The following is a 250052-nucleotide window of genomic DNA, read 5'->3' as shown; positions in this document are numbered from 1 at the left end:
TGAAGTTCAAAAAGGCAAGTAAAAAAAAAAAAAAGCGAGTAAATCTCATCTAAAGCTCTATCTTGGGCATGAAAAATACTATGCCACCGTACAATTTGGGGACTGGCAGGCTAGAAGGAAGTCTTTCAGGAAAGGACCTGGGGGTCATGGTGAACAACCTGAATGTGAGGCAGCAACGTGCCCTTGCAGCAGCAGAGGCTAACTGCATATTGAGATATTGAGCTGCATAAGTAAGAGTGTAGCCAGCAGGTCGGGGAAAGTTGCTATTCCCTGTGAACTCAAGAGGCTGCATCTGGAATATTGTGTACAGTTTTTGACTCCTAAATATAAGAAACATTACCATACTGGAGGCAAGTCCAGTGGAGGAGCACAAAGCTGGCTAGGAGGCTGCAAACTGTGACACATGAGTAGAGGCTGAGTGAAATGGGTTTGTTCAGTCTGAAGAAAAGGTTAAGGGGATCTAATTGCTGTGTACAACTTTCTTGTGGGTGGTTACAAAGAGATCTTCTTGGACATAAATTGCATCAAAAAATTCTTATTCACCATTATGAAAAAAAATTTCATAGAGTCAGAGAATGGAGAATGGGTTGGGTTGGAAGGGACCTTTAAAGATCATCTGGTCCAACCTCCCTGTCATGGGCAGGAACGTCTTCAACTAGAGCAGGTTGCTCAAAGCCCCTGCCCAGCCTGACACTATAATAGGTTGTCTAAAGAGATTGCAGATATGCAAAACTTGACTAGAGAAGGCACCGAGCATAGACTCATAGTCTCATAGAATGGTTTGAGTTGGAAGGGACCTTCAAAGACCATCTAGTCCAACCCCTGTGCAATGAGCAGGGACATCTTCAACTAGATCAGGTTGGTCAGAGCTCCATCCAACCTGAACTTGAATGTTTCCAGGGATGGAGGCATTTACCACCTCTCTGGGTAACCTGTTCTAGTGTCTCACCACCCTCAGTATAAAAAATTTCTTCCTTATATCTAGTCTGAATCTACCCTCTTTTAGTTTAAAGCCATTACCCCCTGTCCTATCACTACAGGCCCTACCAAAAAGTCTGTCCCCATCTTTCTTATGAGTATCAAAAGGCCACAATAAGGTCTTCCCAGAGCCTTCTCTTCTCCAGGCTGAACAACCCCAATTCTCTCAGCCTGTCCTCATAGGAGTAGGGTGTTCCACCCCTCTGATCATCTTCATGGCCCTCCTCTGGACCCACTCCAACAAGTCCGTATCTTTCCTGTGCTGAGGGCTCCAGAGCTGGATGCAGTACTCCAGGTGGGGTCTCACCAGAGCAGAGTAGATGGGCAGAATCACCTCCCTTGACCTGTTGGCCACAATTCTTTTGGGGATACAGTTGGCCACCTGGGCTGGCAGCACACATTGCTGGCTCATGTCCAGCTTTTCATCCACCAAAACATCACGGGAAGGTCTCAGCACTTTGCACCTACTTAAAACAGGACTCTGTTCTGCTCCTCAGCTTGTTAGCCAAAGCCTGTGCTGGCTCGGTATGCAAGTCAAGCCAAAAATCAAAATTGTTAACATTTGCTTCCTTCTCCCTCCCAAGAAAGCTGAACTGAAGTTAGCCCTGCTTTGAGAAGGGGACTCAACTTGATGACCTCCCAAAGTCAATCATCTAGATTATTTTATGCTTCTGTGATTCCAAGCGATGTATAGCATATATGTCACACTTAAATCTTCAAAACAGAGATCATGCTTCTGTGTACTGACTGCAAGATGTAAATGTAACCCGTTGTGAGGAAGTTTGTTTCATGGTATACATCAGCTCATGTTTTTCTAGAGAATAACCACCAGATTATGAGAGATAGTAACTGTCAGCAACAGTGATTGGTGTCCTTAGAATCTCATAATCTCCAGTGCTGGGTGAAGAAGAAAGGTAGTACATCTTACAAAAACTATTACTTCAATTTTAATTTAATTAAAAAAGTTGAAATACATGAAACACAATAAAAATCTCACAATCTAAAATAAAGTTGCATAACAGAAAAACTTAATGATATCTTTAGTTAAATTGTTTGAGCTAAAAGCATATCATGCTTTATTTAAACCCTGAAGCAAGTACAGTTATTAATTCCTCAGAGAAAGCTCTGTTTTTTTTTACATGCTCTGTTTTGGAGTTCACAACCTTCTTTTAAATGTCAGTGGCTATTGATGTTGGTCAGCTGTGAATATAGTATGTCAGAAAAACAAACACAAAGAGTATTATTGACTAAAAAACTATTTTACCCTTGCTCTGTTTATAGCAAGCAAGTTCCACCTGAAAGATCAGGTAAAAGACACATCTGTGCTGCAGTTCAACTCGCTAGCTAATCCTCTTCTACATACATTGACAACTTCACAACGAGTCTAAATATCTTCAGCTGCCAGAGGAAGTATTCATTTTACTAATTGTAAACACTTGTAGTGTAGACAGCTCCCTTTAAATGAGTTTGCCTAATTACCTTTATTTTCAATGAAGAAAACCAAATGCTTATAGCACACAATTTATCTCATTTTAAAGTAGACATCTAAAATAGGTCAGATGAATCATGCCTTAAAAGAGGCTCTTTCTCTCCATTGAATATAAAGGGAGTCTGGCACGACTAGCTCAGAAGTGTACACTGTATATTTCCAAAGTTAGGTGAGAGGAATCCCATTCCACCTGTTTGTACACTTAGTAAAAGAAGAATACCAATATAGCATAAAAACGAACAAACTGTCCCCAGGCTTTAAAACAAGTTGTTTTAATCTTGAGCAATTCATCTCTTAATTTAGGGTTTCATCCAACTCCCATTGAAGTCAATAGCTGTATGTTTTAAGAGGAATTTAATGAGGCTTGTCAATTATTTTTGTTTACTCTCTCAGCAAGGATTCTTAACTAAATTCAATGAGAAATGGATACCCAATGCTTAATGAGAAAGGATATTCTGTAAATACAGGTTATACTTTGAACAGGGTTTTTTTTGTAAATTAGTTTTTTTCTTCCATCTTTTAAATTAAATATGAGCAGTATAGATAAATCCTTAGTGATAAATGCTAATTCAAGTAACACCAGAAAGTACAGATGTTGTTTCCTTCCACAGGATGATTAGCCCTTTAATTAATATGTGCAATGTATTAAACAAAATCCAGCAGGATGTTATTGCTCTGTTGAAGCGATGACTCCGAAACTTGCTTTGCGCTGCCAGTTTTGCACAGCTCCTAAGTGCTGGAGTCCCGATAACAATAGGCACATAGTACTATTATTCATAACACAGAGTAGCATGGAGTTGTAGTTGGAAAGTCTGGCAAAACCTTTAGGAGCCTAGTCTAGGTGATGAAAACGAATAGCTATCTAAATGAAACCATTGAAGATTTAGTCTGCTGCCTGGGTGTAATCCAGTCCTGATCCCAGTGTGGGGATTTGACGAAACAGTGGGCATGCACTTACATGACTGTGACCAAGACATGTAACCAGGATTCTCTGCTGGTACTAAGGGGAGAGATGAAGCCAAATGTTTTGTGTTCTTTTTCCTCATTGCTGAATTCATGCTAAATATTTAACTAGCTTCACAGTTCATTATTTGCATGTGCGACTGCTACGGAGGTCTTGAAGGAGGGGAGAGAGAATTCTGTGGAATGAATTAGCATCTGAGTGAGATTAACAAACTCTAGAGTCAGAGTAAACTCTAAATTTTTATTCCCTAATTCAGTTTCTATTTCTATCTGAAAATCTGCTTCAGAGTAATACAGGTTTGAGATTCTGAAGCCAGAACATTACCAGGAGCTGTGTGAGGAGTATGAGAGAGAAGGCTGTCTTTCCTTGGCTCTGCACTGAGAACTGTGCATTACAGGTTCCCCAGCCAACCCCTGTTTGATAGCCCTGGTGCAACGGCAAAAGAGGTCAGCTTGGAAGGATTCTTTTAAACATATTAAAAACTGAAGTAGCGACTCTGCATATTAATAACAGCATTAAATTAAAAGAACTGGTTCAGTATGGGAGTGGCTGAAGGCAAAGGACTCTCTCCAGTGCACCTGGTAGTAAAAGAAGAGGATTTAACTAGATGGGGAAATATAAGCAGTTTCAAGAAGTTAGAAACAAACAATGATGCAAAATCAAATGCTTTTACTTTTCTTCTCCCAACCCCATTCTTGTGGCATGAGATTTTTGCTAAACAAGCAGTTCTCCTGTAGACTAGCTCTGCTGTGCCATTCCTAGCTTTCATCCACTCAGCATCCTGGCTACCTTTCACTGCGGCAGCAAATCCAGCCACTTGTGACTCGTCGGTCTGTGTAAGCTTGTAAGGGAGAACTTTGTGCTCTGCAGAGCCCTTTAATGGCGAATACCAAAGATGACAGAACATAACGCTAGTAGGGTAACTTCAGCACCTTTTGTGCTCTCCTCCCAGGTAAATCTGTGCTTGAATTGTTCTAATTGTGTCAACCTGTATTTAAGAAAATTTGGTACAGGCTAACTGAAACTCTGGGTCCTGAAGGGATGCAGAATTAAGAAGTCTTTCCTGTTCCAATTGAATTAACTACATTAGTAGTTTTCCTGCAAATTATCACTTTGTTAATTAATCTTGCAGACTTTATATTTCACACTGAAAGAAACATGACGTTTGTGTGCATTGAAAGTGGCAGTGATATGTAAGCTATAACTTGGGTTTTTAATGAGGAATAATGAAAAACAGAGAAATTGTATCAATAATCCACAGGGAAGGTGTTACCGGCTGTGTATATTGATACAACTGCAGCATTTTCTGGTAACTTTTGGTATGGTGACATGCTGAAGAATTTATATATGATCTCATTTTCCTGTAATACCATCCATAAATTTTGTCTTATACAGGTCTATTTCATTAGATGAAAGAATCACACACAAGTTTTATAACATTAACAAGGTAGGATGAATTTCACTTTCTTAATTACTGGCACAAAAATGCTAGTAAAAGCATTTTGATGGCATAAGAGCTGTCAAAATAACTTACTCAGTTTTAGCCTCTTGTTTTATTTACCAGCTCACATGAACTACATAAAAGCCTCTTTCTTAAGAGCAAATGAAAAATACAGAACCAAAATGGCAAGGCCTTAGTAACGGCTCGGATTTATCAGAGATTTGTATGTTCAGTAAACAGTCACGTTCATCGACTCTGCTGGATTTGCTGGTGGAAATGTTGCCACATGATCAGCACGGCAACAGCCATTACCAAATTGGTAAAATTGCACAATAATGATTTTGTGCCACATATAGCATGGAAACTTTACCTAGTATCACAGACTAATTTGCAAGGACTTGCCTACCCTGCAGGTCCTTTGATACCGGTCCTATTGCATCAGAGGGATCCTTATATAGTGGTGCTGGTATACTTGGCAGCCTGGTTTTGAGATCAGTTGCTGCCCCAGGAAATAGAAAATGTCACTGGTAGGACTGACTACCTTAATCTGGAAGGATTGATTACTTATGTGTCTTAGCATGTTGAAAAGCAACATGTTGCATTACCTGAGTGACACAGTATTATTCAGCAACAGCAGCAAACACGAGCAGCAGTGGAAGTAGTAGTATGGCTGCCAGATGGAAAAATAACGTGAAGGGAGTTAGGAGCTGCCTATCACCCTTAACTTCTCTCGCCTGTATGGGCAAGCTGTGGTGATGGTAGCTACTTTTTATATGATCTTAAAAAGCATGATGTTGTTAGCAGCTGGACAAGCTGTCCTGGTGATGGGGATGGGAAGAATAGTAATGAGAAAGCAGTCTACGTTTCTAAGGAGGAACTGAATCCTGCTACCCAGAACAGCAAATTTTTTCCCTCTCTCCATAATTTCCTTGACACAGTGATGGTTGGCAAAAGATGCTCAAAAAGGAGGCAGAAATAATTCTATGCCTTTGCAATTAACCCTTGTCATGGATGATTGTTATTAGGTCAGAGCAGCAAAGATACTTTTTCATTCAAACACCTTCCCATTCAAGATCAGAAGCAAAACCAGTTCTTCCTCCATGCCCCGATAGTGGCACTTGTGCACATTTTCCATCAGCCCTGGTGACAAAGAACAGATCTGTATTAATCCAGGACAATGAAAAGACTTTGTCAGCAAAGGCCAAGGTAGTGCGAGTGCTGTGGTGGACTTACCCTGGCCAGCAGCTGAGCCCCCACCCAGTCTCTTGCTCACTCTTCCCCAAGAGGGATGGGGGAGAGACTTGGAATAACAAAAGCTGAAAACTCATGAGCTGAGATAAAGACAGTTTAATAGGTGAAGCAAAGCTGCACGTGCAAGCAAAGCAAAATAGGGAATTAATTCACTACTTCCCATCAGCGGGCAGCCACTTCCTGGAAGCAGGACCTCAGCATGCATACCGGTTACTTGGGATGCTTTAACCACAAACATCCCCCTTTCCTCCTCCTTTCCCTGAGATTTTATTGCTGAGCACAATGTTCTATGGCGTGGAATACCCCTTTGGTCAGTCTGGATTGGCTGTCCTGCTTGTGTCCCCTCCCAGCTTCTTGCGTACCCCCAGCCTACTTGCTGGTGGGGCAGAGTGGGGAAAAGGAAAAAATGAAAACCCTTCATGCTGTGAAAACACTGCTTAGCAGCACCCAAAACACTGGTGTTATCAACACTGTTTTGGTCACAAATGCAAAACACAGCAGGGTACGGGCTACTATGAATAAAGTTAACTCCATCCCAGCCAGACCCAGTACAAGTGCTGATCATGTTCTGCTGCTGCTGTAGCAAAAGTCATCACGAGAGAAGAGGAACACCTGTGCAGAAGATGTACCTATAGAGGAGCCTGATGTGTCTGGGAATGGCATATCACTGTGTCAACCTACAAATCAATTAAAAATCCATAACATGTTAGATGTCTGATTGATGCTTATCTGGCAGAGCAGCATACTGTTACAGCTCATGCTCTCTCCTTTTCTCAAGCAGAATAAATTATAACTGTACCTATGTGTATGTATTGTCTGTGTTCGGAATTCAAGCCATTGAGCACTACAGCTTGATGGACCCAGGCTGGGTTCCACTGCCGTGTGCGGGAAGCTGTCAAGGAAGCAGAAGGCCAAGGGTGTGGGGAGGAGCCCACCCAGAGTATGGCTTCACAGGTGGGGCCAACGCAGAGGTGTTTGGGTCAGGACCAGGACTGGCTCCACTGCAGGGGTGTAGCGAGGGGTGCGGCCCCGGGCACAGCTCCAGACCTGAGGTAAGCACAAAGACATGAGGTCCAGGGTGGGGTGAGAGAGCAGCATGTGTGCTGGAAAAATGCCCAGATCCTGGCTCTGTGCCCAGAAAGTGATAAAAAAGGAATCCAGGAAAGGACCTGCGAAGTGACCTTCTTACCTGGGAAACGTAATTTTGGCTCCAGCATGGGCTGTGGTGATACCTTGCAGGTGCACGAGATGGTGGAAGCAATAGCAAGGGCCAAAAGTGGAACAAAACAGGCTCTGAGGAAGGCCAATGTGTGGAGAGATTGACTAAAAGATTAGGAAAACTCCAACTGATCTTAGAGTCTGAAGATAAAGCAAAATGTTAAATTGGAACCTGCAGCATCCAGACCCGACAATCACCAGCTTCAAAGACAAGGAGGGAAGGTAGAAGAAGCTGGTGAAAAGGATGGTTAAGACAGCTGTGGAGAGTCTCACAGATCACTTGCACAAAGAGGCAATGACTAATCTGACAAAGCTGCCTAGTCCATAGTTGGCCCAGCAACATATTTGGAATAACTTTGAACTGTGAGAATATTTTTGACTAGGTCATTGGTTTGTGTCATGAAGGTAAAGTATTATTGACCTAGTTGTAGGAGGCTTCAGCTCCACTCTAGTCGATGATCAAACCAGAGTGACTCCTAGAACGGGGAGGAGGAAGGATGTTGGTTTGGTTGCGTGACAGTCAGACTGCCTGACTGTAAGAAAGCAACCAGGAGGTCAGAAAGAGCATTGGAGAGCACTAGTACTGTGGCCTGAAGCGGAACCCAAAAGAAAGGCTAAGTCGTAGTCACTGGCTTGCAGCCTGCTTCAAATCTTCTATTGGATTTTTAATTCACATTACTTAATGACATATCATTCTCTATGGCACAGAATTATGTAATTTTTATTTAACAGAAAATAGTAAACATCAAATTCGTGTTCATGCCTGTATTCCACTACAGGACTAAAACAAACAGTAAAATCCTGTACTTGTTATTCTACATGGATCAGAAATTCTGAACTCAGACCTATCTGGAAATAGAGATAGGCTTCTGAATGTGGAAAAGTCATCACGAGAGATGATGTTGTGTGTTGCTACTGTAATTAGGAAACAGGACTTGGGACAGATGACTTGCACAACCAGGATAGGCAGAGAGAGAACAGATATTTTTCTTTCAGTGAAAATGATCCAACAAAATAATCTTGAATACTGTCTAGCTGCTTGAGTTAAGGGTAAATGCAGCTTATGTATATTGAGATATTTGCAAACTGGCTGAGTAACTTTGTTAAATGGGGATCCACTTAACCATACACTTAATATCAATAATTTGTTAGTAACTTTATGAAATAAGATCTTGCTCCAGTGCAAAGTGACTATAAATTGGAGGCATTGTTAATAACAATACTAGCGTATTAAGTTCATGTAGAGATAACGTAAACTTTTGTTCAAAGTACAAGGTGATGGAGCCATTGAAGATATTGCTTATCTTCTGTCTGTTCTTCGGTCCCTTGAATATTACTGTTATTTTCCACCCACTCCTCCTAAGTTGTCTTCCTGATAAAAAGATAAACCCCATATTTCCAGTGCAACTGCATATGATTTTACTGTAATTCTGGATTTCTAGATGATTTGAATGTCTTTATTCAATGTTCTTTGAGTCAAATTGCTGGTGAGGTGTTTTTTTTTAATACCGTTTATCTGTGGGAATAGTTTGTTTCTCTGTCACCATTACATGTAGGAGCCTTTGCAGAAGACTAGAGACATCAATTCATCTCACTAAATGTGGTATCAATGCAGGTATCCGTTTAAATGTTTGTAAACGATGTCACTCAACATCTGTAGAGCTTCTATATAACAATCTACGTATCCTAGTATGTAGCTATGCTATGGATATTATAAGAGGCAATGAGGCAAAAAACTACAGTGGTATCTTAGAAATTACAGTGCAACTTTATTGCCCTGCTTAGAAGCTCCTGGAAAACCAAAATGACAAATTACTAAATAAGTGCATAAATACTTGTAAAATTATTTATAAACAAACCAGCATATGGCACTGGTTTTGAAGGATACATTTTCTATGGAAGCAAAAGTTGGGTTTGTTTATTTTGAAACTAAGGAGAAGAGGGGAACTCATATGTCACCAGTTCTCATCTCCTTACATGTCCCAAAATGAGACCCTGAGTCAGAAGAATGGTCTCTAAAGGCATGCATACGCATATGACACAAACAAACACAGTCTCTATGTCTGTACTCTGCACTGAAAAACTGTAAATGTTGAATTCTATATGAGAAACTACTTTAATACTGTTACCTTGATAACCATTGATAGTAGCCTTCTATCTTTTGGAGACTATCCACCCTGTAAAGTACTTTCCCAACTTACTTTTAAAGGCTGCATTATGGTAGTAAAATGAAGGTCTCAAATGCTTCTGGCTTTTGTTCCTCTCTTGTCATAATTTGTTCTCCCACCTTTTTATTATTGTTCCAGTATTTACATGCTGCAGAGGCAAAATGATGTGGTTAAGTGATCAGAGTAATAAACTGTGAGCTTATGTCCAGATAATTGTCTCCTACTGCTGAAGAAAATCATGAAGTAAATACAAAACATTTATTTTTAAGTAAATTTAAATCATTATTGGAACAAAATTTACACCCTGTTAATGTTGATGCCAGACCACAGAATGTGCAAGAAAATGGAGCCTCAAGGTTTCCAGGGCAGCTTCTCTCTTTTTAACAGTAAAAAGTTAACCCAACACAGTAATGTCACCAATTCATAGAATGGTTTGGATTGGAAGGGACCTTAAAGATCATCTAGTTCCAACCCCACTGCCATGGGCAGGGACACCTCCCACCAGACCAGGCTGCTCAAAGCCTCATCCAGCCTGGCCTTCAACACTTCCAGGGATGGGGCAACCACAGCTTCTCTGGGCAACCTGTTCCAGTGTCTCACCATCCTCACAGTAAAGAATTTCTTCCTAATATCTAATCTAAATCCACCCTCTTTCAGTTTAAAACCATTACCCCTCATCCTATCACTATACTCCCTGATAAAGAGTCCCTCCCCATCTTTCCTGTAGGCCCCCTTTAAGTACTGGAAGGCTGCTATAAGGTCTGCCCGGAGCCTTCTCCTCTCCAAGTTGAACAAACCCAACTCTGTCAGTCTGTCTTCATAGGAGAGGTGGTCTAACCCTCTGATCATCTTCATGGCCCTCCTCTGGACTTGTTCCAACAATTCCATGTCCTTATGTTGGGGGCCCTGGAGCTGGATGCAGTACTCCAGGTGGGGGTCTCATGAGAGTTGAGTAGAGGGGCAGAATCACCTCCCTTGACCTGCTGGCCACGCTTCTTCTGATGCAGCCCAGGATGCAGTTGGCTTTCCGGACTGCAAGCGTGCATTGCCAACTTATGTTGAACTTCTCATCCACCAACACCCCCACATCCTTCTCCTCAGGGCTGCTCTCAATCCATTCTCCACCCAGCCTGTACTTGTGCTTGGGATTGCCCTGACCCAGGTGTAGGACTTGCACTTGGCCTTGTTGAACTTCATGAGGTTTGCATGGGCCCACCTCTCAAGCCTGTCCAGGTCTCTCTGGATGGCATACCTTCCCTCCAGTGTGTTGACCGCACCACACAGCTTGGTGTTGTTGGCAAATTTGCTGAAGGTGCACTCAATCCCACTGTCCATGTTGCTGACAAAGATGTTAAACAGCGCCAATCCCAATACTGACTCCTGAGGAACGCCAGTCATCACTGGTCTCCACTTGGACATTGAGCCATTGATTGCATTGAGTGCACCTGTCCAGCCAGTTCCTTATCTACCGAGTGGTCCATCCTTCAAATCCATGTCTCCCCAATTTAGAGACAAGGATGTCACGCAGGACAGTGTCAAATGCTTTGCACGAGTCCAGGTAGATGATGTCAGTGGCTCTTCCCTTATCCACCAGCGCTGTAACGCCGTCGTAAAGGCCGCCAATTTATCAGGCACGAATTGCCCTTAGTGAAGCCATGCTGGCTGTCACCAATCACCTTCTTATTTTCCATGTGCTTTAGCAGAGTTTCCAGGAGTATCTGCTCCATGATGTTGCTGTGCATAGAGGTGAGACTGACTGGCCTGTAGCTCCCCGGGTCTTCCTTTTTTCCCTTTTCAAAATTGGGGTTATGTTTCCCCTTTTCCAGTCAGTGGGAACTTCACCAGACTACCACGACTTCTCAAATATGATGGCTAGTGGTTCAACAACCTCATCCACCATTTCCCTCAGGACCCGTGGATGCATCTCATCAGGTCCCATGGATTTGTGCACCATCAGGTTCCTTAGATGGTCTTGAATCTGATCTTCTCCTACAGTGGGTGGTTCTTCATTCTCTCAGTCCCTGCCTTTGCCTTCTACAACTTGGACAGTATGGCTAGAATACTTGCTGCTGAAGACTCAGACAAAAAAGTTGATGAGTACCTCAGCCTTCTCCATATCCTGGGTGACCAGGTCTCCTGCTTCCTTCCGGAGAGGGCTCCCATTTCCCCTAGTCTTCCTTTTGTCACTGACATACCTATAGATGCTTTTCCTGTTGCCCTTGACGTCTTTGGGCAGATTTAACTCTATCTGGGCTTTAGTTTTCCTAACCTGATCGCTGGCTGCTCAGACAATTTATCTGTATTCCTCCCAGGCTACCTGTCCTTGCTTCCACCATCTGTAGGCTTCCCTCTTCTGTTTGAGTTTGTCCAAGGCTTTTTGTTCATCCATGCAGGCCTCCTGGCATTTTTGCCCAACTTCTTTTTTTTTGGGATGCATCGCTTCTGAGCTTGGTGGAGGTGATCCTTGAATATTAACCAGATTTCTTGGGCCCCTCTTCCCTCCAGGGCTTTATCCCATGGTACTCTACCAAACAGATACCTGAAGAGGCCAACGTCTGCTCTCCTGAAGTCCGGGGTAGTGACTTTACTGTGTGCCCTCCTTGTCGCCCTAAGGATCTTGAACTCCACCATCCCATGGTCACTACAGCCAAAGCTGCCCTTGAGTTTCATGCGACCCACCAGCCCCTCATTGTTGGTGCAACAAGGTCCAGCATAGCACCCCTCCTCATTGGTTGCTCTGTCACCTGGAGAAGGAACTGCATTCCATCTATGCATTCCAGAAACCTCCTGGATTGCTTGTGCCCTGCTGTATTGTCCCTCCAACAGACATTGGGGTGGTTGAAGTCCCCCATGAGGACCAGGGCTTGTGAATGTGAGGCTGCTCCTATCTGTCTATAGAGGGCCTCATCTACTTGGTCTTCCTGGTCAGGTGACCTGTAGCAGACCTCCACTGTAACATCACTTGTCCCTGCCCTCCCTTTAATCCTGACCCATAAGCTCGTGGTCGGCTCCTCATCCATCCCCAGGTGGAGCTCCATGCACTCCAGCTGGTCACTGACATAGAGGGTGACACCCCCTCCCCGTCTCCCCTGCCTGTCCTTCATGAAAAGCCTGTATCCTTCCATTCCAACACTCTAGTCATAGGTGCCATCCCACTGTGTCTCCATGATGCTGACAATATCATAGCCTTGCAGGCATGCTCATGTCTCTAACTCCTGTTTATTCCCTATGCTACATGCGTTTGCATAGAGGCCTTTAAGTTGGGCCCCAATGAAGCTGACTTACTGGCTGGAGTGGCTGGAATTCCTTTGTACTGCACTTCAGGTGCAGGAGGTGCTCTCCTGCTGACCTGCGATCCTTCTGCAGACTCTGGGCATTTATTGCTGGCACTGACATCAAACTGGTAGGATTGGGATGGATTGAGGTTCCCCTCCCCTGGCAACTCTAGTTTAAAGCACTCTTCACCAGCTTGGCAAGTCTATGACTGAAGATGCTCTTCCCCTTCTCTGACAGACGGACCCCATCAGGCCCCAGTCGACCTTGTTTCTCAAAGTGAGTTGCATGGTCTAAGTAGCTGAATCCCCGTCTGTGTCACCAGTCCTGTAACCATTTGTTGATTTGCCACATTTGACAGGCCCTAACAACGCCCTTCCCTTTGACCAGGAGGACTGATGAAAAACTACCTCCACTCCAGAGTCCGTTACCAATGCTCCCAAGCCTCTGTAATCCTCCTTGATACTCCTCAGACTGCTCCTGGCAGTATCACTGGTGCCCACGTGAAACACCAGCAACTGATATAGTCAGTAGACTGTACGAGGCTTGGTAGTCTCTTGGTGATATCCCTGATACGAGCCCCCAGTAAGCAGCACACCTCTCTAGAGAGGGTGTCAGGGAGGCAAATGGGTCCCTCTGTACCCTTCAGAAGAGAGTCACCTACTACTATCACCCGTCACCTGTTCTTAGTTGTGCTGGTTGTTATACAGGGAGCAGATCGGGCTGCCTTAGCTCCAGCGCCTCTTTTGATGTGACTAGTCTTTCTTCTTCACTCTGCAGAGCAGTGAAGTGGTTCTGCAAGGACACCTCAGGCTTCAGCGGAAGTCTCTTCCTCCTGCTGGTCCTTGCTGTTGCAAGCTTCTGTTCTTCTCCATTATTGGCCCTCCTCCCTTGTGTGTTGCTGGTGCGGGAGTTTTTGGTTGTTTGGCTGTGGGTCCACTGCAGACAGTGCTTGAAACCAGCTATCTCTGTCAACTGAGACCATTGAGCTACTTCAACAGTAATAGTGTGAATGCTACTTGCACATTTAAGCTGCTAAGGACAACAGAAATGGTGATAAATTTACAGTGGGGACCCTTACAAATTTGCAGCTCATCAGAAACTAACCTGTTCACCAGAGTTTTAATACTCTGAGTACAGCCTGTTCCTGGCAGCTGTAAGAAGTGCAGAAGAGCCATTGTGACTCCCTGCTCCTCCATGCTCCCCTGCAGTGCGGTGCCAAGCTGTTGAAGAGTCGGGGAAATGCATTGAATTTAAGCATCCCATCACTACGTTGGCAAGCAGGGTTTGACGCCTGGTACCGCGAGGAACCATTTGCCTGAGCTCTTCAGATAAATGGCTTGCACAGTAGAGAGGTGATTTGATAGTTCATAATATGGTTAGCCTGTGATTCCTTTTAAACATATAATTAATTATGTCTATCACAGGATTTACAAAGGCTTTTCTGTCTTTCTAGAAAGAGCACGTTTTTCAACAGCTTATTTTTCACTACTTTTTTTTAAAATTTGAATTGATGCTCACATCCTTCATGAATTACAATACCACGACAATCTCCAAGGTCTTTATTTGGCAAAGCACATTTTCCAGTCCATACTGACCAGGAACTGGCACAGAATCTGTTCATCCTGTACAAGGATTTTTGGGGGCCTAAGGAAATGCAGTTATCCATCCCAACCTGTAGCAGTTGCCTTGCCTGCCCCACAATCGTAAGGACTGTGAACAGCTTTTAAAAACCTATCTGTGACACTAATCTCTCTTTCCGGTTGCTTTTGTTGCCCATTGAACCCCTCCCTGGAGCCGCAGTAATTGGATTCGTTGCAGAAAGGCATCCACGAACAGGAAGTTTCTCGTTAATACTACTGCAAGGAATGGGGTGGAGTGATTAGAACCATGATGCAAAATAGTTGCTATCAAGAGCGAGGATCAAAGAGAAGGTGATGAATGGGGAGTGTTGGTTGTTACTGCTTTTGAAAGGTGACTGAAGGGAAAACAAAGCAAAACACACACACTAAAATTGTTGTTAGTAAGTTAAAGCTATTGGTCTGGATTCTTAGTCCACCAAGTTCACTCATTCAAACAATTCCATGTTATGGAAAATATATTTTTTTATTCTCTTCTGTAAGAACATAAAGAGCAACTCAAATGCCTCTTCCTTTTTCCTAAATTTAAACTGAAATCTCTCACTGTGTATCCTGGGTTTTCTCCTCACTTCTTTACTTTCTTTTCAAGCATGTGTTTTTAAGCAAGACCTGTCTTTTTGTTATCTTTGTATTTCATTCAATAGCATAATATGCCATATTATGCTGATATGTATCATGGCAATTTTTATGGCACAACAAACGGTGAGCCCAGATTTACAATGAAACACAGTAACAATAATACATGGTAGGATGAACAGAGGCCTTTTGTCATTACAAATTTGAATTCATATTTGTTTTTCTCTGAACCCGTCGATACTATCCCGAGCACAGAGGCAATGCCTGATGAAAGGACACACTCCTGCCATGGTGTGCTTCTGTGAACACTCAGTGCGATTAGATGTACTTCTTACAGTTTTATTCATCCCTGAAATGAGCTCCCTTCTTTCCACGTCTGAAGTATTGCAATCAGAGTGAAACCTAAGCCTTGTGGACTTCTACAGCAAAACTCCAGTGAGGACCGGATTTGCCAGTATTTGAGTCGCTGTGTTTAAAAGGAAGCAAGTGTTCTGGGCCTTCTTCTAAGAGAAGCTATGCTAGTCGAATGTTCTCTGTTTTATTTACCCTTTCTGTGCAGTGAAGGTGCTAGGAAAATATCCTAACATCACATGGCTGTTGAGGATGGTATGGAAAACCTAAACTGCCCAATACAGGTTAATGTGAATGAATGCATGCAGTTTTCTTACGTGCCAGACAAGGAAAGCCAGAGCGTAGAATATTTGCTTTGGACTTTACTGACTGATACGCAGCATAAATTCTTCAGACTGTTTACAGTCTGCACGGTAGAAAGTCGTGTACTGTTGCTATTAAAGCTCTACGTATAGTCACCCAACTGGACAACATACACATATATAACATAATGGTATACAGCAATAGCGCCGGGGCTTTTGTTGCTTTTACTTTCAATTGCTCCTAGTTGTGCCGCGTGGGATAGTTTCTAGCTAGATAGCTAGGTATCAGTGAATGCCTAAATAAGAATCTTATAATAGAAACAGCCTCTTCATATTACTCAGATTTTATAGGTTGTAAAAATCCACTCAGAGACCATCTTTGGTACATATAACATTGGGATGGTTGTTCCCTGCGTACATAATTTCACCTTTATTTACATTGAATTCTGATTGCTGTTTTATCACCTAGCCAGTTATTCTACAGTCTTCACAGGAAATCTTTTGTCACACCAGGTGACATACTTCTGGGCTGCTCTGCAAGAAAAGGTGAGCCGGGAGTGCAGAGTGACAGCAAAGCAAGCAGGAGCAGTGTCCTCCTCTGTGACAAGGCATGGTCCCACAGTGCACGAGCAGGGTGAGCAGAGCGGGTCCTGTGGTGGTCACCTTGCTCAGCCACATGCCAGTGATTACCAGACACACAAGTCTGTGGTGATCCAAAGTCCAAGGTCAAGCCAGGGAGTCAACTCAGCGCATCAGGGTCTGTGTCCAGATCAGTGAGGTGCATGGCCACGCACAGGAATACTCGCAACGTAGCTCAGACAAGGACCAGTACCAAGGCTTTGCCTCCTCACTCCTAACTCCATCTTCAGATCACTTCTGAATGTGTTGAAAATCATGGTCCAGAAAAGACACTACAGGTTGCCAGTGGTGCTTTCCTTTTACTCTTCAAATTATTTGTTTAGGCAAGAGGCACTTATAAATATAGCTTAAATATTGTTCAGGCATATTTGATCTGTTCCTTTTTGAGCAAAACAGGAGACTGCCAAGTAACATCTGCATAGATGAGTGCAGACAGTTGCATGGTTATCCACGTCCCCCCTGGAAGCTGTGAACGTGAGCTCTGCGGTAGGAAGTTTATGCTGCCAAACTCTACTGAGCGGCAGAGCCTGTTAGCTTAGACTGAGCGTCTGCGGCTCTCAAGCTCCTGAATTTGGCAGGAACCAATCTTCTGCAGAGCTGTGTAGAGCTTTTATGGGTTTTTTGTTTGTTTGTTTTTATGGGTTGTTAAACCTGTGTAATTTAAATCCAAAATAGAGATGCTAATTTCATTAGAGAGTACTGAACATTTTGTGAACCAGATCCAAAAAATAGTGACTGAATTCAACTGAAAGATTTGTTTAGGCTTTAACTTTGCCCATGAATCAACCACATCTGCTGAAACAACCTGTTTCCTGAGTGTTATTGTTGATGCTAAAATGATTTAAAGGATTGCTAAATGAAGTGAAACTGGAACACTAATCTGCTGAGATGCTCAGCGAAGCTTTTTAGGTCTGTGTTTTCACATGCCTCTTACTGAGTCTTTACATTTGGTGAACATTAAACTCTTTGGGGAGGGTTGTGGGACAGTCAGTTCCAGCTTGTAGGCACTTAAATGTCATGTCTACATGTCATGTTCCCATTATAGTGAGCGGAGATCTAGTCAATACAGTTAATGGACTCTAGAGGGGGATTCAGATGACTCAATGGGATGTCTCTTTCAAAATGAGCCAAACAGCTCTACAGTTTCCAGTGGGATTAAACATAAGCATCTAGTGCCCTAGGGTATAGCAGCATCTGCACAAGGCTGGCAGATATGACATGGGGCATATGGGAGATCGGTGCCCTTCTGGAGAAGCAGCTGAAACTCAAGCAGGATGCCTCAGAACATCTCAGATGGCAACAGAGCAACTGAACCAAGCCCATCCATTTAGATGTCTATATGAATGTATCTACAGTCTGGAGCTGAATCCTACCCCTGGGATTTGATTGTTAAGAAACGTTAAATCATTAGGTTGGTTTGTTGAAGAAAAGCATCCTGAATCTCCCATAAAAAAACACTGTTTTTTCTTAACAATGTTTCTCTTTTCACTTTTTCCTGTGTTCTTGCAACCAGCAGTAGTACAGAAATGTTATGAGACTCAGCAATCCAACTATTCAGGCACATGGCTGTACTCCATCCATCATGAACTGACCTTCAGTAGGGAACCGCAGACGAAGCTTCACCCGTTCACAATACTGCTCCCCTTAAAGAAAATTTTGTACCCTTTCCTCGCGTTAGGGAGTGTGTAGATGAGGGGGTTTAGCGCAGCAGCTTTCCTGTCTCTATTTTTAAGAATGCTGTCATGACTCTGGTTTTTGGAGGTCACACGTGGCTATTCATGACTATATAGACACATGCTATAGTGACAGTATCTTTTTAACCTGAGCCTTGACAACACCTTCTACTCGAGACATCTGGTACAACTGAAATAATAAAGTGTGAATTTAAATTTATTTTTGATGTGAGTTTGCAGCCATAAACGGGATGAATTTGGTTTGACAACTTGGCAGTTCACACAGCTGTTATCCATATGGGCTCACACTGGACCCCTACCAGAGCACAAGTATAGGGATTGTCAGTAGGAACGGTTGAGTGTTATGGACATGGGCATGGGTCCGGCCTCACCTCTGTCAGCGTAAACAGGTACTACAAGGTAGTTTATCTTCAGTTTCCTTTTGCCTTCCCACATTGCCTTTCTGTGACTGACTCCCAGCCCATGTCTCTTCTAAAACTGGTCTCATGACCCAATACTATCAAATATGGATTTATGACCATAAGCATTTAAGCTAAATTTAATTTCTACAGCCAGAAATATGCAGATAGATAGGGCAGGCTGGGTGGATTACACTTCACAGACACACAAAGAGGTGTTATTAAGTCATTATAAATAGGGGAGAAATATGCACCTCAGAGTTGAGCAATATACCTAATGAATAAACTACAGAATCAAAATAATAAACTATGACTCTCTCTCCAAATGCAAGAATAATCAAGCATATAAAAACAAGGACAATAAGGCATAAGGGCCTGCCACATAAAGGTGCAGTCCCACTTTTTACATATCTGACAAAAATAAATATATTGCACTATGCTAATGGGCTGGGAAAAACAATACATTAACTGTCTCCTGAAATGACTCTGAAATACAAAGAGCCCAAGAACTGTGCTAAATCAAAGGTTTTTTTTCCATAAAGTTATTTTCTAATTAAAGGACAGCATTTAAGTGTGTCATTTTTACATTAAGCCTCAGTAGCACCATGGTGTTTACCATTCTGTTTCGGAAATGGCATTCTTCCAAAACGTGTGATTGTCTGAATGGTTAACTAATCTTTCATAATTTGATTTGTCAACTCTGTATCTGAGTCAGGAAATCAGCTCAGTTTATGAAAGAACTGTCAAGCACGTTCAAAATTAAACACATATTTACGGAGCTCCCTGAACTGGAATAGCCCTGGGACGGCACACAGATCCTGGCCATCACAAAAAGGCAGGCTTAATTATGTACTAGTTCTTTTTATTATGTATCTATTAGGATCCCAGTTTATTAGTCATTTTTATTTCTACAGGTCTGGTACGGCCCCTAGTGGCATAGATACACCTAAACATCACCGTGGTCGCTGGGCCAAAAGCTCTGAGAAGTGCAAAGTGCTGCAGGGCAAAGAGTAGGAAGCAGCGAGGTGACCCGGCCTGCAGAGCCTGGGTGTGTTTGGCAGTTCTGTGCGGGAAAACAAGTTTCAGCAAACGCCGTCATCTATTTCTTGCACGATTCGTCATGCTTATAATTTTGAATAAAAACAACTTTGTTGGCTTAGAGGAAAATAGTTTCAATTTTGTATTTGTTTTAACCTCCATCCCATGTCTTTTTTAAAAAAAGTATCTGCATTTCATAGCATTCTGAAGAGACAGATGGTTTTATTTAAAGACTGAAAGTATGACACAGTAAGTAATTAATTTTTAAAATTCGTTTCCATTTTATAGGTGGTGGCATTGTTGTCTGACAATCTGAGCAAAAGTTTTTTCCTTGACTATGGAAGTGTTCTCTTTGGCCAGGGCTTTGGCCAGTTTCCCAATGTTCAGGTGGGCTTTCTTTGGCAAAAAATTCATTTTGAGGGCCCTGCAGACTAAATCAGGAATATTAAAATCACCAACAGCAGTCCCCTAGAACACAAAAAGTCCTTTGTCATTCCGGAAGAGATGTGTTTATGCCATTTACTAAAGAGCTCTTTAGCTTATTTCCTAACGCATTCTCTTGTGTCATACGATATCATCCAACACTTCCTGACCAATATTCTTTGGTGTTTCTAGAGACCCAATAAGCTGGTTTTCCTTCTGATTTTGAAGAAACTTGGTTAAATTTTCCCCATCACTGTTTTTCACATACATCAAGTTTTTGAAGCATCACAGCACAAAGTTTAATTTTGTTGTGTAAAGTTAAATCTATCCTTTGAAGGGTGGTTTTCATTTAAACATTTAATAAGTTTGTTGCTGTCATTCTCATCAATATAATTGGCATTTAGTCAAAATCCTGTTGATCAAGAGAAGAGCAAAGCATAAGTTCTCTCTCCTCCCCCACCTTTCCCAATCTGTTTCACCCCAGGTTTTAAGAGAATGACAGGCTTAAAACCTGTGTCTCCTAAAATAATCCTGATTTGTAAATTTTTTGAAGGACAATTTTAAGAACCGAGGGCTGATTCCATGGTGGTGGCTACTAAATTGTCCATGGCCAAAGAGAATGAGTGAGGGACCGGATTAAGAGGGCCACATTTCTCTCCATGAAGATATCGTTTGTCATCTGGTAGACTCAGGCTTGAAAAAGAAGCAGCTAATTTCTAATATTATTTTGTATATGAAAGTTGGCTTTTTCAAAATATAAAACTATTTACCAATGTGGAAGGAAAAGATTCGATTATGAAATTTTCTGTGGTAGGAACATTTAAGTCCAGATACCTGTAAGAAATCTTTTAGAATTAACTCTGTGTTGGCTATGCATGTCTTTATTGCCAAAGCTGTAACTAGTATTTTGTTCCAAGAGTTTTTAAGCTAGCATTCATGTTTAGAGTAACAGTATGACTACTATTTTTCCAGAGCAGAATACATTTTGGAGTGTCTACATAAAACCAAATTCCTGTAATTTATATACTTGGTAAAAGTGTTCTCATTTTATTACTTCCACAAGAAGAGCCCATAATGTCATCTACAAAAACATATTTATTTTATTGTTGGGAAACAGCAGCTCATTACTAAGAGGAAAGTACAAACCCTCAATTATACCACACAATATTCTTGATCATAACTGACAACATTTATTCATCAAAACTTATTCATTTGCTCAGACCAGGAATTACTGGAGCAGAGTGTTTCTACTGTGTTTTTGAAAAAAACAGTTTAACTTTAAAAATTTAATTTCTTTGGTGATAGCCCTTTTATTATAGGGCTATCCAATATAGGAAAACCCAGTTCTAGGTTTTATTTTTGGTTTTTATTTTTTTCTGTACTCTGTCTCTTTTTTTTTGTTCTCCATTACAGACACCTACTGTGTCTCCTTTTTAAAGTGGCTTACCCTGGGTCTGCATAACAGTGCTGAAATCTCTCTTTTAAACTGACAACATTAATTTTTTTTTCAGCTTGCAATGTTCAGAGTAATACATTTAGGCTGAGGCAAAATGGGCTCCTGAGCCCAGGGGAGGCAGGCAGGGACAGTAAGGTCCAGTAGCCCCTCAAGGCCCTGATGCTCACCTCTTCTGTGGTTCTAGTCACCTTACTTAATGCTTATTTAAAGAGATTTTTCTTTTTCCAAATAGGATTACCATTTTTCTACGTCATACTGTACATCCATTAGACAGATAAAATTTCATAATAATTTCTTATAGGAACATTACTTCTATTACAAATAACATTCACAAATCTCATTGCCATCTTCTTTTTTTGTTTTTTCAAAACAGACTGAAGTGTCATGGTAGTATTGCAAATAGTACATTGAAGATCCAGTCTTTTACTGGGGGTGTTTTCAAGCTCCCATGTCTCATTCACAGACACTGGAGCACAACATTCAGATGCAAATTCTTACCTGCTTTCTCCCAAATCTCCTGAAGGATAACAAGTAAGCTTTGAAAGATAAGCAGAAGAGTGTCCAGAGCCTCTCAGTTGAGGAAATTCTCCTAGCACTTGGCTAGGAGAGTTGAGAGAGCCTTCAGTGGTATTTCATTGACATGTTGTGTTTCTTGGGTTGCTTTCTCTGGTTTGCTGATGACTTCTTTAGATAGTTGATCAAGATTATGTGGAAAAATTGAAAGAAAACAGGTTAGTACAAAACAATCACAGGTTTAATAGAAACCCCAAAGTTTAACTTAAGCACACACTATGTTACTTTTTCTTTAAATTATTAAATAAAATCAGCCTCCACAGCAGGAGTGCAGGGAGTGATGCACGTGCAGCAAGTCAAGAGATTAAGACCAACCATGAAATGCAAGAAAGGTAAGAATGGGGAATTGGCAGGCATTGGGTATAGGGCCAACTGTGCTAAGCCCATGCCATGAAGAAAGCCCCATAAAACAGATATGGAGCAATAGCAGTATGATGCAACTCAACCTGGCCCTGAGGTTTTGTCAAGAGAGAATATAAAGGCTACCAAAGATCGTCCACCATCATCACCATTCAGGATGAAGCCAGAAGAAGTGATGAAGGCTTGACTGTCAGGGCACAGTGAGGGCTGACTGCTCCCTACGAGGCAGGAGCTAGGTGTGATAGCACAGCCCTGGAGCAAGGGAGCAGGGCATGCTCATGGGTGGCAGTCGGGGTCAACCAAGAGTCCAGCTCATCAGACAGGTCTGCGGTGGTGAGACAGGTCAAAGATCAAGATATGAAATGAATTCCCTGGTCAGGGTCAGGATCAGAATCAGGATCAGGATCAGGTCTGGTGGCCATAACCTGGGTCAGACACAGATGTTGATGACCAGGCAGGCCTACAGTGATGAAACAGGTCGTAGGTCAAGCCAGGAGTCAGTCTGCAGCTCAGAGTCCCAATCAGTGGGGTCTATGGCCAAGGACAGGCACAACTGTGGCTGAGCTGGAGACCAACACGCCATGACATAACTCAGGCTGGGCCTGAACCTGCAGGGTGGAGCTGAAATGGGACTCCTGAGCCGCGGTGTAGGGGGAGGCCTCAGGTGATGCCATTAAGGTCTAGGAGTGCCCTCAGGGCCCTGACCTTGACACTTGGTGCCCCTTGTCCTCCTTGTCACCATAAATAACCCTGCCCAGACACATACATGTTTGTGCTTATAAGTAGGAAAGCCTGAGTATGCATGAGTGTGAAATCTATGTGGGAATGACTGTTAGTGAAATTGGTCTTGTTTAAAATAAAAAATTGCTGCCGCCTTCTCTGTGGTCTTGTATGGAGCCTTGTTACATTTATTGCTATAGCCATGCTCCCTTCCTTCATTTCCTCAAACTGCAAGTAAACAACAGTGCTTGAATCATTTATTTGTCAGCTTGTAAAAGCAAATTTTTCTTCTCTCTCTCTCCCTCTCTCTATTACTCAGTAGGATCTCTGGTTTTCTCACAGTTTTAGGGATAATATTACGAGACAAATGAAGTGGTCTTGTACATTATAAATAAATAAAATTTAACATGTTAGAATTTGTTCCTGTATAAAAGGGAAACTTTCACAAACCACCGTCTGTTTCTCAGGTAAGCCCCCCAGGGTGAGAGGACAGCAGAGCAGATGGAAAGGTGTCTCCTGGGCCTTAGCAGGCTCCCAGACCTCCAGCACGGGGCTGAGAGCCTCTCCAGCATTTCACCTTCTACTGTGGGACACAGGACAGGCCACTTTTGACTTTCTGTTTTCCTTTCCTGGTATACGGACCTCTTGGCTAATGAAGAAACAGATCATTAAAAAGCATCAGAAACATAGGCATAATTAACAGTGTTTGCCATGATAGCAGCAAAAAAAAGTTGTGTTAAAAATAGGATGGCAAGATATTGTTTTCCATAGAACATTTTTCATTGGGGATTTATGTCCATAGTGACTCACAGACCAGTGCTGCTGTTCTGCTATGGGAGATGAACCTGTAGGCAAAACATAGACCAGGTGAGCAAAGACAGCGTGTTCAAACACAACCACTTTCACCTGTGCGTCTGCTTACAAAAAGGTTAAACTCACTCTGCAGGAATTCTACACCGGATAGTTTTTGTTTGTTTGGTTTTCTGGTATAGGCAGATAGAAAAGTTTAAAGTGGCAGTTAAGCTCTGCAATACTCTGACTGTGCTAGACTGGGATGGTGTTTTGTGTCTCGAGTTAATGTGCCATAATCGTGGGAAAGATGTGCCACCCCCCAGAAGCACATCCTTCGGGGTGGAACAGCACCTCCTGCAAACAGTTTCTCACCAGGCACTTCTGGAAAAAGACATTTTTGTTTCAAGAATAAAACCTTCAGAATCATTCCTGTTCCTCTTAACAGGAAATAAACCCCTAGGGGAAACCATTGCATTCAAAGCTGTACCTGGGAGGAGAGATCCCATTGAGGCATATTTAATGGAGATTTTTCCAGCCTTTCCTGAAATTAGGAACTTAATGTATTTTGAAGGGAAAACAAACTTTTCTATGATCACAGGTTTCCCTAATCTCAGGAAGGAGGGAAAACATCTTCAGTGGTACACTCAACATATGTTTGGCAAAAGTGGAGCTAATTAAGAGACACTCCCTTTCCCCTCAGCTTTCTGGAATTCCAAACCCTCATCAGAGGCAGTAATTATCTTGGGAGTCTTTCACTGTTCCCCTCATCATTGTGTTTACTTCCTTCTTATGACATTGCATAAATATGTTTGTAATTTTCTCTTCCTGATGTGGCAGAATAACTCTGCGGCCTGTTTTTGTTTTTAATTCTGTGTGCTGATGGAGTGTTACAACTGACTCAGCAAATCGTTCCTGACCGCGGAACAACTGCGGCGGGATGCAGACCTTCCCCCTAGGGAGGCGTTAAGAATCGGTGCGTGTAAAGACAGTATAACACAAATTTGTAGGTTGATGACGTGTAGTTATTTGGAGAGATAGGTGCTTCTTATGGAGACCACTCTTACAGCACCCTGCCTGTTCCGTCGTTTCCCCTGCCATACTCTGCCAGCCCGTCGCACAGTTTGAGGCTCTGAGCCGTTAAGACTGACAATGACTATATTGTGAAGGGTCAAACTGCACGTCTCATGGAGCTTGGGTCCAGCACCTTAAACACGAGGCCCACCCTATGTCTTCCAGTTGCTTTTTGATTTTCCCAAATTTGTCAGTTTCTCCGTGTAAGGAATTAGCAAACAGAGCATTAACAGACTAGGGACAGACCTCTTCCCCCGGTCCCCCACAACGCTGTACTGCAGAGGGCAAAATTTATCCCAGCACTGACCACATGCTCCTTCTCTATTAAAGCCTTATTTTTTTAATGTGTTGCTTTTTTTTTCTTTTCGTTTGATAATGTCTATCATTGAGCATATTTTGCATGCTGCACCAATAACTCATTCTTTTCCGTTGTATTACACAAAGTGTGATTTTTCTTAAATGCTTCTCGAACCTCTCCGCTGTCTCACCGGCGGGGGAAGGCCCAAGGCCGCCGGGCCGCGCCCCTGGCGGCTGAGGCGGGCCGAGCCGAGGCGGGCCCTCCCCCGGCGGCGCGGCCGGCTGACGCGCTTCGCCTGCGCCCAGCCCCGCCCCCGGCGGCAGTGTGGGTCCCATGCGGGGCAGCGGGGGCAGCATGGGCCGGGCCGGTAGCGATGGTGGCGGTGACGACGGCGGGCTGGTGGAGATGGACGCGGTGCGCAGCTTCGAGCGCTGGAAGAGAAAATATACCCGGCGGACGAAGAGGCTGCGGCTGCAGCGTAAGGAGAAGAAGCGGCCCGAGTGGCAGGTGGAGCGGGAGGGCATCGACCGCCTGGTGCAGCGCTACCCCGAGGTACGGCAGGGGCGGGTGGCTGGTGCTGCCGGGCCGGGCCGGGCCGGGCCGGGGAGCGAGGGGCTTTGCAGGGCGGGGACGGGGGGGCAGCGGGGGGCGGGAAAGCGGCCCCGCTCCTCGTGTGGGGGGTGTGTGGGGGTAGGGGAGTCTGTGAGGAGGAGTGAGGTGGTTCTGGGCAGGGGTGGGGAACACCCCTAGTTAGCCGGGTGTGAGACCTTCCTCTGGCTGTTGGGGGTGCCTGTAGGTAGCAGGTTAGTTGGGTGACACTGCTCAGTGGCAGGCAGAAGGGCTTTCACCCCTGTGAGGCAGGGGTGATCCTCCATTCCTTCCCTTTCTGCCCCCAGGCAGGGGAGGAGAGGGCAGTAACTGTGGTTCTGGGTGGAGGTGGCTGTGGGCAGGCTGTGGAGCGGGGTGGTGGTGAGACCCTCAGGAGGGCAGTCAGGGGTGGAGAGGAGGTTGAGGCGGATGGTGGGAATGGTTGTGACCGAATGGCATTTGGCCCTTCTGACCAGACAGCATGGATGTCTCGCTGTTGGAGATGGAGACGTTTGTCTCCATAGAGGATGCCATGCAGGCAGACGTAGCACCAGAAGAGCATATTGTTTAACCTCAGGTCAGGAAATAGGTTTTTAAATATTAGAGCCAGGGTCAGTGGCGTTGGTTTTGTCACCCCGATTCCCTTGAATTCCTCTGGGAGAAGACCAACTTTTGAGCCATACCGATTAGCGGAAAGTACTGTAATTGTGGATAACGGCTTAGATGCGCTGTGCCTGTGGTGTGGCTCTACATCCTGCCAACTTTTGCTGGATTTGCAGCTGTTGGCGGGGAGGAGCATGGCAGTTGTACTTGGTTACACAGCACTCAGCATAGCTGGTGGAGACTTTTTGGTGTTTGTAATTTGATTTAAGCAGAAAGTAATGACAGTAAGTATAGAAGAAACACATCTGTTACCACAGAGAGGTCGTGACAGTTCCTTTGGTTAAGATTCAGCAGGTTAGTATTCTGAAGGTTCACACAGTCATTGGCTTTACTGGTTTGGAAGCAAACGGTATGCTTCCAAAGATGGTCAAATTACTGGTTGGAATCACAGATTATTTCTCAGGGGAAGAAATGGACTTATCATTCATTGTTTTTATGATAAAAAATAAAGACGGTAACTACAGAAATGATTAATACATTTTGTGGTAGATAAATTTTGAGTTAATTTGTTTTGGCAATAGTTTTCTACTCACTGTAGAAATAGGGGACTTAGATGCTGACTGGGAAAGCAAACTGCTCAAATTGTCAGAAGCTTGTATTTTTTTTTTGAATGGGATAACCACTGGTAGGTATGTCTTTCACTGTGGAGTGAAAAACCTCCTACACTACTACAGTACTGTTGGACTGCTTATTGTAACCTAGATTTAGATGGTTGCCTCTGCATGGTCTCTGGAGGGTGTGTGTCTGTAAGTATGAGAGAGAAACTGAGTTAAAGCAACTTGGCAAAGGCTGTGTACAGAGTTTGTGAACTCTGCACAAATCCCTGAGTTCTGGGCTTATTGTTTATATGCCAAATTGAAGTATTTCTGCCATAGATTGCTTTCTATTTCTGTGTATTTGAACACAGACTGGAAGATGTGTAGTGTGCAATTAATTTTGCATGTTGTCAGGCCCTAATAGTTTCTATATTTGATAAAAGCTTGCATTTGCTTGAGAATGACTTAGGCAAATTACTCTGGTGCATTACCTTTAGGGTACTATGGCAATATCTAGCTGTTTTTTCTTCTCTGTCTTTTGTTTTGGAGTCCCATCACTGGCCGTTTTAATAGTCTGAGCAGTCAACCACCATCAGTCTCATAGATAAAGTGGCCGAGTAGAAGCACGTGTGCAGAAGCTTAAGTAGTGTGTTACTTCTGTGTACTGGAATCCTGTGTATGTGGCATGGACTTATTGAGAAGCAGGGTAGGATCACCAGAATAGTCAACTGGAGGAGGTGCTGGCTTTTTGGAGTGGTTTACAGTCTCTTCATCTGTGAGACTGAATGGCCAAACGTGACCCCCATTCATGCGTCATTTGCCCATAGTTGATCTGGATTCATTTGAGGAAGATCTAATTGTTTAGAAGGAGGCAGCAAGAATGCTTGAAGTGAAAGATGTACCTTGGACATTTGGTCTCAGAGATGAAATGGCTGAAATATTGTGAAAAATGATCTCTGGGAAGCCAATAGCTCTTCCACTTGATGCTTCTGTTGCCTCTTCATTCTACACACTGTATGTGTTCTCCATACACAGTTTTGCCATATTTATGCTGTATGCATGTATTACATCCCTATCTATTACATTAGTTCTTATGTGGAAAAATTGCTTTCCTGTCTGCCATACCACTATACTTTATAGGAGTCCATCCTTGGCAGATAGTGGGGTATGACTGTGCTGCTCAGAGATGTATGTAAGCAGGAGAGAGTTTTAAAAGGAGCAGACACGAGCAATGAGTTCATGAAACTGCATTCTTTAAGGGAATGAAGTAACCCTCACTTTCTACAGTGAAGTCAGTATTTCTTTCTCATCCTCATAAATTTTAGGGTTGTATATCTGGATCATGGTGGATAGGTGTGCAATCCTCAGACCTTTTAGTTTGAGTAGTTGCCGTTCGGGTTTTCTACAGTAGTCTGTTGTTCTTCTCCTAGCCTGAAATATTTTGCGTAATATTTAAAAACAGTCACTTTCCCCTGAAACGCATCCTATACATTTGATACTTGCGTTTAATTTCCACTCAATCTACATAGATTTCTGTTTATACTGGCCTTATAGTCACCTCTGTCAATTACTTCCATAGATACTTGCATTTATTTGCTGTATATATGGCTATGTGAACATGTATGGATGCCTCTGTGTCACCAATGTGTGTGTCTGCACGTGCATCTATTGCTGGGACATGGGTGATAATTCTGTGTCTCAGTGGAACTTGGGACAGCATAGGTAAGGAGTGGGTAGTGGGAGGTTGTGTCTGTGTGTGTATATATAGAGGTTGAAGAAAAGGAGTGGTAGTGGTCAGGCAACGTATCCATCAGAATGAAGACAGGGTAAATGTATGTTTGTATTAGGATAGTTTTGGGGACTCCTGGTCTCAACTCTTTTGGGGTTTTGCTGTCAGCTTGCTCTAGGAGTTTCCTGCCTGTGAACATACAGGTGGATGCCCACCTAGCTTCCCATCTTCGATCCTTCATATCTTCTTTTCTGGTCCCTGATGAGGTTTTCCACTTGGTCTTCTGAATTTCTTCCCTATTACCCCGGACCTGGTTATAGTGAGGATGAGAATTATGAGCAGGTGTCATGTGGTTGGATCTTCAGGGGTCTCCAGAGTTCTGCACAAGGCAGATCCCTTCTTAGGGAAAAGGGAATTAGAAAGCTCTTTGGTAAGCTCCTCTCTGTGAGGAGCACTGGCTGGGGTCTCTGGCACACAGGCTGTGGGTGACTTAGGTCTTCATGTGCTTTTGTCATCTTGCATGTGGCATGGAATAGAGGTAGCATGGCTGTTGGATGCAAGAGTATCCACATTGTCCTCCCTCTTAGAGTATATTGTCTATAATTTCCAGTGTGAGAATGACTGCAATGGATAACCAAAACAAAATTAAACAATAATGAAGAGATAACCAAGATACTTGTTACTGGATTTTTTTTTTTGTCGTTGTTGTTTGTTGCCATGTGTCCTGGTTCCGGCAAGGATGGGGTTAATTTCCCCAAGGAGCCGGCAGGGGAGGCAAGTATTCCATACCACGTGACCCATGCCCCGCTATAAAAGGAGCTAGCCGGGGAGCGGGAGTCAGTCGCCACTCGGGGGCGGGCTGTGGGGATGCGGGTCCGGTCGGTGCGCTGCGCGGCGGTACTGTAATCGCGTTCTTGTATTCCTTTACCGGTGTTATTGCTTTTCTTTCTTCTTCCCTTTGTCTGTTCTGTTAAATTATAATATTTCAACCCACGAGTTTTGCCCTTTTCTGCTGATTTTTTCCCACGGCTGTGGGAGTCGAGCGAGCGGCTGCGTGGTTCTTTGTTGCTGGCTGAGGCCAAACCACGACACCATGTTATGGCAAACGTGTGGTAGCAGAGATGGAAACGTGAAATTTAGTTTCAGCGTGTCCAGATATTGGGACCTTTTTGTGTTACGTATTCCTGGGTGATCTGTTTTCTGTTGGTCCAGCAACTTTGTTGCCTAACTATAAGGCTGTTGCTGAACATTCTTCTCAATCCACTTGCACTCATGAAAGCATTACCAGCTAACTTATGTGCTGGGGAGCTGTTTGTGTGAACTCTTCCTAGTCTGCTTTATGTCAAATTAGTCAAGTTAGATCAGAATAGCGTTTGAAGTATTTGAAATGAGGTGGCTGCTCTCACCTAGAGCATATTAGAGAGAGCTCCCAAGTACAGATTCCTAGCAGATTAGAGGAGGGTAGTAACTTCTGATGGTGAAACAAACTAACTAGAAGTTGGTGGTGTTTTCCACTGGTACATGTAAACATGGAATAGATCTATCGGAAGATCTACCTCTAACACCAATCCTTCTTACTCCTGCTATTTGGACTTCATTTAAAAATAAACCAGTATCTCTGGAGTTTAAGGGTACTACAACAGATCACTCTTGTGGCCCTAGAAGTTTGTAGGGCAGAGAAACAATATAGGAAACTTTGTAACATGTCCTTTCCGAACATTCCCCTGCCTCACTCTTTTAGTACTGTTCTCCCTTTTTTTTCCTTCTTGAACACCTTTAAAAGAGCTGGGCTTATGCATGTAATGATTTTTAAATTGATTTAGAGGAGTTTAAGGTAGAAGAGCAGAACACTATTTGTCTCTCTTATGATTAATACATTCTTACTGGGTCATCTAGAGTTAAAAAGAAGTTGACTACTGAAATACTTGAAGCAGCCTTAAGTATTTAGGACAATTTCACATTGCTGCAGTAGCCCATTTCATGTGTCACAGACCTATTAAAATCTATCCCTTTAGTTGCACATAATGGATAGCTTAAATTCTTTTTTGATATTGTTAAGATAATTTTCCCTTCTGTAGGCATGCTGTTTTCCTCTTGGCTGAAATTAAACTGAGCCTGTATGTATCACTGAGTTGTGATCCATGATCCATTAGCATGCAAAATAAGACTGGGAATTAGCACAATATGTAGTGATGCGTGGGATACATAATATCTTCAAAATTATCAATGGAATTTGGAAATATTTGTCAAAATTCCAATTTGTGAAAATCAGAAAAAAGGCTTCTTTTATTGTGATTTTTGATAGGAAATCCGCCTTCCCAGAAGTGTACTAGCTTAAAGTATGTGCTTCTCAGCACAAGTAGGTTTTGTAAAAATAATTCACCTTTAAGTTTTCTAAGTAACCTTTGGCAGAAGTTTAATTGCTCTGCTAGGACACAGTGGAAGTTTGAAATCTACTTTGCAAGAACTTTGTCTTGAAATATGTCAAAAATGGGGTTTAGTAAGGATGTTATTACCTTTTATCTAGAGATCAAATTCATGCATTGCATTACTTTTTTTTGTTCTTTACTAGAGAGAACTAGGCTGGAAAGAGTAGTGTTGTGATCTAGGTGCTTTAAACAGGTATAAACCCTAAGGAAAAAAAAAAGTTTAGTTTTCTGTAATAGGCAGAGCCTGCAGAAAAGTCTTGGTACTTCAAGGAGATATGAGGCTGATCTGACAGCTCAGTAGCTCTTCATTTGAGGGCTTCTCTGTAATTGTTATCATGAGTTGTCAGGAATGTCTGAGGACTGTTTTGCTTGGTCCCTGTGTTGGGAGATTTCTGTTCAGCAGTCTGTTAGAGATAAACGATACCTATTAGAAATGCACAAGTTGTGTAAGCTCAGAGTTTGACATTTGGAAATCTCAGTTTATGGATGCTAGTCCGTATGAACTCAAAGCTGTGTAGTCTACCTTCCTCTTCATCTGCTCAGGCTTTATAGATACAGTAGTCTCTTTTTTCTTTATCTCCCGAGTTCAGTTTTTTTTTTTTTTTCTGTCCTGCTGCTGTTGATTATTGTGAACTTTGCTGGTGGAGGCTGTCCGCATCTTTTGATGATCTCCTATCAGCTAGAACAGACTTGAAGGTATTACATTTCTTCTTAACATCTCTGCTTGACATCTCAACATTCTTCTAAATCATTCAGCCAACTCATGGACTCAAACACATCTTGGGGATTTTTGTGTGTGTATGTATAATTAACAGCTCTCAAGTATGCTGTAGAGGTGGATGCATACAGAGAAGTAAATTTGTGGGTGTCAGGAGAATGAACTAGTTTTTTAGTATTTGTAACCTGTAGAACAGCTTTAAAAAAAAATAATTAGGTATAGCAAGTACTAGAGGTTGGTGAATCTGGTGAGCTTCAGGGCATAGGTGGACAATCAGGTGGATGCAAGATTGCTGCAGTTGTGGGTCCCCAAGTCCAGCCTGCAGCGAGGGTGCGCACGTATTCCCAGTAGGTGCACATAGGTCCACACACACGTGTCCAGCCACAGACGAACACTGGCAGAGCAGTGCCTTTACCAGCACCTGCACAGACACACAGAGTGAACAGCACAGGTGGCAGGTATTGCTCCTCTCTGGCTGATCGAGATTGATGTCCACTAGTGAAATATGTACTCACAGATGGAAAATGGGTCTCTCCGGTAGCTGAGTTCAGCTACTCGGTCTGCCCCAGAGTGGCCTCAGCCTCCGTTTTCCCCAGGCACTGGCACCGGTGCCCTCTGGCCCCTGAGGTTTGTGGCCCCGCTCCAGGTGCCGTGCTTGGCTCTTGTGCCAGACTGGCCCACCAGTCTGGCTTGGAGGTTGCTGGTGGTCTCTCACACAGGCTCCAAATAGAGGGTGTGCCCACACACAAGATGGGTAGAAAGAATGTAAGAGTAATAATTATTATTAATAACAAATAATTATTCTTATTATGATGTAAGAATATTTAGTAAGACTAGGGCCGGCTATGGTGATCAGGTGCAGAGCTCAGTCAGATGAACGTACTGACCCACCAGCTGTTACCCAGCCCCAGCCCCTTTTTATCCTCTTTTTTCCTCTTATTTTCTTACACTGGTTCCTTCCCAGTCCACCTTGATCCCTCCCTTTCCCTGCCTTTGATCCTTCCCCTAAGTGTCCCGTAACAAGTCTTGTACATTCCCACAACCCCCTTAAAACACCTCATAAGAAGTTGTCCAACGTCCCCAAATGCTTTTCCCCTGCATCCCCCCATGAGTCCCTGTCCCCTCAGGCACTGACCCTGGTCAGCGTGGGGAGGGGGTGGCCCCACTGGCTCCTTGGTGGAGTTCACCCAGGAACCGTGAGCTGACTGCTGTCCTCCCACAGTCCCAAGGAGCAGCAGCATCAGGGTGCTTTAATGCTATGTGCAGTGATGATATTATTGGGGATCCTTCCCTGCGGTGTTCCACTGGTTCTCGTGGGGTTTTTGAGTTCACAGTCATTAATCTTTAATCACATAACTTAATGCTAAGGATATGCAAAAAAGTCTTGATGCTGGCACTGTAGAGTCAAAATGGAAAAGTGGAGTGGGGGAGAAATGGGTTTGTTGTCTGGAGCTATTTCCTGATAACTGTTTACCAGGCCTTTGTGGTAAACAAACACCTTAGTGGTGTCGGATCTCATACAGCAGCTGGAATACATTTCATCCTTGTTGCTTCGAGAGATCTGAAAACATAGATGGGAAAAGGACAGCTTAGCTCTAGTAAGGTTGTAGGCTGTAGGGAGGCTGCCAGCAGTGTTTGCATGTGGTCATGGCAGATGCAGGAGTCGGCTCCTATCCATAAAGGCAATAAGGGTTAAATTTTTACAAGTGCAGGTGAGCTTCTCTTTCTCAAGAAGATGAGGCTGTGTACTTTGCAGCATAGTAATTTTTTTTTTTTTTTTTTTTTTTAAGCTGGGATGGTTAAAAAAGAAGGGAGGTCAGAGCTCCGAGCTGCATTTTATAGGATATGACTATCATTACTCCATGTGCAGTAGCCTCCAAAACCAAACTGCTCCTCTGTGGAGGTTCCCAGGAAAATGATTCATGCACACTAAGCATAAATTCATAAACTTGGTGCTTGTTGCAGCCACACAGAAATATGAAATAATCGGCTAGTTACAGGTTTTGCCATAGATATTTTATTATAATCTCTATTGGCAGTTAGTCTGACAGGGACAGTTTTGGAGAAGGCGGCTACAGAAGTTCTGATTTTAGAGATACTGTATGTGAAATGCTTAGCATGAGTTTTAATTGCAAGTTATATCTGGGGCTTGCGGCACACTGCATTGTAGAAATTTTAAACCTTGTTTGCATACCACAGTATCTTTTTAAAAAGAAAGTTTGTTGTTTTGTTTTTTTTTTTTTTTTTTTTCCTGAAAAATACTGTTTTGGACATCCCATTAAGAAAAAGATGACTTGCCCTGTGAGGAGAGGCTGGGGAAGTTGGGCTTGTTCAGCATGCAGCAGAGATGGCTTTGGGGAGCGAATGGACCTTACAGGAGCCCCCAGTGCCCCGGGGAGATCATTGAGGAGATGGAGCAGGGCGGAAGGATGAGGGAGAACTGACATAAGTTGAAAGAAGAGGGGCTCATCCTGGAACACTTTTTCCCCATGAGGACAGTCAGGCAGAAGCACAGGTTGCCCAGAGAGGCTGTCTAGTCTCCATCCTTGAAAAATTTCAAGACTGGACTGGGTGAAGCCCTGAGCAGCCTGGCCTGACCTCAGAGATGACCTGCTGTGAGCAGGAGGTTGGAGCAGAGGCCTCTTAAGATCCCTTTCAGCTTGAGTTCTGGTTTCACGATGGTCTGAGCTTTAAATTGCGCTATTAGCTTGCATGATTATATCTTATTGCTTTCTAAGCAGTTTGTGGTAGAAGAGCCATTTGGCTTCGGTCAAACTAGTAGAAGTTGCCTGACCACCTAACTTGGATCAGGTCATACTGAACTACTACATATTTACGTTAACAGCAACTTAAATTTAATTTCTCTGTTATGCTTAGATTATAAGCACTGATAAATCTTATTTTGTTTCAGATAAATCCAAGTGAAATTCAAAGATTTTCAGATTTTCCATTGTCAAAGAAAACCCTAAAAGGTAAGTACAAAAGTTTTCCTTGGAAAGTAATTTAAGTAAAAATGAATGTATTATTTATCTGCATCTGAACATATTTTTGCTTTAAACTAAATTTTAGATAAGTATTGTCATGTACAGTGTTTTCTAAACAGAGGAATACAGTTCTGGGCAAGACAAAAATAAAGATTAATTTTTTTTTTATTTTTTTTTTTCCCTTTTCCTCCTTCACTCTCTCTTCTCTTCCCACACTGCAAATACTAGGATTGCAGGAAGCTCAGTATCGTGTGGTAACAGAGATACAGAGACAAACCATAGGTTTGGCTTTACAAGGTAAAGATGTACTTGGAGCTGCAAAGACTGGATCAGGCAAAACCTTGGCTTTTATTGTCCCTGTAAGTAATTTACATCCTTCCATTTCTACTTAAACCAAGTTATCTGGGAAGTATCGGATGTCAAACAGCTTAAGTTAGTCTGTTTTAAGTGTTCCAAGAAAGCTAAGATACTAATATAATAAAGCTGCTTGAGGTTCTGAAAGAAGTATATTTTTGGTCCTAGGAATATTCTGATGTTTAGAAATCCCATTTTGATCCTTACATTAGTAGACCCTGTGTGATTTAGGAATTGCTTTGTTTTTCTGTTAGGAATCTGTTTTCTGGTGCAAATCTAGTTGTCCAATTCTTTTAAAATTTTAAAGCTAAGTGTATGGGATAGAACGGTGACATTTCTTCAGTTCCTTAGGCTTTTTTTTAGATGAGTGATTTTCACCCCTGTACAATTTTAGGATTTGGACCTTATATAGCAAACTTAAGCTTAGTGATTGTGAACTTCTGTTTCCTTCTTGTCTTTTGTGGACTCCTTAGAAATCAATTCAGGTGCAAGCGAGGAAACAGGATGAAAACCCTTGTCATGTATAATACATGTTTGACTGTTTTACTCAAACCATCATGCTCTGCATTTCATTTCTTCAAAATGAAAGTATAATTGAGAAGTTTGTTTGCTTAAGGTCACATATAAGTGGATACAAAACCCATCATGTTATGATTAGGTAAAGGGGAAGAAGAAATGTCATTTTGATTATGGAGGTTTTTTTGGTTTAAACATTACCTGCATTTTTGTGAGCATAAATTTTTTGGGAGCCTGTTTTGTCAGTAACTGTGGGAACAGTTGTAGGCATTTTGAATACTCTCTCTAGTTGAGAAGAATTATGCTTTATGCTGTTTTTTTTAAAATTTATTTTTTTATTAGTAAAGAATAAAAAAAAGGTGGTTTCAAAAGATAGTCTTGTGAACTAGAGAAACAAAAGTGAGATTGCTCAATTAGTTAATCTAGGAATAAAAGTATTTAGTTTTAAAATAAGGTTTATAAAACTATTTTTAGGGGAGAAAAGTGATAAGAGAGGAGCTGGAGAGATGAGTCAAAGAAAAAATTATTTGTACAAGGATGCTTAACAGCCTTCAGAATTTCAGAATGCTTCAGATATTCGTACCTATGAAATCTTTATGATTAGCTGACTAAGACAGGATTTCTGCAATGTGAATTCATAAGAGAAGGAATAAACCTGATCTGAGGCATATGGGAACTTTAGTTGGAATGCTCTGTATATAGTGTGTGGTTAGTGCTCCTTCAAGTATACAACCAGATTTAAAGCTGCAGTAATTGACTTTCTTCTAGTTTCTTATTCTGTTTTTGTTTCCCACAAAACAGGGAAGTTTCTCGTGTTTTTCTACATCTGATTTCTATTGTCGTATAAATGATTAAGGCTTAATTTCCAGAATTTAGCAGAGTACGATTAATTGTGCAGTAAAATGTTTACGTTTTACCACCCGTTACTGTCTCTTATAGATTGGTACCGGGGAACTTTGCTTCAGCAAATATCATTACCATCAGTTAGAATTCATATATAATCAGACTATGTGAAATGCATACTGATGTTTCTTCAAGTCATTATTTTAATTAGTATGGCTTTATCTTTTTTTATGACACTTTTTTGTTACAAAATTTGTTGTTGTTGTTACATATTTTCCTTCTGAGGTATTTGTAATGAGAATATGGTAATATTTTTCAGGCTTTGGAACTCTTGTATCGCCATCAGTGGACTTCAGCTGATGGACTAGGAGTTTTGATAATATCGCCTACCCGAGAACTGGCATATCAAACCTTCAAGGTTCTGCGTAAAGTGGGAAAGAATCATGAGTTCTCAGCTGGCCTTGTCATTGGAGGAAAGGTGTGTCCTCTCTTGGAGTTTGCTGTATGGAAGCATAAATGAGTGCTATATTAAGTGCTAGTTTAGGAAGAAAACCCTGGAAATATAAAGTGGGGGAAATGAGTAGTTAATGGGAACCTGTCAATGACCCACTCGTTTTTCTGTCTGTGTACTCTGTGTCTTTTGAAGCTTTTGCATATTCACAGTCTTTCTAGCTTACTTGACTGGATGGACCTTGCTGCCAAGCTTTCCAGGACCATCCTGTTACTTTAGATTATTCTGAAATATTTTTTGCTCAAGCCACAAGTGTGAGCATACTGAAGAAATTGTGATATCTCTGTGGAAAGAGGAAATGGTGATCCTTGATTATTCTTTCTAAAAACTCCCAGTAGGTTAAGCTAGCCTGGTCATCTCTGGTACTGGGCTTCTAGTGTGCACAACTAAAGCTGAGCTGATTTAACTCCTTTTCAGGATCTTAAAGAAGAGTCTGAAAGAATCCACCATATAAATATGCTCATTTGCACTCCAGGACGGCTTCTACAGCACATGGATGAAACTTCATATTTCTATGCATCTGATCTCCAAATGTTGAGTAAGTTTTTTCAGTACTTGAAAGTGCTCAGAAATATTTTGTAACGCTTTGTAGTTGTGTGGGAGCGCTTCCTTGGGTAAAAAGTTTATCATAGTTGTGGTATGTAGATGAAATGGCATTTAAGTTCACACGTACAAATTAAAATATGAAACGAGAAAACCTCTTTCTTGTGTGTACTTTCTCTCAAACAGTTGCTGAGCATGCTTCCTTAGGATGATAAGAACAAGTAGGTGAGTTAGTAAGGAACCCAAACCCAAATGTCATGTCCCATATAATCCTTTAGATCTGCCTTGGCTGATGCTGGCCTTTCCTTTATGGATATGGGTCTCGTGTTTTCCCTCATATGATAATTAACTATATGGAATATCCATTGCAATATGTGCATTTTGGGACAGTTCTAGAAAACACTTTTCTTTGAACTTTATGCCAGATTGCTGCTCCTTTCATTGTTTTGTTAGCATTGTTAACGTTGTTTCTTTTCATCCTTCCAATGTGAATAAAAATTTCAGTGCAATGAAAAGGTTTGCTTGCCACTAAGAACTGCATAATCTTTAGCATAGCTTGAGGAACTTAGAAGCAATTAAGAAGCTAATGAAGATGATAAAATGTGAAATTATGCTTGTTACGCTTAGTACAATTCATGGCAGTTAGACAGAAACTGCATTAAATGTAGGCCCTTTTCTTAAAGCTTTGTCTCCACGCTACTCTGTTTATACCCTGTGTTTCAATGATAAATTCAGCTTAGGTACAGGAGAATCTTGTTTTGCTCTGTCGTGAATAGTACAGCACTGTTTTATATTCTATGCTTTTGTTTCAGTAATAGGACAGGGAGTTTATAATTTGCAGTCTGTCTGCAAACTGCTGAACTGTTTACTTGAAATGCTGATCTTTGCTTCAGCATGTGAAACTGAGGGCTGTAGTGCATAGATTATAGGAAATGCTATGACTTGTATTTCATTTCTTTTAAAAAAAATATTTTATAGAGTACATAAATATCTAAAGATTCTGTCATATACAATAATTAATCTCTACAGTTTACGTAGGGCATGGATATATGTAATATATTGATTTGATGTGTGATTTTTTTTTTTAAAAATATATAAATAAAGCTAAAACCAGATTTTCTAAAACTATCTCTCAATTCAGTTCTTGATGAAGCTGATAGAATTCTAGACATGGGGTTTGCTGATACAATGAATGCAATCATAGAAAATCTACCGAAGAAACGCCAGACATTGCTTTTTTCTGCAACACAAACAAAATCAGTGAAGGATCTTGCACGACTGAGTCTGAAAGATCCGGAATATGTCTGGGTTCATGAGAAAGCCAAATTCAGGTATGTTGGGATATTTTTTGTTTCCAGGTTGTTAAACAGATGGTGATCCTACTTAACTGCTTCTCTGACTGTCAGTTCTCTGAATCAGAAGTTACATCGTGCATCCTCCTTCCTGCAGCATCTGATCCTGATATGTGCCTTCCTGAAAGAAAGGAATTTCTAGATAAGAGGGTACTAGTTCTGGCTGATTAATTACGGGAGGCTGAACTTGGTGATTTCCTTGAGGCTCCCCAGGCAGCTTTCCAGCAGACTGGAAATTTTCTTCCTCAGGAGCAAGCCCCAGAGCAAGTTATAGGCTGGATGGAGTAGTGTCCTGGCTGTAACAGTCGTTTATTCTGAATTGCTACTTTTTTGTTGTTTGGCTTCCTTGCCTCCTGTGTGTGCATATTTACTGTGTAGAACCACCAGATGTGTTGCACAGATACAGTTCTCTGTGCCGTTGATAAATCTGGCTTTCTGAGGAAGTGCTACTCTATTGGGAAAGTGCAGAATGGCAGTCTTGTGTATTCAATATTAGCTACCCAAAGGAAAGCATGTGGCATTAGTCCATGTGCAGTAAATCTTGTGGCTTCCTGACATGCTGGGTTTCATGTGCACGCAAAATAAATTTGTCATGCCATACAGTTTGGATCAGAATGGGAGAACCTTGTGAGAAGTGCAGTATGTGGTCTGCCAAGTTCAAAAAATCTAATGGGTCACTAAATGAAAAAAAATATGCATGTTGTTTTTGGCATGCTTTTTTCTTTCAAAATCTAAGTGAAGAGCGTTATTTAATAGTTTTCATTTCTGTGGGTTCTGTCATCTAAATGTCAAATTGCTTATGAACATGTGTGATATATTTTTCTGCTTTCCTGTGAGGTAAGCATATATTTCCATATGTAAGATGCAGGAGAATGGTGAAGCACAGTGATAAAAATGGCTTTCCGTAGAGCAAATGAGAAATCATCAGCAAAATGAACAGCAGAACCAGGCTGCATCCTGAGGCATTTTTAACTATTTGATTTGACTATCTCTGTATTGTACTGCACATACCTTTTTTTTTAATCAGTAGTACTATCAATGGCATCTTAAATAAGCATGTTTGCCTGAAAAAATTATGTGGTTAATAGCCTCTTAGCAGAAGAGGATGTATAAGCCTAGTATGTAGTCTTCATTTTGAGGACTGACTATACATCTGCTTCACAGACTCCCATTTTTTGTGAAATCTATTATAAATAACATTGAATTTTTTAAAAATACTTGGGAGAGTGCAATTGGATAATAAACTGAATCAAAAAAGAAAGTATTAATTTGTTTTAGAGTTTACTGCCTTAGTATACAACAGGTTATTTCCTTATGAAAACCATTTCCTGTGAAAGACTTAGAAAGCAAAAGGTACTGTGGCATAATTTAAATTGACTAGCAGAACTGGAGCAGTGTCTTGTAATTTCGTCCTCCCAAGTGGCACCTTTAATAAAATAATTTTGAGTACCCTTGGTCTGTTTAGCATGTAGCAGAGGAACTGTGAGAGATGAACATTTAGTTTCAAGGGCAAATATGCCAAATAATTTTTTTTTCTTTAGTTTATTTTGTAAAGAATTAAAAGGTGAGTTAAGATGACAATTCAGAGCTTTACAAAGTCACTTTGCATGTCAGGGTGTAATCAGTAGAAGTACTTTTTTCTGTGCATGATTAGACTGTGCTTTGACATTGCCTTAAGCACAAATGATGCTTTAATAGGACTAATAGACAAAATTGCATTTTAAGTCAAGGCAATTTGAATGTCACTCCTGAGATGTGGAAAGAGTTTGGCTTGCTAGTAGTAACTGAATTTAGAAGTAAGGTCAAAAGTCATTCTCTCCTCCCCACTGGCTTTTAATAAGGAAATTGATTTATCTTTCAGGGATAGCTTTCTAGTGGAGCTGCTAAGACTTGTTCCTTGAAGTGGGAGAACTTTTCAGCCTGACTTTCCCCCCCCCCCCCTTTTTTCTGGGTATTTGTTAGACATTCTTCACTTAAAAGAAAGAAAAGGTGGCTCTGTAGATATTGTATGCCTGTGTATTCTCTCTCTCCCCTTCTTTTCTTTCTTATTTTAATATTATAGGAACTAACGGTATCTAAATGTATTTTTTTTCCTTTAGTACCCCGGCAACTTTGGATCAGAACTACGTTGTTTGTGAGCTTCAGCAAAAAGTAAACATGTTATACTCTTTCCTGAGAAGTCACTTGAAAAAGAAAAGCATTGTCTTCTTTGCAAGCTGTAAAGAGGTATGGCTATTAACCCCCCCCTCCCCTTAGCATGTTAAAAGTATTACAATTAAGGTATTCATGTAGATGTCAAGGCACCAGAGGTGAGATTCTGGACTAGTTTGCAACAGGAAATTGGGGGAGGAACCAAACATGAGCTCCGGCTGTAGCCATGTCATGCAGGGCCTGGCTGCCGGGAAGCTCAGCGACCTGGGCTCAATGCAGGAAGGTCCTGGAGACCTCAGCGTGTTCAGCCGTTTTTGTGCTCTGCTGTTAAAAATGAATGCTAAAAGTTATGTTATAAGGGCCAGGAGTTTCAGTTTTGTCTCATGACACACTTCATAGTTGGGTTACAGAGTATTTTATGTAGTACCTACTTTCTTTTCAAGCTTTTATATTTGCCTATATAAGAAATTATGATTGTGAAATAGGACAGGGAAAGTTTTTCTTATGGTTATATAGGAAGTAATCCTTCAAATATGTACTTCTGTAAATGTCCTGGGACTATTGTTGAAGATATTTGTATGTGTTTGTATGGCACAGGTATTTTTTCATATAACTACTGCATGTATCGAATGTTTTACAACATACAATGGTGTGGTAAATATTTATTGCAGTTCTTCCACTTGTGCAAGAGATTACAGTATTTTTGTTGTTCTGCAGCTGGCTGGTGAGTACAGTGAGGTGATAGGCTTAGTTGTACAGAATTCTCTGAGCTGCAGCTGTTCCTGCAATCTATGCAGTTTCTGTAACCGTTTTCTTAAAAAAATATTAGATAGCTGCTGGCTGTAAAATAATGCTGTGTCATGGTACTGTATATAGGAATAAACAGACTGCTTTTGCAGGAGAAGCTATTGAAGCTTAAAATAGTAAACCGAGACTGTGTAGACCGCTTTGAGTGCGAGTGTAAGACACTACACCCCTCCAGTATTGTCTAAAAACGGTGCTTCTGGTGGACTTTTGATTCTTCAGTCCCTTGCATACAGCCTTCCTAGCCATGTCCCAAGTTGTTCTTGCTGTTACCTACTCTGGGTCCTTTTAAGAAATGCCATCTGAAGGCATGCCAATCTTGAGTGCTACAGTTTATTTCCTCTTTCAGTACCTGGGTATGTGACCAAGTCTCAAAATAACATCTCTTGTCTCTAATATGGAGAAAAGTGTATTTCATTTGATGTGCTAAGTCAGTTGCTATGTACTGCTGGATATGATCTTAACAAGTTTAACATTGCATAGTAATTTTTTTTCCCCTTGATTTGTCGGGTAGGTCCAGTATCTATTCAGAGTATTCTGTAAACTTCAGCCTGGTCTTCCTGTACTGGCACTCCATGGCAAGCAGCATCAGATGAAGAGAATGGAAGTCTACACTTGTTTTGTTCGGAAAAAGGCAGCAGTACTTTTTGCTACAGATATTGCAGCTCGTGGCCTCGGTATGTACCCACAGGCGCAATATTTATTCACAAAGTGATAATCTAACCCTATTGAGACTTTATTAGACTTTATGCTCTGAAGACCAACCTGATTTGTAAGAACTGAAGCTGTAGTTAGTTTAAGAGCTCGTTAGGGTATCCCAGAAGAGATGTGCTTCTTAGAGTTCTGCTGTTTCTTTACTGAAAAGGCCTGCTTTGTTTGTAGTCATTTTTTCTTTTTGTCCCAGAAAGGCCTATGTTGTCACTAGTTTTGTAATGATATTTGTTAGTCTGGTAGTCAGTGGAAGCTGTCATTTGTTTATTTCTTTATTTGTTTAAGTCTGTAGGCAGTCTAGTTTTTCCAGCCATGGTCTGTGACAAATATCTGGAACCAGAGAAAATGGAAATAGTGATGTATTTGCTTACTACATGCCTTAGGGCAATATTTCAGCAGTTTTAAGTATTTCTAATGTGCCTGCATGCTGTAGGTTATTCCAAAGGATGTGAAAAATTACTAATCTACCAGGATGTGGAAATGAAAACCTGAAGAAATTTTAATGTCTGAACTATAAATGACATTATATGACTGTATTCTTAAGTATGCAGAAAAATAGGTGAGGGAAAGGGCAAGAATATTTATAGTACCTGTTTTGGCTTGAGTTTCTTTCCTCTGGTCATTACCTGCTGAATTATGATATACTTCTTTATATTCTCTGTGGATACTTTAGACTTTTTTTTTTTTTAGTACATGGAGTCATTTAAGTATGACACAAGACTGTTTTCAGGAGCCTAGTCGTTCTTCTTTCAGATAGTGAACTCTGTCCAAAATATAAGATTTTGCTAGTATGCTACAAAAGGAAGGAAGGTGCTCTAAAAACTGAAGGCAGAAGTGAAAACTGTTTATCATACCTTCTACACTGCTGAAATCTCACTAGTGAGGATCTAATGTGGGTATGGTTGGTTGGGTTTGGAGTGGAATACGGTGTAGCTGCAGACTTGGTCAGGAAGTAACACAAACTTGCTCCACTGCAGAGTATGCTGCTGCCAGGTGAAGTGCAGCAGTTAAAAAATGCTTATTAATTGTATCATGAAGATTCAGTGTTGACTTCTTTGTCAAGCTTGGTCACCCCCTTCTGTCTTTAAAAGGGACTACGATATTTCTGTGTGTGGACAGCTGATGTAGTGCTGTCTTGCCACAGCTAACTTCAAACTATGGTGGTATAGGATATTGATACTCTGGGTCAAAACTGGGTCAGATATTGTTTTTTTAATTATTGAACATAGTGCTTTTTTATCGTCTGTGTGACACAAAGCATGTCTGTTCTTGTCAAGTGTGAAATTATGTTCCATTCAGTGCAGTGTCATAATTTTGGAAATGAAGACAGCATTAATTTTAGCTTTCTCTGATGAAGAGGATGATTGTTTATGATATGCTAATACATGCAGTTAATTTTATTTTTATTTCGGAGGTTGCACCCAATGTCTGTAAATTGGTCTAAATGACGGTTCTTACAGGAATTAATGCTCCAAAATAATATGTTGCTCTTGAATAGGAGGATTTTGAGTACAGTGAGATTAAATTTTGACATTTTTTCTCTTTACACAGATTTTCCAGCAGTGAACTGGGTCATTCAGTTTGATTGTCCGGAAGATGCAAACACATATATCCACAGAGTGGGAAGAACAGCCAGGTTTGTTTTCACTTTTCATTAATATTTTAATGTTTAAAACTAGATCAATATAGGGACAGATAATTGGCTAAAGACTCGCTTGAAAAAAAAATCAAGATATAAATTGGAAAGACTGACTGTTATCACCAAAGGACCCTTTTGATTACTTAAGAGTAATGGTTTGACTTAATAATTTCTTAGTGAGCTTCAGAGACTCCTTACAGCAGACAGAAAAAATATCACCAGTTGTTTAATCTCATCAGGGAAGATTAATAGTGAGGAAGCAAAAATCTTTTGCACTTGGCAGGATTACCTCAAAGGCTGAGTTGAGCATGTTTGTGGATTGAAAATCTTGTTTTGCCACTGCTGTTTATAGATAAATAAGGCTTTAGACTGTGGATCCAATTTCTTTGTCATTGAAGACTCCTCAAAAGAATGAAAATACTTATTCCTTATTTTAATTTGGAGAGGAAGGAATCAAATGATGTTAATTACAGGTTAAATTTCTAATTTTCTAAGTCTTTTGTAGAAAAAAGCTAATCTTAGGGATAGCTTTAGTTAAAATAGTTGTGGCTAACCCTTTATGATGGGAGTTACCCAGATATACTGTTGAAAACCTGGTCCTTAATCTCTGAAGTAGATTTTTAAGAGAAACAGGAGTTGTTATTGTGTATAATTCAGTAGATCAAAAAACTTTATGCAATTATCTGAAGGATGAAATGCAAGACCTGGCATTATATCTTGTACATAATTTAATTTGTTTGTAGTAGGTTTTGCAATATAGGCAGCTGTCAAACCTAATGACAGAGCAGTTGCTTAGAATAGGACTTCAGCACTCTGCACTATAGGAGTTTGAAATGTCTTCCTGCATCAGATGGCATTAAATTTTGGTGACTTTAATAGAAGCATGTACTTCTAGCCCTCTTTCAGAATGTGGAAGTTCTAGACATGTTTTCACTGTAATTGGTAGCATTTCTGCCCTGTTCTGTCCTGTGTTCTCCATTTTCCTATCTACCTGCTATAATAGAAGGCAATAACAAATTTTTAAATGCTTTTGGAAAAAAAACATCTATGAACAAAATCAACGAATGTTGTATTTAAATAGATAAAGTGTGTAGGTATTTGGCTAAATTCAAATCTAGGTGTAATCTCACGCATACCAATGGAGAGAAAAGCATATAGGCTTAGTTAGAATTCTAGGGTTTTGGTTTGGGGTGTGGTGTGTGTTTTTTTTTTTTTTTTTTTTTTAATTCTGTGTGGCTTCCACAGAAGGCTTGTAATTTTGTCTTTATGGCATACTGTCATCGTGGAAGGGAAAACAATATATTTGGCACTGTTTAATTGGCAGTTTCTGGAAGAGTTGTTGAGCTCTTCCCGAGCCATGTCCCTGAGTTAAAGCACCTCCCTGGAGTTATAGTCCTCAGGCCTTGTCCCAGTTCTCATGAGGCGCTGAGAAGAGCGATTGTAAGTAGGTTTATAGAGGGGAAGCAGCTACATAAAGACAAATAACCCTCCTTTTCCACAACGTTTTTAATAGAATGTTGCTCTGATGAGAACATTAGCCTTGCAACCTTAAGGGTCTGTCTTCAGCTGCCTCTTAAATACAGCCTTCTGTGATTGCTTGAGGGACAGTTTTAGGGAGAAAATTGGGGCAGCGGGTCAGCCCCGTAGGCCATGGGCGGCTGTGCCATTGCCTGCCCCTTGCTTCACCAGGCTGTCATTCACGTTGCCCTTGACGTGCGTTTTTCAATAGCCAGACCTTACTGAAATTGGGAGTACATCTGAGCAAGTTGTTTGAGCTGCCAGGGTGGTGACTGGTATTGAAAGCAAATTCCTGCTGTAGGAGAAGCTTTACGGGTATTTTCTGTCTCTTCATCTGATACAAAGGTCAAGGAAGGTTCTGCCTGCCCTGAGCCTTCATTTTGGAGAAACGAACAGGGTGGTCTCTGTTCTTGCAGTAAAGCAGTCCTGGCAAGAGGTTTGTTCAGTGAACTTAACAGCATGAAACAAATCTTTGAAAATAAAACACGGGAGATGTCTAATAGTTTTAATCAATCATTGTGCACTAAGTAAACATGCTAATGCCGTTTTAGATGTGGATATTTGAGAATGTATTTCTCACTGAACTCTAAATGTTGAGTGGGAAACTTCACTTGTTTTCAATAGCTACAGTTAGTATGAGAAGCTTGTGTTTCTTCTAGAACCTTGATAAAAATGAACTGAAGTGCAGTTTAGTAGTCCTCATTAATGAGGTTAGAGATAATTACGAATTTTCATGGATTATAAGAGTGTATAATTGCACGGAATGAAAGCTAAATTAAATATCTCAGCTAATTAAGAGACTGTGTTAAACTGTAATTAAAACTGAGATGCCAAATACTGTTTACTTTTGAAATCAAATTATTTTGTGATACAAAAGTAAATATGAAAGTCGAGAGAAATTATTTTGGGGATGGGGCTGAAAAACCTTTGACTAACAATCGTGGATGTGTTCCCACATCTGTTTTGCAGTTTTGCAAAGCCTTATCTAAGATGAAAGATAATGAATGATTTTTAAGTGGATAAGACCACCGTGTTCCATAACTATCATTTCACTTGCATTTTATCCTACTGAAGAACATAAATTGCAACCCTGCATTTTTGATTTATGGTAAAGATCAAGAACATCTGAGTGTTGGCCAATAATGCTTTTACTTTACAGTAGAATTGGCATTTCTTGATTTTTTTTTTTTTTTTTTTATTTTTTTTTTTTAAACTTGAAAGGTATGCTATGATTGGAGTGATTAGAAGCTATTTCTTCCAACTGCATTTAAAAGTATATATTTAAAGTCTTAATTCGTTCAGTAACAGTATTTCTAAAATGCTGGCAGTATCATGGCCATGCCTGTAAATATTTTGGGTATATTTTTGTCACACAGCCTCTTAGGAAAATCTATAATTTAAAATACTAGATCATAGTATTTTCCTGTGGGTTTTAGTTTGAAAAATTCTAAGTAAATAAGAGATACTTGCAGCAATTGTCTGCAAAACTAATTTCTTCTGGCTTTTAATTTCTATTGATGCCTTCTGTTCTGTAGCCTATGAAGCCTACAGTTGAAAATATTCTTTGATTGATTTTGTGAAACAAGTTACAGTGCCACTAGGGGACAGCAGAAGATAATAATTTCTGAGGCACACTGATAATAACTCTTTTTTTCCCCAACTGTTTTTCCAAACTTAATTTGTAAGTTGTGTGACATGAAAGGAACATAGATAGGGATGTTTTTCTTTCAGTCATGATTGCATTGATGACTAGAAAAGACACTGAGAAGTCTATTTTACCTTTCTATTCATGCGTAAATATCTTGTATTTTGGATGTACCTGTATCCTGGCATGTCTCAGTAATTAATTACTTTCTTTCCTAGCATTACATTCCTCCCTCTACTTCATTTTCTTTTTCTTCAGAGGAGACTATTAAAAACTGTTACTTGAATTGAGTAATTTTTCTGTCAGGAGTCTTTTCTTAAAGACGCTGATAGTGGAATGTTACACAGAACAAATTTTTTGCTCTGCGGTTTTTATCTGTGGTATGTGCAGAACTTTATATAGGCTTTAGGTCTGACTTGGGCTCAGACTTCTGATGGTGTTTAATCCAGGCTAAGTTGGTCAGGTTTCTCAGGTGCCTAAACTGACTTAGGAAGGTCACTGAAATTTTTTAATTGTTGTTATTAAACAGTGTGTGCATACAGATATGCATCTTGCGTGTAGCTTTACATATGCTCTTTTCCTTTTGGTAAATTATATTCTGAAAACAAATGGAATAATTAAAGTCCATCTTCCCAAAGCAGGATACTCTATTGCCTGCCACCTTTGTACTAGCTAATATGATTATTAGAGCCAAGAAGTACGAATAAAGACTTAAAAGAGCTATAGTCTTTTTGATGCCTTGTGAATCCTAAAGAATACGCACACATCAAATTTTGGAAGGGTAGAAAGGGCAGGTCATATAATGATCTTATTTTGTTATGAAGTAAAATGCTTTGAAGCATGCTCATTTGGGCTCTCCTGAAGTAATTGCACATTTTATGTGTGAAAGTGAGACTAATAAGTCTTTAGAATAATCCATGCAAGTGGCACTAAAGCATTTAAAAATGTGATTGACTTAATGGTGGAAACTTGATCTGTGTGTTAGGTTTTTTTTTTTTTTTCATTGGGAAATACATCCAGGGGATACATGTCTTGGGTCCTGAATAAACAGTATAGTCAAGATGGCAGCTTCTTATTTGATTATTATTTTATTTTTAAGGCTCGTTGAAGCACTTTTACTGATGTTTCTTTAAAAATAAATGCAGTATTTAGACCATCTCATATTATGTTGCAGTCAAGTCATTATCCTAACTCAAGTTTAGTAAAAATAGCTGCTAGTGGAGGTCACAAGAAATTGTTGACACCACATATTTAACTTGCAATTCACATTATTAAATTCTCTAAAATTAAACACTGTACCCTACCTACGTTCCTCCCAGTGGCCTGCGATGCTGCAGTCGTACTGACTGGCACTCTATTATCCATTAGAATTCTCTTCATAATGGCATGGGGTGAATGTTCCAATACACTGAAATATAAAGTGGCTAAGGTTATTACCTGCTGACATGAAGCTATCCTGTAAGCTGTAATAAAAAATAAATAAGCACGTGTATTTTAATGCAGTAGAGTGGACAGAGCTGCTGTGAAAAATAGATTGCTGACAGTCTAGGCTGGAGGACCCAACAACCTCCCAAGGGTTCTTGAATTCTGAGACTAGCACTATAAGGCTGGTGGGCCACTGCCTATTCTTGTCCGCTAGTTCTTGTGACTAAATCTGTCTGGCAAAAAAGGACACCTAGCCAGTGTGACTGAATGAAGGTGATTATGGTTTTGTGGTATGAATAAAACCCAGTTGCGTGGTTCTCGGAACTTGGCAATAAGTATAAGTGGACTGCTGTCCAGACAGGAGAAGGAAAAGGATATTAAGTGATCAGAGGAAAACGAAACAAAAGAAACCCCAAAGTAAACAAGCCCCAAAGCAATATTTACTACTGATAGTTTTTTTTTTTTTAGGATACTGAACTAAGGTCTATGCAATGGAGAAATAGGAGCGAACAAAGCATTAGGAGTGAGCTAAAGCAAAAGGAAAATATGAGGCCTGTTCACTTTTTGTTGTTTGTTTTAAATGCTCTGTGGGGTGTTGGACTGCTCACAACCCATGGGAAAGACCTCTTCTCCCTGGCTGAATCAAGGAACCAGCCGTGAACACGGGCTCTCTGCAGCATTGGCTCAGCTGTGAATAGCAAGCATGCTTTCTCGTCTGTTGTAATTTTTGTTGAGTTGCTTTAGTAGGACTTGCTGTAGATCATACAGCACAGTTTCAGTTAGCAGCGCACACAGATCTTGTTAAAGATTTGTTGTTTTAAAGAAAAATATCTGTACAGAAAGAGACTATTGATCATGTAGATGGGATAGAAATTCCGATATTCATGCCTTTGTTTTCTGTGCTCATTTGTCACATAAAAAAATAGAATAACAAATTACCATGTTAGGGAAGAAGCCTAGCAGTGTAGAAGGTATGATAAACAGTAGATAAAACTCTTCTTGCTCCTGGGTTTGGAGAATTAATGTTTTCTTGGTTTGAAGCTTAGATTTCACCAGTTCTCATCGAGTCCCAGAAGGTAGTATAATTGGAAACAAAGTTTTGCCTGAATTGAGCCCAATATGAGAGACATAAAGCTATTCCTTTAAGAAATATGTTTTAAAATGGTAACTTATATAATCAGATTTAACAGTTGAAGTTTAAAACAAAACTATGAATTATTGTATTTCTGTGGAAGGCCTTAGGGGTAAATATGGATATTAGTTTCTCTTTGTTGAAGGATAGTGTGTGGGTGAACAGATTTATTCATATGCATATCAGATTGCAATAGGTCTTCTCAGAATAAAACTGTCCATTTTCATATGGTTTCGATATATTTTTATAGATGTCTTATATTGTTTCATTTACATAAAAAGTGCAACGCATCTGCATCAATGAAATGCTTTTTCCCTCACTACTGTAGTTATTTTATCAAGGAATTGAAAAGAATTTTAAAATAAATCATAAATTAATGTTAGAAAGAATAGATTTTCAAGTACTTCTTACAACAGATGAATCATAGACTCATATGGACTGTGCTCTGCCAGTTTTGTTTTATCATCCTTAAGTCTCAATTGCAATAGTGTATACATTAACAAATACCTATATAATTTCATTGCCATATTCTTCCAGTCTTTGCAGGGGTAAATCTTTGCACTAGAAGCAGGGATCTGTGCTGCTTTTTTAATTTTGCTTGTCAGTTACTCCACGTGATGGAATTGTCTTGTTCTGGATTCTTTATGGAAACTAAAATTATATGCAAAATCAAGGGCTCCAAAATATTTGTTCTGAGAAGGGTGTGAATGGTGTGCAGTGAATAAATGATTGCCTTACATAGTGAATAATTAATAGTTTGGCAACCATGCAGAATGAATAAAGGGTCCAGCAGAAGAACAGTAAAATCAGAATGTTTCATAATGCACATGCAAAACCAAGCAAACTTAGTGGGCTTGGTTTTGATGCTGTCCCAAATGCTTAACTTGCTGATGTTAATGCTTTAAGGAAAGCAGTCTTTTGCTTACTTCTGGGAAGTCTCTAGAAAATTTGATCTAGGTGAGAAAAAGACAGTTGAGAAGTTAATTTGGCTGCCTTCATGCCTGATTTCCTTTCTTTGAAGGGATCTACTGTGCAGAGTTTCTGCAATACTAATGTATCTGAAGGTGGCTTGTTGGCTTGGAATGCAAGACTTTTTAGGAATGGGCTTTGATTTGAGCTTGCAAGTTTTGCAGGGATACCTTACTTCCTTCTATGTCTTTTGACAGATGAGATGACAGCATACGTTGATACTATCCATCCTGGCCCAGTTAGGCTAAAATTAGATCTTTAATCGAGTCAACTTGGTAAAGTCCCATTAAAGTTACAGATTAAAAAAGCCCATGACATGCTTTTTTTTTTTTTTTTTTTTTTTTTTTTTTGAGTATGATGGTAGATGTGTGGCCTCCAGAGCATGAAAATTATATACTTATGGTTCTTTGCATGTTCACGTGTGGTAAATGTCTTCAAAAACATTATCACCTTCTTTATATTGAGTTTTCTGTAATGGGAAATATTCCAAATCAGGAAACTGTAATGCAATTATCTTTATATCCGCAACCCTTCTCCCCCAAATTTTATGATTATCTCATCTCCATTTTCTCCTTTGCCAGTTTTTAAAATAGATTATTTTTTGCTTGCCAAACAAAGCAGAAATACTGCCTTTAACTCTCTTGAAATCTGGCATCAACTTATGTCTTCTGAAATACAAATGTTAGGGAAACATGTTGCAATACATCTGTTCAAGACAACCTGTATAACATTTCCTGCAAGGTCTGCATATCCATGCAGGCTGTCTTTACATTTCTCTTTCCATTGCTTTCCTCATTTTTTTCTCCTACTGGATGTCTGCCCTACAGCAGTATGCTGGTACCTGATGACCATCAATCAGGTGATTCCCATTCCTATTTTATTCTGGTATCACTATGAACTTGTATGTCACTGACAATTAAAATATGGTGCATTTGACTGAGGTATATGTTATGATTGTCATGGCAAGGATGTAAAATGACTCTGAATGTAGTTAGAACAAGCTCAACTCTATCTGCATGGCAATGTGGAATTGATTAATAGCCACAGTATGTTTTCATTTATTGCCTTTGTGATAATGGTAGTATTATTTGATTTAATAGTATTGACTAGGGATATGTGCAGCCTTTGGCTGGATCTGATCAAGGGTAGGTTAAGATAGGTTAAGATTAGCAAAAATTGAGTGTCTGTTTGGTGTGCACGAGAAGCTTTTTTTCTCATCATGTCCTCACTGAATTGTCACCGTGCTAGTAGTTCCTTCATGCTTGATACCAGCTGTCAGCTCAGCCTGATTTTTAGCAGAAGTTTAAGATAGATTCGGTCATGGTGATTAAACTATCCTCTTGATTTTAGCTTTTCTGTTTTTTGGGGTTTTTTTTTTTGGTGTGAAATGAAACTCTCTGACAACTCTTTGTGTTTCTTTGCTAGGGAAATGGTGTTCTTGACATTTTAAACCATTTTTCTTTACTTCTCATTAGGCAGCACCATATTGTCCTAAATAATTTATCCCATTTCCTTCTCATCCAGACTTTGGTGCTTACCCTTGATTATAGGCATCCTTTTTCTCATCTGCAGTCAGTGTAAATATATCACTCCTACCCTTAGCTTTATAGTGCTAATCATGATTTGTCACAGCTTCCTTGCTTGTAAGTCAAGATTGAGTTGCGGACAAATTACTTGCCTTTTTGAAAAATATTGAAGCCAATAGACTCTAGAAAATAAGACAGATATGAACTAGAAGTATGTAACTTTTTTTCAAAGACTTTCTGCAAGTAAGATGCAATTTTCCATACAACTGGATTGAATTGTGTCTGGTATCCTAAGAGACTGTTAAGATTGCAATGCAAAGATGAGTCCCTGCTCTGGTTTCTTGATCACCTTGAAGAGATGACAAGATAAGTAATATGGTCAATTACCACACAGTCCAAGAAAGTTTGATTACTTTGAGGTTTTTTAATTTACTTTTCTCCAGCGCAGTTGAGGTGCATACATAATGAATAATAAATCACCAGAGTAAATTAGCCTTTTAGGACAGATGTTTGGTTTTGGTGATGATGGACAACTTGAAGGCTACAGTCCGCAAGAATGGGGAGAACTTCTAATGTCTTCTCATCTACTGCAGAAGTAGTCTTCCTGCTGAAGAATTTCAGTAGCTGAGGTTGACTCTTTGCTGCTTTGTCTATAAAGGTTTAAAGGTTTTATCTGTCTACTGAAAATAATTGCAGAAACGTTCTTTTGTTGGCTTTAGTGGAGAACTTTATTCCCTTAGGATACTGAGGGATGTTTTTTTTCTATGTTTTAGGCATTGTAATGGAAACAGATTTTGAGCAGAACATCTAAGCGTTCTTTTCTTTATTGTTTATGCCAGTTTTTAGTAGCTTGTGCTTTCATAAGTTTGCCAATATAGAAGTTGTGTATAAAAGACACAGAGAAAACACTTTTGAAAGCTTAAGTTTTCCACTGCAACCTCTCTTCTTGAGGTTAAGACCATAACTTTCTTACTAGCGCATAACTAAGTTGTTCTTTTCTTTTTCGAGAAATAATACTCTGCCTAAGTAAAACTCCTTTTTTATAGGCTTGCATTTTACTTTCTTTAACTAAACACCCATTTGGGACACTGAACAGATACAACCTTCGCAGATGGTACTTAAGATCGTTTGGTTGTCAGCTTTCTCAATTTTGTAATGATTTCAGTTTCATGTTTAGCTCTGAAGAACAGCATTAATATTAAAATGTCTGTCTTAATTAAATCTCACTTACAATATAAAAAATGGGCAAAGACTGTTCCTCCTTAACTTCAAGTATTTAGAAAATATTGGCATTTAAGAGAGTGAATTTTTCCGAAGTAGGTAAGGAAAAAGATTACACTGCGTCAACAGTTACCAGATGTCTTTCAGTCTCTTTGCATTTCTGAAGGCATCAGCTCTGAGAAATATTTTTAATGTTGCTTTTTTTTTTAAATCTTAATAGCTGCCAAAAGATGAGAAAGTATAGGTGTTTGGAAAACTCTGTCTCTGTTTTTATGTGATCATTCTCATAGCTCTTTTTTGAATCCTATCCTTTCACAACATCTGTTTTGAAGAGAAGAGCAGAGCCGTGTGTTATTCTGTACTCTAAATTGGTGAGACTGGTATTGGCAGCAATATTGTCTTCCTGTCTGATACAAGCCTTGGGTAGATAAAAGAGAATATTTTCATCATTCCTTCCAACAGTGCTCTGAGAGCTCAGGTTCTTTTGATGAATAACTAGCTGCCTTGGAACTGTGATCATCAGTTTTTACCATAAAATGCAAAGTCCTCTAAGATTCAGTGGCTTTCCAGGATTTCATGGCTCGTTCAGGAAGTGGCAGTGTCTGACATGCACCCACTTTGTGGAAATATCATCTGGAATTTGGCTGGGTTAAAATATATAGAGCTTTCTTACAAGGTGCACTTGGTCTATATAAGTCATTCCCAACCTTAATTATTTTATAAAATACCCAAATATTCATGGGATGTTTGGCCAGCAGTAACTTACATCTTCCTATGCTGTTGGTAAAGGTAATAAATTGCCTTAAACCAAGCGTATGGGTTGCCTTACAACTGTTTCTTAGAAAAGTTCTGCAAACTGATAGTTCTACATTAAGAACACTTTAGGTCCACTAATTGAATGGATTAAAATGAAGTTACTAATTTTTGTACAGTATCTCTCCCTTACCCACAACCCTAAAGAAGTATTTTTTGGGACAAAGTCCAAATGTCATACTGTTTCTTTTGATACTCTTACCAAACCATATAAACCCAGTAAATTTACATAGTATTGGTGTGTGGCAGAGAATCTCCTCTTGTATGAATTTGATTTCCATGTCAAATTTCAAAATTTAGAATGTAAGGGTTAAAATCTTATGATGAAAACATTAAGTATTTCAAAATTATCTTTAAATGTCAGTCCCCAAACCTGTCATGTAGAACATTGGGCCAAAAAAAAAAAAAAAAGGCAACCAAGAGCATTTTGTTGTGATTTTTCAAATTCATCAAATGAAAGCAAAGAGCTGTAATAAAAGCTGTCAGACTGTTTTAACTGCAGATTTTGTTGCTGCTTGCATTGCTTACTATGCTGTGACAGACAGTGTTTATAGTTTTCAAACAGTTCTGTAGTACTGTTTTTGCCAAGTGATAACTGTTTATACTTGGAGAAATGTGGGCTCCTTATATTCCATCTGAAATTATTTTTTTATCAGTTAATGCTACAATTGTTGTTTGGTGTGCCTGAGAACATCCTTCTGCGCTCTCTGGCCTCCAACTTAAAAGCTCTCTCAAGCCAAGAAGTCTTGACTCTGATGCATCCTTAAATAGCACTTATGTCCCCTTTTCTATCCACAAAGACTGAACTGCTGTTTTCTTCTGTTATTGATGAGCTTTTATTGGAAAGATATGTGACCTACCCTGGCATAATCTTGTTCTCTATGGTCTCTGACCCAAAACCAAACATCTCCCACCCTTCTGATGACAGTTTATACCTTTTGTATAATATCCTTTCTTTGATGGTTCTCTTGATGAAGAAGGGTGAATGCAATTGGAGTAAAGATCCAACAGGAGAATGTATGACGGAGTAACAGAAGCTGAAGATTGATGGTATAGCAACAGACTGAGTGGAATAAAGATTGAGGAAACAGTTAACTTTCCTTATAGAAAACAGAAAGGGCAAACCAAATCTGTGTAAGATGGATGAAAAATTTTACCAGCATAGGAAGAAAAGACAAATATGACTGGAGTAGGAACCAAACCAAATGCCTGTTAAGGTAGTAAATAATTTGATATAAAATAATACTTGAAAAATAATACAATGAGTATTTTCTGTTTCAAATAAATGGAATATTTGTAGTCATAGCAGTTTATGTATAGGCTTACAATCTGCTGCTGCCTAGGGACTTCCGTGTGATTAGCTCTTGTCAGTTAGAGCTGCTCTACATAGTAACGTACCACTCTCATATTTTGCTTTGTCCCACACATTGTTGTCATCAGTTCACTGTGAGTTGGATTCTGTCCAATTTTGGCATACCCCTGAAATGTAGTTTGATTGGTGTTTTTTGTATAATCGAGGACTCTGCAATATTCTCCTATCAATCCATACTCATAAGAACTATTTGTAAATGAAGAAATAATATACGTGTTACTATAGATATGGGCTTAGATAATGCAGATAAGCTAACTCATCGTTACTACTTCTGGTTTCAGCTGGGAAAGAGTTAATTTTCTTGCTAGAGATTGCTGTGAAAGGAATGTCAATAATACCTATTGGTTTTAGTTGTTGCAAAGTGATGTTTACACTATTCAAGGACTTTTTTCAGCTTCCCATAGAAGCATAGACAGAACAATGGAATGGCCAATGAAATATTCCATACTTAGACATTATGCTCAGTATATAAATGAGGGCTAGCTGGGTGGCGGGAATCCGTGAGCCAATTTACCGTGTGGTGGGAGTGACCCATGTCATTATTATTATTGTTACTATTCCTTTTCTGTTATTGTTTCTATTACACTGTCTTTATCTCAACCCACTTTTTTTTTTTTTTTTTTTTCCCCTTGCCCCTTTTTGGGGGGGTGGGGGGGTGGTGGTGGTGGTGCAGAGAAGAAGGGTGTGTGTGAGCTGCGTGGTTCTAGTTGCCTGCTGGGGTTGAACCATGCCACTACAGTAGGACTTAAACCCATTGTCTTGTTTGTGTACTAGTGCTGTTGGGAATTTTTTTTCTCCATGAATGTCCTCAAGTAGCTAAATTTGCTGTCAGTAGGAACTGACATTTACTTACACAAGTAGGAAGTTAACATAAAGATGCTTTAAGAAGAAAATAGAAGAATTTTTATTTCTTTGCCAACTGTGTATCTTGAGTAATTACCAAGTCAGCTACATTCGATACAGCTGTTAAGTGCATTGAAGAGTGAATACTAGATATGTTCTTGTGGGATCAGTCTGACTGTATTTTTTTATTTTGCACCTAAAAACTGCTTCTATAAATGAAAGAACTCTTGTTTTTATGCTTTTCTTTCAGTGATGCCTCTGTGACCTGTTAGAAAAGTAGTCTTTATTAACATGCAAGTAGGAGTTGTTGTTTGGGATCAAGGCACTTACCCTTTCTTAGCCTTTACACTTGCAGGATGTGTGAAGGATAAGTTGTTACCACATGTTAAGACTTGCCTGTTGGTACCATGAGCCAGCAGTGTGCCCTTGTGGCCAAGAAGGCCAATGGCATCCTGGGGTGCATCAAGAAGAGTGTGGCCAGCAGGTCGAGGGAGGTTATCCTCCCCCTCTACTCTGCCCTGGTGAGGCCTCATCTGGAGTACTGTGTCCAGTTCTGGGCTCCCCAGTTCAAGGACGGGGAACTGCTGGAGAGGGTACGGCAAAGGGCTGCTAAGATGACTAGGGGACCGGAGCATCTTTCTTATGAGGAAAGGCTGAGGGACTTAGAATTAGAATCATAGAATTAGTGAGGTTGGAAGGGACCTTTAAGATCATCAAGTCCAGACTTAGGTCTTTTTAGTCTGGAGAAGAGTAGACTGAGGGGGGATCTTATCCATACTTAAGGTGAAGGTGCCTGGGGGATGGAAACAGTCTTTTTTCAGTGGTGCCCAGTGATAGGACAAGAGGTAACAGGCACAAACTTGAACATAGGAAGTTCCATCTTAACATGAGGAGGAACTTCTTTGCTTTGAGGGTGGCAGAGCACTGGAACAGGCTGCCCAGAGAGGTTGTGGAGTCTCCCACTCTGGAGACATTCAAAACCCGCCTGGACGCTGTCCTGTGCAACCTGCTGTACGTGACCCTGCTCTGGCAGGGGGTTGGACTAGATGATCTTCAGAGGTCCCTTCCAACCCCTATCATTCTGTGATTCTGTAAAGGACGAATACAAGTAGCTAGATCTTCTAGTATTGTAAGCTTTGATCAAGTGCTGATTGATTACTACAGAGCTATTTCTAATCTAGGGAAGAAAAGATCCACTGATCCGAATCTATGCCGTAGTCCCAGGTGTTTAGTGCGCTAGGTGTAGTTTTGAAATCAACTCAAGTGAAGATATTGGAAAATCACTTTACTGGTTTGCCTTTTCTTTACTCTTAGTAAAGTGAGGATTTTTGTCTGCTCTTTGGGCTGCTTATAAGGAAGCAGGAATTCTTATTGGTTATTGAAAATATCAACAAAAACTTGTATTTTTTTGCATGTTTGCTTGAGGTGTCTCTTGTGTGTTTTTGTTTTTTTTTTTTTTTTTTTCCCCCCCCTCTTTCTTTCTCCCCGATCAGATACAAAGAAGGTGGTGAAGCTTTGTTAGTGTTGCTTCCCTCAGAAGAAAAAGGCATGGTGGAACAGCTGGCACAGAGGAAAGTACCTGTCAGTGAAATCAAGTAAGTGACTAATGGCTTGCCTTTGTTATTCAGCCTTCTTTCTACAGGAATATAATTTGTGATGAATCTATGACAATCCTGATGGAGTAAAGTGCTTGAATTGCCTGGAGCTGGACAAACAAGGGAGATAATTTGATTTTGGTTAGTGTTGAAGAAGGAAAAGATCTTGAGAGGTTACCTTTTCCATCCCCTTTCCCAAAGGCAGGATCAGCTGCACAAATCATTCTTCTCCAATTGTCTAACTTGCCAATGAATAGTTTCACAATTTCCCAAAATGATCTCATCTATACTTAACACTTCCTGCCATTAAGGTTTTTTCAAGTGTCCGATAAGCCTTGTAAGTAATTTAAGTGAAAAATTTATTTTGTCCAGTGCCAAGAATATATGGAAAATTATGTATTCTCTTACTCTTTGCAACTACTTTTTATGTAACTGAACAGTTTCATGCTATCTCTTTCCTTTTTTCTTTTACAGATTAAACAATTACAATTTCTTTAATCTGTTTTTATACCTTTTATCATTCTTGTTTCTCTTACCTGTCAATTCTTTAGTTCTAGACTGTTTCTCCAATTTGTCATGATCTTTTTGAATCGGTTAGTTGAAGAACAGGAAATAAAAGATGTGGCTAAATGGTCATTTTACATACCAGAGAGTATTCTGATGATGACCTATAGAGATCTATGGTATCTGTACAAAAGAGAACTGACTTTAAAAGAGTTGCAGAAGAGTATAATGATACCATGTGAAAATAAAAAAGCATTTGTATTTCCAATGTCTATTAAATGCAGAGTAATGGACATGTAAGAAGGACAAAAACCCGAACTGTAAAAATAATAGGAAAAAACCTACACTACTAAAAAGCATTGGTGGTAATTTCTTAATTAGCAGCTATAGGTAGGAAGGTGTTCATTGTTCTCTGAGAGTCTCAGTGTAATGCTAAATCAAAAGAGGAAACAGAATGTGAAGGAAATATAGAAGAAGACTTGAAAGCAAGCCAAAAAATGTGGTATGAGCCCGACTCAATTTTGAATACTTATATAGTTCAGGTTACACAATGCCAAAAATCATAGAGTGGAGATAGAAGAAATCCAGAGAAGGAAGACAAGGTAGAAAACTAAGTTTCTGTACAAGCGGGTGTGAGCAAGGCTAGGACTCTTTTAGTTTGAAAAGCTGGGGTTTTAATGTCATGATATGGATATCTAAGCAAAGAAAATAATTAACTATGCAGAAAGTGTTTGTGGAATAATTGTTTTTGAGAAGAAGTCAAAGTAGGGTAAATCTTTAAGTGGTTATTGTTACCTTGTTGCTTAAACCTTCAGGTCTGCTCAAAATTAACTATGCTTTATTCTTTGGATTCTAGTGTAATGAAGGATGGTAAGAAATTGCCACTACTTATATTGTTATCTGTTTTTTGTTATACTTTTCATATACATTTATGTCAAAACTTGAGTTAAGGAATAAATTGAACACATACCTTGAGACTTGTCATTATTAAAATCTGCTAAATGAGAATCTTTTTCACTTCATTGACTTTTTCTATTGTAAATTCGATAATGGGATGCATTAAAGTAAGTCAGGATAGCCTGGTTGATTGATGTATAGCTGCATCTCTTAAAACATTCTCGCTAATTTGAAATTGCATAATTGCATCAATGGAAAAGTGTGTTTTGTTTTGATGTTTGTGTTTTTTTTTTTTTTTTTTTTTTTCCTTTTAACACCACCCCAAAAATCCATTCTTTCACCAAGCCACTAGGGCATATGTATAATAAATACATTTAAGTAACATTCTTAACTGAAATCATTATAAGCAATTTCAGGGCTTTTGATGAATAATATATTTGAACAGCCTGCCTGAGATCCAGTTCTTCAATCTGCAAAATATACCTTAGTATTTGTAACATCGTAATGAAGGGAATGCTTTTACTGAGAATTGTCTACCTAGTGTGGTTAAGGCTTATATGGTTTAGCATCTTACTTCTAAGATGCTAACTAAAATCCTTAAAAAAAATTTCTTGTAATTACTTGTGGATTGCAAACCAGTTTAATCCTAAAAGTTTTTAACTACAAATTTTCTTAGGTTACTTACTTCTAGCTAGTTACTCAATTAATAACATCCTGTTCAGTTGATGAATTGTTGAAGAAGATCCATGGGTTGATGGAACGTGTTTCACGTCTTCTGTTGAAGTCTTCTGGTGGTGGTTGTGCATATTCACCTTATTACAGATTCTCAAAAATTGATTTAACTTGTGCATTAGAAGGTAATGAGCATTGCTTGCTGCCAACAGAATTTAACTCTTCAAACTTCTGAAATTCATTCTGAAAGCTTTTTGTTTCTAAAACATCACTGTCAATTAAAGTGTTTTGCTCTTCTTGTTATGTTAACCTATTATCTTGCACAGGGATTGCAAGAACCAGTTTTCTGTTACTTTCCTTGGTTTGTATTTTCTGACTCACAAACAGCTCATAATGTTTCTTTATTTCATTTAGACAGAGCTTTTAAAACAGTTCCATAATTTGAAAGGAGAGAGGGGAATAACTTTATTCTTTTCCTGGATACCTATTCAAAAGGCTAGGGTTTGGGCTGTTGTCTTAGTTTTCAATTTTAAATCTAAGCTCCCTGTGGAGCCTGTTAGTGTACTATACCTTTCACAAGCTGCCAACTTACAGGTAGTGCTTTTAACAATACATCTCTCTTTCATCATTCAAACAGAGCAAGAGAAAATGCAAAATATGCAGTAATAAATATTGTATTTTAGAGCATTCAAATATGGCAAGAAACTACTCTGAAAGTATTAACTATTATTTACATACTTATAAGGAGTTTATAATTTCAAAGTTTTAGATACAAGCTGTAAACTGAAATTATTTTTGATAATACCTTGAGACTACTTCATCACATCGAATTTTCTTGATAAGAGCTGCTTCCTAAGGGGTTATTGTAACAGATTTTGTGTCTAGAAAATTTTGCTAAAGGAACTGCAAGTAAGTAGATACCCACGATGTAATATTGCTTTCCTCAATATTATGGCAAAAATGTGGTCTTGAAGAAAACAACTGTAACAACTAAAAACCACTTTTTTTTTCTGACACTGGAGAATATTTGGATATATATTCCACATGACAGTGATATTAAAACTAGAGAATCTATTAAAACTTGCTGCATCCTAATTACCATCATGACTGTAGGACAATCCATTGGTGTCACTAACCAGTGTGGTTGTGCGCCTGTACGTGATCTGCTGGTGTGAGGCTGGCAACTCTGAGCAGCCTTCCTTTGGTCCCAGCTCTTCTTCCTCTCTCCAGCCTTCCAGGTTGTCCAGTGTCACCAGGCTGAGAGCACAGAGCAAAACCTGCTGCTGCTTGGCTGCTGGGTGGAACACGGAAACTGTTTTGCCACATCATGGCAGCATCGTCTTTTTGATGGTTACTGAGCTTTTTTTGTCTAAATTCTGCTTTGGAGAGGAAGGGGAAGAGAGAGTATCTGGTTAAACAGTGCTTGTATCCTGGTGTTAAAAACATATTCATATTTATGTCATGGTACAGTCAAGTGTGGCCATTTATGTAACTGCTAGGCAAAACAACAGTTTTGAAAAGTTATACTGCTCTTTAAATGCGAGATTTGTACTCACAGAGTAAGAAAAGAAACAGCCTAGTTAAAATGACGGACAATGTCATAAAATCCCCTTCTAGTGCTAGCTCACTGGTTCTTAGCTGTTTAGGCAACCTTATAAATGACAATAATTCATTTAAGTGTTTAGTTTTTATGTTTGTCTCTCCAGATAGTCCATGTATATAATTATTGTAAGGAGTTTTATTTGTTCAGAAAGAAAACACGTGCAAACTCATTAAAACCAAAATCCAATTTAACAATGACTAGCTTTCTTATTTTTGGAATCCCAGCACGAGACGAAGACAACAGTGGGCGGTTGTCTTGTTACAGTGTTGGAAAGAAGAGAATCCAGTATTATGACTCCTTTTTTAATATGCAGCGTTGCAAATTTACTCATTCATTAACAAATGCATAACCTCAAAATGTGCTTGAGGCACCGTGTTCTTGGTTGACATTGCCTAGATTTACATGCCATTATCTTGCCATGCTTTTAACTGTAAAGTATCTTGTGTTTTCTGTCTTTTTCAAACCCTTTTCTGAAAATTTCATCATATTATTCAAACTAAAATTCATGTGCAGTCAACATATGTCTTGTCTAAGATTATTGTCCATTATGCTTGGGGCCCCAATGATGTGTTGTGTCCTCTAAGTAATGAATCATATTCCTACAATAATCAAGTCATAGAAAATAATGAGTAATCCTGGGCCCAGGTGAGAATTGGAATTCGGTATGCATTTTGAGTTTGACAGTGACAACAATAAGTAGTTGACAGTCCCAAATACTCTTTGAGTGCAGCTCCAAGGCCAGTTTTACATTTGCTTAAAGATTTCTTGTAGACTGTGGTTTCCTAGCTTATGAGAATGTGCAACTTCCAAATGCTTTGCTGACATCAAATATGACGTCTGTTTCTTTACGATTAGTAAAGCCTGCTAATGCTGCTATGAAGGATAATCAAACTGATTAGTCATGTTTTCCTTTTGACTAAACTGTGTTGGCCATTGTGTGTTTGCTTATTTTCCTCAGGTGCTTACAAATTCTTTAAGGTATCAAAAAAAAGTTAATTGTTGAACTTCTCTTCTTTTGCCCGCTTTGAAGATGAGTACTGTGTTTACCTGCCCTGTCCCTTAGATGGTTATTTATCTCAGAAGAGTTCTCAAGAATAGGTGCAACTGACTCAAAGTGGTCTGACTTTAGCTGCTATGGAGCAAATTTCTATTGACTCAGATTTATCAAAGTACCTGTTATCCCGTGATTTGCAATTCTGGTGTCAACTTGGACTGTGCTGTAGCTGTTGTTAGCTGTTCGATTGCAGCTGTCACTTTGTGTGAAGACAAGGGAAAAAAAGACACTGGCTAATTTAAGGGCCTCTCTTAATAGCTTTCCCATAACGTAACAGCAATCCAACACTTCTCTGGGCTGTCCTACTACTGATGTTCATGTTTTGTTTTTTTTTTTTTTTTGTTATTCATGCTATCCTCTCTTTACTTTTTGTATCTCATTTTCTGCTTGTATTTCTTATTTTATCCCAGCATATTTGTGCTGGTTTTATGCTTGTCTTCAGTTCTACTTTAAGCTTGCTTCTTGAGTTTCAGGTCATTGTAGACCTGTTGATTTCACCTAGCCAGCCTTTTTACTTTTCATTCTGTTTTTCCTCTTCAGTGAGGTAGTATACTTTGTGTTGTACCTTCTAATACAATTTGGTATTAAGCAAACCACTACTTTTAGTTTGCTATTCTACCATTTTTCCTTTGTTAGGATCATAAATATTTTCATTGTCACCTTCTTAATCTTGTTTTATAGAATAAAATCTAGAAAAGCCTTATCTCTATTTACTTTTTCTATCTTAGGTATCTTGTGTTCATTCTGTCCTGCATTGCATTTCAAAGACTTGTTGGTCAGTTTGTGCTCCATTGAATTTTTCATGACTCTTCTCTCTTATGTCTTTACATTTTCAGAGTAAATTATTTGCTAGCTTGAAACTGGAACTCAGCTTTTTGATCTTTCACTAAAACTGTAGCTAAATAGCTTTTGTGCGCACTACGGCCTTCCACTGGCTGTATCTGACAGAGATAAGAAATGGAAATGGTGAGGAAATAAAGCTTGATGTCTTCATAAATTAAAGTATTCTTTGGTAATCCTGTCCAACCCCTTAATTGCTTTCTTATTTAGTAAGAATAATTGATGATCATAATGGCTTATGTTACAAAAAATGACTACAAAATGTTTTTTAATCAGAGTCATGTTTTCTAGACTGACAGTGCTATGTGAAGAAGCATGATTTTGATTCTTTTTTTTTTTTTTTTTCCTTGACTTCCTTCAGCAAAGGCTACATTTTGTTGTACAGTATGGGATGAAATGGCACACAGCAGCAAGAACCAGATTAAGAAATCTGGTAGTTGTGCATCTCAACCTCTACTTGAGTGGTACCCTCCTGACATATTTGGTAGCTTATATGATATGCTGGGTGGCACTAGCAGATCCAAAACAGAAGCAGATAAGAAAAGATCTGGGCAAATAAACCTGGAATAGTGTAGGTATCACTGGAATAACTGTAAAAATCTGGAGTCTGGGAGAGGATTTGCATACCTTTTTACGAGGTTTAATGGCATTTTCTATAATACAGGCACTGTTCTTTATTCCTCTGATCAGTATCTTGAGGAGGTCTTAAATCTGTTTAATCTCAATGTCCTCTATTTTTGCTGTTATTGCTGTACTTAAATTTCAGTATTCCCAGGGCAATGGATCTTATTTGAGCTTTCAAAAATGTTGAGAATTTCCTTATGAAGACTGCTATCTCAGTATAAAGTAGTCCTATAATTCATTATGCTGCTTCTATATTTTCTTTCTCGCATTTTTATAAATTCAAGAAGTTCTTTACTGCTGATTTTGGCTTTGCTTTGAAAGAAGTTTCACCATCTTCACTGAAAACTACCTCTGGATAAAAAGTCTGAACTCCCATTTGTCTTTTCTGTATTATTCATTTGAGGAGCGAATGCTTCATCCTTAATATGGTTCCATTCCAAGCTTGTTCAGAGTCTTAATAGCTTTATGCATATGAAAGCAATGCAAAAGATGTGAAGATACTCCTGAGAACTTAATCGGTGCTTATTTTTGCATATTCTAATAATTAAAGCTAATTTTCTTCTTCTTCTTTTTATTTTAATTAGAATTAATCCTGAAAAACTTACAGACATCCAAAAGAGAATGCAAGCTTTCTTAGCTCAAGATCAGGAGTTAAAAGACAAAGCTCAAAGGGTAAGTCATCTGCTGCAGTATAGTTTTTGAGGCAAGCTAGTCAAGTAGAACTGCTGTTGGAATAACTGACCTGCTCATACATGCCTTAGCATCAGTGTTTGGAACTGCTAAATAATTCTGATTTTTAAGCTTTAAAACATGGCATCAGTAGAAACAATAATCATGTATTAGCAGTTGGTGGTAAGTACGCCTGTGAGAGCTTTTGTGAGTTGACATGGGCTCAACATGGGCTCATGACCCTGATGCCTGAAGAGCCACCTGACCTACTGCTCTTGTGCCAAAGTTAAGGCATAGGTGGGGACATATTTATTTTAGAGTCTTGGGAATGCAAGTAATTTTTGATTTAGTAGTCACTGCTTCTCAGCTGTTTGAGGGTTTTTACTGTTTTGTTTGAGACTTTCAAAGCTGTTTGAGTCCTGAACCTGGGGAGGAGCAATCCCATACACCAGTATAGGCTGAGACCAAATGACTGGAAAGCAACTTTGCAGAAAAAGACCTGGGGCAACAGGTGGTCCTAGTGGACAACAGGTTGAACATGAGCTAATAATGTGCCTGTGTAGCAAAGAAGGCCAAACACATCCTGGGCTGCATTAGGCAAAGCGCTGCTGGCAGGTCAAGGGAGGTAATCCTTCCCTTGCTCTCTGCTCAGCTTTGGTGAGACGCAGCTGGAGTACAAAGCTTGATTCTGGGCTTCCAGACAGGCACATACTGGAGACAAGACCAATGAAGAACCACAGAGATGACTGAGCACTTGGAGTATCTCCTGTATTAGAAGAAAAGTATAAATTAGATGGAGCCATTCTGAGTGGTGTCCAGTGGCAGGACAGGAGGCAATGGCCACAAATTTATACAAAAACCTCCATTTAAATCCCCCCAAACCCCTTTCATTGTGAGGGTGATTAAACACTAGAACAGGTTGCACAGAGAGGCTGTGCAGTCTCCATTGCTGGAAATTAAAAACTGGGTGTGTTCCTGAGCAGCCTGCTCTACCTGATCTTGCTTTGAGCAGGGGCCTGGACTAGATGATCTCTGGAGGTTCCTTTCAACTTCAACTATGTAAAGCATAAAGCTGTGATTCTGTAAAGCATAAAGCTGTTAAATCAGTACAAATGTATCTTTTTTTCATCATGTATCCTTGGTAGCATGATGGAGAATAGGAGTGTACCCTTTTCAGTTCAGTAACCCTTTTGATTGAAGGGGATAGGTAAATCTGAAATTCTTCCTGAGGACTTTTCTTGGGAAGCTGATATAGAACATTTGGAAATAATAATAATAATAATAAAAGGTTACTGAAAAGTACCAGATCTCATTCCATTGGCTTAAAAAGTTAGAAATATGAAACCATGTAGGCCTCGTGTGCCCACTTTCTTAATCAATTTTTATTGTTGTATCTCCAGAATATATGTAGCAGTTTATCCTTTCTTAATGGTGAATTCAGTGCATTGAATATAGCATTTTAACTTTCATTTGGATTTAAATGAGAAGCAAAATAGCTTAGAATAGCTCTTCTAGGTAATATGGAGAAGAGTGTAAATGGGACAATGAAGAGTGGTTTTTTTGCTGTCCTGATTAATTCTGGGAGACTCCATGAACAACATGTGAACTTCACCAAGGTTTCAGCAGGTTTAGGAAAGGTTAGAAAAACTTGAAATAACTAGGTATGTTCCTGGTCTAGAATGAGCTAGTTATAAAGGACACTTTTGTTGGAAGATGGCCTGTGAAACATTTCTGGGCATCATGCTGCCTCTTCTTGCCATCGTTAGACACGTTTCCTGACCTTTCACTACGTTTATCATATCTTTAGGCTGTAAACTCTTTGGGATAGAGCTTACTACTTGTGTTACTGCAGCGCTGCAATGTGTTGGTTTTCTGAGGTTGGTGTGCTTGCTTGTTTGTTTTCAGACAGTGTGGATGTCATGAGCTTATGAATTCTGTAGTTGTACCAAGTGTCTTCCAAACTGTGCAAAATCAGGAGTTCAAATTGAAATGCAGGGAGACAAGATGATTAGAAGAAAAATAAGAAAATCTTTTAGGTCACACTTTTTTTTATAACTATAGGTCAAATTTAAAGAGCACTACTAAGGCCAAATGGTCAGAAATCCATAAATGCCAAAGCCTGAGAAATAAAAGTTCTACCCAGGGAAAAGATTGTAGAAATTCTGGATTAGCGTACATAACTTTTTATTTGTCTGAGCTAGCATGGGGTTTGATGACACCTGAAGATATTGTGGTAAACCTGAGTGATAGGGTAGAATATAAAGGGGATCGTGAATGTTTAAAGATAAACTAAGAATTGTAGCCTTTCTGCTAAACTCAGATGTAAAAAGAGGCAAGTTATCATGGAATCACAGAATTTTCAGAGTTGGAAGGCACCTCTAGTGATCCAACTCTCCTGCTAAAGCAGGATTGCCTCGAGCACATAGGCACGTTGCCATATTTAAAACTCGTAAGGTGAAGTTCATTTCACCTACCTTTAGATGTCCGATGTGAGCTAGTCTGCCTGAGCTTTCGTTTATAGCTGTTAGAGAGGAAAAAGTACTTCTAGGATGCATCCTGACGTAGATACCTTAAAAACCCTTAGGGATGGATGAATGGCAGTTTCTTTGCACTGCACAGGTAGCCTGTGTGACACGAGCTAGCTTGGATGCCTGCAGTAGACATTTGCTGGGTCAGAGGAGTGTCATTCTTACTTTCCTAAACAAAGTGTCTTAAATCAAAGTGCCTGAGGAAGTCAGTGGGAGCTTTGTGAATAGAACGTCTTTTAAGGGACGACTTTTAAAACTATTGTTGGCGTTTAGGTATCCCAGGTTTTTGTAGTACTTAAAGTATTACTTGCAGCGTGAGGAATGTCAGCGTAAGCTTCATCCAAATGTTGTACAGGCCAGATGTCCTGGTGACATATTACAATCATTTGCAGCTGGCACAGGAAGTAGCAGTTACACCAGTTTGTATTAGAAGTGACAGAGCAGCTGGCGGGGGGAGGACGGGAGTAGGAAGAAGCCAGCTTCATCCTACTTGCAATGAAAATACTAACAAACCTCTCCATTTCTGGCTTTGGCTTTTTAAGATCTCTTAAAAGGCAGAGAAAGATGATTCTGAATGAGGCAAAAGAAAATAATGATAAAGTTTAAAAATAGCAGAAGAGTAAAATCAAAATGGGCTGTCTGTCAATGTTACAGATAAAAACTTCATTCTGAAATATTTTTAATTACCATTTAATTACCTTTTCAAGACATTGCAATTTTTCATTTATGGGTAGCAGTGCAGTGTCATCTTGCAGACAAACTTTATATACATTCAGTTTTTGAAAATCTTGAAGTATGGACAAGTGATTTATTATAGAAGTGTCCCTCCTTAACAAGATTTAGGTATGAGTGTTCAGATATAGTATGCAAATGTGCCCCAGTAGTCTTACATATCAATATGAATAAAACAAAATGCAAATGAAATCCTGATCTTGGATATGCTGGAATATGATATATGGAATACTGGATATCTCAAAGGCATGGGTGTTCTGCTGTCTATCCCATCTGTTGCAAGCTGCCAAATTCTTGATATTTGTAAGAAATCAATTCTCTACCTGAATGGATTAGATAGCAGTGAAACAGCATAGCTATGCACAGAAATTCACGTAGGATATAGTTTCCTGTGTTGAGAGCATGAGGTCTAAGTGATTGCGTCCTCTAAGCTTGTTGATTTCCTTCAAGATGCTTTTACTTTGTTTAAAAAAAAAAAAAAAAAAGGAAAAAAGAAAAAAGAAAATTCTTGATTACTCATTGCTTCAACAAGCTTCATGGCTCATTTGATAGGACATGGTTCCTCTGCTGTTGCTTGGAAAGAGAGAGGGTGAATCAGATTGGGGCTCCTTTGAAACCTTTGCAGTTGCTCTCATGGACTGATGCTGCTTTTTGACATTTCTTGTAATTTTAATATTTAATATGCCAATTTATGCAGTTCTGAAAAACAGTTTAAAAAAAGAGTGTGTTTATCTTCCTAGTTTGAATGATACTGTGTAGGGGGTACTGGTGACAAAATTATGTCTGTCCATTAAATTCTTCATCATACTCAGAGGGACGTGCAGGGGTGTTACAGCCTGAAGTTCCAGTCATGCCCTGTTACTTTGAATTCTGTCAAAACAGCACATAAATTGAATCATGTGTGTGTTTAATATTTAAAACAATTATCCAAGAAATACATCAATAAATCACAATTTAAATGTAGCAAATTAGTAGAGTGTAGTATTTGTTGCCTTAAGTATTTCTAGTACTTACACAATAATCTCAGGTGGGTTTGGGGGCCTTTTGCTACTATTGCAATAGAGCTGTAATATGTTTCTGATGCCCAACATTAACATTTTCCATAATGGTATAAATTAATCCATACAAATTTTTGTAATGTTCAGTGATTTAAAAAAAAACAAAACCAAACAACACCTTGAAAGTAAAATCAAACCAGCAAAAATAGCAGTGGACAACAGCAATTGATAAAAAAAGAGGAAAAAAGTTCAGACCCACTAAACTTGTTCTCCCTCAGCAGTCCAGTGTGTGTGCGCAGAGTGACCATGTCTTAGGAGAACTGAATAAAATCCAAGAGAGGTGACAGTATTTTAGAAAGAGGTTGAAGTGAAGGTACTGAAATCAAATAAAAATCAGAGAAATCATTTGCTCTTTCTGTAATTCTTTTCTGTTCTTGTGAAGTAGAACAACTGCTCCATGCTCTGTATGACTTTTCTATTTTGGGTGTAAGATCTTGAAGTAAAGAATGTCTTTTGCTGGAAGTGTTCACAATGCCTAAACTAATAGAGAACGAGATCAGCTGAAGACTTTAATCATCATTATAGTATTATTGTGTGATCTTTGAAGCATGTTACCTTAATTAGATGCCTGTTTCTTTGAACGTAGAGCTATACCATCCTGCATTCAGTCCATGACAAACTTGAAAAATTGTTTTGAGTGTTAGTGGGCTGAACCCTGTGTACAGCTGATAGATGTGACTTAGAACATCTGGCATTTGTTTGGGAGTTCATTCTTAGTTATTGTAGGTCTTGATACATGTTGAGAAGGTATGATCTTTCTGCCCTTTATCTTTGTTATTTTTTCTAGACCATGTGTACCAAAGAAATACTAGTAATGTAAGTGGATAGCTTTATAGGTTATGGAAAGGGTAAAATGAGATTTCTGTCCTGTGGCATGTAGTGACTCATGTAGATCTTCAGATCTGTAGATATTGCAACTCTCTCAGATTCACAGGAAAGCTAGTTCTTGTTTAACCTGATTTTTTTTTTTTTCCAGCTGCCACTACAGTGAAAGAAGAGGCTTTGGCATTTCTTTTTGTCACTGCTTGTTAAATTAATGAGATCTGTCAAATTTGAAGCCTTTTCCTAGAGGTTCTAGTGTTGGTTAACCCCAGCCAGCAACTAGGGACACGCAGCTGCTTGCTCACACCATCTCCCCTGTCCCCCAATAGGGTAGGGAAAAGAGGGGAAAAGGAAAAAAAAAAAAAACCTCATGGGTTGAGAGAGAGACAGTTTTATTAAAACGTAATGTAAGAAGAAACTAACAAAACAATAAATGGTAAAAGAATATACAAAATGAAGTGATATAACACAAGTCACTGTCACCACCTGATGGTGGATTGCCGAGCCCATCCTCAGCAGCGATCGTGGAATCCCAGCCCTGCTGCCAACCCCCATTTGTATACTGAGCATGATGGCTATGCTATGGAATACTCCTTTGGCCAGCTTGTCTATGCTCCCTCTCAGCTTCAATGGGAAGCTGAAAAAGTCCTTGACTAATGTAAACGTTACTTAGCAATAAGCAAAACAGTATGTGTTATGGACATTCATCTCATCCTAAGTCCAAAACAGAGCAGCTACTAGAAAGAAAATTACCTGTATCCCAGCTGAAACCAGGACATCTAGATATCTTTATAAAATGATTAATAATTTAATGTGAGCAAACAAATTTTTTATTCCACACCTCATTCTTGGTAGCAGCTGACTGGATTGTGCTAGCACCTTCCACTGCTAAAATTAATTGAAAGACACAATCTAGACAGGAAACTTTACCCCAAAACTTAGCCTTTGAAAGAATAAGCAAATGAAAATTTACTTCTGTAACGAGGTGTTGGGCAACTTGAAAAGTATATCACTTAACTTTGCATATTTTATAATTAATAGCTGTTATTTCAATTTGCCAAGGGGTAAAGTATGACTTTATGACATTTCTTAATTTACTGTCTCATCTTTCTTTTCACCTTTGGAAATATTTTTTCTCTTATATGCATTTAAAGAATCCCCGTAAAAGATTGATGCTCCTAACTGTTGGGTCTTTTCCTCCTGTATCTCAGGTTAACAAGAAATAATTTTTTTTAATTTATTTTTTTAAATTCCACATGAACTCTTGATACAACAATTTCCTCTGACAGGTGCCGGTACATAGCAGAACAAGGGTGTGATTGTAGTATGCTTGAATATAACCCTATGAGCTTAATTTGCTGTTGTTACTCGTGTTTGCTGGTTTAAGTCTCTTGATAAGAGTTTTGGCATGTGTTAGAAGTTAGGTTATGAACAACAGAAATCCAAAGATCTTTTCTGATACTTAAAATATTCCAATATTTATGCTGATAGGAAGAAATAGACTATGTAAAAGAAACATGAGAAAAATAAGAATCTTTCCTTCTGGGAAGGATGGCGGGAAAATACAGCACAAAATTAAGTTGCTCTGTTATGCAGTGCTTCCAGTTTTCTTGGTGAAAGCCTGTGATTAATTAAAACTTGAACCTTGGAGTGGTCTTAGTAAACGTTGTATAGTGAATTTATGTTGGTCAGCTGAGTTGCATTCATTGACTGTGTGTATGTGATGAGCTGATGGCCAATGCAAGGTAATAAGAATAATCCTAAGCCACAGGGAAATGCAGCTACATTGAGTTGAGTCACTTTATGTTAGTGGCTAAGATTGTCAGGACACCTCAGATTGATAGCAACACAGTCTGTTCTTGCTTCCACATAATTTAGATCTCAGAATAGCATAGCAAGATTCAGAAAAACTGTGAGAAAAAAAAATATTGAATCAGTGATGTTTCCTCCTGACTAATTTGCCATATTTTCTTTCTGGCGAAAATAACATGACATACCATTGGGAAATTCAGCCAATTAATGTGCATTTGATGAAATACTTGCATACTTGAAATCACATCACTTCTGTAGTACTGATAAATTTTGGCTGATGGGTGTTGGGTAAAAGAATTGGAGCCTGAAATCGATGCTAGACCACTTAATAGTGAAATTCTACTTTGTGTTTAGAGCAACAGTGTAATTTAAGTTTCATGTGTTGGTAATTGAATGGTTTCTTTTTTTGTTAAATAATTTTATTTTTCTTTCAGTGTTTTGTATCCTACTTGCGTTCAGTTTACTTAATGAAGAATAAGGAAGTATTTGATGTTTTCAAATTGCCTCTGGCAGAATATGCCCTGTAAGTATGATTGACTTGGAAAGTGAAAACTGTATAGTGAGAAGTTTCGCAGTGTATGATAGCTTTAAATAGCTGTTTTGACTATGTTAACACACAGAATTAGACAGTCTTGTAATGTATGTACAGTTTCACATTTATGCTGTGTTTTTGTATATTTTCAAAGACATTCTAAATAGAAATTATGTGTAAAAACAATATATCTCCACAAAGAGAAATAACTTACAGCAGAAGGTACATTTACTATATACAATTCAAGACAACCTGTGAAGCAAAAGGTTAGAGAAAAATAGGGGTTTTGGGTGTTCTGTTTTTTCTTTTTTTCAGGTTTGCCCTTTAGCCTCATAGCTAAAAGCCAACCTATAAAGTGTACTATTTAAGAAGAAATTGGAGTATCTGAAGATGATACACTGCAGTCTCATTTTGAGTGTGATTGGGACATTGCTTCTTGGACATAAATTACGTTTCAGAAGATTCAGTGCACTTGATAAAGATGAAACATCTGCACTGGACTGAATAGCATCTATTACTGTGTCTATTTTTCTACACATATGTGAACAATTCCACATTTTTTGTGGGAGGGAAATTAATTTTGACAGGTTGACTTTACAGATGACAGCCATCTGAGATTGTTTTAAGACATAAAGTTTTTGGATAATCTCATGGGACATAGGGTAGTCAGAAGGGAGCAGGAAGGTGCTCAAAGATGCATGGTAAATTAATTTTGCGTCTTGAATTTCATACAGAGAAGACTTAAGTCTTCAAACTTGTCAGCACGTGGCATAATGAACTAAAACGTGACAAATTACTAGACTGTAGAACACCTGGTCTTCCTGTGCTGTGCTGCAATTAACATGGTTATGTTTTTAAGGTATATAAGCCTATTATAAAAGGTGCTTTATTACTTTATGGACTGAGAAATTTTTAGAAAGGAGAACTTGTAAAAACTTGAAAAATTTCACTATGTGCATTGACTGCCCCTTCACCTGTGTGATTTTTCATCATCTTTAAAACCTTATTGTAGGTCTTACTATGCTGAATGCAAGGAGTAGTGGCAGAAGATTAGGACTAAGAGGGACAACCGCACAAATTTAACCAGTGTGTTAAGAAACCAACTGACAAATGGTGGTAATGCTGGGTTTTTGGAATCCCAGTGCCTCTTTCTGGATTTCAGCATGGTATACCATCTAGTATTTGATATCGATGTGGACAGAGTAGCCCAGTTCTGTTCTTCTCAGGCCTCTGTGCCAGGATTTGGTCCTTCATCAAAGTGAATTCCAATCCCATCTTTGCAAAGTTACTAATAAGTAATTCCTGTATTAAAATGGAAGAATCATAGAATGATTCATAGAAGCCAGACAGTTGTTTGGAGAGAGCAGGAGAGGCTGTGAAATATATGGAAGTGTAATCAAAAAGTCAGAAGATAATAAATCTGGGAGATAATCTGGGGATTCTGCTCTAAACTAACAGGTTGTTGGCACTCTTCTTCCCTACTCTCCAGACTGGTAGTCTACCTAAATACACTCTGCAGTCCCCTGGCTTGCAATTCAGTGCACATCTACTGATACAGTGGATCAATCAGCTTAATTTATATGAAAGGCCTTAAAAGTCTGATACGTTTGAATTCTGCATTCAGAAGCAACCTTGATTTACCTTCAGCACACAAACTCATGGCAAAACCTGGAATGAAATCCGTTCTTCGCTTTACCTTCTGTGTGCGTTCTCCAAAAAGTATTTCAGGCTTTCTGTGGAGATTTACTGTTAGCTTGATAGATGTGACTCCGCTAAAAATCCTGCAGAGAAAACTGGCTGCTTAATGTCTCTGTCAGGTTTGTATTTCAGTCTGTCAGGCTGTTGCCCACTTTCTCCATTGCTCTCTTGCCTGGCATGTCTGTGCACCGAGATTCTCTTAAGCTGTGTTGATTGAGTCTGCAGAAAAGCACTAGTCTTTGATTTTTTTTTTTTTTTTTATATATTACATAAAATTATTATATATCTAGTAAACTATATATATATATAAAATAAAAAGTGTGTGTGTGCATGTCTGTACACATATGTATTCTAGAGATAGGTCGTTTTTAAGCTCTGGTACATTAGTTTTCTCTCCAGTATCCTCTCATTACAAACGGCTATCAAGAGTAATTTGCTGGAGGAAGACTTGCATAGGCCTTGTGTTAACATAGGCACCCTTTAAGTTTGGTGAATGAGAACCTCGATGCTTGCATAAAAGATAAATTTATTTTTTCATTGCAAAGGACAGCTTTGAAAACACAAGGAAAACATAAACAAACAACAGGATGGAAAGGAATAAATAGTTAGTCTGGCCTCCTGGATATGAAACAACATAAAGAGGAGGCAGGGATTCAAAATATTTTACTTCTCAGGCTTTATTTTGTTAAATGCTAACATACATACATCAGTCTTCAGGGGCAGATCTTAACAGGTGAGTGTGTTGGATGGACAGATTAGTTACATCTCTAAGGGGCTCCCAAGGAAGGTAATTTCCTCTGATTTTTGCCATGTCTTCCAGGAGGAATGCAGCATGTTCTTCCCTGTTTATCCCTGTATTGGTATATAGAGAATAAATAAAGCAGGTGGAAGCCAAGCTAGTTGGGAAATGTCTGATACATGCAACTTAGTACCCAGCTGATTTTGCAAGTATTGCTTACACATCAGTGTTACAAAGCAGTAGGTAGCTGCAGGTGCTGTCAGGTCATACCAGGATATATGATCCATCTGTCCACATCTGTCTGTCCTCTCACTCACTGACCAGGGAAGGTACCCACTGCCCTCTCAGCCCAGTCCCCCTGGCTGTGGATGTAGACCTGACCCTTACTGCATGGTCAGGGCAGAGGATTTGGTTTGTTGTCTTGCTCTGGCTGCCATGAGCAAGTGCAGGACTACTCATCACATCCGCCAGACAGCATCCATCACAGGCTTTGCACATCTCTTTATCCCTTTGCTGGTTCTTGGCCATCCTTCTCGCTGCCCTTGTACTTCCTTTTCTAGACCCCCTTCTTCTTCCAGCTAAAAAGCCTGTCCCTAATTACTTTTTCCCAGTTGTTTCCAGTCTTCATACACCTGTAACCAGACTGTACTTCTCATGCTGTTACCTAGTTAATCTCAGCCTCATATAGTATTACTTATATGGACCTTAATATTCCCTACAACGTTCCGTAAAGTTTGGGCATTTCTCATGCAACTCCCCCTCAACCACCTATGAGATCCAGCCATCCCTTTCTGAGCTTTCTGTAACTACTTCTGTAAGCTTTTGAGCTTTCTGATCCTGCCATGCAGATACCTGAACAAGCTGCAGTCTCCTCTCTTAAAGTCCAGGGTCATTATTCTCTTAGTCATCATCCTCATTTCTTCTAGGATCTTGAACTACCTTTTCTGATTGTGCAGCTAAGCCTGCTATTGACCTTCACTCACCTTAGAAGTAAATATACCTGCATATATGCATGAGTAGCAGTTCCAGTAGAGTGCCTCTCGGAGTTGGCTAATGCAGCTAACTTGGAGAAATGGTCTTTAATGCACTCTAGAAAATCTCTTGCTTGTGCTCTGCTGTGTTGCTCTTTGAGCAGGTCTCAAGTTGGTGCAGGTGCCAAGAGCGCCAGGGCCTGCAACTGCAATGCGAAGGCTTCTTTTACTTTTGTAAAGAAGGCTACAGCTCGGTCTTCTAAATGATTGGATTTCAACCATCACAATCCTCTTTGTTGGCCTTCTCTTTGATCCTGACCCATAAACTCTTGATTAGCTTGGCTCTCATTATTATTAGGAGAGTACCATGCATTTGAGCTCCTTAATGTGGAGGGCTAAAGCTGGCTAGTCAAATAAATAACACAGCAAAAGCAATTTCTCTCTTCGCTTTGGTTATTAATCAGACCATCTGGAAAGCCTATTAATTCAGATTTATGTCACTTCAGTTGATTTGATTTTGCCTGTTTTCAAATGGTTGCTCATCCTGTCTTCTGAAAACATTTTAAATGTTAAATGTAGATGTAGCATATATTGCAGGGCCAGTAATACACATTTCTTCTCTTGAAATAGCTTCTAGGAGTATTTAACCTTTTCCAGGCTATTTTAAATCTCCATCTGAACCTGTTCTACAGTAAAAGAAATCACCGTGCTGTATTTTCATGTGTTCAGATCATTCTGAAGAACTTCACTAATGGAATAGGTCTTATATTTAGTAAATGTATTAACTTAATATTGGAATGACGCACTAACTTGTGTAAAATTTTTGTGCAGCAGTTCTGCAGAAGTGACCTCGGGATTCTTTACAACTGGCTCATATTTCAAAAAGGACTGGACATCTTCTAGGTGGAGATTAGGAACTCTTGTGACACTTAAAATATTTTACTGGTCTTAAATTTCCTGTTTAATTTGTTTTGTGCAAGGACAGATTTTGCTCTGAATGTCTAAGATCCCGTCTTTTTAAAGAGTGAAGAGAGATGCCCAGCTTTTCACCCAATCCAAATAGAGGCATAGTGAAGTTAGTGTGTTACTGTAAACATACTCAAGATCTTTGTATAAGCATAATTAACAAACCTTGGAAAGGCAGTATTTTAAGTCTGATACACCATTAATTTGAATTAATTTTTAAAAATGTTTGCTAATGTTTGATTTTCCTTATTCAATAGCAACAAAAGTGACATTTCTGTTAAAGCCATACAGTGTTCTTTCTTTGGAGTTTTACTGTTTTAACTTATTTCCTGAAAATAATTGTCAGCTTGCTTTGAATTGAAGGAGGTACCTGAGCATTGTAGGTGTTTCGTTCAGTTACCTCTACTCATCGCCTGATCAGCGTTATGGAATGATGATGTCTGGCCACCTCAGTTTCTGTTAATGAACAGAACTGTCAGCTGTACTTTCATTTATAGTAGCAAAATAATTAATTGGATTCAGTATTGCTTTTAGAAGCTGATTTAAAATGTCTTTCTTTAAAAGCTTGCTGCCGAGAAGTCATGGCATTTCACACAAAAATATGAAACGGGATTGTTTTTTAGTTTGTCAGCTGAATTTGTGTTGCTGTTTTAAGGCTACCATAGTCTGATGACTAAGTTGCGGTATTAGCATGTTTTTAGTGTTCTGTGATAGAATTTATGAAATCTCACTAAGTAACTTACCTGCTTTTTGGCTGTCTTTATGAGAAAATTGCGCATTTCTTACTCCAGAAGAGTATGTGAATGCTAGCACTAAAATCAAAGAATAGATGTAACTTCAGTTGGAGCAGGATTGCCGTCTGAGTGTGGTGTGGTTTGAGCCAAACTGGCCACTGAGGCAAACAACAGATGCTGTCCCCCATCTCTCTCTTTAGGAGATAGAGAGAAAGAGACTTAGGAGTTTAGATGGAACTAAACTACTTCAATGAAATATTAACAATAAAATAAAAGACAATAATGAAATATATACAAAACCATAGATGATCTCCAGAGGTCCCTTCCAACCCTGACCATTCTGTGATTCTGTGTATCAAGCTCCCAGGATGACAGTCAAATCACTGGCTGGCACTGGGGAAGTCCCAGACTGGACTTGGTGATGGATTGGAACTGGATTCCGGATCTGGATTCAGGAACAGGATCAAAGGCAGACAGAGTCCTCCTCGGACTCCAGACACTGAAGAAAGAGCGCTGACCCGTTGATCCCTCAGCCTTTATACTGAGCATGAGGCCCATGGGATGGAATACCCTGTTGGTCAGTTTTGGGTCACCTGTCCTGTCTGCTCCTCCCCACAGGTGGGACCCCTCTACGCTTTTCCACTTCCGACCCTCCAACAGGGCAAATAACAAAGTTATCTGCCCTTGGGTGTTAGAGCAGTAAGTATAAGCAAGAGCCTCTCTGCATACCATGCCTTGACATGAACTATAAATATAGGTATTATCACTCTGAGAGCAAACAGTGTCTGCACAATATGCCGTTAATTTCAGTAGTTAGAGAGGCCCAGCTAAGAAGCAAAGTTACTGAACAGAAAATTGGTTCTGTTTTACCTCAAACCAGGACACAGTGACATCTAATGAATTAATGAAAACTGATACTGCCCTTTCTAGTTGATGGAAAGAAAAGCTGGTTCATATGTTCAGGTTTTTTGGTTGCACTGAATTCAAGATTTGGCAAATGATTAAGAAATAAATTCTAAAGAAACCATCAAATCTTACAACCTGAGGAAACTTTTAGCAGTAGTAGAATGTGTTTGTCCCAATTTGTTCTCCGTTTGGAATATACTATAGAAAAGAGGCAGTAATAAGCCAAAAAGCTGACACTTCTTTGAGAAGTTCTTTTAATAAAAGTGTTTGGGGATTGTTTGTACACAACTTTGCTTAAGCTTATCTACTATTACTTTCTTACCAAATTCGACCTTGACACCCTCCCTCTCCCCCAAGTCTAAGGGCTGTATTCTTTTGGTTCAGATGTAATTTGAATTCTGATAGCACTGGTCTTTTTTGGTAGGGTTGCTAAGCAGTGCAAAAAAAATTGTCCGACTCTAGCTGATAATTAATTTTATGCAATTATTAAAGAAAGATGTCAGTGCAAAACAGCAATCTGGCGGGTGGGATTTCATATCTGAATGAGAAAAGCTGTGCTGAAGTCTCCTCTACATCATGGGCTGCTCTTTTTGACTTGTCTTTTTTAACCCTTCCTGTGGAGAGAGAGTAGTTTCTTCACCGGGTCAAACTTTTCTCTGCAGCCATGGTCCTGATCTTTGCTAGCTCTGGAGACATAGAAGAGAAGCTGTGATAAAATCAGAGTTTACAACCCTGTGTACATTATGTCTATGTCTGCATGAGAGAGAAATAAACACAGATTGCGCAGTTGCCGTACAGTACTAATACTTGCAGTACTTTGTCAACAGTAGACAGCAATATTTCATGTAGAACAAAGTTTTGAAATCCGGAAAAACAAAAGAAATGTTTCTCTTGCAAAGGATTTTTTTGCTACTTTGATCCCTCGGCCAAAGAGACTGGACGTTCATTGGCATTGCAGCAATCTCTTTATATGTGTTTTGTCATGCCTGGTGTTAAGACCCGGTTCCAGGTTTGAATCTCCTCCAGCTGCTGCAGTGAAGCATTACATCTCCTTTGGTTATTTTTGTTTCAGTTTGCCAATAGGCCAAACTTTAACACATAGTTTCATTGCAAAGTTAATTAGTGTCAGCTGTCAAACACTGAAACAAGTTTAAGATTGCTGGTTGCTCCAATCTCAGTTCCCAAATGTGTTGTGTTGTCCTGTCAACAGCGCACTGCCAGTAAATGGGCAAAATACATTGGCTAAACACTTAATTTGATCTTTTTTTTTTATTTTATAAAACTCTTGTTTGTTTTACTATTGCTGTTAATTGCTTGTAGAAGAATGGTATTGGATTTATCAGAAATACTTAAACAAAATTAACTTTACGTTAGAATTAAGGCTTTATTTATTGAAAAATTTGTTCCTCATCGTAACAGTGTGGGTTGCTTTTTGGGTGCGTGTCCACTTTTCAATGTTTTAACCTGTGGCCAACCCCAAAACTGCCCCATTTAACCACAGGTGTGGATGAGTTTGTTTTTTTCCCTCTGTTGTTTGTTATTTAAGCAGGGTGCCTCTCCTGTTGACTGCTCTGTCCCATTGGCTACAATTAACAGTTGTAGGCTCTCCGGGGACTACAGTCCACTCTGCTCTGCAGTACGTTTGGGCTGCATCATGGACTGTTTGAAATGACATTTCCACCAGGGAGTATAGATTTGTTTTTTTTTCCTGTGAGGTAACTCGGGTTTCTTTATTCAGAGCTGTATGGTGAAGAGAAGACATAATGCTGTGTGCTTGAAACAAGCAGCATTGAGGAGAGACATAGTGTATAACTGTGCATAATCTGAATCAAGAGATTGGTCTTTTGCGTGTGCGTGTGTATATATGTAGCCATTTTAGTTAAATACTTCTTTTCTAACTGTATGTACAAGCCCTGAGTATTGCAAACACTACCAGTTCCGTATTGTGTGTTTTTAAATGTAGCTGTGGTCGCCATGTGTTCCTTGCACAGCACTAGTGTCCCACCCCGGTTTTTATTCACTTGATGAGAAGGCTCATGAAGTCTGAAAGACACTTAAATATTGCTTTTTTGAATTTGGATTTGACAGGGTCAGGTTTAATAATAGTGGGCAATTACAAAGTTTACTGAAGTCAAATGATCTGTTGGAGACAGAGTATCTATTCCCATGCGATGCTCTCCAGTATTGTTGCTATACTGTATTTTTGCTTTTTTGGCTATTTTTTTGTCCTTTCATGTATAGAGTATTAGTATAACTTTGGATTGTCATGAATAACTGGGTAAAATAATAGTATTGTTGGCACTGCTAGTTGCATATGCCATGAAGGTAAAGCCTTGCTGTAGAGGGATGCAAGCTGGTGAGATTTCCTTTCATGGAGAAATGTCTCTCCCTCAGCTTTTTCTGCAATTAGTCCTTTATCTGCATTGTGTTTGTTCTTCTAATCTATCCATCACTGTGAGATGGTGGAGATAATGTTCTGGGTGCACTTCTGGCAGTGAAGGACACTGACAGCGATCAGTGCTTTCTCAGTCCTTGAAAGTCTGTGTATCTTCAGTACCAGATTACCTTGGTGTTTCTTCCGCCCTATTTTACTGTGAATCACAGATAAATTGTTCTTGTCTACAGCTTTTCAGGTTCTTTGTTTGCTTTTTTACTGGGACGATTTGTAACTGTTCTTGAGAGTTCTCAGTTATTTCATCTCCCTTCCTCTCCTAGTGTTCACGTGCATTTTTTCAAGCTAAATAGTCTTGTTGTAGGCTAAATATTGTTTTGTAAATATGTTCGTCAAAACGTGTCAATCTGAATCACCCTAATAAAAATTGAATTGCTTGAGCCATCGATGAAGGCTTCCAATTTAGTCAACTTTTCTGTATCTACCTTTCAGATTAATGTATTTGTTTAATTCTATTCTTTAGATCACTTGGTCTTGCAATGGCACCTCGTGTGAGATTTCTTCAAAAAGTTCGGAAACAGCTGTGTGCAAATGAGGCAGCTGATGGGACAGATGACTTGAAGGAGACAGAGCAAAATAAAAATACCATCTCCTCGATAAACAATGAAGGAGTGGAGGAAAGCGGAGCTAATTTCAGAGGGAAGGTGTCTGTTAACAAAACAAAGGAAACGGAGAGAAGGAAAGAAACTGAGGAATATTCTGCTTCCAGTGAAGATGCTGACAGTGATGAGTCCGAAGATGAATCGAAAGATGTATCTAAGGAGGACGAGGAGGAAAAAGAAGTTCCTGTATCAAGCAGGCTTCTAAACCCAGACTGCACGGAGTTCTTTGAAGATGATGATGATGAGGATGATACTAAAGATCTTGATTTGCTGACAGTGAAAAGACGTGATGTTTTTGGTGTGGAAGCTAAAGATAATCCAGCACCGGTAAGTTCACTCTATAGTAAGGCTTGTGAATCTTAATGATTTTATATTAGATGTAACTCCAAGTAAGGAGGAGGAGAAAAGAGAAAATTCTACTCTTAGCAGAACACTCAAGTCAGAATTGTTACCAAAAGATAAGTGGTGTGGCTTACACTTTTATAATTTTGTTATTAGCAGAAAGTAATTCTATTTCCATAATGAATATCCTTGTAGTTGCTTTAATTTATGAATACCATGATTTGAATATCTGGGAAGTTTTTACAGTTTTTATTCTTATCCCTTGCTAATTAGCTTGTGCCTCTCTAAAATAGCTGCCACTTTCAGTCATAATTTTGATGGTGTACAGCAGTTTATGGCACTGGGAACTAAATTGCAAGACATGATGAGCCACTTCCCGACAGAAATCGTAACAAATGATCTTTACCATAATGTAACCTTCAAACCATGATTTTTACTTTCAACAGGACCTTTGCTATTAGGAATTGAGCCAGTATCAGAGAGAGAGAGAGTGTGCATGCACTTCTTGTAAAGCAGGGTTATAAAGGCTTACTAAAAGTATTAATGTAGATCTTTCATTTCCTTGGTGAGTAGCTCTATAATTCAGGATTTCTCTGTGCTTGGTGTTCTGAGAAATGTTGTCTTAATTTAATTTTTAAATACAATGTTATAGTCAGGGTGTTGTTTTTTTTTTTTATTATTTCTATACATCAGATTTGGTAGGTACATATTGCACATCCTTTGCTATCTAGCAACTACATCTCTGTAGTAAAGAGATCCAAGTGAAATAGCCATCTGCATCAGCAAGATGTTTTTCTGAACTTATATGCATTCAAGGTGAGTCTCCTGTTAAGCAAAGTATTTGTTTTTCCTACTGGTATTTTAAATCTTTCTTTTTCTGTGCTGTTATTTAACAGCACAGGTCACTTGTCATGAACTTATGCTAATCAGCCCACTAGCTGCATTTATATGCAGCATCTTCCCTTTAGTATTTAGTGGTGTTATAAACTAGTTTTATCAGCTAACTTTGTCAAAGATGAGCAGTTGCACAGTAACCTAACCACTGCCTGCACTCTTTTCTCTGCTATGAGGAGGCTGCCGCAGATTGACATCTTGTCCCAGAACTATGGGAGGAGGATGCTCCTGGAATTACCTTTCTGTCCCTGTTATTCTAAGCCTGAGATGTCCTGCCCTGGCACAGCTGCTGCCTGACAGTAGCTTATATTCATTAATAAAGTACAGTTTCATGTAGAAAAGATATTGCTGTTTTAAAAAAGTGGAGTGAAAGGTTTCTGCCTTAGACTGATGTACACAGACAGTTTTGTGTTGCTTTTGTATATTGGAAAGTGAATTGGGCAGTTTTGTTCAGGAAACAGTAAAAGGAGAAACCTTGATATAAAAGAACAAGCAAAAGAAATTTTATGAAAAATACCAGTGATTTAGAAAGTAATTTGGAACCTCACTGGGTAACCCTTTAACAGTTTTCCAGCATTAAACATTTATAGATTAGTTTATGCTCAGATAAGTGAGACATTATTTTCTGTGATTCAGTGTTGATAAGCTGCAGTAAGGGTTAGTGGTTCGCAACTTGGTGTATAAGTGTGGAAGACCTTGTATCACCTGAAACCTCTTGTACATGGGGGCATAATAATGAAATAATTATTATTCTAAGCAGCAGTGAACAAATAATAAAAATTTCAAGATCCATATCATTAAGAATTTAAATATAATTAAAATAATCTCCTACAGAAATGCCTACGGTAGCACGATATATAATTTTTAGAAAGCAGAAATGCAGAGCATACTAACTGGGAACTAGTCTTGATCGATGCATATGGTAGTGCAGTGTTTATTACCTTATATTATTGTGAAAACTGTGGAATACTTTAAATATAAAATTTTATTTTCAGTAGGAATAAGAGAATAAAGGTTTCTATCACTAACTGTATTGTCCTTTAATGTTTTGATATGCAAATACACATAATAGAAATTACATAGAAAGATTCAAGTATCGTGCATCTCTTACTTCATGTGTATAGCTCAGCACCACATTTTGTGGATATTAAAAACAAATTGGTGACTTGCAACACTTCTTGTTTTCTTTTCCCTTATGTTTATTTTCTGGATAAAAGTTTTGAAGTGATTATTACTGCATTAAGGTAGACCAGTTCATATCTAAAGAATTAGAAAGAAGTGATTCCTCTGAGGTGTGAGAAGCACCGAGCAGTGTGAGTGGGGTTTTCCTGTTATGTGTTGGAGTGTCCTAGGGAGGATTCAGGAACCAATTTGACTACAGTGTACTGGATCATGGCTGTATTTCTAGGATGAGGCAGTGCATTAATTAGTAGTATCAAATGCTGCAGAAAGTCTAGGAGTATCAACATAGAGTGTACACTTGGCTAGATGAGTTAGGAGTTGTTTTTTTTTTTTTCTGTGTGATAAATAAGGTAGGAGTCCTGTGGAAACATTAGTATATGATCATCTAATTGGGAGATTATGAGTATGCCCACAAAGGTTAAATTCAGTTTGCATTTATGCTTTTAGTATCTATGATTGATTTTGCAATTTCACTATTTTTATATTATGCTTATTGTTGACAGCAAAACAGTCCCGCTGTGATTGTTGAGCTTCAGGATGTTTTTGTAAATGGTAACATTACATTCAGCTTCAATTTTTGTATAGCTGTTGTTAGAGACACCATGGCTTCCTTATCTGTGTGTCTTCCCTAGCCCCCCCAGTGGAAGAAGGAGCAAGAAGAGGTATTGAGCTGGCTCCAAGTGTCCTGAGGGGTGGTGTAGCACCCTGACCTTTGATTGCAGGTGGGGTGGGCTCACCGGTCTTTGTAACAGGGGAAAGGAACTAGGCAAAAGGAGCAGGGCTTATTTAAACTGATGATGGAGTAGAAAGGGATTTGTGTGACTTTCTTAAACATTTTAGTTTTTGTTGAATATCCGTGGTAACCAACCTAACAGTGAAAGGTAGGTCACGGTGTGAAGTGAGGCACATTCAATGTTAGTTCCTCTAATAGCGTGACTTGCAGCTCGATTCCACTTTTCCTCTTTCCCTTTCTTGGGCCACCTGCGCACTCTGTCTTCGTCATTTTGTGACAACAGGTACAAAGAAAAATCTGTTCTCTCTGCAGTGCCGTATAAAATAAGAAACCTTGGATAAGGTGAAAGACCTTGGCAGACATTACAATTTTGTTATGAGCTTCTGAGCTCATTTTTTAAGAAGTACTTACTAGCTGCCCTATTTATGAATTTTACTTAAATATGTCAGGATTTTTAGCTGGTGACATAACTCATGGGACTTATTTAGAAGTACAGTGTTCTTATGCATAAAAAGAAGGTCAGCTATATGCGTAGAGCCATTAGCAGATATGCAGTATTTAGCTGTTGTGTTAACATTATGGAAATTATTTGTTTAAAGTGCATTTAGCAATGTTAACAATGTTGATGTAGCAAAGACTACAAGTACTCCCTGGTTACAAACTTTGTTTTTAATGCTAATTTTATGAAATTCGTTGTTGCATTCGGAAATGAAAAGGCTATACTTCTTAAACTTCAAACTTTATTTATTTTGAGAACTAAGATAAAGCATAGAGTATTGTTTTTCTTGGTTTTGTTTATACTTTTAGTCATTTTGTTAGACATATCTCACTGTCAGACTTGTTGTCCGCTATCAGATTTTCTGTTTTAGGATAGAGACTATTTAAATGACTGAGTTCTTTAGATTGCTGTGACTCCCTCCCTGCTCCCTCATCTCTTAATTTATGGACACCTAAAACTTTTCAAGTGGGGTACTTACTGGCTGCTTGGAACACTGTAGTAAGCCTAAGCTTACAGACGGCTGCCTTAAATAGTACTTGCTGATTCCTTGGAGTTAGTCTGGACTCTCACAGAGCCTGCTGTTTGAACACTGTGGCTATGGATGGAAATTATTTTGTGTGTCATGATTCTGTCTCAGCAATCTGGCTTGCCTTGTAATCCAATAACACTTCTCAGATACGTGAATACTGTAAACTGAAATACTATGACCTGGATATGTACGTGTTTACTAAAGCAGGAGAGGACAGGCAAGGGTAAATCTCCCCAACTGGAGACGATAGGGGAGTCTATGCCAAGAAGCAGAGAGTGATTGCTAGTTGTAACATTGCACAGAAAATGGATCAAGGAAACATAATCCGATGTGCACCAAAGTGAGGACATAGTCCTCTAGAATTTTCTTCTGCGATGTCGAGAATAAAGCTTGTGACCAACCACAGAAATCAAAATTAATTTTCAGAGTTGTGATTCATCTTGATTGCTTCTCTTACTTTGGCTTTTCCTTCTGAATGGGATTTCTGTCCTTCTGTTTCATGTTATGAGATAGATTTTTGCCGATCTTGTGTTTATATACTGCTTTTTCTGTGTGAAGCATCTTCTCATTCCTCTCAACAGCTCTTACTAGCTCTGCTTATACTTTTGTATTCATTTATATTACATGTGTGACTTTGTCTCCACGGTGCTCTTCAGGGGGTTGGCGAGATAGAAAATACCTGAAGGAGGGAAGAAGCACTGGAGTGAGCTGGCTGGCTCTGGTAGAGGCGTTGTTTCCCTCATGGATAGCCCTCTTTGCTTTTGCTGTAGCACTGTGTGCTGTCCAAGAGAAGAAAGCTGCTCCGGGCATCCCGCTAGCTATAAAAGGAGCATTACTCTTTGCAGACATGTTGCAAAGCTAGCATTCTGGCAGAGAAAATACAGAAGTTATTTATTTTTAAGTTAAACAAAAGTCAATACTGTGATGCATTATATACCATAAATTTTCCTTCTTACAGAACGCAAGTGCCTTAGGTTCTCAGCCTAGTAACAGTATGCTTCTGTATTTCTAGTTGAATTATAGCAAGTAATGATTTATATGAAGTACAAAATATTTGCATACAAGTGAAGTAAGCCTATGTATAATCATAGAATCATAGAATCAGTGAGGTTGGAAGGGACCTTTAAGATCATCAAGTCCAACCATTAACCTACCCTGACAAAAACCACTTCTCAACCATGTCCCCAAGTACCACATCTACCCTTCTTTTAAACACCTCCAGGGATGGCGAATCCACCACCTCCCTGGGCAGCCTATTCCAATGTTTAATAACCCTTTCGGTGAAAAAATGTTTCCTAATATCCAACCTAAACCTCCTCTGACATAACTTGAACCCATTTGCTCTCTTCCTGTCGCTTGTCACCAGGAAGAAGAGGTCAGCCCCCACCTCTCTACAACCTCCTTTCAGGTAGTTGTAGAGGGTGATAAGGTCTCCCCTCAGCCTCCTTTTCTCCAGGCTAAACCACCCCAGTTCCCTCAGTCATTCCTCATAAGATTTGTCCTCCAGATCCCTCACCAGCTTTGCAGCCCTTCTCTGGGCACTCTCCAACACCTCAATGTCCTTCTTGTAGTGAGGGGCCCAAAACTGAACGTAGTACTTGAGGTGGGGCCTCACCAGTGCTGAGTACAGGGGGATGATCACTTCCCTAGTCCTGCTGGCCACACTATTCCTGATACAGGCCAGGATGGTGTTGGCCTTCTTGGCCACCTGGGCACACTGCTGGCTCATATTCAGCCGGCTGTCCACCAACACCCCCAGGTCCTTTTCTGCTGGACATCTTTCAAGCCACTCTTCCCCAGTCCTGTAGCGCTGCATGGGGTTGTTGTGACCCAAGTGCAGGACCCGGCGCTTGGCTTTGTTGAACCTCATACCATTGGGCTCTGCCCATCGGTCCAGTCTGCCCAGATCCCTCTGCAGATCCCTCTGTCCTACCCTCAAGCAGATCAACATGCCCGCCTAGCTTAATGTCATTTGTGAACTTATTGAGGGTGCATTCGATCCCCTCATCCATGTCATTGATAAAGATATTAAACAGAACTGGCCCCAGCACTGAGCCCTGGGGGACACCACTTGTGACTGGACACCAACTAGATTTAACTCCATTCACCACCACTCTCTGGGCATGGCCATCCAGCCAGTTTTTTACCCATTACTCAGTGAAGAGTACACCTGCCAGGCCGTGAGCATCCAGTTTCTCCAGGAGAATGCTGTGGGAAATGGTGTCAAAAGCTTTGCAAAAATCCAGGTAGATTACATCCACAGCTTTTCCCTCATCCACTAAGTGGGTCACCTTATCACAGAAGGAGATCAGGTTTGTCAGGCATGACCTGCCTTTCACAAACCCATGCTGACTGGGCCTGATCACCCTATTCTCCTGCATGTGCTGTGTAATGGCACTGAGGATGATCTGTTCCATGACCTTCCCAGGTACTGAGGTCAGACTGACAGGCCTGTAGTTCCCTGGATCCTCCTTCCGGCCCTTCTTATGGATGGGTGTCACATTTGCCAACCTCTAGTCAGCTGGGACCTCTCCAGTTATCCAGGACTGCTCATAATTGATGCAAAGTGGCCTGGTGAGCACTTCCACTAGCTTCATCAGTACCCTTGGGTGGATCCCATCCAGCACCATAGATTTGTGCACCTCCAGGTGCTGAAGCAGGTCCCTCACCATTTCCCTTTGAATTACAGGGGCTTCATTCTGCTCCCCATCCCTCAGGGGTCTGGGTACTCAGGGAACAACTGGTCGTACTGCTGAAGACTGAGGCAAAGACAGCATGAAGTACCTCATTTGGGTATTAGACAAAGTGCTTCAAGAATACAGTGTTATGAAAAAATATCTTTTATCAGCCATGAATGGAAATGAAACCTGCTGACGGTACCTCAAGCCTTTTCATGTGCAGCTAACAGGGAATGCATTCCACAGAGCAGATGGAAAATTTTAAAGAAATCACATTTTCTTTCCGTGCAATTTCAGTACCTTAAGTACAACCAAAACTTGTTTTTTTTAAGAATGTCTATGATATCCAGTTATATTATATTCTATGAAATTTTAAAAAGTCTTGTCATTCAGGAGTGCTTCTGTAAGCTGCACAAAGGACAGAGCAGAAACATTTCTTTGTGTTCTTGGAAAACTTTTGCTCTTGAGATTTGCAGGGATGCGTATTCCCCTGGCTTTATTTTTAAGTAGAACATTCATGACTGATTTGCTAGGTTAAACTGTGTCACAGAGGGTTTTCAAAAAGGGTCCTTTGTAAAAACCCATAATCCAAGTTAAATTCCAGATCCATAGATCACTTACTTTTTAAATCTTTCTTCATTGCTCTTTCAGGTTAGCTGCTTTAGCACCCTTCTGTCTGCTCCACATCCATCTTCAGATTTCTCTCTAATGGTTTCTATTTCTATTATTTTTTTAAAAACTTAGTAAAAACTTGTGTAGTGTATGAAAAAATCACTGTAAATATTTGAGTTTCTTGCACCTTTAAGGCAACATTCCAGATATTTCTGTCAATCCTTGTGATGTTTAGGGAAACTGGAAAATCTGTAGGATTAAAATTCTGAGTTATTGGTAAGCTATATATTTCAAATAAATGGCTTCTATGTATCTCTTAAGGCATGTGTGCAGCATAAAATGGTCATCCTGTTTAAAATCTGGAGAGAAAGTATAATTTAGGAATTCTGTTTTAGTATCTGCCCTTATCACAGATCTTAGCTTTCCATATCATAAGCTATGGAGTACATGATTCTGATGTTCTGGGCTTAGCTTCTGTGAAAAGTTTTACATGCTTTTGAACCATTGTGAATTGTGGTATTTTTGATGTCCACAGTCCATCTTCTGGGCCTCTGTTGCTTTTTTCTATAACAATCTGGTGTAGAGAGATGCCACGTGTAGGGGACTTGCTTTGAACATTTCTGTTGCAGCTTTTTGAAAAGTACCTTCTCCTTTGAGCCAGGAAAGCCTCCCAGGTCTGATGGGAGTTGTTCACAAGTCAGTGGCTTTTCCAGCTGGCTGCGATGTGCTGCTTGTCTCCTAGAACAAGGGGTGTCCACACATTAGTAGCTGCTGTGGCACACTTCTGAACTAAGCAGTGCCACCTTTTTATTTCAGTTACTGAATCTGTGGGTTAAAAAAAAATCCTTAATTCCATATGCCGTCTGAAGCAGCCTTGCAAGTCATCTTCACTCTTGCTGAACCTGCTGAAGTATCACGTTGTTTGCTCTCCTAACGAGAGGAAGCTCTTTTGCAAAGTGTTTCTGTGGCTAACGTGTACTGAAGTACTTTGAAACTCGTGTTTACCAAGGTAAGCTGTGAACCCATTCTTTAGTGAAGATCTTGCTGGGGGATTGATGGCTTGTGCAGCGCAGAGTGATGAGAGCAGGCTAGACTATTCCTTATGTGCTCAGGCTTCAGCATTTGGTGCGAATTCAGGTTGCAATGAAGCATGCTTTGTCTAGACCCAAAATGACAGAGATGCGTGGTCTTGTATCTCAAGAAATATTAGGGTACTGTATGATTTAAAATGATTCACTAAAATATAATTTGTTAAATACTTCTAGTAGGTTAGTCAAGCCTGCAGTAATACCCACAGTTTTAATTGTGCTTAATCACTGATTTATAGCCCTGTTTAATATGTTGCAGCAGCTTCATAGATGAGGGTGAGCCAAATACTCTGTGTTAAAACTGCCTAGTTGTAATCAATATTCTCTGAATCCGTAAGATTCGTAAGTTCTACAATGCCACAATTTCCTTTAAAATCATTAGTGCCTGAACGCTTGCTGAGTGATGGCGTTGGAAGTATTTAAAACTATGACATAGGTTTTGGATAAGTGATTTTCTAGAAGCTGAGTGCTAAAATTGTGAAAAGCTACTAGAAATTATACAGCAGTAATTTTTAAAGGAAATGTTGCTTCCTGAAATAGTAATAAAGCAGACCTACTAACAAATACATATCTGGGGTCTCCTGACTACTCTCAGCACAGTGTGTGGTTAAAATGATGAGAATTATTCTTTATTGCATATGTGAATGTCTTCTCTAATACAGGCATCTGCTACTGTAGAATTTCTTAACAAACTACCCATGCACATTCTAAACAATATTTTGAGGCAAATATCTGAATTTGTATCTGAGCTGTGTAATTTTTATCTGGAATCGTTTGATAATTATGGAGAAAAAAGTTGTGGTTTTGGTGATGATTCATCAGCTGTTAGCCAAAATGAGTCCCTGGGTAATTCATTAAGGTATCACTAACATGCAAATCATAATTTAATGACTATTTTAAAAAGAAAAAATATGTGTAGTACACTGTTTCCAAGTAGCGACTTGCTGACTGACCAGGAACTAGGCCAATGATCACAGAAAATCTGCTTGGTCACGTGGAGCCGATGCTCCTTGTTTCCAGGAGACTTTCATTTGTCCCAGCTGAGAAGAGTTGTAGAGTTGGGAGGAACAGCTGGGAGGCAGTCTCTTACCTTCTGCTCTCTGTCTTGGGTAAGGAAACAGCTACTGCCTCTGGGGATAAAAATCTTTTCAAGGAGCTTTGTTTTGAATGGGTGAAAGGAAATTAAAACAATTAAGGCCACAGCCGCTAGCTTTATTTCAGTCATAAATAAATGAAGTATAAATCGCTTTTGGGCCAGCCTGGCAAGGAAGTCTTAGAGGTCTTCCCATCCTTCATTATCTATATCATGCTCTTCCTGTGGTAGCTCTCTGCTTATTTCAGTGCAGGGCTGTTCTTCTCTGTTGCCTGAGGTGCGAGTGTGTTTGTTCCTCCAGCAGGAAATCTTGATCTGGCTGGTGCTCACTGGATCAGCAGCATAAAAGGACAGTGTATATTTCTGTTTCCATAGGTCTCTTTCTGTCTTGGTGGGGAAATAATGTATATACCTCATCATTTTGGGGAAATACTATTTTTGCAGTCATTACTCTTCCCCTGTATATACAGTATTAGTCTGAGTTTTGTTGGTCTGTACTTCTGGGTGATGTTCTTGCATTGGGCTTCCTTATAAATCATTAATGCGTGGCAGGGGGTCTTTCTGGTAAGGTCACAAATCCCAGTGTCACTTTTTTTTTTTTTTTTTTTTAACAAAGGGAGATAGAACAAGCTGATAATCCTAAAATGTATAACAACATCTGCCTTCAGCCTTTCCATCTGACGTTTGTTTACATTAAGATACACTGAAAGCCAAAATGTACCTCAGCCACAGCTGTTTGTGGACTTGTAACGCAGTAGGCAAATGTTCTGTTATACTGCAGTCATGGGAATTCACTGATCTGGGCTTGCAGAAATGGGTAATTCCTCAGTTTGCTCATGTATTTTGGGAACTGTGCGCTCATCTAGAATTGAATAATTCCTACTAAAGAATAAATCGCTGTGAACTGTTGCTGTTGTTTCCTGCGATGTCTAGTTAGCCTAAGATTGGGCATGGGAAGAGGGCCTTAGGCGTTCTGTGAAAGTTTACACATCCTGGCTCATGGATGAGTACTGTGTTTGCGAAACAGGTGTTCACTGTGTCCTGTTTCTTGAGGTTTTCACTTGAGATGGAAAGCACGGCTTTTGACAGTCTCCCATAACATCCCCATAGGCAAGCTTAGGAAGTGTGGGTTAGACGAGTGGACAGTGAGGTGCATTGAGGCCTGGCTGCATGGCAGAGCTCAGAGGGTTGTGATCAGTGGTGCAGAGTCCAGTTGGAGGCCTGTAGCTAGCGGTGTTCCCCAAGGGTTAGTACTGGATCCAGTCCTGTTCAACTTATTGATCAATGACCTGGATGAAGGGACAGAGTGTACCTTCAGCAAGTTTGCTGATGACACAAAACTGGGAGGAATGGCTGACACACCAGAAGGCTGTGCCACCATTCAGTGAGACCTGGACAGGCTGGAGAGTTGGGTGGAGAGGAACCTGATAATGTTTTCAGGGCAAGCGTAGGGTCCTGCACCTAGGGAGGAATAACCCCATGCACCGATACAGGTTAGGGGTTGACCTGCTGGAAAGCAGCTGTGCAGAGAGGGCCCTGGGAGTCCTGGTGCACAACAGGATGACCATGAGCCAGCAATGTGACCTGGTGGCCAAGAAGGGCAATGGCCTCCTGGGGTGCATTAAAAAGTGTGGCCAGCAGGTCGAGGGAGGAGTCCCTCTCTACTCTGCCCTGGTGAGGCCTCATCTGGAGTACTGTGTCCAGTTCTGGGCTCCCCAGTTCAAGAAAGACAAGCTGCTGCTGGAGAGAGTCCAGCAGAGGGCTACGAAGATGATAAGGGACTGGAACATGTCTCTTGTGAGGAAAGGCTGAGAGATCTGGGTCTTTTTAGTCTGGAGAAGAGAAGACTGAGAGGGGATCTCATCAATGATTATAAATATCTAAAGGGTGGGTGTCAAGAGGATGGGGCCAGACTCTTTTCGGTGGTGCCCAGTGACGGGACAAGGGGTAATGGGCACAAACTGGAACATGGGCTATTCCATCTGAACATGAGGAGGAACTTCTTTACTTTGAGGGTGACAGAGCACTGGCACAGACTGCCCAGAGAGGCTGTGGAGTCTCCTTCTCTGGAGATATTCAAAACCATCTGGATGCAATCCTGTGCAACCTGCTTCAGGTGACCCTGCTTTGGCAGGGGGGTTGGACTAGATGATCTTCCAACCCTGACCATTCTGTGAGTCTGTGAAATTTGATACTCGAATTAGAAATGGGAAGTATACTTGCAGAATGAAGTTAAAATTCTGAGTCTTTCTTTTCATGGTGTTTTTACTGCCATTTGTGGAGCAATCTTAGGGTCTCATATAAAAGACTAGCGTGGAGTTATTTATTATTTATTTAACAGCTGTGAGTTATAGTAATTTGTTTCTTTCTCTAGCTTTTGTTCTAATAGCTTCCCCAACAATGTGGTTGGAAAAGTATAAATAAGTTTTTGTTTATCTATTCATTTTTATGGTGGTCACAAAAAGCTGAAGCTTTTAAAAAATAAGTATACCTACCATCTGGAATATATTTATATGTATGCTATATGTCAGAATGACATGGTAACAAAAAAAAAAAAAACAAACAAAAAAGGACCAGGATCAGAAATCAAGAGATGCTATCAATGAGAGATGTAGTATATCAGTAAGTGATGATGCAAAGTGTATTCTGATTCGTGGACTGAAAAGAAATACTTATTTCCAGCTTTAGGACACAAATTTTGAATGGGCATTTCTAGTACGTATAGCTCTTAGACCAGTCTAGAAACAGTGTAGGAAGAAGGAGGCGCACTGTAAAAGAAAGCTTTGTAAATAGCTGTGACAGAAGCTATCAGGACTGATTTCAAGAGCAGATTGAAGGGAGAAGAGGGATAAGGTGAGAGACCAGAGCTGAAAGGCCGTGGTTTTGTACGGGCATAACAAATGCATGAGACATATTTCCAACCTGATCCTTGGGGAACCCATAAGATCCCGGCAGCAGATTCCTGTCTCTCTTAACATAATTTTTTAATGAAAATTTATACCATATCTTTTGTGCTGATTTTTTAAAATATGTGTTAGTGTATTGCCTACTACCACAGTTAAGAATATCAGCTACTCATCTGGTATGTGATTCCCCCCCCTCCCCTTCTTTACAGGTCTTTAGTGCTGCAGTACTTATATTTTATAGATGTAAAGGGAAGCGGTCATCTGGTCTGACTTCCCTGGATATCATAACCCTGATATTGTACTCTGTCACTCCTGTATTGAATGCAAAAACTGAATTTTGCTTAAGTGCATCTTTCAAAAGGCATCCTGTCTGGATCTGAAGATACGAAGAGATTCAAAATCCACCACTACTAGTAACTTTTTCCAGTGGTTTTAATTGATTTGTTTTTTGTATTGCACTGAAGAGGTGAGTGTGGGAGTGAAGAATAAAGACAGCGGAGGACATAGTAAGAGGACAGCAGCTGAAAATAAAGATATTTCAGCAAATATTATTTTGGCCTGCAAGAAAGACTTTATTTTAGCACATGGAGGAATGTGAGAGGAAAATGTGATACTGTTATGGAGGAGGTGAATGATATGATATAAATTGAAAATGCAATGTGCAAGTGCAAATTAAGGCAACATTTAGCTTAAGGACACTTTGTTACTGAATGTTATCAAATGTTGCAAGTAATTTGGAAAGCATCCCATAATTCCTTAGGTATGTAAAAGATGGTGTAGGAGTTGAAGGTTGAATATTTTGACTGACTGAACTTGCGTAAAATTTCTGCTCCTTGCTGGTTCAAGTATTATAATTAGCTTAACGAGGCAAGCCTTAAGATAAAAGAAAAGTTTTATGTGCCGTGTATGCAGGTAATTTTTCTTTCTTTGGTTTCAAGATTAGCATTTACTCTAAGCCAAGGAAATGTTCCATTTTCATTAGCCACTTTTGTTCTTGTGGCTGTACTCTCCCAATCCTTTTTTAATGTGGGAAATTTAAAGCATAAATTACTTTGACTTCTCTCCATTTTCAGTAAGTATTCTGTTCTTTTTAGTGTAGCTGAATTTTTCAGTGGATCATTGAAGCTAATCAATCTTGATATTTCTCTGTTATTGCTAATCTTCTTTTATGGTTGGAAAATAACATCTTCATATTTTATTTTACCTTTGGACACTTTTTAAGCACTTAAGAGCAATAATAGTCTTCTAAAACATTTCATGATGTAATGTAGAACAGCTGCTAATGATTAAAACTAGCTATAATGGAATATTTACTGGATAAACTGAGAAGAGACTAACAAGTAAACGGTTATATGAGAAATGTTAAATTATTCCAGTGAAAAAACATTGGAAAATTGAAATGTAATTTTAGGTTGAGTCTTTCTGTGAAGTGTGGGCATCTCAATGAAACAGAAGTCTTGGCATATTGTTTTCAATTTTTGCTTGAGTTGCTGAAATAAGAGTTAAAAAGAATTTCAAATGGCACTGTTGTTACGTACTCACCTCAAGTAGTGTAAGTGCTGTGCTCTCTGAAATGGGCATCCTCACTGTGCTAGTGCTGGGGTAGGTGGTAACAGATGTAGTTGAAAACTGATGTCACTTGTCCTTTTCCTATGGGTCTTCGACTGGATGAATTTCTTGCCTGTATGGCTGTGCCAGCCTACCAGCACATGCTCTTGTACTGGAACATCTTGGCCATAATATCTACAGAGCCAGGCAATTCCTCAGATATTTTCTTGAAAAAAAGATGTAAACTGGAACAGATCTTATTTTACGTTTTGTTTCTGTGCCTGTCTGAACATTAGGAGGGAATCTAGAAAAGGGCACGTTCTTTGCTGGTGCAGGATGTTTGCTACCAAGCTGATAGATCAGATATATCAGTTCCTCTGAGAGGAACATCTGAGAAGATACTAACCCCCTTATGGGGAAGGAAAAGGGATTTAGGGAGGAGGCTCTTTAAAGTGCTTGAGTTTTGTGGAGGTGAGGTGGGTGACAGACTGGAAATCCATTTTTTTTTTTTTCCAGTCGCTTGTCTTTGCCTGGACAGGGCTGTCGCTGTGTCCCTATGGGAGGGGGGACTTCCTGCTGCCACTGCCGTGAGAGGCTTCTGTGGGGCAAGCCACAGCTGCTTCCACGGGGCCCAGGGTGGAACTGCCAAAACTGGCACTTGGCCTCTGCTGTTAATGGGGTTGAGCTATGCTGATAGTAAACATCTGTCCTTCCTTGTGTCTCACCTCTGTCTGCTGCTTTAGTTTTTTTCAGGAACAAAATGCTGTTCATGAATCCCCCTCTCCTGAAGGAGTGACTTTGTCGTGTGGCTCCTGGTAGCTTATATGGTAACTCTGAAGGTACTCACCTGGTTAGATAAAGGGGAATTAATGGCAAGGATTTTAGTGTTTAAACTGGAGGAATAGGTAGTTGTACTGTTGCTTCTAGCTCTCAAGCCTGAATGTAAGGAGGAAGCTAGGTCAAATCCACAAAAAATTAGCAAAAGAAATTTTTATGCATGTATAACTGTCTAAATAAAGCTTTTCCAGCTAAAGAATTATTAGCTCTTTCCTGAAGTTATTCATCTGAGAAATTCAGTGCTTCTAAAAGACATATCCCCAACTAAATTAGTTCTCATTTTTGCAGCAGGAAGGGCCAGGTCTACATTAAAGTATTTTTATCAAAACCAGATTAAATATAAATTCAGACGGATGTTCTATAGAGGTACACGTTCAGCAGGTTAATGCTTATATTAAAGATTCAAACTTTAAAAGCTGGATTATTGACCAAAGCGTTCTTTCCTGGTACGTATTTCAAATACTCTTCAATGATTCTTGTTTAGGGTTTCGGAGGACCCTAAATCATAGGAAACAGCGTGTGTGAAAAAGCGTGTCTCAGGTTGGCTTTTAAGAAATAGAGTGTGTGCATGCCCAAAGAAAGGGGAGGACAGTAATGTTCCACTTAGGGGTGGTAAGGAGGAAAGAGAATTGTAAGGGGGAAAGAGAATTGTAAGATGGGCTAATAATGTTGCTACAAAATCAGTAAAATATGAGTATTTAATTTCCAAATGCCATATCTACTAAATTTGTTTCATGAGTAAACCCAAACTTTCATATTCTTAATTCTTTTTTGGCGCTTTTGATCAATTCCTTTAGAATTTCATCCTCCTTGAAATGTGGTGGGCATTTGTGATTCACAGAAAAAGTGCCATATGTTGCTGGAAGCTGTGAATATATTTGCAAAGAGGTACGAAGCTCTCAAAGCTCAAAAGTATCTTTACAGATGTCAGTGACCAGGGTGTATCTTGGGAATGTTTAATGAGGAGGCTCAGGATAATAACAAACCAGTTGTTTAGATGTGGGTGACGTGAAGTTTTTCACAAGTATAACTGTGTGTTTGAGCATAGTGACATTAATGTAGGGTGACTCAAGTTCTTCAGTCATGAGAAATTACATAGACATTAAGGAAATTTAAGCTGGTGGGAGAAACCTAGGTTGTTATTTTTAACTGTGAACCTGTAAGTGTTTTGTTTTCCTGTATTTGGTTTCTTTACTCTGAGCACATACTATGAACTCATTTGCCATGCTGTGTAAAAATATTCTTTTTTGTTACACATAGGTTGCTTAAAATTCATTGTGCAGTTCTGTTGCATATTTATGTCAGGTGTTCATGAACTGGGGGTCTGTAGTCCCTGTTGGTTCCACTTGCAAAACGATGGAAAGCCGTTGAAGGTCAAAGCTTATGTCCCATGATAATCTGTAATGTGAGTATTAACAGTGCATTCAGGCTTTTTGAACTTCTCCTTTCCTTTTTTATTTATTCTTTTTGTATATCTTAACAAGGAAAAGCTCTAGCTTTTATCTTTGGAGCGCTGTGAAAGCAGGGCTTCCTATCCTGCCTAGATTGATGAATTATAACAGTTTCACTGTCTTGAAACAGACTTTTGCTGTTCTCTTACCTTCAGCTGAGGGGCTGAAATCTATCAATGAGAGCAATTTAGGGCTATCTATCATCCGCCTTTTCAAACCGTCCTTCCTGGGATCCTGCTGGAGTGTATAGCTACTGCACTTGCTGTGTTCACAGCCTAAAAGGACTTGGTACGAAATAGAAATTCAGCGCTTGTGCTGTGAGACCTGGGGCATCTGAATGTCAAACTCTATCTGGTGAAATTGCGTTCTTCTCCTACTTTAATAGGATTGCAACGATAATATAGTTTAAATTTATAGTTGTCATAAGGATAAGGTCGGCAAGTAGATCAGAGATGAATTGGAATTGACCCTGTTTTCTTTTCTCTTGAGTTAATTTACTGACTTACTAGGCTCTTGGCTGCTCACGATTCAGTGCATGACTAAGTTGTGTGACAGGTTGGGTTGTCTTAAACTTTTTAAAAGTAAAATATATGACTTATATGCATATAATATTTAAGCTTTATATGTTTTATATATACAAAGTCTATATGTATATAATGTATAAAGATAAAGTGTCTTGTATAAAATATTAATGTATATTTATTTCATTTCAAACATAAAATTCAGAAAAATATATATGTGTATATATATGAAAAAGATGCTACCCCAATACTTCTACCTCCAATGTCTTTCCTAAGAAACATTATTCTTGAGTCCCTGAACTCAGCACATTTTATATGGGGTTATTTTTGCTAATGTAAGTGGCAAGAGTCTAATGATTAACGTATTAATTTTTGTGGTATTTCTTACTGTCTCAGCTAGGAGTACTAGCTTTTAACAGGAATTTTTGGGGGTTTTGTTTTGTGATCATCTGGAAGATGTGCTGTTTTAGAAGGCAATCAGCAAAGGCTGCAGAGAAGGAGGGTAGATCTCTCTCTCAGGCAGTGTTTGTATTGTAGTTATTTCATATGATGCTTATAGGATAAACTTACTGTTGTACAGGAGCTGTGCCTCATTTTATGTTCTCTTCTCCCTGACTTCCTCTATGTTGTTTTTCCTTCCGTTAGTGCTGACTCTATCACAAATACAGGAGTTAGCTGACTTGGGAGAAAGTATTTCTCACCAATCAGTTTTCTTTGTGCAGAAAGATAAATCTGCAGACTCTCCCTGCCTTGTATTTATTCTGAATGTTGGCAGTTAGATTTTCAGGAAAGAGCATGAGTTGATACCATCTTGAGCTCATTTTTGTATGTAATCAAGGCCAGATGTGAAGATTTCCTGTTCATCCCAGCGAACAGTGGTAGGAGTTCTTGGACCACTTTTCAGAAGTAATTGTAGCAACATAAGCGATCCTGTTTACCTTCTGGTGTAGGCTGAGATGCTGGAGGATAAGGTTTATGTTAAAGCTGTGTATGGTAATGAGTAGCTAGACTTGAGGAAAACCAAGTAATCCCTTTTGGGTAATTCAACCTACATGGTTTCCTTCAGTGTAAGTGGTTACGGTTAGTAGCTTGAACTTCTGTGGATGTCCCCTGTGCATCAGGAGTGGCAGAAGAAGTCGCATTACTATTGCGTAGGGTTAGCTCTAATTACTTACAGGGAGGGAAGGGATTTGGGTTTTTTTGGTTTTGTTTTGTTCTAGGCAAATTTCAGTGAACGTATTGCTCAACCAAAAGGCATATACAGTAATAATACAAGCAAAAGCATATGAGGAATAGTAGATTTTAGGAGAGAAGGCAGAAACACACTGATATATAAACAGAAATGGGAGTTTACCCAATGACAACTAGAATTTTTTAGTTCGTCTGGGACATGAGTTAATTTAAAACGTATGAATTGTTAATACTTCACCTTTTTATTGTATCCCTTATTTTGTGTTGTGTATGCTAATGGAAGTTAAGCCAGTGAAACCTACTTCTGCTTTATCAGAAAGCTGCTGCAGTTGTCAGACATTATTTTGTGAGCATCTGTCACTTTTAATATTGGGTTGGCAAACACCCAAATTGTTAATGAATAAATGAATTTAAGATCTGAACGGGCTGTGCTTGTATCAGAAGGCTTTGGTGGCTAGCTGCATACACAACAGGCAACACTTCTAAATACTGAGTCTAGACTAATTAGTTTAATATATGGGATGTTGATGAAAGCACTTAAAACTTTAGTTGAAAGAATCTTAAAACAAACAAACAAAAAAACAACAAAAAATCCTCAACCAAAAAACCTACCCAAGAATCCCTCTTGAGATTCAAATTGAGAAGTATTGCTAATTCCAGCTGTGTAGTCAAAGTAATGTGCCAGCTGTCCCAGACCCGGATTTGACAGCTGACTGCTGTAGGCAGAGTGACAAGCGGTAGACAACAGGAGAGATCATTTTTCATACTGTCTGGGGGGGAAAAAGGCACAGAAAATATTTTTTTTTAATGGTTTTTCAGCACAGAATGAGAAAACACTGGGGCAGCAGCAACAGCAGCATCCCTTCCTCTCCATGCAGGCGTTGCCAAACTGTGTGCAGCGAAGTGCTGCATTGAATAAATGTGTGTTTTCAGCAGATGAACTATTCAGTTCTTTAAACTATGAAATAGGTTTTTTTTTTCTTTTTCAGTGTTTTAAAGGCATTGAGATACATGGGTTAAGGTAGATGAAATTTGCTGCATAGGCTCAGAAGATGAGAAAAGGTAACTGCTTACTTCAGAAGGAGAGAGAGAAAGTTTGCTTTAGGAAGTGTTACAGACCTTTAAGCATGGCCTGGGACAGGTCATCCAATCTTTCTGGCCCTTTTGCCAAACATTTAATGTGTGTGCTTACACTTAAATGGTTATTCCTGTAAGTGCATTCATAGATTTACAGGTGCACATGTCTAAATTATTTGTCTTTACTCACCTGTGAAAAGAAGACATTATATTTTTCAGAAGATAAATCATAGCTACTTTGGGAGTGCTCAGATGATTACAATGATGGAAGCCATGTAAATTGTGGCATAAACCCCCCATGTTTTACCTCTGTGCTGGCTGCATCATATTCTCTGGTGGCAACTGCCATATGTTTCAGAGTTAGCTTAAATGGACGTGGTAAAAACTGATACTTCTAGTTGTTGGGAAAATTTCAGCATACCAATATTCTTTTTTTATTGTGCTTAACAAAAAAACCCCAACACCAAAACCCAGCATCTGATGATATTATTAAATTGGAGATTCTTTCCTCTATACTTCTCTGATATGAAGAAAGTCTCTCAAAATTTGATTTTGAGAAAAATGTTTTGCTAAAAAATACCTTTTTGATTCCACAAGGATTCCAGAGCATTCATTTTTATCTTTATTGGTTAGAAAGAAACATGGAGAGAAAGAGATTGAACAAATGCCTTTTGCAGACTTTTTTCTGGTAGAAGATATTATTATATCCAAATACCCTGTAATTCTGTGAAGTGTAATGCATTGTTGATCAAACCAAATTCTTGATATCCGTTACTACCCGTGCATAAGTTTTACAATCTAATTACATATTATATGAAAAAGAATAACTTGCCTTCTAGTTCAATTGCGACTTCAATTTCATATAACGTCTGGTTTTTCTATTATGAAACAGAGTGCATCTCTGCACTTATTATATGCATTTTATAATTCTTAATGTATTTTTTCTTTTTAAGGGCAAAGATTCTTAACATTTTTATTTTCTCTGTGTATAAAACTTATTTTAAATGTTCCTCACCCTTCCAGTCTCTCTTCTCTGAACTTCCTATAATTGTTTCTCAATAGAGACAAAACAAATTCATCAAGAAATCAAAATAAAGTTGTTACAAAGTAGTAGCTTTAAAGCATGAATTTCTGGGAAGTTTGTAGCTTGGTGAGAGAATTATATTACTTCTTTCAAGAGTGTAATCATTTATTCTGGTAGTATTTATGTTCCTTTCATTTTGATAAAGAAGTCATTGAAGGTTATACTGCATAGACTGTAAAGCTGTTGGCCTTAGCGGTGTTCTCGTGCTGAAACTGTATGGTCAGAGGTATCCAAGCAAACAAACAAGAGTGGGAAAAAACCTCATCCTTGACTTGCAGAATAGGATTATGGTTAGAACTGAAGTATTAGATGTCTGGAAAGAAATAAATAAAATGCATGGTAGTACAGAAGGCCAATATCCTGGCTTGTATGAGGAATAGCGTGGTGAGCAGGACGAGGGCAGTGGCCGTCCCCCTGTACTCGGCACTGGAGAGGCCCCTCAAATACTGTGTTAAGTTTTGGGCCCTTCACTACAAGAAAGACATTGAGGTGCTGGAGCATGTCCAGAGAAGGGCAACGAAGCTGGTGAGGGGTCTGGAGAATGTCTTACGAGGAGCGGCTGAGGGAACTGGGGCTGTTTAGTCTGGAGAAAAGGAGACTCGTGGGAGACCTTATCGCTCTCTACAACTACCTGAAGGGAGGTTGTAGTGAGGTGGGGGTCAGTCTCTTCTCCCTGGTGACAAGTGATAGGACAAGAGGAAATGGCCTCAAGTTGGCCCAGGGGAGGTTTAGATTGGATATGAGGAAAAATTTCTTCACAGAAAGGGTTGTCAAGCATTGGAACAGGCTGCCCAGGGAAGTGGTAGAGTCACCATCCCTGGAGGTAGATGTGGTGCTGAGGGACATGGTTTAGTGGTAACCTGGCAGTGTTAGGTTGATGGTTGGACATGATTTTAAGGGTCTTTTCCAACCTAAATGATTTTATGATTCTATACATTGAAGTCTCAAGTAATATTATTTCTCCTGTGCAAGAAGAATGTTCTCCAGCACCACAAATCAGTGGATGTTCTTACAAGGTACATTCTACTGAGTTTCCATTAAAATATTCTGGACCTCCTTCAGTTTATAATTCTGTGTGTATCCATGTGTATTAGGTACAATATTACCTTTGATGTTCTTCTTAGTAAATCAAAGCCTAGAATAAAATGTGTTGAAGAGATCTACTGGAACCATAGACAAGCAGCAGTTTGAGATAGGAAATGAATTGGCACATGTTATCTACAGAATCTCCCCAGAGAAAAAACTTGGGTCTTAAGATCTGGACTGCTTTAGTGAAGAAACCGCTATGTATTTCAGTCTGATGTTGGAAGGAATACTGTCTGAATTTGCCCTTGGGGGGGAAAAAGGCACGCATGAGCGTTTCTTGTAAGAAACAGCTCTAAGTTTCTTTTAGTTAACAATTAATTGTTGACTGATTGTTTAGCTTTCCTGAAACAACCTTAAGATATAATTTTCAGCTTCACTTCTTAATTTAGGGGAATAAGTAGTAGAATTTCAAAGTGATTTATTTGAATCAAAAAGCCATGAAGCAAGACCAGGGTTTTTATTAGAACAAAAGTACAAATATTAAGGTTCAGTTGCATCAGTGACTGTTCACATGACAAAATTTATTTGCAGTAAATGCCCTACAAATAATCGTAATTTTTTTTATACCAGTCAGCCACGAGCAAGGGAGAACGAAGAAGTTATTTTTGTTTGTCTGTCTTTTTGATGGAGAATAAAAGCATCTTTCATATTTAGCTCCATAGTTACGTGCTAACTAGAGCCATATCTTTTCTCCAACCCCAAATGTTCAGCATTTATTCCCTACTTCATTTTGCGCACCTTTCTCCTCTTTAAAGGAAGGATTTTTTTTCTGGCAAATGTTTGAATTTGGAATCAGCATCCAGTTAGCTGGAGATTTTTTTGTGTTTTTGTGGTACCTGCTTACACTTCATCTGTATTCTTATGGGGTGTTAATTTTGAGTAGTTACTTGGCAGACAAGATAGGAGGTACAACACTCAACAAAAGCATTCCTGTTATACTGTCTGAGTGAATGCAATATTTTCTTTTAAAATGGGGAACCAGTACAAAAATCAAGTGATATAGCCAAGCTGTAATAACTACATTTGTGAAATCAAGCTAAGGGCACACACAGAGTGTTCACATGTCTTCTTGCGCATTTGCCTCCTCACAATACCAGCAGTGTGTAAGGGAGGCTGTTCTCCTTCACGTTATTCACAGACAGTCTCATTTCACAGCTGTAGATTAAAATGATAAAGAATGGAAGCTGGAGCTTCGGTGTCTTTGCATGTAAGGGAGTAAGCAGGGAACTGGTAAGTGGAATTACTAGAATTTAGTCTGCTCTCTGCAATTCTGCAGAAGATAGTTAATGTATCCTTTTGAAATGCTGCTTTAAAACAAATGTTTTGTGTTCCTCTCACCCCTTCTGAAAGCAAACAGGTTTAGTGCCAAAAAGCCTGTGTAACTCAGTAGTTACCAGATGCAGACTCAGACTTGTCCTTAAAAGAGTCGTGGTGTGTGGTAGAGGTGACTGTCGTTCCTGAACATAATCTTTGACTTGAAGCCCTGAATTACTTCAGAGCTGTGAGAAAAGTTACCTGATATGCACAGAGTGAGGAGCTGGAGTTAAAAATATAAATGGATGATTTACTTTGACAGTAGCTATATGTATGCAAATCCTTGGAATCCTTCCCTCCCTACATAAAAGCAAAACCTGATAACTTCATAGGAATAGCTTTTTTATGGGAAGTTTTATGAAAACGATGCTTTCTGTTGTTAAGCATAAATCAGCTCTGTGACACAGGCTGCAGTACTGCAACTTATTTGGCAAATGAAAATAATACCTTGACCATGGGCAACTGGAATATTCATAAATTGGGAAATGAATCTGATCTTTTGTGTATATACACACACACACGTGTACACACACATATAAATGCCAAGACTGACAGTCTGCTACACACTTTTGCTGGCATTCCCAGTACTCAAGCAAAGCATGCTCATGTGTAGGTAGTTTGAAATTTGAAAGCTCCTCCCTCTCTAAACACTGTCGGAACCCCCAAGAGCACAGCTTAGGTCTCAAGACCTTCTCAAAAAGTGTTTAATCTTGTGGCATGAACTTCAGTAGTCTTAACCTCTTTCAGGTCATCTGGCCCATGCCCCATGCTTTGAAAATAGAGTTGGTACTTACATCTGAAACAGGAAAGTTTAAAAATAAAGTAACGTATAAAATACATTTTTGTAACCAAATTGTGATGATTCTCACCTCAGAAATACTTCTCAATAGCTGTGGCTGCAGCCAGCTTGTAGTAGCTTTTGGTGCATATCGTTGCATTTACTTGAGTGTGAAGATGTACTTCTAATAACCCAAAAGTTTAAAAGCACTTTGCTAGTGCAGGTTGTTATCAAATAATTGAATTTGTAATTTTGTAGTTTACTAAGATTCCAGGAGTATACTTGTCTTGGCGGTGCATCCCGAGAGAGGCATTTATTATTTCTTGAATGACAATCTAAGTGCTGCGCTCAGCCACCCTAATGAGTGAGGGAAAGGAGCTGTTACTGACAACAGGTTCCCTTTAGATTTGGTTAGGGCAGTAAATAAAAGGTACATAATTTGCATAAGCCTATTAAGTGGTATTCTCAAGGGGAATAGCAATCATTTCTGATGCGGTTTTCAGTGCTGACAGCTGATCCATTTAAAAATTAGATATTGAAAAGAGTTCCAGTGAGAAGTATAAGGTGGATTGGCTTGTGGCTGTTACTCAGCAGTATCAGGAAAATGCAGAAAGTGTAAGTCCTCCTGTGAGCAGTGAGTGCCCAGTCCCATAAATTGTCTGGAGTGAATGGAAAAACAGGTTATACCAGTACTGTAATTTGAAAAGTAATGTGATTTCAGAGATTTAAATGCAAGTGTAAAGAGATTAGTGAGAGCAGCATACATGTAGATATATATTTTAACCTGAGAGTACATGATGTTTGTTTTTGTGTCTAAAATAAGCTAAAATGAATCACAAGGAAATTGGACATATGTTATTTGCACTGGCTTATTTAAATCTGTTTCAAAACAAACATTTATTTGAACCTCTCAAATTTGTGTGTGTGTAAAAAAAAAAAAAAAAAAAAAAAAAAAAAAAAAGCTTTTGTGCTTTATGGTGTTTCTTGGAGTGGCAAATTAAAAAGTTCAATACGTCATCCTCCTTAAATAGAAAGCTTCTGTATTCTGTCTTTTAAAAAAAGGACTTGTAGAGTAACTTGACTTGGTAAAAGTGTATGAAAAGGCAAAAGTAAACTTTTCTTTAGGTCTTTATATCATTGTCTCCTGTTTCTCATTTAGGTGTCCCCAATGGAAGGCCTCCCATTGTGTTACATTACCATTCGAGAACGTGACACAATGGTAAGGCTGGCCAAAGTTTGTATGCGACCGTGGCTCCCAAAGATAAAAATGATTTCATAACTGTGCCTATCAAGAAATAAGTATCTCAAAATTCCCCTTTTTATTTTGAGGTGGAAAAATCAGTCTAACCTGAATTGTTGGGATGCAAATATGTGCTCAAAATTGGGCTTTAACATTGTCTAGGACATCTCAGAAGCAAATGTTTGGGTTTTGTTGTCTTTTAACACAAATGTGTAAGAGGATTTTTGGTACAAGTAGTTTTTAAAAATGTAGACTGGTGTAGAAAAATAAGCTCTAGAAACAAATAGAGAAAAGATTCGGACTGTTTTAAACCCCTTCATTATTTAGAAAAATATTTGTCATAGCTTAAAAAGCAGATTTTAATTTGCAGAATAGCCAAAATGTTATTCAAAGTCAACATTGGATTGTGTTCCTAGGGTTTGAAATTATGATTTTATTAATACTGTGTAATTAAAATGACAAGTGGAAAATTAGGACTCGGCATTTGGGAATGGTTTTATTGATACATTCCGTGATATATTTTGCATGCTTATTCAGCCTGCAAGTGTGTGTAACTTCTTAGCCTTCTGGCCATTTGTTGAAACTTAAATTAATGAGAGCCTTTTCAAAAGATACTACGGAGTAGTAGGTATTGACTTTGAGATAAAGATTCGAGCTATAATTATCTCTGCTCTCGTCACACATTGTGAAATATTTGCATAGGTGTCACAGAAATGTTTTAACAAATATAATTCCTATTTGTTGAATGCTTTCTGATTTGAAAATGCAGTGCCTTTATGCCCAGAACTGACATGTCAGATTATTGTTCCAGCAGTTTTCACTTCTGTGCCACTGAAATAGGCAGCTTTGACTGCATTGCAACTGTTAATCAATGGGATTGTGGTTTGTCAAGCAAGGCTGCCTTGGTTCCAGGGTGGAAGTGCCTGCAGCAGGAGGAGCTTCGGACTGCTGGGTTGCCTGCGTAGCTAAGGTTTGCCTGCTCTTCTGCATCTTAACTGGCAGGATCTTCTGGATAAAGGCTGCTGTCCTTTTAAGCACTTGCTTGATCCCTACTGGAATTCTCAGAGCTGCATAATATTGAGATAAAACATTTTTAAAGATAAGGATTTTGAGAACAATAAATTTGGAGAATGATCAGTCACTGGGACAACCTCCCCAAGGATGTGGTGGAGCCTGCACCACTGGAAGTTCTCAAGACGTGGCTGGACAGGGTGCTAGATAATCTCATCCAGGCTCCCTTTCCCATGAAATGTTGGACCAGATGATATCTGGTTGGTAATATACCTGGTGAAACAGGTATGTAAACAGAGGAGTATCGGCAGTCTCCCAAGGTATAGTCAGGGCTCCCAAGCTGTTCAGCGCAGTGACCTTAACTTGCAGCACTGCCAGCGCTGCTGGGTGCCTGACACACTCTGCGATCGGCTCCTGAACATGCCTTTTCTGTTATGGCACTTCAGGATGAAGTAACACACTTTGATAAGCAAAAAACCCTATGGTTGTACTCGGCAAAAATTCCAGAGCTGATGGTTGAACAGCTGTATACGTGAATGGGGCATGAACGCGGCAGGCAGCACAGCCAACCTTAAATTGTCCTAAGCTGAGCCACCGCTGTCCCCAGTTGTTAGGGGTCTGATAAGAAGACATGAGCAAGCCTGACACCCCGGCTAGCTCTAGAGTTGCTTAATCCTTCATATTGCAGTGAGGCAGGTAAAAAGGAAACATTACTGCTGATTTCAGAGGAGTTCTGGGATGGGTTCTAGGATTACTGTGTTGCTCTCTTTTGCTTGGCTTTGTGTCCAGTTTCAGGTAGAAATTGAAACTGGTTCAGACAACTCTGCATACTGGTTTAGATACAGCTCTAAATACCGGAGTTGAGGTTTTAAAGATTAGGGACCAGAGTTTTGCTTCTTCAGGTTGTTATTTTTCCCATATGGCTTGGTACTGTGCTGCCTGAGGAAGATTGTGTGTGTGTGTGTGTGTGTGTGTGTGTGTATTTAAAAAAATATTTATTGCAGAAAAATTCAGAATTACTGGACTGCCCCTAAAATACAGTTGAAAATGTTGTATTCTTCTAGTGCTTTTCTTAATGAAAACACCAACAGAACTTAATTCTGCTCTTTCAGAGATGTTCAGGAATGATAGGTATAGTTAAATTTCAAAATTGTTTTGAGGCTGGTTCAGGCAAGTTAAAGGATCTTTAAGGTAACTGAAAAAAAGAAGGAAGGGATTTTCTTTGGATTTCCTGAGATTGTATGAATTCCAGCAACAAGCTGGAATGATTTGCTTGTTCTGTACAGCACATACACTTCCTAGTGTCACACATGGCTCTGTAGAAGGATGTTTAGGAAAATCTGAAGTATTCATGATCAAATCTGAGAAGTTAATTTTGCTGACTCCTAAGTAATGGCTTATCATTAAAATATGGGACTGAAGACATTTTTCACTCTGCTCGTGAAATCTTCCCTTTCTTGGTTTTAATCAGTGTAACTTACCCTGCCTCACTTTCCTTTATTCCGTATAACAATTAGAACAAAATACTTGACTAGATCTGTGTTGACTTCCAGGTCAGTGGTGCTGATTCAGCAGAATACTCAGACTTCAACTTGCCATTGTCTTACCTGTCCCCGTGTTGAATCAGCAAGCTAAGAACCAAGTCAAGAGCCTTATGCTGTGCTTAACTTTGAAGGCAAATTTTGCTTTATGAGTGCTGCTGTACTTGTTCTGAGGGGTTTTTCGAGTGGCACTTCAGTGTTTTAGAGGGATACTTAGAGCTACTACATAGAATCACACAGTTTTGATCGTATTTTCAGAGCACCCAGTGCAATTTCTATTCCTTTCAATGATGCCAGAGTGGGTCCTTAGAGAAATCCCCTGACCCCTAAGTTCATTACAGACCAAGAACTGCCATGTTAAAATGCTATTCTGTTTTTTTAAACCTTCTCCCCTCCCCAGTAATGAACCTTGAGATATGGATGAGACAGTTTATTTAAATTGCCTTTAGCTGTGTATATTTAAGAGGTAGCGGAATAACCTTTTGTCTAAATTAAAGCAAATACTAGTTTGCATCCCCTGTGCCAGTGTCATTGTAAGCAAGTTGCTGCCTGACTGGTATAATACATATTTAATTTGGGGCCTTTTCCACTTATAAATAATGATAATTTACCTGATATTAAATGAAATGGTTGGAAGTTTAACTGTACAAAACTAAACTGAAAACTAGTTATGATGCTTTCTTAATTTGATGAAAATGTGATGACTTAATGAAACTTGTTTTGACTAGGAGATACTGCTATTTAAGAAGATTTTAAACTTAAAGAAAAACTGTGGACCTTCCGGTATACGTTCTTAATTTTCCCTCTTCAGCCTGAAGCTTTTAATGTGGTCAAAAGAAAAATAGGTTCTTTATCTTGCTGTTTATTTTTGTCAAGAGGAAATGATTTGTACTAATATAGATACATATGTTATAAAATATATACTGTACTGATATAGATATATGTTATAAAATCCTTACACTGATCAGTCAGTGATCCTCCTCTCAGTTTAAAAAGGGGTGTGAGCATTGGCTTCAGTATTCGTGTGTCCAAATTTGCCCACGTCTTGCACATGGACCTAGACCTACATGGCTGATTTCCACCTCGTATTTCTCTGCAGCTAAAGTTTGCATGCCTTCTGCCTCCTGCATTGTCAGCTTTGTAGGTCACCCCATCACCGTGTGCAAGCCGAGGCCCTTGGGATGGTGGGGGATGAGGGAGAGAGAGCGTGGTGTGACCCCACAGCTCTCTGGGAACTGGTGGGAAGCCAGCTCAGCCCTCACCAAGAGCTCTGACCTCTTGTGTGTCCCTTGTGCAAGAAGCATCAGTTGTTGCATGTGTTGTTGGCCTCTTTCACCGGGAAAGAAATCTGAGAGAGGTCTGAACTAGTGCCTTCTGTTTTAAATAGTGCCAAGCATTTTCACTGATAAGCACGCATCTTTCAATCTCTGAAAGGTTATAAAGTTCTGTCATGCATTTTATAAACTTTAACAGAAGTGTGTTTAATGTACAGGATAGTGAGTCGTTGATTGTACAAGTAAATTCTAGAGGCCAGTACTGGCTCTTGTCCATTATAGGATGCTCATGTGTAATCAGACTAAGCTTTAAAATATTTAAATGGAATTATTTTTTCTGACTGACTATATGACATATTTTGTGTAGACAAAATATAAATGGAAGAGTAGGAGTCTGACACTGCATCCATGGAAAACACACCAGGAGTTTTAATAATCTGAAATGCTCTTCTCTCTTTGCATTAGGAAAAGCGGCACCTTTAAACATCCACTCCCTAGAACATTTTGGAGCATTCATGCTTGTTCTTTACTTATTCCAGGAGTGCTTTATTTTTTTTTTTTTAATTATCTACCATGTCAGGAACCTGCTTAATTGAGATCTAATAAGAGCCTGTCCTAACACAGTTTAATTCTATATATGTTGTTATCAACCTTTCTGGCAGGGCACCCCAGTAACACAGATGTGTTTCATTAATGTATGAATAAATTCCATGTCTAGTGTATTGCCTTTGTTTCTCAAAAATCCTCTGATCTTATTTGGTGTGCACTATTAGTGGGTTCAGCAGGCCTAATTCTTGTACATAGTGTGAATTTTGTGATCAGCCAAGTGATTATGGATTAGTTTCATGGGAACTAATGTTGAAGTTGGAAGAAGAATCTTTGTCATCAGGTTGCAAGGCTGCTTATGGTGTGAACATGAATATAGCTAGCAAATACTGTGTGATGCTTTCAGTGGTCTCTAGCCCTTAAATGATTGTTTCCACCAAAATACAGATCAGTACGTTATCACTTTTTCCCGTATGTGACAACACATAGGCAGGCAGTGTTCTGTGAAAGACTATACCAAGCTGGCACTGGGAGGGGAGAAGTGGGGACGTATGAACTGGCAAGGCAAGACGTTTAAAATCTGTGAAATCTGTTGGCGTCTGTTCTTTCTTCATGATAGAGTGGAAGTACAGAATTATCTGTGGCTGTGGCTGCAGAGGCAAGTAATACAATGCAGTAAGAGTGAATCTGCAGAGCAAACCCCATGGCTTCACTACACACAGAGGGTTTTGCTTTGGAGTTGGTCTCATCTGTTCCTGTGGACCAACTGCCCGTCAGCAGTCAGAGCACGCAAGGTTCACTCCTGGGGTGCATCTGCAAGTCTTGTTTCATCCAAAAGGAACCTATTTCACGTGCTCTGAGACTGCTCTAATGTGCCCACCAAAACATGGTAGGTAGGAATAATCAGGAGAATAATTTCAAAAGCACCCTTTCATGCAAACTGAAACATCACTGGAGACACACCCTGTAATGCTGATGGTAGGTTTTGTAGCTTAGTTTAAATGATGCCTTTTTTAATATATATTTTTTGTTGAGTAACTTTCCTCTTTACTTATGACTGATTATCGCTGACACTTATTCAGCACAAAATGCCTGTGATCTACCATAGCAATTTACTTTCATTCTTAGCAGAGCGTAAATTAGATGAACGTGTGTGTACGTGTACCCACAAATGTGCATGCACATACTTCTGGTGAACAGTTTGTATGTCAAGAGGTGTTACAGTCTGTTTCCTCTGACCCAGTGTCGTCCTGGTAGTGACTAAGGGAGGCATTCAGGATGTGAGATGTCCCAGTATTAATGATTAACAGCAAACACTTGGTAATGTCTTTCTTGCACTGAAGCCAACTGTGACTGCTACCAGCTTCAGCTGGGTGTTGTAACTGTGTTCCCCAGGACCAGGCTTGCCTTTCCCTGCAAATGGAGGAGTGCGCTGTGCTTGGACAGGCTTTGGGGGACCTTTTCATGTCTTACTACTCTCATCAGTCCTTGCCTTGTGAGATTACTTCAAATAATGGGACGTAGTGACTTTTAAATGTACTGTTCTCTCTTACAAGGTCAGTGTTTTTTTCACTGCATGTTTATGCAGTTCATAATGCAGTTCTCATTTTTGATATTGAGATGTTACTGTAATGAGGCTCCTAATTTAAAGGAGACAAGGATTTATAATTGTTTGCTCTAATTTGCTTATGAAAGCTTCAAATGTAAAATTTGAATACCCAAAGCTCCTATTAGATATTCAGTTGAAATTCTGTGCTTCCTTTGGGGACATAAAAAATAGTAAGCTCTTAAAACGAAAGACTGGGATCGTGAGAGAAGAGTGATTTCACAGCATGCCCAGCCCCAATCTGTGCATCCAAAAGTGGGGGTTACAATGTACAGTTAACCTTGAACAATCTGCATCCTTGTATTTAATGGAATGTAAGCCTCCGCCCCAATGCGAAATGTTGCCACTTCTCCAGATGCGTGTGTGGCTTTCCAGGCGTGGAGCCTGGATAAGATACCACCACCTCCTTGGTGGTATCAGCCAAATGGGGATCATTTGCAAGGTTGGCCAATAATGGGATTCTGGGAGCTAAGCAGTTGTTTTTCAGTATTTTCCTTGAGGGTTTGTTAGGAATCAAGTAAAGCTATCAAGTTGGGTCAAGTGTTTGGCCTTTTACTCAGGACTGTTTGTTGGTGCTGGTGATTGGTACAAAACATGGAAAGTTTCTGCAGCCAATGCCTCCAGACTGCATGCAATTGCAGTATTAAGGATTAGGAGAACTCTTTAAGGTCTTCTCCAACACTAAAATCTGCTGCAGCTTTTACAGGGAAGATAAGGCAGATGATGTCACTTCTCTGTTCCTTCATGAAGTATAGGTACGTCGAAGGAAGAAATTAAATCTCTGGTTCTGGACAGAGACACAAAATTTTAAATGTTATTAGCTATCTGCTGCATTTCAGAAAATAGCATGGTTTGAATTTAATAGTTCTACAGATTAAATTTACTGTACAAAAAGGTATATTTCTAGAATACAGCTAGAAGGCAAGAAGATTCTAGCATCAGATCTGTGTTGAAACAATATTGGGTTTGTCAAGTCTTCGTATCCTTATCTCTCTTCCTGAATGTAACTATTATTTTTACTCTGCAAGGTCACACTGAACCTTGTACGCCACCAGGATATTCATCACTATACAGTCCTTCAAAATTTTCTCCTTCATCTCAATTTTTCCTTTAACTCCTTCCTTGTATTTGGTTGAAGTGCACGAATTCACAGCATTTAATTTTCTTTATGAACTGTTGAAATCTAAAAGAATTTTATCATCTTGGAATTATTTTTTTTTTTTTTTTATGAACACGAAGTCTTGGAATGGACTCTTGGGTTTCAGCATTCAGGTTCCTATGATTGTATATAGAAGCACCATCATCTCTCCCCCCTCCCCCCCGTTCCATCTTTGGACAGGCTTAGGCTTCTTGCCTGAATTATTGTTTGTGAAGCCGTACTTTTACTTCTCTAATAATAAAAATGTCTTTGTCTTCTGGTTTACAGTTTAATTTTTTAAAATTTATTTTTAAGGTCTAATTTATATCTAACTCTTCCTGTGCATGCTTTATTTTTAAATCTATATAACTCAAATTTTGTATTTACCCTCAATATTTTAGGGGCATATTGTTTGATTCTATGTTGTGTCAAGGAGAGTTTTCTAGAGGGTTTGTTATATTACACACCCTCATCCCTGTGGCCTGTTTAACACATAGGATTTGCTTGTGGTTGCTTTGTACCAAAGCTGCTCCATACCTCTGATTATCTGTGTTTCTTTGTTCTGTATCTCTTGCAAACAGTCTATATCTCGGAGGCATGATTATCAGAGCAGATGTAGCTATCAGAATACAGAGTGTATAATGAATATATAATGTTTAGTTTTCTGGTTTGTTCTTGATTTGTTTGCCTTTTTGATTGCACTTAAGTGGTTAGTTCATGTTTGCAAAATTATACATGGTAATTTTGAGATCTTTAAGTGGGTGATATAGCTAATGTAGAACTCATAAGTGTGTGGATACTACTGTATAGCCATTTTTCGATGTTATTTTGTGTTTTCTTTAATTCAATACATCATTTTATTATCAAGTTGCTCAGTATCATTGTGATTCTTCTCAATAAGTTTGTTGTCTACAGATTTTTCTAACCTAGTTATTCAACTCTTTCTTCAAAATTTCTTGGGAATGTGTGAAGCAGTATAAATCCTAGTTGAAATCCTTGGAAGATCCTGTTAACAACCTTCTTACATTCTGAAAAATGTCCTTCACCCTTTTCTGTAGCTTAAGTGTTTATCAACGTATGAGGGGGTCTGCCCTCTCATCCTGCAGTATTTCTTCCCTGGTCTTTTTCCTCCAAAAATATTAACAACGTAGTCTCTGTGCAGAAGTAATTAATGAGAATTCTGAAAATAGCAATGCCAAGACTGATATTTCTGTTGCCAGAGTGATAAATGTGTGGGTAGCAGGCAGCTGAGCAGGGAGCAAGCAGGATGCCGACGGCGAGTCCCCTGAGGGAGGCAGCTCCAGGAGAGGAGATCGGCTGTGCCTGCAGAAGCTGTGCTGTGTGGAGCCTGTTGGTTGGAGCTCCCTGAGCTGGGCTTGGAGGCAGACAATCCCCAGCTGGAGGCAGACAATCCCCAGTAGAGGGCCTGGAGATGGCCATCGACCAGCCAGGAAGGTTCAGCTCCTTTAGGTGCATTTGCTTTTCCTTTGCTGTCATTGCCTTTTACGATTTTCCACTTTTTTGTTCTTTTCTACTACAAACAAGCTGATAGGACTTCATTTTATGTCAGCAGCTCATTCCTCCCTGCAACTGTTCATATTTCCTTACCTTTTCACAGACAATTTTTGGCTTTTTCCTTTCTCTTCTGTTATGCTGAGGGAGTCTCAAATCACACAGTGGCAGCTACTGGTGTTATTTTGGGAGGTTCATGCATGGGCTACTTAAGCTATCAGTTGCTTGTGCCTCCTACAGGCCATTTAGACTCTGCTTAAGGGACACCTAAGCTCCTCTGCAGTCCTGCACTTAAATTTGCAGAAACACTTTCTGTCTGCTATCTTCAGTGTAAATAGGTGACTTGTAGCTAAATTACATCAGTGTCTCTTCTTTGACTTTAGTAATTTTCCATGTGGCACTCTATCAAAAGCTTTATTGAAAAACAGGTTTTTCTGCATTTCTTTTCTTAAAAGCTTTTCTTGTGTAACTGAAGAATATTGGTTTAGCCTGGCATCTTTGGTCAACCCCCGCTGAATCTTGTCCTATTTTATATTTTTATGTCTTCTGTTACTGTTTCCACCAAATGTTGTTCCAGATACTTTCATCCCATTAAGTCGCCTGGTGATAGTTGCTCTATTTTTCTTTAGGCTCCATTTGTCACTACACTGTATTGTTCTGAAAGCCCGTTCAGATAATCTGTAATCCTTCATTCTTCCTGCGTAACAACTCCACCCATACTGTTCTTACTCTGTCTCTATGTGCAGTCCTAGGAATCAGTTTGGCTTCAGTCCTATTAGCCGACTTTCTCCTTCTCACGTGGATCCCTATTTCTGCTCCTTGTAGGGTTCTCGGTAGGTTTTCTTGTAATGGTTATTTATTCAAGAAGATCTATTATCCTAGAAGTCTTTTTTGCTTATATATTCTTAAGAATGTCACACTCGTTGGCAAAACCTGTTTCCTAATGAAGCTCATCCAGTCCTCCAGCTGGTCTCTAGTTTCTTAGTTTCTCAGCCTGCCCTTTTGGGGCTTTAATTTTTCATGCTCGGCGTATCCAAGGCATTACGTGCCAGAGCAGATGACGCTGATGCTCTGCATCTGGGAAGTGTAGGTCCGGAGGGACTGGTTCCTTGGAGAGAATGAAATGCCATCTTCAGGGACCTCAGGCCAAATTTCACTCTGTGGGTAGTATTTGCAATTCCTAAAAAACTGTTTTCCTAAAGTGTGAACTGATAGGTTTTAATTCTATTGTTACTTGGGTCTGGTTTCTTTAGTGTGTTGTAACAGGAACATGCACTGCTTTTTCTGTCAGCTTTCTGTAGTGTTTGGGGAAAAAGAAATGAGATTTCTTAATGTCTGTTTTATATCAGATATTATTTACCATTAATGGCCAACGATGACAAAAAACCCAAAACCTGAGAAAAGTACATTCAGTAGAAAAGTTATAATTTTTTAGTTCTCATAATATATAAATAAATCTTTATTTCACATAGCCACCAAATAGTGTAATATACTTAAACTCTGTAGGAATTGTGGGCTATTTTTGTTTATTACGTATTTATTGAAAATTTAATTCAGTGTTTAAAATTTAATTCAGTGATTTCTGTCCTTAAATTTTACTTTGCTTTCCTGAAAATACTTTTTAGTGGTTTAATAATGGTAAACTATATTTTGTTAAAATTATCCTTAATAATCCTCTTTTTTTACCTTAGTGTTCCTTCTTTTGTTCATTTTTTGTATTACTTCTGAATAACTATATTTACATCAAAATTGTCCAAAATTGGATGCTTTTCTCAGACTATCCAAATAAAACCACATAAAAGTGATCATTGGAGTTGCTATAAACGAGCAAGAATTTTTGTCATTGGCTGTACACACAGAGACAAGTATTCAAATCTGCTTTTAACAGATTGTGAATCTTTGTATTACCAATCAACGTAGAGATTTTTAACGTTGTGTTTATCTCCACTGGTGTGCCGCCTAGTCCTCAGTGAATTCCTATCCCAACTGATGTTCCTTAAACCTTTTGTGTGCCTCCAAAGAGCTCATTTGTTTACCTTTAGCCTAACATTTCTTTTATAACCTTCCTGTATATAAAACTGGAAATTCTTTCAGTAAAAACTGCTTTACATTTTAGCTTTGCAGTACTGTGTTGCTTTTTAAAAAAGTTCTATTTATTTTTTTTCCTTCTTCTTCCCACGTTTGCTGCTTGTGGAAGTTGATTTGGTCTCTAATGAGCTAATGCTGTGATTCAAAACACAGCTCTACTGCTCTGTGGTGCTGCATCTTAACTTTATTTCCTTTCCGATTGGGCTTTATTGTTAAATCTTTTTTATTTGCTTGTTGGTTTTCATCTCTTCTTTCACGTCGTATCTTTTCCCAGTTTCACTGGGATAGACTCTTGTTTAAAAAAAAAAAATAAAAATGCATGAGAAGAATCAATAGCACTATGAGTAGTGTATGTAGAAGTAGTAAATAAGCAAATGCATGAAATGTTTTTTGGGTAAACTGATCTTTAGAGAATGGAAAGGATTTTCAGAAGATGCGTGTTTGTATTAATGCTTTTTATTTTTTTTTTTCCAGATGACTTTTATTCTCAGAACTTGCTGTTTGTCTTCTGTGCTTTTTATTTACTGAGTTATGTAACCTCTGTTTGTTGAAATTTGCATTTCTGCCTTCATGAATACATTATTATTCAGAAACATTTTGGGTTGATGTAAAGCTTTATTGAAATTTCTATTTATTTAGGAAATACATCTCTGGAGTCTCCAGAAGAAACAATATTCTACAGGGATTAAGCTTTGGTATTTCTGAAGTATTTATTGCTTTAAGAAGAATTATTGAGAAGGAAAATAGTAGGATATTAAATTTGCAATCAGAATAAAAATTGCTTTACAGTTATAATTTGCAAGAAATCTAAGGTATTAGAGTAAATAGCCCCCCTATCACTAGCTTCATTAAATGATGCACAGGCAAAAACATTAATGTCTTTAAGCACAGAGCTTACCTCAGTTAGAGGTTAACAGTTTGCATTTGAAAGAAGAGACTGGTATAAAGGCTTAACACATGCAGTTTCCTTTTTAGCTGCTTATTAAAATAACTGATCAAATGCTTTCCATCAGATTTATTGCTTGCTTTCATCTTGTCTTAGCCATGTATTTCACTAATGCACAGCGTTATTTTAGCAGAGCGATTTGGTAATGGCTCATCAATAAGACTGCCTCTGATCTGGGCATAAAGGTTCTGCATTTGATGTTGTGTTGTCTTAGATAGTATAGTGTCCAGGACACAACTAATGAGGACTTGCAAACTGTAAAGGAGAAGGTTGGGACACAAGGAGATGTGCTGCTTCACAGTGATGCTCACCTGGTAGCACAGTAAATGAGATTTCCTTTGCAGACTACAACTACTGACAAATAACACTGGAGAAACTGTGGGTGAGGAGAACTTACTCTAATCACAACACTGCCAATGGGGAAACAGCAGGATAAAAATAAATACTTTGTATTTCACTGTGCCTTCCATTACTGTAGCAATGGACACTTTTATATGTCTTATGAGCAATGGGAATCTTCTGTCTGTGGATACTTTGGGCTGAGTCCAGTAGAATCTAGTGAAGCGTTTCAGCCAAAATGCATCTAAGGTGCTGGTTTCTGAGTTTTGGTCTGTGGACCAACACTAATCCTTGAGGTTTATGGAATGAGGCAAGCTGAACACTAAGAAGAGTTGGAGGAAGTGGAGAGGCGAGATAATAAAAAGGAGAGAGTGTCTGTCTTGAGCTCTGTAGATTGACAGGTCCTTTTCTACAATGTAATGTAGAAATCTTGCATACGAAGGCAAGGGAATACTAAAAATCTATTTCCTTTACTAATTAAATCAAGAAAAATATAACATGTGATTTGTGGATGTTAATAATGGATGTGGATGTTTAAAATAATCCACACACAATCCTGACTAAATGCAATTTATATTTTGTTTAGCATAGATTATAAAAATCTCTAAGACTGGGACTTTGTTGCAGTAGGCACTTCATATTCTGCATATATGCTGGGGCAGAGTTGCCAGTTTAAGGTGAGAAAACAGGTGGACACAAAAGACAGAGAGGGAAGCACAAGGTAATGGAGACTATTATAAGTGTTGTAATAAGCTGCAGTTCCAATGTACCATCTGCCCACCTATGGAGAGAAATTTTGTAATATCTTTTTTTTTTTTATTTATTGTAGTGCACTATTTTCTCATTCTACCGTAAGGATGTAGCAATGCTTGTGTGTATATAACTATATAGCTCAGCATTGTTGGCTGGTAAAGCTCATTACTGTGGTAGAGAGTTGTTCCTCAGCTCTCAGCTGCTTCCAGCATCCAGGTGTGTGGGTGCCTGGGACCTGCTGAACGCAATTACGTTTGGTAAGGGGCTATCGATGAGTGTTGATCTTTAATAATACTCTAGTTATATTTGTTCCAGTCTTGCAATGAAGTATTTTCTTCTATTGCTGTTATGACTACACTTGACTGAGGTTTTTAAGATTTTTTTTTTTTTTTCCCCCGACTACTCAGCTAAGAGTAGTCTTCTTTCATACAGTGTAAAAGTACTAGGGACATAAACGAGAGCACTTAATGGAATCATAGAATGGTTTAGGTTGGAAGGGACCTTAAAGATCATCTAGTTCCAACCCCACTGCCATGAGCAGGGATACCTTCCACTAGACCAAGTTGCTCAAAGCCCCATCCAACCTGGCCTTGAAATTCTCCAGGGACAGGGCATCCACAGCTTCTCCGGGCAACCTGTTCCAGTGCCTCACCACCCTCACAGTAAAGAATTTCTTCCTTATATCTAATCTAAATCTACCCTCTTTTCGGTTTAAAACTGTTACCCCTCATCCTGTCACTATACTACTTGATAAAGAGTCCCCTCCCCATCTTTCCTGTAGGCTCCCTTTAGGTACTGGGAGGCCACTTGCTATAAGGTCTGCCCAGAGCCTTCTCTTCTCTAGGCTGAACAACCCCAACTCTCTCAGCCTGCCTTCATAGGAGAGGTGCTCCAGCGCCCTGATCGTCTTCATAGCCCTCCTCTGGACTTGTTCCAACAGTTCCATGTCCTCATGTTGGGGGCCCTGGAGCTGGATGCAGTACTCCAGGTGGGGGTCTCATGAGAGTGGAGTAGAGGGGCAGAATCACCTCCCTTGACCTGCTGGCCACGCTTCTTCTGATGCAGCCCAGGATGCAGTTGGCTTTCCGGACTGCAAGCATGCATTGCCAATTTATGTTGAACTTCTCATCCACCAACACCCCCACATCCTTCTCCTCAGGGCTGCTCTCAATCCATTCTCCACCCAGCCTGTACTTGTGCTTGGGATTGCCCTGACTCAGGTGTAGGACCTTGCACTTGGCCTTGTTGAACTTCATGAGGTTTACATAGGCCCACCTCTCAAGCCTGTCCAGGTCTCTCTGGATGGCATACCTTCCCTCCAGTGTGTTGACCGCACCACACAGCTTGGTGTTGTTGGCAAATTTGCTGAAGGTGCACTCAATCCCACTGTCCATGTTGCTGACAAAGATGTTAAACAGCGCCAATCCCAATATTGACCCCTGAGGAACGCCAGTCATCACTGGTCTCCACTTGGACATTGAGCCATTGATTGCAACTCTTTGAGTGCACCTGTCCAGCCAGTTCCTTATCTACCGAGTGGTCCATCCTTCAAATCCATGTCTCCCCAATTTAGAGACAAGGATGTCACGCAGGACAGTGTCAAATGCTTTGCACGAGTCCAGGTAGATGATGTCAGTGGCTCTTCCCTTATCCACCAGCGCTGTAACGCCGTCGTAAAGGCCACCAATTTATCAGGCACGAATTGCCCTTAGTGAAGCCGTGCTGGCTGTCACCAATCACCTTCTTATTTTCCATGTGCTTTAGCAGAGTTTCCAGGAGTATCTGCTCCATGATGTTGCTGTGCATAGAGGTGAGACTGACTGGCCTGTAGCTCCCCGGGTCTTCCTTTTTTCCCTTTTTAAAAATGGGAGTTATGTTTCCCCTTTTTTTTTTCACTTGTGTCTCATATGTGGCGTTCCCAAGTTTTGCCCTAATTGGGAGTATTCACATGATTTTTTTTTTTTTTTTTTAAAGCTCTCCAGTGGTTGGCTTCCCTTGCCCAAATCATCCTGTAAGCCCTGATTCTGTCAGCTTAATTAATCTAAGTAATATAGCTTGATATTTTTTTTTTTCTTCATTGCTGTGAGTCCATGAAAGTTAAATACTGGGACTGTTATATATCACTGTTTCCTCAAAAGCTCTTCCCATGAGATCTGGAAGACTGCTGACCAGTTTGATGCTAGGTTTAGGATCAAGCTGACTGTGGTGACTAATACAATTAGTTAGATTAAATGCAACTGCATGCATATATAGCATATATAGCAGGATGCTGAAAATACATTTTAAAGAGAAAGATGAGTGGAGAAACTACAGTTAATTAGCTTGATTTGGGAAGATGGGTGAAACTTATTTTGCATGGGGAAAATGTGAAGATTGTGGGTTTTTCAACAGAAAACGTTGCTTGACATAACTGTTTTATCTTACCTAGTGATTTCCTTGGCTTTTTTGGACAGTGTAGTAAGATGCACATCTTGGAGGCCTTCACAAGGCTTAACGAAAAGAAAGTTTTATCACATCTGTAAAACATTTTCAGGACTTCTGGCAGTGTTCTGTCCTGGATATTCTGGTGGTTGCAAGGCAGGGCCCACATGACTTACAGAACTTGCAATATTGGATGTATAAATATATCTGATCCCTGCCAGCATGTCTTTGTCATCTGCAACCTTTATGTAGAAAGTCAGGTAAAGTAGATAATAAATACTGGTATTGGTTTCTTGCAGCTTAGTCAAACTTTTGTCTTTTAAATTTTTGTATGTCAGAATGTTGTATGAATGTTTTATGCAGGGAACTTTAACCTGAAACAAAATTTCTCAACAAGAATTGAATGCAAATACATTAATGAGGTGTGTCTCTTTATGAAGGTAAGCTTAATGTGGTGAGACTCTGAAAAGTGGTTCTGGAAAGAGCAAAAATAACAAGGAATTAAAGATATTTGTGTGGAAACACTGATGCTGGTGAATTGTGCCATTTGAAGCACGACTGGTGTTGCAGTCCAGTGCCACACTACCTTTTTGCAGTGGGGATACAGTAGCAGAGGGCATGTAGAAAGTTTGAATGTTTCTAGGGAAGAAAACATTTAGCAAGGAGCTGGTGCATTTTCTGGGGTTCTAAGTGAAAATCACTAGAGCACATCTTGGAGGGTGAGTAGGGGTGATCATAAGGAAAATCAGAAGCTTAAATTTCTCCTGGGTAGGCCAGTCATCTAAGGTTACTCCTGTAGTGGAGAAGGGAGGCTATGCTTCTCCAGCAGTTGATTCAGAGCTCCTAATGTTTACCTCCTGCTCAAAATCACCCTGCTTTGTCCGCAGAGGCAGCCAAAACAGAAGAGTTTTCCTTTGCTTCTCTACTTTTGCAGTTTACTTTGTCCCTGCTTTGTTTTAGAGTCTCTCTTATTCTGCACTTCAGGTAAGAAACGTGCTAAGTCTGTAATATAGAGTCCTGCTCTCTGCAGAATGCCTGCTACTTGCTCCGTAGAATATTTGGAAGCAGAAAAGAGATCTGTATATTATATCTACCCTGTACATATTTGATATTTGTACTGCATTACAGATTGTGCTTATATCATCTAAGTAAAAATGGTTCCTCTGCAGCTGAAAAGTAACATATCAAACAGTAACTGTCTGCTGGCTTATTTAGGGTGAATGGGCAGACCCACTAACGAAGCACTTTGCTGCACAGTTGTTAAAACTCTGCTACAGAAAACCTTTAGCCATAATGGTTGGTGAATCATTGCCCATTTCAAATGTAGAAGTGGCATAATTGCAGTTTTTTACAGGATCTGATCTGAAATCTCTTGTTAATGCTTTGGAGTAAAATGACTTCATAGTAATCCCTATGGCAGAACTCATAACTATCATGTAGGAACCTGCTGGTCAGTAAACTGCTCACCACTACGGTTCTGTGCCTTGGGGTACGTCGGGAGCAATTGCTTATGGTGAGAGGTGCAGAGGGCCCTGAAGCTAGAAAGTAGTAATGGTGAAAGTTGTTTTGCGTTAGGTATTTTAAAGTTGTAAGTAGGTGGGGTTTTATTGCCCCCAGTTCACCTTTGAGAGAAAATTGTCATTCTTAGATTAATTTTATTTCCTTCTATTTCTTATTGTTCTAGAAATGCAGTAATTTTCCAGGTAAGATTTTTCAGAAGGTTTGAAAGGAGTCTCAAGTCTGATTACCTTTAAAATTAAGTTCATTTCTCAAACCACCCAAGCGATTGAGGAGCATGGTAACTGTCCAGAGTTTTGACATCCTTATGATGATTTTGAAAATCCTATAACAGAAAAAAAAAAAAAAAACCCCACGATGGCTCCTTTGAAATATCTAAGTGTTATAATTTTGCAAGTTAAGGGCTTAATAGCCCAAAATCTCAAAAAAGAAAAAATTGAGTTTGTCTGAACCACAGTCCTTGCAAATGAGCAATCCATGAAACTATGAACAAGTAAAACCCGATTGAGCAAATGTTCGTGGAAAAGGAAATTATTTCTGCTGTGGGAAGTGTGCTTGCATTTTCAATTTGAATATTCAAAGTCAAGATTTTTTTCGAATGGCAAATACCTTCTGCCACTTCCCAAAGGAAGAGAAATATTTTTAAAATTCGGTTTACTGGGTGAATTTTTTTTTTTAAATAAAAGTATGGGTTTTTTTTCACGTACATTTTATTTCAAGGAGTGAGAGTGGGACTTACCAGAAGACAAATTTTATTAAAGCAGTGTAAATAAGTGAGCAGATGGATTCTAAAGTTAATGATCTGTTTTGCATAAGCTTGTATTAAAGGTAGGTATAAAATATATTAAGAGGAAATATTTGCTGGTGGACTCTGTGTAATATGTAGTTTTGATTATTGAATATTCCAGTTTTATCCTAGCTAAAATGTTGATCTCTTTGCACTGATGGCCTGTAGCTGCCTCATTATTTTTCCTGTAACTGTAGTAAATACTGAAACCTACTGAAGTTCTAAACAGCAAAGTAGATAACTGCCATAATTCATTACCTTATTTATCTTCTGGGAACTGTTAAATGGATAGATAAATTATGGTTATGTCCTTGAAAGAAGCTTGCTTGTGCAACGTAGTGTGAACTTTTTATCATGCTTCTTGTCATGTCCTGATTATTGACCACTGAACACCCTGAGCTGCTTTTTCCATTTCAAAACAAATCAGTCAAATTTCCTTACTTTATAAGGAAAGTTTAATGTTAGACAAAGCATAAGAGATAGTTGCACACTAGACTGAAATGAAAGATTACCTTTTATCCGTAATGATCTCTCAAACTCTGTCTACGTTAGCCTAAACTTAGATATGCTTTTTTATGTTTTTCCTCAGAGCAGTTGAAAATGATAGATAAAAAGAATCTTAACCACATTTCTGTAAATGGCTACAGGAATAAAATCTATTGAATGCATGATAAAAAGTTACTGCACCATAAAAAGCTGTACTGTTCAAGCATGGGAGCACTGTAAAAAGTGCTTGTAAAAGCATTTCAGAATTTTTTCCCTACTAGAGTAGGAGTAAGTCATAAGATCTCTCAGTTAAAACAATTCAAAACAGTATTTACGTGATACAGTGGGATAACTTCAGTCTCTGCAGATGCAGTAGGGAAAATTACTTCCTTGAGTTTTCTTCCTGTTATATGCAATCTCTCACGATCTTGGAAAAAAATACATGTATGAGATGCTGCAATTATTATCCCAAAGTAATATACTTGGTTTAAAATTCAGCAGCTTGTGCAGAAGGTCAAATTGGCTGTTCTTACAAACTGCTCTGTTTGCAACAGCCGTATCTGACTGCATTATCACAGTAACAGAACTTGAGAAAATACTACTTTGGAAAAGAGGGATTTAAATTACTCTTTATCTCAGGTGGTTCCATCTTGGATTGCTGTTTTGAATAGAAAAAAATCACTAGCAATGCGGAGAACATGGATGTCTTCCCACTCAGCAGTGTTTCTTATTTAGGATCTTTTTAGGAAAGAATTTTTCTGCTGAAAAGTTTTAAGAGGATGTTTTTGTTTAATCTAGAATGAGATGTGTCAATGTGAATGCGTGTTTAAAATCCATTTTCCACATTGGCAGTTGATCTGCCATTGTTCCTGATTTTCTTGCTTTTCCTAACTTTTTCTCTGCTGTTAAGTCTGCCTTCAGCTGCCTTTATTTACATTCTGGAGTTGTGCACTTTCTGGGTAAGTGGTATTTGGGGTTCTTCCAGCTGTGATCAATGAGTGGCTCCTGGCACAATGTGAAAACACTTGCAATCGAAACGAGAAACATTTCTCACCATCCTAGAAATCTTGAACTTCAGACAGGTTATTCTTAACTGAACAAATGTCATCTGCCATACGTGACCCGTGCATTCTCTGAAAGTACTTCAGAGACTAGGTTTTTTTGTTAGAGATGAGAATTTCCCTTATCTCTTATGCTACCTATCTAGATTTTTTTTTTTTTTAATGGACCAAAATGTTAGCCCATAGAGGGTATCTGTAAGGAATAGATTGGTCAGCAAAACTTACTTTTTTTCTTTTTTAAGTAGTGTTAACAGATTCCTGGGCCTAAACCTATTTTTTTTCTTCCTTTTCTCTCATCTGTTTCAAATTACTTTTTCAAACTCCTCGCTTTTTCACTACAACAGTTTGCTTGAATTAGAGTGTGTAAAGCTGTTCCAGCTGAACTAGGTGGGCTTTTCAATCTCACTGGAGTAAGAATGAGCATGGGGCAGACCTGGGGGGGGATCTTGATTGGATTGCATTGGTCCAGTTGTGCTAACGCAAGCTGTGTTACCAGCTCCAGGCTGTTTTCCTTGGTGTGCCTGGTGGCTCCAGCTTGCTTCTTCACTTACGGCAATGTAGCAATTTGTGTGTGTGCCCAGGAGCTTAGCTAAGGCTCAAATGGGGCAATTCTTTGGTGGTAGAGAAGTGCAGTCCAGCCAAGAGATGTCTATCAGGAGAGGAATTCTTGATTTAGGGAAATTTCTCAGGAGTCCACGTTCTTTGAATGACAAGGATAGGAATTAAGCCTGAAAATGGACAACTTGCAGCTTTTTTGGCAGTACTCATAAAAATGCTTCAGGAATGGGAATGTGTTATGTAGTTTGTATTGCTGAAATTGGTGTGGTCCAGCTATTGACATACGTGCCCCATGTGTCCTGTGATAGACTTCCCAACAATTCACTGCACTTCCAATGGGAAGACTGGAGACGTCTATTTGGATGGCAGAAAAATCTTCCATCGCTAAATGTTGAACCTTTTCTTGCAAGTGATTTGGCACTTAGAGCTCAAATGGTAATGCCATTCCTGTCTCCTTGCTTGTGCCTTCCTGTGACCTGGCTGCAGTGTTGGCCTTGGCGTGACGATGGGGGAGAGATGGGGATGACTGATCAGTGCCACGTCTTCCCTTGGGTGGATTTGGAGTTAAATCAGTGGATTCTTTGCTAAATCAGTGATGCATTTCCATCAATTCTTGTTTGTGAAACTTAATTGTTAAATTTTAAGGATTTTTAGTAAGCACAAGAGACTTCCAGGTCTGAGCTGTATATTTTGGTGCATAGCTAACATGAAATACATTTTCTCATATGTTATCCCTGTAGACTTATTTTTCTCTCTACACAGAATGCAAAATCCACATTTGTTCAAAAGTAGTACAATAAAATTTAAAGAGGAAAAGTGTGTAATGGTATATAAAAACAAAGTTAATTGATGATGATGAAGTAACTATAATAACTAGAATTTGTTCATTCCTTAATGTCTGTAAACTCCAGTACATTCCTCTAAAAATAATTACTAGTTTGATTTCAGCTTGACTTTCTTCCAAGCATCTTGAAAATATGAGTATTGTGGCTCAGATAACATAAGTTTTCCCAGAGATAGTAGCAGAATTGTAAATGCAGCTCAGGAAGAGAGATTCGTTTGAGCGTTAAAATGCAATTAATTGCCTGCCATAAATTTTAAGACAATTAGTATTGTGAATGACAGATGTTTGTTCCGCTTCCAAGACAACTGACATAAATGAATATAGAAGTTCTTATAAGCTTGGAAGACTGCTTTTGTCCCAGATGTTCTCTTAGTATTAAATATAATAAGGCATAGTTTTGTTTTAAAAAAATCTGCTCTGCTAAAAGGTTTCACTGTTTGTAGTGGCTGATATTTTAAATAAATATGTAAAAACAGTGTGAGTTCAGTAGTATGAGGTGTATTGTATGCTGTACTTACTGAAAACTTAATCAAACTCCCTTTTTGTATAGAAGGTCATTGTAATACGTGGAATTTATCCTAGATTTTTTTACATTTTGATGGTGTTTTGTATGCTCTTGAAAACTATAGTGCCTGAAGATGTGGAGCAAGATTAGAGTCTAAGAATTTGTCTCCCATCTCACATTGTTTAGAGATAAGGTGGGAAAGCATTCCCTCTACTTTGTGGCTTATTAAGGTACAAGTAGTTGATAGTCAAATCAAAAGCTAGTTGATTCAGAACAAGCTTGATGTAAAAGCTCATGTATGTGCATAATTTCATGGCATGGTCAGTGGAACAATTCTGTAAAAATACGTGGGACAAACCTTAATGCAGACTTAAGAAAAAGAAATGGTCTGGTTTTTAAAGGTCAGTGGAAGTCATCATCTTGACTATGTGACACCTCTGTGACGTGAAAAATAGAGTCCTGCTTAGTATAAAAGTGGAGCTGGTTTGAAGAGGCAGGGGGAAAAGTGGTTCGTTTTGGTTCCGTACTGTGAAACCCAGTGTTGCATCTTATTGGGTTTGGTCTTTTCTATGCAACGCTTTAAAAGTTCAGTGCTTTTTAGAAATATTAAGCCCCAATTTTTCCAGAAGCAGAAAATATCTTCAGCTTCTGAAGATATTGATGGTTAAATCAGTCATGTTTAGTCCTAAGGTTTATAAATTCTGTAGATGCATTGAGTCCACATCTGATGCCTGACAGCGCCCAGCTGTAACATCCTTTTCTTGATTTCTGCCATTTTAATTTTAGTATCCATCAAAATTTGCTTTTGACCTTCTTTCTGAGTAGTTTGGCCAGGTACAGAATATGTTTGTGATATCAGATGTCTTTTAAGAAAGCAACTTTTAAGGAATGCTGAAAATTTAAACTTTAAAGTGGGGTACTTCAGAGTTAAAATTTGTGTAATATGTTTTACCAGTTTTTTATTTCTATATTTTATTTAGTTTTATTGTGTTCAAAGTGAAAGCTCGGATGTTTGTAACAGTTTCTTCACTGGTGTTCGTAATGCTGCCGATATCAAACTGCCATTTTGGGCAACAGTGTTATGCGAGGAATATGAGATAATGTGCAAAATAATAGCCATACTGAATTATAAATGCAAAATTAATTGTATCTTACTGTAAAATCAGTGATTTCTTTCAGTAATTCATAGAACTATTTCCTGAAAGCCTGAAATGTGGGAGTTTCTTGTACCCTAACGAATATTAACACACTCTTGTGGAAAACAGAAACATAATTTCTAATACTTGCAGATTAAATTTTGTTCTCTAATGTGATCTTTGGTATTTCTCTTTTGCCTATTTATCACTAGTACACTTTCTTTTAAAAATTATTTGGGAAATGTGGAGTGTTGTATATCCCTCTATGGAATGTTAAAGATGATTTTATTGTGAAGCCATTTTTAAAGAAAGATGATAGCAGAGCTACTGTATGAAGTATAAATATTAGAATTAAAACATTGTGGAACTTTTTTTTGTTCGCTTTGAAGACAGCTGAAAAGACTGACAATATTCAAAGATTTTAAACTAAATTTTAAACTTACATTTACTGAAGTGACTGAAGATTTGTCATAGGTTCAAATATGTATTAAACATGTTTTTTTCATTTCTTAATGAATGTTCTTTTACAGCGTTTGTTGCTGTTTTTAACTACAAATTGAGTCCTGATCCTTTCAGGGTATAATGCTCTGATTGGGTTGAGCCCAGTTGCTGGGGTATCACAAAAAGACGTACCAAACGTATCTGGTTCTTTTTATAAAATTATTTCAGCTATTTTTACAAAAGGGTAGGATGAATTTGCCTTTATTAATCCTATATGCAAGAGCTGGTTTTGAGGTTATCTTCTATCCTGGTTTATTTTCCAACACATTTTCATGGTGAGTTTATACTCATTTATTCCTATTCAAAGATTGTCCTTAAGCTTAAATGGTTTTTCTGCCTCTCCTGTGTTTATCCCAGATATGTTTACAAGAAAGCTGTTGTGTTCTCTCTGATGCTTCATTGTGCTCTTTTCATTTCCTTTCAAAAGATGGGCTTTTCATCCTAGTAACTCTTCTCTGCATGTGCTCCGTCTGAATTCATCTGGACTCAGTCTGAGAAGCTAGAGGTGTGCACAGTGTACCACGCCAGTTCACACCACTGCCTTCTATGGTCGCATTAATCCCTTTTGGCTCTTACTGGCAGTGGCTTCTCCAAGAGGTCTTAGGGTTTGTATTTGTCTCTTCTGTGGCTGCATGAACAGTGGGGCTCACAATCGTCCTGTGATGGAGAGTGCCCAGTTCCTTTTCTTGTTCTTTCTTCAGTTTGAGCTTTCACTGTAAATTTTAAATTCTGAATAGCCCTTGCACTTTGTGCTTATGAACTTAATCTCATTGTAATGTGCCTCATTTTCAAGCTTCTCTCATTCTTTTGAGTAACCTGTTGCTCATTTTCCTGAGCTGGTGACAACTCCCAGCTTTGAGCCATCGGGACGTATCATCGCTAACTGCTCTGGGCAGAGCGGGGACCATGGGACTGAACCGGGAGAGTCACTAGCGCCCTAGTAATTTGTCTTTCAGCACAGGTCATTGTAGTTACCATTTGTAACTATTCTAATTCTTGACCTTTTTTTTTTTTTTTTACTTCAGCTAATAATTTTCTGTGTGGTACTATGTTAAATGTTCCACTGAAATTTAAATGAATTAGTCCTGTTATATCAGCTTTGTCGCTTTGTCTAAAGAGTCAAGATAACATTTTTATTACAAATTGCCTTTGGCATTCCTGCCATAATGTATTCCTTATTCCAATTTCCATTCCATTTTTGTAATCTATCATTCTTCCGAAACTCACTTTTCTGCTGTGTGTCCCATTGAGGTCTCACTGAGGGCCTGTAGCAGTCTGGAGCAGCCTGGGTCATATTTTCTTTCCCCTCACTGTTTTTTGGAAGTGGTTTATAATTGGTATTTCCAATGCTACATCACCTCTCACTTCCAGTAAGAAAGATTGATTAAAAAAAAAATCTTCCTCCAGTTTTGTGGTTTCATGTGCTAATATTTTCAGAATTCCATGGCGGGTATTATCTAATGTCTGAATTGGGGAAAAAATAAAATAATAATTAAAAACCATTTTTTTTAAATTTTTTTCTTCCAATGAGTGGATGGTTTTCATGTCCTAGTTCCTGGAAGCTAAGTTGCCTTTGTCCGTCTAGTACCTTAGTAGTCTTACTGAGAGCTGAGTTAATATTGAGGTCATGGCAAGTTTATGTTCCATGTCTACCTCGCTCATGCAGCATAGCAGTCTCACTTTTTTGATCGTTTTAATTTTAGCTGTGTTGCTGAGGAATCCTTGCTTCCTTCCTGAGGAATTGGTTCCTTCACAAAGTCTTAGCTTGTGACCCTCTATTTATGTTTTCATCTTCTCACAGCTGATATGTGTTCTTGGCTGGTAACAGGAGTTCCCACTTTTCTTCTGTCTACTCCTGTTCTCCATTTTGAGGTGATTATTCTTCTATTTTGGTCTGGACCAGAATTTCTAGTCCTCTTATCTGCAGATAAAGGTCTAAATCCTGCCTGAATTTTTTTACTGTGAGGACCTCTAGGCTGAATTAATGCAATTTTTATACATAATTGCCTTGTTTTCAAAGGAAAAAAAAGAAAATGCCTATAAACTGAGTGGGCTTCTTGATATCTGCACATTTTTCCAATTGTGTGAAGTGATCAAGATATTTGTACCTTTGATACTGCTTCAGAAGCAACAGAGAAAAATCTTGGTCTACTTCAGCATATCAGCCTACTACGCTTCGGTCGTTGTATCTTGGCAACTGGAAGTATTTTTAAATGAGTGTTTCATTTTTTTCATCTATCTGTCATTTATTATCAGTCTAAAACTGGTAAAACTGAAAACTTCCGACAAACCACCACAGAATTCTAAAGGAGTGAGAAGGACTGAGAAAATACTAACATTTATTTTAAGTGAAACAAAATCACCTTCGTGAGTGCTTTCTTCTAGCAGCCTCTCTTTATGCATAAGGCATTCCAAGACTGAGTTGTATGAAGACTACTGAACGTGTAAGCTCTGAGGAGAGGTGTTTGAGACCTGCTGACTGTGGCCATATGATGTGTCCTTCATGTGTAGACTTGCTCTGAGCCCTCCCATTTGTTCTTAACAGATTCTTCGCTCTCTCTCATAACTAAGCACTGGGAGCTAGGCAGAGTTTAGATTATCTGAATATATATTGCTGAAAGAATTGAAAACTTTTAATTGCTTCTGCTGGAAACAGTAGTGTATGACTTTAAAATAATCTTTTAATAAACAGGTTGAAAATATTGATTATGTAAAAGTCTAAATGAATTTGACCTCATGTTAAAAGTTGACTCCTACAAAGAAAGGAGGTGTGGAGGCTTTCAGCTCAAAGGCAAAATGTTTCAAAAGATGTGGGAAGGCAGATTTAAATTGCACACAGTTTTGGAGCTCAGCTCTGAGAATTAGTACCTGCTTATGTAGATGGCTATGCTTACATTCATCAAGCTTTTTCATACAACTTTAAATGGGCATCTATTTTTGGCAGGGATTTTGCCCAGGGCATTTCTGTAGTGAAGCAAAAGCAAAACCATAGCAGACTGATTCAGTCCCGTTGGCTGTGCAGGTTCAAATGGATGTTGGACCCTCCAGTATTATTTTTTTTTTTTTTCTCATCACAATTTACTGGATTTGGACAGCAGTGGTGCTCTGTGTGCTCTGTGTACTTGTGATGGCAGTGGCACTAGGCATGTGTGCGTGTTTTTCCTATGCAGGAATCCAGACAGTAGATGCACTTTTCCTCATGTTTATCAATGCTTGAGGTTCTCATTGTATACTTTCAGATCTGAGAGTAAGTTTTGCTAATTTTCTTACCTGGACTCTCAAATGTATTTAAGGTGCATTTCCATCTTGCCACACGGCTGAGTCACTGGTTGTCACCGAAAGGGCTGCATGTCCCCACTTCGCAGACTCTGCTCCATTCTGCGAGCCTGCAGGAGTACGTCTCTGGCCCTGGGAGTGAAAATAGCAGAATACAATTTGCAGCCATCTTAGTGTTAGCTTTCTGCCCGTTTTAAATCCTTGAAGCAGCTTTTCTCAGGGCTGGGGAAGGACCTGTGCTAGGCAAGGGCAGCAATGAGAGTGTTCGAAGGAGCGGCACTCAGGGACAAGAGCACTCCTGGCAGCATTTTTAGTGTGTGTGGAATACCCGGAGAAAGGAGGCAAAATACTCAACCTTTTTTAAAGAAGAAAAACAATAGGCATGAAATTTTTTTTTTTTTTATGGTTGTTGTTATGGTGGCTTCTCCCGCAGCCTTTAGTTGTCACAAAATTCTGCCTCTCCGGATTATCGTTGATTGACATTTGCTTGGAAGAAACCAGCTACATTCTTCTTGGGTCACTTGCCAGCGACGAGCAACTCACTCAGTTGACCCCTCTTTCTTCTTCGCTTCTGTGGTGTCTTTTCCTCACGTCTGCTGTGCTGCTACCTTCACTCCAGCTGGGTCTCCCATGGATGGTTGGATGGTTTGTCATGTGGGATTGTGGAGGAGACCCTGGCATGGTTCTGAGATAGGCTGTGCTCTCCCTATTTGGGAGCTGAATTCAAATAAGCCTCATCTTGAAGATAAACCCTCACAGATTGCCCATTAGTATTACCTCTTTTTTCTCTTCTAAGTGGCCTCAGTAGTGCCCTGCCCAGGTGGAGGTCAGACCAATGCTTTTACTTGTGTTGGCTCTTGAGAGAAATGCGTTTAGAGGCCTCTAAAGGGGAAGGAGTATGCGACGTCTATGTCAGTCTAAAGATGAAATAAAACTTGTTAAAAAATAATGATGGTTATAACAGTAATCTGCTGAAAAACTTACACAGCTCAAATGAACAAAAATCAATATTGGGTATTTTTTTTTTTTCCAAAAAATATGCAGTCTTTGCTATTTGCGGTCATAGCCTGCGAAGGATATCATCGTGGTATGGTAATTAGATGGAGGTAGTTTTTGGTTTTAGCATGTGCAAAAGGATGAACAGAGAAAGCTGAGATAAATCTGTTTATCTTTGCAAAGTAACTTTTTTTGTTACTTTCCGATGGCAGATCAGGAGAATGTAGTGAACAAAATATTTTAAGGAGCTTCAGCCTTGGCTGCTGCTGTGTTCCTGGGGCTGTGCGTGGTGGCTTTTGAGGGAGAAAGGGCATGTCATGCTGCTCACGGATGGTAAAATATTCAACCTTAAAGAAAAACAGCATGAAAGTGTGGTCTTCTCATTTCTCCTTCTGACCTAACATTCCTCTGCGGAGTATTTTTAAGCTGTAATTTTAATGATGTTATGGCATTTATTTAAGCCTTGGCTGCCTTAATGATTATTCAGAAAAGTCTTTTTTTTTTTTTTTTTTTTTAGTATAACTGTGTCTTAACTACTAGAAAATACAGTCACATAAAAAAAAAATCTTTATTCTTTAACTAAAAAAGCCCCAATTTTTCAGTTCACTAAATGTCAGCTCAGCGTTTCCTTCTTGCTGTATCATTCAATGATTACATTTCTCTGAATATTTCAATTTAACTGTCTTGCACTAAGATATTAAGTGTAGCCTGGGAAAGAAGGAGCAGTTCTTGTTCTTCTGGAGACTGAAAAATTACAAGTTCCAGAACACAGCACATTCTTAGCACACCTGAGGGGCTTAAGGGTTCTTTTCATCCAAAACAGGGCATCCCTCCCCTTTCTGCTTGTCTCCCCTCACCCATTTTGTGTGTGGGCTTTGTTTCATATTGAGTATTAGTGGCAGATCAACAGGCAGGATCTTCCACCTGCTGGAAAGTGAGGAAAGATCTCAATGTTGTCATTGTTGGACATCTGTCATAGAACAAAAGGTGCACAGTAGGTGCAGGTTTTTGTAGCTGCTCAACCCCACATTTGTGTGTTAAGTGGTTTGGGTTGGGGTTGGTTTGGTTGGTTGACTGGGTTTTTTTGGTGTTTGTTTTTTTTTTTTTTCCTTTTGACTTTGGGTTTTCTTGGCAGCAAGACAAAAGATGGCTACATTTGAAGTAACTTATAGTTTGGTTCAGTATCAAAGACATGTTCGTGCTCTTATTTCTGATTTGCCATGTTTTGCTGGAAATAGCATCTTTGTAATGGTCTTTTCTTGCTGACAATAATGGGAGCTTTGGAATAGGGAGGATGAATAGCAGCCAACAAAATTGTGGTTTTTGCTTGTCAATTGATGTTGTATGAGGAACACTCATTCATTTACAAAGATGTAATCCTCAGTTTAGGATAACTGCAAGCAGTTCATCTGCTTCTCTTGGCTGTAGAAGTGCTGGAGAATTTTATGGTTACCATGCATTTCTGTTGGATTTTACCAGAGGAAGATTGTGTTGTAATGATGCATTACCTTGTATTGACAGGGAGGGGTGGAATGAAAACATTTCATGTCTTGATCTGGCACTGCAGTTACTGGTGGTATTAATTATTATTGTATACTTCTTGTATATTTTCAGTTTGAGGCAGTCTTTGAGTTATTAGGTTATCTTGGCTTGTATGTGTGTCTTTGAAATATATTTTTCTACCAACCTTAACCCCAAAAATAAACGAAAACCATGTTAATATATTTGGTTTTGAATTACAATCCTCTGGAATGTCTTTATCTTCATTTAGTCAGGCATACTCAATTATAACTAACTTTACTGTTTGCTTAGAAATATGTAACGTAGCTCACTATTCTTTGTTACACCTTTCTTTTAAGTGAACTGCATGAGGAGTCATGGTTCTGCGTTACTAAAGGCCTAATGCTTTAGAAAGGGATGTTATTGCTGCTTATGCTCACAGGTAATGGAGATTTTCAGGCTAATGCAGTAGCTGTACTGAAAAGTTTTGTGGTCCAGTACATTAAATTGAGACATCTTTCAGAGTGAGATATTATGTAATGACTATAACTCACAAATTTCTTAAATAGTGGTTTTGTCCATATTAGATGTTATAATGATGAACTTACTTTTTTTTTTTGCTTTATTTCTTATATAATATTCTTATACTTAAAGATTTTGAAAATGAGGTGCAGTAATATTGCAGATCAATGACAAAAACTTTGTTGGCATATGCAGATACTGGAGTTGTCTGTACAATTACATAATTTATAGTAATCAAGTTAAATGTTTGTTTTGTGGGCTGCGGGAACTTAGCTCTTCACTAAAGCATTCTTTAAGATCTTCCTTTCTGTGGAGGAGTCAAAGATATGTATCAAAAAATAAAATTAAAAAAAATAAAGAAAGAAAAGAAAAAAGAAGGAAAGCAGAGGGAGAGGGAAAGATAGGAAGGGAAAAAGCACTAAAAATAGATTGTGCAATGCTACTCATTCATGGTTCCTTCTGATATCGTGGGATTTTATATCAGGGTAAAACATTAACATTCTTTTTTTCAATATAGAAAATGAAAGCAATGAAAATTTTCTTAGGGATAGAAGGATACAGATGCGCTTTTTTTTTTTTTTATTTTCAGGATTTGGTTTAAATTTGTGGATGATAAATAGTTCTGTGAGAACACGGGAATTTTATTTCAGAAGACATTTCAGGAGTAGGAGCAGTACCCAGGCATTTCTAAATTATCTGTAAAGAAACAAGTGGAAATAGTTAAATCAGAACTAAACCTCTTAACATGAATGGGGGGTTGAGGAGTCTGTGGAATAAGAAAAAATCCTTTCTCTTCTAAATTCATAATTGGAAGCACAGAGCTACTGATGGAACCCCCAGTGTGCTGCAAAGATAGTTTGTGTTGAAAATGCTGGTGGCTTTGCCATTGTTTAGATGGTTGATTTTAAAGTTGTAGTTCACAGAATAAGCTCAGTAATTTAATGTAAATTTTGCTATGTCAATATTTTTTTTTCTTTATCTTTGTTTTTTTTTCTGACTTGCTAGGAAGAGAAACCTCAGCCTCTATATCTGTTTAGCCTTTGCCAAAATTCCCAGTTTTAACTCTTGACAGCAGCTGCTGAATGAACAGTCAGGTATCACATGGAATATGCATTCATTCATAGAAAAGGTGTAATAATTCAGTAGAAAATTATTTTAGGTGTTTTCAGTGTTTTAGAAGTATTCTAGAGAAATACTGATATGTGGTGTCAGAAATGGGAGTAAGATAGATCATTGAAGAACCATTTAATAAAGATTTCTGTTCTTATGCTTGGTTGTCATCTGTGGTCAGAGAGAAATACTGGGCATGGAGCCGTTTACTGGCACCTCTTCCTCCTTTTTTCTGCTGTCATAGTCTATACGTAAGTAAAAATGATCTCCTAAATAAATGCCTTTCTAAATGCAAATGCCTATCTAAACATAGAACCAAGCTCATCATGTAAATATATTGCAGAAAATTGCAGTTGTGTTGGCAAGTTTTTTATTCCTCACTCTTGCATTTTGTGTTAAATACTGAGATTATAATCTTAAATTTAGTTCTTTTCAATTTCATGGCTTAATTTAACTTGTTTTCTTGAAAATAATAGTATATTGTTTACTAAGACATCCTCTCTAACCAAACTCGTGCACCAAACATAAAACTCTAATGAAATTCAGATTCAGATGTAATCTTCTGTCCTAATGGTAATCAAAAACACAGGCAAGCATCATCTAAGCGTGTGGTTGCCATAGTAGAGTTCTGTCTTTGCAATGGTTTCTTGTATCTGTTGCTGTTTCTTTGATGTGAAAGCAATTTAAATGGGAATGATAGTGTGGTGAACTGCTGGTCTTGTGGTCTTCGTCCATAATGTGGTTAGCAACATTGAATAGTGGTTATTAGAAGCTTTTCTTATTTCCTCTGTATTTTTTTTTCTCCTGTTACTGTGATTTTGAAAGGCTTTATATCTATGCTATTCTGTATGCAGAGAGTGCTGTTTTTCTTTTGAATACCAACCTGGATTTATCCTTATCTTCACAGCTGTTACTGTAAAAGCCACGTTCAGCTCTCTAAGTAGGTTGTTCTACCCTAGAAAATGGTCTCGTTCAAAATCAACATTCTTTCAGTAGGTTTAGAATGTAAATAATGCATACAAGTAGTAAGTAATTTAGCTGTCCAGAATTTCCCTGTTCAAATTGTAATATTGCGTTAGGAATTATCAACCAATAATTTTGACTTCATGCTTTTTCAGTATCTTGTTTGAAATCTTGCATGATACTAGTTAAAAAGAAAAAAAAAAAAAAAAAAAAGAAATAACACACACCCACACCCTGAAGAAAAAAAAAAAAAAAACCACCCCAAAACAAGAACCACCCCATCAATCCACCCTTTTAATTTAAGCCATCAGTTGAAAAATTCAAGATTGTGTTGATCTGGATACTTGACTGACATGCTTTAAAATTTCATAGAGAAGCAAATGGAACAACACGTAAGGAGTGTTGGTTTTGTCTTTTGAGTACCAACCTGCCTATTTCCATATCTTCACAACTGTCATGGTAAAAGCTGTGCTCGGTGACATATATTGATGCTATGCAAGTTGGTTGGCTAGTGTCTGGAAATTTAAGCTTCCTAATTTTTAATGTTTAATTAAAAAGGAAAAAAATCTTTGAATACTTCACCAAAGCAAAACTAGCCTAACTTGTATTAGATTAAAAAAAGCCCAATACATGTTAAAAGAAGCTTGTTTTCCTAGGGAAATGTTGGGGGAGTTGTGTTGTGGAGGTAGAGGGATGGTTTGAAGAGCTTTGCACTGCTGCTTCTCAGTGGCTTCAGCTTGTTCTGGTGTCCACAACAGCACAAAGTGGCTGGTGGCTCGTGAGCAGTCGGCAGAAATTGGGAGGGACTGAAATAACTGTCATTGCAGAGAAGTGGGCTGGAAGTTAAAATAGAGACTACCTAGGTACCACAGATCATGAAGGAAAGCAGCATCCATACATCTCCTTGTGGTCATGCCTCATCCTAGAATTTCTGCTTCTCTGATCTTTTATACTCAACAGGAAGACAGATGGCTGGTTAAGTCAAATTGTATTACTAAGAGGAAGCTTTTTGGTGTTCTGAGTTTTGTAGGTGCTTAAAGTAATATGGACAGGACTTCAAAGTCTGTTTTTTTGCTTCTCTTGACATTCTCCGTCTTATGTTTTATAATTATATGTAAGGTGTGAAGTTTGTATCTTGCTGCTGCTTCTGTGGTTAGATATTTGTCAGGAAGAGTGAAAATTTCCCTCTCCTAACCTTATCTCTGTTGTAGGTAAACAAAGTCTCAGAGTCTGAGTTTGGGAAGTTTATGGCGTAGGTAATGGTCAGGTTGCTGTGGTTGGAGGATACAGAATCTTCTGAAAGTTTCGTAGTGTCTGCCACATGAAAGCCGTGTCTGTGTGCTCTCTACGGCATGAAGAGGAAGATGGCCCTTCTCTTTGTCTAAGGTTTGGTAGCTTCAGTCTGGCATTCTGTGGGGAGTGCCTTCTGAGTCTGAACTCAGTAGCTCAACAGGGGGATTGACGTGCTTGGTGATAATACAAATGTGATAATACTTGCTCCTGTTGTGGGCAGTTTCTTGAAGAAATACAAAACAAGTGTGTGAAATTGAGTACCACATCGATTTTTGTGTCTCAGAGGTGGTTGCTGTTGAATTCTGGGTAAAGGAATGTAATAATGTTGGGAGAGACTGAAAAATATTTCTAGGTACAACACCATTCTTCCTAGGAATTGTAAGGTATAAGCAGGGGGGGAGAAAAAAAGACCACGAAAACCCTAGAAAAGCAGTAATGCTTGTTATAGCTAATGTGACTAGAAAATTGATTATAACTTTTTTTTCTACTGGTATTTTACCCTGCCACAATAATGTAGTCCTGTCTTTAGACAGCTTCTGTAGTGAGTATACCGTGCTTGCTTTCACAGGCTTGTTGAGTTGAAATTAAAAAGGAAATTATAGTTAGAAAAAAAGAAACTTTACTGTTGATGATTTGAAACACTCCATAGGTGAAAGCAAATGTGTTTGTCTTGGTTACGGTAAGAGACTGTAAGTGCTTTGATCCTGAGTTACTGAGGATTAATTGACTTCAAAAATCGTATTAATTAGAAAAATTATTCCATATTAGAATAGCAAAATTTACTGACATTTGTGTTTCTGATGCCCTATCTTTTCAGAAAAAAAAGAAATTGAAAAATAGTAAATCTTATGTCTTAAACTTGTCAGTATCTTCGTTTAGAAAACCTTTGTCGTAGATTCAGCTAAGAATATCAGGTCTTTTAAGCCAGAAAACAAAAGCCTGCTCCTTCTTGAGAAAAATAGAAAAGAACTTGCATATTAGCTGTATTGTTTCTGATTATATATCAAAATGTTTGAATTTTCTGTGCTTCTAAGAGCTAGTTTTTATTCTAACTCATTAAATAATCCAGCAAGCCATCTGGCATGTGCATATGCAAAAGGAAGAAGAAATTTAGGCTTTTGATTAGTAACAATAGAAAACCCCCCAACCCTGCAGCTGAGCTTACGTTTTATGGAATTTTTATAAATTTGTGTGACTTTTCTAATACTTAACTGTTATATACCATTTTTAAAGAGGTTGATTACCACTCTGATCTTGTTTGATCAGCTGAACTATTGCCACATCTTCAAAGAAGAAAAGGTAAGACTTGAGGACCTGTTTTTGTCTGGCATAGGGCAAAATGTAGGTGCTGGTGGGCAGCAGGTCGCCTCTTCTCATTGACAGAGAAACGTGAGTGCACTGGCTGGTGCTTTCACTTGTGTTACCAACCCGAGTTTAACCCTAGAATCCCTTTGATACCTAACAGCAACGTGAAAACCTGCGCCCAGATCACACGTGTCCGTTTTGTTCGGATTGATGGCTTATTTAATGGTGTGGTGATACAGCTTTAGAAAAGGATCTACTGAGGTAGGTATTAGTTGAGCAGGCTTTGATACACAGTGATTTCTGAGTCAGCGGGTCAGCATGAGGAGCTGCTACACCCTCTCAGCTCGGTCTAAAATGCCCAGGCCCATGTCTTGCTCTGGCGTTAGAGGCAAGGTCCTGGTTTTCAGCAGAAACTCCATGCACTCATGTATGCTGATGGCAGTGCTTCTGCCTGCAAAGCCTGTGACCCCCGATTTCAGTTGTTTACTGAGCAGTTAGAGAGGAGTTATTGCTCCTGCCACGGTTGTATTCTTTGCAGCGCTTGAGGTTAACAGATGGAGGAGTTCTTTTGGTAGCTGCCAGCAGCTGGTGGTGTCTGCTGGTCTGTTGAACTCATTGTGAAGAATTGAGAGGAAGCCATGGAGAATGAGGGTTAAATGCCAACCTGCTGCTTGTAAATTGTCAGGTATCTTTTAGTACAAAAGATGAAAATGGGATCTGAGTAAGCAGAATGGCTTGAAAACGCAGGGAATCGGGGGTTGGCACTGAAGATAAGCAAAGCTTGAGGTCTGTTCTCCGTGGGTGTTGTGCTTCTTACAATGGATGAATCGGATCCCTGCTTGATGAGGAACTGATGTTTCAATGTAGCCATTCAAATGTGGGGTCAAAGCAAACAGGTGATGTCATTAGAAATTTGGGTGAGGGCATGAGGTGTTTGGGTGAGGTGGTCACAGAGGTGGCGTGGGTGGGGCAGGACACCATGAACTCAGATGGATGGAAGCAACCCATCCTGCAAGAAGACTGCAGCCAGTTGGAGGAGCTCCTGGGTCAGATAATGTTAACGATAGTGGCAGCCACTGGAGCAGAAGATAAGGGGAGAGGGTCTTGAGATGTGGGGAGTAGACTCTCTGAAAGATGCTACTGGAGATATATGGAGGGAGAGACTGAGGTGACAGAAGAGAGAGACTATATAGGGCTCCAGAACAATGTGAGAGAAGTCCTCAGGAGAGGACCCAGGCAGCATTTATGGGAACCCATGGTAGCCCCAGCACTATATATGCCCCATGAGTGACCTGCCTCACTCTTCTCATGGACCATGTAGCCTCCTCCCCTGTGGCACAGGGAGGCCTTGTGAGGAACCACTGTGTTAACCCACCCAACTTCCCTCCTGGACTGTACCACTTCTGCTGAACGGTGAAGTCGTGTAGCTTGTAAAATTGTGCCTACGTTTGTGGTTAAAATGTTTTGGTATCTAAGCTCACTTAGTCACCGTGCTGTTAGTTTGAACTTAAACTATGACAGTCAGGAGACTGTGTCTGAAGTTGAGGGAGCCTTGATAGCCATCGTCTTTTTTTAACTGTAAAGCGAGAGAATTTAGCTTCCCATTTGTTTCCTTCTACTCTTGTTACTCCTCTTTTGTTTGGAAATTTATGCGTATCCCACTTTTTTCCATGCTACTTTGCAGCATCAAAATACTTCTCAAAATCACACAGAGGAGGGGGAGGGAATAAGGTACAGCTGGAAATATTGCTTATGTATGCATGCAGAGACAGCCCATTGAGTATTTGTGCTCTTTAGTCAGGGAAGCTTTTTTTAAAAAAAAAAAAAACCAAGAAATGTAAACAGCTGAGATGTATGTTTAAGTATAATTTTACAAAATATTGTTGTACCAATTTTAAATGCTGTTGTCTGTTTTTTATGTCGGCATATTATGCTGGTACCAATAATACTGTCAGTGCAGAAATAAAAGGTTTAAAAAAAAAATAAAAAGAAACAAAACCAAAAGCAAATGGTGAAAGAAAATGTTATGGTAGTGAAAAGTGTCATCCTACCACCTTGAAGTACATCTCCCTTGAAATTCTTCCTCTGGACAATTATGGTTGTTCTACTAAGTAGTCCATATTTCACACTAAGGTTTTATGCTTTAATGTCATCCAGAGGGACCTGGACGGGCTGGAGAGGTGGGCCCAAGCCAACCTCATGCAGTTCAGCAAGGCCAAGTGCAAGGTCTTACATCTGGGTCGGGGCAATCCCAAGCACAAATGCAGGCTCGTCGGGGAATGGCTGGAGAGCAGCCCTGAGGAGAAGGACCTGGGGGTGCTGATTGATGAGAAGCTCAGCATGAGCCAGCAGTGTGCGATAGCAGCCCAGAAAGCCAACCGTATCCTGGGCTGCATCAGAAGTGTGGCCAGCAGGTCAAAGGAGGTGATTCTGCCCCTCTACTCCACTCTCATGAGACCCCACCTGGAGTACTGCATCCAGATCTGGAGTCCCCAACAGAAGAAGGACCTGGACCCGCTGGAGCGTGTCCAGAGGAGAGACACGAGGATGATCCGAGGGCTGGAGCACCTCCCCTATGAGGAGAGGCTGAGAGAGTTGGGGCTGTTCAGCCCGGAGAAGAGAAGGCTCAGGGGAGATCTTATTGCGGCCTTCCAGTACCTAAAGGGGGCCTACAGGAGAGCTGGGAAAGGACTTTTTACTTGGGCATGTAGTGATAGGACAAGGGGGAATGGCTTTAAACTGGAAGAGGGCAGGTTCAGATTGGACATTAGGAAGAAGTTTTTCACTTTGAGGGTGGTAAGGCACTGGAACAGGTTGCCCAGAGAAGAGGTTGTTGAGACCCCATCCCTGGAGGCGTTGAAGGCCAGGCTGGACATGGCCTTGGGCAACCTGGTCTAGTGGGAGGTGTCCCTGTCTATTGCAGGGGGGTTGGAACTCAATGATCTTCAAGGTCCCTTCCAAGCTAAACCATTCTATGATTCTATGCTTATGCAGACTCTCAAACAATTTGTGTTTGTGGGATAAGCAACAGGAGTGAGGGACTAGCATAGCTTTCTGGGCTATTAAAGGTGTGTCTGAGACGCGTTAGTAATAGCTGCCCAGTGCAACAAAAATCATATGACAATACTGAGGACATAAGTGCTGCTACAGTTACTATTTTCTATAATAGATATGGTCATTACTTGATAACACAGCGCAGTAGCTGTCACAAACCATTTTTCCTGTTAGGAAGACTGTAATTTTTCTCTTTTATAGTTCATATTTCAGTGCATTAGTGTGCTGACCATAATGACAGTGACTTTGAGTTAATTTTTTTGCTTCCATTTATAGTGGATTTGGTATAGAACATGAAACTGATTAAAATCACTAAAATAAAAACAGAAAAGTGAAAGAAGTTCAGTTTTTCCTTTTTCTCTCGGGTTGCTTTGACCATTTTCTATTATTTATCGGAAGTTTAGACAGTTTAGTGACTATTTTTCAGGCACTTTTTCCTGAGTAATGGAGCTTTGCAGTCTTTACAGGTTGATGAATGAGTTGTGGGTCTTTTCCTAGGGAGATTCCACGTATTCCTGCGCAGTATCTTTTGCTATATTCCTGCAGTGGCAGGTACTGTTTAAAATGTTGTCTTTGTGTATTGTGTCTGGACACATACGTCCTTGTTCTTGAAAGGAGAGCTCTCAGAAGAAGAGCTGGAGGTCTGTAGGTTGGGAATCTCCATGTTCTTTGGTTTCACAGTGTTCCACCAGATGGGTGGCTCTATGAAACCTATGTGGGCCATCTGTGGACGTGACAATTTATTTTCCACTGCGTGTTACAAAAGTAGTTAAAATGGTCCTCCCAGAGTTGCAAACTACTTCCAAAATGCAAAAATTCTATTTTTGACAGAGACTGAGGGTTTATCCAGTGACCTCTTCACCTCTTCTTTCTAACAGCAGGATTGTGCACACAAAAAATGTGCCTAACTCCGGTGTCAGTGTGTTTTATACAGGGATACTGTTTTGCCGGTAATATCTGCTTTTTCTGGTCAGCGTTGCTTTCTCAGTGGTAGCCAGGAAAGAACAACCTCAGCCTGTTGAAAACAGTGTTAATGTCTCGATTTCTCCACCTCTGCTGCCTCATTTATTAGTTTCTCTGGTGTCTTCACCACTTTGTTTGACGAGAGCTTTTTTCCTATGATGCTAATAACTTTTGTGATTCTAAATGTTATTTAATGCTAAGTTTGGTAAACATCTCTTAGCACTGATGTTCTGCACCCTGATGGGACTGCAAGGGACAAGAGTTATGAAATAGGAAGGTTCTTGCATGGCTGCTTGTGACCTTCATTGACACAGAAAGAACTCAAACTGGTGTGCTATGGTGCCGGGGGACAACGGGATGACAAGTGAGATGAAAGTGGTATCTGATCAGTTGTCGTTAATGGCTTCAGTCAGTTACACTGGATTTCTTGTCTGATGAGGCTTGCTAACAGTGTAAGCTGGTGAATCTGATGTCTTTGGCCCAAAAAGGTGAGTGAGATTTGAATGAGTCAGGTTTCCTGCTGCTGATAGGATTTAAGTTATGCCGAATTGTTAACAGAGTAAATGAGTTCCTCATGATACAGCTTGCTTAAAACACTTTCATGAAAAGGCCTGTCAGTTAATTTTTACTGGAAACTACTCTTACACGTGAGTTTTAGGAACTACATTTTAATACATCTAATTGCTTGTAAGAAAGTTTAAAGCATATACTCTGTGACTAGAAAAAAACGACATAAGAAGTCTAATTTTCTTTTATACAGAATATATCAAAATCAAAGGTGAAGAAGAAACCAACTAAGACCCAAGAAGCCAAAAAAATCTTGAAGAAGAAACTTAAAGTCAACACAAAAATAGTCTTTACTGAAGATGGAGAGGTAAGATCAATTCAAAATAACTTTATTTTTGTGGGAACTGAATTTGTAGTCGCTATAAAGACAAAAATGCTTTATATCTATATAAAAAGATATGCTTTTCAGAAGTGTGTGGTTTTTGTAATTGGTTTAAGTTTTGCAAAACTGTTCAGCTTCCATTTAGAATCCAATTCCACTGGGAAAAAGAGGAATGCTGAGCATTGACCTCTTGTCACCTTTGTATGTGTAAGATCCTTGTATGAGAGCTGTTAGTGGATGTACAGAACTGTACCTCTTTTCTGCCTGTTATCTTCGGTGGAATCAAGAGCCTATTTTTTCCTCACAGAAATGTGAAACGATTTTCCTGTAGGTATTTGCCAAACCTCCCCCAAGTCTTCAGTTCATGTACCAGAATTAAAAGAAGTCCCTGGTTTTCTTTCTAGTATTCACTGTTTCTAGATTAAAAGTTTTGTCAGGAAAGCTGAGGAAGTACCAAATTTTTACCTACTGGTGCTGATGTAGCAGTGCATTGAAATTTGCCAGTAATTTAAGTGGATCTTCTAATAGGCCCTGGAAAAATGTATTGATTTTATACTGAAAGGAACTATTGTGGATGATAGTCACTCTAGGGTTTCATTGTGGCGATAACCTCAGTAGCAAGTCTCCGTGCTCCATAAACTTTTCTAACATTTGATTTCACAGCTTCAGATGCTGTGTATGTTGTTCTTCCATTGCCAGCATTAAGAAAAAAGTAGCGTGTTTTTTTCCTTACTCTAGATTACTTTCAGTAGAGATATAATTTGCTCTTGTGACCAAATAAAATAAAGCATTTTATATTGGAGGTGAAGGGAGTATAGCCATATAATTGCTGACATTAGGCAATTTGTAAAAGGTTTTAGAGGTTGCCCTATTGACTGGAAATTATATCTTCAGGTATTTTTAGATATTCAAAAGCTATTGGCTCATCTTAAAATATGTATGCAAATGTTTTATGTATCTATTCAATGAAGCAAAAAGGAGTGAGGATGGAGGAAAAATAGCACAATTTTTGTCCCCAAATGACTAAGCAAAGAGAGAAAAATAGGGGAAGAAGTTCAGGTGAATCCATTAAACAGTAATATGATGTAATGGAGACATTATTTTCAAATACCCATTTTTGACTGAATGTGGTGCTAAATACGATGTCCGAGTTTGTATTGTGCAAAGGTTTTGTTTGTTTGTTTCCTTTTCAAATGGCCTTTTTATTTAGTCTCGAAAAATAATGTATTGGAATATTTAGGGTGTCAAAACTTTGATATGGAAAAAATTAGTCTAACCGTTATTTTTCTTGTTGACATGTACGATTCAGTTAGTCCAGCAGTGGCCACCTGTGCAAAAATCCAGTTTGGCAAAAGCAGATGAGGATGATGATGCCAGTGGTATCAACTTAGATAAAGCAAAAGAGATACTGCGGGAAGAAGACAAATTTGACAAAGAAGAATACAGGAAGAAAGTAAAGGAAAAACATAGGGTAAGTTGATTTCTACCTCAATTACTGAAGTGCAGAAATAGATACTGTAGTATGGAATGCTTAGTGAGGAAAAACACTTAAATATATTGTGAAATAAGTGTAGTACAAGTTCATTTAAATTCATCAGTATTTTCAGGACTACATTGCACACAAGAAAACTGTTCTGATGTATGTAGCTGGATAACACAAAGCATTATGCAGTACCAGTTGTTGATAACAGTGAAGCTTTATTTACAACTTCAAAATCTGGTAAGAGTTTAGTGGGAGCATAATTTTTTATTAAACAGAGTTCAGTGGAAGGGTTTGTTTCACAAAAAGGAAGTGTTGTTTGGCATATATACTCTAACAAAAGCTGAAGATGTTTAGTAGGGAGGGGAAGTAAAAGAGTGCCTCTGAAATATCTTCAGACTACCACTTCCTCAACAGTCAGTAGAATCATAGAATTGCTGAGGTTGGAAGGGACCTTTAAGACCACCAGGTCCAACCATTAACCTACCCTGACAAAACCACTTCTAAATCATGTCCCCCAGTACCACATCTACCCTTCTTTTAAACACCTCCGGGGATGGCGAATCCACCACCTCCCTGGGCAGCCTGTTCCAATGTTTAATAACCCTTTCAGTGAAAAAGTGTTTCCAAATATTCAGTCTAAACCTCCCCTGACATAACTTAAACCCATTTCCTCTTGTCCTGTCGCTTGTCACCAGGGAGAAGAGGTCAGCCCCCACCCCTCTACAACCTCCTTTCAGGTAGTTGTAGAGAGTGATAGGGTCTCCCCTCAGCCTCCTTTTCTCCAGGCTAAACAACCCCAGTTCCCTCAGTTGTTCCTCATAAGATTTGTCCTCCAGACCCCTCACCAGCTCTGTAGCCCTTCTCTGGACACTCCCCAACACCTCAATGTCCTTCTTGTAGTGAGGGGCCCAAAATTGAACGCAGTACTCGAGGTGGGGCCTCACCAGTGCTGAGTACAGGGGGATGATCACTTCCCTAGTCCTGCTGGCCACACTATTCCTGATACAGGCCAGGATGGTGTTGGCCTTCTTGGCCACCTAGGCACACTGCTGGCTCATATTCAGCCGGCTGTCCACCAACACCCCCAGGTCCTTTTCTGCCGGACATCTTTCAAGCCACTCTTCCCCAGTCCTGTAGTGCTGCATGGGGTTGTGACCCATGTGCAGGACCCAGCGCTTGGCCTTGTTGAACCTCATACCGTTGGCCTCTGCCCATCGGTCCAGTCTGCGCAGATCCCTCTGCAGATCCCTCTGTCCTACCCTCAAACAGATCAACACGCCCACCTAGCTTAATGTCATCTGCGAACTTATTGAAGCTGCATTTGATCCGCTCATCCACGTCATTGATAAAGATATTAGAGAGATATTACATTTTGGGTAGGCAAAAGTGCTAACTTTTTGCATCGGTGTAAGTAGGGCTATCAGAATTTATTTCATGAATTATTCAAATAGTGTCATATAATTTTGGCTGTAATTTGAAAACGTCAGGATCTGCAGTCTCGTTTCTCTCTGGCATTTGAAAACCTTTAAATTGCAGACCATAAGTTTGCAAACTGTTTCAGTAGTATTTGTCATGGACCAAAGCAGAGTTTTCTGACCTTGTCATGTACCAGTCATATGGAACACAGCTGGATGTCTTTGAGTTCAGGGATTGTTCTGTTAGTCATTGTGAGAAGGGTTTGGATTTCTCTAGATAACGGATAAATGCAAGATCCCTGGACTATGTGTTATTAAAGACCTGATTTATACGCAAAGCTTCTAATTTCCAAAGCATTAATAAGTGTTGTTTTATTGCCCTGCTCTGCAAATGCTGACTTTGTCCAGTTTGACTTTATCCGCTGATTGCTAGTGATTAGTGCTAGATGTTCTAATGTCTGTTAAGGTTTGTATCTGAACAAAATAATTTGGAGGGAATTTGTGAAAGCTTGAAGTTACATTTGGGCACTGAAGTGTTCCAGCTAAAGTCAAAGTATATTCAGGCATTTTATTTGAAAGTCTACTCCTATAGTCCTGTTATAATCATTTGACATCTACAAAAAATCTCACCTCTTCTTTAGCAAAGTGTTGCGTTTGAAAGTAGCTCTAAAGAAATAATGTTTTCTGTGCTATAGGTGAAATCATAGTGTATTTTACAGAAAGCAATGCTCTCAGATTTCAAGGATACAGCTTAATAAACAAGGAAGGAGAGACTGATTTATGACTTTCCGATCAATCTGGTATTCACTAGCAAATTCATATGCTTTGAGTGATGTCAAACATACAACAGCATCAGACTTCAGTGATTAAATACTTCATCAGTTGGTCTGTTAACACAGCTTCATTGTTATAATGCCAAGGAGAACAAATGACATTGATCAGATATTTACCTGCATTAAAAAAAAAAATTCAACCATGGAGATACTATGAAAAGAGAATCCCTGTTTTCAAAAGTGAGGCTGGCGAAATGAACAGGACTGGCCGCATCATCAATATCATGGGGTTTTTCTGTAATTATGGAAGGTGTCAAGTTTCTTGTAACCAACCTGACTGCAGGAGTCTTTTCCACATTATACCTAATAATTACTCCTTATGAAGTGAAATAAAATAAATGAATGGCAGTATGTGAAAAAGAAGGAAATATATTTAAAAAAACCTCACACCTTCTGACTGAGGTACTGTGAAATGCATGTCTAATTTTTAGGGCTGCCTTACTGCATTCAGTCATTGCATGCACGTTCGGATTTTTTATATGTGGCTTAACAATTTGAGGTGGAAAATACTTCATATGGTAAATTCTGTGTACATGATGCATTCAGTTTCCTAATTGTAATTTAATTTTTTAAATGATCTTACAGTTTAGTATCCTAATATCCAAATTTGAAGGAGATGAAACTTAGAAGGAAAGAAGAGGCAGGAAGGTGATAGGTGGGAGTTCAGGATTTACTTTGGTAAAACCTCATTTGCCTCCCCATCATCTCACTGACCTTGTGGTTAAAGGTGGTTGATCCTCCACCTTCACTTTGGAAGGCATTCAAGTTTGAGATACCAATTCATTTCATGTATTAATTAATACAGGCTATATAAAGTAAGGCTCCCATGCAGATTGAATGTACTTCTGTTACTCTACCTTATTACTAAGTTATCCTTTGTGTCTGGGATTCTTGACAGTCAGCTGTTGCTGCTTAGGAAATAGCTGTAATAGTTGGGGAAATATGTCAAGTCCTGCTCTTCTGTCTCATCCAAGCAGAGACAAGCACTACCTCCTTTCTCTTGGGTCATGTTAAGCTGGTCTGGTGATCAGAAGATCCACTCTTCCAGTGACCCATGAGGAAGCTACATTGTTACTACGTGGGGCATATATTATTAAATTTTTTTCTTAACAGAAAATGTGTAATTAACTTAAATTCAAACTATAGGGAGATCTTCTAGAGCATAATGTAGAAATCACAGATAAGTGTCATCGGTAATAATTACTTTAGCCATTTGAGCCATTGGTTTCTCACTAATATTTTTGGGGAATTTATCACATTGTCAGTGGGGCAAGACATCAGTCCTTTATTAACGAAAGAACTCTAGGGAAAAATTTGAACTGTTTCATAGTAAAAAGGAATCGTGTGGCCACTTTCACAGTGACCTCCCAATGGTGTTTAAAAATTCCTCCATCTCATAAGATTTCCCTTCCCAAAAGATAACATAATCACTCAGTAGCAGATACTTAGTGGAGTTTAAATCTTTGGCTGGCATCTCAGTGATGTGAAGGAAGAAGAGCTACCCAATTCCATGTACCATGACTATACTGCAGAAGTCTGATCAGGTGCCTGATCGTCGTCTGAATTTGCTATTAAAAGTTTGGTTGTGTATGTAAGCCTGACGGGCTAGTGGTATAAGATATTTCTTAGCTTCATTTGGTGGGAGGGGATGAAACTGGAAGAGATACAAGTGCGTTACAAGCAAAGGATATGAAAGCAACAAAAACACCAGGAGGCTTTCTTGTCTTATTTTCATGACGTCAGATTTTGTGGAAGTATGGATGTCTTGGTGCCCCTTCTTGTGTCATTGGAAGAAGAGCTTTTGAAAGTCACATACCTTCATCCCATCTTAGACATCCCCTCACTGGCATTCAACAGTGCCTTATATACAAAGTCTTAAATCCATCGCTTGTGACTGTCATTGCTTCTTTTAAAATCCTCCGTATATCACTATCAGCCAAAATTCAACATGGCATAGCATAAACTCTGTCATCTGACCTTTCCTTTCTGCAATAACACCAATTATTTCATTCCCATCTTTGTTTTAATTTCCTTCCTGCAAACAGACTGCTGTAGATCTTTGTCCATTTGACATCTTTTCTAACAGCAGATGTGATAACTCTGTTTCTTGGGTTTCCACCTTGGTTACTGATTTCTCCTGCAACTCTCCCCTTCCTAGCTTTTTCAGAAAGCCATGGTTAAAGTTTTCCTCTCTGCTTTTGCTTCAGATTTGTTCAAGATCATTGCTTAACTTTTTCATCAATTTAACTTTCTTCTTTTCCTTCACTTTCAGCAAGTTTCAAATGTCTATATCTTGATTCGTATTTCCTCCTCTTTATTCTTTTTCTTCCTACTGCTGCTGATGCTTGGTGTAGTTTCCTGGTTTGTATGCTTGGCAGTTTTTATTTTTTTCTCTAAATCAATTTCTGAAACATGCTAAATCTATTAAAGTTATTATATAGGTAGATTATGCTAGAGAGAAATCCATTTTCATTCTGTATAAACCAAATGTAGCAGTCTGCTACATGGTTAGCTACGTCAGTAATCAAAAAGTCCACCAAAGTGTATTTTAATACCTAAGTCTCTACATTAGCTTTATAATGGTGGCTTAGAGTAACAAAATAATTTATGGAAGGCTATGAAAGCATATGTTGTTTTATCCAGGTTTTTATATCTTGCACATGTGTTCAGATTTTTACTTAGATTATGAGCGGATGTAGAAAACGCAGTGGTGTTATAATCCTTGTAATTTTATAAGTCGTCTTCCATTGAGAATCCCTCTCATGGTCTCTTCAGTATAACGTTGAAGATTAAAGATCTTTGGGGGAAGAATGAACTTCTTAAAATCAAAACTTGCATAAAATAGCCTTTTTTTTTAGGTGAATATGGCTTGTAAGCTTAATATGAACTTTCCTTGTGAAACTGTTTCTGATGAAGAGCAAAACTATTAAGAAAGTATCCACAGGCCATTGCTTTTAAATCCATTTGTGAATGTCATTTAAATGAGCACAGTTTTCAGTATGATCAGAAAAATGTTTTGGTGCATTCATGAGATGCTTGGATTAGATGAGATGTGTGTTGCAGTGCCTTAAGGCTTGTGGAAACTTGCAAAACATCTACACTATAATTAGGTTTCCTTCATGAGTCTCACATTTTGTTAACCTCTCCTTCCTCTGCGAATGGGGGAAAATTGGAAATCAGATGAATAAAAATAAATAAAAATCTGAGATATAATTGTGATGTAATTAATACTTATTGAAGTTTTGGGAGCAAAGTAAATTTTAGCAGTTGAGCACAAGGGAAAGGGCAGTAACACTGATCAAGATGATGTGAAAAGAATTCTGCATTAATGGGTATTTAATGACAGCCCAAGCGAGAGGTATAGATTTGAGCTCTTTTGAAATGTGTAAAATGTTATAAACAACAATAAAGGGAGCAGTGAATAAAGTATTCAGAACATGTTTTTGCACTCCATTTTTCAAGTTTTCAACTGAAAATGCACTGTTGTTAGGAGGAAAATAGAGGCAGAGAGGGATTCATCTCACTGCTTAATAACCTCTCTTTCTGTATACTAACCCGAGCTCAGAAAAATGCCCGTTGGTGCTGAAGGAAAAATGAATAGGAGCCTTATTTCTTACCTCACTTTCCAGCAAGTAAGATATGCTGTGAACTTGGGATGATGAACATAAGAAGATGGCTGTAAGTGGTTTGGTTTTTTTTTTTTTTTAAATCTTATTTTATTTGGGTGGTATTAGTGGCAAACAAACTGAGGCTGTCTTCAGGGGCCTGATACTGCAAGGTGCAGGTTGTACCTCCCTGGAAGAAGTTAAACAGCTGTGGTTGTAGAGGTATGACAGCAGTTAGAGTTCAGGTCACAGGGGGATCTTTCAGAAGACGCTATTGCAGGGAGGAAAGTGGAGGTATTTTGCAGCCCTTGTGCTAATGAAATGGTGCTGATTTTGTACCACGTGAAGTCCAAAGTTATGTGGTCTCTTAGTTTTGCTCATACTGTTCTTAATTCAGAAGAAAACAGAGCCGTTTGAGAAACTGTATTGAAACAGAGTACCTCTTTGGTTTGTTTCCTGTTCCCTAAACACATTGTTTAATGGGAGCGTGGATAGTTTTAACGAGGAGCATACCTAAATATTATTACTTAATTAACTCTTTCCAGGGCTAAAAGAAGAAATTCTTCATACCAGGCTTTATGAAAAGACTTTTATAAACTAAAAAACTTGCAGTTTCAGGAAGAGTATACTTACCCCAGTGAATTTATTCAATAACTTTTTGATTAAAATTCATTCTTGAAAACGGAAGATTGCAGACTGGTAAGGGAAGCCAAATCCCTTAGATTTCAACCCAGGTTTCTTTTGCAGGTCTGTTAGATGGAGGCTGCCGCTGTTCCAGGTTACAGACGCAGCCCTAGCAAGGCTGCACGTGTATCGCGCAGATGTGCACGCAATACAGCCGTGGGTAGCCACAGAGACAAGAGAAGCAGAAAAGATGAACGCAGGCAGCACTCACATGAACACGAACGGCACAGGCAGCACGAGCTTATTCCTTCTTGTTGGCTGATCAGGGTTGACGTTTGCTAGCAGAACTATGAACACCCTCACTCCTTGATTCGCAAGCGCACTCACTTTCACCAATCTCTTAAATAATAGTGTGGGCCCTAAATATGTCCAATACCCACACTATATGGTCCTTACGCAGTCACTGTCCTTCACCTTGGGTTTTTCCAAATGCTGGTCTTTCTGCAGTCTCACAGTGCCTTTCAAATGTACCGTAATAAGTTTGCACTTTCCCATGGGACTGATAAGCATAGATAACCTTGCTTCTCTTGTTCTTATCAGTTACAAAGTTCTGTGTGAACCTTCTCAAGGTTGTGCTTGTGTGCTTCCTTTAGTGTTCATCTGTCAGTGCCTTCGGAGTTCAGGTCTCTTGTTACTCTCTGCCTTACTGCTCATTAGGGTTAGTGTATTTGGTGTTTGGTTTATTACTTTTTTCTCCTCCTTGTTTTTGTCTCACTGTTAACAGGATATCCTTACAAACCACATTATTACCTTCAGGGTATCCCTAGAGAGACCATCCAGGTAGATTTAAACATGAAGTTCAACAGGAGTATTTTCTAATAATTTTCGTGTCAGTATATAGGGGGGAGAGTAGGAGAGAGACTGTAACTTTATTAATTTTATATTACTTCACATACATTTCTTTAGAATCTGGAAAGGATTCTCCCTCTAAGGAAGAAAAATGGAGTTATAATACTAGGGATGATATAACAGCCTCAGTACTGAGTTTAGGGCTGATGCTTAAAAAGCATGAAGATTTTGGGGGGCATTTAGGGAAAGAAAAGGTACTATACAGCTATACAGGATATCTAGCATGCTTGGAGAGAGTACTTGGAGAACTGTGGTCACCTCATGATGACTTAAAATCTGTATGAATTTAATTGATCCAATGAAAAAAGACACAGAAGTTTACTTATCAAGGAAGAATTCGTTTCCTCTGCAACCTGCAGTTGGCCAAAGGTTAGAATCAACTGTGAGTTTATTTTTAAAAGCAGTAATGCTGGTAATTTTAATTACTAGGAGAAGAATGGTGTGACAAAATCAGTTAAGATGTCAGCTGATATTTGTAGCGGATTATTTTTCCTTTATGTATCTCATGCCACACTGCATTCCTTGGGGTTTACTTTGTGCTATAAAGCTGTAGCCTTTGTCTCTCTTCTACGTCCGGCCCCCAGCGCGATCCTCACCCCATGCCGTGGCTGGGCAACCCCATGCCGTGGCTGGGCAACCCCATGCCGTGGCTGGGCAACCCCATGCCGTGGCTGGGCAACCCCATGGTTGGCTGAGCCATGGCTCAGGTGGGACAGCTCTCGGGGGAGAACGCCCTGCGCCTTGACCCTTGCTTTGGCAGCCCCCCTCCAACTGGAGCTCTAGGCTCTGTCATGCTCCCAGTCCTGCTTTTGCAAATGATTTCTGTTGATGACAGAGTAGTTATGATTTAAACATGTTTGTTTCATAGTTCTGTAAAATAATACTAGAAGTACTTGTAGCATATTGTATTAGATCATTGAATACTGTGTATAACAGTTCAAGAAACAGAAAAGACCCCCCAGGGATTTTCTTTATTTTATCAAAATTTTACTCATGATTAAAATAAAATTATATTCGATTTATAAAAATAAAAATAGATGCTATATAGCGCAAACCATTCAGTACACTGGAAGATAAATGTACCCAAGAAAAACAGTATTTGTAGTTCAAAATCAATCAATGCATTAATTCTGAAGAGAGATTGCATCATATTTCAAAGGAAATAATCTGAGGGGAAAAAATCTCAGTGCAGTATTATGCTCTTTATTAAGTAAAGCACTTGAGTAGTCCTTCACTTTGAGGTGAAATTTGTCAGATTTCAGTGTAATTGTACAGTTGGTTTAATGTGGTGCTGGGTGAGGATGATAAAATTCTCCCACGTAAAGAGTGTGCCAGCGTAGGAGCAAAATATAAAGGGAAGAGGTTGCTGCTCAGAGGAGCATTTAGCTGAATGGCAAAGAAGAAAAGTATTAGAGATGGAGAGATGTGTAAAATAAATCAAGAGAGTATTACTTTGTTAGAAAGCCTATCTGAGCCCTTTCATAGCTATTGTGTGCAGGCAATGCCGCTGTTATGTTCCAGGGGCAGAACTATTAAGATAAGGGGAACGGACACTGACAAGTAGGTTGACAAGCATCCCTTTTCAGTTTTAGCAGATCCACCCGGCCTTGCTGTGCTGCTGGCAGAGGCAAGGGCTTGCTCAATGTTTGCTTTTCTTGCACTTCAACAGCTGGATGAGCTTCACTTAAAGCTTCAAGTGCCCTTGAATGTTTTCTAAGAGTTTTCCAACAAAATCAGAGTTCTTGGCCTCATCTCGTTGACGTGAAAAATAAGAAGATGTGAAAATAAGAAATAACTGCGAGTAGGTTGTTTGTGTACACCCTAATCCAAAAATGCAGCTGTGGGTGGAGGCTGAAGTAGTGCAGGCTTGACTTAACTTCGGCTAAGGTGGAGTTGCAGCCTTAGTGCTGTAAGGGAGCTCCCATGCCAGGCAGCTTGTCCTGCCGAGGGATGTCATGGCACAACTGCCCCAAATGCTGACCTCTACCTCTCATGGGTCTTTGAGGCAACCTGGCAGCTTCTGACCGGAGCTGCACCCTTCTCTTGCTGGAGACTCGGGTCCCGCTGGGTCCCTGCATGAGCCGGCGCAGATAGCTGCAGGGGTTTCTGCCTTCTCTCAGATCTGGTGTATGAGACCTGGGTGTTTCCTTAAGAGCGGCTGCAGTAAGGCAGCTCAAGAGTCTGTGACCTGTCTAGATTATGAATTCCCACTCTTAAATGGTATCATCCCTTCAAAACCAAAAGCAGAAACAGAATCAGATGGAATACATCTTCGTCGGCCTTTTCCCTCTACTTTTCTCTAGAAAACACTAGCGTGTTTTGCAGTGCAATTCCCATTGACTTTGACATTAAGATTTTAGTTTACAGTTGTAAATGTTAGTTTTAAACACTGTTAACTAATTTAATTCTTGATGTAATTATGCTGAAAGTGTATTTTGAGTTCAATTAGGATTACCTTTACCTTTGCCTCTGTGTGCGTTTCTGTATGTATATACAGGGTGGGATGGATGGGTCTGTAAATTCATTTGAAAGAATCCCTGTGATTTCTGTAGGTTCAGAATCTGGCTCAGGTGCCATTTGCACATAAAAAAGATGGTTATTGGAATGCCTCTGTATTTTAGTTACTGTGATTTAACACCTCTTTCTTATTGGAAGGCTGTTTGTCAGAAACAAACTGTATGTATACATGTGTCCTACCTTGTGTTCTTTTCCTCCTTGGTTGAACATCCCAAATCGTTTTTGTGACTATATATATTAAACATATATATGTTTAAACCAGATGGCTTATTTAGCAACTTCTAAAAAAAATTCTATCCTTAAAACCTGTTCAGGGTGTTCAGATGTTAATTAAGAAAGGAATAATTTTCAGTTTTGTCAACTGTTTTCCTGTGTTGGTTTCATTCTAACAATGTCCTCGTAAGGGCCAGTTTCTGCTAGTGTGTTTCCTTCTTTTAAATGAGAACGTTTGGGTTTTTTTTCAACTGCCTCTAAGACTTTTTCAAGTCTTGTTTAATGTTTAAGATTGTCACTGTGCTGCCTTTCACATGCTTTTGATGCCACGCTTTTCCTATGTTGTCTTAAATAGGTCATACTAGACCCATGTGTTTCAGTTTCCCTAACTATAAAGTAAACATCAGCTCTAATATCAGCTCTACAGATGAGGCTTACATTGTTATGTTTATATAGTTTGTTGCTTGAAGAGGTCATTTAATAGATTTCTAAACCCAAATGTTAAGAGATAAACCCACAAAACAAACACAAAATAATCAAAAAGCTTTTGCTTTTTTCCCTGAAGGTATTAAGATTTGTTTATTTAATAGTAACCAGTTTTGTACTTAATTTCCAGTTTGGGTTTGTTTTTTTTTTTTTTTTAATAATATTTAAAGAAATACTAGAAAGTTGATTCAATTTTATCTTCCAGTTGGGATTGTTGGTTTGTTTTAGTGGTTGGATTGTTGCTTGCATGTAGATGATTTGCTAATCTCTCTGACATGAAAAATATTAAACTACACAGCAATATAAAGTGTGGCAATGGCCAGAAAGTGACTGCTGAAACAGAATTTTCTTACTCGGAGTGTATTCAGTCCTCCCCTGTTCTGTTTATATTTAAGTAATTAGTAAATAGTTCTTACTAATTCTAGTTTTTCTTCCATCCACCTGTGCAGAGCAAAAACACCATGGAAGAGGGCACAATCTGATTCTGGGTTGGCTGATGTGCATGCTGATTGTGTAGCTAGAAGCTAGTAATCTTGCTTTATGGCTGGCGCCATATTTATTAGAGCTGGATTTTCAGATACCAAGTTGCTTGCAAGCTGAACAGTTAAAAATAATAATAATAAAAACATATTTTGCTTGTAAGCAGCACAAACTTGGTGTGAAATCTGAGAGAAGGCAAATGTGGGATACCACAGTGCCAATTATTAAGTCACTTTTCAGGGCACATTTGTGCTTTAAAATTTGGGTGGGAACGAGCTCTTGAATATGATGATGCCAGTATATAAGAAATGCTATGAATTTTTGAACAGCTGTGTGTATTTTCTGCAGCACAGCTGACTGTCACTACCTATGTCCCACTGAAATAACAAGAGATAGTAAAATGCCAAGAAATGATATCAAGTATGTATTTGCACATAACAGCCAGATTTTTCCAGGCAATAGTGTGATTTGTTCCAAACCTTGGCCACCTCTAAGAACTGTTGTAGACCATTATCTCAGCTGTTAAATAGAATAGGTTTAATGCTCCAAATTATGGCATGTAAAGGATCAATTATTAAAATCGCAGCATTAAAATCTTTGATCAAAACCTGCAGGAGTTCTTGAGTATTTAAATAAAAAGACTTCACATGACTCAAATGAACGTGAGATTTTTACAGGAAATAGGTTTGCCATAGGCTTTTTTAATGGCCTAAGGGCTAAATGTGCCGTAAGATACATTAGTTGTATTGACTGAAACTATTTCTTGCCTTTAGGTAAGCACATAGAAGAGGTCAATGGAATTCTAGGCTGGTAAAACTGCAGTATATCACCAACTAAAGGAATTTATTTAATGTAAATCTGAGCAGTTACGGCATATGTACAAATTCTTCAACAGAAAGAAAGGAGATTTATTATACAAATTGTTTACAAATTAAAAAGGTGAAAGAAAAGTGACTATATGAAACAAAGCTGTTATTAATACATGGCAATAAACCCTTTATTTTTTTAATATCACAGTTAAACCTCTAGACAAAGTAAAACGAACTCTTGATCAACCGTAGAAAAAAGGGAGTCAAAGGAAGAGGGGATTTCCGGGGGTGAGGGGAGAGAAGAACATCCAGCTTTCAAAATGGCTGGATTTTCTTTTTTTATAGCTAAAAACTGGCTTTTAAACTGTCTATATATGCATCTTCCACATATTCCTAACCTCACCAACTAGGGAGAGCTGCCATGCTGTAATTCCTTTTTTTTTTTTTTTTTTTTTTTTTTTCCCCTCAACTTGAGAACATGGAATGTAAATGTTAGAATATTTCTTTTTAATAAGTGTGGTGGAGTCTTGAGGGAGAAGTAAAAGGGGTATGAGTTTTTTTTTTTTAAAACGCAGCAGTGAAAGAAAGAGGAAACATGAGTGTGAAAAGAAGCCAGTGGCAGGCTGATTAACTTCAGAGTTAAGAACAGCAAATAGCTTTTCCATATATTAGAATCGTAGAATCACAGAATCATAGAATTGCTGAGGTTGGAAGGGACCTTTAAGATCATCAAGTCCAACCATTCACCTACCCTGACAAAACCACTTCTAAATCATGTCCCCCAGTACCACATCTACCCTTCTTTTAAACACCTCCAGGGATGGCGAATCCACCACCTCCCTGGGCAGCCTATTCCAATATTTAATAACTCTTTCAGTGAAAAAATTTTCCTAATATCCAATCTAAACTTCCCGTGACATAACTTAAACCCATTTTCTCTCATCCTGTCACTTGTCACCAGCGAGAAGAGGTCAGCCCCCACCTCTCTGCAACCTCCTTTCACGTAGTTGTAGAGAGTGATAAGGTCTCCCCTCAGCCTCCTTTTCTCCAGACTAAACAACCCCAGTTCCCTCAGTTGTTCCTCATAAGATTTGTCCTCCAGACCCCTCACCAGCTTTGTAGCCCTTCTCTGGACACGCTTCAACACCTCAATGTCCTTCTTGTAGTGAGGGGCCCAAGACTGAACGCAGTACTCGAGGTGAGGCCTCACCAGTGCCGAGTACAGGGGGATGATCACTTCCCCAGTCCTGCTGGCCACACTATTCCTGATTCAGGCTAGGATGCTGTTGGCGTTCTTGGCCACCTGGGCACACTGCTGGCTCATATTCAGCCGGCTGTCCACCAACAGCCCCAGGTCCTTTTCTGTCGGGCAGCTTTCCAGCCACTCTTCCCCAATAACCATAAGTGTTCTTTGTTTTGTTGAAAGCCAAATGATTTAGCCATATTATATGCTGGTGACTAAAAACTTTCATCTCTGTGATTACTGAGGTTACTAACCATCCTTGAGATTGCTTGGATTTGGTCTAAAAGAACTGGAAGCACCTTCTTAGAAGTTAAGCTCCATCAAATTATTGCACTAATTTTTGGTTAAACTCCTTTCTTATCTTCAGTGTTGATAGCCTGGAAAGGACATGACTAGATCTTTCAGCTGTGAAGAAGGTGCTATATGGGTGCAAAGGAGAGCTGTTCAATTTAAATGCAGAAGAAAATATGCATGCTTGACTTCACCATTGTATATAAAAGAGTTTTTAATCAGATTGTGATGTTTTACAGCTTTATCCAGCAGCCTCACGTTGCTGTGTTATGAAGTTATTCTATGACAGTGTTAGCCAGTAATATATATAATTAAGTATTCATAGCTTGAAACGTAATCTTTTGGTTTGCTGCCCTGTAAATTGGATATTTCATCTTTAAATTATGTGCTATTTTTACAGGTAATGATTTAGAGCTTGATAGAACAGTGATAAGATCTGGCTTCTTACCGTGTTACACTTTAGGTATTCCAAGAAAATCTAGACTCTTCTGGTTTTTTTTTTTTTTTTCCCCCATGTGTGAAAACTAATGGTGCACAGCTTAGTAGCTATAGTTATTTACAGACTTATCCATAGATGAGCAGAATCTTTCACATCACATAAATCATATCAAACTGTTTGAATGGTTCAACTTTGCCTCATTTTATTACTTTTTACTGCTGTCTTACAGTACCTTGTCCATGTGTGTTCTGCATGGGCCCATATTTCTTCCTAGAGGCAGCAATGTGAGAATAAATGACATTGTAGTGAAAATACTCATCTGAGTCCTTGGAGATCTGTGTTTCTGGCTGTGCTGTAGCATTTCTTTGTAACCTAAGGCAAGGTAGGTAATTTCTGGGTTTTATGCGGTCATATAAAAGGTAGCTGTGTTCATGAAGACTGCCTTGTAGTGTGAAACACAGCAGAAGCGAGCCCGATTAGGACATTGGCTTCTAAAATGCACTTCTAACTCCAATTCAGTGCCAATGTAGGTGCACCCTGTGCAAAATCTGCTTTTGTTTTTAATTGACCTGGAACCAAATCCCCTTTCTCTCCTTTAAACAGAAACAAACAAACTAGTTCTTGACAGCATCTCCTGTTGATTGCTGCTCTGTCTCGTTTTTCTTTTGTACTCCTGATTTCAGTCTCTGCACCTATTAACTTTAGAATCTTTTTGTGTTTTTACCGTTCTTTAGAGATGTACATATGTTATGCTATGGCATTATGTCAGTCTCCCACTTTCAAAGCTGTCTTTTCAGTGCTCTATTGTAAATCCTTTGGGCAGGAACTTTGACTGCTGCTATATTGGCTTAAGCCTATGGCTGTAGTTAAGAAACTGTCTTTTCATATACCATAGAGTTTTTATACCTAAAATTTTCTGGACTATACAATTTAGAAGCTGATTTATCCTGCTTTGTAATATCTGGTGTGTTACTTTGTAGCTCTGTTCTCTTTCAGTTTTTCACCAGTGAAGTTTGAAAAGGATTGAGGGTTTGGCAGAAAAATGAGAGAACCCCGATAGTGACCCCAAAGAGCAAAGAAAGCACAACTAAAGCATTTAAAAACAGAGTGGGTGAAAGTAAAAAACTTAAATAAAATCACAGAAAAGCGGAAGTAAAAATGATCAGAAATCAATAAAAATTTGAGTTGGAAGAGAAGGAATCATAACATGGATGACCATGTTATGACCATGAGGTCACGTTGCTTATTTCTAGCTTGGAGAGCAGAATGCCTGTGTCTGTACCAGACAGTGCTTAGTCCCAGTGGCTTCTTTTGCCCATTTGATGCCCATGTGCCCTTGAATGTAATTATTATTTTGTATTGCCTTTTTTTACTTTAATAAACCTGAAATAATAAGACGACTGTGTTATATCTGTCTGCAGTGGAGGGGTTTTTGTTTTGTTTCATAGGATGTGTTGAATGCCTTGGCATGTAGCTCTGAGTGTATTGAGATGTTAGTACCAGCTAGCTTTGCACACAGCATTGGAGAACTGGATAAAGCAGAGACACAAACCTCATGCAGTTTTGTCCCTGTCTTTGGAGGGGTAGGGGTGTGTGTGTGTGAACTCTATCTGTTTAGTTTTGATTTGGAGAGAAGAGGTTGACCTGCTTAGAAGGACAGTGTGAATGTAAGCTAACACTTCTGTAGTTTGGGCAATTGGGAGAATAGAAAATGCCATATACCAAATAAATGGCTCAAAAGAAACTGGATTCAGACACCAATTTTGAAAATCTTGGTGGCTGTGTTCTCCTTTTCCCATGTCTGCACTCAAACACACTTCTTTTCCAAGCAGCTTTGTGCGGTACCTACCAATATGCTTTGGTAGCATCACTGTGATGATATGGCATCAGGGCTGCTGGAGCTGTAGCTTTCTCGTTACCTTCACGAGTGAGCTGAAATATGACTGGTCTTCAGCCTTCTCTGTGCTGAGGTGTTGCCCCTGGACTGATATTGAAGTAAAGTCCTCTTTTATGTGGACTCAGTTCTAAATGTGCTGACACAGGAATGGCCTGTATTGCTCAAAAAAACCTGAGAGTTGTATTTCAGAAACATTTTTATGCTAGCATAAAAAACTTTCAATGCCAGCGTCACCAGTATCACTAAGACAAAAGAAAAAGAGGGAGTAGTGTGCTTTTCTAAGGGACATATGCCCTCACTTGAATTTCTGTCCTTACCTCATGAAATAGGTAATTTAAAGGCTGTTCAATTGCAAGGACCTGACAGAGTCTAAATTCTTGATAATCCTTCAGCTGGTTTAAAAATAAACCAATCCCAATAAGAACAACAACAAAAAAAGCAGCAATAAACGTCATTTGAATTAAATATTGTGGCTACTTTTTTATGCTTAGAAATCTGGCAGGCAGCATTGAATGAATCCTATCATTGCCTTTTGCTCATTTCCCCATAGCAGAATCCTTTTGGTGGAGGGAACTTAATGTTACAGTTTTCTGAATCGATGCAATTACTAAGCAAATGCTATTGCAGAGTGTTTGTTAATAATGGAGATTCAAGAGTTAGGAAGAACACGTTTTAGCTTTCACTTCCCAGTTGCTTAAGCAATGCTAAAGTTAGGAAAATTATCATTTTAGTTTAAATGGATTGGATTTCATATCAAGCCACTGAGAAATAAGAAAAGTTGCCTCTCTTGGTGCCATTTTAACTACCTTGTTTTAGAGACAGATACTGACTTTGTCAAAATACCTAGCTGCATCATTCCTTTAAAAGTAACAAGTCTTGGTGAAGATTAATTGTAAGTTTGAATCATTCTTTTTGCTCCTAACAGAAATAAAACTACAAGAATGAGTAATATTTCAAGCAGATAATTTTATTTATCCTAGGGTGAATACCACCAATACAGCATAGGTGGCTCAACTTTAATCTTAAAATATTAAAAGAAAAAACACCCCAGGAGTTTGCTTTAAAACTTTGCATCTTGTTTGTTTTAGGAGAAAAGGCTAAAAGAAAAAGCAGCAAGGAGAGAAGCCAGGAATAAGAACGCACAGGTAAGGATTTTTGTTGTTTTGATCAAGCTACTGATTGTGGGTTTGAAACTGCTTTTTAATTATGTTATTCCTTTCTTTAATAAGCAATATTGTGATTGATAGCTCTTTAAAGGCATTTTCTGTTTGCTTGCCTTTTCTTACTCCCTTGCTCTGATGTGGTTATAATGACTTGCTGTGGAAGGGTACTGAGAAAGAATGAATATGTGTGCATGTGTATGTGTGTGTGTAAAAATATATAAAAAGTATGGAAGCCTTTTGGATTTGCAGCCTCTTTATTCTGTATATCAAGTGAGTTGCGATTTCAGCTGCAGTGCTGATGCCATTATTTTTTTTCCTGAATACTTGGTCATGTTTATAACTTGCAAGCAGTAAGATATTCTTTTTTTGTCAAATCTCATTTAAACCTGTTTCTGGTGAACCTGTTCTTTCAACAGCAAGTATTTACATTTATGTTTATTCCTTCCCCTTGTTAGACCCACAAATAAAACCTTTGTTATCATTTTCTTTATATGTATGTTGCTAATTTCCTAGAGGCTGTTGTAGTTTTTCATATTGCTTGGTTTGTGATAAACTGAGATATCATTCAGTTGCAATGATTTTCCAGAATGTGGACAGTGATGTGTGTCATTTCTCACTCCGCATCTCCTTACGCTACACATGAATAGTTACGGTTTGTTCTTGGCAGTTAACAAATATCTTACTCCCTTGAGAAAATCAATAATGGTCTTTGATTTTTGCAAGCTGGCTGTGCGCTGGGAGGCTTAAGTATAGGAAGATGCTTCATTCTGTAGTTCTGAAGTGGAAAGTAATTACAGTTTAAGATGAAAAGCCTAGTTATACTAAGTATTAAGTGTGATTCTGTCTTCAGAGATGGCAAGCTATGAGAGCTGTTGGCATCGTGACTCCCCAATCAAGCAATAGAAATTTTCTGCATGTAATTGAATGTATAGAGATGCATACTTTTTAATGTATTGAGCAAGCATTTTAGGGAAATTATGGAATGAATGATTAACAAACATCTTAATATAGGGAGAAAACATTGATCAAATCAGGCTGTATCACATTCATAAATGCTGCTTGTTAATTTTGCTGCTGCTTAAGGAATAAAAAAAAAACCCCAATGTGATGTTATTCAGCAGCTGGAGAAATAAACCCATTCCTTTCAGAAGGATCTGCTTGCTGATGTACTTCTCCTATCCTGTTCTTTGCCAAGCAAATTAATCTCTCTGTCCTGCTGGAAAACAAATGAAGTTGATCTCCGTGGAGGAATGATCTGTCCATGTGTTGGGTGCCCGTGTCCATGATGGGTTAAATGTGAAGCCTCACTCCCAAAACTGCGTAAGACAAAGGCACAGTTGGACGCACCTCTGCCTCTCTTGTGTGCAACGCTTGCACTTGGAAAGCTGATATACTAATCCTGGTCTAGTGTGAGATTGGCATATGCTTTCTGTGAGAGTACCAACTGTGCAAACCTGCTATTACTTTGACTTAATTTTATTCCTGAAGCGTTTAGCTCACTCTGCAAGAAGGTGCAAGCCTCAGGAGCTGACATGTCTCCTCGATGAGAACTGCTGGGCTTTTTCCCTTGTTTAGAGGCTATTTTTGCCAGAACTGAGCATAGTCGAGTCCCGTCATTTAAAGTGGGGCTTGTTTCAGGGAAAATGCTTCCACTGGGGAAGGCTGCCAGCTTGGAGCTGGGCCGTTCACGCCTGGAAGTGGAAGGGAGTAGTAGACTGTAGATAAAGGTGGCAGCTTCTGTCTGCTGGGTGTCTGAGGAATTAATTAAAAACACTCCTTGCTCCACAGAGTGTTAGAGATGAAGCCACAGTAGCTGAAGCTCTCCATGGTCGATGTGGGATATGACTCAAGCAGCTCCTAGGAGACACTCGGGGGGGTGGGGGGGGTGGGGAAGGCAACAGTAAAACACAGAAACTAGTTTAGAAAAGATACGCTGCCTAAATCAGGAGTTCAAAAATGTTCATATGTATGTTCACTAGCGCTTTCAGAATATGGCTTGTGACCCACTTGCTCTGTCGTACGCAGCTCCTTTGGCAATTAAGGACATTTTCTTAAAAAAGAAAGCAATAAGGAGAATCAAAAAAGCAGAAAAGGTATTTTTAGCTATATTAATGCAGTTTAGCAGCTGGAGAAAAGGGCTAGATCAACAGTTATGAGCAGCCAGTCACTTCAAAGCAGCTGTGGTCATAATTTGTTGTTCCAGGTCTACCTGCTTTATCCCCTTTTTTGTTTGATTAATGGCGTCTCTCTCGCATTAGAAACTCTTTGGGTTACAGAGTATTACTTATCTTTCACTAGTCTGCAACCCACCGGGTCTGACATGAGCAAAACGGCAATTTACTTTCCCATTCTGAACATTAAGTAATAATATATCGATTATGACTTTTGCATCTCTGCTATAGTGCAGTTCTTGTTGTCCTGTTGTTGGTTGTGCCCTGTTGCTGACTGGGCAGAGCCTGGCATCTTATTCTTAATGTATGCTGTTTTTTTCCAAAATAGAAAAGGAATTTACTTGGAACTAAAACTTTATGATTTACAGTTTATTTATTTTCACCCTTTAAACCATACACTTGTGGGATTTAATCTTAGCCTTAATTTAATCTTAGATTCCTGGATTGTGATACTTTTGGTTTTAGGATTTCTCTGTCCTATAAATGATCCTCTCTTTCCTGCACCAGGAATCTTCGCTTCTTGACATTTTTCTTTTACTCTACCTGTAATTTTTTAACTCTCGGCCTACCCTTTTTAATAGCAGCTTTCCTTCAGTTTTATATCCCCATATTGTTTTGGGGAGAAGGGGGAGTATCTCCATTTTAAGTTGTCTGTCTTTTTCTTTCATTTCAAAGTTTTAAAGCTTTGCACGAGTGCATTTTTGTTTGTCTGTATGCCAACAAAAAGGTAAGATCACGGGAGAGATGGGCCTCTTCCTTTTTCTTCTGGAGCCACAGGAGCAATGGCAGGGAAGGTTTTGCTCAGCATTCGCTGTGCTGGGATGGGGCAGTCTCCCTGCAACTGGAATTGAACCGCCAAATTCTGGCACGCTCTGTTGAATGTGCTTGAGCAGGGGATTAGAAGAGTAGGTAGCCGCAGTGTCATTGACTCCACCTTGGATAAATCCCCATGCAACAAATAAACTGTGTAAGAAGTGAGGGCTCTTACAGGATGCTTTGGAGAAAGTATTTCTTGGAATTTATGACCATTGATTAAATTTGAGTGCTAAAGGCTGTGAAGACAGGTAAAAGAAGTTTTCTCTTAAGTTAATATTGAGGAAAAACTGGAAACTTAGTTTGGGGGAGGGGATTTTTTTTATCATCAGATATTTAATTGTCTTCCAGTTTAGGAGACTCTGATGAGATATTTACAAATGCAGCGTTTTAAGATGGAAAAAGGCAAATATTTTGTCCTCAGTACTGATAAAATTGCAGTCCTCAAGCCCTCAAACAAACTTTGATACTGTTTGCTTGAAGATGGTCTAGAGAAAATTAGGCAACTGTGTTGTAAAGCATTGTGCAGAAGCAGCAGCAACATGGATGGCTGCTCCGAGGCAGCAGCTGGGTGCTTTTGGTGAAGCCACTTCCTGGCCTCAAGCAGGACGTCCCGATGCCATACAGTGTTCTGCTCTTGACTTTGCTCCTTTACTTCTAGAAATGTATCGCATACTGATTTCTTAGTATACATAGAGAACTTTTATTTCAGGTTTCAACCAGCGTTTAAAGGTCCATGCTCTGCAAGCAACTGTTTAGCTGCAATGAAGCTAAACAGGACTGTATTCCTCTCTGGGTGAGGTTAGTGTTTTGCTATCCTGATGCCTTAGAGCAGTATTGATGTGTTAAGAATTATGAAGCGAGGAAGGTTTTGGGTTCTTTTAAAGAAAATCAGTTTTGCAGGAAAGGCATTTTCCAGGAGCAGTTGACCAGGTCTGTGGGTCAGGGTGGGGGAGCAGAGCAGGAGTCAGGAGAAGGTGCTGTTTCCTGCCCCAGTGCTTTGTGATCCTCAGCTATCAGCTCCCAACATCATGCAGGAAACAATAGCTAGCCCCTGAAGGAAGGCATCAGTATCTGCTAGAAACAGTTTGGACGGCATCTGTAAGCAGTGCCAGGAGGTAAAACTTGCTCAGTCATGACAGTTTGGTGCATCAAGTCAGCCATTAGCAATCCTATAGCAGTTACACCATGCTGGTGTTCAAAGCAAAACAGAAAAACCTGAAAAAGGGCTGACTAACAGAGCAGAGGTTGTTTATCCAAGGTCCATAAGAAAAATGTAGCCTGCTGAAAACCTAGGGAAATCCAGATTGAACACATACTCCTTAGTGAGAGGGTTTTTCTGATTTAGAAAAGGATGAAGAGGAGAAATCATTGGAATAAAGTTCAGGATGGGGATTGTTACCAGGCCAGAAAACTGACTTCTGAGAGAGATCCAAGTGCTCGGTTGGCACTTTTTCATAGGAATGAGCTCTTGCTGAATAATTGTAGAGCATAAAGATCAATTGCAGCAGCAGGATAATAAGTATGCTTTAACTTTTCTCATGTCCTCTCTTTCTCCCCTGCTCTGTCCCCAGCATATTTTGCTTTTCCCAGAGGAATTAATAATTGTGTATGAAGTTTTATACATTTTGCAAAATTTATACTTGGTATACTTTATATATATAAATTTAAGATTTTCAAAGAGTCACAATGAAGTTAGGAATCTTTCTACTCTGTTATGTAGGGATTTATGTGAGCACATCTACAAAATACACCTGGATGAGCAGGAGGCACATACTTTAAGATATGACAGATTCAGGCATTGATATCTGCCTATATCACGTCACTGCAATCCTCAATATAGCATTCTGTTTTCTTCACCTTGTGTCATGGTCTGTTGAGTTTTTAACCAGAAAAATACTTAAAACCACCATTTTCTTTTAATCTCCAGTACCCTCTGTGGGATTTTATACATACTTGCTGAATGTAGCTCAAGAAGTCTTTGCATCTTGTGGCAAAATTCAAACAAGAAAGGGACAGTGTCAGATCTCTTGGGTAGCTGTTGCTAATAATCCACTGGGAGAAATATAATTTTTAAAATATAATGAAAATTCTTCATCCACTGTGTATCGCTCCTGTGGCTACTGGAACTGACTTCTGTTACCTGACAGCTCTGCTTCTGCCTTGACTTTCCTTTTTCTTGAGATCTAGCCCGTGCCCTGCATACTGATGGTTAATGGTGGAGGTCCTTTGGTTCTGGATCACCTCTCATGACCCTCTCATGGATGGCATTGAGGAGCCATTGCTTTATCTCCCTGTGATTACTGGAGCTGGAGCAGGATTTCAGGGCTAGATCCTTCTAGTGGTCTGGAGGATGGTAGAGATTGTGGAGTTTTGTTCATAGAAGACCTCAGGAGGGGGTTATGTTGTCCTGATACAGCCTCGGGACAGGCTACATCTTGTCACTGCTGTTTGATAGTTTCAAAGGACTTAAAGCTGTTCTTCATCAATAATTATTCTTGATTCTGCAAACCATAATGATCAGCAGCAAATGAAGCAATGTTACTTCTGTTCATCATAAGTTTTCTTCATCACAAAATCTTCAGTATCCCTTGTATGGGGAGCTTAAAACTGAAATTACCACATTAATTAGATCCCTTTTATTAAGCCAGACTTCTTATTTAAAACAATTTAATTAACTTTAGTTTAGAAGTAGCTCTGGTCTGTTAGCTTGTGTTCTGTACACATACCTAAAAAATGTAAGTAGCTTTATTTATTTATTCATTACAAGTTTGTGTTTGTATTGTTTTGAATTGCCTTGAGAAGTTCTGTGGATAAACAGAGTGATTTGAAATATCAACATTTAAACGTACTAATTTAGTAATTTCAAACAGGTTTCTTAAGGCAGAATCATGATTTCAAGTTCAAGTTGTTAAACGGAAAAGAAGTTGTTTATTCTGAACTTCTTGCATTCTGAAATATTTTTAAAAACAAGCGTCTTCTACAATATTTAAGTTAATATTTGAAAATGGGTGCTACGTGCCTGTCTGAAATGTTACCTGTATTTTGCTTTTTGAAAATAACATATTGATGATTCCAGCTAATATAACACTTAAGTTGCTTTAAGTAAAGCTGTAATAAGTCCTGCCTTTTCTGCAATTAAGAATGTATATGATTAAACCAGTATTTCTGTGTCATAACCCTGAACAAGTAACAAGGAAGGATTCTGATGGATTGATTTGCCAATTATGCATGCTTCTGTGAACCTTTTTACTGAAGCCACCAACACACTGAGGATTTTAAATATATTTATCAGATTGACCATTTAAACTAATTGGCCATAGCCATAGCAATTGAATTTTGTGAGTATAATATTCACAACTGTTATTTTTAATCATATGTGGTGATGACAGCCTGCTGCCCTACACACAGTAAGCTGATGATTTGCCAGTCACTGAGGTGATTTCTTCATAGTCCTGGCGGAAGCATAGGTTAGGAGGGGCCGTGGTGCTCACACATGCCCTCTTATCCCCTAAAGGTCCGCTGGGATAAGGCGGATGCACACTGGATCAAAACAAATGCATCGTTATTCCAGTGTCTGACATACCTATACCCTATGCTTTGTTTTGTGTTTGCTTTCAAATTTATGGTAAAGAAAGAAAAAATAAGTTTCCTCTAAACTTTTGTTGTTTTTCTTATTTTTGAGGGTTGCAGTTCTAGTGGACCTTTTGATGAAAGATGTAGTATGGATTTGTCAGAGCAGAGGAACAGGATTTCTGGTATGTTAGGGAGCACAAAGGTTATTGTCTTATTTGATCGCAAATTATTTTCTTAATTTTATAGGACCATACTGAAGAAACTTCTCCAGTAGCTAAGTTAAACTCCGGGAAGACTGCAGTACTTAATTCATTATTCTTGAGGGGACTTTTTGTTTCTAGAATGTCCTTGTAAGTCTGATAGCATTGGAACAGGAGCTTTGGGGCCATCTTAAACTTCTACTGCTAAGCTTCAAAGCTCTCATCATGTTTAAGACTTAACATTCTTTTTTATTTCAGAATCAACAGTATTTTGGCATTGGGGGAAAAAAACTATTTTCTTTTTTTATGAAAGGCTTAAGCTATCAAAATTACAAGATTGTGAATTGAAATAGGTATGTGCCGAGTTATATACATTTCTGTCTTCCTCTTGATTTATGTAGGTTTTTTTATCATTTATTTGGATCATATAGTTACAAATAACTCTTTGTAGTTGTAGAATTAAGGGGTGCTTTGGCACAGTTCCACCCAGGCTCTCAAATGGGGATCAGCAAATAACCTGGTGGCTACTTGAGTTGCTGCTTGAGCTCTGTCTCTCCTTTGAACGGGGGAGGTATATATTATTCCACTTCATTTTCCCTTTTTGCCTGTCTCCGTGGATATTAGGAGCAGGATTCCACCATCAGGTTCCTCCCTGTATATGTCAGTGTGGTGGAGCACAGGGAAAGCAATATGAGAGCTCTGTTATTCTTGCACAGATGCTTTTCTGAGGCTAATGATTAAACCCCAGTAGCTAAGGTTATATATATACATTTTTCCGTTTGAATACACGCTTCTTCAATTCAGGCAACATATTTCAGTTCAGTACGTGTAGCTAGAAAAAACAGTAGGTACGCAAGAAACCAGACAAGAACTCTGTGCATCGCAAAGTGCAAACACATATATTCAAGGGCAAAGACCTTCCCATCTAAGCTTCAGATTTCCATTTCAGCATTGATTGAATGTTTTCATACTAACCGTATAGCACAATGTTCTGTAAATGTAAAAAGAGGAAGAAGAGGAGAACTGGGGCTTTGCTTTGTGATCACTGTCCATCATTATGTAAGCATTTCATTTTTGAATATGCGCTCCTGTAAAGGTGACAAGTGTACAGTTTAAACAAAACTAACCACTTCAATGTGGTTTGGAATTTACGCGTTAAATTAGCAGCATCTTTTCTTCTTGGCTTCTAAAGTTTCTTGTTCAGTTTCTTCACTGATTTTTGATGCCCACCTCAACAGTCCCAGTCTGAGCAGAACACAAATGGTCACTTTGCCGCTGCCTGACTCTGGCCAAGGAATAAGAGGCAATGGACAGTGCTGGAGCAGTGCATCCAGCAGTATGAAAAGAAGGAAAAATAAAAATAAAATTAAAAAAAAAAAAAAGCACTGTTCTAAAGTGTTATAAACCATCTTTTAGGCATTTTCATCAGTAAACAGACTACTACATGAAGTTAATTATAATGTTAATTATAATTAATAATCATTATAATTATAAGGATAATCTGTTCTGTGCTACTAGTTAATAATGTCTAGTAACCAATATTTGAAATATTTGAAAAAGGAAAAATTTTAAAGCTGTTATACCAAGCTTATATGCTGTGGTGTTCCAAATACGTTTTGAGCAGCAAATCAAGTTGGTTTAGTGTGTCATTGTTGTTCTCTTTGCCTCACCACAGTTCTTTCACACTTTAACCAACAGAGTACGGTAGAATAGTCTGGAACTGAACTTGTGGAGATCTTAACCTTCTTTTCTTCCTCAACTCTCAATCCTGAAGATGTGGGAAACCCCACACAATCCAGAAGTAATGATCTGAGGCTTGCAGCAGCTTTCACACAAAGCTTTTGTTTAGGAAGCGGAAATTCATACTGGATTGGTAGGTCTTTTTCTCTTCTGTTGTGAAAAGCATGTGTATTCACATGCCTCAATTCTGTCTGTATAAATATTATGCAGATGGTTGCATTTCATAAGTAAGCTGTATCAGACTGTTCAAACTTGTTTATTTTGCATCTTGATTTGTTCTGATATTACTCTGAGCCACTTCCCGGCTTTACTTATGTGTTTGAAACTTTCTCAGATTGTAGGCTTCAGATGCAGGGACTCTACTTTGCTGCATCTCTCATGGATGAGCTTCTTAAGAATGAGTTAATTGGCTGATGAGCAGGGCTAATCTTTCAGATGTGTTTTTATGATGCTGACATCCTCATGCAGTAAGGAGTCATGGTTAGTTTTAAATTTAGCAGCTCTGTTTTCTCAGCATCACCCCTGTTTATATTCTTGGAATGTGTTGCTTGCAGTATTGTACGTAGCCTGCTTTAGCTACTCTCAGCAGTTGTAATTGCTACTAGTGATGAAAATTGATTTGTGCAATCAGAAAACCATTATCTGCATTCTGACTGATAATGCTGCCATTGCCAACATTTTAAAATTCTTCTGATGGCTGTTTTTTCAGAATACTCCGGGGTCATGCTGTCACCAGGATTCCAGCTCCTTTATGCTGAATCTTACGTGAGCATTAAAAGAAAAGGAAAAAGTTCTTAATGACTCTCAATATATATTTTTTTTTTTTCCCCAGAGTTTTTAAAGGCTTAGTGTTTTGCCAGAGTTCTCCTTTGCGGATATACTAGATCAGAAGGAGTGCAATATCCCATGTTTTATCACAGCACGCAGTGTTTGTGGTAGGTTTTCTGTTCTTTAACAGTATCAGCTACATTGATAAACCAAACAGTATGTTATTAGGAAATGCCAAACTAGTAACTAACACGTGGCTATTTAACAGACTACATGGGGAGTCTGGTAAGCCTCGTATTTCCCCCAAATGGAGCACTACCTTCTCTTTGGAGGAGTTTGTTAGGGCCTGTGTTTTCCTGTGTTGGCTCCAGATCTCCCTCAAGGTTTCTTTTCCTTAAGGCAATGCCCAATTTTTATTTTCTGTTTTTTCTCCATTTAATGTTTCCTTTCCCTCTTGCTTTTTTTCTCTGGTCTTCTGTGAAAATTTTTGAGGATTTCTAGGTTTTGTATCTCTTGCTGTTTCATCATCACCTTTTCTGTTTCTTCCGAAGGAGCTAAATTCAAGCTGCTGCTGCTGCTTCTGTTCGGTTACTTTCTACCTCTTGGAAACTAAGAGCAGAAGCAGTGGCAAACAGTGGGAAGAAAGGGAATAGCATTGTCTGGCATCAAAGTCTTAGGAAATGTACTTAGTATTTTTAGGGGAGAAGTTTGTGTGTATTTGTTTTGTTTTCTTCTTTCTGTGCTGTCTCATACTTTCCTGACATTCCTTCAATAAACACGTACTGCTTATGTTTTCCTGGGCTGGGCAGTTCCAGTACTGCTGGATAAACGATTTTTTTTTTTTTTTTTCCCAGTCCCACCATTCCTTCATTGCAGGGAGAGCTGGAAGAGGTTCAGCCTCTATTGCTCCTTGCACACATTTGTCTTCTCACAAGAAACCTTTTAGTAAAAGAACATCAGTAAGGATTCAAAGCTAATTACTTGTAAGCCAAGAAAAGCCAGAATTAAAGTTGTCAGTGCTTGTCCCTTGCTGTATAAATATAGTGATGCAGATCAGCAGAGATGACTCTGTTTCTCCCTGTCTGCTCACCTGCACTTCCAGCTGAGCCGGATCCTCAACTCAGAGTTTTAGTGTGTAGTAAGGGGTGAAGGAGACTGTACATTTTCCAGCTATTCGCTGTTTTCATACGCTTATGATGTAAGTGCCATCTGTTAGATAAATAGATTAAAAAATCTATTGACAAACAAGTACATATAAACTGTGAGCTGGACTGTTGCTAACATCCTTATCTCTAGAATTTACTGATTTTCTGATCCCCCCCCCCCCCCCCCCAAACTTTTGTGTCTTTTGACTAAATTTCCCAGATTACTCAGGTTTCGTTCTTTGCTAATGTTATTTGTGAAGAGAAGGATCCAGGAAACCCAAGTTCTTTTCTGGACTAGAAATTGTCTTTTAAACTGTGCTAGAACTGGCATGGACTCACATGATGCCTGTTTTTTTAGTTGCTTTTTTGGTGTTTGGGGTGTGTGTTTTGGTTGGTTGTTTTTTTTTTTTTTTTGTTTTTTTTTTAAGTTTTCTCTGGAAGGTGTAAATCCAGGGAGCCTCAGTGCAGTTGTGGAACTATTTGCTCTTCTGATCCCCCTCAGCTTGTGAAGGATGTAGTAGAAAGAGGTCCAGAAAACATGAGGAAAAACTCAAAAAACCATGATGTTAATAGAGAAAGAAGACATGTGAGGAGAGATACCAAGACGTTTCCTAACTGATTGAAGAAAGTACAGCTCTTTACTCGTCATAAGGAAAAGTCTTCCAAGTGCAATTCCTTCTGAAATCAAGCTTACGCTGCACTACATGACACAGTGTGGATTTGGCCCAACGAAAGATTGAGCTCAGTTTTTCCTCTCCTCTCCACCCTGTCCACCTTGTGCAGATGCCATTAAAAACTGGCAGAATGTGTGCCTGATGCTGGACCTGGAGAACGTGGAGCAGTAGGGTGCTGTTCTCAAAGCTTCTGCTTAAATGGCTGCTAATCGAAGGCCATGAAGACTTGGTTTGCAAACGCTTTTTTTGCCAAACATTTGGGATTGGGCTTCTTAACTTGGTGATTTTTTTCCTCACGTTGTTTTACATTTAGAGCAACAGCCGGGAAGGGGACCTTGTAGTTACATGGGTTTGTACTTGTTCTGGGCTTCTCTTTTGCAGAACTTTCCAACCATTGCCTGTGTGGTGGTAGACATCAAATATAGTCAACTGACTCTTTAGACTAATGAGAGGTCACCAAGCGCCCTTCTGTTTGTGACATGGGGAAAAAAAATGGTCCCATATCTTCAAAAATGGGTTACTGCGCTTCCACAGCACAGTGACCTGATCTTCCTCTGCTTTGTGGAAAATACTTATAAATAAGTAGAACTGCATTGTAAGCAGTTATGCAAAGCAAACAGTTACTACTGATAGAAAGGTAGGTTAAGCATTTGTCGATAAGGAGAAAAATCTCAATGAAAAGCTGAAAGAGCATTTCTAATCCTATTTGCTACTTGATTTTTCTATGTGTAGCTATATGGATAGCAACATAGCAGTTTTATGAAGTACTCCATTAATGCATGATCTTTAGGTTACAGTTTATGTGGTACAGTATTTCAGTATGTTATATCAAAAACCAGTTTTTCAAATGGATGTTCTTAAAGATGAATTGATTTAAAAAAATCAGTCGGCAGCATGTATTAGGATTAGACTTGGTTTGTACAAGTATATCGCTCTGCTCTGTTCATTCTTGTTGGACAATCTTTCAAAGCTTTGAAATTTTCAGCAAGAGAAATTGTGGGTGGACAAGGGAAGGTGATTGATTAATTACAGTCACAGTCAACTTACGTCTACATGATTTACATGAGTGGCTATTTGAGCTGAACGCTCATAAAGATCATTAGGCTTCATTTTAAATGGGAATCTCAAACAGTCCATTTTCTTTGATAATTCATGTGCTGTTAAAATTGTCAAAACTTATTAGCAATTTTTATTTCCCATCACCTAATATTCTAGCAGATCGCATACCTACAGAAGTAGCGCTTAGGGTAATTATCACTGTTTAAGGTACTGAGTAGCTTAGGAGATGCATAGGGTTTATGAAATTTGTCCTTCCCAGGTTCTTCTGTGGTAAAATTCAATGAATAACACAAAAGATAACCTACTTCTTTGGTTGATATTATATTATTCTGATATAATTTTTAAAATCATTCGTGTGGAATTGTTGTCACATTCAGTTTAGAGGAACTCTCAAGTTCACAGGTATTATTTTTCTGAGACCTGGTTAAGACTTGTCGCCATTTCTGTGATGGTGTTACCTCTAGAAAGTTTAACTGGAATGAGGTCTGGTTTACCTCGATGAGAAGTGCAAATGGAATAATTATCCCTGAGCTGGTTTGGCCAGGGAGGTATTAGGCAGGGGTCATGGTCTGAGCACATAGTAGGAGCGAGTGTTGGGAAGTGGGTGTTTCTCAAAGCAGCAGCTGTAGGTGAACGCATCTTTCCTAGAGTGTAATCTGTCAGGCTTTGTCAGAAGATGCTTTATACTCCTAGAGCTTAGATTTTAGTTGCCTGTGCAACAGCAAGGAAAACTGAATAGATGGATTGAATGAGTAGAAGAATAGCACAGCTCTGTAGATGCTGGTAAGTCTTACTGAGACCTATTGCCTGCTTCTGTACAGCGCTAGAAAATATGTGTATAAAAGCAAAGATATTCTAAGAATTAATGTTTGCTTAGTGCTTTCAAAGGAGAGATACTGGTGTAGGTGCTTAGTGCTACCTAAGTGGCTGATTTAGCTTTACTCCCAGTTATTCTTTTCTGACTAAAAATGCTGTCCTTTTAGGTGTAAACACATAAGTTTTGAGTTCTTTCCAAATGAATTCTGTCCCCTTTGAGGTATGAAAACTTTATTGAATTACTTTGTTTTGGAGTTTCAGTTAGGCTGTCAATTGTATTCATCATATCTATTTTGGGCAAATACTCGGTACTAGGTTCCCAGCTCGAGTCTGCTCTTCCTCTTTATTTATGGTAAAATATGAGTATGTTAACTATCCACTTGCAGTATCTGAAAATGTTTCCCAATGTGCTATCTTAAAAGGTTATTTTGTATAGTTTTGCTTTAAGGAACCCTTCTATTTATGTATTAGGTTTTCAGTAATATTAAATAATTTTATTTTTACTTCTGATGATACAACTGAACAGTTGCCAAATAAAAGCCTTATGTAATGATTCTAGCCATATCTTGGACCCACAAAGATTATTAGCAGCTTGCTGGTCACAATTAGTTAGATATTTCACTTCAGTACCTGTTTGCAGCGTTCCTCCCTGAACAGCACAGCTTTGTACAGTGGCAAAATTACTGTGTTGTTATCGTACCCGGAAGTAAAAAGCAGTATAAAGAAGGATGCTGTGGCATTAAAGAGGTGAAACAACTATTGGAAACTGGCATCACTGAGTTAGGGAAGAAAAAAAAAAAAAAAAAAAAGAGCCTTATTGAACATTTTGGCACTCGTGTGTCTTCCCTTGACTTCCATTAGGACCTCATTAAAAACAAAATATTTCAGGTATGATGTGAAGGGCTCTATAAGAGCACTTTGCTGCCATGATAACAAGCATCATAAAAGTTAACCAAAATTTAGGGTGCACGTATAAGTAAAATAATATGTTATAGGCGTATTGCAAGGCAGCAACATAAAGTCTATTTTTTCTTCTTCTGTCTCTCTCTCTCTAAGCCATTACCAGTCTTGTAGACCTTGGAGACATTCTAAATGTTATGCCTATTTTTGTGGAACTATCCACAAAAGAATTAGGAAAGCACAACAGCAAAAGTATGAGCAAGTTTAACCAAAATGCAGAGGCTTCACATGGTGGAGGAACTAAGACTTTACAGTATGGGACAGTTCTCTTGACTATGAGTGGAGATGCATGTTAGAGATGACCTGGTATACTTTTTGGTGACTTCTGTGGAGCATCACTATTCATTTCTGCCTTTTGAGAGTGAAGTACAAGAGCAGAAGAAAGAAACCTTTCTGAACAAGAGAAGGAGCAAGTGGAGGTTGAGTTTTATTTTATTTTTCTTCCTCCAGTAGTTGGAGCAGGAAGAAAAGGAATGCCTGTTCTCCCTCTTCAGTGCTAATGTTTAAATGTTCTTGTGCAGATTTCGGAGATAGGAAGGCTACTGCAGGAAGGGAATTTACTGTAAAAGGACATACATTTTGAGGCTTGATCTGGAGCAATGAAACTGTGCTCTCAAGTGCTTTTGGACTGATGGTACCTCAAGAACATATGTCAGTAGATTGTGCCATTTGATGTACACTTCGTTTCTTCTTTCTGTGTTTGAAATTTTCTTTTAGCCCTACAAGAAACAAACTGTTGTTTCATTTCTGTTTCTCCCTTCTTGGTCCCTGCATGGAATCACTGTGTTCCATGGAATCCTCTTTTCATTTTCTCTTGTTGGTTGATTATCCAAATATGAATGATTCTACGATAATTTGACAGAAAGTGGCTGAAAGCGATACTTGTTACCTCTTCTCACTTCTCAGTTTTAAAATAAAAATTTGATTGATAACCTTTCAAATGTTATTCTATTTCTTAATTGTGAAGGAAAGGGAGCTACTCTCCTTAACTAGGTTGTGATCTGAATTTATATTACACCTCAGAGTCATGGTTCTGGAAGTTAAGCAGTTATGGCATTTTCTTAAAGAATGTCAACTCAAAGTTCAGCTGTGGTCAGCAAAGGAATGACTGGAAAAGAAATACAGAACAAACCAGAAGACATGTCTGCAACACTGTCTGCATTTTTGCACAATCTCTCTCTGGATATAGAGTGAGTGGCACAGGTGCAGAAGGTGATGCGCAAATGTATTGAATGATTTCTGTAAAAGATTCTGTATTTGTCTTGGAGTGTGGACAGTTAAACCCACAGGAACGGGTGCACTACTACAGCCTGTAGAATGAACTAAAAATGGGTTTGAAACAGGGGGAAAATTAAAAATTGAAAGAAAAAACGTAAATACATACAGATATTTTTTACAAAGAGTATAGTAACATTTTGGATCATATTGTGACTGGATAATGAGAAATCTAAAGTTTGAGTTGTATTTAAAAATAGAACAGACAAATTCAGGGATATATCTGTGATCCATAGCTGCCCAAATGCAGCCTCTGCTTCAGGAAACCCTTGCCTGCTACTCACTGAAGCTGGATAGGTGTCATGGGGAAGCACCCTTCTGGATGTCATCTCTTCCATAATTTGTCTCTAAACTTTTGGTGTGGTTGCTATCACAGGGCCATTGGCCTGAGTTAGGATGACTGTTTTCATGCAGTCATTTTGTGCAGAAGTAAACCCTTACATTGTGTTTCCTTTTGTACTCCTGTATCACTGATACCCAGAAATCCCTTTTGTAGGTTGACTGAGTCAATCGGTTTGAGCTTGAGCTGAACAAAACCCCCACAGCTAAGCTGCATTTGCTGTCACTGCACGTGATTCACATAAATATTTGCACAGAGTTTATGCTTTGTTGATTGTATCTTTTACCACCTTTTCCCTCTCCTTTTCCTCCGAGGATGTTACTTCTATCCACTAGGCTTCTGAAGTGATCTTTTGTCTTGTTTCATTTTCTTTTGCAAATTTGTGAATTTTTTGGTGGTGGTTCCTGTCTTGTTCACAAACTTATTTCCTCTGATAAATAAGAGAAAGCGGACACTATTGAGGTCTCTGCTCTTTTTCTTTCTTGATTATGAGCTAAGGTCACTGTTTTGCTTCTTAACAGACATTGTTAGTTAATTCCTGAAAAGTATCCAGGGGACACTTTTAAGTATTGGTCCCAGACACATCAGAGCAGATCTGTTTATTTTTCATGTGTGCTTCCCCTTTGCTCTATCAGATTTACTGGGTGTCTTCATATTTACTAGTTAAGCATTTTCTTGCTCCTGGTTCTGATTGTCCTTCATTTCCATCAGAACTCTGTACATTAATGCTAACAGTCTAGGGAGCAAGAATTGCAGATCCCAGCAGAGTCGCAGGACTGTGGTGTGACTGGAGTTGTGGAGCCCTGGCCAGAGAGTGCATATGACTTCAGTGTTATCACAGAATGTTCATGGAGGGTAGGCAGGAGGAAGAGGATGAGTAGCAATATATGCTTAGCAGCTTCTTGGCAGCAGAATGCTCACAAACATCATGCTAAACACACACATCGTAACAAGCAAGGAACATCTAGGGAGTATATGGGAAGTGGAAAGGGGCACAGGTATTACTTTGGTTCTTGGAGTTGTAGGGGCAAAGGAGGACTAAAGCCCATCTGGAGTAAGAACTAGAGGGGGACATAAAAGTTAAAAGGCTGTAGGTATGCTAGTAGCAAAAGGAAGTTTAAGGAAAATATGACTGATAGGGAGACTGGCCTAGTGATGAAGGAGATAGAAAAGCTGAATTACTCAACTCCTTTTTTTTGTGTTGGAGCAAAGTATTCTCCCAGACCTCTGGGTGTACAAGTATGGTTTGGGAGGAAGAATGAGAGAGCCAATGATTGGAGAACAACGGGCTGGAGAGTACTTAGAGAAGTGTAATGTATTCATGAAAGGTCACAGGTGACTGGGGACAGGCTAATGTTATAGTCCTCTCTAAGAAAGGCAAGAGGAAGACTTGGGGATCTATTGGCTGACTATATTCATCCAGTCCCTTGGAAGATCATGAATCTTGTCCATTTCCAAACATGTAAAGGACAAGAGGGTCATCAAGAACAGTCAGTATGAATTTATCAAGCATGGGAAACCATGCTTGATAATCTGCCTTCTATAATGAAGTGACTGCAAAGTGATCCATGTGGAGAGCAGCACATGTGATTTACCTTGACTTTTAGTAAGGCCTTTGGCCCTGCCTCCTGCAGATTTTTCATTTGGAAGCCATGGAGGTATGGAACGAAGACCAGTCTATTTGTTGAAGCTCATGAAGTCCAACAGGAGAAGTGCTCATGCCAGCTGAGGACTGACTGGCAGTCCTGCTGAAAAGGCACCAGGGGTTATGGTCAATGCTAAGTTGAATATGAGCCAAGTGTGAATAAGGCAAAATGGGTTATATTGGAAGACACATGGTTAGCAGAATGAGGAAAGTTAATATCTCACTTTTCTGCCTCTGTGTCCAGTTCTGCATTCTGTAGTTCAGGGTGCATATGGAGAAAGCGGTTAGGGTCCAGTGTAGTCTGCCAAGATGGTCTGGAGTATAGAGCACATAATCTGTAAGGGAAAGAGTAAAGGAGCTGGACTTGTTCAGTGTGGTGAAGAGGAGGCTAAGGGACAATCTAATAGCATGTTTGAAGGGCAGTTATAGAGATGTTGGAGCCAAGATTTTTTTTATAGTGGCAAACGATGTAAATTTGCCAAAGACTGTGACTTGAAAGTTACAGAGTGGATGTTGGGGGAAAAACTTGTTTACAGGGAGGGTAGTGCTGATGTGAAATAGATTACCCAGAGAGGTTGAACCTCTCTACTTGGAGGTTTTTGAGACTTGGATGGACAAAGCCTCAGCTGACCTGATCTAGTATTGGCGATAGTACCACTTTGTGTGGGAAATTGGCCTAGGGATCTCCAAATATCTCTTTCCATCTCTTCCCTAAACAGCATACTCAGCTTTGGTTCATTCCTCCAATCTTTCTACTTCTAGAGTTAGACCTTGGAGTTTTCAGTCAGTAGGAGGTAAGCGGAGAGCAGGCAGTAGCTAAATCTGGCACTGAAAAATATGACTGTGCCACCTGCTTGTTCCTCCAGAACTCATGTCTTAGCACTGCACTGCTACATATGATATTTTCTTTCTTTAAATAGTTGCATTTTTCCCAGTGAAATTATACAAAACTTACATAAAGGTCCCAGTTGACAGATGTAAAGCAAAGAAACAGCTAAAATTAGAAGAGGTAAAAATAGAGGTTGGGAAGCTGTCTAAATGATCTTGCCAGCAACAAATTTATGCTGAATTCTGCCAGTTTGGTCTGCTCTGTTTATTAGGTCAGACTATAGCTCAGACAGAGTTCATAGAAAAGAAAATGGTATCATGGTGAAAAATATGCATTTAAAATTTTATTGAAGTCTATCAAAAGTTGACATGTCTTTAAAATCTGGTGATATGGCTAGGATGTTTGGATTTGGCTCTTGGCAAATGGGAGGTATACTGTTTGAGCCTCTACAGAGGAAAATTTTATTTATGAACTTTGAAGATAATTTACTTAGAAGCTTATCAGAAGTGTGCAACTGTATGATGCACTGAATAGTTGGTGAAAGGACTTTTGACATTGTAGTGTTGCATCACAAAAACTAGTTTTCCAGTAAGAGTATTTGTGGGGGAATTCCATCCAGTTCCCTCTGTTGCTGGTGAATGCAGAGTTCATCCATACCATAGAAGAAAAGACAGGTTCCTGTATTTATATTTCTCTTTTAAGGGGTTGCCATATGGACACAGGTCAGGAATAAGCTTGGGGTCATACTTTGTAGCATTCTGGCTTCTTTCTGCAAACATGTTTGTTCATAAAAAGGCTAGATAGCCATTGCTCTTCTGAGAGTGGTCAACTTTGCCATGGGATGAAAGCACTTTATGGGTAGTCAGTGAGGAGTTGTTGCGGGTTCATGCTCTAGTTTACCCTGTACTGTTTTTTAATGTCTCCATTCTCATGATTGGTGATGCCAGTGATACTGAAAACATTCAGAAAACACCTAAATATAGACAAAGACTGAGAGATTTCTGCAGATAATATTAGTGACTTCTGATCCACCAACTAAAAGACCAATTCTGTTAATTAGTTCTGCTTAAAAAGGAGTTGACATACTTGTAATTGATTATTACAAATCCATGAGAATAGTCTTCCAGGTGCTAAAGAAAATCTGCTGTATTGTTTTTCCTGATAGGCATTTGAAAGACAATTCCCTGTATAATTCATCAGCATTGCATTTCAAAAACAGTCTTTGGGTGAACTTGTTCGTATTTTTACACATAGCTAATTGCATTTGACTGTCAGACACTGAGTGAATTAAACTCCTAGAAGGCTTCTTGGTAGGAACACAAAAGAGTATTAAAAAGATTAATACAGCCTGCATATGTAAAAGTCTGTGTTTGTTTTTTCTATGCCACTGAGAGCATTCACAGTAGTATCAAAATATTTCCGACTTCTGGAAGGATATCCCTTTGTATGACTGTCTCGAAGATATGAAGCAAAATATCCCTGCACCAGTTAAAAGATGGTTAAAAGATGATTAGTGTGTATAAATTACTGTGTAATCCAAAACTCTGATCTGTCTCAATAAGCAGGTAATGACTAAATGCTGAGACCTATATTCTTACGGAGGCTTTCCTTATGTTAAAATCTGTGAATATAAGGGTGGAATTCTGTGTTAAAGGATGTGGTTTCTTCCTATTTATAACTTTTCATGTTAGCAAGAGGAATCAGAAAAATTTCGTTCAGATCTGGTTTCTGATAGTCAGAACAAAAGTAATGGCTGACTCAACAGCCCGTTGTTCGCTTGTGCATAATGCCTAGTGAAGTCTTTTCCAGATTGTGAACGCTATACCAGTTTTGGAGCAGGTCTGTAAGCCCCTCTGGAGAAATGAAATGGAGGAAAGTGACTTTACAACAGGGCAGGGAGAGCTCCTGGCCGGGGCCAAACAGAAGCAGCGTTGGTCTGAACGGGCTTGTCTGTGGGCCTGGTGGAGCACTTCTGATTAACAGGTAGAAACTAGGACAGTGATTTGCTCAGTCCTCGTTGCTGTTCTCTGTTATTAGCTTCTGCTTAGTAACTTCCAGAGAAAAGCAGTGTAAGCCTTCTGGCCAGCTTGGGTTGTTGTATAATGGGTTTTATTTCCTTCTCTGATCAATACAGTGACTCCTGCACATCATGCTGTTGTTTGCTATCCCATTTTAAGCCTGAAGTTAGAAATTTTAGTCATAATAAGTGACCAAGTCTCATAAACATTATGTTTTCACTGTGTGTGAGCAATGCTGCTGTGTAGTCTTTTGGTTTCACCTTTTCTGTACGTATTCTGGCTACAGCCTGAGCAGCAGGGTCCGGGGAGGGAGAGGATGCTGCTTCCTGGACAGGTAGCGACAGCAGGATTTTTCCTGGTTGCTGAAGTCTGGAGTACTCCAAAGAAGGAGAGTATTGTGTATTTAGGTGTGGTGCTGAACAAAGATCATTTGGCCATGGTGAAAATTTTATGTTGTAAATAGAATTGTTCTGCAGTTTTAACTTTTTTTTTTTTTATGTTTATCATCAAGACCTCAAAACAAACTGCAGATCTTTTCAATGTGGAAGGGGTTTGATATTATATCCAGAATATGTGCAAGAGAATCTCAAACACACAGCAAGAAATGGATATTTTCAAGTTTGTCTTTGTCTTTTTTTTGTTTGTTTGTTTGATCTCCTGTCTTGTCCCTGTGCATACCGATCTCTAAAATTACCTTTGGTAATAAGATGCCTAGCACCTTTGAATTTGTTTTTTAGATAGTACCATTCTTTGAAAGGCACCTTTAGATTGAGCACTCTTTGGATATTTGAATCACAAGCTCTATACTAGAGTGAAATAGTGTTATAAACAGTATTAAAAAAATGAGCTGCTTGCCCTGATTTGTGTTTCATTATCAAACAAAATCATACAGCCTCGTTTCAGAACATTTTACTCTCTTCCTAGCTCTTAATTATTGGCAGCCTGAAACATCAAATAGATCTATAGCTGCTCAAGTGATTCGTCCGTAACCCCCACCATTCACTGGAATTATTTTCAGTCAGTTTTTCCATGTCAGTGCTTTTAGACAGCTGTGTAATGCAGAAGATGTCAGCACAGAAGTCTCTGCCCATCAACCATTACAGTTACAATTTTTCTGTTGTTATAATGCGTGCATTTTGAGTATGATATTTGTAAGCAAAGATATTGAGTTGCCTATTGGAAAATTGTGACAAAGGCTGGTGATAAACTACTGCCTGCACTGCAGTACCAACAGCCATCTACCTTATTGAAGGAGCAAGAGATGTCCTCTGTAATTCTAGTCATATTGAACAAACTGGCCTTAGAGCAGCTTTCCCACTGTAAGGAGCTGCTAAATGAAGTGACTCTGCCTTTAGTCTGATTGAAGGTATTTCTAGAACACTCATTGCTGGTGAATGTAAGCCTCATTTAAAATAGTAGTATGTAAGTCTTTATAGCTGAATTTTTAAAAAGCTCTGGATTCAGAAATGCTATTCCTATGCGTGCTACCTATAGAGGTTAATAGAGTGTTATCCAGTATTTTAGCCTATCTAAATTTTGCAGACCTTGTGACTGTAATACTGAGTGCCTCGTGATCTTTTAATGTGTTTTTCCTCACAGCAATCTGTGATCAGGATTTACTTCTGTCCCCATGTGCGAGCAAAGAGCAGAGGAAGACATTAAGTGAATTCCTCAGACTTTGTTTCTGGCTTTTGATTGGAGCAGAAAATTGAGCCAGTTTTCCCAAATGTCAGGCTAATTGCTTGCTTATTTGACAGTCCTTCCTCTCTGTTATCTGAAAAGGCTTTTAAAAAGAGAGAAAAGAGAGAAAATGTGAAGATGAAATTAAAAAACCCTGCAATGGTGAGATGCAGAAATGCATCATATTTCACTCTAGTATAGAGCTTGTGATTCAAATATCCGAATAGTGATGATGGTACAAGCATTTCTTCCAGCTGGTCAGTAACTGTAGGCTAGGCCAAGTTGCCCCTGCTCTCCGGGTCAGTTGCTGATATCATCATCTTCCTTTTGAGAGGCATTTCCAAGGGTGTCTTCCAGGCCATGTTGTTATGTAGTGGCTATCAGCATTTCAATAGCTTTGTCAATTATTTGGCAACAAACCATACTGACTTTCAAATCTGTGTAGACTACAGTTAAAAAATCAGATATGGATAATGGTGTCTTCTTGAAAAGAACAAATGTTTTTGTAAATGTATTAAATCCTTTCCAGGTATAATTTTGCGTAGCCACCTTAACTTTTCACGTATCGATTGCCAACATTTTTATGGCACTATTCCCTGAGTTATGGCAGTAAAGTTTGCACATCACAGTGTCAGTCCAGCAAAAGAGGAAAAAAAAACATGGTACTCAGCCTCCATAATAGAGTCTCATTTGGAGAGTTAAGTTGCAAAGATGTAGAAAATACTGCTGCAATACTTGAAGCAAGTTGTCTGGAGGGTCTGGATATGGAAGGGCAGTTTCCATAGTACGTATGAAGGAGGGGATAGAGGATCACAGAATCACAGAATTTTCAGAGCTGGAAGGGACCTCTAGAGATCATCTAGTCCAACTCCCCTGCCAAAGCAGGATTGCCCAGAGCACTTTACTCAGGACTGCATCCAGGCGGGTCTTGAAAATCTCCAGAGAAGGGGACTCCACACCCTCCCTGGGCAGCCTGTGCCAGTGCTCTGTCACCCTCACCGTAAAGAAGTTTTTCCATGTATTTGAACGGAACTTCCTGTGTTCTAACTTGTGCCCATTGCCCCTCGTCCTGTCACTGGGAACCATTGAAAAGAGCCTGGCTCCATCCTCCTTCAACCCACCCTTTAGATACTTGTAAGCATTAATAAGGTCTCCCCTCAGCCTTCTCTTCTCCAGGCTAAAGAGTCCCAGCTCTCTCAGCCTTTCCTCATACGGGAGATGCTCCAATCCCTTAATCATCTTAGTTGCCCTTCGCTGGACTCGCTCCAGCAGTTCCCTGTCCCTCTTGAACTGGGGAGCCCAAAACTGGACACAGTATTCCAGTTGTGGCCTCACCAGTGCAGAGTAGAGGGGGAGAATGACCTCCTTCAACCTACTGGCCACACTCTTCCCTATGCAGCCCAGGATTCCATTGGCCTTTTTGGCAACAAGGGCACATTGCTGGGCCATGGATAATTTACTGGCTACCACGACCCCCAGATCCTTCTCTTCCGAGCTACTTCCCAGCAGGTCCGCCCCTAACCTATACTGGGGCTTTACGTTCTTCCTCCCCAGGTGCAGGACCTTGCACTTGCTTTTGTTGAACCTCATTAGGTTCTTCTCTGCCCAGCTCTCCAGCCTGTCCAGGTCACGCTGGATGGCAGCACGGCCCTCTGGGGTGTCAGCCACCCCACCCAGTTTGGTATCATCAGCAAACTTGCTGAGGATACACTCTGTCCCCTCATCCAGGTCATTAATGAATATATTAAACAAAATTGGACCAAGTATTGACCCCTGGGGGACACCACTGGTTACAGGCCTCCAACTAGACTCTGTGCCGCTGATCACAACCCTCCGAGTTCTGTCACACAGCCAACTCTCAATCCACCTCACTGTCACCTCATCTAGCCCATACTTCCTCTGCTTCCTAATGAGGATGTTATGGGAGACAGTGTCAAAAGCCTTGCTAAAGTCAAGGTAGATGACATCTACAACTCTCCCCTCATCCAGCCAACCAATTATAACATCATAGAAAGCTATCAGATTGGTCAAGCATGATTTACCATAGGTAAATGCATGTTGACCACTTCCAATAACTTCCTGTTCCTCAACGAACGTGTTTGGAGATGACATCCAGAATGAGCCGCTCCATTACCTTCCCAGGGACAGAGGTGAGACTAACCGGTCTGTAGTTCCCTTCTTGCCTTTTTTGAAGATCGGAGCGATGTCAGCCTTCCTCCAGTCCTCCGGCACCTCTCCTGTTCTCCATGACCGTTCAAAGACGATGGAGAGAGGTCTAGCAATAACATCCGCCAGCTCTTTCAGCACTCGCGGGGGTATCCCGTCAGGGCCCATGGACTTGTGAATGTCCAGCTTGGCCAAGTGGTCTCTGACCCAGTCCTCCTCAACTGAGGGAAAATCTTCCTCTCTCCAGACCTTCCCCTTTGCCTTCAGAGTATGGGATTCGTGAGGATGGTGGGCTATAACTTCTCCTTGACTGTTTTACCTGACATGTTCCAGACTCTTCCTTTGGAAGATGGTTCTTTGGTGTTCTTCAGAGAAGTCATACCATTTCAAATTGTAGTACTTTCTCGTTGTTTGTGAAGCATCCTCATGAGTCATCTTTTCTAGAGATGCTTTTTAAAAGGCAGTGGGACAGATTACATAGGAATATTCTCAATAATGATTGGGCAATAGGCACTAGTTTGAGGAACAGCTGGAGTTTTTTTTTTCTTTTTGGCCATTGTGTATTGATTTTGTAAGTTTATTCATCTGTTGGTTACCTCCCTTGTAACTTTGAACGTTATTTAAAATGAAAAAATCTGTGCTAACCTGCCATTGGAGCTAAGGTCCTGACTTTATGGAAGCTCTTTAAATGTGTTTTTAAAAAGAAAGCCTGTATGTAGTTTTCTTTTTTTTTTTTAATAGATAGACTGTAATTTTATAGAAATCAATAGTAAGTATTAGTTTGGAGAGTAGCAGGCTGTGGTGTGGTTTTTTTTTTGGTTTTTTTTTTTTTTTTTCCAAATCGTCTTCTGGTATTATACATTCTTCTTGTACAAAATATATTTAATACTAATAATACAGCTGTCACTGAATAAAAATGTTGATTTATTAGGTGAAAATGGTCTTAAGTAATTAAAATAATTCATACCAATGACACTGTTTCCATGGTCAACTGGTTAGAGAGGCTATGAAAAACTGTATCAGTAAGCTGCATTTAAAGGAATCGTGATGAGATAAATTGGTTTGGCTTCTATTATTAGGTCATTAAGTTACGGATAAAATTAAAAGAAAGTTGTTTGTATATCTTTTACATTAATATATTTTTATATAATAATGATACATTTCAATGTTAATTTTGTTTGTGACTTCTTTCTGCTTTCTCTGGAAGCTGAAGTTAAAATATATTGCTAAGGATGGTTTAAAGTCTGTTAGATACCTCATGGGTGCATTTTGTTCTTGGGCTCAGGATTTAACCAGTCACCAGATTTTTTTATTTTTTTTTATTTTTTTTTTCCCCCCCCCCCCCCTCTGGATCGTTAGGGTTGAGGGTTTCTTTTTGGTTTGCTCTGTAATTGGAGGTACAGCATCCTCTGAAAATGTCCCTCTACAAATTCCTAGCTTTCATGGGAAGTAGGAGGAATCTTCCTGAGGCATTTTATATTTGTCGGATCTGAGGTTCCTCTTGTAAAGTTTTGGGAAGCGTTTTAGTATATGGCAGCAAGGTTGTTATGGAGTGGTTGCTTGCCCCTTCCATTCCTGCGTTCACCGAATTTTTGGTGCTGTCTTAGATTTTGGTCTCAAGCAATTGAATTGTTGTTTCTAAATAATAATTGTTAAAGATGTCTAAATGTTGTGTTGTAGTATTTTTCTCTACGTTTTATTTCTAGAAGTTGTTACTGTCTTAGGGGAAATGCCTACTGTCTGAACTTACCTGAGGGCAGTTGTGGGAAGAGGTTCAGTGAATCAGGTGGCACTGAACGTGGCAAACAAAAAGGAAATTTAAATGTGTCAATGTATAAAATATTGTGGTATTGTGTAGGTTGAAATACCTTGCAAATATTTGTCAATGTAGTGGCACTTCTGGCATGGTACTGCTTGTAAATATTCTTACTCTGGGTGGGATACTCACTGTGGGTGGTATCAGAGTTTAAATAAAAAACCTGTTGCCTCAGATTTTCCATACTCTGGAATCTGAATTACTTGAAACCATACTCAGAGCAGGTGTTTTAATTTGTCACTTTCCCCATTATATGTGTTAGCAGATGAGCAAAAAAGCTGAAACAGTTAATCCCTACATTATTTTTGCATGTTGGTAGGTGATTTCTTGTTGATGTTGAAAACCTGATTGCTCTGAAAAGATTTGTGTCTTCAGTTGTTGTGACTTTGCCTGTTTGAATTCAGCTCCACTTGAAAAGAATGCAAAGCCATCAAGTCTACAGAGCAGCACTTGGTGGAAATAAAGAGAAAACATAATTGTAAAGCAAGCGGCTTGATGCAAATGTATTTAGTTGGAGGTGTTGCTGTAGCCTCCAGTAATCTAAGTGTTGTCCTGAATATTTTTTGAATAAATTAAACTTCTTTTTGCATATGTCCTTATGGCAGCTACATTAATCATAGCTGCACTAAGAGTTGCATGCTGGCAACAGTTTATAATTTATTTTTCTTAAATGGGCAGTTCATAAAAACCTACTCTATAGCATATTTCTTAGAGTATTGAAACATTATAAATGAAATAATACATCAGCTACCTCTTCAGTGAGACACAGTGGACTTCCTAGCAGAGAAACTTGTACCTAACACCATCTAAACAGTGAATTGAGTAGGTCACATGGTGGCTGTCTAAGAATTAAGATTTTGTCAGATGAAGTAAAATACCTTTTTATTTTGTATCACAGGCCGTTTAATAGGGGAGGCTTAGAGTGCAGCCACAAACATTTGAACAACGAAAGGGGACAGGTCTTGTGAGTACAATGTACTTTCAAAGAAAAGATGGCTGGAAGCACAGCCTATCTCAGATATTTCAGACGAGTTTAGTAATTTGAATTGATAGTTTTCTTCTCATCTCTTAGTAAAGAGACTGAAATAAAGAAAGTGACCTTGTGATTTTTTTTTTTTTTTGTAAATTCAACACATTTGCAAGTAGCTCATCATTTGTCAGATTGTACATTAATATCTAGGAATATAGGTAATTGTTTTCTTTAAACAAGTCAGTGTAAATTTTGTTTGCATTAGAGTGGCACCTTTATTTTATGGAACTGGCCTATGTGTTTAGAAGAAGAGTGCTAAACTTAACAGCCTGTGACAAAGCCATGAGAAATTTGTTTGATCCTAAAGATGCCTGCTAGTATTTTTTAAGTAATTGTGAATAACTGTATACTCTACTAATCAACATTTATAATGAGGATTTATTTTAATTGCCTGTACTTATCCAGGTAATTAGCTAAGAACAATTGAACCCAGTCGTCTTTTGAGTATCATCTAAGCTAGGATTACAGGTAGGGCTCCATAGATAACAATTTTTTAAAATTTTACAGGCAAAACAACACTAGTTGAATAAGCAGAGAGCAAATAGAGTTAAATTCTAGGCTTCTCTGTGAGCTGTAACCCGATCAGTGTGATGCACACTAAAATACAGGTGCTTTGTCTTGACTAGGTTTTAGAAGTTGCTTAGATTTGAAATTTGATCAGCTATGTGTAATTGATTGTTGATATGCCTGTTTTAGCACTTGAAAATATCTTTGGATCCTGAAATGCTGCAAGAAGCTACTGTAGTAACAAGCATTTGGATGTATGCAGTCAGGATGAGCTTCATCTAGGAGAACACGGGCACATGACTTATATTTTGGAACATATGACTGCATTTTATGCTTTCACTTAGAGCAGAGTAAAGCAAATATTCCTGTTTCCTCTGAGCCAATCCTAATTGGAAATTGGCTGCTTTCTGCTAGTAATTTATCTTGTGAGTGTTGATTACTAATGGAGAGATGTCAGTTCATTTAATTAAGAATGAGTTGGTAGATACTGAACGGATCTTCTGCTGTAAAACTGCTGCTGACCATCTCCACAGGAGTGCTAGACTGTGCTGTAGTGTGAAGAAAGCTCACCTATTGACTGAAGGTAACTGAGGGGGGATGGTGAATTGTGTGACAGCAAAGACATGAGGGGTAGTGATAATTTAGTAACTACAGTAGTGTCCGAGCATGACCAGGTGCGTATTAGGGCTTGTCCCCCCAAGAAAGTGGCAGGACAATTAGCCCAGCTGAAGTGCATCTATACTAATGCACGCAGCATGGGGAATAAACAGGAGGAGCTGGAGGCCATTGTACAGCAAGGAAACTGTGATATAGTTGCCATCACAGAAACGTGGTGGGAGGACACACACAAGTGGAGTGCTGTAATCGATGGCTACCAACTTTTCAGAAGGGATAGGCAAGGAAGGAGAGGTGGTGGGGTGGCCCTCTATGTCAGGGGCAGTTTTGAATGTCTGGAACTTAACAGTGTGGATGACAGTGTTGAGTGTGTATGGATAAAAATTTAGGGGAAGGCCAATAAGGCAGACATCGTGATGGGAGTTTGTTATAGACCTCCCAGTCAGGATGTAGAAACCGATGAAGTATTCTATAAGCAGCTGGCAGAGGTCTCACGATCATCTGCCCTTGTTCTTGTGGGGGACTTCAACTTCCCAGATGTCTGCTGGAAATACTACGCAGCAGAGAGGGAACAGTCATGGAGGTTCCTGGAGTGTGTGGAAGACAACTTCCTAACACAGCTGGTGAAGGAACCAAATAGGGGAAGTGCCCTACTGGACATACTGTTTGTTAACAGAGAAGGTCTTGTGGGGGATGTAAAGGTTGGAGGTTGCCTTGGGCAGAGTGATCATGAAATGATAGAATTTTCAATTCTTGATCAAGTAAGGCGGGGAGCCAGCAGAACTGCCATCTTGGATTTCCGAAGGGCAGACTTTAGCCTGTTTACGACCATGGTCGATAGTGTCCCTTGGGAGGCAGTTTTGAAGAGCAAAGGTGCCCAGGAAGGCTGGGCATACTTCAAGCAGGCGCTCTTAAAAGCGCAGGAGAAGGCCATCCCCGTGTCTCGAAAAACGAGCAGATGGGGAAGACGACCAGCCTGGCTAAATAGAGAACTTTGGCTGGACCTCAGGAAAACAAGGAAAGTTTACATTCTCTGGAAAAGGGGGTTGGCAACTTATGAGGATTATCAAGATATAACAAAGCTATGTAGGGGGAAAATGAGAAGGGCCAAAGCTCAATCAGAACTCAGCTTGGCCACTGCAGCTAAAGACCATAAGAACAGATTCTTTCAGTATATCAATAGAAAAAGGAAGACTAGGGAAAATGTAGGCCCACTGGTGAATGAGACAGGTGCCCTAGTGGTGAAAGACACAGAAAAGGCAGAGTTACTGAATGCCTTCTTTTCTTCGGTCTTCACTGCTAAAGCTGTCCCTCACGAATCCCATACTCTGAAGGCAAAGGGGAAGGTCTGGAGAGAGGAAGATTTTCCCTCAGTTGAGGAGGACCGTGTCAGAGACCACTTGGCCAAGCTGGACATCCATAAGTCCATGGGCCCTGATGGCATGCACCTGCGAGTGCTGAAAGAGCTGGCGGATGTTATTGCTAGACCACTCTCCATCGTCGTTGAACGGTCATGGAGAACAGGAGAGGTGCCGGAGGACTGGAGGAAGGCTGACATCACTCCGATCTTCAAAAAAGGCAAGAAGGAGGACCCAGGGAACTACAGACCGGTTAGTCTCACCTCTGTCCCTGGGAAGGTAATGGAGCGACTCATTCTGGATGTCATCTCCAAACACGTTCGTTGAGGAACAGGAAGTTATTGGAAGTGGTCATCATGCATTTACCTATGGTAAATCATGCTTGACCAATCTGATAGCTTTCTGTGATGTTATAAGTGGTTGGCTGGATGAGGGGAGAGTTGTAGATGTCATCTACCTTGACTTCAGCAAGGCTTTTGACACTGTCTCCCATGACATCCTCATTAGGAAGCTGAGGGAGTATGGGCTAGATGAGGTGACAGTGAGGTGGACTGAGAGTTGGCTGTGTGACAGAACTCGGAGGGTTGTGATCAGCGGCACAGAGTCTAGTTGGAGGCCTGTAACCAGTGGTGTCCCCCAGGGGTCCACCCCTGGGGGTCCAATTTTGGTCCAATTTTGTTTAATATATTCATTAATGACCTGGATGAGGGGACAGAGTGTATCCTCAGCAAGTTTGCTGCTGATACCAAACTGGGTGGGGTGGCTGACACCCCAGAGGGCGGTGCTGCCATCCAGCGTGACCTGGACAGGCTGGAGAGCTGGGCAGAGAAGAACCTAATGAGGTTCAACAAAAGCAAGTGCAAGGTCCTGCACCTGGGGAGGAAGAACGTAAAGCCCCAGTATAGGTTAGGGGCGGACCTGCTGGGAAGTAGCTCGGAGGAGAAGGATCTGGGGGTTGTGGTAGACAGTAAATTATCCATGGCCCAGCAATGTGCCCTTGTTGCCAAAAAGTCCAATGGAATCCTGGGCTGCATAGGGAAGAGTGTGGCCAGTAGGTCGAAGGAGGTCATTCTCCCCCTCTACTCTGCACTGGTGAGGCCACAACTGGAATACTGTGTCCAGTTTTGGGCTCCCCAGTTCAAGAGGGACAGGGAACTGCTGGAGCGAGTCCAGCGAAGGGCAACTAAGATGATTAAGGGATTGGAGCATCTCCCTTATGAGGAAAGGCTGAGAGAGCTGGGACTCTTTAGCCTGGAGAAGAGAAGGCTGAGGGGAGACCTTATTAATGCTTACAAGTATCTAAAGGGTGGGTTGAAGGAGGATGGAGCCAGGCTCTTTTCAACGGTTCCAAGTAACAGGACGAGGGGCAATGGGCACAAGTTAGAACACAGGAAGTTCTGTTCAAATACACGGAAACACTTCTTGACGGTGAGGGTGACAGAGCACTGGCACAGGCTGCCCAGGGAGGTTGTGGAGTCCCCTTCTCTGGAGATTTTCAAGACCCACCTGGATGCAGTCCTGAGTAATGTGCTCTGGGCAATCCTGCTTTGGCAGGGGAGTTGGACTAGATGATCTCTAGAGGTTCCTTCCAACTCCGAAACTCCGTGATTTCGTGAGGTTGTTGCATATTCTTCTGCGTTGGACTATAAGGATTCCCTTCTTACTGTGTTTCTGAGCAGCTTCAAATACAGTAAAGTGCTCCATGAAAAGATAATTCATTTGTTGAAAATGATGTTTACCTCTGGTTGCAAGTGCTTCTGGAGAAATAAGCATGCCTGAATTTAAAATAGAGTGCATAATAAACTTAGTTTTGTTTCTTATGTGTGAATTCATTGACATAATCAGTCTTTGAGCCTTGCCAGTGTAGCCTAGTGGATTTTCTTTTGTGTACTTGCACTAAATATTATAAATTCCTGGCTTTATGAAAACATCTAATTGGTGTAGCTATGTAAATGTTCTCTAAATACTTGATATATGACAGAGTAAATCACTGCTCTTATTAACAGACTAAACTGAAATTTGTTGAAATGAAAAGAATACTGGAACAGGTATTAAAGAAATCTTGAAAATGTCATATAACAACATGCATTGGTTTTGTTAAATGGACAAGCAAATTAGTAATGATAATTTTGGAGAGGTTAGCGAAACATTGGTTAAACTACAAAAGCGTGAAAGGGCTCAGTATGTGTGCAGCTCACTTTTCGTTAGTCAATTATTTTTCTTTAACATCTGGAAAATCCATCTGGTCAGTGTGCAGAGAAGGAGGGAATATCAGGCTTCCATGTGGCATCTGTATGCTGTTCATAAGCCGTGATTTTTGAAGCAGTGTGAATCTCACTTGATCCTCTCTGTTCAATGCTTGATATTTTTCTTAGCAATCCCAGCCTGGGTGTACATACCTGGGTTGAGCAATTCCTGTTTAATGCTTTGTTTGGAAAAGTGAGAAAAATGAGTGTTAAGTCTCTCAAAAATGTGTACGACCTGCTGAAAAATGCATATATAATATTCTTTTTTATGAATTGTATTGTAAATATATATTTTTTAAATCACAGTATCAATAAGGTACAGGACATTGAATATTCGCACAGGATAACACTTGCTGCACTCAAATCACCATTCAGTTAAAAAAAAAAAAAAAAACAAAACACAAACAAAACAAACAAAAAAAACCCACAAAAAATTCTCTTTTCTCTCAATGTTGGAAAGGTTCCTGAATTAACGGCTCCTAACTACATTTTGTACAAATGTGCCATGATGACTCTTATTTTCTCCTCTAAAATGCTAGTTTTACCCATCTGTGGAATTATTTTGTTTAGGCCATTTGTTTAACTCTCTTACACCTTTTGAAGGAACTGGGGATTTAAGAGTGGTGATCAGCTGAAACCTCTTCCGACTTATTACAGCATATGCAGTCCATTGGTTCTTGCTCTTCTACCTATACTGGAAATAAAATAAAATTCATAAATAAGGTACCTGCAAGTGGAGCACTTGGGAAAATCTCCATTTCAGTTTTGCCTTTATTCTGCCTCAGCTTAATGAGCAACATTTGTTCAAATTCGGAGATGTCAGTGGAGCAGCAGCAAGAACATTTTGGCGCAGTACTTCTTGTATGTCTTGCAGTCAGTGGCTCTGTTTAGCATGCAGGAGGCTTATTGTTGTTCACTTCTCATTCTTTCCAAACGCTGTGGAATATAATTTGGTGCATCTTCATTTCCAAATAAGTGTTCTTTAACAAAATGAAAGTGACTGCAGCGTGTATTATGCAAACCGTATCAAAAGCACTGAATAGATTGAAAAGGTGATGAGGAATAGGAAAATAAAGTTAAGAACGAATTTGACAAACTGGTTGTCCAAAATTGTCTCCAGGAAAATTCTGGATTGAAATTCTAGGTATTTCACGTTTGCAAACTGGAATTAATTGATCTTGAAAATGCAGTGTACTGCATGCCTGCAATAAAATGAATTTAACAGTGTTTTAGCAGTGAAGCACAAACAGCAAAGCTAGAACCAAAACAGCTTTCCAATATTTTCATTTCTTCTGCTGCTAATTATTTTATCATGGTTCTCAACTTATCTGCACCCATCTTTAAAGCATTTTGCCTGATCTTATTTGTGCTGTTTACATATAGGCAGTATTTCATCAGCATGTGCACACAATCCGTTTGTTAAAGGAATGATGTAGTCAAATATTATGGAGACACATCTTTTGCGTTATTTGCTGCACAAAATCTTGACTTCTCGGAAACTTGGAATAAGTGCTGTATATTTTGTTTGTCTGTGACTGTTATCTGTGCAAGATGCTTGTTTGCACAACGCAATACACACAAAAAGTGTTGCAAATTCTTTGCTCGGACTCTGGCTACCTACTGGTCTGAAAAGCCAGAGAAAATACACGTGTAAAACCAGAATTTTCTGGTAGTACAGATTACTTCAGAGATTTAAAAAAAAGGCTATTTAAAGCCTTTCAATGAAACCATTTTCCTAAGAGGCATTTACTTTCAGCTTCTACTTAATACTGGTTAGCCATTAAATCTATGTTTGTGTATTTTATTGGGATCAAAGAGGAAGTGGTGTAGAATTTGTAAATATAAACATGCTGATTCCAAGGAAATTCAGTTGGGACTGTTCTGAAAATGTATTTATCCAGGTCAAAAGGTGAAAGCTATGGTACTAGGCTCTATTAATTAATATAAACTATTTCTTGGCAAATGTAGAAAGCAAAGAAAATGAAGAAAAGCACTGTAAAGGTAAAAAACCCCAACAACCCAACTGCAAAACCACCCCTCTTTTGTGTCGCAGTGTCAGGATACCATTCTCCTCATAGGTTTTCTGAAGCCCAAAATACCGATTCCTTTAAGCCTCTCTTGTTTGAGAGGTACTGTTTGGTTTTAGTAATTTGGTGTGCTGGTTACTCTAGTTTCATTTCTTGCTTGACTCAGTTGAACCTGTTCATTTTGTGAGTGGAATATTTAGACGGACAACAGCTGCTGGTTTTTGTTGGGTGAGTTCTCACAAGGCCGAGATCCTGGATTTAACAGGCATTGCCAGCTTCTCCTGTCTAGCAAAGCTGTGACTGTGTGCAAGCTGCCACCGTGTGTAATGCTCATGGTATTGGTGCCTGTGGTATTCATGGGTTAAGTTGATAGGACTCCATAGCTACAAGGAGAATTGCTTGTCAGGGAAAATGCCATGGGGAGGACCTGGGCGCAGGAGTGGGCTTAGCCCACTGCCCGTGGCTGGAGGGGAGCCACCTTTCTCTTGACAGTTTCTGCCTTCACATCAGAAGTGGATGAGATGAACCTGAACCAGCTGTGGATAACACCACAACCCGTGACACAATCCAGAATCAAGGTCGCATGGCTTTCGTACACAGGGCAGTACACTGGTAGCTTACAGGGCTGCTGCCATGCAGTTCTGCTGTCTCTGCTCTGGGAGATGCAGCTTCTGAGCGAAAGGAGACATTTAGGGCAGTTAGGAGTTCAGCTTTCTGAGCTTCATCTAGGTGCACCTTTGTGTTTCTTTAAATCTGATGTATAAGGTGGAAAACTACAGAGAGAGTGAAACCTCATCTGCTTAGTAGTGAGAGATCCTCAGTACCAAAGTACAGAAATTGTGGAATCCAAGGGGTAGTCCGATGCATCAGAGAGGTCCAAGAATCCCCCTGTTTTTATTTTTTGGTAACTTACTTCCTGACAAAAAAGTAATCCATGCTGTGTATCAGCCAACGATCTCATTTATCAGCCTGTTGTCACAGGAAGGGGTGTTTTGGGTGCTGAAAGGGATTGCCAGCGAGGTGGCTGAAGCCCTCAAAGAGGTAGATTACGTTGAGCAGTGGTGCCTCTTCATCACAACTGTGACGACGAGTTATGGAACAGTGACTTGAATTATGAAGTCCCTTTAAGAAAATGCATTTACAAAAAACTTTTTTTTAATCTCTCTTTAGTTATGCATAATGTATAAAACATGATTCTGTGCCTTTTTAATAAAAATAGACTTAATACAAAAAGCACATTTAATTAGAACTCATAACTGGAGATGTCAGAATGCTGATCACAGGTCTGAACGTACCTCTTTCTAAATTTAGTTATATATTCTTAATTTCATGATGGATATTATGTACTCAGTGCTTTGGGAAGTCGTGCATAATGTAACAAGGATTTTCACTTAACAGTGCCTCTAGCAAATGTTTTCTGTGCTAATATTGTATGCCAAGGAGAACGTGATATAACAAATGAGTTATTTATTTTCAATCGGTCATTAAATTTTATCCTCAAAATTTTGTGAAACTGCGAGAACTTAAAAAAGGAAGCGTAACACATTTAAGTTACATGCATGAGGATGTAGGTTTGTGGATGCAATCAAATCACAACTGGCTCTACTGAGGCAGAAATTATTGTAGTTACTCCATAAAGTTGAAATCCTAAATTTGTCTGTTGCAAAGAATGGTAGTCCTGAAGAAAAGCAAAAATATTATTTTCAAGCAAAAATATTATTTTCAAGGTAAAATATTCCCTGTGCAAAGGTATGTGACATGTAAAGAGGAGCAGGCGCTTAGGGTCTACCATTTCTCAGGTGGAGAAATAGTGCTGTGTCTCTAAAATTATAGTAATGTCTAACATTGTCTTGGAGTCACAGTTCTTGTTTATTTATTTGGTTTTGTTCCATGTAACAGATGAAAAAGGTTTGTAAGCAAAAAAAAAAAAAAAAAAAGATTGATTTTCATCTATCATTTTCAGTGTTAGGTCAAAAATTGAGGCATTATGTAAATCTAAATCATCGCATGACAGGTAGTGGAGAAAGCAGTTGAATATAATTTTTATGTATGGGGTTTGTTATGGTTGCTGGTTTCGGATTTTTGTCGAGATTGAAAAGGTAAACACCAATGACTGCTAATTGATCCTTTATGTGGCTTTGTAGGTTCTCAGACCCAAATAAATCTTGAGGAGGGGTTTCTAATATGGCCACAGGAAACCCTGTATGTCGCTTCAGCAGATGAGGAAAGATTTTTACACATTTATTTCTGCCAGTGTGTCCTGGTTTGAGGTAAAACAGAACCAATTTTGTTCAGTAACTTCGCTTCTTAGCTGGGCCTCTTCTAACTACTGAAATTAACTGCATATTGTGCAGAAAAATGTTCACTCTCTGAGTGATAAGACCAATGTTTAGAGCTGATGCCCAGGCATGGTGTGCAGAGAGGTTCCTGCTTACACTTATTGCTGTAACCCCCAAGGCCAACCAGCTTTGTTATTTGCCACGTTGGAGGGTCGGAAGCGGAAAAGCATAGTGGGGTCCCACCTGCGGGGAGGAGCAGACAGGACAGGTGACCCAAAACTGACCAACAGGGTATTCCATCCCATCTGCCTCATGCTCAGTATAAAAGCTGAGGGATCAAAGAGTCACGGGTTCTCCCTTCAGTGGCCGACGTCTGAGGAGGACTTTATTCGTCTGCCTGTGGTCCCGATCCTGACTCCAGATCCGGAATCCAGTTCCCGTCCGTCACTGAGTCCAGCCTGGGACTGCCCCAGTGCCAGCCGGTGACGTGATTGTCATTTCGGGAGCTTGATACGGTTTTGTATATATTTTTCATTATTTCTTTTTATTTTATTATTAATATTTCATTAAAGTAGTTTAGTTTCTTCTAAACTCGTAAGTCTCTTTTTCCTCCTCTGCCTCTCTTTTTGTAGAGGGGTAGAGGGGAGCATCTGTCGGTCCTGTCTGGGGTCCCTCGGGTCCCCAGTGGTGGATTTGGCCTAAACCACGACACAGTGGTAAAACGCTTATATCAATCTGACTTTGGTTGGGTGTGTGTGTTTGTTTGTTTTCCTGAGGAAGTAGTGATTTGTGTTAAAACCAGAAATTATGAGTTGAAGTGTCATCCTACAGTCGGATGCATTGGGTGGATTGTTGTTGGAATCCCATAGGAACCTCAGAGACGCAATAAAGGATGTGTGTGCTTCCTCAGTAGCTTGCTGGGGCTGCGTAGCTCAGCACGCTGAGGTCTGTGCCTGTGAGTTTGGTGTTACAGTGGTGGGATATAGCCAAGACCACCAGAACCTCGTGGTAGCCTGGATCCGAGGGCTGCTCGCAGCTTTCAAATTTGAGTGTATGGAACAGAAACGAAACTCGCTGTGAAGGTTTTGCTAACAGTATAACTGTATGATTTGAAGTTGTTAAATATGAAAACCAATAATGTGGAGCTTCCTCTGTTATTTGTTTTATGTCTTTTATGCTGCGTCAAGGATCTCGGTGCTCCATGAGGACAGGAGGGGGTGGGCAGCGCTGCCTTGAGCAGGGGAGCCCAGCTGAAGCAAGCGGGTGGCTGATGCCAACCTCTGGTGGCTCCCCACAGGGGCCACTGCTCGGCAGCAGTTCTCCTCTCCCACACTCTGCTTCTCTTTCCTTCTCCAGGTGCTACATTTCTCCTCATACATGAGAACGTGAGCGCTCGTCAGACTGATCAGTCAGTCTGTCTTTGCTGGTTGGAAGTCAAACCAGCTGGGAGATGTGTTTGTTTTGTTAACTGGCGATCCATTCAGAAAGTAGGCTTGCAGAGTCTTTTTGTCCTTGAGCAGGACAAGCAACAGCTCCCTGTCTCAGTTTTCAGCAAGCCAAAAAAGCATTCTTCAAACCTGTATCCAGGCTGGTGAGCTTGTACGTTAGTTGATGGGATCTGGAGGAGAGAAATTAAGGAAAGAGGTCGAACGCTTGAACAGTAAATGAGCAATCTGTTCTCAGACTGGTGCAAAATGTAGCAGGTTTCTAACAGGGAAATTCAGTATAGGCTCTAGAAATATCTTCCAATGGTGAGATTATCTAAATACGGGAATAAGTTTGTGAGGAGACTGTGGAATCCCCATTACTGAAGGCTTGAAAAACAAAGGTGGGAACGGTGGATTTGTACCTTATTCACGGTGGAGGGGATGGAGTCGGTGGCCACCAGCCCTGTTTTACTGGAAGTCTTTGTGTTTCTTTTGACATAGCTGCACTGCAGCATGTGTCAGAGAGGCTTCTGTGTCAGGACGGTATATGTCCCAGAAAGGTGAGAGGCACAGGTTTTGGATTTTTGGAACACAGCCGTTCACTGGGTTTTTCCTCTGTCAGAGAGCACTTAAAGGTATTTGTCTGTGGGTATTGAAATTAGCAGTGTAGTGAGATTAACCAATCATCCAGTTGCTGTCAGTCTCAAGAAGTTATTGTTACAGCAGTTCAGCTAGCTAGTTCACATCTTTGAGCTTCTTACAGCAAATCTGAAATCTGGAATTAATTAATTTTGCTAATTTAAAACAAGCAAAGGTTCTAGAGGATGGTGTTCTAATGCAGAGCTAGAGCCTAAACTTTACAGAATGTATGAACTCATGAATACTGCATAGTGTCAGGCTTATGTTTTATTTGGTGTATTTATTTTTTTGTAGTGAAGGTAGTGCTTTTCATCAATGTGACCTATAGAGAAAGCACGTCATGGAGCTGGTGGAGATCTGTTAGGGTAATAAAAGCTTATGCCTTTATATCAGCTGTGGCCAATGAATTAAGGAGAACTGGCAATATGTCTCCACTCAGGCCAGTAGATCCTGTTTTCAGTTTGCTATTTCTGTTCCCAGTATTTACTAATGTATGGCAAATCTTAATTGCAAGCAGATTGTATAACACCAAAATGTCAGGAGAGCAAATGAGCTGTTTGCACTGGAGTTCATAATGTGCAGTAAAGTTAGGCTAAAATTGCTTTTCCTGACAGCTTTCTAAGCATGCTATGATTTATTTTTAAATCAATAAGATTAATATTTATCCTTCTTATTCTCCCTTTCCTTGACATTTTGTATGTATGTTGCAAGTATTTGGGGGAGTAGTGGGGTGGGGACCATCTTATTAAGAACATGATAGCGAAATATCAACAGCTCAGTAAAAAGACCAAACCAGTTATTTAAGTATATTTAAATATTTAGATTTGTTAGATACAATCTTTTCTTTTTGAGAACTTAAAAATGGTAGGTAAAATGAAGGTATTAAGGAATCATCTATGAAAAAAATTACTAGAATAACCTAAAAATAAACAATTCAAGAAATAAAGTTGCTGATAAAGTTTCGGGTAGTGGTGTGATTCAGAGAACAATCATTAACAGGGAAAGTTAAGTGTGTTTTCATAGTAAGTTGTATCCTTTCCTGGTTCTGAAATAATATTCTCTTCATTTAGATATATTTGATAAGTTCAATTCAATGTGCAGTTAAAGGTTGAAAAACATATTAGGATATGAGGAACTAGATACATTTGTTTGTTTATTTGCTCTTACTGTCCTCTTTCAGTCTGTGAATACAAATTAGGTTTGAGGCTGTTAGCCATACCAAAATCTCATAAGACAGGATGCTCAGAAGTAGTAAATTTTGTTAGCAACAGAGAATGTATGCCTTCATAAATGTTAAATTTACAATACAGCACCTGCTTGGGTGAACTTAATTTTTCTTCCACGTATCTCCTATATTTAAGATGGTTCTATTTAAACTATTAATTAGTAACTTTCAAATAATATACATAAGATATACATTTTAGAAAATAATTAAAATTTTGGTTGAAATCTATTTCAATTTCAGATGGAGTAAGAGTCAACTTGACACTAACCATGATTAAAAAATGAATAGCTATTACTGGGCAAATAAGTGATGGCTGTTTGTTAACATCATTATTGAAAAGAAAAATGGAAAAATAGCATAACATAGTACCAAATTTTGTGTGAAGTCCAGTGTAAAACAACTGTGCCTCAGAATACTGAAATAAAACCAAAAGTAGCAGTGGTTACCTGTGTAAACCACTATGTGATTAAAAGTTTACTGATTTTAATCAGGATTACAATAAGTGATTCAAATCACTGATTTAAATTGATCCACCCCGACTTTGCTATCTTTGATTCCTTGCAAAAGTAAAATAGCATTGTTTTGGTACAGTATGAAAAGTTCAAGTTTGTACCTGCCTATGCAATGTTAATAACATTATGTCTAGCCATACCTAAGTTTGATTGTTCAAACAGTTTTACCAAAATGTAATTTTCAGGGAGTCCAATAGAACCGTGTTTCACGAGAGCTAAATGTGAAGGTAATCAATCATACAGTGTACTGTATCCTGTTGTTATGGATAGAATACATTATTTATGCAATATAAAGATTTTTCAGATGTTGTTGAAATGAACAGGCGAGAGAATGAACAACTGTAAGGTATAATATGTCCTTAACTGAAAATTGCGATTTCCTAGGTTAAAATTTGTAAAGATGCTTTCAATGCTTACAACATATTTGTGACTGATTTGCTGCAAGTATGGACTTTCGGGGAGTAGCGAGAAGTCAGTCAGAAATCTATAACACGCTAATTACACCTACAGATGAGTGCCAGATCTTCTACTCTTAGTATTTGTATACCGCTTGTATTTCAATTGCTAAACCCCAAAGTTGCTACTCAGTCCCTGGAAATAGGGTAAAGCATTTTGGCAGCAGTACAAAACCCAAAGACTGTCTGAGGTAGTACAGTGTGTGTTCCTCAATGAGCCATTGCATTTGATCACCACTGGTATATTTAATGAATATAATTAGGCACAGGCTTAGGCTTTTGATGGAAAGTTGTCTCAACTTTCAATTTTCCCCTCACTGCATTGTTTCAAATATTATGTTTTTGTGCTGAGAATGAGATGAGTCTTCCTCACCAGATTCATTTCATAAACTGCACTATTTGTACGAGAAGTACTAAAAGACTGCTAGAAAACAGTTCAGCAGTGGAAAAAAAAATTGCTTCCTTAAATGGCTACATACTGAAATGAGGGTGACCTTCTTCCCTTCTCCCTGTCAGATCTGGCAGTTCTTTCTGGTTGGTTTGCAGGAAAACCTGCAGTCATGATCTTGTTACCCTCCCTGGCTGAGGAGTTCTGCAGCTCGGAGACTTTCAGGAGCAAAGGCACAGCACTGCTGAACTCACTATCCCTCGATAGATTTTTATTTCTGTTACCTACCTACTTTTTGAGCCCATATAAACTCTTAACACCTTCTGTATTCTTTGGCGAAACATTCATGGCTTTGCCACTTGCCACACGAAGAGGTGCCTTTGGGTGTTTAGCCACGCGTTCCCTGGGTCTGTTTGCTGTTGTTGATTTAATTCCTGTATACCTGCTGCTAGCTCTTCTCCCTCTTCACTGCTTTTCTGCCTCCTCCTCAATCAGCTCCAGTGCCATTCTCATGCTTTCTTACTTTTCCCCTTCCTATTCTTTCCCATTTTGAAAATAGCTTGTAAGCTCTTCTCTCCACCCTGGTTCCCTTTGTCATCGCTCTGTCATCTTAATGACATCTTCTCTCGATAGTCTTCCTCTCTTTGGCCCTCTCACCTTTTCCTTATGGTTCTTCTCTGTTCATCTTGCATTCCCACTTCCACACTGGCCTTTTGTACTTTTCAAGCTGCCACATGTCTTTATGCCCTTCTATTCATTTGCAATGTAGATGTGTTTCTTCTGTTCTACTCAGTAGGCATCATCTATCCTGTTCTTTAGCACCAGTTCTGTGATTTCTCTCTTACACAGCTCCTGTTCTCTCGAGAACCCTGACATTAATCAGCCTTCCTCTCACTTGTTGGTCATTCACTTGACCTTTCTATATCTGTTCCAATTTTTAGGCGGTTTGCAGATGTGACCACGCTCTGTTCTGGTGTCTGTCTTCTCTAGTAGATCCTCCTTCATAATTTCAGGAATCTTGTAGTCTTCACTCTCCTTCTGTGACAACATTTTGCACAGCTCTGCCTTTTGCTTTTTTCCTCCTCTTATCTGTGGAGAAATCCTGTCCATGAATACAAATTCATGTCTGTACTAATGAGTCTTATCTCAGTCTTTCCAGCTCTACCTTTCTGTCCAAATTAAAATCTCAGCTGACATTTCATGGATTAGGCAATTCTGAAGAAAAAAGTTCAACCTTCTTTGCTATCTTCTTTCACAGTCACTGAGTATCACCACTATCTGTCATTTTAGCCTATGCCTTGGTATTGCCGTGGTCACTTTCTGGTCCTTATCTAAATCTTTCTTAATCCTCCTTTTGTCCCTTCATTTTCCACAGATGACAAATTACGTGCTCTCTGTTTCCTGAAGAGAACTCTTCTATAGCTTCTCCCCGTACTAATATTCTCCAACCCTATTGCACACACGATGTTACGTTTTATCTCAATTCACCGAGTAACACCAGCTCTCAGCAGTTATTCTTAATTTGGGTGTTGGTTTTTTTTTTTTTTTTTGCTTTGAAGTTGCTTTATGCTATTTTAGACTTGAAAAATTCTGTTTTCTTTCAATTAGTTGGTCTAAAAGATCTTGCCTCATATGAATCTTTCTCGTTCTTCCTGCTTGGCATTGCTAAGACATGCCTTTCCTATTCGTTCATGTAGCTAAAATTGTTATCAAGGGATATTATGATTTTCTGTCTTGACTTCTGCAGTGTCTTCTCTGCCTTTCTTTATGAATGCCATTTTGCTCCATTAGTATCTGTTCAAAATGCTGCTGCAAAGTTATCTCTTCATGTGTCTCCACAGGCCCTTAACTTTCAGCACTCTTCATGGCCTCTCATCTGTCAATTGCTATCAAGAGCTAAGTTCTCATCAGTTATTGCCCACTTGGCTTATTTTTCAAACACCACCTTGATATTTTTTTTGGCCTCAGCTTTTCCTCCCACTTAACAAAAGCTGCTGGTGGATGGCTGCCAGTTTGCCTCCGAAGCTTTTTCAATTTCTTCATCCAGGATCCCCTTTGCAGCAATGCCTGTGGAAATACGAGAGGGCAGGTCACCTGCTGGGTCATGCCCATTGCTCATAATCTTCTCCTGGCAGCTTGCTTCCTTGTCCTTCATCAGGCTGGATTCATCTGTTCTCATGTCTTCTACTTAACCCTTATGGTCTTTTGGCCAGGAGTTGTCTTTTGCAAAATTTTGTAGGAAAGGATTCATGTCTTGGGAAGGTGGATTTGGCAACAACAAAAAAAGTTCATAATAAATGACCCTGCAAGCGTGCAGCATCAGTCAGGCACTCTCTGATTTACTGGTTATTTGTTTGTGTATTTGAACAAATGTGAATCTCTTGCTGCTGATAAATAGATCCTGAATGAAGGCAGACAAGGTCTTACAGCAAGCAGTTGAGTCAGTGCCGTGAGCAGCAACGCTACTTCTGGGCTTCTTTCCCTCAGTTCTGTATGTAGAAGCACCAGTAGCCGTTAAAATAACTTTCGCTGCGAGGAATTAATTTGATTCATATTTTTCTCCCTGTAAATATGCTACTTTACCTATGTATTCTGTACAAGCATTTAGAGTGTGTGACAGTGAAAACATGAAAGTCTTGTTGTAGGACAAGTGCTTAATGCAAGTGTTGCTGTTTCTTGTGTACTGAATACAAATCAGTTATTACGAGAAAAAGAGCAGAACTAACCAATTTACAGAATTACGTGACTTAGAAGGTCTCCATTCTGATTATTTCATGTCAGTGCTGCTGTTGATCTGTTCATCCTTGAAAAACACACCAGTCACTAAGCAAAGAGTGGTCTCTGCTCCCAGTCTCTGCTGTGAGTGGTGGTGGGACACCTCTGCTGCATCACGGCAGAGGATGCAGCTCCTTCAGGCTTGTTCAAAAGTGCTAGAAAACGATACAGAGAAAATTCTCTTGTGTAGGCGTTGTCTCCGTGGACGTGTGCTGAGGTTCCCTGGAGAAGACTGACGTGTTGAAATGTTTGAACACAGAGACTACTTTGGAGAATTACTTTCTATATTTGAGTGGACAGCCATGACTGCTGTGAACCTAGAAGTGGAGGAAAAGAGGGAGTGTAAAGAGAAGGTCCAAGTCTCCATATGTGGAGAACATAAATTCAAAAACAGTGTTCCGCATTGGGGTTTTCTGGGTTTTTTGAGAGGGCCTTAGATTTTTGCACACATCTGTTGGTGTGTTTAATTCTCCCAGACTTTTTTACTCATTTCTTTTTATAAGGCACAGTGGAAAAAAAACAACCTTTTTTTTTTTTTTTTTTCCCCCCCCCTGTACTACTTGCTTACTTGCAAGCAAAATGATACCAGACAACCTGGCATTAGAAAGAGGTCAAAAGAAAAATTGCTTAGACTTTTCTGGTTTGAGGCCTTTGCATTATTAAATGCTTTTGTTTCAGACAGAGATTTAGTGTGCGTGGTAGCATCTCTGTCTAGCTGGTGGCAAGGCAGGTGCGGGAACCTTTATACTTTGCCGGAGATGAAGCTACTACTATGTTAACTCAAATGCCAGAGACTTTGTTTATGATATTAAAGAGCCTAGGTTTGATCTGTTATGGCAAATAAACCAACGGTGTGCTTGTGCCCCTATTTCGTTCTGCCGGAACTATTAGCCCTCCTGTGAAAGCTGTGTACAAGCAGTCTCTAAAATCAAGACTACATGCAGTAGGTTAAACCCTTCTGCTTGCCAAAATTTCGTATATTCCAGTGTGCATTTTGCTTCTGGTGCTACCCACCTAGTAACTTTGTTTTCTTTAAGTTGTATTTTCATGTCTGTAACATGAATTGTGTTAACAGTATAGTTGTTTTGTCCTGACCTTTCCCACCAGAATTATATTAGTCTACGCTTTTGTAAAAATCACATTGATAATTGTGGCTAGTAACAACTTGAAGAATCTTGTCTTTGCAATAAGTGTTCCACATAGGTCTTATAAGACCAAATAAAAAAATGAAAAGCATAAGGTCCATTTGTGAGACGTACCCATTATAATTCAAATACAGGTAAAAGCAAATACATTAAAAAAAAAAGTCTTTGAGTAGAGTTAGAAGTTTCAGCATTTCATTTTGAAGTAGATGAGTTTGTAAATTTACCAAATTCTATTTTCTTCCTTTCTATGCATCCATTATGTTGCTATTAAGTCACGGAGGGGGACTTTTTACAAGTGCATGTAGTGATAGGACGAGGGGTAATGGCTTCAAACCAGAAGAGGGTAGATTTAGATTAGATATTAGGGAAAAAAAAAATCACTCTGAGCGTGGTGAGGCACTGGAACAAATTGCCCAGGGAAGCTGTGGATGCCCCATCCCTGGAGGAGTTCAAGACCAGGCTGGATGGGGCTTTGAGCAACCTGGTCTAGTGGGAGGTATCCCTGCCCATTGCAGGGAGGGTGGAACTAGATGACCTTTAAGGTTGCTTCTAACCTGGGAAAAATAAAATAAAATTCTGGTATGGACTATAAGTACTTTTTAGAGATCAAGTCTACGGAAAAAACGTGATCTTACTACTATTATATTTACTAATATAAAAAAGCCAGAAGTAGATGTGTGGAAACTTCTGTAATTTTTGCCTTTTCAGTGGTTCTGAACTGTGCTTGTGGCAGGAGCCATTTCCAGCGCAAATTGCTTTGCTGTAGTTACACAACAAAGATTTGAATGTCAGTATATATGCACCAGTGTGTGCTAGTTTGGAACATAGGCTTACCCATTCACTGAGCATAAAATGTGGGTATTTAGGAATGCCAGGAAAGAAAATTACATATTTTCATGTGCATTATTTGAGGCCACTGGTGAAAGCAAGATTCTGCTGCCTAAACTAGGCTAATTGTATTACTTACAATGTCAGATTGCTTAAAAAGAAATAAATGACTGACTGGATGAAATCGAACCTTGGTGTGACTGCTGGTGATTGGGACGGCTGAATGATTTGAAGATTAAGCTAAGAGTTATCTGTCCCTTTTACTGAAAACCAAGAAAGATATTCTCTAAAGTGATGTGAAAACCAGGAGCTATGGCTAACTCCTCCTGGAGCCTGCAGATCAGTTAGATCATCTTAGTGCAAAGACTGTCTGACTAACCTGCAGCCTTGGTTTCTCTGGTTTTTGGTTACCAGCTCTTCTGGCCAGACCCATGGAACTTGGCCAGTCCTTCAGAAACAGTTGACCCTCTTTGTGTCCACTTTATCTTCTTTCTGTGGTGTGCCTCGAACGCATCTGTGTGCTTCAAACCAAGAGAACAGAAAGTCCTGCCACAACAACTTGTTCTCCGCCCTTCCCACCCTTTTGTATATCACTTCCTACTTATCCATAAGAAGAAACAAGCATAGGAGGAATGGCAAAACCAATTGTGGAATGGACGTGTATGTCACCTTTTAAAATTAATGTTCAATGATGCAGATGACAAAGGGTAGACAACAGGAAGAAAGCTCATGTGACTTGGTCACAGTTCACGAAGGTTAACCTTAAACACCACTGCATGTGTTTTAGAAATGTGGTCGAAAGGTGGCCTTTCCTCTCTTAGCTTGCAGGATCCCTCCCTCAGTGAAAATGATGCTTTAAGTGTTTGGATTTGAAGGCTATCGATGAGTGTTAGATGATGTGGAGTGTAGTTGTGTCCAGTTTTGGCATGGTTTAGGCACCTCTTTGTATGTCAGATCAGCACTTGGTTCACTCCACTGGCTCCCAGTCAGTTTTCAGTATCGTTAACGCTTTGGTCTTGATCTTCAAAGCAACTGTTGGATCAAACACCCCAGCTACATCAAAGGCTGTATTTCTATTTGTGAACTGCCAGAATAGCTGTGTTCCTCTGGGGCAATGTAGATGATGGAATATCAGAGCAGCCACGCATCAGCTGGGGACACAGTGGTGTGGGTTGGGGGTACAGGCTATGAAAAAAAAAAAAAAAAAGAACAAAACTGCGAGGCTGTCAGGTGAATCCAGAGTAAGATGTTTTAAAGGAAATGCTACAAAACCTCTCTGTGAATGTCTTCCGTCATAAACGTGATGCAGAAACAGCTGTCGTTTTTATCTGAAAAATAATTTTCAAAAAGATGAAAATTAATAAAATTTGGAATGCTGTCAGATCATGAAAAGGATTATATTTTTAAATATCCTTTTATATGAGCTGTAATATGCTAAATTTTTAAAAGTTGTGTACTTGTGTAGGGTAACCTCCTAGCAGTCTTTTAAAGCTTACCTTTTCTTAGCATTAAAACCACAAACACCACTTACTGGGAGAGGCCATATTATTAGCAAAAGCTAAACAGTGGCATAGCTCAAAAGGAACTGAATATTGTATGACTGTTGATGGACTCAAATCAAGTCTGATCAACTTCTAAACAAACCTTAAAGGTGTTGGTTTTAGCTGATGAGAAATATTCCTCCACTGTGCTTTATAAAGTACTATGGACAGAACTGATTGTGCCAAAACAATTATTTCTCCTCCTTCAACCTGGTTGCTGGGAACTGATAAATTGGTTAAAGGGTTGAACGCATAAATTGCAACTCCAGACAATTCAATTGGATTAAAAAAAAAGACACTATTAAATACCATAATAAATACGTATTCTATAAATTAAATCTTGGAAAAATACAGCATTTTTTCTGCATGTGGAGGTTTTCATGGTATGGTTTTTAATTTCTCTTTTTTTATCTGGTAGTAATAGATAATTTTCACCTGAGTGCCTAATGCCTGGTAGAAATGAGACATCTTTCTGCTATTTTGAACAGTTGAGTCCCTTGAGTGCCTGTTTTCTTAAAAAGGTACATCAATTTCTTCATCCTAAGCTTCTCTTAGCCTGCCTAACAGGCTTACCTGAGCTCCACCAGCCGTTCAGCCTTCTTTACAAAGAGAGAAAGTTGTCATTGTCTTTTAACAAAGACAACCAGCAGTTGAATTGGAGCTATTCTGTGGAGAAGCAGGGCAAAAGCTTTAGAGGACCCTGCCCTGTTTGCCTCATCTGGTGCGTCTTTCCAAAATGACTACAGTAAGGTAGTGATCGTTGTTGACTTGGTAGAGTGTGGAAGGTAGAAGGCGACAAGGTTTCCAAAACTTCCAATGCAGGAATTTTGCTGAATTTTTCTGAAATGTTGAGTTTGCTTAAGAAGAATCTCCTTATACCTCAGAAGGAGACTACATGAATGCAGAAATGTTTTCATCTCAATGCCATGTTCAAACTGAAAGTCTTTGTGCAAAGTTTCTATGGAACTAGATTGCAAAATACATGGGCCAATCTGGTATAAAAAAAGAGAGCTTGTCACCCCTGAGCACAATGAAAATAACAGGATTCAGTGGTAATAGCTTTGCTCTCCTGACCGGCCTGATTTGATGTCTGAATGGGTTTCCTTCCACAGTTGAACTTTGTAATAAATACACACTCCAAAGCACGTTGCTGCTAACCTTAGACGTAAAGTACAGGTGGTCAAAATCCGTTCTTCAGTTAATCTCTTCTTTGATAGTGTTTGCCTTAGGAAGGATCTAATCCTGAGTCTGTAAATTGTGTCCTATTTGTATCTGAAGAACTTGTACAAGTGTTACCTTGAACCAAGATTTTATGTTTTTTTCTCCAGCTCTTGTGGTGAGTAATGTGAAGTTAAGTCACAAGATTTCTTCTTCCTGACTGGCTGATATAAATTGGAAGCAAGAAGGGAAAAATAATGAGTTTCTGTTGTTCAGCTCTGGATGATAAATGTTCATGTTCAAGTTCTTAACAATTTCAGGGTCTTATGAATATTTTAATGAATATGTAACTGGTGGTACTTATAATAAATATGACCTCATGATTCCTGATGAATTAAAGAGGCATCTTTTCCAATTATTTCTTTTGTTATAGTAAGCATTACCTTGAACATATCTCTGCAAATTTTCTGCTGGAAAAAATGAATATGAATGTGTAATGAAAGTGAAGGTTTCATCTGTGTATGTGTAATTGTCTTATGTGTGCATATATAAATGACAAAACTTAGGAAACAATGCAGTCTCAACATTTTACTGACATAACTGAGAATATGAATGAACAGCCCAAGTCTTAAAACATGACTGCCAATAAATGTCAGTATTACAGAACTCTGTTGCACGGTGTCGCACATACATATTAAAAAATACTTTGTTCCATACAACAGCTTTGAATACTAATTCTCTTTTTTTTTAAAGTATATAATCAGTATGCAGCAGTTGTATTGAAAGAATAGATGCAATGGGAGGGAGAAGTAAAAAGCAAATATTTAATGCTTAAAGAAATTGAAATAAACTATAATTTAATGCAGAATGCTTTTCAAATATGGAAATCCAAAAGGTGACCTTCGAAATAGTTTTCTGGTGAGTTAGTAATGCTCTGTAATATTGTACTAAAAGATGAGCTGGAAGATATTTTTTGTAAGCAAAAAGCATAAAAACAAAACCAATTTTGTTGTGAGGTAGCACCTGAAGTTCCTGGTAATCAATGTGCTTTTCAGTCAGTGGTTATATTACCTTAGGCAGTTTACAGTGCTGCTGAGTCTGACGATGCTTTTAGTGATTTTATATGCCCAACTATACAGTTACTTTTACTAGTGTTTCAAAATAGTCAAGAACAAAATGCATGCTTAGTATCTTTTTCTTCTGCTTTGATTGCAAATCTGGTTTTTATCCCTTTTTTTCTGCTGGCTGTCAGTGCACTTCAGAAGCGTCACTGGACAAGCAATGAGGGATTCTTGCAGTGGTGACTAATCTTACCCTTTTACCAGCTCATTGCCTTTCACTCACTCTCCATGCAGATATAAAAGGGACCTTTGGTATGTTTTTTTTTTTTTTTTTTTTTTAAATTTATTTTTATTGTGGTGAGGTGTGTGCATATAAGGATAGAGTTCTTTTAAAACCTGGTGATAGATGGGAAAGGTGAGAAATGAGAACAAAAATGAACTTTAAATATTTAATGATGTGAAGTTATTTGTAGAATGAAGGATCATTTAAATGAGTACTGTTTTGGAAACTCAGCTGTGTGAATGTTGATTAGCTATATAAACAAAAGGTAGCTATGTCTTTAACTATAGTTTCTTTGCATTGGTTTTTGCTTTCCAGCCTAAATATGTATGGGTCTAGGGTTCACGGAGCTTAGAAACGCCTGTAAGCTTTTTGTTTGTATTTTTGTGTGCGTATACAATTGCATATGCCCTCCAGTCCGCCTGCTTTCTTCATGCCCGTTGGCAAAAATTTGCAAAAGTGGTACCATCAGTTCAGTACTGCGTGGAGCAGAACCTGGATCTGCAAAAGCAGTCAGCTTTATTGTAGACTTTTATGGAGCAGCATCTTCTGTGCTCTGTTTGTTATGGAATTAGTGAGGCATTCCCACACCCTGGGAAAACTTGCCAATGCCAGCAGCCCGTCCTGACACGTCGGGGCCAGAGGGGACATGAGGGGGTCTGGGAGGAAGCCTGAAGAACATGCATCATTTATGGTGGATGGCTGAAGCTTCCTTAGAGCAGTTAATTCAGCTTTAGCAGCATTTTGGTTTTTAACTACAAGGACACCCGGATGAGTTTTAAATCAGAGTATTTCATGAAATACGCCTTACAGCAGGGAATAATGTGTCCACAAGTTCATATCTCTTTGCCAGTGTGTTTCTGAGAGACAGTAAAGCTTCATATTACTTAAACACTTGCTCTCAGATGACTGTTGATTAGTTGCTGCCCAAATCTCGCTTAGATTTGGTAGATTTAAGATGATAATACTGGGAAGGTAGAATTTGAATGTAAATCCTTGTCCTTTCTTTTTGAATAATATTTCTTCAACCTGTAACAAACAGCCTTGGAGGAGAGCACTGATGATGACAGAAATGATTCTGTTTTCCCGGCTGTAATAGCGATGGCCTTTGACTGCAGTTGAGGGCAATGGGTTTTGTTATGGCACCCCTATTAATGGGGCGTAGCATAATGTAATGGGCAAGTAACATGGGCTTGTTTGCTTGTCTTGTAACTCTCCGTCTTTCACCTGGCAGGCTGAAGAGGAAACAGTGGCCTTTCTTGCTCACAGTGGAAGTGAAGAAGAGTTTGATCCAAGCACTCTTCCAGATCCTGATAAATACAAAGATTCTGATGAAGAGCAGGATTCAGAAAGTGAAGACAGCTATAGGTACGTACACATCTTCCATGTTCATTTTGAAATGTTCATGTTTTTTTAGAAACTGTTTTGTTACAAACTCATTTTACAGTTATCCCCTTGCTCCCGAGACTTAGTATTTAAGTTTGTTTGTGAGATAGGTGCTGAACAGAAGTCTGTGCTAACGGCTGTTATTTTCTTTTGTGAACCTGTATGAGAAAGACTTTTGAGTCAGTGTTGAAGGGATCTTGGTGAGACTGTTACACATGCAAAAATCTTGACTAATTCCCTGGAGGTTTCATGTGTTTCAGAAATACATTTCTCTACTGTCATATTACTGGTTCTGTTTGAAAGGAAAAATGTTGAAGTCATTTGAGGATTTGGATGAGCCCTCTGTACCTGTACTGTATTAAATAAATTTGTGCAGAGTGAAACTTAAGTTTTATGATTCCGTGTTGCTCAGATACTTCAATACTACAAATGAAGTAGAATCTGAGTTAGAAGTAGATATAGAATAAAATTTATAGTGTTAAACTTTTCTTCTTAATTAAAACAGTGTTTTTAATTATATGAAATAGATTTTGTTTCTTGTAGTTTAACAGAAAAGCATGGGGTGGGGATGAGGATCTGTAGTTGATAGCAACATACTGCATTCTTCAGCACATGCTGCAGGAAGATGGAGGGATACTGCATGAAGTCCTGTGTGGTTTTTGTCATTGGCTTCACTGCAACAAGAAGTCCATCTGTGTGTTTCTGACAAATAGCCTATTGTGTAACAGATTCAGAAACACGATCTTGCTACTTAAATGAGAGTATAGTTCTTTATTTTGTCTAGGTTTGTAAATCTCTTGGTTTTCATGTCTGAATCAGCTAAATCTTAGTGGCTAGGTTGTCCCTAGCCCTGTGTCACTGCATGTGTGGGGGCAGTATATAGGACTGGGTGTTGGGACATGGGTTTAAGGACCCGATAGCCCTAAGTTAACATGCTGGTGACCGTGTCCCCTGTAGCCCGTTCACCAGTGTATTGGTCAGTAGAACTTACAAGGATGGTGGAAATGCATTGCTTTTTCTGAGCAGTGGGAAACTGCTCCTTCTTTGCACAAGGGGGAGGAAGAACTATAAGTCAATTAGAGTTCCTTCTGGTCTTTTACTTCCCTAAGCTGATTCTATATCTCCACTCCATGTAATATGAATGAAAACGCTGTGTAAAACATCAATAAGAACAGCAAGAGCAGCGGGCAACAACGTGTCAATAGATAGATTTGGAAGATGACAGGGTCCAGGACAAAATTACATTTCTAGGAGTGCCTGAAAGGAGTGTGTCAGAATTAAGAGCCATTGGTGGCTCCAGTGTGCAGCACAGCATGTGGTGGTTAATCCCCAGCTGGCTTTGGCCATCCTAGGGAACATCAGTCATGTCTTTACAGGCTAAATGGATTTGGCCAGGGTGCGGGCTTAAGTACTGGCACATGATTGTCTATATTGTCCACAACTGCTGTTACTTTGGATAGTGCCTACTAGAGCTCTTCTGGGCAATGTCCCAGCGTATTTTGATGGGAAAGCAGAGGCCCAACATAAAAAGGAAGATGCAGTGAAAGAAATAAATTTAGGGCTGGAAAAAGAGGAAATGAAGAAGAGGAAGAGAATTTGAATGACCAATAAACCTATGCGTAAAGGAAAGTGGTAGCTGAAAAGGCTGATGGTGAGCGTAAGGCCATGGAGAAGTGCTATTGATTTTGCATGAAGGAGGAAAGAGGTGGAGGGGATGTATTCATGAAAGGAGGAGTGACAATGAAGGGGATCTGGTGGGTCAAGAGGAATAAACATGAGTACAGGCAAGAAATCTTGATGCCAGTGGGAAGGAGGGGTTTCTGTTAAATCAACACTTGTGCACCTCTCTAGAGCTTTCATTGAATTGTATGATGAGTTGCTCTTGGGGCTGGGAAATATTGACTAATGATTTTAACAAAAACAAATCACCTGAGAGTAGCTCATAGTGAAATTAGGCTTTGAGATTAGAAATTACAACTCTATTCTGGTTGTATTTCCAAAATTCAGAGATTTTGCTCAGTGTTGGATTAAAATAGAAATATGTTGGGCTACACTAGCTGCTACTTGCTTTAAAAGGAAAAAAAGTGCTTCTAAAAGGGATAATTCAAAGCAAGTATGTGAGGCCTAGGCTATCTTCCTTTGACATTCTTTAAAAATAGACCATCTGTCCATCGTTTAAGAAGTGAAAAACATTGTTAATCTTTCCTCCCTCCCCCCGGCATTTTTTTTTAAATTGGGGGAACTATACAAATCAGGAGTTAAATTTGCCTTTGAATAAAATTCGCTTACAGCTGTACCTCTACAAGCAGAGTAATTAATGACTCCAAGCATGTAATATGAGATTAATTTTTGTATATCTAGCAACATTCATCATATTTGGTTTAAGGCTATCAATGTAAATTGTTAATGAGGTGAAAAATTTCAGTGTACCGAATAGGGTGGGAGAAAAGCAGCTGGATTCCTTAAATATTCATTTTGCAGTCAAATTGAGTTTCTGATATTTCTAATCCCTCCAACTCTTTAAATAAAAATGTTGAGGAAGAACAAAGTTACGATTGACCTCATCATTACCTTCTTTAAATCTTTAATAGATGTGACTGATCACATTAACTTTTAGATCAGCATGGAAAAGATCTTGGACATGAGGGAAAAGGAGAAATGTCTTAGTTCTGGTACTGTTTTGTTTGTGATTTTATGGCTGGTCGCCAGCTGACAGGTGTGCAAGTCAGCAGTCAGGGCTGCTTGGTTGTGTAGCTTCCTTTATTTATGAAAATTATGGGCAAATTGCAGTTCATTATACCTTCCTTCTTCCTCTACCAGGATGATGATGTTGGCCTGGTAAGTTTTCTGTGATTCTTGGTGCGGTCAACTTTACATTCTTTTGAGGTGATTCATCTGCAAATCATGGTGCTCCCTCTAATATGTATTGTTCATGTCATATCAGTGACTTTGTGAAGGCCAGAACTTAATGTTGTGATGGCCAGAAAAGCACTGTAAGACAGACATTGTAAAAGATCTCTGTTTAAGGGCTTGATCATGCTGTTTAGCGGCGGAACTGGACATTGAGACATTGGACTGCTGTTGATAGAGATGTGATTGATATTCTTATGCCATGAAAGTCTTTGTAATAGTTACACTCTATGATCACTATATGAAATAGACCTGCCTAGTGAAATTTGGTACCCTATGCTGTGCGGGTCAGACTAGAGCCTTCCTGTGAACTTGTTAGCTACAGAAATTACCTTTTAAAAAAAAAAAAAAAATTAGTATGTCATCAGCAAGTGTCTGCATGAATGAAGGAGAAAGTATTTACTGAAACTGTGCAGTTCAGAAATTAACTATCAAGTATTGGAGGATGATGGTGGTCACACAAAAGAAAAGGAGAGGAACAGATTTGAAGAAGTCATTGTCAGATGAAGCTGAGGAGGAGTGAATGGATGCAGGGTTAGGTAGGTGGTTAGCAGCATCTCCAAAGGCAGCATCACATTTCAGAGGAGGTTAAGCCTCTGACAGAGGGACGTACAGCAGATGAAAATAGTTTCACTGAAGCCGTGGTCACCTGCAGCTGGAGCATTTTCAACCCAGAGCAGTGATATTAAATCCATATGAGAATCAACCCCTGAATGATTTCAGTTTTCAGACTGGTGTATAAAGATAAGCCAAAATTTCTTAGCCCAAATACACTGAACGGAACCTCCAGTGGTCCAGGCCTGGGTCAGGTACTGCTGCTTTATGGTCAGCAATCTCTGTGATGGGAACAGGGAAGAAGAGTGCTTCAGACATCTGATTCAAGTCTGCTGCTGGAGTCTGTCCACTAGAGTCTTTAGAAAGTAAAGGTGACCTCAGAGCAGAAGCAAGATGTTGGTGGTCGGTTTGAGTGCTTTTTCCTGTCAAATCTTCTGTATACTTCCCAAGCAATGGTAAGAAATATTAAGCATACTCGCTTATTGGTCTGATTTCCATTTCAATATTTTGTTTTTTCTTCTTCCAGATTATGGTACTTCAGCTCCAAGACAGACTTGTCTTTTGCTTTTAGTACACCATTACACTGGTGTTTCATTACAAGTAGATTATTCATCCCTTTTCCTGCAATTGTTTTTTATAAATCTAGTTTTAGAGCTGTTTTGATTTACATCAGTGGAATGGCCAGTAAGGGAAGTAACACAACACAATATATTTTCATTACCATTTCTATGCGCTGTAGCATTCTGACAGCAAGTAAGAAAGAAGCTGCACTGGGCTTCATGGAAGGGACTGCAGTAATTAATCTTCATTAGGATTGCTGCCATGGCCTTGTGAATTAAAATTTATTATGTGGAAAAAGGTTTGTGGCACAGCATGTTTGATTAGCAAAATGCCAATATTTATGGGATAAATTACTCTTAACTTTTCTGAACTGTATTTTATTAGCAGATTCATTCATTATTCCTGTACATTTCTTTGGGAAAGAGCTCGTGCGCTCTATATGGCAGCCTGGAAGCTTGACTCATGGCCTGCAATTCAGCGGCAAGGGCGGTTTGTTTCCAGGGCAGTGCTGGTAAACCTGGTCTCCAAAGCGAGCTCTGATAAATGTTAACTGAAGCAGTACCACGTTTAAACAGCAGCAACTTGGCTGTGTGGCCGCACATTTCAAATGGCTGACTCTCAAGCACTTCAAATCTAAGTCTTACAGCTTGTTAAGACATACCTCGAAGCCCAGAAGTGAGTTAAATACTAACAATTAAAAGCTTTCTATTTTTTCCTGGTATCAACTTAAAACACTCTTGTGACATTATTTTTTAGTAGTTAAATTAGGAGAGTTTCTCGGTGTATAGCTATTAAGGTCCTAGTTAGATTCCCCTGTTTCCCAGATGCCATTCATAACATGCTGGCATTTACTTAAGGAACAGGATTCATAAACCGTGCTTTAGTGCTCGAGTAATAAACATTACCTACCAAATGATACTGCCTTCTTTTGTTGTTGCAGCTGTGCAAACAGTGACCACAGAAATTACTGTGCCTGTTGATGAGATAGCTGTTAGTACCTCCCTGCCCGTGTGAACACAGCCCCTCCCAGTAAATCCTTCCATCAGGCAGCTTCAGACCGCGTGGGTCGCTCAGGCGGCTGGAAAGCTAAATTGCACCAGATGGTAAAAGGAAGGAATTGTAATCCAGCTGCACGTGCCGCTTTCTAAGTGTTATAAATAGAAGATTAAGAGATGCACTGGCTTTGATTTGGATCTGAATTGTGGGGTTGCTTTCTAACTGCATTTTTCTGTTAGAAAATAGTTCACCTTAGAATAACTTTATTTTGTTTCACCTATTTGTGGATGCCAGCTGGTAGTGCATCAGTTTGTACGTTTGTGAGGCATAAGGGACCATCTATGTCTATGGGAAGTGACCAAAACTAAAACGATTGGCTCTGCAGGGTGGGCTGACAGCTTTCAGTCAATGGAGACCGAGGAAGAATTCATCTGACAATAAGTGCAGAAGTCACCCCCCATATAGCTGCTTTCACACGCTCAGCCCATTTACATGCACACCTGAGAATTACACCTATTACATCTCCTCCAAAGACCTTTCTGTCCAAACAGTTAAGGAGAAGCACCCAGATGGAGTACAGGATACCCCTTGGCATCATGATGCCAGACATCTCTCCTGGTGATTTTCCAGCTTCCTTTTAAAATTGCCACTTTCGCCCTTTGTAAAAGCTACATCTCTGACCACACCTCCAGACTAGTACATCTCCTCTCCACACCACCCACACCGCTGCTGGTAAAAATCCATCCTGCAGGAATAGGATTGGGGGTTGGACTAGCTGATCTTTAAAGGTGCCTTCCAACCCAAACCGTTCTATGGACAGGCATTGTCTGTCTTCTCTCTGCGTCTCGAAATTATCAACATCTTATTCGCACGTTCCACATGACTCTGCTTTCCTGCCTAAGTTTCCTTTGTCAAATACCGTTTTGCTTCTACTTTTTGTGTGTCATGAGAACACAAGCCTTTAGCTCTTTTCATCACTCTGTGGCTTTGCTGCTGCTGCTTCTTCTGTTATACATTCCTCCTTATTCACCTCTCCAGCTTACAGCTCAGGGTGTGAAAATACACCTGCTAACGTATAGATACATCTTTAGTATGCACTACTAATCAAGCACTGTGATCCCTCAGTAATAATACGAAACAGTTTGACTCGGCATAATCTTCCCAAAAAGCTGATGATGACAATTAATTGTAATTGTGTTGATGTGCTTGTGTTTGTGGAAAAAATTAGAAATCTCACCGTTCCTTCAGAATATGCTTTATATTTAAATGTTACACCTTACAGGCATCTAGGCCTATGGGCCTCTGAAACTCCAAAAATTAGTATCATTACAGGTATTTCAAGTCTTTTATTTCATAACTTGCGAGATTTCCACATTGTTTTAATTGCTAAGATGTTTTGAACTAATGTTCTAGGTAAAGCATTAGTCAACTATGAATACAAACTGGGCTTCCGAGTCCATTCAAATGCTGGAAATAATTGGCGTTTTTGCAGGCAAGCTAAAATGCTTTTACTTAATGAGGTTTTAGCCTTACGCTTTTAAAGTGAATCTCCATACTCTGTCCTGATCAAAACGAACACAATGAAACTCTAGCCCAAACCCACAGTGGCCACTTGAAGAAGCGAGAAGTCGTAGTGCTTTAGAGTATTTTCGTATACTGTCGGTATAGCTTCAACATTTATGGAATATCTTAAGAACTACAGAGAGAAAGAGAGAGTTCTTTCCCCAGAAAAGGATAAAATAATGACAGCTCAAAGCTGGCAAAGTTGCTATATCCTTTGAAATGTCCCAATTTTAGGAAAAGTATTTGGTGCACGGCCATCAGCCATTCATAGAAACAGAATGGTTTGGGTTGGAAGAGACCTTCAAAAAAATCTTCTAGTCCAACTCTTCTGCCATGGGCAGGGACACCTTCCGCTAGATGGGGTATTTCTTTTGGATAGGCAGGGAAGAACAACGTAAAGGTTGGGTGTCTTGTTTGTTTTAATTATGGGGAGTGCGAAGTGTTTCTTAAAGGCTTTCCCTCCTCTCTCTGTGCTGTAATGAGTAGGCAGGAGTTGGCACTGTTCTTCTGTGAAAGAAGATGGACAAGGGAGGGAGTCAGGTCACACATCTGCAGTCCAGTGCAAGGCCATCACATCTCTGGTTACTCCTTTGTCTCAGTGGAGAGGCGGCCAGACAGCACAGTGTACGAGCCAGGAAGAGGAGGAACCATTGTGCTGCTGATCCCTCTCAGAGAGCGTTCGGGAACTTCTTGAAAACTGCCATGTTTTGGGGTTAATGTTTGGGTTCTGCTGGTTGCTTGTGAGTGATGAAACCAGCTTTTTCGCATACTTGTAATTAGTCCTATTAATGGAATAGCAAGGTGGGCAGATGAAGGTGATTTGAATGGGACTGTGAGTTCCTGTGCCATGTTGGTTTGAAGGACGGTATTCCCCTATTTGAGCAGTTTGTTATAACTGCTGTTTCTAGTTGTTAAGTCTCTAAACAATGTTTCTGAAAGAAACGTTTCACAAACATTACACTTAAGCAATTATAAAAACTAAGACAATTAAAAGAAGTCTTAAAACTTTTTTTTTTAAATAAATTGAATTTTCTGGGTAGAAATTTACTAACTTTTGATTGAAAAACTGAATTTAACCGTCTATTTTAGAAAAGCCTAAACTCAGTCTTCGAAGTTCCATTTTTATTTTTGTTATATTCTTTAAAATATAAACATGGAAAACTGAGAATGCCGTTTTGTTTCCGTTAACTTCTTTGGAGAGAATGGGTTGGGGTGCGAGGGGTTTCATTCTGCTTTTTTTGGTGTGAAATCTACTCTACAGCGTAGGACAGCGAGCACTCTATAACGTGTTGCATGGATATTATATCTTAGAATAGATTTCGTTATATTAGATAATTTTAATCTTAAATAAGATGATCTGTAGCAAATTTTCTGTTATGGACAAAAACTACATGAAGATACATGAAAGCTTAGGCTTTCCTCCCGTTGCTGTCATGTGGTTGTATGATAGAAATCAAAGTATTAAAACAGATACACAGCTGTTTATCCAGATTGAAGGCTGTGAAAGGCAGTTCATTAAAGGCTGAAGAAAAGCAGCAGAAGAAATGGGAATTCACCAGGGAAAATAACTGGGTTTGGGTCTTTCTCTCCCTGTCATGGCAAAGAGGTGGTTAATAGCTTCCAAGGAAAGCTTCTGAAAGAAGGGGAGAGAGTGGCTTGAATGAGATGGACCCAAATCAAAACTGTATCAAGTGTAAGATTTGTCAATGAAATGACAGTTCTCATATTTTTATTTTTGTCACATATTTATTTTAGACAAGATCTTGAATGCATGTCAAGGTCCACTGACATATCACTAAATCAGTTTTGTCAAGTTGTCTGTCACTCTATATGCCAGCAAATATTAGCTAAGGCTGATAGCAATATCTTGATATACTGTAATCAATTAAGACAGCAGAATATCCACCATCACCTCGGTCTGAAAGCAGTTCTAATTTAGACATTCAGAGTTCATCAGCTTCTATTGCTTCACCCTTCTGAATTGTAATTTTGTTTGCTCTTATCTTGACATAAATTTGCCTTGTTTAAAATGAATTGTTTGATTACAAGATGATATTGATTACCACAGTTGTTAAAAAGACTAATTGATTTGTTTCTGCAGTGAACTTGAGGAGAGGAGTGGAAGAAAGAAAAGAAGCTATAGCAACAGTAACGTGGCAGAAGAAATGCCACACAAAAGAAAGAAGGCAAAATTCAGCGAAGAGGAGGACTCCTATTTGCCATTAGATACTGGGCTTTCTCTGGCAGAGGATGAAGAGCTTGTACTACATCTGCTCAACAGTCACAACTAATTATTTTTCTGCACGTTTTCTTTTCTGGGACATCTCCACAATTTTGTCAGTAGTCTACACAAAATGAATTTGGCAGCTGGGCAGCTGGGTACCAGTGGACAGAGATAAATGAGTTTGAGTTCCATGTGCAATGGGATTGCCTGAGATTGGCTTATAGATTATAGGCAATATTTAGTTTGATTTATAAGGCTTTCTAAACCAACTTTACAACCTAAATTCCCAGATGTCATTTTACAGTAACACATTCATAATTTTAAATCTCCAAGTTTTGAAGCAATTATCTTTTTTTATTTTAATCTTGCTTCAAATAAAAACAGGATGCTCCTATCTTGACCATGTCAGGTTTATTATTTTAGAAAATAAATGTGTACTAAAATTATTAAAGAAGAAATACTGTTGGCAGTTCAAATGGTATTACTTAAAAATAAACTGCATTTTTTATGTGTGTCATGCACATATTTTTAAAAAAATTTAATAAACATTCCCAAATCCTTGATGTAAACTTTTGGTGTCTCTTTCAACATGTGTTATCATTTCTGTTATGATTATAATTTCTATTATCCTCCTGTTATCATTTCTGTTTTGATTCTGTTACTGGTGTTAGACAATTCATAAAACCACTTTTAGAAGCTAAAACTTTGAATCTTGCATTTGAATCCCATATGAATGAGAATATAGTGATGCCACAAAAAGGTAGTGTAACACTGCCTGATAAAATTGGTTACAAGTTAGATTTTGTGGCAGACTTACTACTGGAAGCGAGCTGCTTTTTTTTTTTTTTTTATGAGCAAATACAATGAAAAAAATGAATTTATATTTGAGCATATTTTCAAGTTTCATCCCATCAAACCATGGCCGTTTGTTGCAGATGTTGTGTGTGCTTACCCCGAACCACTGCACCTTGATGAACAGCAACAAGACATACACTATGTGATTCCTTTCCCAGGGGAGGGAAGAAGCGGGCATTCTCTGAAACAAAACAAAATATTTATACAATACCAAATTCTTAGTTATCTAAGTAGATTTTTTTCTCTTGCTTGCACCCAAATGCCAGCTATGAGCGAAATTCGCTGCCTTCTTGCTTTCATTCTTGACTATTCCCTCGAGAATATTGCGTATCGTTCAGAAAAAAGCATGGTAAACTTTTGCAGGCAATATGGAGAATGATGAAAACTGCTGAGAGTTTTACAACATCTCTGAAATGAGCTAGGCAAAGGCAAGGCTGCTGTGTGAGGAAACAAAGAAAAGCAGGAAAATCCAGTGTTTTGTTTGCTGACACAAGTTTTTTGACAGCAAACAGGCATGTAAAGTGATGATGGTCTGTTTTCAGCAGACCTGTGTCTTAGTGAAGTTTATATGGGAAAGTAGAAAGCCTGAGGGCTTTCCCCCATTGCTTCCCTTCAGCAAATCATAAAGTACACGTTTTCTCAAAAAGCTGTATCTGTTTGGTCTTCCCATCACCTATATGAAGAACACATTAAAGTAAATATTCCTTTTTTTTTTTCTGTATCACTTTCTCCATTTTTATGTTACAGAAATGTATCAGCACCGATTCAGTACAAGCCTTTCTTCCTCTCCCTGTACCCCATGCTATCTTTTAGCTCAGTCACCCAAAACTGAAAATATACTGCAAATTCTTGTCTCCAAATGTTGCTTCCACTGTGCTGCCAGCAGGCAGGGTACCATAAAAACAATATTATAGGCAGAGCACATCTGCCATCTGCTCCTTCCTGACACTGTGGAATGAGAAGAAATGACTGAGTTTCACAAACAGCTAAACATGAAAGATGGGACCTGCTTGGCAGCGGATGCGCGGTGGTGTTTACGGTGCCACAGCGGGCCTGGAAAATACCGTGATCTAGGAATAGTATTGCTGAGGAATCAATTAACGAAGAAGGATGCAATGTGATGCGGTTGTGACTGCGCTTGGGTGCCATCGTGTGAACAGCAGCAGTGAACGTGATGAGCAGTGTCAACAAACACCTCTGCACTGGGATGAGAGAGGTCCTGCTCCTGCGGTCCTGGAGGAAGGTGGTACTCTTCAGCGCGAGGAGCACCAACAGCAGAAAGCTATTCAGAGATCAGCTGGGTGTAGGTGATAATACAAACAGTGGTGTATTTGTAGTGGTATATTCATAGATTCATAGTGTACTTTGTGGTGAGCAGTTGTCTCACACATCACCTGATGTCTCAGCTCAAATCTTTGCTCTGAGAAGGTTGAACATAGTTTGTTGGGGACGAGTAAGTAGAACAAACAAAAGATTTACCATTTCTTACTGGAATGTTCCCATTCCTATGCTGGGATGGGAGAGAGGTATTCTTGCCCACTGAGCAGTAAGACTACAAAATTATGTATATTGGATTATGCCGCACTTCTATTTCTGTGATGTTTTCATTGTCTGCATAAAATAATTTTTCAAGTGCTCTTTTGTATTTTGGGATAGTGGACTTCTAATGTACTTGTGTTGTCTGATATAGAGCCATTGTTTCTTGAATCCTTACAAAGTTTGTCCGCCTACTTCAAACAGCTGTCCTTGTGGGGAGGCGTTTGTCTTGGGTGCAACTCCCACAAGAATGGAGCCACGTGAAAAAGCAGAGGGAAGGGGCTTAAGGTAGATGCTCTGTGCCAGGAGTGTAACTAAGAACTGGGAACTGCTGCATGTGCTAGAAAGAACCAGGCAAAAAAAGGCAGGGTTCAGCATTTGCGGGCAGTGGCTGTGGTTCTGGGGTTTCGTTCCCGTCAGCTGTAGAGCTGGTTTAAGAGGCTCCTCAGCAGCCCTGCTCTTAGCTGTGCTTCTGGAGTAAGAAAAAAAAGTGCAAAGTGCACAAAACAAATGTTAATTTCAGAAATGCGAGGATTGACTTGACTGAAAGGTGTTTTCCAGGGAGCTCAGTTGCTTTTCACACCTGTGGACCTCTCAGCCATGATCTGCTGCCAAAAGATTGGATGTGTGTCCAGGGCTTACGGGCAGGTGGAGTGGGGCCAGCTGGGGATGCCACCCATCATCCTGGTTGCAGATAGGACATGTGCTGCCGTAGCATCAGAACAAATCCCAAGCTTTTGCAAGTTTGTACTTCACGTGCGTTATAATCCCAGCTTTATACAGGAGAAATGGAAGGGTGGGAATCACTTGGCTTGCCTGTAATCAGAGACTGCATTGATGACTTCATGTAGTTGAATCCACAACTCCTAAATCACTTGTGATTTAGCAAGGGCAGCCTCCCGCTTGGTGTCTGAACTGCCGCCTGTGCAGGACCCAAACCTTCAGGTGTCCCGGGGTCCGGTGCTGTGAGCACCCTGGGATGGTTTCAGGCTTCTTCTCACCCTGGTAGGCTGCAGCCCTCCACGGGGAGGGGGGGGAAGCCCCTTTGGGGACTCCTTTAGGAGGGGCAGCAAGGTCTGTGGCTGCTGGTGAGTATTTTCCAAGGCCGTTGACAGGTGACATTCTTGAATCGCCAAGCGGGAAATCTTGTTTTAAATAATGAATTTTCATATTAGTTTGCATTTGTAGTTTATGTTAATAGTGGTTCGTTTCCTTCCACTGCTAGAATGGTTCCAGTGTGTTGATTTATAGCTGGGTGTAGTTTAAGACTAAATCTAGCACGTTTAGCTAATTCTGAGGATATTCATTAGACATTTATATAATGGTATAGCTTAGCAGGCTCTTATTCAGAGTCAAGTTTTCTCTTTGTTGCATACAAAATATTAGAGACATTTGTTTACTGGATAATTTATTACAATTTGTTTGAAGCCTCTTTTGGATGGAAATTGGAAGTCAGGTAAAAGTCATGAGAGCATTGAAGAGTTCGGGTTTTTTAGATTAGTTAAATAGACTGACACTAAATGTGCTACCTACTGGAGGTGTCTGGCTTGCAGTATTTTCATGAGGCATATAAAATGTGTCGTTGCAGGAATACTGTTCTGCCTCAGCATCACAGAAATTTGTTAGGTGTTTGCTTTGTAAAGACCTTATTGATGCAGCACATTAATTGTGTCAAGAGTCTAAGAAATTTGGACTCTAACACAAGAGATTGCAAATTAATATTTTACATTTTTAAGTGAGTATTTTCCTTTAAATATTGTATGAATAGAAATAAAAAATATTTTTTATTCCTTCTGCAGCTGACTGAGTCTAGCTAGAGCATTGACTGGTGTGTCCTGCTCTCTGGCCAGACTCATAAAGAGAGAGAAATGCCTGAAGCAAAACATTAAAAACCAGAGAGCGATGGTAGAGACCGTTCCATTCAGACTCTAAAAAATAGTACAAGATCTGAAGATACTGAAGTGACCCTGTGGGTTCCTATAATCATGGATACGTATGGTAAAACTGATGTAAAACAGAAAATGTCCCTTACTAAAGGTTGCAAATAGGTATTTTTCCTTATCGCTCTGCTCTCTAGTTTGACCTGATTGATGCTTATTTCTTGTGAGCGGCTGAGTGTGCCCCGCGGGAGGGATGCTGAGCTCTGGGAGGCTGTGCTGCTGCAGAAATGGCCACTGTGGTTCAGGATGTTGCTGCTTTTATGCTGGAGGTCACTGCCCCAGCCATAACCTTCCTCTGACGAATAACCTGAGGTTTAAATTAAGCTGGTTGGTTCTGTGCTGCAACAGATGGAGCCTTACTCCGTCCATTTTGCTAATGGGGCAGAGGGCTGCCAACGGGCAGCTGAAGGACAGTACCACTTTCTCGTACATCAGCCGCTTTCGCTGTTGATCTGATGATACCTTGAGCAGAGCGTAGCCAAACCTTGCAGCCAGCGTGCTTCAAGCTAGAAGGTCCAGAACGCATCTTAACTCCAAGAGAAATAAAATTTCCAATCAATAGTTTTAGTAAGAAAAGACTATTACCTTCACTTTTCTGACCATGTTTCATTAGATTTCTTTGTCTTATTGCTCTCTTCTCTGGTGTTTGCAGCTTCTCTGAATTTAGTTTCATCCTTTCAGATTAATGTTTTATTCTCAGAAGGGTCTGCAAGTTCTGTCTTTAAAAGGTGGAACTAGATGCCAGAAAATTGCATTGTCGTCTTCTTTGTAAATCATAAAAATTGCTATCAAGGCTTTAGTCTGTACCAAGTGAACACTTTTATAATGAAGTACTCCCCAAACTTCAAAAGCAAATGAGTCAGTCAAGAATATCAATGGATTAGAAAGCCTAATGCAGATGAAGATTCTTTTCAGGCCTGTTAGGAAGTATTGCTACGGTTAAATCAGTAGCGAGAAGTCGATCTGTTCCAAGAATGCCTTCCTTGTGCATTGCCTATTTTTGTCCATGTCTGGCCAGAAGCCACTTTTTGCAAAGAAAACTGTTCATCAGATTCAGTCATGTAAAAATGATTGCTTAAATTACACTAGGCTATCAACTAGCGGATTTACCCAGGAGTGGAATCTCTTGGGTAGATGCTATCTATAAGTTTTGCACATCATCTGAGATGTGGTTTGTCTGTAAAATATAGATAAGTTTAATTAAACTAAATTAGTTTTGTTGAGCAGTTTTTAAAATCCTTTTGAGCTGAGAAGTAGCCGTGCTGAGATTTCAGCTGCATTAAGAGGAAACTAATGAGCATTGTTCGCCTAATCACGTACGGGATCCTGGAGGAAGATAATGTTCCAGGCTATGGCCTCTCCGGGGCTGCAGAAGTCCTCTTGCTCACGCACAGCTTGTCCCTCTGATGCTGAACTTAAGCTCTTATGAAAAAGCTGTGTGTAAATACAGGCTGCAAATTGAACCTGATGTTACTGGTGTTGATGTGCTTTAGCTTATCACAACGTGAAATGGCATTTGACTCTTTTTTTTTTTTTTTTTTCTTTTCTGTATTTCACATTGTGCTGTACTTCAAAAGGAAGTAAAATGGTTCCTCCAGTCTATGTTTAATGACCAAACTCATGTGAGCCTTCCCACCAATCGTATTGGATTATACTGAAATGCACCTTGGTTTTATTCCATGAACTCAGTGAAAGCTAATGAATATAGGATAGGAAGCAATTTAAGCTTTCTAGTCACCACAAACACCTTAAAAACTACATCTCAGCAGGTTACAGGTTTTTTCGGCCACTGCCCGGAGTACAGTTTTTATTTATTTGGAGATGCTACCAGGCCTTTGTGGAAAACACTGGGATTTGTTCTTGAGAGAACTTTGTGTTCCCTTCTTAAGGCACACGCTAACGTGAATCATTTCCCCGAGCAACGAGGGGAGTCTATTCCAGTACGCTCTCAGTTGCACTCAGAAATTTCCCGATGTGCTTCAAACTGATGTTCCGACTTCTCCATTAAAGGGGCTGCTCGTGGGTGGGCAAGTGCGCCATGCCCTGCGTCTGGGCCAGGGCGAGCTCTGCCCCGGCTTCCAGCCCCGGGCACTGACACAGCGGCTAAAGGCTCGCAGCTGCCCCGGCGCTCTCATAGGTAGCTGCTTCTATGAGTAACATGAGAGACGATAAAAAGCCTCTGAAACCCTCCGTGGAGCCATTTTGAGTCAGGGGTATATGATAGGGACAATAACACATTATGTAGTGATTGACTAGTAGTGATTCATAACCTAAAGGACAGGCCTGATAAAAAATGGACGAAGCAAGAAGTCTTGAGACATTGCCAAGGACAGCTCCTGATAACGAATAAGAGTAGGTCTTGAAAAGCGACTGAAACCAACCCTGCGCTCTGGACAAAGACCAAAGAAGAACTGAGTCTGCGCAGGGACAAAAAGTTACTTGCGGTGATGAAGAGGAATCATCAGCCTTCATCGTCAGGACCCTCAGCGACCACCACCAGGAGGCATTGCGCAAGCGCAGTTGGGAGGAATTTATGAAAATGACTTCTTAGAGCTAATTTTAATACAAAGTGGGGACAGGTTATGCATATGTATAGGCATATTGGGAAATCTTATGATTATGTAAGTACTACATATATTTGAGAAGGCCACTGCATTGGGTGCGCACGGTTGTGGTGGGGCGACCCCCCATGCTGCCCAGCGCTGAATAAACATACCTACTTTACAACCTTCTCGGTTGTGGAGTCTCTGGAGTCTCATTTCCGCATGTCAATTTCTGACTAAGGTGATAAGACTTATGGGGCTTAAGTTATAAGACAAACAAGGCCATCAAATTGGGTGTTGGGGTGTACCGGTGCGCACACCCAGCGCATTAAGTTGTTTGTTCTGTGGGTGGTCCAGGCACCCCCAGGCCATGCGCTGCAGCGATAAGGTGATGGAGTGGCTGGAGCACATGGGCTGGCTTGAAATGAGACAATTGGCTGAGCCTTCACAATTCAGTATTTGACTCCAGGTGGGAATTTTGGACAGTGCTAGAATTTTTCCCCAAGGCAACTCCTGCTGTGCCCAGTCCAGTTTGGATGCCCACATTAACGTCCTGGGTGAAGTGTCCCAAAGGCCTGCCTGGGCTGTTGTGGGCAGTCAAGACATTTATAAATAGTTGATAGAAACTTCTGCAAACTTCTGGTCACACAGGACAGCCTTCTGAACGTAGTTAAGACATTTAAAGGATGTTTTGTATGCAGTTAAGGTACATCAATAGCAGTAAGTTATGTATGCGGAAGGATGGTCACGGGACCAAGACCGATGGGATGCCAGGAACCGAGCAAAACAGTGGTTTGAGGAGTGTCTCCTGATCCACCTGGAGATGCTGCCACAAGGACCCTTGCAACGGAGACTCTTGTTGCCATCAGAAAGCAGATGATCATCCAGTTGGGAGATTTGTTTCCCCGTGTGAGTGTTACGCTGTGCCAACTTCTGAATAATTTAGGTTTTTTTCCTTTTAATGCACACTTAAGAGTGGCTGTGCAACCCTAACCTGGTTGGTTTTGGCTGAAACGGTCATTAGTGGGTGCAGAGAATGCTGGGGTGGGAGAGAAGTATTCTTACCCAGTGAGAAATGCTGGGAATTCAGTAAATAATTTGGTATTATCCCACACCATATCACACGTTCAGGTGACTTGCAGATGGATCCTGTTCCCTGAAGGGAAACGAGATGTCCTGCTCACAATTCCCAGGTCATGGTAAACGGCACAGTTCCTACATGGATGCTGCTAAACCTGCCCAGAGTGGTCCTCAGCTGCGGGGATAGTTGTGTGGTGGAGATCTGGGACACGGTTAAGAAACATAACAGAAAATACTCAGCGGGGTTACGGTGAGCAGCAAACGTCCCGTCTCGCTCTAACACCGAAACGCACAGAGCGGTGCATGAGTCCCCTTCTTCCTCCAGGAGACAAAGAACGATATTTGCCTTTACCCCACTATTTTTAGAGTTTTCCTTTATAAAGCCCTCCATCCTACATCAGGAAAATAAGAACGCACGATAGCCTTGTAAGGGACCTATCAAGCTTGTCTTTGGCACCCTCTTACCAAAATTCCTCCCCTCTCACAGGGGAGAAACAGTCCCCAGCAGAGGCTGACGTCCCTTGGCAAAGCCCTGTGCTGCAATGTAGGGCAGTGACAAGGTGACACGAGGATGTCGGCTGTCAGGGGCTGGGCCAGGAGCTTTCTTTCAAGCCTACATCCTCACTGATAACTTTTGGGTTTGTTTTTTTTTTTAACTCCATACATTTGTTTTCCTAACCTTACACCTAGCAGAAAGCCAGTGGGGGGGATTGCGAGGGGTCAGCACGCCGGGGGAGCCGAGCGTGCGGGGACAAGGCTCCGCCGCTGCCTTCCCCCAGGCTGTGCTCCTGGCCAGCCTCCCCGCTGTGGCTGTGGCTGCTGGGGTACACCGTCCTTGACCCACGCAGCTGTTCAAACAGCCATCTTTATAAACGATGAGTTCTCCAGCATAAGGGATCAAGTGCGCTGGGTAGGATGAGGAGCTTGCATTTCTTAAATATATGTAAGAATATACTAATCTAGTTCCTTGTCTAGTGACTAATTAAGCCCATTTACTCTTTCTGCCTCTTCTTGTAGATGCTGATATGTTTTTTTCGCAAACTGATTTGCTTCTTCAGCACCTAATTTTGGCGTAAACAATACCAAGCTGTTAGTGATGCAGAATTGCCTGGCTTAAAGAGCAGCTCTCCTCAAGAAACTTGCTAAATAAAATCAAGGGAGGGTAAAATTCTGCATTAAGCTGTCCTTTTTTTTTTTCCTCACTGAATTTACTCTGCTAAGCATCTGACGTTCTCGTTTCTATACTCTATTTCATGTGGCAGAAGCAAAGGATGGGAGTGGAGGATTTGGCCACCTTCAGCCCGCTGCAAACCCCCTCTGCCCGGGGCTGAGCAGCTGCCACAACCCCACCCTGATGGGACCTGGGTAGTGACATTGCTCTGCTAAGGGAGGGCACTGGGAAGATGCCAGAGCCCTTAACAGTGGTGTCTGCAGCAGTGTGGGGTCTGCACAGAGACAAACGGCACAGATTAAAACCGAGCGCTGGGAGACCCTTGGCAGGACGAGGAGTAAGAAAACACCAAGGAACGCGAAACCAGGAGGAGTGAGACATTGGCGTGGGAGGTGGCCAGTGTCTTCTCCAGCCTGCTGAAGTCTGGCTGAGCCCCTCAGAGATGGCTTGGGTAGGTTTGGCTGTGGGCGTTGTCCTCTCCTGGCCGTCAGTGGTTACCTGCTCTGGAGTGGCTGTTCCTGTCACACCGTTACAGCAATGGGGAACAGGCGCGTGCAGTTGTCCCCAAGGGGTGCCATGGAGCCGGTGCCAATGCAGTCATTTGGTATTTTCTGAAATTTGATCGAATCCTCTCTGGTTATTTTACAAGTGCGGTTGGCCAGCTATGCCATTTTGCAAAACTGTGTGTTTAATATAAGCCTTTCCATTGCATTAGCTACTCGGAATTATTTTGAATGTTCGAAATATGACTCTCTCTGTGATAATATAAGGTCTTAGACATTTAACAACAATTCACACTCACATTTCTGGGGGGTAGTATTCAATATCTCACCTAAATACTCTTCTCTGTATTGTAAATATTCATCATTTTCTCCATCTACTCCTGACTGCCTGCACAGACACTGAAATTTTCTTGCTGTCAGTCAAGTCATAAAGCGTTAAGAGGGGCAGTTTTTCTCAACTAAGTGAAAATATGAGCTTGTCTATTTAGCTCTGCAGTGATGTTAGCATCCATTCTGTCTCCAAAGTATGTGGCTGCAGCAGCCACAGCTTCTGCAGGAACAAGTTAACACCACAAAATCACGTGCTGAGAGTTTTATTAGGGACATACAAAGCTCATTCTTCGATCATCTCTGGTAAATCACCTAAAATACCCCCCTGTCCCCACCTCTCAGCCCCGTGCCTCCCTGTTTTCCTAGTCTGCTGTGTGTTATTGTGCATTAGTGCCCATCTGACAGGCAATCCCTGCTCTGGAGCAGCCCAACAAAACACTTGTGGTCCTCCCCGGCGAGGGGCCAGTGGCGGCCCAAGGGCTGGCAGCGAGCTTGTGTTGGCCCGTCTGCCCCCAGCTTGGGTGGCTCTGCCCGGCGTGTTGCAGTGGTCTCCATAATGCCTGTGCTGTTGCTGCGAAGTGTCCCATCTCCTGCTACAGCCGCACAGTGGCAAAAACCTCCGTGGACTGGCTGGGCAGTCAGGCCCAACGGGCAGACCAGCCACCCTCTCCAGCATCTATTTACCACTGCTCTGACTCCTCTTCACCATCTGGTTCTGTTCCCTGAGGAACTGCCATGTCCTCCTCCAAGCACAGCCCTCGAAGCTGGGCTGAGAGGTCTCTCTGAGGATGACCAGGTCCATGCAGGGCAGAGGATGATGCTGCAGACCTGTGGCAATATTTCTGTGTATGTGTGCCCATGTGAGGATGATCTTTTCTGAAACATGGTGTTGCTGACTTCCAGGTCAGGGTCGTGCACTCCCCTTTTGCCAGAGGCAAAGCTTCCCCCACATTGGTCCTTGCTACTTCAAGGTCAGAGTCTGTCTCCAGGCAGCTCTCATGGACCATCTGCAAAGTGTTAATTGGCTATCTGTGGAGAGTGTCTTTGGTTATCTGTGTGTTGATTTTATAACTACATAGAACTTCACAGATTCATCAAGGTTCATGTGTGCTTGAAGTGAGGAATCTGTCACCTCTGCACTGCCGGCTCTCGCTGTTGCCCATTGTGTGTCATCTGAAAAGTGGTGCCTAACACTCAGTGTCCCCTCCACTGTCCTTGGCTCATCTCTGTTCCACCGTGAGAACTGTTGGGAGAACAACCTGATTTTATTTTGCAGCTCCAGAGTGCATCCCTGGTGCAGCAGGTGCTCTCTGGACAAGTGGTGCCCCACAGTGAGGCTGAGCCTTCTGGGCAAGCGTTGAGCAAATGATACGAGTTCTTAAGGGGCTGATGTAATGCACGGTGTAAGAAAGATTACATTGAATGGAAATGAACAACCATCAACTGGGAGAAAGAGGAGAAATTTTTCACTTTACTGAAAAGTTTTTTACTTTACTTTCAGTATTTTTCACTAAACGTACAAAATGTTGTATTGAGTTGCCACGTCATGAAGGAATCCATGATCTCTACCAGATTCATGGATGGTTATCCTATGAAGAGCAACTTTAGTATTATGTATGAACACTAATGAAAATCTGTCTAGCATAGCTCATTTCAATTAAAAATAGGTGTTTCAGCTGCCATTTGCCAGTCTGGGATTCTGCTGCGGCTAATGAAAGCGCACAGTCTCTGCTGAGGGTTTTAGGGATCCTGTTCTGCAGCGTGTTCGTTTCACGAGCGGGGTCATTGACCCCAGGTGAGCACGGATCCCGCGGCAGAGCTGGGAAGAGAACCTGGGTCTTGGTGCAATGGTCATTTAGGTGCAAACCCTGCAGGTGCCCCTCTGGCTTTTGTTCTGAAAGGAGACCTTCCCAAAGGTTCACCTACAGCCACCCGCCGTAGGTGACCCTGCTCTGGCAGGGGGGTTGGACTAGATGATCTCCAGAGGTCCCTTCCAACCCTGACCATTCTGTGATTCTGTGAGACACCAAATTTGGGGAGTGCCTTGGGAGACTCTGCTGTTAATTCCCTCTTGTGCACATCAGTGCCTGAAGAACTGCTGGCACCAGCCCACTACCCTCGTTTGAAAATGACAGGGTGAACGAGGACCTCTCTATGTGCCTATGATAGTGCTTCAAGTACCACTGGAAGCAACTGAAAGTCACCGGGTCGACTCTTTGAAATGTTTGGTGCCCTCTGTGCCTCAAGGTCAGCAATAAAAGTCCTGCTGAGTTGTTAAGAGCAGAGGTGGCCTCAGGGCTGCTGTTTCTGAAAAAAAGCCTCATTTTTGACCTCAGCTCCGGAGAAATGATCCCACAGCTTTTGACCTGTCACCCCTACTCATGCAGAGCGGCTCTTACCGAGCAGCAGCAGCAACAGGCAGGTAGCGATGGGCTGTACCAGGGCTACTGGAAAGAAAACCTTGTGCTGTGTAAACGGATGCATTAGGGGGTAAGAGGGCTCAGGTCAGGCCGTGGGCTGAAATGCTTTGAAGTTTCTTATAGCTTTGCAAGAATTCAGCAGTGATCAGCCACTGACAAAAATAAATCTGTAAATTAGCAGGGACGCCACTGATTGCTTTCCCATCGCTTGATTGGTGGCCTCGCAAAGGCATTTTCTGAATTAGGTGAAGCATTTCTTTTTAAAGGAGGGAAAAGTACTTGCCTATTATCTGGCACACTTTGACCATAACTGTGCATGTGGAAATGAAACTGGTTAATTTTACCAGCCTTTACCTTTTCTTTAGGAGCACGTTCTGTATCTGTTATTATTTCAGGAATTTGCACTTGATACGTATGCAATACAACCACAGAAGTAATTACATAGAGTCACAAAGGGGTTATAATTCATTACAAAGTTAAAAATTGGAAGCTATTCAAAGGTGCCCTATATTCAGGAGAGAAAACAGAAAGTTCCTTTGTCTATGAAGCAGATTTGATCGTGGTCTGAAAATATTCAAGGCAAGACCTTGCTCTGGAGCTACTGTAGGCAATAGCGGCACGCATTAGCATCGAACGTAGCCCCTGAGCTCACTCCAATTTCATTTTACTTTCTCTCTGGAAGCAAACAACAGGTTTGCCATCGAAGCGGGTGGCTGGCAAGACAAGGATGTAGAAACTCTTGGAATGAGACAAGGGACTGATTTTGCATCTGCAAAACCTGAGCTCAGATGTGAAAACCCCATCTTAATCCCTGCTCTGGCACTGGTCTTAATTATTATTTATTAAACATAAGAGAGGCTCTGCCAAACAGAAGACACGACTCCAGGCAGGCTGTTTCGGGGCCCATCCTCCATCTAGAAGAAATGTGCAGGGCAGGTGGCACCAGTGGCCATGTCCCCAGAGGGGTATTTCCAGTCTCTGAGGAGCAGCCTGGGAGGAAGGACCCTGTGGAAAGATTTACTAGGGGACAAACCCTGCTTGCCTAGACCAGGAGACTTCTGTGTTGCCCCTTCTCTGTCCAGAAGTTTAGCTGGTGGCTACCAGCGTCGCCCCAATGGAGCCGTGCCAGTTTAGACCAGCTGTGGGTCTGTCTGCTCAGTGTATTAATGTGAAACGTGAGCCAAAACCTCGAGTGTTCGGTGCAGGAGATGAAGGGACCGGAAATCAAATCGGATGGGGATCACCTGGGAGCAGGGGCAGGTGGGGCAAGGGAAGCCCTGTGGCGGATGCTGGGCTTTGAGTGCTTTGAAACCCTCTGGTTTGTGATGGGCTGAGGTGCTCTTGCCCTGCCTGCGAGCTTGCTACTGCTTCTCAGCTTATATTCAAACGCTTCATACTAATGATCATTTACCGCGAGCGGTAATGCAAATGTGTTCCCACCAGTGATACAAGAAATCTGCCGCTGTCTCCGCTTTTCTTCTGGTTTGACAAGTGCTTTATAGCAGGTGATAACAGGCCCTGACACAGCTGAGACGCTCTTGTAGCATTTTGTACCTCCGTCAGTTTAGCTGAGCTGACTCGTGATCCATTTTTAGGGCTGATGAGAGATTTTTCTATGATTTTCTTTTAGTATGTAGAAGCATTTTATGAGAGGTTTTTATGGGACAACAACCTCTTGTTTGATCCCTAATCGCGTGTCCTGGGCGATGTCGCTCTGAGAAGAAGGTTCTTCCACGCCGGACCTCACACCGGCTTCCCAGGGGCACAGGTGTCCCCCAATGTCACGCAGCAAAACTTGGGTTGTTTATGGTTATGGAACAGACTCAAGTGAGTCTCAAAATGAAGAGTAAGTGCAGCCTCAAGGAGTTTTAGATGCTGCTCAGATGGTCATGAAATACATGGGACTTCTAAAGTAATGAACACGAATAGCTACTGTCTTATTAGAAATATGATACAGTGGAAGGATTCAGGGCAAATGCAAATTTTTGGGTTTTTTTTTTTTTTTTTTTTCTGGTATTGCATACAGATTTTCTTGGCACCAAGGTAGTGCTAGGAGATAGCTCTTCAGAAAAATCAGCATGGCTTTGCCCTGGAATGTGTAGCTTGAAGCTCAGGACTGCGATTATCTACGCTAGTGGTATTGCTGCTGTTAAACAGGTGTCATTTCTGTGCAATAAGTACCAGAAAGAAGTTTGCAACTGTTGAAAAATGTTGCTCGAATGTATACAAGTGGTTTTGTTTGGTTTTGGGTCTTCTTCAGGACTTGTAATATTTATTTAATGACTGGTCCCATTAAAATTGCCATATTGATTCATTTGCCAGGAAAATAAATTGGTGGCTATTTCATATCATACAGTTGTATTGATCTTCTAGAAGCTGATGGGATGGAGGCTTTCATCATCGGACAGCACATTAACACCCTAATTGATATATTCTGAAAGCTAATTAGAGGCCAGCTGGATTCCTTGTGGGAATAATATTTATTTTTGATGTTGACAAAGTGCTCCAAAGCGCAAGTCATATGGTGTGATTTAACAGTGATTAAAACTTGGCTACAGACATAGACAACTTGAGGAAACTGCCAAGCAGCCGAGACTAGAAAGAGCGAAGACCTAGATGTGTATAATTACTTCGTGCTCTGTCACATATACACACATCTCCGTCTATCTATCAGTCAGTGAAATATCTGGAGAAGGGTTGCAGCACTTTAATTATTCACTGTCAATCACCCTCTAACCAGCACAGACGCGTGCGTGCCTGTGCCATGTGCAGCCTTCTCTAGAACTCTTTGGAGAAGAGGTTATTAAGGTCTCACAGATAAGCACAGGTGATCAGGAAACCTTAACTCTTCCGCTCGTGGTATCTTACGGTGCAGCTTCTCTGATACGATTGTGTTTCTCACCTTATAAAATATAACAACTGTTTTTTCCCACCACTCATGTATCCCGTCTCCCGTGCATATGCCTGCCGCTGCTCACAGGGGAGAGAAAGAGGGAATGACACGGGGACCCTGTTCCCACAAAAACCCTGCGGTGAGCACACAGGGCACCTGGGATGGTTGGCTCAGATGTAGTCATCTGCATCTCATCAGATAGATCCCACCACTGATTTTGTGCTGTCTGATCTTTTATATATCTGTCTCCCAATTTGCTATGAAGAATTATCTTTCCAAATTTCCTCCGGTGCTTTGGATGACTCTGGCAAAGAATTCCCTGCTTTTTCAGTTTACTACATTTGATTTTTTTGTTTATTTCTCTAGAGGGCAGGTGCTCATGATAACAAGGTTAAAGGGTTTCATGGAAAATTGCAGGTGAGCTTTACCCACAGCACGTCTTTCTCCTGCAAAGAGCGGAGTCAAGCAGCCCTGGCCTTCTCCTTGGGTGCTTCTGCAAGGTCTGCTCTCAGCCACAGACTGAACCATTTTCTTTTTATTACTATTGAAGGCTGTGACTGTTTTTCAATTTTCTTTCATTTGTGGCAAGTATGAGCTCTATCTGTTTTGCTGTAATTGATTCCTGTTCTCATTTCTCTCTTTCTGCCTTCAGAGGAGCTTTGCGCTCTGCAGAGCTCTGTCAACGGCTGCAGACGTTGGAGCTCTGCCTTTGCAGCAGCCGCCTCTGCCCGGCTGCCACCGCCTGCCCGCGGCATCCCGGCCCCTGCCCGCGCCTCCTCTCCTCCCGTGGGACCCACTCGTGCCGTGAACCGCACCGGCGCTTGGTGGGATTCCTTCATTGGCGTTTACGGCACCGTGCCCTGCTCCTGTGCCGCTTTGTCCCCCGGAGCGGGCAGGCGGTGGGTGCGTGCTCGGGGCAGGCTCAAGTGCTTGCAAATGTCTCCTCTTTCTGAGTTTCTCAGTTTCCAAGCCACTCGCCTGCAGCAGGTGACTCCAGTTCTCCAGGGTGGTCTCCTGCATCTCTTACTGCTCTACTAGTGTGACTCATCCAGGTTAAGGAGCCGAGCAGGCACCAAAGAGCGTACTTGCTAGCTTCTGCAAGCTTGCCTACCTTCCAATGAGCTGAAATTATCTTCATTTCTGCATTGCTTCTGCTGTAGCCATCTTGATTTTGTCAAATCCTAGCTGTGCCTCCAGGAGCCCATGTCAGAGAGGGAATCTGAAAGACCTGCGTTGTCCTGCAGGGGACATTGCTGACCACTGGCGTCAGTGCCCTGCTCCGGCAGGGGGCTGCAGCATCCGTTCAAGACACTGCTTCTTGCTTTCAACCAGTACTTGGCCTCTTCGTGCTCTCAGATGCAATCTCATCTCCCTCGACGCTTGGAGCAGCTGCAAGAGGAGAGAGAATCTCCTCAACGTTTACAGAAAGTTTTTCTGTTTCTGCACAGCTGCAAAAAGTCATCAAGAAAAGATTTTGTTTCTGTTAGTCTGGGCAAGGAATTTGTTTGTGAAACTAAATTCATGTTTTCTCCTGGCATTGCTCTCTTTTGGTAAATCTTCATGAAGCCAATATTATCATCCCTTTCCCAGTGGCTTCCCATTTCATCATGAGCCCGTTCTTGTAGCAACTATCTTCCAGCGTTTACTAGCTCTTGGTTTGGGTAGCCTGCAGGCTTTCCTCCTTCTCTGCCCGGAGTTGACGGTGCTTGTCAGCCTCAGCACAGGGATGATGGCTCTCAGCACCTTTTTCCAAAGTCCTCTGAGACCTGGGGCTCCCTTTCACTGGTAGTTCCTGGGCTGGAGGAGAGCTAGATAGAGCTAGATAACGGTTGAACTTGATGATCTTAAAGGTAAACCAGCCATAATCATTCTATGATTCTGTGATACAGTAACTACGCTTAATAAAGCTCTAACGTGCAAGCTGCACTTCTGTGCGTACCGATGGAGCGTCGATGTGCTGCTCTCCATCTCACCTGGGCTGCAGTTTAACGGCAAACGGGCTACGGCACGGGCAACTTAGCCAGGGCCACAGGAACATGCAGGTACCTACGGGTTGTTGCTTTTGGTGGGAAGTAGGAGCTAAAAACCTTTCTGGATCAGGGCCTACCTCCTTAGCCAGGATGAATGGGAGTGATTCTGATCGAGGCCTGGGATATGCTGTCTTGATTAAAGTGACAGGATATCACCATCGATAAGTCCAGTTATTTCCTCTGCTCAAGACGTGGGAATTCTGGACAGAATCACAAGCTCACCAATTTGGTCTCTGGAGTGCTGCGAGTTGTCTGTGTACCACAGACAAGTTATCATTTTCTGTAGTGTTTCTTTTACGTCACTTTGGGATGACTTTAGGCTCTGGAGAGGGAACGACATTTTTACTTTGTAAGTATGCAAGATGTCTAAAAGATGAAAGAACTGGTGTTTCTGACAGGGATTTGCCAGTTGTTTGGAAATAATTACACGCTTCTGTAATGCTGAGTGCTGTATAAAACAGTCTTGAAATCATCATAGTTGTTTTGTTTTCTTCCTCCCACCGATCATTTTCACGTGTATGTAACAGAGTTTGAAAGTAACTTTTTTTCAGGTTTACTATCATGGAAGGACCCAGAGGCAGTGACCACAATGTCAGTATTGATTACCAGTTGAAAATTCACAGATACTATGGCTACTTTGGCATGTTCTCAATGAACAGCAGTGGATTAATTAGAACACTTTAAACCCCATCATATCATGGATATGGTTTTGTTCAGAGGAACAGAACACCTGGCATTGAACAGTTAAGGCAATTCAATTCTAATTTGGATTTACAAGTACTTTGCACATTTTTAATGCTGTGTTTGAAAAAGAGCAATAAATATGTATTCCTATGAAAATCCATTTTCTTGCCCAGATTATAAATGTCCAATGTGAAATCTCAGAGTGAAGAATATGGCTTCCCTTGGACAGAGACTCTCAGCTCAAGTGTTGTATAACTCATACTCTGCTCCTGGTGTGGTGGCATAGAAACTGTTCTTTGTATATAGCTTTATATAACTGCTGTATATAACCTGCTATAGCTTAACTGCAGCAATTTAAAAAGCAATGACAATTTATTCCCAAGTGTGGTCCCTGATCAAAGTTGGAGCCTCCATTTTAGGTGTTAAATATTTATTCAAAGTGCAGATCATGCATTTCTGGTGCTGTGCAGGGAATTTATGATAAAGCACTCTTCCACGTCGAACACCAAAATGTCTTCTACTCCTGCTTTTTTCTTTTTTTTTAAAGCAAAGTAATTCAACACAAAATAGAATTAGACCACACTTTAGCTAGCTCTCCACTTTTATTGTATAAGTGTGCAGGTCCAGCAGCTGTGGGATGCTGGCTGTGTGCCTCCTCCCCGTGCTGGGTCTCTTGGTGCCCCTCTTGTCGGTATGTGTTGTTGGTTGATAGTGCTGTGGGTTTGTTCGTTGCTCCTGGCCATGCCAGTGCTGTCTGCCTGCTTTGTCCAGTGATGGAACCTTGATGGCCCAGCCAAGGACACGTGCTCCTGTGAGTGCCAGGCAGAAAATGGACAAGAAATAACCAGTACATGACACCGCGATCTCAACGGGCAAAGTAAGCAGACACCTTCCCTACCCAGTGTAAAGACAAGGAGGGGTGAAGCGTGAAAGAATAGGCACCCCCAAACTTAAGCCAACCTGTCCAAAGTAAGAGGGATGAACGTGGAGGTGTTTGACTCTCCATTTGCTAGTGCTAGAGCCTGGACAAGCAGGTGAATAAATTTAGATAGCTGAAGTTAGCTGAGCTGAATCAGTCTGAGTGCCAAGGACGCACAGGACGTCTATGCAAAGGTGGAAAGAACAATCCAGGGCTTTTAGCATTAGACCGTTTGTAGCTCAACATTCACCTGGAGGAAAATTGCCATTTACTGATCGACCCATGGTACTTTCTACAGTGCTGACCCAATGTTCTGGCCCAGGTGAAGTTTTGCCTGCCAGCAAAACTGGGAACAGTGTCTACTGATGTATATAATGTGTCTAGCAAAACTATTGGTTTTGGCAGATGGAGTCCATTTTCATAGCCCTTCATAATTTTCTTTCTTCTGAGAACCTTATTCTTTATAATTTCAACCCAATAATACTGAAATGTATTGTTTGCTTCATATACCATGCAGTAACTCTTTCCCAAAAAACCTCTTTGATTTACCTTTTTGTTCTTCTTACACCTGTGATATTGAGTGAGGGAAAGGGAACTACCTGACTTTGTGGTCAATAAATGACCAATTAGCAAGGTGATGACAAATGAAAGAACTGGTAACTCTTGTTCTATATGCTTGTGAACAAATCACAGAATTTAGGTTAGAAGGGCCCTCTGGAGGTCATCCAGTCCCACTCCCTTCTTGAAGTGGCTCCAGTCAGGTTAGGTTGCTCAGTCCAGTTGAGTTTCAAATGTCTCCAAGGATGGAGATTGCACAGCCTCACTGGGCAACCAGTTCCAGGAATGACAGGAGGCAAAAGCGTACGTACACAGAGGTGGGGGACGCCTCGTAACAGTGGGACAGGACCAGCAATGCAGTGAGCAATGACCTCTGCTCTCCAGCTTAGCTACTGAAGAACAGCCACCAGAAATATTTTCCATATCTTTTTTCTAGTGACACAAAACACTCCATTTAATCCAGGAGCATTTCTATACACTATTGAACCAATAGGAAGGCATAGCAATTTTTAAGCTTTAGACAGCCTTATTTAGAAGTGAACTTCAAATATTTAACCACTGCATAGTCTCTTGTTAAACAGAGGTCTTATGTTTGCAAGACTAAGGGTGAGGGTCACGCTCTGTGTCTGATGAAACTAATGCCAGCTCTGACTCTGAGCAGCAAACCCTGAATGAGTCTATAGGAGCAATTTATCATCACAGGAGCAAAGCATCATCTTCTTATGTAACAGACGTTAGGACAGAAACTCATTGACCTTCTCTGGGAGGAGAACTGGGGCACATCGAGATTCTGATCACTGTCATGTTGTTGGAAATTGAGAGAAAATCCCCTGAAATGACATTGGAGCAGAACAGCAATAAGCAACCTGAGAATGAAGCCCATAATCTCTTTGTCCCTGTGCTGTACATGTTTTGTCTGTAGCCTAATTTAAGAACAAAATCTTAATTGTTTGAGAAAACCAAAAGCGGCTGCTGTAGTTAATTTATTTGGGGACACACATGCTGATGAGCCGGAGGAGGGTGTTATCTCTGTCCTTTTACAAGGAGACAGATAACACCGTGATGTATGCGAGAACCAAACTGTGGCACATAGGTTAGGAGCGAGACTGCTTTTTTTGATTCCTGCAAAGCACAGTGGAGGGCAGCTCTCTGGGGATGACTGCGACACAGGGAGCAATGGGAGCTGAAGGTTACAGGTACTTCTGTCCACGTGTTCCTATTGCATCTGCTTGCAACATTAACCACCACTCTGCATCTTCAGAGCAGAGCTGCCAGGACCAGACACCCATCCTCGTTATTGGAAACAGTCTTATTTCTGTGCTCAGAACCACCGCCACTCACCCCCTCAACCCTCTTCTCAGTAGATCTCCATTGTGTGCAAGCATCTTTGGTTTAATTTTAGTTATTTTAAATCTGTGCAATGAGGACACTGTGTTTACTGATACTGAGGTGGCGCCCAGTCGCATACATGCTCTTGCTGGACTTTGTCTTGGTTGTCCTTTGACAGGATGGCTGTAGTTCACTTAACCATTTTGTCCTATAGCTGACTTTACGCAGAAGGACTTCACTAATTTCTTTCCCCACTTTTTGGACACAGCGATGCCCAAGTTTTTAGAGAATTACTGCAATGGTGGAAATGTGAGCTGCTCTGGTGAGCCAGGCTGCCTGGATAATTGCACAAAGGAGGTGGATGAGGCAGAGTTTACTTGAAGGTTTCTCTTACAGAAGCAGGGAAAAAGACTCCACAGATTTTCAGCTTGTGTCTCGTCAGCTTCTGCTTGCCCTGTTAGGGTCTTTTTGCTTTGCCTTGGTGCTCTGCCTGATGTCCTTTGGGCTTTTAAAGAGCAGAAGGATGCAAGGTCATAAGCATATTGCACTAAAAAAAATACATTAGGTGATGGGATGAGTGCTGCTGGGACTTAATAAAGTTCTTTATTTTGAGGGTGGTTAAACAGAAATAATCAGGCATTTAGCAAAAATAATGTCAAAGACTATTTCAGGAGAAATATTGTCAGAGCAGTATTCTCCCCAGGTGGTATGAACCTCACGTTGAGAAGAGCCCTGCTCCAGTAAGCCAAGGCAAGATCAGCAAGTACCTGAGCATCACTTCTGCTTTTGCTTCAGACTTCTACGCCCCAGTTACCACCAACCCTTGTGGCCTCAGGCTGGGCTTGAATGCCTTCCTCTGTGGTTAGTAGCGTCTGAGCATGGATTCCTCTGGTGGTACTTGTGGACTTGTGCCCCCGAGCCTAGGGGAAATCTTTCAGAGCTGTCCTCCTGTGAAAACTAGGTATTATTCACCCCTCAGCTGTGATTTCTTCTTTGTGGGTAGCGGGGCATGTGTGCGCCTGTAAGTAGTGCAAGCAGGATTTGGCCTGTTCTCTGATTGTATGATCTTCTACCTCACCATCACGCTGGGCAACACCTTTCCCTTTCTGGTCATAGTGAGCCCTCTGTTCCCTATCCAGTCTGGGTCTAAGCTGTGAATGCTTAAAGGCTGAGGTTAGGTTTTATTTATTTGTATGACGAGGACCTCTGTCAGTGGGACACACACTTTGGCCAAGGTTTCCAGGTGCTATGGTAGTAAGGATCCCTCTTCATCTTTCAGTTACCAACACACACTCTAATTTTTCTATATAAGCACCAAAAGAGATGGTAGTGGTTATTCTTATTCTCTGTCTTACATGGGGAAGAAATGTGTGACCTGCTCATTTAGCTGGATCTACAACAGCTCAAAGACTGTGCATGTGGAAGAGACCGCAGTCGTTTGACAAAAGGCCCAGCAATTAAATTCTCGACATTGCACCCTCTGCTTCAGATAAAATGACATTAGCCTGCCAGGAAGCATAAAACAGCAAACTGTGTAATTACACAGTTAATTGTAGCTAATGACCAGAGAAATGGATAACCTTTGGTAGCAGAAAATCATAGAATCATGGAATCGTCTAGGTCGGAAGGGACCTTTAAGATCATTGAGTCCAGCCATTAACATAACACTGCCAAAACCATCAGTAAACCATGTCTCTAAACACCACGTCTACCTGTCTTTTAAAAACCTCCAGGGATGGTGATTCAACCACTTCCCTGGGCAGCTTGTTCCAATATTTGATAACCCTTTCTGTGAAGAAATTTTTCCCAATACCCATCCTAAACCTCCTCTGGCACAACTTGGGCTGTTTCCTCTTGTCCTATTGCCTGTTACTTGGGAGAAGAGACCGACCCCCACCTCACTGCAACGGAATCAGCCACTGGCTTCCTCGCTTCTTTTGTTCCTGACGAAAAAAAGAAAAAGTAAGAAAAAGGTTGTCCTCTAACCTGTGGTCCGATATTTGCTCTTAGTGCATAGATAGCATATTGCATCATATCAAAAGGGGGTAGGATTGTGACTGGACATACCATACTCTAGGTTTCAAAAGAAAATAGTCCTGCAAAGCCACCTTTGTTCTGGCCTTGTTAGCTATCAGGAGAAGAGAAATTCTCACAAAATGCCTTTCTTTACCCCCTTCTCAATTATTTTAAAACACCTCCACACTAAGCCAAATCACATCTCACGTAGTCTAAATGGAGCACATGGGCTCCAGGAAAGGAATTGTCCCAGAAGATATCCTCCTTATGATCAAAAGCCCAGCAGAGGAGGGCGGAAAATTCTCCATGTATTTAAAAACGTGTTGAAAAGTAGAGCTGCAGAAATATTTAAAGTCTATTGTACTGCAATGTCTCCTTATGTATTAGATGCAACTCGAATGTAGCCTGTCAGCTTGCTTTAGCTCTGCAGTGAATCTTTTTTATCATTCTAAAATCTGTAAATAATGAAGGCTATCTGTTAGGAAAGTACCAAAGGCCTTTTTTAACCCACTTCATAAAGGAGTCCTGCAGGCTACTATTTGGAAAGAGCCTGAGCTGCTGTTATCACATTTGAGCCCTAAAGTGGTAAAATTAGGAACTATGAGATGTGAATCTTAAGTTCAATCTCAATGTTGGCACAAATCAGACAATGAAAGTGTCTGTCTGATTAGGCAGTTAAACAAGAAGGGATGACTTAAAAGATCCTTTCCATTTCAATAACTCCTGTGAGATTTGGGGCCCTTTGAAGACCGTGTCAAACTCCCTTTTACTTTAGTACACCTCCATTTAATTGAAATACTGTGAAAGAGGATGTCTTGGGCGCATTCCAGTGTCGCACCAAGACTTTAAAACGGTTGAGGGATTAGGAGTAACAGACTAGTCCCCTGAGCAATTGGTTTTTATACCCCATCTTTCTGCTTTCTGAGTCCCACTGGGTTTCTCCTGTCTGGTGTGATGTATTTTGTGGGCTGGCAAATCCTCTGAGTAAGTCAAAAGTGCTGCTCAACCAGTGAGTGAAGTGTAGCCCGGGGTCTTATCTAGAAGTGCTGAGTAGGGGGTGCAAGATCAACTCACTTCCAGTTTCTCCTACTCCACCCTTTTAGTGTCACCAGATGCACTGTTGTGATTGCCTTTATCAAAGCCCGCAGCCGGCACGGGAGGGGATACGAGCGTGCGGTCCTCTGCCTCCTTGCAGGCTGTGGTCTCGGTTCCTACGATGGCTGCAGGGACTGTGCACTCTGCCTGAAAGTCCCCTGCGCCTCCGGTACTGCGGGGAAGCTGCCTGGCATGTCAAATGCATGGACAAAGGGCGATCATCCCCAGGTCTCTGTCAGCAGCAGTGCTAAACGCACTGAGGACAGACTCAGGGCCACTCAGACTGGCAGCATAAATCTGGCTGCCCCCTCGGGGAGGATGATGTGCTGGTAGCAGGTGAAGTAAATGCAGAAAGTGCTTTGCAAAGGACATCCCCAGCTTGCTTAAAAATGCCTCTCTCTTTATTCCTCTGTGTTACACCGAGTTATTTGTCCTGTTTTGTATATGGAATAAATCACTTTTGTTCTCCTGCCTTCGATTGCATCCTGAACATCTTGTTCTAACTGCTTTAGGCTTCCTATAGTTTCTGGCAGGCTGAACAAACAAAGTGGGTAAAAAAAATGCCGTAAAATCCCAAACAGATTTTTCAACAGGCTTCATTATGTTGTTTGTGCTTGGCTGGGATATATCACTGTGCTGGGTGATATTATTATTGTGCGAGTGCATTGTGCTTCTTGGACAGGGTTGGGTCAGTGCCACTCCACAACGGAGCTTTGGACAGGACTGATGGAGGCTGTTGTGCCTGGGCAGGGTCAATTCTTTTGACCAGTTTGAGTCCTGCTTTACTCGATTTTCTGGCAGTGCAAACAGCATATTGCAGGAAGATCTAGAGAACATCTGCAGCTCTTGAGCAAGGTCTGCAGTAGACTCAGCTGTAGACACTTGAGTGCAGCTGAATTGAATAGACTGGATCAGGCGGGACAAAGAGAAACCAGACATCGCCTCTGAATGCAGGAGAATGAACAGAGCATGAAATCTCTGAAAAACAGAGGTCCTCAGTCGATAGGCAGAAAAATAAAGATGTTGGGAAATTCAAAGTCAATGTAAGGGAGTTTTTTTGTCTCTGTTAGATCCTAAATAAACACTCAAATGTTGGAATGATGTTATTTCAACTAAGTTTAAAATTTGTTTAATGAGTTTTGTGTCCATTGAAGTCCTCTCTTTAAACTGCAAGGCTCCCATGGGAGGTTATCTGCTGGTTTGGAGTTTTCCCTTTGGATCTTTAGAAAACCCCATGAGGTACAGAAACGCATTCACAGTTTTTGTATTGAATATCCATCACTACTTAGTTTCAGTAGATGCAAACATTCGTGGTTTCAGTATACAGAGTAGCAACCACCCTCACTTTTCAGTGAGAGCAATTCTGCTTGTACTGCCTTAGAAATAACCAGTTTATGTGTTTTTAATGAAAGTATTTAATTATTGCAGCATGTCCAGAAGTAGGAGGGAAGAAGGTGCTAAAGTAATCTACAGAAATAAATGAGTACGGATTTTCACCACATATTTACTGGATTGCATGAAATAAATTGAATGGAGAAAATTGAATGAATACCTCCATAAACTCAGCTTTAAATTCCACCTTACTGTGTGACCGTTAGTCAAACCAGTATCTTCACTACCTATTTTGATCCAGATGCTGTAACGCTTATTCTACAGAGTGTCTTCGTAAAGTTATCTGCAATTTTATCTAAGTCAGGATATGTGAGGCCAAGTTGTCTGTTACTTATTTTTAAAGAGATAAAAGTGTGCTGGTCCCCTCACAGTGCAAATGAACAAACAAATAAATAAGAAATATTGACCTATTCCCTGTCTTAGAAAGCATATACTCTAATCTAGACATGTGAAGAGTGGTGAGAGCATTACACACCGCGAAAAGAAGACAGAGGAAGGCAAGTCTTACAGTGAGAAGAAGTAGGCATGGCTCCATGGTTCTGTTACATATGTTAATTTTTATAGGCTTCAGTTCTTGAGGTGATGCAGAAGGCAGTGGGTTTTGAGGAGGCATCTGGCTGAGGAGAGGTTGTTTAAACCTTTCCTCTTTTTTGATTCTTTCACTGTCACTTCTCAGTGACTTCTTGTGATTGGTACGCTGGTGTGTTTGTAGAAGATACTATGGCTGAAGAAACAGCCTTCTGATTAACAGTGTTAGCCAGAAAGTCCTATATTGTGCATTTCTTGTTTGTCTGGCGGGGCTTCCAGTCTCTGAGTATCAATGCCTTAAATCCATCCATGGGCCTGCCTCGGGGCACCTCCTGGGCAGGTGAGACCTGTCTGCCTCTGCCCAGCCAACATGGACCCAATTAATCCTGTGTGAGCTGGATTACAAAGGTAACATTTCATTTTTCCAGCATTTTGATAGGAGACAGAAGCTGATGAGAACCATGGTGGCAACTACTGGGTTGCCTTGGGCTATGTGACTAGTGAAGCTATTGGCAGCTATGCTAATTAACATGGGGAAAAAATAATCGTTAAGACAACTGTGCAGGAGGGTGGCGGGAGCATACACAGTGTGCAACACCGTGTAGAAGCTGAAGCCCCAGGGGAGGAATCACAAACCGTAGGAGCCAAGCTGTCATCCACAGACCTGGCATTGCCTGGTCAGAGTGATGTCCTGGGCTGGTCCTTGGTGCTGGACTGGTCTACATGAGGATCGTGGGACTGATGCTCTGACGTGTGGTACGTGTGACCTGTGAAACAGGAATGGCTGTCCAAAAAAGGACTTGTGCACCACGATGTGGAGTGTTTTGTGGTTTCAGTCACTATGTCTTGGCAGTAGACTCCAGAGCCCCGGGTAAGAGGCTTGTCTCTTTGCAAGGCATAGGGAAAGATTTAAGGACGGATGTAGTGCAGCAGCAGCAGGAGGCAACATGCTGAAGAGGCAGTAGCTATGCCAGTTAACAAAGGTCACTTCAGATGGGGATGTGTTTTAAATTATTTCCTTGACCAGAACTTAGATCTTCTCTCAGAGCTAAGGGAAACACATTCATCAGTCTGGATTTACAGTTCAAAAAAAAAAAAAAAAAAAAAAAAAAAGGAACAGGAACAAGGATCAAGCCTTTATTTTACAATCCAGTAGTTAGGATGAGAGAGATGCTTTTTCTCTCATGCAGAAGACCAAGGCCAAACTTCTCCTTGCCCAAAGAAATTCAGTCCACTTTTCATCATCAAATAAGGGTTTTTTGCCCTGTGCGTGAAAAAAATAACGGGATGAGAGAGAGTGTGCAAGTGAATGCCCATGGCACTCGTGTTCTCACTTGAAAGATTTGGGTTCCAGTCTCAGCTATATGAACAGTTAATACATTAATGCAATGACTGCTTGACATAAACCACCCTGGCTATGCCCCTCTCAGCAAGCCTGGCAGCTGGGCCCTTGTAGATAAGGCTTTTCCACTGGGAGATAGGGAATAGATTTGAATTAGGTTTAATTAAATTTTACTTTCCCGTGTTTGGAATAGCTTCACAGATTGAAAAAGGATAATGATGATTTCTATTTAAAAAATCCTTGTACAATTAAAAATTATGGGCAAAGTTTCACGTTCCTGTATTATGGCACTTACGTAGTATATCATTAAAGCATG

The 250052-nt window shown here is 39.9% G+C and overlaps 1 protein-coding gene across 2 annotated transcripts; it reads left to right on the top strand.

Annotated features, from left to right (window-relative positions):
* The first annotated feature begins 25419 nt into the window (after window positions 1-25419).
* On the top strand, window positions 25420-223135 carry DDX10 (DEAD-box helicase 10). 2 transcript variants are annotated; one of them, XM_082498869.1, is made up of 18 exons: window positions 25420-25665; window positions 34688-34748; window positions 34989-35119; window positions 36793-36951; window positions 37402-37522; window positions 38669-38858; window positions 40979-41105; window positions 42349-42511; window positions 44097-44181; window positions 58142-58243; window positions 65022-65109; window positions 72493-72581; window positions 81520-81985; window positions 144655-144768; window positions 146093-146254; window positions 163116-163172; window positions 213612-213745; window positions 222450-223135. In XM_082498869.1, exons 1-18 carry the CDS (start codon window positions 25447-25449, stop codon window positions 222637-222639), a joined length of 2658 nt encoding a protein of 885 aa, XP_082354995.1. In that variant the 5' UTR covers window positions 25420-25446; the 3' UTR covers window positions 222640-223135. The 2 variants fall into 2 exon arrangements, with proteins under 2 accessions (XP_082354995.1, XP_082354996.1); XM_082498870.1 differs by lacking the exons at window positions 65022-65109; window positions 72493-72581.
* The last annotated feature ends 26917 nt before the right edge of the window (window positions 223136-250052 follow it).

Source organism: Vanellus vanellus, assembly GCF_965231255.1.
Source record: "Vanellus vanellus genome assembly, chromosome: 1".
NCBI classification, from domain to species: Eukaryota; Metazoa; Chordata; class Aves; order Charadriiformes; family Charadriidae; genus Vanellus; species Vanellus vanellus.
Note: the sequence above shows the minus strand (reverse complement) of the source record. Positions and strands in the feature narration are given on the sequence as shown.

What these genes read in the sequence shown, in the direction of transcription:
- DDX10 (XM_082498869.1), top strand. Translation starts at nt 25,447, where the DNA reads ATGCGGGGCAGCGGGGGCAGCATGGGCCGGGCCGGTAGCGATGGTGGC. An exon ending in CCTTGGCTTTTATTGTCCCT is followed by an intron (nt 35,120 to 36,792) that starts GTAAGTAATTTA and finishes AATATTTTTCAG; the next exon opens with GCTTTGGAACTCTTGTATCG. An exon ending in TCTTTACTGAAGATGGAGAG is followed by an intron (nt 144,769 to 146,092) that starts GTAAGATCAATT and finishes TGTACGATTCAG; the next exon opens with TTAGTCCAGCAGTGGCCACC.